Below are 288,358 nucleotides of genomic sequence, written 5' to 3' on the forward strand. Positions count from 1 at the left end.
GAGTTTGTGACCGGCTGCCTCCAAATTGTCCTCGATTCCCCAAGTCTCCTTAAGGTGGTCCAAGAAGCGTTGCGCGGACCTTAGGTGTGGAGAGGCTTGGTCGAACAGTGCCGTCGCCCAGTTGGCCGCTGGCCCGTCTAGAAGACTGTAAACCCATGCCACCTTGATGTCTTCTTGGGGAAATTCGGCAGCACGGGCCTCTAGATAAGCTTGGCATTGGCGACGGAAAACATGAACCTTAGAAGCTTCTCCAGTAAACTTGGTTGGCAACGCCATGGCCGGTAGACGGATTCCGCGTTCCTTCAACCCTTTTATTTCTCCATCCTGGGCATTAAGCTTATCACGGATTCGATCCACCTCATCTTTGTCGATGGTGTAGGTAATCGGCTGGCCGCTCGGCCCAGGTACGGTTCCGGTAGACATTCTGGCCGAGGTTAATTGGTGCTTAGGGTGGCGGAGTCAAACTGTCAGGACCCAGGCTACAGAGCACCAATAACCATACGCAGAGGCCAGATTCAATCTAATATCTTTATTAAGGAAATATATAAGATTAATAAAAATAAATGTAAAAGTTAGTTCAGAAGCAGACCTTTCAGGAAAGGTCAATATTAGTCCCAAAAAGCAATGTCCAATATGAAATATTATGATCCAAAGTTGTAATCCAATAACCGAAACACTCACTTTGCCAGGCAAAGTGAGGGGAGATGACAAGGTCCTTTAGTCCATAAACTTGAGCAAGGCTAGGAAATAACTTGATACTTGAAGCAAGGCTTAAAACGTGGAACAAGGTAACAAGGAACAAGAACAAGGTCCGTGGAATAACTTGGTAAAATCCGTGATACAAGGCAAGGTATAGTCCCGGGAAACAAGCAAGGTCCGTAGGTAAACAAAGGCTGGAAACTGGGGCGAAGGCTGGAAGGCAGGCAAAGGCTTGAGCAGGAACGAGGCTTGAAACGGAGCGCGCTGTCCAAACACAACTCGCTCCGGAGGCTGACGAATTGACTCCGCGAAGTTACTACGCGGGTAAAACACCTATATAGAGTCTAACTTTCCCGCCGAAGCAGTTCTCTGGGAACCAGAAACGAAAGCTAAACTCTGAGACCAGATGTCTGACTCCTTAAAGGTTCTCACGAAAAGCAGACTTAATTGGGTACATTCTTAGCTGCTATCCTCGCACTCCTGCGCGAAGCTGCTTCCAAACCCCTCTGTTGTTTACAAAACTCATGGCGAGAGAACACGGGAGATGTAGGCTCAGGGTTTGTTTGACATACTTCTGGGACACAACTTTCTTGCAGGTGCAAGGTTCCCAGATCTGCCTGGGAAAGATCTGGCTGAGAAGATTCCAGTTCTGACTGGGAAGGTAAAAAACCCAAGTTTTCTTCTTCATCAGGCATTACAATGTCATGAGCAGGACTACAAGGCCCATGAGTCATCACAAAAACAGAGATTATTGATATGATTTTATTTATTTGTTTGTTAAAGAAAAAAAGAGTTATATATTAGCAAGGAAAAGCCTAGCATGGAAACTAGCTGGAAGCAGCATTTGGTAGGTTGCCATGGTAACACAGCTTCCCTTGGGAGAAAAGGGGCATGGCTAAGATGACAGTTGGAGGATATTCCCTTTTAAAAAGTTCAGTTGCTGTGAGGGTTTAAAAAGGACAGTTGCGGTTAGGTTTTGGAAAGATTAGGAGCTGGGGAAATCAGCTAAGGACGGCAGCTTATGGTCACTCAGGGGAAAGGCTGGGAATATAAGCTGACCAGGGGAGTTTAGTATACTGTGTTGAAGAGAAGTTATTTAAGAAATATCCATTCAAGAAAGACTACATTGTAACTTAAGATCCGGAACGTTTACTGATTGAAACCATACGCTTATGTACCAAAAATAAACTTGAATTTTGTTATTGTTCATAAAGATAAGTCTCCTTGCCTCTCTGTAAGCCTGTTACCTCACGTTGGTGGCAGTTACCGTACCTATCTATATAAGTTACCGTACTTTCCTATATAAGTTACCATCTTTACTCATTTAAACCCAATCAGTTCCGTTATCCTTCCTTATCCACTAAATCATCCCTGTCATACATTCACACATCCTCCATCCCTCCCTCTCACACGTGCACACATCTCCTGAATTGGAGGCAGCAGTGGGATTTAAAGACAAAGATTTCCCCTGCCTGAGTTGAGTACCACAAATTGGGCTCTCTTCAATTGGTGGCAGCGGTGGGATCAAAAGGATTCCATCCCTGTCACCTCAGTCCTCTTCAATTGGTGGCAGCGGTGGGATTCAGAAAAAGATTCCTCCCTGCCTCACCGCTCTTCAGGGCCCCTTGGCTTAGACAGCATTTCTCATTGTCCCCTGGCATCTACTGTTTCCTATGTTTCCTAGATTTGACGGCTGAAACATCAGTGAGCACCAAAGAAATGCCTGTTTTGGGTTAACTGCAGCCAACTTTAGGCTGTCACATTGATTGTAGTAGTAATTATTATTATACTAATGTATATCCCACTTTTATCTCTTTGCTTGAGAACTGCTCTCTAGCAATCTCTACATCTTTCAATGAAACTTTATGGTCAGCTACTGCCAAATGGGTTTTTTATTCAGTTTTTTCACTTTCACAAGGCTCCTGTGACTCTAAGCCCAGAAAATGCGGAGGTTTGTCACTAGTTCCATTAATATTGGAACCCAGGGTCATCCATTGAAACTGAATGGCGGAAAACTCAGGAGAAATGAAAGGAAGTATTTCTTTAGACTGTGCATAATTACAGTAAAGTGTGTGATTCACTACCTGTAAAGTTAGTGATGGAATGACTAGAAAGGGGAATTAGACAAGTACATGGGAAGATAGAGGCATCAAAGGCTATTAGGGTGATTATATCTAGATTCTCAGTGGGAAGAAGCCGCTGTCTATCATCTGCTGGAAGGCACGAGATAGAGACTGAAGCAAGCTTCTGATGTTTGTATGACATCTACCATAAGAAGCCATTGCCTCTGGAATTTTTCCTTTAAATTTTCTTTTATGTAAGCACAACAAAATGTGCTGTTACTTGTTTAAAATAGGCTAATAAGCCCTTAGCTTGACTGTGTATGAAAGGAAAGCATCGTAAATGCTGATGATAACGTCTCGGCTGGGTTTTTCTGCTTGTTGTTTTGTTTAAAGAAAGCTTTTTGAAGAGATTTAGCTAATCGAGCATACCCTTAAATCAGGCATGGGCAAACTTTGGCCCGCCTGGTGTTTTGGACTTCAGTACCTACCGGTTGTAAGGAATTGTGGGAGTTGAAGTCCAAAACACCAGGAGGGCCAAAGTTTGTCCATGTCAGCCTTAAAGTCTCCCAATTTGGCAAGGACAATCCAACTTAATAATGTGGTTGAGATCCCGTTTCTCCCATTGTTCCAATCTGGTAGGGACAATCCTGCTCAATCCTGTGCTATCTCACTTTCTCAGCTGCTTTTAAAATGTCTTGATGTTTCTCTCTTTGTCCTTTATCCTCAGCTTACTTCAATTGCTGAAAATCTATTCTCTCTCTAAGGCTAGGGCAGTGGCACAGTGGGTTAAATCCTTGTGGCAGCAGGACTGATAACTGAAGGTTGCTGGTTTGAATCCAACCTGGGACAGCGCGGGTGAGCTCCTTTTATCAGCTCCAGCTCCTTGTGGGGACATGAGAGAAGTCTCTCACAAGGATGGTAAAACATCAAAAACATCTGGGCATCCCCTAGGCAATATCTTTGCAGATGGCCAATTCTCTCACACCAGAAGCAACTTTCAGTTTCTCAAGTCAGTCCTGACACTAAAAAAGTGGCAGTTGGGATGGAGAGCATTAATCTGCTTTTGGACCTAGATGGAGCTGTGCTTGTCTCCTTCAAGGCCAAAGCAGTGGCCACTGAATGAATGGAGAATCTTTCATCTGATTCTAGGCTTATGAGTGATGCTCTCCATGTGTTGGCTTCATAGACATTTAGAGGGGGTTAACATAGTAGCCAGAATGCTGTCAGGGCAATATGCTAGACTGGCATCGGTGATGGCATCAAGAGAAAAGGGCAAGGCATTAGGAATAGATTCCTCAGAGCCAGCTAACTGCGATCCCTTGCCACCACTATGCCACCTTGACAAACTGCAGTCATTAATACAGATATACCTAAGTTAAGAAAAGAGATATGTTCCTGGATATAACATCTTTAACATGAACTTGGGTAGCAGAGGAATCTTTGTGACAAGTCTCTTTGTCACAAACAACATATTTCAACAGCTCTTTTATGCAAAATAGCCAGGTCAGCTTGCATAAGTAAAAAAAAAAGCTTTAAATATTCTAGAACTGACTTGAAAGCTTGTTCCAAAATATATCCCAGAATAACATTTTTTTTCCTTTAAACTTTTATTTTCAACTCTACTTGGTTGATGAAACATATAGATCTATGGTTTTTCAAAATGCCAAGGGAAATGGGAAGCAGACTACTCTTCTTCCCCCTTTCTTTCCATTTTGGTCTTCACAAATGGTCATGGAAGGGATTATGTGGGCAGCTTGTACATAAGCATATGCAATAACAGTAGAATGACCTAAAACCCATTCTTTCCAAGGTCAAGCTTTATTGCATTGTTTGCTACAGACATGCTGCTGCAAGCCAACACTGAAATCCATCTTTCTCCGGAACCACAACTTCCTCCCAATAACAATTCTCTCCAAAACATCAAACTAGACAAAGGACATGAAAAAGGAGGGAGGCCTGTCTTCCATAAAAAAGAATGCAAAAGGAACTTCTTTGTTTGAAGCTCATGCCTCTGTATTGCATCAACAGAATTCTAGCCAATAGTTTCCGTTTGTTTGTTGGTTGGTTGGTTTGTTTGTTTGTTTATAAACTCTCTAACATAGTCTTCTCATTGATTGCCACTAGCCTCCAAACTCCCTTCCTAGGGAGGCTAAGGTGGTCCCCTCTTTACTGACCTTCTATAAGCAAGCAAAAGCTTTTATTACAACACATTTTGAGAACTGAAGCTTTTTTTAGGAAAAGGTTTTTAAAAGCATGCTGTACTATTTCAATTATAGTGTTTTTCAGACTGTTTTTCCACATTTTAATTGAATGCTTTCAACTGTTTTCAGTGTTGTTTTGCGTCTTGGTTTCGGGCAATGGCCGGATATAAATAAAGTTGATGATGACAACAACAGCCAACTGCCTAAGTTATTCCTATAATACAATCCCCTTTTGCATCAGTGAATCTCAAGTAGTTTGAAGATCTGGTAATTGGTTTGTCTTCCAGGGGAATTGCATTGTCAGCATAAGACAGAGGCCTTGAGTTAATTATGTTCACAGTGCTTCTTTTTAAAGAAAAGAAAGTAGTGGGTGGGATCTTTCAGGCTTTTCTCCCACAGCAATGGAACAAGAAGAAGAAATCGATGATCCAGCCTTATTTTCCATGGTTTGAACAAATGCTGTGTCTGTATTCCAAACACATTGCGAAACATGGCGTGGCTTATCGTCATTGTAAGGCATGGGGAGAGCACTTGCCACTTCAAACGGCTAGAATAATGGCAGTTGGCAAACGAAGCTAATAATGGTCGCCATCTGCTCTCTCACCCTGGTGTTTTCATTGGCTGAAGTGTGGGAGGTTTTTAGGAGAGGGAGGGTAGATCCATTTTGGTTTCTCTAAAATGCTGAGGCAGAGAGCACGTGGGCAGAAGAACCATTCTGTGAACTTGATTTATCCTCCGAGTCTCACTCCCACTTGCTTCTCACCCCAATGGATTTGGATGCAGGCCAAGGAAAGAAAGTGAATCATTTCACTTCCAGGCTAATTAAGGTAGTGCCTGGATTTCCTTGTAAAAGATCCTCCCTCCCTTCCTCTCTCTCTCTCTCTCTCTCTCTCTCTCTCTCTCTCTCTCTCTCTTGGTTTTTGGTTTTTGGTTTGTAAAAGATTACTTGCAGGGTGACAATAGATCTTTATATCAGAGCTCTTGGTGGTGCAGTGGGTTAAACCCTTGTGCTGGCAGAACTGATGACATTATGATGAAGGTTGGGTTACTGACCTGAAGGTTGCCGGTTCAAATCCAACCCAAGAAGAGTGCAAACGAGCTCCTGCTATCAGCTCCAGCTCCATGCGGGGACATGAGAGAAGCTTCCCATAAGGATGATAAAAATATCAAAAAAAATCCGGCATCCCTGGGCTAAATCCTTGCAGACGGGCAATTCTCTCACACCAGAAGCAAGTTGCAGTTTCTCAAATCACTCCTGACACGAAAAAAATAAATAAATCACAAGTTGAAAAACTTTCTATTTAAACATGGCCCTATCTGCACTGTCATACAATGCAGTTTGGAACTGTATTATATGGGCAGTTAGATTCATATAATGCAATACAATGCGGTTAAACTGCATTAAATGAATCTACAATGGCCATATAATACAGTTTCAAGATGCATTATATTGCAGTTTAGATGGGGCCAATGACAGTTTTACTAACAGCAAAACCACAACATAGTCAAGTGTAATTTTGGGAACTGTAGTCCAGAAAAGTAACGTTTCCCAGTGCTGCCTTTTGCTGACACCAGATTATGAATCTAGATTATCTGTGTTGAATTGGATTATATGACAGTGTAGACTCATATAATCCAGTTCAAAGCAGAAAATCTGGATTCTGAAACTGGATTATATGGCACTGTAGATCCAGCCCTAGATCAGCCTAAGCCAATTTAACAACTCCATCCTGGAGAGGATTCTCGAGGCCCATTTTCTGTTTGACATAAGATCTTAAATAGTTTACCCAATCTAAGTCTAGTTTAAACTTTTAAAAAGAAGGTAAGATGGGACATCAGGAGATATAAAACTGTCCATTAATAGGTAGCGTCTTGAAAAACACTGAATTTCCCTCTAATTTGTTGTGTGCCTGGAAGTCATTTCTGAATTATGACACCCCTAAAGTGAACCTATAGCTGGTTTTCTTGGCAAGACTTTTTTCCAGAGGGGGTTTGCCTTTGCTTTCCTCTGAGGCTGAGAGAGTGTCATTTGCCCAAGATCACCCAGCGGTTTCCCATTAACAAGTGGGGATACCCTGGACAAAACTACTACACCATGCTAGCTCTCTTTTCCTCTGCTAGGGATGTCTGTTTAAATCAGAGGGTTCTCAAACTTTTTCAGCCGTGGAGCACACTTTTTGAAGCAAATGTTTCTCATGGAGCCCCGATAATTTTTTATGTTTATGTTATATTATATTATGATATGATATATTATATTATATCATATTGACTTCATGTCAAGGGGAAACCTTTAGCTTTTAATAATAAAATAATATCACCCATGGAGTGCCAAGGGCTCCACGGAGCACAGTTTGAGAACCCCTGTTTTAAATCATGATATGATGTAGTGGTTTGAAATCTACTGAGTGACTTTGAGGTCACACTCTCTGAGCTTTGAATGGAGGCAATGCCGAACTCTATCTGAACAAGTCTTGCCTAGAAAACACATAATAGGTTTGCTTTAGGGTTACCGTAAGTTGGAAATGACTTGAAAGCAAACAGCAAAATGACAACAACAACAACAACAACAACAACAACAACAACAACTGTTGGCTGAATCCTATAGTGCAGGGGTCTTCAAACCAAGGCCTTCAGGCCAGTTGTGGCCCTCCAAGGTCATTTACCACCCGCACCCTTAACTTTAGATTTAGGGTCGCCCTAAATTTGAAATAACTTGAAGGCACACAACAACAACAATCCAAATTAACTTGACTATCTCATCAGTAAAAATCAGGCTTACACTTCCCATTGAAATACTGGTAAGATTATGTTGGTTAAAATTGTTCTTTATTTTAAATATTGTACTGTTCTTTCATAGTTTTTTTTTTTGCACTACAAATAAGATATGTGCTGTGTGCTTCGGAATTGGTTCATTTTTTATCCCACCTATAGTCCATTGTCCCAACAATCTGAGGGGCTGTGAACTGGCCCTCTGCTTTAAAAGTCTGATGACCCCTGCTATAGTAGTTGCTGTCCCAGTTGCCCCAATCCTCAAGGTTATGACGGAGCTGATAATATAATTGGTCATATTAGTGATGCACAAGCAATTATACCGCAGAAGTATCCAATGGCTGTCTACATCCATTGCAGTGCTCAATCACTAAATCTAGCCATAGCAAAAACTTGCAGCATTCCACCTGTCAGAAACTGCCAAGGAACAATATCATCTCTGTGCAATTTTTTCACAGTATCATCCATCAGACTGAAACTGTTGAAGAAAAATATAAAAGACAATTTCCCTGAATCACGAGCAAACAACCTGTTGCCACAACATATTCATCCATTTTAATGTTTCTGTGGAATTTATTTTAAATTCTAATTTTAGATTTTATTTCAGTTCATTTTTAGCTCATGAAAATGAGTCTCACGACTGCATTGGGAGCAACATAAACTGTGGGCATAGATTAAGCACTGAGGAGAAGAATCAGCAGATTTCACAAACTGTTGTTTTGTGTGCCTCATGGCTATACAAAACAACAAAAGCAGAGCAGCAGGCAAGCAAGAGCTATTACTGTTAAGGGATTTAGAAAGTGTCATTTATTTCAATGTCCTGGCAGCACACTCTGTTCCTCAAGTAGATGATGGCAGAGCAAGGAATTATCAGGAAGACGGACTGAGCATGACATCCCGGTGATATTCAATCTGGACAGTCATGATTGCTTTGCATATTATGACCACAGCGCACAGCCGGGGCATTAAAACAAGCTGGATATAAAACAGAGGGCATGTCTTAGAATGATGATGGCACATTTCTTACCTTCCACCGTCCCCTTTCTTTCATTTTCCACATAAAGGAGCAATCCAGAGGGCATTTACCTGGAATAAATTCCTTTAAACAGGGCAGCCCTTGCTGCTTGATAAGCGCACATAGGTTTTCCTATTGTGTCATAGCCTCAATTCAAATAGCCAGTATTCTACACCTGTTACTTAGTTAGGTATACTTAAATATCATTCATCCATGCTCACCATTTGTTATGTTCCAATTGATGGCAGAATGGCTCTTCTTTTCCACATGTAGTTGAAGTCTGGTACAGTAAGTTGGGAGGAAGGTAGTTACTAGGCTTGCTCAAATAATTCGATTTCCCCGTTACCCGTTATTAATTCGTTATTTTCGTTAGTTTTGAAGCAATATACGGCCTTGATTGTCCACACGTCTGGATATCGCGGTTTCGAATCGCGAGAGGCCGTTTTTTCTTATTTCGTCGTTTTTTTCGTTAGGAAAAAAAAGCTTTTGCAAATCACCCAAACTCCCACCATTCAGGCCCTTTCCTTTTGCCCCTCAGCAAAAGGGGCGTCACGGGCTCAGCCAATGGGAGGGGGCGAGGGGGAAGGAGGCCGAGGAGGAGGAGGAAGACGGAGGGGGGAAATGGCCGCCGCCGCCGCCTCGCCTCAGCTCAGGCCTGGTGTCTCTCTGTGAGGCGGGAAGGCGGCGGATGGAGCCGGGAATGGAGAGACCGAGAGAGACAGAGAGGGGCCCGGCGGTGAGGAGGAAGAGGCCCGGGATGCGAGGGGGTGTGGGCCAGGCCCGTCCTCGGCTGCTCCCGGGGAGGGAGGGAGGGAGGGAGGGAGGACTATGACTCCCAGGGGCCCAGATTCGCACCCTCCCTCCCCCCAATACAGGTCTCCATACGACGCTACATGAACTTGAATGGATACTGTGGTTGTGTTGTCGAAAGCTTTCATGGCCGGGATCACACTGTTGTGGTATGTATTCCGGGCTCTATGGCCATGTGCCAGAAGCATTCTCTCCTGACGTTTCACCCACATCTGTGGCAGACATACTCAGAGGTTTTGACGTCTGTGCGAAGCTAGGCAAGTGGGGTTTATATATCTGTGGAAGGTCCAGGGTGGGAGAAAGAACTCTTGTCTGTGGGAGGCAAGTGTGAATGTTGCAATTGGTCACCTTGATTAGCATTGAATAGCCTTGCAGCTTCAAAGCCTGGCTGCTTCCTACCTGGGGGAATCCTTTGTTGGGAGGTATTAGCTGGCCCTGATTGTTTCCTGTCTGGAATTCCCATTTTCTGGGTGTTGTTCTTTTACTGTCCTGATTTTAGCTTTTCTGTAGCTAAAAATGCATATAAAATTGATTCTATAGGGAGGATAAATGATTGGATTTCAACTCCTACAGCTTAGCTTTCTCTACCAATAATGGTACCATACCAAACTAAACCTCCCAAGATTCTGTAGCAGTGAGCCATCTTGGATATTGTAAGGGATTTTTATTATTATTATTATTATTATTATTATTATTATTATTATTATTATTATTATTATTAGACCTTGCTCCCAGGAAGGTGCCTTCGCTGTGGCTCCCAACTTATCTATCTACCTTTCCACATATTCTCCACATTGTGTGTATGTGTATGTATATTATATATACATGAGCCCCGATGGCGAAGTGTGTTAAAGCACTGAGCTGCTGAACTTGCAGACCGAAAAGCCCCAGGTTCAAATCCCGGGAGCAGAGTGAGTGCCCGCTGTTAGCTCCAGCTTCTGCCAACCTAGCAGCTTGAAAACGTGCCAATGTGAGTAGATCAATAGGTACCGCTCTGGCGGGAAGGTAATGGCACTCCATGTAGTCATGCCGGCCACATGACCTTGGAGGTGTCTATGGACAACACTGGCTCTTGGGCTTAGAAATGGAGATGAGCACCAACCCCCAGAGTCAGACATGACTGAACTTAACGTCAAGGGATACCTTTACCTTTACCTATATACACACACACACAAACACACACACACATATGCAGGGACTATATATATATACACAGTATATATCACACACACACCAATTTAACAAAGTTTCAGCCACGAAAACAAAGTTTCTGAAGTAGAACAATGACTTTCACAGTAAAGACAACCTAATTTAACAGGAAATAAGACTTTCAAACCAGGAACAGATTTCTGCAATTATTAAAAAATGGTTTATTATAAAAGCTATGAAAATTCGCCAAAAATCAGAGGATAAGGGAAACGTTCCAAATTTTGTTGTCGAAGGCTTTCATGGCCGGGATCACAGGGTTGTTGTATGTCTTTCGGGCTGTGTGGCCATGTTCCAGAAGCATTCTCTCCTGACGTTTCGCCCACATCTATGGCAGGCATCCTCAGAGGTTGTGAGGTATGGAGAAAACTAAGCAAAGAGGTTAATATATATCTGTGGAAAGTCTAGGGTGAGAGAGGTCAGTGTGAATGTGTAGTTAATCACTTAAATTAGCATTGAAAAGCTTATCTGCTGTCTTCTTCCTGCCTCTGGGGCATCCTTTGTTTAGAGTCGTTAACTGCCCTTGGTTGATTCATGTCTGGAAACCCTCTGTTTTCAGAGTATTGCTTTTTATTTACTGTTCTGATTTTTGAGTTTTGTAATACTGGTAGCCAGATTTTGTTCATTTTCATGGTTTCTTCCTTTCTGTTGAAGTTGTCCACATCCTTGTGGATTTCAATGGCTTCTCTGTGTAGTCTGACATGATAGTTGTTAGAATGGTCCAGCATTTTTGTGTTCTCAAATAGTATTCTGTGTCCAGGCTGGTTCATCAAATGCTCTGCTATGGCTGATTTCTCTGGTTGAATTAGTCTGCAGTGCCTTTCATGTTCTTTGACTCTTGTTTGGGCGCTGCGTTTGGTGGTCCCTATGTAGACTTGTCCACAGCTGCATGGTATCCGGTAGACTCCTGCAGAAGAGAGAGGATCCCTCTTGTCCTTCGCTGACCGTAGCATTTGTTGGATTTTCTTCGTGGGTTTGTAGATAGTTTGTAGGTTGTGCTTCTTCATCAGCTTCCCTATGCGGTCAGTAGTTCCCTTGATGTATGGTAAGTACACCTTTCCTCTGGGTGGATCTTTGTCTTGACTCTCATGGCTTGTTCTTGGCCTTGCAGCTCTTCTGATGTCTGTGGTGGAGTATCCATTGGCCTGTAGAGCCCAGTTTAGGTGGTTGAGTTCACCTTGGAGGAGGTGAGGTTCGCAGATTCTTTGTGCACGGTCTGTCAGGGCTTTGATTGTGCTCCTTTTTTGACTTGGGTGATGGTTGGAGTTTTTATGAAGGTATCTATCTGTGTGTGTAGGTTTTCTGTAAACTGTGTGGCCCAATTGTTGATTGGGTTTGCGGATGACCAGAACATCTAGAAATGGCAGTTTTCCTTCCTTTTCTTTTTCCATGGTGAATTGGATGTTTGGGTGGATGCTGTTAAGATGGTCCAGGAACTTGCTGAGTTCTTCCTCTCCATGGCTCCAAATCGTGAAGGTGTCATCTACGTATCTGAACCAAACAGTTCGCTTTTTTGGTGCTGTTTCTAGGGCCTGTTTTTCAAAGTATTCCATATAGAAATTTGCTACTACTGGGCTGAGAGGGCTCCCCATGGCCACTCCATCCTTCTGTTCATAGAATCCAGTGTCCCACTGAAAGTAGCTAGTGGTGAGGCAGGAGTCTACCGGATACCATGCAGCTGTGGACAAGTCTACATAGGGACCACCAAACGCAGCGCCCAAACAAGAGTCAAAGAACATGAAAGGCACTGCAGACTAATTCAACCAGAGAAATCAGCCATAGCAGAGCATTTGATGAACCAGCCTGGACACAGAATACTATTTGAGAACACAAAAATGCTGGACCATTCTAACAACTATCATGTCAGACTACACAGAGAAGCCATTGAAATCCACAAGCATGTGGACAACTTCAACAGAAAGGAAGAAACCATGAAAATGAACAAAATCTGGCTACCAGTATTACAAAACTCAAAAATCAGAACAGTAAATAAAAAGCAATACTCTGAAAACAGAGGGTTTCCAGACATGAATCAACCAAGGGCAGTTAACGACTCTAAACAAAGGATGCCCCAGAGGCAGGAAGAAGACAGCAGATAAGCTTTTCAATGCTAATTTAAGTGATTAACTACACATTCACACTGACCTCTCTCACCCTAGACTTTCCACAGATATATATTAACCTCTTTGCTTAGTTTTCTCCATACCTCACAACCTCTGAGGATGCCTGCCATAGATGTGGGCGAAACGTCAGGAGAGAATGCTTCTGGAACATGGCCACACAGCCCGAAAGACATACAACAACCCTGTTCCAAATTTTGGTGAGCTATCAGTGTTAAATGTGTTCTACCACTGTACCAAGTTTGAAGAAGATCACTAAAAAAATGAGGGTGGGAGAGTCCTGTAAAGTCCTCTCCCTCTGTGCTGTTTTTGGGAATTGCGCATGTGCGTCCGCCATTAACGAATTAATTTAGAAAATAACGAATTTTTGTTAATTTCGAATTTTTTGGGGGGCAAAATTCGGAAATGACATCAGAAACGAAACGCTGGCGCCCCCTGCTTTTGAAACGAGTTTAGAATCAATTTTTTCATGGATCGCTCAAGCCTAGTAGTTACAATCATGGCAATAGTGTCAAAATTGTGACTAAGTGATCATGACTAGTTAGTGGCTACCTAGATGTGCCATCTGTTGCCATGTTCATAATCGCTACTTATAATTGTAACATTATTGGCATGATCTAATTCCCTCTCCCAACCTGCTTTACCAAGGTTCAGTTGCAATAGGAAGAAGGAGGTCCATTCTGCTGAGGATGTAAGCATGGCTGAATGACATTTCTGTCAGGTTTGGGTGGTTGAGGAAGGAGAATTTACTCAATTGGATATATTTATCAAATCACTGAATACAGACTTTGTCACACTAGACTCTTGTTTTACAGCAATAGTTTTGTTGAAATAATCACTATCACACTTTTCTGCAATTAGGCTATGGTGCTATTTTGGTGGTGTTCAAGCCTGTATCACTCTTCCATACTGCCACACTAGTCCAGCCTTTCTGTATATGCATGCGCTACTAAGCAGATGCACACTTTTTAATTTGTTATAATCATTTTGATGTAATTGTGTAATTATGGCACAATGGTATCAATAAAAATAAATATAAAAGAAAAAATAGTAGAAGCATCTTTAATCTGCTCAGGAATAGCAAGGATGAGAAAAGGAAAATCCGTTCCATTCACACCACATGACTGTCGTGGAAGTGACCCACTGCATCAGAAGCAATACTGGAAAAGCAGTGATATTGGGAGACTTATCTGGTTGAATTAGTCTGCAGTGCCTTTCATGTTCCTTGATTCGAGTTTGGGTGCTATGTTTGGTGGTCTCTATGTAGACTTGTCCACAGCTGAATGGTATACAGTAGACTCCTGCAGAGGTGAGAGGATCCCTCTTGTCCTTGGCTAAATGTAGCATTTGTTGGATTTTTTTGTGAGTCTGTAGATTGTTTGTATGTTGTGACTGCATAGGGAAGCTGATGAAGATGATAACTCTGAAGACCAGGGTTAGATTCTCCAATCAGCCATGGAAGCCCACTGGGTGGACACACACTCAGCTCAAAAAGACCCCATGATAGGGTAGCCTTAGAGTCAAGTGAGAAATGACTTGAAGGAATACAACAACAACAAACACATACATCGACTTGCAACTATTTGGGTCTAGGAGAGTGAAAAAGCAAATAAATTTACAAAATAAATGTTGGTGCTCAAACATTCCATAAAGTGGCTATAACATGTGTTGCTCTTTTATATTTTACTTTACTGATATCCCATCTTTCTTAAAATACGGAACTCAAGGTACATAGAGAAACTACCAAGAAGGCCTTCTTATATTAATTCACCAAATATGCCTGTGATAGTAATGGGAATTAGAGTGAAAGGGCTCAATACCAGCTTTCAGTAGCCCTATGGTCTGATGCCAGTAGGTAGCCATGGGGATGAAGGTGTGACCATGAGCCCACCTGAATGGGCTGCTCTTGTGCATTTGAGGAAGACGTGAGAAGAGGGAGAGATTTCTGCTCCCTGCTCCCCAACATATGTACACTGGTGGAGACTTGCATTCTGCTGGATCTAGGCCTATGTGTTAACACTGAGCACATGGGGTCATTTAAGGCAACATGCACAGAGTAGCCATAATGAGACAGAATGCTTAGTCTTGAGAAAACCAAACCAGACTGGTGCCACTCCCCATGATTTATGATCTTCCCATAAATGATATTTGATAGGGAATGAGATGTACTGTTTTGAATTCATTCAATCCCATCTATTTACAGGGTACAAAACAGTCCAAACAAGTTCACTGCCAGCATATTTAACTACTGACTGAGATCTCTAGTGGATGGTTATCCAGCAGCTGATTCCTTTTTTCCCCAATGAATTTATGAATACCTTGGAGAAGGAGAGCCAGTGTGGTATATTATTACCAGCTATGAGACCAGGGTTCAAATCCCTGCTCAGCCATTGAAATCCACTGGGTGACCTTGGGCAAGTCACACTTTATCAGCCTTAGAGGAAGGCAATGGCAACCCCACTCTCAATTAATTTCAGAAGAAAAATCTGTGATATGTTTTCCATAAGTTAGAAAAGGCATCAAGGTGCACAACAACAACAAAACTCTAGAGAAATAGCTGCCTTTCCTCTGGAAAGCTTCCATATTCTCATTTGGTTTCAGGAAGCCCTCACCGAATTAATACCCTCAACATTATAAAATCATGGTTAGATTCAGAGGGAGCTATAACAGTAGACCCACTAAAATCAATGGGGCATCAGTTAACCACGACTAGCCATAAAATCAAGTCCTCTTCATTTCAGTAGACATACTTTGAATACAACTAGATCTATACTCAATACAAGAATCATTGTTGTAAATGTGGTTTCCCTATCAGCAGCTTGGCTTTTGGAGCCTAAGAATTCATTTCATGAGGATATGTTCAAATTCGTTCAAGACTCCTCAGTTCTCTCACAGATTGCTATGCTAACTAACCACCTTGTCACATGAGGCTAAATTCTGCATCATGTGCCAATTTATCCATTGAGCTGGCTTGCTCTCATCACGTGATGCTGGCAGGCCAACATGAGAGGGCTTCCGTATCACCATTGCAATGCATGGGAGGAAACCACGTGCCACGTGCACTTATGCTTTCCCCATCTGATCACCCTTGGCTGGAGCTGGGCAATGCAGGGTTACCCACATCCCCTCTAAGAAGAGAAGTGATTTAGGAGACCATCTAACGAGATCGTAGGTGTTAAACTGTGTTCACACTTATGTTAACAGTGTATTCCTTTATTTTAAATGTGCATAAAAGTTCCTATTGCGGCAAAGGTGAAGTCTTCCCTTTCCCATGCAAAAGCAAACTTCTAGAGTCTCCTAGCTTGTGTATTCTTCTACATTAATGATTTTTGCCATCTGATGTAGATTTCCCATATGCAGCCCAGTTTTCATTTTTAAAATATTTAAGGGTGTCTAATTATAGCATCACTATACATTTTTATTGATTCATGTCAAAAGTATTGCATAAATAAGTACACCCACTCAGGGCCGTAGCCAGAAAAAAATTTCGGGAGGGGTTTTGAAATTGGGGGGGGGGGGGGTTGAACCCCTGACCCACCCGCCCCCCAGGTTCAGACCTGTCAATATCTGCTTGAGATAGTGCCTGGAGGGACTCTTAATGTTTTACGTCTCATAGACTTAGCATGGGGATTTGGTTAACCAGTTAAAATTCATGAGTAAACCAGGGTTTTTTTTAACCTGAAAAATTTCGGGGGGGGGGTGAACCCCTAACACCCCCCCCCCTTGCTACAGGCCTGCACCCACTATACACAGGGTGCTTGGTATCCACTGGGGTTTGGTTTTAGGATCCTTATGGATACCAAAAATATGTGGATGCTCATATCTCATTATATAAAATAGTGTAGTATCCCTTATATAAAATGGCAAAATCAAGGTAGTTTTTTGGATTTTTAAAAATGTTTTCAAACAGTGAATGGTTGAATTCATGGATGTAGAATCCACAGATAGTGCGGGCTGACTAATTTTAAGGAAATTTAAAGAGATGAGAAGAGATGTGAAGATACTATCCATTTATTATCTTCTTCTTTCTAGAAGTTCTTTAAAGACTTGTGACTAACTCTTGATCATGCCCTCAAAGAATAAGGCAACAGTGGAAAAACAAGTTCTTTTATTATCTTCATGCTATATACAGGGCATGCAAGTACAGTACAATGCGGCTTCTCTAACCAGCATAGAAGTTCCCTTTTTGTGGAATGAAGATAACAATCTTTGCAAATGGTGAGGAAGGATGGATAACTTTCACCAAGCCTCTCCCTGAGAGCTTTTCCAGTGGGCAGCATTTCAGAAGAAAACAAGTATCCATGGACTAGGAGGCTCTGCCTACAGATTCCCATTATCATGAGGGATGGGAGAGTTTGTTTAATCTCGCTTCTGTAGCATGAGGAATTTGAAAACTCAAAATGTGGAACCGAAAGCCTTTCTCTGCCAGGTAACCACAGTCATCTCCTCCTCTTCCTCTCTTCCTTCTCTGTTTTCTCTCTCATCGGTTTTGAAATCAGGGAGGGGGGCATAGAGAATTAAAGTGGTGTCATCTTTGCATTCCCTTACGTGAGCTTACTTGTTTTTCCAGTAGATGCTTGAGACAGACCAAAATTGAGAGAATATGAACAAACGATAGGTCAAGTATGCTGTAAAAATATTAGGAACATCTTGTTCTCCCAGGACAGGGGAGACTCAGGCGAGCGTGCTTTCTACCACTGACAATTTGAGGCTCTGCATGCTTCCATGGCATGTGAAATGCTTCCCTTGGTGATGAAATGATTAATTAATTAGCTTGTTTATTATATATGTGTCCTATCTTTCTTCCAAATGGCCCCTTCAAGGTGACCAACTGCTATGAAATGATAATTCAGATTCCAAATAATATGTAAAGGTACTCAGACAGATCATTCATATTAATGCAATAATGGGAACATTTGTGATTTATTGAAATATTTATATCCCATCCAATTATCGTGGGATGCTAGAGTAGCATACAAAAATCCATATAAACAGAGAAAAGGTAAAGGTTTCCCCTCACATTACGTCCAGTCATGTCTGACTCTGGGGGTTGGTGCTCATCTCCATTTCTAAGCCAAAGAACCGGTGTTGTCTGTAGACACCTCCAAGGTCATGTGACTGGCATGACTGCATGGAGCGCTGTTACCTTCCCGCCAGAGCGGTACCTATTGATCTACTCACACTGGCATGTTTTCGAACTGCTAGGTTGGCAGAAGCTGGAGCTAACAGGGGTCGCTCACTCCGCTCCCCGGGTTTGAACCTGAGACCTTTCGGTCTGCAAGTTCAGCAGCTCAGCGCTTTAACACACTGAGCCACCGGAGGCTCCAAAACAGAGAAAAGCCATCCACAAATGTTAAGGAGTGTAATAGTGACAGAGCAAAAAAAGCTCTGAAGATGCCAGCCGCAGATGCAGGCAAAACGTCAGACAAAAATGCTGCTAGAACATGGCCATACAGATGGGAAACCACACAATACCCCCCAAAAGCTCTGTTATTGGTATAGTTTGACCAGATCAGAAGCTCCAGGTCTAGAGAGGAAGAACTATCCATTTATCATTGGCATGGCATACAGTTCATGGGTCTACAGAGCTGACTGGGAGCTTATGGTATCTCCATGGACCAATCAGTAGCTTTCTTGTTTTGCAGAGGATGGGTCAGAGCAGTGTATGGGCAGCCAACTGGAATGTAGTCTAGGCTATCACTGCACCCATCATTTGTCACTGCATAGTGAAACGGCAAGAACTAAACAGAAAAGATGCCTCTCTGTGCAAGCCTGAGATGTAGACACCATTGGATCCAAGCCATGAAGCCCGTAAATTAAACATCTAGCATTTATAGTCAGGCATGTGTCTGAAGGAGGGTATTACGGTACAGAGAGATGCCTCCTCATACAGCCCATGTAAATTTGGGAGGGAATGTATAAATTGAATGGAGCACAGCTTGTGCTATACTGTGCTGAGTGGAGGACACTTTGTGCAAGCGATGCAGGGTGAGGTTATCTCAAACAAACCAGCTCATGATCATAACAGCATGGGAAGCTAAAGAGAAGAAAACCCAGGCAAGGGTTTTCTTTGCTTTTACTTATTTCAGGTATTAATCTATTGTCAGAGGCGGTCCAACCATAAGGCGAACTAGGCACTTGCCTGTGGCGCCATCGTCCCAGGGGCGCCATCGTCCTGGGAGGAGGGCACCACTCTCTACCTTCTTCTCTTTTGGGCCTTCCTGTAGCCACACTGGGCCTCCCGGTGCCCGTGCTGGGCTTTCCGGCCGGCGCAGACCCACCTTTGCACCACGGGAGCCCACCTTCGGGGCCTTCAGAAATTGTGAGGTCTACGAATCTTGTGCCTTAACTTGGATCAAAGATTGGCTATTTCTAAAGAACAAGAAAATCTTAAATCTAGAAGGTTTCGACCTAAAAGCCGACTGGCATTTATATATATGGCACAAAGCAGACAAAAACGATAAGAAAATATTCAGAAACCATATAATAAGAACTTCACTAAACAACATATGGGAGAAATATAAAATAAGAATGTTCACCAAACCTCCAATGTGGCTATCGCCACTAGCAATAACTCAGAAGAGTATCCAAAGCAACATAAACTGGCCCACATACAGAGATGTCCTCACAAGTCAAGAAAATGAATACGTACTAAAATCACAAGAAGAAGTATTGAAATCATTTGGTCACTTATCATGGATCCACTATAGGCAAATAAAGGAAGAATATATTAAGGATAAACAAGACGGCTTCATGAAGAAAGACTCAGAATGGGACAAAATTCTAGAGTCTGAAAACAAATTAATTACAAAGATATATAAGAAACTCTTGGAGTGGAATACCGAGGAAGAACAAATTAAGGGAAGCATGGTGCAATGGTCCAAAGACATAGGAAGGCCTATAAGATATGAGGAATGGGAATCAATCTGGAAGAAAAATATAAAACACACATATGCAACCGACTTAAAAGAAAATCAATACAAAATGATTTTCAGATGGTACATCACTCCAAAAAAAAATAAGCCATTACAACAAAAATATTCAAATAAAATGTTGGAAGTGCCAGGTGAATGAGGGCAGTTTCTACCACATGTGGTGGTCCTGTCCCGAAACAAAGAGGTACTGGGAAAAAATCCATGAAGAATGTGTAAAAATAATGGGAAAGAAACTACATATGAGACCAGAACTATACCTATTGGGCCTTAAAAATTTGAAATTGAACACAGATGAGGAAAAAATTCTAAACTATCTGGTTATAGGAGCCAGGATTGCCTTCGCCAAACTATGGAGAACAAACCAGATCCCTTCAATCAATCAATGGCTATTAAAAGTATGGGAAATAAAGACCATGGACAGACTAACCTTCCTGATGAAGAAACACCATGGACAACCAATAAAAGAAACCGACTGGTCAATATTTGAAGAATACATAAGGAAAAGACGGACATACCTCGAAGAAATTCCATAAGAACAAACAGAAATATACAAATCTAGCAACACAACATGTCGCTTCAGGAGGCAAACGGACCCCCCTCCCCCACCCTCACCCAAATGGACAGTTACCCATGGACTAGCCGACACCACAAGGGGACTACTCTCTGACATCCAAAGACTCAACTGACTCTCCCGGGCCTCTCTCTAGCCCCCTCCCCCCTCCCACCCTCCTAAAACCCACCCCCTTTGCTTTTGTTTCTCCTCCTTTCCCCTTTTTCCTCCCCCCTCTTCTATAACCTCTCTCCCAGCCCCACCCCCTCCTCCCTACCCCCTACTTCCCTCTCCCATTTTTGAACCCCACTATTTTAAACCTGTATGCAAAAATACTTAATAAAAATTATTTTAAAAAAAAGAAATTGTGAGGTCTGTGGGAACTTGGAAGCTAGGTATGTATATATCTGTAGAAGGTCCAGGGTGGGAGAAAGAACTTTTCTTTGAAGCAGGTGTGAATGTTGTAATTAATCACCTTGATTAGCATTTAATGGCCCTGTGGCTTTAAGGCCTGGCTTCTTCTTGCCTGGGAGAATCTTTTTTTGGGTGGAGTTAGCTGTCCCTGATTGTTTATTGTCTGGATTTCTTCTGTTTTCAGAGTGTTGTTCTTTATTTATTGTCCTGATTTTAGAGTTTTTTTTTAATACTGAGGGCTATCTGGGTTATCTAAGTCCACACTGCCCTATATCCTTGTTCAATGTTTAGTGCTAAATTCGCAAATATAGTAATTCCTACATAACGTTACCATGTATTGAACTGCTTTTTCTATTGATTTGTTGTAAAACATGATGTTTTGGTGCTTAATTTGTAAAATCATAATGTAATTTGATGTTTAATAGGCTTTTCCTTTATCTTTCCTTATTATCCAACATTTTCGCTTATCCAACACTTTTATTTTTCAGTGATTGGTTTGGGGGGCGGGGCACCAAAATTCTGTTCGCCTACACTTGAAAAATATCTAGGGCCGGCTCTGTCTATTGTCTTTACTCCTGCTAGATTTGCTGAGGTAGCAACTATTTAAAATAGTCTTAAAATTACAGATCTTTCAAACATCTCAGAGTAGCCACCCTTGGTACTAAGTGAAACAACACAGACCTAACCTTTCCTTGTTAGGGAGTCCCACAGTTGGGGTGCTGCTGAGAGAAAGTCCTTTCATTTATACTCACCAACTTAGCCTCACAAGTTGATGGGACATACAATACGGTCAAGATAAGATAAGGCCCTATTGTATGTCTCTTATCTTATCTTGCCTTATGTTCCATATCTACTACTTAGTTAAGTTATATGTATGTGAACAGAACAGTTACCTACATTTAGGACTTTACCACATGAAGCCAGGATGGCCCCCTTTGATATTGAACTTCTGTTCATTTGTGCAATTGTGCTGCTGGCACACTTCTGCGTGGCCTTATAAGCATTCCTTCCTCCCCTCCTCTGCTCTGTAATTTTTTTTCTTGTTTTTTAAGAGTAATTTTTCATTTTCAGCAATGAAAAATGAAAAAAGGCAAATATAACTATTACAAAAACAGAAAGTAAACAGCTTTTAATAGGGTAAGGGTGGGAAAGGAATTCCATCCCCTGACCTCACCTTTATTGTTGGCATGCTAGCTCAGAAGCTGAATGGATCCATTGCACAAGGTAGGTGACTGGGACATTGTGGGATTGCAAGCTATTGATAGGGTTTGTCATCAATAGAGAAGTTAATTAGAGATTAATTGTGGGGAGGAGGCAGACTGGTAGTGGGATGCACATGACATTGTGGAATAAAGACCGTCATGAAATGTAAAGGTACCGTTTCGTTACCGGTTTACCTGCTGAAGGTGATACAACCCTTATTTATGTTCATGTTCCATATTCATGATAACTATGTAGTCACAGTTGTGACACTGTTATCAGAATTGTACCTCCCTTTCCCAACCTCCTTTACTGGGCATCAGCTGCATGAGGAGAAAGAGGTCCATTTGGCCAGCATTCGAGGCACAGGTTATGAGAGATTACTTTGTTAAATATGCTAATGAGGCAATAGTTGATATAGAGTACTAGCCCTTATATTTTGGGACAAATCACATGGAGAGTGATAGTGTTTCAAACATCCTGAAATTATTTGACACGGTGATAAAGTGTGTTAAAGCGCTGAGCTGCTGAACTTGCAGACCGAAAGGTCCCAGGTTCAAATCCCGGGAGCGGCATGAGTGGCCCCTGTTAGCTCCAGCTTCTGCCAACCTAGCAGTTCGAAAACATGCCAATGTGAGTAGATCAATAGGTATCACTCTGGCAGGAAGGTAACGGCGCTCCATGCAGTCATGCCGGCCACATGACCTTGGAGGTGTCTATGAACAACACCGGCTCTTCAGCTTAGAAATGAAGATGAGCACCAACCCCCAGAGTCGGTCACGACTGGACTCAACGTCAGGGGAAACATTTACCTTTACCTACCATCTAATATTTCACAATGGGGCATTACAAGGATATGGTTAAGCAGAAGGAAGTGATTGTCCCAGGCAGGAAATTATAAATGAAGACAGTGGTGGCAGCCCTCATGAGGGCAGTGGTAGCAGCAATGGGTTGGCTTCCACTCTTGGAGGATGGAGCTGTGTGCTCCTCGTGGTTGGTTTGTAACTCCTTTACATTCCTCATGTCAAACATGCATCTGGATGGTGATCTTCTGTCACCAGTGATGTAGGAAAACCTAGCTGCAAATCTGATCTCTGTAAGCAGAACTGAGGACAGGAGGAGTGCCATCTTGTGCTTCAGTTCAGTAAACAAAACTGGTGATATCACTGCTAGAGCCCAGCTGACCAAGTACACATTACCAATGGCTCCACTCTATCTGTTGTGTACACTGGATTTGTTTGCTCTGCTATAGACAGTCTGCTGTTGATTTAAAAGCCAAAGCTGCTCTCAGACAGAAGTGTTAATGAATCATATACTAGGAAGCCTGTCTCACAGATGATGAGGATGGGGAGGAGGTGGGATTGTTCCAAAGGATACAACTCAAAACAACCCGGTTCAAATGAAAAGAAAGCTCATCAAAAGAACACGGATTTCAACTACTCATTAGAAAGAATGTCCTGGTGGTATGAACCGTTTAACAGTTGAACAGATGCCTTGGTTGATAATGGAGTCTTTGTTAAAGACTTTTAAGGAGAGGGCAGATGGTCACCAGTCTGGACTGTTGTGGCAACAGTGACTCAACCAAATCATTTTATTTCCATGTTGGCATTGCTCCTCCAAACCACACCGCACCTCCCATTCATTCAGCATTCCCATCTCTAACTCTCCTCATCCTTTATGTCATCAGGAATGTTTCTCTCTCTTTCTTAGTTACCATATTCTAGTCCCCAAATCTAAGCAGCCACATTTGCTGATTATTTTCTTTCTATGCAAATCGTGTTGTGGACTATGAAAGAGTTGAGCAGTGCACAGCAATTATTAGTTTCCTATTCAGTGAAACTTTATAGCAAAGTTGAGAATTGTGTAGTTGGTCACATATTTTTGGACTATAACTCCCAGCATTTCATGTAGAGGTGCCAGAAATCGCAGTCCGGCATCTGGGTTACAATTCACATCCCTGATTGATAGACAGGAAAATGTTACCAGCTGTTTCATAACTACTATGCATGTGATATAGAGACACACAACCCTCTTTATTTTCTTACTGTCTTCTCCCCACACAGAGCTTCTGGGCCTTTGACAACTGCAGATATGAGAGATCTCAAAAGTCCCAGAATTCTTCTTGAGCATGGTTTCCAATTGAAATAAAGGACAGGGCTTCTGTATCTTTAATGGGGTTGCATAGAAGAGGAAATTTCAGGAAGCCATACCTGAAATTCCCTCTTCCACATAACTGTTAACTGTCAATATCACGTTTCCTATTTTGAAGATGAAGCATGGACACAAGGCCAAATATAGGCAGAGTTGGGTAATTTTAGATATTTCAAATATAAGGTTGCCAAGTGAAATACAGGACACAGTCTCTGTACTTCTAACAGTTGTGTAAAAAAGTGGAATTTCAAGTGTTACTTGCTGAAACTTCATTTTCTACACAACCATTAAAACATCTTATGTTACAAAAAGATTCAGAAGGAATCCTGAGATTTTACTTTGGTAAGATTTTTATAATTATTGGTCTAAGCTAGAGTTCTCTGGATACAGTGAGATGTTGAAGGCCACAAGGAGATTCCAATTAAAATTAATCCACAGTGAATACAAAATAATTCTAAAATGCACACCCTTGGGAGTCCTCTCAATATGAACAGTTGTCTACGGTCTTGGTGCTATCTATGGTGGAGGACAGAGGACTGAATTCTATTCTTAGTCCCAGCCAGAATGAATGAATTGAATCAAAGACATTTATATAATTGGTGACTTACCAAGCTACTGTTGGTTCTTAGTCAGTCTTCTCATTATGACAAATAATAGATCTCAGGCAGCATGGCTGAGCACTAGACTATGACTCTGGAAATAAGGGTTCAAATTTCCATTCAGACATGGAAATCCATTGGGTGACCTTGGGCAAATCACATCTCTTGACCTTAGAGGAATACAACATCAAACATCTACTGAAAAATGTTGCCAGGATATCCCATAATAAATTTTACATAAGGATGCCATAAGTCAGAAACTACTTGAAGAAACACAGGACAGACACAAACACGTGTCTTTGTTATTATAGAAAAAATGTAATAGTGACATTTTCCTTTTTCTCTCACTCTCTTTTTTTAATAAAAATGCAAGGGGCAAGACAATTTTCCCATCCAAACAATTAAAAAAATACTTCAATTAATGGACCTATTTAACATTGTGCTCCATGCTTAGAAACATCACAAACAGAGTCTGCCCCTAGATCTACTTCAAACCACTAGGCTTCTGAGGCCATTCCATTATGCTCTGCTTAGTCTAGTCTAGTCTACACTCAGTTAACTCAGCAGGATGAAGACAAGAAAAGGGGTCAGAGTCTTGCCCACCCTGATGGGTTCATTTGAGGATTTTGCCCCATTTTTCAGGCTTTCCTAAAACTAATATCTTAATTCTAGGGGTTCTCTGCTGAACGTAGTAGTTTTTCATGTTATTCCCCTATCTTTTTGCCTGATAGCACCCTTTTGAGCACACTCTGATACTGCTAGGGCACATGTGTCCCTGTTTCCATTGGTGAAATGTTGGGGAGCATGTTATATCAGGTTGTAGCTGTGAGAAAAATGCTACAGGGGGAATATCCATTATCCAAAATAATGAGATTTCTTGGCAGTGGGACCCAAGTCTAAACATGTAATTCATTTATGTTTCATATACTTCATATACACATAGCCTGAAGGTAATTTCATACACAATATGTTAATTACTTTGTGCATGAAAAACTGTGTATATTGAGCCACCAGAAGGCAAAGATGTCACTGTCTCGGCCACCCAGGTGGACAGTTATGGATTTTGAAGTATTTCAGAATTCCAGATAAGAGATTTATTTATTGTGTTAGAAGCCAACTGAGGGTACAAGTTGTAATGTATTTGGGGGAAAAAACAAAGTTTTAAAAAAACTTGTCATTATACTAAATGTCTTTTGACCAGTAGATGGAGTGCCACTGGTGTTGCTATAAGAAGGTTCTCCATAGTGCATGTGGGAAGCCCTGGCCCTTGAGCGCTCTGACCAGCAGTGCTGCGGAGTTCGAAGAGGTACGAATGGAGGGCTTAAGGGAGAAACGTGCCAAGAGGAAGGAGCGTCAAGCCAACCCTGACCGGGACCGCCTTCCACCTGGAAACCGATGTCCTCACTGCGGGAGAATATGCGGGTCAAGAATTGGTCTCTTCAGCCATCTACGGACACACCCCCAGGGTGGAAGACAATCATCCTCGAACTACGAGGGATCGCCTAAGTAAGTAAGTAAGGTGGTCTGTGGTTTGCTCTGCTCTACAATTGCCCCATTTCTTAAGATTGGCTCTGCATCTCGTGATGCCAGAGCACAATCTGTTCAGTGCCTCAGATAAGAGATGCTCAACCGGTATTTCTCTTAAACAGGAATAATTAAAACATGGATTTAAAAGGCAGGACCCAATAAACCCCCAGCATAGACTCCTAGCTTGTTTTTACCTGCCTTCTTGCCTCTCCCTACCTGTCCAGATATCTTTCAACCTTAAAACAGTTTACACCCCACCCAGAGCACCTATGGAGGATAAATACCAGACACCATACCAGCATTTCAACTAAGACCTGGTAAGGTTGGGGGCCCCACGTGAAGAGAGGCTCCTGTAGCAGATTCAGGGTTTGGCAACTTGTCTCAACTGGCCTGGGAATTAGACAGAAGCAGCAGACTTTGGTTTCTCCTCGTATGTGGCAAATACTGATGTGATTTCAACATACATTCACTGGCTTCTCCTTTTCCCTCTCCCTTTTCATCGTAAACCAAATAACATTTTTGCCTGCATGAAACAGAGGTAAGCATTTGTGTTCCACAGGAAGGGAGTCTAGCTGCAGCAAATCTGTACTTGTTTTGCACGAGAAAAGATGGGAAGAATGAATATTTATCCAGTGGCATCAATTTCCTGTTTAATGCTCCCCAAAAGCAAAAAAAATGCCCCAAAGCACAGATGTATGTATAGTACACACTTCCTGTCTGAGTGGAAAAGAAAACTGTAGGCCCCTCTTGTCAGTTAGATAGGAGGTTGATTTACTTTTCATGGTGTATTGACTCATCAGTCCTTACTACAGACTTTAGAAACAATGGCCGCAACGCAGCTAAAGTTAACCATTGTTGGGACCCTCCCGATATCAGTTAGGAAAAGGTAAACATGTGCTTTATTCTCTTTTTAGAATAAGTATGACTGTGGATGGCTATCAGACATCTGCAAGCACAAAATGAACATAAACAATACAATGCACAATAGGGTTGCCAGGTCAAGATTATCCCAGGCCCTGGGATTTTCAGGACCAAAACCTGGGACCTGGAGATGACCCTGGAGATGTTAATAAGGGTGTTGTCACAAGGGGCATTAAGTGTGATACATTAAGCCATCAACCACAGCCGTGTTCAGAATATTCAAACATTCAGATTTTTTAATTTAAACAGAGCACATACAGGAGTTGTCTACACCAGCAAAAAAAAAAAAAATCCATGCCCTTTTCTATTCCAGCACTGTAGGAAACGATGTCTTAAGAACATTTTAAAAGTGAAAGCATTGTTTTCAGGCTTAAATGTGATTTTTCATAACTCAGTTGTTGCTATGCAGTTTCCAAGAAAAAGCAATATTTTGCTATGTTTGTCCATTTGATGTGCATTTGTTGTTTATATGTGTGAGAGTTGTTGCTGGAAAGCAATGTCTATGGCTACTTCTTGGGTGTATGGGTATGTCTAACAGCTGTTGATCCCATTTATTAATATTTTAATAATAACGAACATTGGGATTAGCATCCACTCCCCAGCTGAGCCCAGGCATGAGATAAATGGTGAAAAGAAAAAGATTATTCTTTCTCCTTGGGGCTGCTGCTTCCTTTCCAACAAAGCACCTCCTTGGCATAGCCCTTATGGCAGAGTAGTTTTCTCTGTAGTTATCAGAACATGATGCCCAGCCATGTGGTCAATGGTGATGGGTCAATTGGGCTCCCACTCAACATAGATCACACACCTGGGTGCCTCGTTCTGACCTAAGAGCAAGGGACTTCACAATCAGGGCTCTGCTGGGAACATGCTTGGCTGGGAAGGCAGTGGGAAGGTACAATAAAGGGACAAAGGTTAGCTGTTCTAACAAGACAGTGGAATTGGGGGTGGTGGCAAAAAGCTGCTTTCCTTCTTGTTGTTGAGCAAGGACACTCCCCCCCCCCCCCGCCCCCTGGGTCAAAATAATAAGGTATTAAAGTTGGAACTGCAGTGGAGCATTCTGCAGGTGGCCGCAGCTTTAATTTTTAACCAAGAGTTTTACGAACGTCTGGAGGTTCGGAGCAGCCAACAGCGCCTAGGATATTTCTTGAGACTACCTTTCCCCATTTTAAATAGTTATATTATTTCTAACCCTTAAATAAATATGATAGTTACCCTTACCTTTTGCCTCTTCTTGCTTCTTTGTATCTTTGTACTATGGGTGCCCCGGTTCCCTAAACGGGAGCCCCAACACCTACAAAACCTTCATTTTTCCTTTTCCAGTCACTTCACCTTTTGCCCCATTGTATGCCCCAAACTCCCCCATGGGTGCCCAGGGTCCAGCTGGGACAGGAGCAGGAATGTCTGTTTTGCAATGTTATGGTATCTCAGCTTACTTTGGCAGATAACCGCAAGTCACTTTCAGCTGATTGAATAAAATACCTCGGTGGCTTCTTCTTCAATTTGGTGAAATTTATTCAGGAATATTGGGCTTCTTCATATCGCCAGGTGCACAGACCTACAGAGTGGCCTGTCACTAGTACTGGTAACTGCATATTGGGTCTTGGTATCCGTGCTTCAGATTTCACTATCTGCAGTCGTTTTAAATGGCTCTATTTCAATCTCTCGCCTTTTTTTTTTTTTTGCCTTTCCTTCATCACTTTTCTTTCCTCCTCTGCCCCCCACCCCCCAGCTATGACTGTACAACTGGCTTGTCCCCTTTCCCTGGTCACAAAATGTTAGAATGACTGAAAATGAAACCCTGTTTGTTCTTGAGCTAGAGGAAATCTATCAAATTCCAGATCACTGCTTATTATATTGTGGGTCCTAACCCCAAATGGGGTCCCCCTTAGCTTAGCTCAATTTTGGAGTTCCAAAAAATAATTGGCAACAGTAAAAGGTTTCTGAATGCCACCCATTTACACAAATCTATTCGCAACTACGTGCAGTGTTTATAGTGCACTCTGCAGAAATTGCTTCAGCTGTACTCCACAAAAAGGAAAATCGGCCTATTTAGGAAGCCTTATAAATGCTGATTTATTATCAGTAAATGTTTGATTTTATACCTTTTTTATAGACCTATATATCTAGAATCATGTAAAAATTGCTCAGGCAGAAAGAGGTCAAGAGAAAAAGGTTTAGGAAGCCTTGCTCTAGTTCTACCCACTTTAGTCATGTGCATAAAAGATAAGGAAGCTGGGTGTGTTTAGCCAGAAGTGGAAAGATTACATTTGTGGATTACGAAAAGAAGAGATGGGACAGTTTTTCATCCTCCACAGACATGATGGGATGCTGATCCACAAGAAGGTGGTTTTGTGTGCAGTGGGGCAGGAAAGAGGGTCAAGCATCAGATAAAATGTCCTGACTGTAATAACAATGACTCAGGATTGAACTAGACATGATGACAACACCCCTATTTGTTTAAACATTAGGACGCCTCGTGTTTAGGAACTGTGTTTGTGTCTTCAGCATGTAGAAGGCATGCACATTTTCCCAAACCCTATGGTTGTACTTCTTTTGTTAACAAACAAAAAAACCCCCACAAAATACACTTCTGCATATGATGAGATATTTTATAAAGTCTTGAATGTGATCATACATGTTTGCCTTTTGGGATTTTGGGATCCATTTCCCAGTATTTTCACCCTCTATTTAAGTATTTATTTAATTTTTTATCCTGATTTCTTGCCAGTTAGCTCAAGGAGGTGCTCTTGTATTTCCACTTCCACCTCACTATAACCTTGACACGTAGCTTGAACTGGTATCCGCAAAGTTTACTGAACCCCCAACCACAGTGGCTGAAAGTAAAATTCCCATTGTCAGTTCTGGATATAGGGATGGGTAGTTTTGACAGGAAAAATTAAGAAATGGCTAGGAGCCTCCTTTTCCCCTTGCCCACACAGCCTATCTTGTGCTACCTTCTGTACCTTACTAGCTGTGCTTATTTCTTTGTAATGCAGCATTGAGGCTGGGATCGGAGAAAATGTTGATGGAACGGCCTATTCCGTTTAATTTGACCTTCATTTACTGTGTTACACTAGATTTTTATCCAATTCCCAATGGATCTGGCTTGTCCAGAGCAGTTATGAAATTCATAATAATGTTCTGAATTTATTAAAGGAAAATGCTGACTAGATTAGGGATAAGGAAATGACAGTTAAAGATATACACAGAAAGAGAAACACTCTGTGCTCTTTGAAAACATACTCTCTGTACTTCAGAACTGGTACACTCCCTGGACACATGCTAGGACTGCACACATCGGAGTCCAGAGGAAAAATCTCATGTTTGGAAGAGATCACTTTTGGCTTTGTGGGGGCTGGCAAAGAAGGAAAGTCTTCTCTGAAGTTTTTTGAGCAGAAGCTGGGCGTCCTTCTGTCTGGAGTGCTTTGATTGTGCTTTCCGTGCATGGCAGGGGGTTGGACTGGATAGTCCTTGGGGCCTCTTCCAACTCTATGATTCTGTGAGTCTATGAAATGCTTTTCCTGGCTGTTTGAGAAAATCACCTTGGAGCATATTGGAACAGACCTAGGAGGTCTTCAAGAAAAATCTGAATCAAATAATACACACTTGATTTCATAAATCAATTTAACTCACAGCCTACTGAGAGCTGCCAGCTCATTTTGATAGTGATCAAACCATGATATAATATTGTAAGTGCTTGGTCACGGTTTGCAACAGATGTCTCCAGCTGGTAAGGAGACATAAAGGCACCAGACCATGTGGCACCTTGGCTGTCTGAAATGATCTGTCACAATTCTAGGAATATGATAGGATGCTTGGGTTATAAATTGACAGAACCTTGTATGTCAAAGAAGCACTGTATTTGTGTTTTTAAATATCACTGACTAGCAAATAATACTTATGGTTAACCTAAAGGCAAGATGCAAGATCCATCACTCAAAGCAAGTAGCGACTGAGCAACTGTGAAGATGGGAGGAAACTTGGAACTTGGGCTGTATCCATACTGCAAAATTATACAGTTTTAAAACACTGCCATGGCTCAGTGCCATGGAATTGTGGGATTTTGAGTTTTGTGAGCTATTTACCCTTCTCCATCAGAACTCTGGTGCCACAAAACTACAAATCTCAGAACCTCATAGGATGATGCTATGGCAGTTAAAGTGATTTCAGATCTCTATAATTCTGGGGTTTGGATGTCTATTAAAAGGACCTCTTCTTTTAAGCTATGCTGTTAAGACCTTCTTTGTAACTTTAAAGTCTTCCTTTTAAACTACTGAAACAAAAGGTTTGGATAACAACCATTAAGGTTATAAGCACATAGCCATTTTATATTGCTAAGAAACTGTGTTATAAACACCCATGGCATGCATATCTTACAGAAACTAAACATATACTGTGATAAAAATAGGGGGGCGGGGACAGATTCAAAGTTTTTTCTATCATCTAATATTTCTGAGTACTATATCAACACTGAACCCAGACAGTGGCAATTTCTGGTAAATTATTTGGATGAACCCATTAGAGGAAGATAGTTATTTTCTCCAAATACCAGAAGTGTATTTTGATTCTGCTGAACAAAGGATCATAGACTGCAGGGGTTGAAATTGCTATTAAGTAATTTGAAAAGTTCAAATGTGTGGTTCCAGCAGGGCGCAAAAAACACTATGCACTTAAAACTGATCTTCAGGTTGGCACGAAATACAGTATTAGGAAATAAGAGCTTGGGAATGTTTTGTCTCAAACTGCAAGAACTATTCCTAAAGCTATGCTATCTAGGGGATTCTGGGAGATGGAGCTGCTTTGAGTCTCTTTGTAAAGAGAGAAAGTGGGGTATAAATAACCATAATAACAACAACAATAACAGATATAATCCAAAAGAGAGAGAAACTTTTCAAAGCTCTGGAAAACAAGTGCTTGAATGCCAAATGGTCTACATCTTTCGTTCTCACACACGAAATCATGTACACATTACTGTGTAGGAGTTGTGATTTTCTACAGCAAAGGAGCTATGTCATGTATTAGGTAACACAAAGTCTGGAACAATGAAGGAGTAGAGTTATAAGTGGCATGTAGCCTGATCCTATAATTATATATTCATATTTATTCATGGAAATCAAATGAAATTTTAAATAGGAAAAACAGCATCATAAGGATATGTCTTTAATCATAGGTTATTAATGAAACCCTTTTCAATCAAACAGCAACAACTTGCATTATTTTTTACATTTTTTTATTTTATCAAAATTCAACATATTTGTTATACGCTGTTTGTTTAACAATGGACACATAATATTCAATGCAGTCTACCATTCATTAACTTTTGGCATCTACTGTTATTTTTATGCTTATACATATTTTCTATCCCTCACCACTGTGTTCCCCTCCGCCCGAGCCACTACTTTTATATATAATCTGTCCAAAATTTCATTTCTTTTTTGGAGGTAACTTTCTGTCTTTTTAAAAATCATTTTTCAATTAAAATTCTCCATATATCATCAAAATGACTTTGTTTCCATATCCCTGTTTTAACTTTCAATTTACATGTCAATTTATCATTTATTGCCAATTTCCATACTTGCTTATACCACTCCTCTATTTGTATATCTATTTCTTTTCCAATTCCTTGCTATAAGCAGTCTTGCTACTGTTAATAAGTATGTTATTGCATCTTTATCCTCTCTTTTCAGTTGTTTATTATTATATAATGATACTAAAGCTATACTAGGACTTCTTTCTGTTTTAATATTCATTATCTCCTCTATTTCTCTAAAAAACTTTTCCCCAAAAACTACTTACATATTTACATTGCCACTACATATGTATATATGTGTAGACTTGCTTTAAGATAATTTATCAGGATCATTTTTTCCTAGTACGTCCAGGATGGTACTGGTCTCTGAGAAGATAATAGAGCACCCATCTTCTACTAGGTGAAAACATTGGCCTGCCAGCTCTGAAGGTTCTGGGTTTTGCCTCATAAAGGGGCAATATACAACATTAGCATTCCCTCCAGAATTTCACAGAGGAAAATTGTGGCACATGTGGCCAAGCAAATGGTCAAGATAGCAAAAATTATGAAGGAGGGATCAAGGAGAAGCTAGAAAATGCTGTAGCTGTTTGCTTTTTGCCAATGTCCTTTGGGCAGGGAAGGTTCTGCTGCTATCTCTCCCCCCCCCCCCAGCCCCCAGGGGAGTTCAGGGAATGTAAATTACTTTTGCAAATTCAGTTTGCCAAAGTTAAAGGAGGGCGAATTGGAAGGGGTCATTGGCTCAGTAAAGTATCTCCAGCTAAAGCATACCCAGCAGGTGGCTATCCAGGTTCTTTTGGAAGATATCCAAAAGAGACCTCACCACCTGTCTAGACCAGGGGTCCCCAAACTAAGGCCCAGGGGCCGGATGCGGCCCTCCAAGGTCATTTATCTGCCCCCCGCCCTCAGTTTTATAATATAATATATAATATTGATAATAATATTATAATGTAATACAATATAACACTAATAATAATACCATATAATAATATTGATTATATATTCTATATTACATATAATATTACTAATAATATTACAGTATAGTGGTATAGTTCAATATAGTAATATATAATGCTAATATTGTGCTATGCTAACAAGATTATAGATTGTATGTACATATAATTTGTAAGCCACTCTGAGTTCCCTTTGGGGTGAGAAGGGTGTGATACAAATGTAGTAAATAAATGCAGTAAATAAATAATAAATAAATTTTAGACTTAGGCTCACCCAAAGTCTGAAATGACTTGAAGGCACACAACAACAACAACAACAACAACAACAACAACAACAACAACCCTAATTAACTTGACTATCTCATTGGCCAGAAGCAGGACCACACTTCCCATTGAAATCCTGATAAATGTATGTTGGTTAAAATTGTTTTTATTTTTAAATATTGTATTGTTCTTTCATTGTTGTTGTTGTTGTTGTTGTTGTTATTGTTTTTGCACTACAAATAAGACAGTGTGCATCGGAATTTGTTTGTATTTTTTTCCAAATGATAATCCGGCCCCTCAACAGTCAGAAGGATTGTGGACCGGCCCTCGGCTTAAAAAGTTTGAGGACCCCTGGTCTAGACAATTCATTTCATTACCCAATTCATTACCAAACTGCTTTTGATGACATGGGGTTCCTTCTTAATACTCAATCAAAATCTAACTACTATAACAAACTATTAGACTTTGTCCTACCCCCAGGGAAGGGCCAGGCTTAGGCCTGCCCCCTCCTCTCTATGAGCCATTAAGGTATTTAAAGAGTGCTATCATGTCACTGCACTTATTTTCTCCATTTATTTTTACCCAAGTGCTCTCAACTCTGTTTTCTCTTATTATTTCTCTACAAAGAAATTTGTTTTTGACATATAATGCTACTCCATTTCTTTTTCTACCACATCTATTCTTTTTGAATTAATTATACCCTCTAATTGTAATATTCCAATGATAATAATTAAGCTGCTGGGTCTCTGCTTATCACGTTATACTTACCTTTCTGTACTAGGACTTCAAGCTCATCTTGTTTGTTTTCCAAACTCTGTGTTACTGTATTGACATTTGAATCTTTGTTCTTGCCAATTAAATTAATATCATTTTTTCTTATGGATCCCATTTTCTGCACAAGGTGTGACCTTTGGAGGTTTTAATACATAGCACCATTCTCTCCTTGTGGACACTGAATAGGGGAAACAAGGCATTAAATCCCTTCCTCAATGCCAGATAACAGATTCAGTTTGCCCCCTTTCCCTTCATAGTCAATTAGTAAACAAATGTGTATGTATATAAGCCTAAATTATGTACATTGGTGAACTGGTCGCTTCCATGTAAGTGGGGCCATTGTATCTACTCCATATTTTAGACTGAAATGTAAAGAAGGTATCTGAGAAATTGAAGCTTATCCCCAGAAAAGGTTCAGCAACCTTAGACAATGCCTTTAAAATTTCTACTAAAACCCAGAATTCCCCGACATAGAGGTCACCAGCTGTTGTTGATTATATCCTAAACATCAAGTCTACTTTGGACTTGCTTCCCATGGTAGAAGGCACAGGGTTGCACCTGGAGATGGTTTTCTTAATTTCAGCCATAATAATGAGTAATCTTATAAATGAAAGTGACAGTGTAGGCGTGGGGTCTGGACAGCCTTTCCACAACATCCTGGTATACACTGCAAACACTACTTCTTCGGATGTCCTTCTACTCTCATTAATTATTCCAGGTCACCTGGAAACTCCTTGGCTATTTGAATTACTTGCCTGTGGTTATCTATATTCCTGAAGCAACATAAAAGCTCCTGCAAGACACACCAAGTCATATTTTCCCCACACTAAGGTTTCTCTAATCAAACGATGGAGTATTATTCCAGAGGGAACCTAAGGTCACTGAACTGAACTGTCTAGAGCTCCATTTCCATTTAGTGTCAGCACAAAGGAAAACTTTGCCCCAACATGGCACATTAGACTGAATGTCAGGCTTGATCCCCATGTTAGGTTAAACCACAGATTAGCAATTTATTCAGCAAACATAAGTTTATTTAGGCCAGACATCCTTGGGCAGCTGCATGGATGCAAAAACACCATTTGTGTTGATGCTAGGCCCAAACAATCAGGTCTATATTCAGTGTGCACATTATACCAACATGTCTTTATCTATAATTCTCAAAACTACAGTTGGTTAGAGATGATCCACCGTGATATCACAAGGAGGAAGACCTGGAGATGTTAACAATGGAGGTCATACAAGGGGCCTTAAGTGTGATGCATAGTTGCACAGAATATGTAAACATTCAAATGGTGTATTCATTAAAGCAAAAGACACCAAGTATACCAAATGAGAAAAACACCTGTATGTACATTTTTGGAGGCACCCTGAGAATGGCACCCAGGGCCTCTTCAATCAGGCCTCTTCCACATTGCCTATAAAATACAGATTATCTTATTTAAACTGGATTATATGACAGTGTAGACTCAAGGTCCTTTCACACAGCTATATTACCCATTTATAATCTTATATTATCTGCTTTGAACTGGATTTTCTTGAGTCCACATTGCCATATAATCCATTTCAGTGTGCATTTTATACAGCTGTGTAGAAGGAGCCTCATATAATCCAGTTCTAAGCAGATAATACAAGATTATAAATATATAGTTGAGTCTCACTTATCCAACATAAACACCCTGGCAGAACATTGGATAAGCGAATATGTTGGATAATAAGAAGGGATTAAGGAAAAGCCTATTGAACGTCAAATTACATTATGATTTTACAAATTAAGCACCAAAACATCATGTTATACAACAAATCTGACAGAAAAGTAGTTCAATGCGCGGTAATGCTATGTAGTAATTACTATATTTATGAATTTAGCACCAAAACATCACAATGTATTGAAAACATTAACTACAAAAACATTGACTACTAAAAGGCCGACTGTGTTGAATAATCCAGAACATTGGATAAGTGAATGTTGGATAAGTGAGACTCTACTGTAATATGAAATATTTACAGTGGTATAATAATACGGAACAATATAATCTCTAAAACCAGGACAGTAAATAAAGAGCAACACTCTGAAAGCAGGGAAACTGGGAATTCCAGAAAGGAAACAATCGGAGCCAGCTAACACTTCCCAACAAAGGATTCTCCCAGGCAAGAAGCAAACAGGCTTTGAAGCTACAAGGCCATTAAATGCTAATCAAGGTGGCTAATTGCAGCATTCATACCTGCCACACTGAGACTATTAATTGCTATTCAACCCGGCCAGCCAAGGATTCTGCAAGGTAGAAAGTGGCCAGGTTTGCAAGCAGCAAGGCTATTCAGTGCTATTCAACCTGGCCAACCAAGATTTCCCCTAGATAGAAAACCCCCAAGCTCTGAAGCCACGAGGCTACTCTGTCCCATACAACCAGGCCTAGAAAGGATGCCCTATGTAGAAAGCGGCCAGGCTTTTAAGCTGCAAGGCTATTCAGTGTTTGGCAGTTCAAGCTGGCCAAACAAGGATTCCCCTACTAAGTAGCCAGGCTTCAAAGTGGTTTTTTGATTGAGGGTGCTACTCCAGCTACTCCAGAAAAAGGCCAGGCTTTGAGGCTGCAAGGCTATTCACTACTATTCCACCTGGCCAACAAATGATTCCCATAAGCCACAGCAACGTGTGGCCAGGCAAAGCTAGTATCTTTATAAAACCTTTAAAAACTCACAACGTTTTCTTTAAACAATAACCATAACAGCAATCAAACAGGAAACAAAGAGTGGCAAAATAGATGAAATATTACACAACTGAATACATTTTAAAAATAGTAATATATCAAGCAAAGAGAAAATATATACAACCCCTTTAAGGGAGTGCAAAGGTATCGCTACAAATTGTCTCTCCTCTTTATTGCTATTGTGTACCTTCAAATTGTTTCTGACTTAGTGACTCTAAGGCAGTAGTTCTCAACCTGTGGGTCCCCAGGTGTTTTGGCCTACAACTCCCAGAAATCCCAGCCATTTTACCAGCTGTTAGGATTTCTGGGAGTTGAAGGCCAAAACATCTGGGGACGCACAGGTTGAGAACCACTGCCCTAAGAGAGCCTATCACAGGGTTTTCCAATGAGAGTATGTGACCTTGTGGATTTTCATGGCCGAGTGGGGATTCAAGCCCTGGTCTCCAGAGTTGTAGTCCAACACTCAAACCACTTTCCCACACTAGTCCCGCTACTCTAAAAACAAAAGTTAATAAGTACCAGATCATATACATCATGATGTCAGTGGAGTTCTAAAAGAAATGCTAAAACTAAACAGAAAGAAGAAAATAGAAAAAAATAGCTTATGATGAAGCAAAACTTTGGGAACAATGAAGGGCTCTTTCTGGTCAGGATGATGAGCAAGAAAATATGACTTCCTTCTTCTGTCTCAGAAAAATCCCACATGTCTTAACTAAGAACAACACAAAATGTGTGAATAGGACATGCAAAAAAGGAAGTAATGTGACCCCTAATTAATACAAAGCTATAGCATCTATATTTCTCCTGCAACACCATTGGTTCAGTCTTTCTGATGTTGTTAGGCATTTGTTCCAAGTAAGAACTTCTGTGTTGGCTGATTGGGCTATCACAAAATCTACAGAATGTAAAAATTTTAGGGAAATGAGGGGCTTCTGCACAACATTTCGCCTTCTTCTGGCTATCTTATGCATATTCAGCTCATTTGAGGGACTACATTGGGAACTGCTGTATCTCCAATAGAGACCTCATTGGAAACTGGATGGCCACCTCTCAGGATTGCTTTACTGTGGATTTGGGCCATATCTAACCAATAATTCCTGAGGGATTCAGCTTCATAAAAGTCTTTGTAATCTACTGTTGCCTGATTATGTTGAAGGGAACTAATTTTTCTTAATCTAGTTCATTTAGGCAGGGTGAGGCATTGCAACTGCTAGGAAATCAGTTTATCTGCATTTCTAAATGCCCTGGTTCTAAATGAGCAAATGTTCTGGCTCATTCCCAGACAGTTCTCACTTTTTGCTGTTTCATGGGAAGCAAGCGCAAACAGAAAGTGTTCTGTTTCTCCAAACAGGAAGCACTGCTGCTAATAGCCCCTTTCCCCCTACGTGCGGTTAGACCACTCTTGGGCTGTGCGTGGATGAATAATGTCCTTCTGTAAAACGACACATACCAACCAAAGAATGTACATTTCCTAACCTACAGTGGAAAGAAACTGTCCCAGTCTGGACGTGATAACAACTGAAAGTTCCTCTTGTTCAACGGGAAATATAAGTCAGGGACTGTCATGCCCTGCCCCCAATTCACAAACTGTTCTGCACAATTACACACGACACCGTCCAGCTCAATGTGGGCCCTTTTACATTGCATTGACATCAACCTGAGGATTAACATAAGCTTAAGGCTGTAACCAATACATGTTTGCTTAAAAGTGAAACAGTTGGGCATATAGTTCTTACTTAGTACTCTGAGTGCTGCCACTACAACTGCTACTAACTATTATGGTAATGATGATGATGACAAAAACTAAACACTTCTTCCCTGTCAGCCCTCTTACTAATAAATTATCCTTTTCTCTATTGTGTTTTTTTAATAATAACTCATATTGTTTCCTGGACCGCAGTGGGTTAAACCACTGAGCTGTTGAACTTGCTCACCAGAAGGTTGGAGGTTTTAATCCATGGACAGAGTGAGCTCCCGTTGTTAGTAGTGTAAAGTGCTTCTCTTTAGGGATCTTTCCACCTCTTTGGGGATCTTTTCCCACCCTTTTCCCCCACTCTCAGGCCCCATCCACACTGTCCATATATCCAAGGATCTGATCCCATATTATCTTCTCATCCCAGATTATCTGGCAGTGGAGACTCATATAATCTAGTTTAAAGCAGATCATCTGGGATCAGATCCTACGATATATGGCAGTGTAGAAGGGGCCTCAGTTACTTCCAAACGTGGAACTAGTTTAGCTCAGTATTATCTTAACACCCAAGATAATGTTCTTGTATTAATGGAGTTCCTACTATAAAGCCTTTAGGTTGTTTCTTTAAGCCATTTGTGTTCTAGCCACTGTTCATGCCCTCAATCAACAGAAGGGAGAATTACTCTAGCGGGTTGCTCTCTCTGTACATAGCAAGAGGGAGAGAGGTGACAAAGCACTTACTCTCAGTCGGGATTTACAAGCAGGTGCTTCTTCTATTTCTTCCACAAACATGCAACAACAAGAAGCTGCAAAGTCAAATTCCCACCTAAAGCAACAGACAGAAGAGGTTCACTGGGACCTGGTTATGTTGGAGAACAAAATCATGGCCCTGAAGTCAGTGTGGCTTTAATGACCCTTCTATACTGCACCTAAAATGCGGAGGTTACCGGGTAAAAAGGGTGTGTGGCTAAATGAAGCTAGTGGTAAATCCGCACTGATTTCCTGCAATGGACGAAAAACACATGTTAAAAAGGTCTGCTTATATCCCGATTCCAGCCGGAAAATGCGTATATTTGCATCATTGTATGTCCCTGCACTCGTAAAAAACACATGATTTCCTTCTTGCCCCCAGACTGCACCAGTGCAATTGCACTTTTAAAAAGCCCAAAACAGCTGATTGGTCTGTAAAACAGACACACATCTAAAGGAGAGCAATTAGAAATCTATTGTGATGACTCATGGGCCTTGTAGTCCTGCTCAGGACATTGTAATTCCTGATGAGGAGGAAAACTTGGGTTTTTTACCTTCCCAGTCAGAACTGGATTCCTCTCAGCCAGATCTTTCCCAGGCAGATCTGGGAACCTTGCACCTGCAAGAAAGTTGTCTCCCAGAAGTATGTCAAACAACCCCAGAGCCTACTTCTCCCGTGTTCTTGCGCCGGGAGTTTTGTAAACAACAGAGAAGTTTGGAATCAGCTTCGCGCAGGAGTGCGAGGATTGCAGCTAAGAATGTGGCCAATTAAGACTGCTTCTCGTGAGAATCTTTGGGGAGTCTCACATCTGGTCTCAGACTTTAGCTTTCGGTTCTGATTCCCAGAGAACTGCTTCGGCGGGAAAGTTAGACTCTATTTAGGGGTTTTACCCGCGTAGTAACTTCGCGGAGTCAATTCGTCAGCCTACGGAGCGAGTTGTGTCTGGACAGCGCGCTCCGATTCAAGCCTCGCTCCTGCTCAAGCCTTGCCTTGCTATCCAGCCTTCGCCTTGCTTCCCAGCCTTTGTTTATCTACGGACTTTGCCTTGTTTCCCAGGACCAATCCTTGCCTTGTTCCACGGATTTTACCAAGTTATTCCACGGACCTTGTTCTTGTTCTTAGTTACCTTGTTCCACGTTTTAAGCCTTGTTTCAAGTATCAAGTTATTTCCTAGCCTTGCTCAAGTTTATGGACTAAAGGACCTTGTCATCTCCCCTCACTTTGCTTGGCAAAGTGAGTGTTTCGGTTATTGGATTACAACTTTGGACCTTAATATTTCATATTGGACATTATTTCTTTGGACTAATTTTGACCTTTCCTGAAAGGTCTGCTTCTGGACTATCTTTTACATTTGCTTTTACTAACCTTATATATTCCTTCAATAAAGATATTAGTTAGATTCTGGCCTCTGTGTTTGGTTATTGGTGCCTTTGCAACCTGGGTCGTGACATCTATGAAACTCTGTATTTTAAATTTTATGATATTAAACAGAGCTTGAAGTATCAATTGGAGGGAGAGATCCAGCTGAAGTTTGTTTTTTAAATCCCTCCATTATGCACTGAACCTCATATGCACACATACGAATCTGCTTATATTTATATTAAGATACTTGCATGTGCATATATACAGTCCAGCAAAATGGCATGATTTTTGTCTTTAAAAATTACACTGGATGTTCCCTGTCTGCCCTCAATCTTGTTCCAATACAGAGTAAGCCTGTGAGGATTGCGGAGGATCCAATCCTGGGACTAAGAAGTCTGTGTAGAGACCTGCAGTCAGGGTATGATTTTTTTAACCTCCCATTTAAAATCTGGATTTTGGTGCTGTCTGGAAGTACCCTAAAAAGCTGCCAGAAGGAAATTGGTCCCAGAACCTAAGGGTTACTTACTGGATCCATTCCTATGGAGGTAGCTTATTCCTTCATTATTCCAAATGGGATGGTAGCTTTGACAATGGCAACCTACTGAAGTCTTTTTACACTTTTCAAGACCCTTCATTTTCTCCTTTCTGAAACCAGAGGTTTTTTTGTTTTGTTTTGTTATAGAAGTATCCATTTTATTAGCATTCTGATGTTGCTTGTCCATGTATAATTCAATTTTCATCTGTGAAATATTGTAGGTTATGCTCTTCCTATTCTTTCCATGTTTCCATGTTTCTTGTACCAAATTTCTCTTAAAGAATGCCCAGGAACAGATCTGCTTCTTTAAACTGTGGCATGCCTGTGGACCCTTCCAGACAGATCTTGTGACCTGTCAAGGATTTACCTGAGGTGTCAAAATGATGCCTCAGGGCTATCTGTGGAAAAGATCCAGCACTCATGTTTCAAGCCTACCACCCCTTTTGAAATGGTCATCATCCCCAAGTATCCATTGTGTACACTGAACTAACCTTATTGTGTTACCTAGAGCTACCTCATTAAGTATATTGGCACATCACATTCTTTTTGGATTGTGCTCCTCTCTGAGGGGGACCTTTAAATGGGCTGACACTTCAAATACTCAAATGACAGCTTATTGACTTTTCATCACCACAAAGAGCCAACTAGTGATGACATCCGACAGAGTCCTAAGCCAATCAGAACACGGATCCTAGCTGGACAGTTTTTTGAACAATCCAGAGGTGGTGCAGTTTTCTTGAATAGCTGTCAAATGAAATTAAAAATGCTCTGGGTTTACAATTGAGGTATGTCAGTACTTTGGAGTGCTTTCTCTGCTGACATCTTCTCTGGCCATTGAGACTAAACCTCTGCTTTTGCTTTCTACCCATCTGTGTCTGATTTTGTCTTCTGGGAAGTTAGACATGCCGAGACACCTGAAGCTGAAATTACTCAATATTAGTCCAACACTCAAACCAATATACCACACATCTATCAGAGCTTAGACAAGAAGAGGTCTACTGGATCAGTCCAAATGCCTATAAAGAGAAAAAAAGAGTAGGCTGTGTATTGGCTGAAATCACCTTGAAGCTGCTGGACCTCTCTTTCTGGCAATCCGATGTTAAATATTGGATCGCTGTCTTGCTGGAGTGCCTCCCTCATGTTTCCATTCCTGCTTTGCTTGTCATTTTTTAAACTGTAAATAAAACAAACATTGCAAAAATAACACATCTGCAGTACCCTCTCAATCCGTGCCCAAGCAGCATTACCCCCTGGTGCCTCTCACTACATGGGAAGTGGGACAAATTATAAATATAAGATTTGGTTGTGCATTAGGAAAGCCTAAAAGCCTTGTTGCCTAAATCCTCAGAAGCTAAGCTCCTTAAAATCGCATCCCCATTTCAGGTGCCACCAAGCACTCAAAGTTCAGGCCCAGAGGGAATTCAAATGCTAAGCCCTCCATAACACATTAGCCATCCTAACAAAATGCCCACTGACACAAAGCAAAGAGGACCTCTGTGAAGCTAGGGCAGGATTTGACCCTTGTAAATTCATCTAATTCCTCCCTTTAACATGCATAAAAGCAATTGGGTTGATGCATTATCCGAGAGACTGTGAATAATAGATTTATCTGTAATTCAGAATCTTCTGCTCTATTAAGCAGCTTTTTCTTTTCTTTTCTGAAAGTCCAATTTCAAAAGATGCTGCCCTTCTCTTCTTTTGTTTTGCTAGTCTTCAGTTTATTGCTGCCTCTCCACAATCTGGTGCATTCATGTGATTTGATAATATGATAGCATGACCATTTTCCTTTTTAAAAAAATATCATTTCACTCAGGTTACGAAGAACTTATTTAATATTACTAGATTTTTTAAATCAGCTTCCATACGAAGGCTGCCAGATTTCAGGGTCTGACCCCTCTTCCTCAGTTCTCCCCAGTGTACAGATATATAGTTTCCTCATTTGCTAGATGTTGTTTTTATTTGAAGGGGACACTCTTTAGTTGATAGTTATAATGGTTAACTGCATTATAAGTGGCTGCCTCTTGTAGCGTCTCCCTTGTAACACATGTTCTGAAAAACAAGTCAGCAAGTGCACAAGGAAGTAGGTGATTGGTCTGTAGTAACTATTGAGTAGACAATGCAGTCTTGGTCAGTGGTCATGGCTTACCTGAGCAACATATAAGGTGTGGTTGCTAAATACTGTATTTGCTTTAATCTAATGCTTATCTTTTTTGGCTAAATTACCTTCCCAAAATTAGGTTGTGCATGAAATTCGTGTAATATGGTGATCTTAGTGCTGAGCCAAAGCAAAAGGTGAAGCTACTTCAGGAGCATGTGGGACTCCTATTTGTGGGACATAATCTGTAATTTAATAGCCATAGCTCAATGCTAAGCAATTCTGGGATTTGTAGTTTGTTGAGTTATCAGCATTCTTTGGCAGCCCCCGTGATCCCCCGGGACAAAGAACAAAGTACACTTAGTGCCGCTGCACATTACATTTGCCAGCAAATCCTTTTTTTGGTTTTGGGGATTTGAAAATTGAGGTGTGCATTAGATTCAATGGTGCATTAGACTCAAATAAATATGGTAATTCAGTAGATGTATCAGCAGATCAGAAATCCAGGTACACAAACCACCTGTGAATAAACAGAGTAGTCCAAAATGTGGCCAGTTTGAAGTCAAGACAAAACAAGAATGCAAGAGGCAACCAAATAAGATAGTTGTCAGCACTAAGGCTAGGAAAGAACTGCTTGGGTATTTATGAGCAGGTCCATCAAGGCCATAGGTACCTAATCAGGTCAGCATCTATTGCTTCACCAGCGCCGGGCATGGCTCAACAAAGGATGGGGCATGTGATCTTCAGCATCTATGGCAGGGGTCCCCAAACTAAGGCCTGTAGGCTGGATGTGGCCCTGAAAAGTAATTTACCTGACCCCCGCCCTAAACTTCAAACTTACGGTCATTCTAAGTCTGAAACAACTTGAAAGTACACAACAACAATTCCATAATTTTTGTACTATAAATAAGATATGTGTAATGTGCATAAGAATTCGGGTTTTTTTTCCAAACTATAGTCCAGGCCCCCAACAGTCTGGGAGGGGGGGCATCAATCGGTTCTCTGCTTTAAAAGTTTGGAGACCACCTGATCTATGGCCTCTGCCAACTATTGCTGGGGAGCAGAGTCCCCCATAGCTGCAGCTTCCATCTCCTCCGACTTAGTGAGAGCTCTACTATCAAGAGTTAAAGCTTCCTGGCAAAGTGCCTCCTTGTCCCCATTGTACAAGTTGTCCAGGAATAAGTTATGACACTAGGGCCCACAGCCATGACATCTTAAGAGGCCATTCTTAGTTTAAGATTTTGGTTCTGAAATCTCAAGATCTGGGATTGTCCTGATTTAGCAATTCTATTTTAGTCATAATGCCAGACATCACACCAGCAACCATCCTCAAGCCAGGGAAAGAAGGGCCACAGACATTAGGTATGGATTCGCCCAACTCAGGAGACTCCTCATAAGGATTTAATTATGTTTAGTAATATTTTTTGAAAAGAAGTTCAATGACCTATAACAATACATGACTTTAGTCTTCCAAATACACTGTCTCACAGTTTGTTACCAAAATATTTGCTTTCAGTGGTTGAGATACAGAAATCCATACTGCATTCTGAGGAGAGCATTCTGTATTTATTTATTTATTTATTTATTTATTTATTTATTTTTATCCTGCTGTAATTCCATGTAGGGCCCAAAACAGTTTACATTGTATAGTCAAACAAGATAGCTAAAACACTCTAAATCTTGAACAGTTGAAAACACATTAAAACCTCTTCCACTTTAAAACCAGCATACCAGTTGCAATACCAATTAAAGGGGAATCCCTGTTCAAACAGGAAGTGGCAAAAGGGTTGCAAAGATAATTTAATATCCTGGAGACAGCCTCCAAGAAGGCTCTCTCCAATTCTCATCGGGTATCTGTGATGGTGCTGAGGCCAAAGAAAACACCTCCTTCCAAAACTGGAAAACTCAACTAGTCTTCTTTAGGGAAATACAAAATTTCAGAAAGTCTAAACCCATGTTGTATACAAATGTATAGGTCATAACCAGCACTTGGAGTGTTTGTTTTGAGCTTTAAAGTATAACTTTGCTATATGCTAGTTAAGCTGTCTTAACACCACATGTGGGTTCAAAAATGAGGTGGAGTTGAAATAAGATTCACCTGCCAGGTTGGCTGGCTTGTGTATGTTGAATGGCAGCAAGATTTCTCAGGCTGGCTTTGCTCCAGTTTCAATATCAGGCATCTCAAGTGAAAGCCTCTGAAGTAAAGGCTAGGGAAAAAGAATTCACTGACTCACTATATGTCCTGGGTTAGGTCAACCAAAGGTCTGGGTCAATGCAAGCCGTTTCCTTTCATGTCTGTAGGAAAGAGCAGATATCTTTCACAGTCTTCCAAGCAACCCTTATAAGGGTGTAAGGAAACAGGACAATGGACTTAAAAAGGAGAGTACAATTGTTCTCCAGCTTATTCCCTTCTGCCACTTGGCGTTGTTTTTTTCAGGCCTGCCATTCAGTTCCATTATCAACACCCATTCAATCAGGCAGTGTAGGCTGACATAATTTCCATCACAGTGTGCCAAACTCTAAATTTGTCAATGAACACGAGGACTTGAGGAGAAAAAGAAAAGCAGCCTGGAGGTGGAAGACGGGGAATGGAAACGTACAGCACACCTCCCACTCTAAGAGTAGCTGGCTTCCCAATATAGCTCTGCTCTTCACAGCATGAAAAATGCACCCACATTTTAACAACCCCTAAAGTTTGAGTGCTATAAATGTTGCTTTTCTATTTGAAACTATTGAATCATACTCCAGGCAGTCAATTCAGTTTGTCTCCTGTTTTAACACGTGGATAGTGTTTTGTGGGGCTGGAAGGGTAATTGAGTATTTCTTCTATATTTGAAACAAATCTTTCTTCACATCTGTCACTTATAACTTTTGACTGATCTATTTTAATAAAGCTTTATAACTTGCTGGGTGGGAGGGCAGGTTTTTGTTCATCTGAACAAATTCACTTGTTATTACATAGCTGGTCAGGCTATTGAGTACTTTTTTATCTGAAATATACTTCTTGATCTGAACTTCCACTCTATGTCTAACTTTTGTTTTGTGTATTTTAATATGTATTTTATGGAAATATGTTTTAATGTCTGTATTTTATGGAGTGTTTTTAAATGATTATGTGTTTTAGCTGTGTTGTAACCCACCTCGAGGAGTGAGGAGAGGTGGGTAAGAAATAAAATTATTATTATTTTATTATGACACAGCAAACAAGATAGATATGCTGGATTTCATATTTCATTATTATTTCATTATTATTTCATTATTATTATTATTATTATTATTATTATTATTATTATTATTATTATTATCTTCAAGTATATGTCATTTCCATTAGGATCCAGTTAGTGGATTTCAAGATGTCAAAAAAAAAAGTGATTTCCAACAAGCTTGAGATCTGCCCACACTGATTTGAAAGGCTTGTATACTTGCTTTTCACCAAGTGGTATTTAAAGTAGGTCAAAGCAATGTCAGATAACATCAACAATCATGAAAAATGACAAATTGATGACATATTAGAGTTTGGAACATTATTAGATACTGGCTGGGATTCTGGAAACTGTCGTCCAAAAAAACCTTTTTGCCAAGCTCTGAAAAAAACACCACATTATTCTCTTCCTTATACCCAGGCACTTCCCTCAGGGAATCCAAAAAGACCTAAAGTCAGGGCTGACTGACTTCATTGCATTTGTACCATGGTGATCAAGCTACATTACTCAAGAGGTCCTTGTATGGTGTCACTTTGACCGCCATTTTCATAGCTCACGGTCACCTTTTAAATGAAAGATATTGTTGCGCGAGCAGCCAGAGACAGGAAGCTCATCTCTGCGCTTCACAAATTTCATCAGCTCTCCTCTCCTTGCGTAGTAATGACACATCAGGCCAGCTGCCTCAGTCAGTTCACACGCCACATAATGTGTCATAAACATGAAAGAGATAATGGGTCAGATCTGCCTTGGGTGTTCCGTCAGAGTAGGCTAAAACAATAGAATTATACTAAGCATGAAATTGGCTCAGCACATTTACTTGCAGCTGTGACTTATTGGCCACAGGAGAAGCCAAGAAAGACATTGTTTTCTGATTACTGGGATTAAGCACAAGTTGGCAAAGAATAAGGTATTATATAGCAGTTTCTTGCAACATACAGGCTGGACCTTGGGGAACCATACATCTTGTATATAGCAGCGATGGGAGTAAGGTGTTTGCAAGATGACATAAACCATATAGAATTGCATGCCAACAAGGCGTGCAATGTATATCCATTATACATGAGCACATAGGTAGGAGTGATTAAATCAACAAGGTGATGTCACCAGAGTCTCGTTTTTCTGCCCTGTCTATTTATTATTTCTGTTAAGGAGCTGCTCTTGTCTCATTAATGTATTTAGGACAGGAGCCAACCAGTTTTTACCAACTTTGACGACTCCTCCTGGGAACTGTCATCAAGGAACTAGTTCCTTTCTGTAAACGCAATGAAGCCACACAAACAACCTCCTCTTCACTTTCCATAGAGCTCATTACAGTCTTGAAATTTTAATATTTGGGGTGTCCAAGTAGTACTCCAAACAGGCCGGAAATAAGTTGGGAAAAAACGCCTTTACCTCTGTTTGTGTTGTCTGTCCTTGTTAATTGTATAATTGGCATTAAGCCACTCTGAGTCTCCTTCGGGTGAGAAGGGTGGGGTATAAATACTGTAAATAAACAAATAAACATAGCTGTGCTACTGGGCAAAATATTACATGCTGCCCTACTGGGTATATTAACGTTCCAACGATTTATTTGATGGATGGAGGATTGAAAACGACACTCTCCCTATATATTGAAATAATATGTGAGTGGGATTGTGGAACCATGCAGGCTAGCACAATTCCTGCTACTGAGGCATATCATGATCCATCCACTTACACATACACAGTCTGTGTATTCATCAGATATGTGAAGAAACTGTATTTGCACAAAGCTTCTGTATGCAAGGAAGAACCCTGGTTATTTTAGGATCCAAGCCCAATCTGGATGATTATCCCTTTCTCAGCAATCTTCACCCTTTCTCTGATTGTTCCAGAGAGCCACATACTTTCTGAGAAGTGGGGCTGGCAGTAGAGAGGAAGAACATCCTTAATTTATTACAGGATACATGATCTTGAAATAATGTTCATCATTTAATCAAAGAAAGTTTCTTATATACTCTGAACTTTTTTTTACCAGATTTTGCTGCTATTACTCATCCAAGGGGCAGGTTGCCCTGAATTTTCCCAGCACTACATAACGGTATCGGTATGCTACAAATTACCGGTAGTTGATTCCCAGTCAGACTTCACACCAAAAATCTACAATCGTAAATGCTAAAATACTTCTTCAAAGTTAACCAACGTTTTTGTGCCACTTCCACAATGAGGTTTTCTCTTGATTGCCACATATGTAATAGTTTTGCATTTTTTTATTCATTAGAAAGATTATTTCCAAACGTTTGATGCTTATGCACTATGCAGGTCAGGTAACAAAAATTATAACCATCCATTAAATGTGATAAAATACAAATGCCCTACCTATAAATATGGCCTGGTATCCTGTATCACTAGCCTCATGTAATGAGCCAGATTAGTATAGTTTTGGTTCCTTAGTACCAAAATGTGATAAATGCTGCCATTTTGGCATTTTGATACAGCCTGTCTTAGAGATCCTGCTGTCGGCAATTGTTCCCAGGCACATTTCAAAGGCCTAATTATGATCTTTAAAGCCTTATTCAACTTGGCTCTAGGCTATCTGAAAGGCGTTCAATGTGTCGTCGAAGGCTTTCATGGCCGGGATCACAGGGTTGTTGTATGTCTTTCGGGCTGTGTGGCCATGTTCCAGAAGCATTCTCTCCTGACGTTTCGCCCACATCTATGGCAGGCATCCTCAGAGGTTGTGAGGTATGGAGAAAACTAAGCAAAGAGGTTAATATATATCTGTGGATAGTCTAGGGTGAGAGAGGTCAGTATGAATGTAGTGTAGTTAATCACTTAAATTAGCATTGAAAAGCTTATCTGCTGTCTTCTTCCTGCCTCTGGGGCATCCTTTGTTTAGAGTCGTTAACTGCCCTTGGTTGATTCATGTCTGGAAACCCTCTGTTTTCAGAGTATTGCTTTTTATTTACTGTTCTGATTTTTGAGTTTTGTAATACTGGTAGCCAGATTTTGTTCATTTTCATGGTTTCTTCCTTTCTGTTGAAGTTGTCCACATGCTTGTGGATTTCAATGGCTTCTCTGTGTAGTCTGACATGATAGTTGTTAGAATGGTCCAGCATTTTTGTGTTCTCAAATAGTATTCTGTGTCCAGGCTGGTTCATCAAATGCTCTGCTATGGCTGATTTCTCTGGTTGAATTAGTCTGCAGTGCCTTTCATGTTCTTTGACTCTTGTTTGGGCGCTGCGTTTGGTGGTCCCTATGTAGACTTGTCCACAGCTGCATGGTATCCGGTAGACTCCTGCAGAAGAGAGAGGATCCCTCTTGTCCTTCGCTGACCGTAGCATTTGTTGGATTTTCTTCGTGGGTCTGTAGATAGTTTGTAGGTTGTGCTTCTTCATCAGCTTCCCTATGCGGTCAGTAGTTCCCTTGATGTATGGTAAGTGCCATTGGATCGCCGACTTACAACCTGGCAAAATTTCTGGCTACACAGCTACAAACCCACATTGGGCTCACTGCACATTATATCAAGGACTCTACACACTTTATAGAAAAGATCAGCAACCTCAATCTAAGCACCAAGGACATCCTGATCAGCTTTGATGTGGTGTCCCTTTTTACCAAAGTCCCAGTAGCTGACACCCTCACACTAATCAAACAAAACTTCCCAGAAGACATCACAGCCCTGTTTCACCATTGCCTCACCACTAGCTACTTTCAGTGGGACACTGGATTCTATGAACAGAAGGATGGAGTGGCCATGGGGAGCCCTCTCAGCCCAGTAGTAGCAAATTTCTATATGGAATACTTTGAAAAACAGGCCCTAGAAACAGCACCAAAAAAGCGAACTGTTTGGTTCAGATACGTAGATGACACCTTCACAATTTGGAGCCATGGAGAGGAAGAACTCAGCAAGTTCCTGGACCATCTTAACAGCATCCACCCAAACATCCAATTCACCATGGAAAAAGAAAAGGAAGGAAAACTGCCATTTCTAGATGCTCTGGTCATCCGCAAACCCAATCAACAATTGGGCCACACAGTTTACAGAAAACCTACACACACAGATAGATACCTTCATAAAAACTCCAACCATCACCCAAGTCAAAAAAGGAGCACAATCAAAGCCCTGACAGACCGTGCACAAAGAATCTGCGAACCTCACCTCCTCCAAGGTGAACTCAACCACCTAAACTGGGCTCTACAAGCCAATGGATACTCCACCACAGACATCAGAAGAGCTGCAAGGCCAAGAACAAGCCCTGAGAGTCAAGACAAAGATCCACCCAGAGGAAAGGTGTCCTTACCATACATCAAGGGAACTACTGACCGCATAGGGAAGCTGATGAAGAAGCACAACCTACAAACTATCTACAGACCCACGAAGAAAATCCAACAAATGCTACGGTCAGCGAAGGACAAGAGGGATCCTCTCTCTTCTGCAGGAGTCTACCGGATACCATGCAGCTGTGGACAAGTCTACATAGGGACCACCAAACGCAGCGCCCAAACAAGAGTCAAAGAACATGAAAGGCACTGCAGACTAATTCAACCAGAGAAATCAGCCATAGCAGAGCATTTGATGAACCAGCCTGGACACAGAATACTATTTGAGAACACAAAAATGCTGGACCATTCTAACAACTATCATGTCAGACTACACAGAGAAGCCATTGAAATCCACAAGCATATGGACAACTTCAACAGAAAGGAAGAAACCATGAAAATGAACAAAATCTGGCTACCAGTATTACAAAACTCAAAAATCAGAACAGTAAATAAAAAGCAATACTCTGAAAACAGAGGGTTTCCAGACATGAATCAACCAAGGGCAGTTAACGACTCTAAACAAAGGATGCCCCAGAGGCAGGAAGAAGACAGCAGATAAGCTTTTCAATGCTAATTTAAGTGATTAACTACACTACATTCATACTGACCTCTCTCACCCTAGACTATCCACAGATATATATTAACCTCTTTGCTTAGTTTTCTCCATACCTCACAACCTCTGAGGATGCCTGCCATAGATGTGGGCGAAACGTCAGGAGAGAATGCTTCTGGAACATGGCCACACAGCCCGAAAGACATACAACAACCCTATCTGAAAGGCCATTATTCTCCCACATGCACCTAGATAGCCTTTGAGGTCTGCAGGAGAGATTCTAATTGGAATACTGAATAACAGAAAAGATTTTGGCCAAGGCTAAACTCACAACAAAAGACAGCCTCACTTCCAAGCCAGTGCTGGTAGTGCAGATGATGTATGGCTACTTTTGGGGAAGATACTTTTTCTTTTTTTTTGGCCTTAATCCACCTTTGCTTTTAGGTAAGCAAAACTGGGAAAGTGCAGTGTTTTCCAGAAACTCTGGAGTGACTTCAACTTATTTTATCACATGTACAGCTGAACTGGGTTATATTCGAACTGATCAGTCATCCATACAGCAGACACCATGCCATTCCTCAGATAATTATCGTGGATGGGAAAAGTGAACCTTACTTGCCGATGAAATGACTGGATGCCCATTTCTGACCTCAGCAGAAGTAGCATCACCTATGTTTGTGAGAAAGTGGAAGCAGTAGCATCAAATACGGCTGGGGGGGGGGGGGGCGGGTGTTGAGCCAGTGGAATTGAGGTAATGCCATCATGGTTGGCTTGTGTGAACACAACTACCATCATGGTCAGTCTGGACCATAATGCTTCCAACTGGCCCTGGATTAAGCAGTTAGTGAAGACACACCATATGCTTTTTTTGACAGATAAACTTAAATGGGAAATGACTCCATCTAGATAGAACACATTGGATGGAGTGATTTCCATCTGGAGCCCCCAGTAGTGCAATGGGTTAAACCTCTGAGCTGCTGAACTTGATGACCAAAAGGTTGGCGGTTCGAATCCAGGAGCGGGGTAAGTGCCTGCTGTTTGCCCCAACTTCTGCCAACCTAGCAGTTTGAAAACATGCACATGTGAGCAGATCAATAGGTGTGGTGGGAAGGTAATGGTGCTCCATGCAGTCATGCTAGCCACATGACTTTGGAGATGTCTACGGACAACGCCGGCTCTTCGGCTTAGAAATGGAGATGAGCACCACCCTCAGAGTCGGACATTACTAGACTTAATGTCAGGGGGAACTTTTACCTTTACCTAATTTCCATTTATATTATAAGCAACAAAATTTCTGATTGAATTTGGTATAGAAAGCAAGAGTTTTTTTTATAGAGACATAAACGGAGATTCCCTTATACATATTTTTCTCAAAGACACAGATCCTTCTTTAGAACAGATATGATTTAGATTTCTAAAAACTTAGTTATTAAGGTTCATAAAGTGGAGATACTAAGAAGATTTTTTTCCAAATAACAACCCTGTTAAGCTTTAAAAGAAAAAAACCATGACTTTTAAGATGGTGATTGAATGAAGCAAAGAAAAATAGTGGTGGATGATTATAAAAAGAACTTAAAAGAATGCCTTGAGTATAATTTGAATAAGAGCATGGAAACCACAAAGGCTTTGGGTATAAGTAAAGCTTTTGTGAGATGGTATTTCATCCTGTATAGTTCTGAACTTAAGAAGAAGAGGAAAGAAAAAGCAAATCTTATACTGGACGAGATAAAAAGAAAGCAAGGAGAATTAAATAAGTTCCCATCAAAGAAAAGTGTCTTTAATCAAATAAAGATTTTGCTGAAGAAATGATGTGCCTTTTCACACTAGAGCTGAAAGAGTAGACAAAGGGCCTTTATACACATGCCTAAAAACTCAGAAGAAACTGGGATCTAATAGGAGCGGGGTGGCTAAATGACGTTTGAAGAAAGTGCGGGCAGAACCGGGTTAACTGCTGAAAAGTACATGTTTAAATTATGCACTTTAAACCTGATTCTGCCCAAAAAAATGCACAACTTTGCATGACTGAATTTCCTTGCTGTCATGGAAAACAAGTAACTTCCTTTCAAGCCCCCTGTGTGGAGTGCTCCACTGCAAGTGCACATTTTAAAAGCCCAAAACAGCTGATCGGGTTGTGAAAAAAATGGAGCTACGGACACACAGGTGGCTAAATGGAAGCAGAGTTAGAAAGCAATCAGAACTCTCTGCAACCATTACTTTTTTTCTAATGTTTTTCATATCACACAAAGCTTGAATTTATAATTGAATTAAGAGAGAGAATAAGAAATCTGCTTGTTTGTAAATTAGGATCTCCACAAAAGCACATATGTGGTCTGGGACATTTTGGAGATAATTTTTTTAAAAACTTCTGCCAGATGTCTCCCGTCCCCCCTCCATCTTGTGGACTTGAGGATGCAGGGAAACATTTCCCAGGTCTGACAGGTCTGTGTGTGGACTTGCTGTCAGGTATTGGGATTTTTTGCCCCACTTTTAAACCTGCATTTTGACACTGTCTGGAAGTGCCCAGGACCTCTCTGGCTGAGCATTTTAAAGCCCCCTCCCCAAATTACAATCCCAAAAATTCTGCAGGAGGCAGCGACTGGACTTCAGATGGGATGATTACTCTTTGGCTACTCTTTCAGCCCTAGTGTGATACATGTTAACAATGAAAGAGCTGGAAATAGCCAGTCTTGGAGAAAACGCCTCAGTCAACTCCAGCATCTAAGAACATCCAGAGATCTTCATATGAACTCCTAGCAATCAACACATGTCGTATTCAGATGCCAGGTAGCAAAAAGCATTATTAAGAAAGCTAAATCTACCACTTGACAAATACATTCTTTGAAAGTTAATGAAATCAGGTTGATTATGCTGGCCCCAATGCCTGAACAGTCTTTCTCTTATCATTTATTTTGAAGATGATGGGAACACTTACAAATAAACAGGTCAAAAGAAGCAGGGAAAATACTGAAAGCTTCAACTGTGTGGGAGGTTAATGCACTGAACTGAGTCTGCATTCTTAACACCGCTCTGCTTGAAACCTGTCCCAATGTACCTCTCTCTACACCACTCATGCCATTACTTCTCACAGCATGGGCCAGGTCTGGGAATGTGAGAACCCATGCTGAGTTATATTCTGACACCATCCTGCTTTTCAGTTTGTGACCTAATACCCCAAACTGCTTGTTACTGAACTAAAAATAAGAGTTGGCTGTGGAAGGGGGACCATGAAGTCATAACAAGATGGGTTCTAATGTGGTTAACTTTTACCCAGGGCTACAACTCCCAGAATGCTCTAGCCTGCATAGTTGATAACTATCCCATCAGGAGGATTCCAGGAGTTGTAGTCCAGGAAAATAACTTTCCCAAGCTCCACTCAAGTTAATTGATTCAATGCAACCCTTCATCTTCCTTAGTGTGAAGCTATACTGGCTTAGGGGCCTCTGGTGGCACAGTGTGTTAAAGCCCTGAGCTGCTGAACTTGCGGACCAAAAGGTGCCATGTTCAAATCCCGGGAGCGGAATGAGCACCCGCTGTTAGCCACCGCTCCTGCCAACCTAGCAGTTCGAAAACATGCAAATGTGAGTAGATCAATAGGTACTGCTCCGGTGGGAAGTTAACGGCGCTCCATGCAGTCATGCCAGCCACATGACCTTGGAGGTGTCTACGGACAACGCCGGCTCTTCGGCTTAGAAATGGAGATAAGCACCAAGCCCCAGAGTCAGTCACGACTGGATTTAATGTCAGGGGAAAACCTTTACCTTATACTGGCTTAAGCCAGTTTACCTTTGTGATAAGGACTGGAAGTTCTTGAACATTGCGTAAATTCTTAGCCACTGCAAGTTACTGGGCTCAGGTAGATGGGTTCAGACAAAGTCCTGTCGCATATCCCCACCAGTCAAGCTTTACAACGTGGTAGGACACTAATGATTTTAGATTCTGAGCAGGATCATTTTGGAGAAGGCAGTCTTTCAGATATTCTAGCCCCAAGTTATTCAACTTTCTATTCCCAGAGTGGGACATCTGGTGAGTGCAACAGCACTTTCCTATTCATGTTACACAGCAAATCCTGTTCATTCAATAAGCCTAGAGATCCTATGCAGCCTTCAAGCCATGAATGTGCTTAGACCTTTATAGTGCTAGTTACTACCAACACTGTCACTAGTCTTTTCGTATTGGGATACATATTTGAGGACTTGCAGTCTCAAGGCACATAGATGGATATGCAGAGAACCATAATCATAAGCAGATGGGATACATAGTGGCCATGATGGTAGAGCGGGCCCTCCTTATCCACTGGGATATAGTTCCGGATCCTCTGTGGATGCCAAAATCCACAAATACTCATGTCCCACTATGTACAATGGAGTAGCAAGGTTTGGTTGAATCCATGGATGCAGAATCCATGGATAGAGAGGGACAACTGTATATTATAGGACATAATCTTAAGTGAAAATAACGCATGTTGCCCCCCCCCCTCCACTTAATGACATTTTTAAAATTTAAAAATATAAGGTTGTATAGAACTAAGAACAATATACAAACCAGCTTTGTAGGGCAGAATTACAGCATGTAATTCTATATTGCCTGTGAAAGAACTCCAGGAAGGTCAATATGAATGTCTTTAAAAAACAGAAGCAAGCTTATATTCTATGTGGAAGGAAGAATCACTGACTATAAAAAGACCTTGTAGATAGTCAAATGTGAGATTGTTCATCTCCACAGTTTTCTTGTGGCTACAACCATGATTGATCCTAAGTGACAGTGTTATGCTGGGGGCCTCCTTCTCTTACTGGTACAGCTGTAAACACCACTGTACTTACCGTCTTAAAATGTAGAGAAACATTACAAATTCCAGTGGCAAATAAAGAGGGCAATGCACAGATTCTTATTTGGTGGAAGCATTTTTGTTAGAATAACAAATAAAGAGCAATGTACTATAGTGTGCAATCGAAAAACCAAACAAATCTTAAACACCAACATCTGTTACAAATAATATGTTCAAGGTTATTTTGTAAATCATAAAGTTGTACTCTTTGAGGATAATAAGAGTGTATCTATCTCAGTGTTATCAAACATGCTTACCATTGTTACCTTTGCTAATATAAATAAGCATTTACACGAACTATAGGTAAAGGTTTTTCCCTGACATTAAGTCTAGTCATATCTGACTCTGGGGGTTGGTGCTCATCTCCATTTCTAAGCCGAAGAGCCGGCATTGTCCGTAGATGTCTCCAAAGTCATGTGGCCGGCATGACTGCATAGAACGCTGTTACACATACTGTATTTATTTATAAAACAAGAATAGTAGTATTTGAAAGATTTTTCCATTTCTTTTTTTGTTGTTTCAAAAATTACTTTAAAACTTTGTTTCAAAGATTATTGAGGATGATTTATTTCAAATTATTCAAAAGTATTGCTAAAGCATTGATTAATTTTACTATGTTACTTTTAATTAATATTATTCCACTCCCGTCCACCAGGATTGGTACTCAAAGTGGCTCACAGCTTTAAAAAAGAGTTATTATTTGTGATTCTGCTCCTGCTTTGGGTATATAGTGAGGTGACATGACTCACTAGAAAGGAGGATTACAATTGGTAATGTTATCAATAGAAAAAGGAGGTGTTTGTAATAGAAAAAGGAGAAAACCACATTTCAGGTGGATAGACTCGATCAAGGAAGCCACAAAGTTGCAAGAATTGAGCAGGCTGGTGATGACAGGATGTCTTGGAAGGCTCTCATTCATAAGATTGCCATGAGTCAAAGCCAACTTGTCAGCACATAACGACACAATTCCTTGTACTCATTTATTATGTCTTGGGTTTGTTGTTGTTGTTGTTGAGAAAAAATTGGAAGCTAGTCAGAATTTTGCAAGGTCAGCCTCTGCTCGGGGCATCTTGAATTACTCGGGCTCGGGCTGTGGCGCAGGCTGGAGAGCAGCTGCAATCAATCACTGCAATAAATCACTCTGACCAGGAGGTCATGAGTTCGAGGCCCTGCTCGGAGCCTTGTTTGTTTGTCTTTGTTCTATGTTAAAAGGCATTGAATGTTTGCCTATATGTGTAATGTGATCCGCCCTGAGTCCCCTTCGGGGTGAGAACGGCGGAATATAAATGCTGTAAATAAATAAATAAATAAATAAATAAATACTTGCATGGGGACAATATCTGTGACTTTTGCCAAGTGATGAACTATTAAAGGAATAAAACAACAGAAATTGTGAGTTCATTAGTCCTTCCTATATATTACAGTGCAATCACCTTACCTACAGATTTGATCCCTCAGAAGTGTTTGTGAGCCTTTCTAGGTCCTTCAGTGCCATTCTAAGGTATGCTTCTGGCCCAAGTATAGACAAAATACAAGAGGTTCACTGCTAACCACTATTTCAGGTAACCATGGGCAGTGGGAGTCTTAGAATATATCCCCTATAGATCCGTGGTTCTCAACCTGTGGGTCTCCAGATGTTTGGCCTACAACTCCCAGAAATCCCAGCCAGTTTACCAGCAGTTAGGATTTCTGGGAGTTGAAAGCCAAAACATCTGGGGACCCACAGATTGAGAACCACTGCTATAGATACAGGTGTCACACGGTATTAAAATGATTGCTCACACTATGGGTGGAAGAGGAACTGTACCAAATAGCCTTGCCCCCATGTCATGCACATTATATTAATCTTCTCCTAACATCCACATATATCGTGCACATTGAACCTGCTGACTCCTGAGCAGGCCTTTGTGTGCACATAGAAGTATAGAGGAAACCTTTCCCTATAGCTCTCCATGCTATATCTAAATGTTAGGATTACATGATATGTCTTACATGGGTGATGAAGCCACTCAGTGCAGCCCTAATTCTCTCACCTGGAGGATTTTTCACTTTCATAATATGAGAATAGGGCTAACGTCTATATAAAAACAGTAAGGGGGAACCTTCATCTTCTCATGTTGTTATTTCTATTCAGTGATCACTGATATGAGGGTAATCTAGGTGGGATAGTTATAATGCAGAACTGAATATTACTTGGCAGACTGAGAGTGGCTTTACAATGTAGAATTAATGTAGTTTGAGAGCACTTTAACTGCCATGACTCAATGCTATGGACTCATGGGAATTGTAGTTTGGCGAAGACACTAGCACTCTTTGGCAGTTAAGCCTAAAGACCTAGTTAAACTAGGGGGGAAAGTAGGCAGGTTGTAAGAATTCAGGCCTAACGTAACGGTTATTCATACTTAGAGGGTTTCTGTACAGACAGATATGGATCAGGTCATACCAAGATAGCAAATGGGATTAACTCCCTCCTCATGTGTGACATTTCTTTAATTTCCATCACAAAGAGCGAGAGAGAGAGAGACTCTCTAAAGTTGCTTTCTTCAGAGAGAAAAGACTCAGCACAACACAACTTAGATTTTACATTCCTCTTCCTAAACAAGGAAAATTAAAAAGTTGAGAAGCCTGTGATCATTTAGCCTGAAGGCATCTTTTCTTAGTTAAAAATGGCTTTTGACAATTTCAGGCAGTACATTGGCACAAATATGAGGTGAATGGTAAATTGCCAAATATCAAGATGACTACAAATCAAATAAACAGGGTTTGGTGTTCAAGATATGTTTAAAAGAGCCTGTTTGGTAGTCATGCTGCATGTTTATCTTTTATTTCCATATCCTTCTGGTCCCTGGATATTTTTGTATATGTGTCTTGAGAAATTATGGCCCAATCATTAGCATTTGATTGTGAGCATTTCCAGCGCAAAGCAAAGAGAAGCAAATGAAGTGCAAGAATCCACTCCTGCACTCACTCAAAAGTCAGTGGGAGTTTTGCCACTGAGGCAAATGGGAGCCAAACCGCAACAGGCCACTCTTATTAGGCAATATTTATTTCCAGCTGTGAAGCAGAAGGTCACAATTAAGGAAAAAGCACATAATAAAAAGCACACCCTGTCCTGTCCTGCAGGGTTATCACTAGTTTAGATCTGCCTGGTCACACCACAATATGACACCATGACACTAATTTTGAGTCACCACAGACAGAAAATCATGAGATGGAAAAGAGCAAAAGTAAACCCAGAAGTGATTGATTCTGCTCACTTAGAATCAAAGAATGTGGCCGGAAGCATTGAGGAGGAAAGTCAACAACCAGCTTTTTCTAGCCTCATAACTCAGGTGGTAATGTATCCCATTTTTACAGAAGATGGTATTTCATGGAACAGAAATGGGTGGCTTGTAGTCTTATCTTGCCCATGAAAAGCCCCCAAGGATGTCTCTCCCCTCCTGGACAACCAATGATCTGGACTGTGAGGATGTTATTCTGCCCACCTTTACAAATGGGAAAGCTGCATGGTTAGCTCTGGTCACAGTAAGGATAAGAAAGTAGTGTTGCTTTGCATGCTGTTTTTAACTGAGAAGTCTTGGGATTAGCAGTCGAAAAAGACAGCATGAGTCCACTGTACATGTTCAGTCTTCTGACTGTGAAGACAATTAGAGTAAGGAGATTCCTATTGCCAGCCAATGTAAATGGCATGACCCTCCTTCATGGAGAGCCTCTGAACTATCTGTCTTTATACCTCTGTGCCCACCAGACTGATCCCAAAGGCAGTTCAGAACATGGAAACTCAGATGCAAATCTATCTTGCAAAATCTGCAAGAAAAAGAGTGGCAATTTTGCTTAGTCAAGAAGAAGGAGAAATACCAGTAATGATGTATCAGTAAGAAAATAGGGCATAAATCTGAATAAAACTTTAATGTGCTGATTAATATGTATAACTGCAAGTTTTGGCATAATTATTATCATAGCAAAGCATTTCATCATAGTAGGGGTGATCAGGTGACCTGTGTGTATTTGTTCCATGTGCTAGTCAGATGCTCACTATTGATGGACAACTTCAAGGACTCTATTTTCTTCTTCAGGTTTTTTTTTTAAAAAAATGATTGACCAGTTCTCCAAATACAGCAGGAGTGAGGAACTATTTTGTATACATAACATATTCACCCATCACACAATCCATTTACACTCAATGAAAGTTCAGGTGATTATGTTTAATCTCTTATGGCTGCTGGAGAGATGCAGTTCATTGCCTTCTGTTCACTCTATATAACTGAGATCAACATGCATGTATGGATCACCGGTTACCAACAGGTGATTCACTCATGCATGCATCAGTATAAGAACCTAGAAAAAAGAAGCTACAGTAGAGTCTCACTTATCCAACATAAACGGGCTGGCAGAATGTTGGATAAGTGGATATGTTGGATAATAAAGAGGGATTAAGTAAAAGCTTATTAAACATCAAATTAGGTTATGATTTTACAAATTAAGCACCAAAACATCATGTTATACAACAAATTTGACAGAAAAAGTAGTTCAATACGCAGTAATGCTAGGTAGTAATTACTGTATTTACAAATTTAGCACCAAAATATCACGATGTATTGAAAACATTGACTACAAAAATGCGTTGGATAATCCAGAACGTTGGATAAGTGAGTGTTGGGTAAGTGAGACTCTACTGCATTTTGAACAAATTCCCAAGCCTACTAGCCAGCGTAACCACCACACATGCTGGCTCGGGGATTATGGAGGTTTCAGTCCAAAAAACATCTTCTCCAACTTTGGGCAAGACCCAATATTTCTATGAGTTCAGACAGTCCTGCCAAACTTTCAAAAAAGCACAGAGAGCATCTCTTTTATTTTGCTTTTTCCAGATCTTATAAATTATGAGGACAAGGACCTCAAGATATTTTTCCTTCCAGCTGATCTTCTCTTGTCCAAAGCCAAAATGGGGTGTGGAATGACATATTTCAAATGTTTCCCTTTTCTGATCTCCATAGGAATCTCAAGAGCCATATCGGAGAAAATACATATGACACTCTAGTTTGCAATGTACCCAGGGACCTGTTTTACTTTAGAAAAATAACCTTAAACATAAAGGTCTATCAAGAAATAAAGGTTGATAAAGACATAAAAACATCATAAAGGTCAGGGGCCCCTTGTTGGCTCCAAATGTATTATCTGTGAATGCTTGTGCTGGGGACTCCAGCGAGGGAAGAAGTAGATGTTCAGGAGTGGTGTTTCGATTGTATCTGTGACCAAATGAATGGCTAGGGGAAACACACACACTTCTGCCGGAATCAATTGGCACAAACATGCATTTATCATCTGATGACAAGTGGCATCCAAATGACAACTTGCAGCAGCCAGCCTTCATAGGTCAAACCATACAGAAAGGCATTTCATCATTCAGTTGCTTCAAACACAATCAGTTTTTCTCACGCAAGAGGGGCTTATGGAGAAAGCATGGGGACTAACTTTGATTTAAATTGGTTTATCAACTATTTCGATTCTTATTTCTTAAGGACTTTATTGCATGATGTAGGCAAACTTGTTTTGCTTCCTCTTGGTGATGATATCAATCCCTAGCTATTGTTGGGTAAACTCCCAAACCTGCAGTGTTCCCATCAACTACCTTGGTAAGATGCATCCCTTTCTCTTCTGTGCCTGAATGCTGACAGTAAAGTCACATGGGGGAAGATTCTCTCTCTCTCTCTCTCTCTCTCTCTCTCTCTCTCTCTCTCTCTTCCCCCCCCCCCATCCCTTCACTATTACAAAGCTCTCCGTTTTACATTTATTTTTCATTTTGTAGTTATATTGCTCTTTTTGTTGTTTTTCATAACTGGAATTGTGAAATTGCTCTAAATTAAAAACTAAAATCGTGACACTGGTAGTGCAGGCTATGAGGGTATGAAGAAATGCAATAATAGAACCACAAATTGGAGGATCTGTGCAATTACATGATTGAAGAGAAGTGCAACATGAAAGGTGCACAATCCAGTATATATCCACTATCAATGATTGCAGGGCTGTAGTGAAATCCAGTAGAGTCTCACTTATCCAACATTCGCTTATCCAACGTTCTGGATTATCCAACGCATTTTTGTAGTCAATGTTTTCAATATATCGTGATATTTTGGTGCTAAATTCGTAAATACAGTAATTACTATGTAGCATTAATGAACTACTTTTTCTGTCAAATTTGTTGTATAACATGATGTTTTGGTGCTTAATTTGTAAAATCATAACCTATTTTGATGTTTAATAGGCTTTTTCTTAATCTCTCCTTATTATCCAACATATTCGCTTATCCAACGTTCTGCCGGCCCATTTATGTTGGATAAGTAAGACTCTACTGTAGTGGGTTCATGCAGTGAAGTCCTAAGATTCAACCAAGACCAAAATGTTATTTCCTACTGCCAGTATTCAATCAGCATTGTCACTCTAGGAAATGGGGTTATTGCCCCTGCTTCTGTATTGAGTGGCTACTGTGTTCATCTTGAACTTTGCATAGGAGTGGTACATAGCTAAGCCTTGCTCAAAGGGAAAAGCATGTGATAAGGGTAGCCCTACTTCTATCAGTCATTGCCTTTTGCATTTTTGAGGGCGACAGAAACATGAGGTGAGGCTAGCACTCTGTCTCTTCCTTGTAGATTTATTCTTACCAGTCAGAGAATACCTAAACAAAGCTTCTATCTCTTGCAGTTCATGACCTTCCTTTGCCTCACTGTTTAGACAACATAGTTGTTCCTGTGGGTATATACCTGCATGTGTAAATCTGAAGGGAATGACAAATTGAAAAACTGCTGGCATACCATAACCCCTATTTGTCTATGGGAGACCTGGAAGTCACCCCATTGCTGGGAAATATATAGCAGCGGGAAAGCCATTGTAAACTCATCTCTCCCTTCAAGTACATCACAGAATAATCTCCTAACAACCTCCCCCCAGTTGCACTTTTACCCTCTTCCCTGAAATCTCTTGATATTAATCCTCTCAGCATCACCTCCATAAGGCCATCCACAAGCCCCTCTGACCGGCTGCGTTGAAAAGCTTTGTCGTCTGTGACTGTGCCTTGTCCTTCTGGCCGAATCACCTTCCCTCTGGCCTTTTCCTGACTCTTGCATTGCCCCCTTCTGAGCCCATCCAAATTGCTGCCAAAACGGTCTTTTACGCTTGTCATTCTGGCCGTGAGCCCTCCTCCTCCTCCCAGCCACTTTGCTGGCACTGTGCCTCCTTATGCATTAAAAGCAATATCCCAGCCGTTGCCTTTGTTCTCCGGTGCCCTCCTCCAACCCAGCTTCCACATGCGACCCCCTCCCCATCGCCTTCTTCGCCTGTCTCTCACCAGGCTCTTAAGCGATTCACTCTGCTCGCACAGCTGGCTTCCAAACTGCCTTTCAGCCCTCCTGCATCCTCCCTCCCCCCACATAGCCACCTTTGTCTCCCAGTGCAGAACAAACTTCTTACAACTGAACCAATTCCTGTAGCTAGGCCTCCATTTTAAATTCTTTTTGAACAATTTTACCTTGATCTTCTCACCTTCTCAGTCAAACCCATACTTGTGATAGCTTATTTTACAACATCTTGCAATGCCGGGTCAGGATCCTTGGACAGCTTCTTCCCTAGAACGAAGGGAAATACAATGAACTGAATATACCAGATCCTCCTCAGAGGCTAAGCAAGGATAGCTCAGCATAGTACTTGGGTGGGAAACTACCAACGTTGCCAGCAACTGTAGGCTGTATTTCAGAGGAAGGAATTGGCAAAACTACTTAAGAAATCCCCATAAAATTCATGAAGTCACCATAAATCAGCAACTTAAAGATACCTGCTCACACATATTAATTCTGACTTTGATTATTAATCATTGTACTTTATAAAAATGAGGTTGATAAGATACTACAGTAATTGAAAGTCCTTATCGGTTAATACCAGGTACTGTAGGCTATACTGAGGAAGGAACTGGCAAAACCTCTGGGTATTTCACACCTAAAAAAACCATTATGAAATTAATGAGATAACCATAAGACAATAAGTGACTTGAAGGCACATACACATACATGCACACATTATTTCCAACAAAGTATATGAACAGGTTCTTATTCCAGCTGAAGGTTTATAAGTTGGCACTATGAAAATCTCTGTGCGGAGACAGAAGATAGGTTGAATATCCTTTATCCAGAATGGTTTGAACACGAAGTGCTTTTTATATTTTGATCCCGCCCCCCCCCCCCCAATTTTGTAATACTTATATTTCTATATACATACATAATCTTGGGACTTCGTCACACTTATTGTTGGATCTGTGGCAATTCACCAGCCTCTGTGGCGAATCCGCGGGGCAGTGGGGCAATCCCATCACCCTGTGCTTCGCATTGCCCACAGCAATGTTTCCCCATCACACATGGGGAAGCACCGCCACGTGGCTTCCCCCGTACTGTTGCTGCCTACAGAACACGGGAAGCCTCCCATGTTCTGGGCGAAGCATCCTAGGACACTAGCGGCACAGTTCATCTATAGAGCCCCGCTAGAAGTGAGTGTGCATAGTGTGATGGGCAGTGTGGGACTCTGTAGACTAAGTGTGCTGCAAGTGTCCTGGGACACTTGCTAAGATCCATGTGATGAAATTGTAGGAGATGGGATGCAAATTTCAACATGAAATCTATTTATTTATTTATTTATTTATTTATTTATTTATTTATTTATTTACAGTATTTATATTCTGCCCTTCTCACCCCAAAGGGGACTCAGGGCGGATCACATTGTACACATATAAGGCAAACATTCAATATCATATAACATAGAACAGAGACAGAGACAGATGCAGAGGCAATTTAAACCTTCTCCAGCTTCCAGCTTCCTGAGGGTATGGTTGATTCCGGCCACAGGAGGAGCTGCTTCATCATCCACTGCGACGGCATTTCCTCATTCCAATGGCAGCTGGATGATTTTTATGGTGTTGTAAATTAGCCTCCCCACATATAAGTGGTACCTAAATTTCCTACTTGATAGATGCAACTATCTTTCAGGTTGCTTTGACCGCAAATTGTTTTGGGAAACATCTCGCGCGGAGAAGCAGAATTTGAGGAGAAGCGCTAGATTAGCGGAGAAAGAAAGCGTTAATTAAGCCGGTTCCCTTGAGAGTTTCCCGGGAGGATTGCATCTGGCAAGTTGTTGACTTAGTCCACTTTCCCTTGGGAAAGAGTGTTCAGACACCTGGCTGGAAAGGAGAGCGAAGTCCCATAAAAGTTCTGGGCACCAACTGTCCTTTGCGGTGTTCAACGTGTCAGTTGAGGAATTCATATCGACTCTAGTTCTGCAGCGTGCTACTCTCGAGTAGACCGGCATTGCATCTCGGCTCCCTGTCAAGTATGGACAGCGTTTCAGCTTTACCACGACTAACTTTGCCTTGCCTTGCATCCTAGCCTCGGATTTGAGCCCTGGAACTCTTTGACAGATCTTGCCTTAATCCCCACTCAAACAGCCTAAAGGTTTGAGTGTGTTTCGGTTATTGGATTTAAAACTCTAATACTGGATATCTGCTTTCACATTACTGGACTAAATTTGACCTTTCCTGAAAGGTCTACTGCTGGACTATATACTCTGCTTATTTTTAGTTGTCTCCTTTATTTTCCTTAATAAAGATATTAGATTGTTTATTGGCCTTTGTGTCTGATTCCCAGTGCTCACGCTGCCCTGAGGTGTCACAGCATGCAAGTGTGCAATCTCCCTCTGAGCTACGGCTTTTTCCCATTCAATTGTCCCTCAGAAGAAGACAGGTAACAGGATGACAGTAGCTAATGTTCCTCACCACTGTTACTGCTCACTTGCCCAGGGGGTTCAGTTTCCAGCACTGTTCTTATATAATGGTTCCAGGACCCAAACTATACTCCTTCCTGTCTGATCACAGAACAGATGACATCCTGGGACAGAACTCAGCTTCCGGTGCCTCTTTCTCCTCTGGTATTCCATAGCAGAACAGAATGGTTAGGCTACAATTTATTGGTGAATTTTCCAAACTTATCAGTTTAAGAACGTTATGCTGGAGATGATGAATGACAGGAAAGCTAAATCCGTTCTATGGTGTTAAAATAGCTAGAACTAATATAATAATAGCTGTTCTGCCTTATGTGTTCCAAACCTTATGAACTATGAGAATGCTCACATAATAGGCTACGTTTAGAATAACACAGCAAATTTCTTTTTTCCAGTACACAGGAAGTGTGAGGTTTGCTTTTAAACGCAGCATCTGCTTTGTGAAGCTTGAAAGCTCTACTTTCTTTTTATCCATCAGATTGGTTTGATAAAGAGCTCTCATCTTTTCAGCCCTGTCCCTCTCTTACCTCTCTGAGAATAGAACGTGACAATAACACTCCACAGAAAATCTATTTAACACTAAAGGGGGGAAACTAGTTGTAAGATGACTGCTTCGTGCACACAGTCCCATTATGATGAGGAAATGAACACTCTCTGTAGAAGATGTGAAACGGTTCTAAATGAGGTCTCTTAGCACCCATCCCTGACTTGGTATTAGCTTGATTCCTAAATGCACGTTTCAAAACCATCAGTTCCTTCACGTCGTGATTCCTTGAGTGCTGTGGGGAGCCCCACATGTGTGTTTTAATGTCAAGCCAATATAAAGCTTCCCTCAGACGAACCCAGCAGAGGACAAAGACAGTTACTGTGGCATGACTTCCATATTTCACATATTGCTCCTTCACTTCATCCCAGAGTTGCTTTGCGTCTGATAGTTCTTTTTTGAAAAAAAGTGTATCCATAAAGTGTTTTATGTGTGCTAATAAAAATGAACAATGTGAGCCTGGCAAAAATTCATTTGAAGGTTGCCTGGCACTCACTGGCCAACAAAGGCATGTATCTGCCCCATAACACATGGGGCACACATTATGGCCATCTCAAAGTTTGTCTATGGACAAAAAGGCATAGTTGCTGGAATCCTAATGCATGATGCTCTTGCAATGTGGTTCTTTGAGATTTAATCACATGCAGAAAACCTATCTTTCACCCCACAGCATTGCATCATTGTGTCATTGGGGGAGGCATTAATGGTGGGAGCAACTGGTTGGTGGGAGTTGAGCTTTCCTGGCTTGAACATTATTTTTTTAAAAAACACATAATATGTGTGGATACTAGCATATCAGTATAAGCACTCCTCTGCACAACAGAAAAACACTCCCCTACATCACAGCAAGTATTTGAATACATGGCAGGAAAAAAAACAGAATGGCCATGGCCATGTGGCCAAAAATAACACAAAGGACTGGAAATATGGGCCACCCCCTAACAGAGAGCTGAGTCTGGGAAGGTAACATATGTGATTAATTGTGGCAATCTAACTGCTATGTGTGTGGCATATACATGGTCACTGCAGACCAGGAAAGAACTATGCTAAGCAGAATTTTTTTCATCAGCATAGACAAGCACTCAGACATGATGCAGCAAGCCTGGGTTTGCCAGAATGTATACAATGCTACAGCCAGAACTCAATGATTGCCCCTTCAAAACTTTGCTTCCTTTTTTTAAAAGTAGAAAATACTGTCACATGTGTCTGCCTATAGTTCATAGGTTGGTGCTTAACACAGCCTGCAGATTTTTCCACAAAAGTTGGCCGTTGTTTGCCTGGTGAAGGGGATTTAATTTGCATCCATTCCCCACAGTTAGGCAGGACTGTGTCTAATAGGCGAAAAAGACTGAGTCATGAATATACAGGAGTCGCTGACCTCCCTTTCACTTCTTGTGCACTGTTTGCTTTCACTGAAGACTGGAAGGGAAAAGCCATTGCTAAGGTTTTTTCATCGTTCATAATGCTAGCGCAGTCATGTAGAAACGTGGAGGAGGACTCGCCTGTGTAGTCCAGGTGCATCAGCACTGCATTTGTCAGGAACTTCTTGCCCTGGATAGACACCATAAGTTCAGTGCTGTGCTGTCAGAGGCCTTTGTGAAGAAATAACTGTGCTCCACCTCTGGCACACAAAGCAGGACCAACCCAATCTCCCTACTCAATTGTTCCTCAATTGCCAACTGTTGATAGAAACCAAAGCTCTCTTGGCTCACATCTATACAGATGGAAAAAGGGGGGGGGGGGGACAAGGGGGGAAAGTGGTAAAAACGTTAAGACTGTTTTTAAAAAAAATTTTAGCACGAACCTCTGTGGGTACAAAACCATTTCTTCAGATGCAGCACAAAGTGATTTTAAAGCCTGAGGTCATAAAACATAGAGTACATCATAAAGGAGTGGGACAGAATATAAAAAGATCCAAAAAAAAAAAAGAAAATCCTATACCTTGCCCTAAATGTTCAAATGACTTGGCAAGCTGATACAAGTCTTTCAGATCTTTAGAGTGGTCAATTAGCACTGATGTATGAAAGCAATTCATTTGCTTGCCTAATGCTCATTTCCCAGGGTTCAAAACTCCTTCTGAACAGATTCCTTTTGTTATATATGCAGTAGCCATGACTCTTGTATGATTATATATAGTGCACCATGAAGCAATTGTCTTTGTTTATACCTAGTATTTGTGAATATTCAGCTGTTTATCTTTCTTATCTTCCTTTGTAATTTCCTTTATCAAGGACTGTGACCTGTAAATCCCTTCTGTTTTGTCCAGGAAAGTTAATATAAGAGTTCTCCACACACATAAACATACACACACACAGCAATACAGTGTTCCCTCACTTATCGCTGGGGTTAGGTTCCAGGACCACCCACAATAAGTGAAAATCCGTGAAGTAAGAACGCTATATTTATTTTAATATTTATACATTATTTTAGTAGTTATACACTATTTTAAGTCTTTATCAACCAATAGTGTGTGAATAAATCACCTCCTACTCCCGTTGCCGCTTGGGCTCCTTTTCTCTCCCTTTGGATTCTCCTTTCTCACTTCTTTAGGCTGTAAATTGTAATTTTTTATGATTTATAATAGTCTTTTAGAGTTTACTGAAAAACCACGAAACAGCGAATCCATGAAAAGTGAACTGCGAAGTAGTGAGGGAACACTGTACTTTGAAAGGTAAAGGTTTTCCCCTGACATTAAGTCTAGTCATGACCAACTCTGGGGGTGGGTGCTCATCTCCATTTCTAAGCCAAAGAGCCGCCGTTGTCCATAGACACTTCCAAGATCATGTGGCCAGCATGACTGCATGGAGCACCGTTATCTTCCTGCCAGATCAGTATCTATTGATCTACTCACATTTGCATGCTTTCAAACTTCTAGGTTGGCAAAAGCTGGGGCTAACAGTGGGAGCTCATCCCACTCCCTGGATTGAACCGTCAACCTCTCGGTCAGCAAGTTCAGCAGTTCAGTGGTTTAACCCACTTGCCACCAAGGGCTCCAGCAGTACTTTTATGTGCCTTCAAGTCAACTGCGTCTTTGCCTTTCTCTGAGGCTGAGAGAATGTGACTTGTCAAAGATCACTTGCATGACTGAGTAGGGAATTTAAACCTTTCTATCCAAGAACCCTAGCCAACACTGCCATGGCTAGTGTAAAGAGTAAAGTATTGCATCTTCTTCTCACATTGGTTGCTATGACAGAAAAGTCCCTAGATTAAGCTACCACTCAGAGCTTATTTTCACCGGGACATGAATTTGCTTTGGCTTGGTCCAAAAGCTCCCTTTTCTTCATCCTAGAGATGCAAAACACTTTTAATATATATGAAGCAAAACCTGACTATCCCCATGTTCATTCTCATTCTATTAATGGAAATCTTGTAACTAAACCCTACTGTAAATCCAGGGAAATACAAATCAATATGTTTACCACTTATAATGGGCCCTTGTTATGTGGGTGATCTAGTAAAATGATGGCCCATATAAAATGGCAAAATCAAGGTTTGTAGATTTTCAAGTCACGTTTGTTGGAATCCATGCATCTGGAAGGCTGAGTGTATCAACAGTCCTATTGGTGTTACAGCCCTCACAGCTACCATGCTATGAAACATACTGGCGATCCTGAACCCAAGAAGAAAGAACACAATTGAGTTGTACTGAAAGACTCTACATCAGGCATGGGCAATTCCTAACAGCCTACTGACCGTTAAGAATTGTGGAAGTTGGGAATCCAAAATACCCGGAGGGCTGGCGTTTGCCCATGCCTGCTCTACACTGTCAAATGAATGCAGTTCAACACTGTTGTGGCTCAATATTATGGAATCCTGGGAATTTTTATTTTACAGAGTCTTTGGCCTTCACCAAAGAACCCCGAGATCCCATAACATTGAGCCATGACAGCTACAGTGGTGTCAAACTGTATTCATTCAACAGTGTAGATGTATGTGCTGTCGAAGGCTTTTATGACTGGAATCACTGAGTTGCTGAGTTTTCCGGCCTGTATGGCCCTGTTCCAGAAGCATTCTCTCCTGACGTTTCACAGACATCTATGGCAGGCATCCTCAGAGGTTGAAATCCACATGCACATGGAAAGTTTTCGGATAATTCCTGACAAATAATTTTAGTGGCCGGAGGTTATGGATATCTGTAAATGGTGTTTGCTGCAAGTTTTTAAAATTGTTTTATCTGATATGTTAATTAGGTTTTTATATTAGGATGATGTTTTAATCTGATTTTGTACGGCGGTCGGATGTATTTGTATGAATTTTATATGTTGTACGCCGCTTTGAATCCCACCCACGGGAGAAAAGTGGGATAGTAATAAATAAATAAATAAATAAAATAACAAGACATGTAGAAACTGCAGTTTTCCTTCATATTTTTTCCCCATGGTGAAAAAATGTAGATGTACTCCAGGGGCCCTTCCACACAACCGTATAACCCAGAATATCATGGTTGATAATCCACAATGGGGCCCCTGGTGGCACAGTGCGTTAAAGCGCTGAGCTGCTGAACTTGCAGACCGAAAGGTCCCAGGTTCAAATCCTGGGAGCGGAATGAGCGCCCGCTGTTAGCTCCAGCTCCTGCCAACCTAGCAGTTCGAAAACATGCCAATGTGAGTAGATCAATAGGTACCGCTCTGGCGGGAAGGTAACGGCGCTCCATGCAGTCATGCCGGCCACATGACCTTGGAGGTGTCTACGGATAACGCCGGCTCTTTGGCTTAGAAATGGAGATGAGCACCAACCCCCAGAGTCAGACATGACTGGACTTAATGTCAGGGGAAACCTTTACCTTTTTTTAACTCCACAATATCTGCTTTGAACCGTAAAGGCATTCCTAGTCCCGGGCATGCCCTTCCTAAATCCCGGCCGGTGATGTAAGAAGGCGCAGTTCCTTCTGGGGTTGCTTTCTGGTTCAGTGAGCTTCGCGCGTTTACCTGACTCAGAGCACGAGGAGGGCTTTCTTGGGAGGGAAGCGGAGGCAGAAACCCCGGGTTATTTTCAGGGGAAACCGAAACCCAGGGCCGAGTGGAGGCACACGTCCGCCTCAGAACAGAAGAAGCCCGAAGCGTGCGCCAAAAGCGCTCCACTCCACACACGCACCGCCTTTCCCCGACCTCTCACGTTTTCAACTCTGCTCTATCCCGCCGCATGAGTCACCGAGCCCAGCCTCTTGCCTTCCTTTCTCTCTGCCTGTCATTAAAAAGGAATCTACTAATAATATTAATGTGAGTTTTGTGCCAAGGAGCCAGGCAGCGAGCAGAGCGCTCTTCGCGTGCGCCTTGGCTGCGCGCCTTCCTCTCGCGTAGTCGGTCCTGCATCGCAGAAGGTGGAGTCGCCTTCCCTTCCTTCCTCCCTTCCTCCCTTCTTTCCTCCCGTTGTCCTTCCTCTCTCCCTCCCCCTCCCCGAGTCCCCGGCTCGGCTGCTGCGTGACTGCTCCATTTCACAACCACAAACACGGGGGTGATTTCAAGTGATCCTCGCTGCCGAGCGGCACGACACCCTTCGCTTGCAATCTACACAGCGATAGCGTGAGAAGAGCCAAGGCTGCTCCGAGGAGGAGGAGGAGGAGACAGAGATAGAGAGGGAGGGCAGTGTCCCCAGCATCTCCCTGCCGGCCTTCCTCCCCCTCGCCTCCCCACGAAGGACGAGGAGGAGGAGGAGAGGGACCGAGGCGCAAAGGGCAGGCAGGCAGGCAGCCGCCAAGCGAGGCGCGCCTTTGTTTCCCGGCCTGATCAAAAGCGCCCGCCTTCTCGGGCTCGGAATTAAATCTCTCCCGTGGAGACCATAATGAGATGGTGATAAGCACAAGGAGGCGCCTGCAGATCAAAGGGAGGGGGCTCTTTTGGTTTTAGCACGCAACTCAAGGTTTACTGCCGTGAATTTCTTAGGCGATGAACACTTGGGTGGTTTGGCCAGTGCCTTCCTCTAAACACAGGCATGGACCAACTTGGGCCCTCCAGGTGTTTTGGACTTCAACTCCCGCCATTCCTCAGCCTCAGGGCCTTTCCTTTTCCCTCTCAGCCGCTTAAGCTCTCTCATCCTTCTCATCTCCACACTAAACAAACCCACATTCCTGACTTGGGAGACAGTAAAATAATCAGTGCACATCAGGACCTACACTTAGACCAACATGATATTGTCCCTAATGTACTATATTCCCCAGTGCATAGTGGCAAAACACTGGTGTGAGGCGTTGGGTTGTACTGATTACCTTTGAGCACATTGTTGCTTTGTGTAAACAGTTTATGTTCAGAAACCTTTTACTAGTGCCAATTTTTGTGACCCAGACATTGACCCCATTTGGGGTCGGGAACAATATTTAAGAAGCAGTGGACTAGACCACATCAACTAATGTTTCTGGGAAATGAAGTCTAAGAACATCTGCTGGGGTCCACTGAACTAGAATACAACCCACTTCACCAAATGTCAGTATAGTTGGGGCCACAGACTTGCTGGAAAAGACAAAAGTTGGCTCAGTTGGATCTCAAGGGGAAAGCTTTCCAGAGTTGGGGCGGCACAGCTGAGAAGATGGTCTCTCGTGTAGACTTAAATTCTAGGTATGTACAAAAGGGGTTGCTTTTTCAAGTATTTAGGGACTAAAATATCATCATCAGAATCTTGAATTCAATTTGGAAGCTAATGGACAGCATTGCAACTCTGGCAACTCATATTCTGTGTTGCCTATATAGTAGTCCAGTTTGCAACCTTTCTGGATGGATTTTACATCCGCTGTACTTTCTGAGTCACTGTCAAGTATATTGTAGACATGCTCCCCCAATATTCCTGTGCACACACACAGAGTGCCTGCAGCTAAACATCACTCGGGGCATAACGTGGACTGTGCAGTACAGAATATGTAGTATCGACTCACCCAGAACTCACAGCTAACACTGGCCTGCTGGTACGTGCAGACACAGTTCAGTGCAAGACACAATGTCCCCTTGTCATATATAATGATCCACACAGACCAGCCTTCTGTGTAAATATTTTACCTTGGCTGAAAGCATTATAAACAGAACGGCCAGTCCAGAAAGAGGCAACAGTGTATGTTTTTTTTTTTCACAATCAAGACAACAAAATCTTGTGGGAAATATAAAAGATACACATTTTGGTGTGCATTAACAACTTTCTTCAAACATGGCATTAGGAATTATCATCAGTTGGTGGATGCACATGCAATAAAGTGACTTAATATGAGGTTGTAAGTGAAGACAATTACACAATTTACATTCACCTCACTTGTTTCTAGAAACATCTACCAGTATAGATTCATGTAATGCAGTTTAACTGCATTTAATTTCATTATATGAGTATACACTGACCATATAATGCAGTTCTAAACTGCATTATATAGCAGTGTAGATGGGGCCTATATGAATCTCATGGAACCATAATATCTACAGGGGAAGACTCTCTTAGGCCTGCCACCATCATAAGCTTCCTTGGTGAGGACATGAGAGAGCGTCTTCTCAGTGGCTTCTTCCATCCCCTGGACAGATTTATTTCAAAGCATACATGTGTATGATTTTAAAAGGTGGCATTTGAATGTGTTTTTGCTTCTGATTTGTTTGCTATGCTTTATCTTCTTTAAATTACTAATGCTTTTAAATCTGGAAGAGTTTTAAATGGTTTATTGCATACACCACCTTGAGATCTTAAGATAAAGGGTGGAATTAAAATATTTCAGTAAAATAACAAATAATGAATAATGGCTTATAAAATAAAGGTAAAGACTTCCCCTTGTCATTAAGTCCAGTTGAGTCCAACTCTGGCGAGTGGTGCTCATCTCCATTTCTAAGCCAAAGAGACGGCATTGTCCATAGACGTCTCCTAGGTCATGTGGCTGGCATGACTGCATGGAGCACCGTTACCTTCCTGCCAGAGTGGTACCCATTGATCTACTAATATTTGCATGTTTTCGAACTGCTAGGTTGACAGAAGCTGGGGCTAACAGCGGGAGCTCGCCCCATCCTGCAGATCTGAACTTCCAACCTTCTGGTCAGCAAATTCTGCAGCTTAGTGGTTTAACCCACTTCACCAACTCAGCCCCTGTGTTGGCTCATAGCTTCAAGCTAAACATACAAAACAGAAAAATCCTTAAGGGAACAAGTAATTGTGCCCCTTAGGAAGTGTGTATGTCATTTCTGCTTGGGAAAAAAGTGCTACTTTACAGTGCCAACATCATTTCCCTACATAATTCTCCTGGGTAGATTGTTACAGCCAACCAGGGTCTCTTCCACACCTCCTTGATAATGTCTGTGGAACTTTCCTTATTTTTCTCTCTCTGCTCCAAACACATATTTCTTCTTTTACACAGCTGTGGGGATTTACGTAGCTAGTCAGTTGTTTCCGTGAAAATTATACTTAGGCCTAGAAAGCAAAAGAACCCTATGATTTCTGAAGTGTAGCTTGCATAGATATAGTGCTGCCAGTGTATGTGCAGTGAAAACAAACACAGTTTAGAAGTGACAATTCATCTTTTCCCTGCTACAATACAGAGATTTGTGCAGAAAGATCACAAATTAGCATGGGGAAAAATTATGCTATTCCAATAAAGAGCACTGGTTCATTTTCTCCCACTTGGTGCCCTCCAGACATGTTGGACTTCAATAGCCTTGTTTCTTAGCTATAATGGCACATGTTTTTGGATGGGAGCAATTGATCTGCATCTGGAGATGGCCGTTGAGTCATTTTCAATTTATGGTGAAATTTGTTTGGAGAGAGTTTTGCCTTTGCCTTCTTTTGAGGCTGAGACTCCTTTCACACAGCTGTATAAAATCCCCATTGAAATGGATTATCTAGAAGTGCAGACTCAGATAATCCAGTTCAAAGCAGGTATTGTGGATGTTCTGCCTTGATATTCTGGGTTATATAGCTGTGTGGAAGGGCCCTCAGAGAGTGTGATTTGCCCAGGGCCATCCAATTGATTTCAATTGCTGAATGAGGATTGAATCCTAATCTCCAGGGTTGCACCATGGTCTCCAGAGTTGTAGTCCAGCACTCAAATCATTTCACCATGCTGGCTCCAACATCTGGAGTATACCTAATTGTATACATAACTCATAGTCAGAAATGATGGGAGTTCTCCCACAATAGTTAAAGGGCTAAAAGTGTCCTAGTCCTGTACAACTGCAGGAATATTGTCTATGCAGAAAGAGAAATCCAGCTTCCTGCATGAGCCATTTCCAAAAGCAGCAGCAAAAGCCTCAACCAGCTGCTTTTCACTTTTGAACATATGGCTCTCATAACATTCAAGATCATCATTGGTTAGTTCGTAAAGAGCTTTCACATTAAATGAAGCGCTATACCCGTGCTAAACAGTGTACTAGAGTGATGATTTATTGAAAGGATCTGCAAACAGGGAAGAAGAAAGGAGATTTGGAGATATGGGATATGATCTAATTGTGGTTATTTAGGCCTGTTTAGAAGGAATTTACAGCCTGCTCCCAGTTCGTGTTTGCTCAGATACCTTAGGCAATCTACACATATGAAATATTGTCAATTTGTCATTCATGTATACCCTACTGACTTGGGGGGGGGGCATGGGATGGATGGGAATATTTCAATGCAAAACTGGCAAAACTCCCAAGATTCCATAGCATTTAACCATGGAAATTAGGTAAAGGTAAAGGTTTTCCCCTGACATTAAGTCCAGTCGTGACCGACTCTGGGGGTTGGTGCTCATCTCCATTTCTAAGCCGAAGAGCCGGTGTTGTCCGTAGACACCTCCAAGGTCATGTGGCCGGCATGACTGCATGGAGCGCCGTTACCTTCCCGCCAGAGCGGTACCTATTGATCTACTCACATTTGCATGTTTTTGAACTGCTAGGTTGGCAGGAGCTGGGGCTAATAGCGGGCACTCATTCCGCTCCCGGGATTTGAATCTGGCACCTTTTGGTCCACAAGTTCAGCAGCTCAGCGCTTTTAACGCACTGTGCCACCAGGGGCAGTGAGCCCCTAGTTTAGGAGTGCATCTACACTGAAGAATTAATTCAGCTTGACTCCACTTTCACTTCCATGACTCATTGTTATAGAATCATAAGACCTATAGTTTTACAAGGTTTTTAGCCTTCTCTACAAAACAGTGCTGGTGTCTCCCCAAACTACAAATCCCAGGATTCTATAGCACTGAGCCATAGCACAGTGGTTCTCAACCTGTGGGTCCCCAACTTCAACTCCCAGAAATCCTAACAATTGATAAACTCGCTGGGATTTCTGGGAGTTGTAGACCAAAACATCTGGGGACCACCAGGTTGAGAATAACTTCCATAGCAGTTATAGTGGAGTCAAAGTTCATTAAACCTACATAGAAGATGCAGCCCAACACTCAAACCACTACACCAGTCCTGATTCCATTACCTGGAAGCAGGGCCCATTGAACTGTCTCTCTGAGTAAATGCTCATAGGACTGTACTGTAAAATGCGCTATGAATTCACATATAAATACTTTGCATAAATCAATACTTCTTTTCTGAGGCGAGTACCAATACAGACTGGAAACAGCATTGATCCCAGCATGAACTAAGATGACCTAGTCATTCTAAGATAGAGTAACCATTAGGAATTGCAGAATGGGGAAGACAGCCTTGACTTCTATGCAGGCTTCAGTGAAGTGGATGACTTGCACAGAAGCATATTGCACGTCGTGGAACACAAAGAGAACATCCTGTGTTCCTTTAGCACATAAAGCACAGGCATATGCAGTTCACATATGCATATATCCTGCCTGATTTCTGAGCATTTGGTTGCACAGGTTGAGCATTCCTTATCCAAAATGCTTGAGATCAGAAGTGTTTTGGATTTTGGATTTTTCCTCCAGATTTTGAAACATTTCTATATATACATACTGAGATATCTTGGAGGTAGGTGCCAAATCTAAACATGAAATGTATTTATGTTTCATATCCATATACCTAATAAACATAGCTTGAAGGTGACTTTATACCCAACATTTTAAATGTCTTTGGACATGAAACAAAGTTTGTGTACTTTGAACCTATGTAGATCATTTTGGATTTTGGAATTATGGATAAGGGATACTCAACCTGTATTTGTTGCCTCAAAGTTATATGTATACAACTGACCAAGGGGGTGGACCTTCAGGTGTGCTTAATGACGTTTTTTGTTCCTAACGAACATCCCAATCACATGCATGTTATCACTTGAGAAAGCAGCTATCAAAGAGTGGACATATGTGTGTTTCTGTAGCCAAGGCCATTATTATAAACCAAAGGATCCCATTCTGACTGCTTCTTTTTTCTTGTCTTGCATTAATGCATTAATCCTGCACTGTAATCCTGCACTAATGCATTAATCCTGCACTGTATACAAAATTTGCATGCTGGCCTGTCAGTATTGTACAGGGTTATGTTGCTTTTAAATATTACTGGCAGACCAGCACACATTTTAAAGCAGATCTCGTGCTTACACAGCACCAGGTTTCTCTCGGCTGAAGGCCCGTCCTCTGGCTTTTTCTGTGTAATTTTTCAATGAAATTACTGTTGTCATTATTGTGGTTGTTGCTTCTGCTACTATTGATGTTGTTGATATTGAAATTTGAGCAAAACTAAGGAAGAAAACCAGAGGGATAAAGAATTCCGCAAAATCATCTCCTCTTTTCTCCTCTGCTAAGTAAAAACTGAGTTTGAATAATAGAATCCTGGAGTTGGAAGAGACCCTCAGGACCATCCAGTCCAACCCATTGCCATTCAGGAATACACAATAAAAGCACTCCTGACAGATGTCCTTCAGCCACTGTTTAAAATTCTACAGAAAAGAAAACCACCACACTTGGAGGCAGCATATTCCACTGTCAAACGGGAAATTCTTCCTAATGTTTAGATATAATCTTTTCCTGCAATTTGAATACCTTGCTCCGTGTCGTAGCCTCTAGAGAAAACAACCCTGCTCCCTCCTGAATGTGACATATTTTCAAAGATTTGAGCATGGCTATCTCAACTTTCTTTAATCCAAGCTTAACAATACCTATCTCCCTTTGCCATTCCTCATAGGGATTAGCTTCCAACCCTTTGACCATTTTTGTCACCCTTCTCTGGACACATTCCAGCTTCTCAATATCATTTTTGAATTGCGGTACACAGAACTCCACATATTCCAGGTGAGGTCTGATCAAAGCAGAACAGAGTGGGACTATTGCTTCCCTTAATCTACATGCTATATTACAGCTGATGTAAGCTAAAATTACATTGGCTTTGATCTGTTTTGTATCAGGCAAGCAGTCCAGAGAGAACAGTCTAAAATGAAAGCAAAGTAGTTCCAGATAGATGAAGCTAAGCAGATCTGATTTTTGTAGGTTGCCTACATAGGAGATTGTGTAGGAACAATGTGTAAGCTCCAGTGGGAAGACATGAAGAGTGTAACGGGAAGAAAACCTTACATAGGTAACAGCAGGGAAATATGTTGTCGAAGGCTTTCATGGCTAGAATCACTGGGTTGTTGCAAGTTTTCCAGGCTGTATGGCCATTTCCCAGAAGCTCTCCTGACGTTTTGCCCACATCTATGGCCCGCATCCTCAGAGGTTGTGAGGTATATTGGAAACTAAGCAAGGGAGGTATTCGTTTCCAACTAAGCAAGGGGGGATACGTTTATTTACAGAACAGTAAATCAAGAACAACACTCTGAAAACAGAGGAATTCCAGACATGAATCAATCAGGACCAACTAACACTTCCGAACAAAGGATTGACCCAGCAGGAAGAAGCCAGGCCTTGAAGCTGGTAAGGCCATTAATGCTAATCAAGGTGATTAATTACTTACAACATTCACATTGGCCTCCAACAGACAATTCTTTCTTTCTTTCACCCTGGACCTTCTTGCATAGTTTTCAAACAGACCCCACAACCTCTAAGGATGCCTGTAATAAGATGTGGGGAAAACATAAGGAGAGAATGCTTCTGGAACATGACCACGCAGCCCAGAAAACTCACAACAACCCAGCAGGGAACTAGCTTAGGAAGACATCAGATAAATATTACCCTCAGATGGTGGGACTGACGCACAAGATCCATTTTAGTAACATGACTATTTGGTAGAGAACATTCAGTGATTTTGCTCTAAAACACAATTTTTTTTTGATTGATTTAAATTCTGCTTTTCACCTGTACAGAACTCAAAACAGCTTACAATATAAATAAAATAGTACATAAGTCAACAAGGGTTTAATAACTTACCAGAATATAACACATCCTGTGGCCTCCATTTTGCACCCATCCAACTACTGCTTCGCTGCAATTACTCTGACATATGGTTATGGGCCCGCTCTCCAAACCCAATGCAGAAACCACAGGTTGCACCCAAAAAGAGGTTCCTTGCTTCCTCCTCCACCTATAATCTCAGCCAAAGGTAAGTGCCTCATCTTATACCACCAGTAGGATGAACTTTACTTGTGGCTCAGACCAAGGAGTACTAGTCATAAAACTGAAATAGGCTAAAATCCATAAAAGTGTATGCTACAAGACCTTTTGTGATATTTGTGTAACTGACCCATACAACTATCCTCTTGGAAATTTTCTCCAATCATAATGTCCCATGTCTAAGAAGCAAGGTCACATAGGTGTGTTTCAAGTGTACTGTGGAAGATGATTTGCACATCCTCAAGGGCATTGTCAGGGGCCTTATTTGACTGATTGCGATGTTTGTTTATGCCACATGCACTCCACTCTGCACCAGAAAGGGTTCCCAAGAGTGGCTCACTGATGATTAAAAAATGCAAAATAGTTCCTACCTTCAAACTTACTATGTTTAAAAAACGAGGACAGAAAGGAAAAAGAGGACAAGAAAAACAAGAAAACTCAGGCATAAGGTCCTAACATGAGATAATGTTCCAAGGAAAAGACCAGCTCCCTGAAAGAGGCACGATGAAGTGTTGGCCGGGCTGAGTCGACTTGCTGAATCCTTGGAAACCAGTGCACTCTCCTCTGTTTGCATTCGGAGTGCCAAGGGAAGCCTGTGTGCGTGCCCGTGTGTGCCATCCCTGGTACATTCCCCCTCCCGTCTCCCTCGTCTCAAAATAGCGCCACTAGGCAGGCGTGATAATTGCCTCATTTCAAACCGCAGCGGCAGTCTGGCACGACAGTGGACATTTCGAGGCTGGCGTTGGGGTTAAGGGGGGGCCAAGGGGCCAGGACACGTGTCAGGGCCTATATGTCAAGAAGCAGAGCTCTTTTGTCTGTGGGAAGTGGATATAGTTCAGAGGCAAAGTGATAAAGAGTTTTGTTTAAGTTAGGTTATAGCAGGAGTAATACTAACAGTTCAAAGATTACTAGTAAAGATTACACTATCTAACACGATCTTTGTTCCTGGGTAATAAATGTGACTTCCTAATTAGTTCTATTATAAAAACTTTTTTTTTTGCTGGACATCCTGCAGCACATTTTGCTGTAGTTTTTCAATAAATATCTCATAGAGTCTCAATCAATTCAACATAGTTTGTGGAAGCCACAAAAGTGAAGTTTCTGGAGTATAAAAGCAACTTTCAAAGTATGTACTGCACATTTAAACAGGAAATGACACTTTCAAACCAGGCACAGAAATTATTTCACATTGTGTTACATACATGTTATAATAGTTTTAGTACTTGGATGGGAAACCAAGGCTACAAGGTACAGTAGGCAGACAAAGTAACTGAGAAAGCCACCTCTGAAGATTCCTTGCCTTAAAAAACCCAATGGAATTTTTGGGGTTGCCATAAAGCGACAGGCAATTTGAAGGAACACAACCCATACAAGACTGTTTGCATCTTGGAAACATGGGTTACAAAGTAAAATATCTAGAATTCTATGCTGCTAAAGGAGCCCCCATAGCACAGCGGGTTAAACTGCTGAGCTGCTGAACTTGCTGACCGAAAGGTCGGTGGTTCGATTCTGAGGAGCAGAGTGAGCTCCCTCTATTAGTCCCAGCTTCTGCCAACCTAGCAGTTCGAAACATGCAAATGTGAGTAGATCGATAGGTACCGCTCTGGTGGGAAGGTAACAGTGATCCATGCAGTCATGCCGGTCACATGACCTTGAAGGTGTCTATGGACAACGCCGGCTCTTCAGCTTAGAAATGGAGATGAGCACCAACCCCGAGAGTCAGACACTACTAGACTTAATGTCAGGGGAAAACCTTTACCTTTACCCTAAAGGTACATACATTTTTAATTTAAAAATTATATATATATATATCCAGCAGCAACAGGTAAGTATTCTAACTTGCTTGGTTTTGGGCACAAAGCAGGGCCAGCCCTGGTTAGTATCTGGATGGTAGACTGCCAAGAAATACCAATTGCTGAAGGCTATACAGTACTTCAGGGGAAGGACCTGACAAAGTCACCCAGAGTACTCCTTCCCTAAGAAAACCCTATACAATCTATATGCAGATGACACCCAGCTCTATCACTCCTTTTCACCTAATTCCAAGGAAGTGATGCCTATGTTACACCAGTGCTTGGCAGCGGTTATGGACTAGACGAGGGCAAACAAATTGAAGCTCAATCCAGACAAGACAGAGGTGCTCCTGGTCAGTCGTAAGACAGATCCGGGAATAGGGAGTTAGTCTGTGTTAGATGTGTTCACACTCCCCCTGAAAACACAGGCTTGCAGTTTAGGAGTACTGGATTTGTCCCTGAACTTGGAGGCCCAGGTATCAGCAGTGACCAGGAGGGCTTTTGCACAGTTAAAGCTAGTGTGCCAACTGCGTCAATTCCTAGAGAAGTCAGATCTGGACATGGTACATGCCTTGGTTACATCTCAATTGGACTACTCTAATGTGCCTTTGAAGACCATTTTGAAACTTCAGTTGGCCCAATGAACAGCAGCCAGGATGTTAACTGGGGCTGGCTATGGGGAGCGGAAGACTCCTCTGTTGCAACAGCTCCACTGGCTGCCAACACATTTCCGGGGACAATTCAAACTGTTGGTTTTGGCCTACAAAGTCCTATATAGAACTCGTCCAGGTTATTTGAAGGACTGTATCTCTTTCTATGAACCTGGTAGACATTGATGATCCACTAGGGAGAGCCTCCCTCTGTTCCACCACCCGCTCAAGTGCGTTCGGTGGGAACACAGGAGAGGGCCTTTTCGGTGACTGCTCCCAGTCTGTGGAACTCCCTCCCAAGAGAGGCCAGGATGGTCCCATCCCTGCTGGCCTGCCACAGGCAGGTCAAGACCTTCTTCTTCTAGCAGGCATTTGGGGAAGGATAAAGAACAGACTTTGGGGAGGTTGTGGGTGGGATTTTGTGTTTTAAAATGCATTTTAACTGTATTTATTGCATTTTAACTGTCTTTCTAACCTAACACACATACTACTGTTCTGTTGTGTGTGTTTTTTTTTATTTTTGTATTTGCTTTGTTTTAAATTGATCAAAGTGTGTGGCTGTTAGCCACCTTGAGTCCCCTTGGGGAGAAAGGCAGGCTGTAAATAAAGTAAATAATAATAAAATTAATGGAGTTGATGGGCAACTTGAAGGTGATTTTGATTAGTAACATCTGTAAAAAGGTAAAGATTTTCCCCTGACATTAAGTCTAGTCGTGTCCGACTCTGTGGGTTGGTGCTCATCTCCATTTTTAAGCCGAAGAGGTAGCGTTGTCCATAGACACCTCCAAGGTCATGTGGCCGGCATGACCCTGCTCCCTGGATTCAAACTGCTGGCCTTTCGGTCAGCAAGTTCAGCAGCTCAGCAATTTAACCTGCTGCACCATCAGGGGCTCCTATTAACACCTGTAGGTAAAGGTAAAGGTTTCCTCTGACATTAAGTCCAGTCATGTCTGACTCTGGGGATTGATGCTCATCTCCATTTCTAAGCCGAAGAGCTGGCGTTGTCCGTAGACACCTCCAAGGTCATGTGGCCGGCATGACTAAATGGAATGCTGTTACCTTTCCGCTGGAGCGGTACCTATTGATCTACTCACATTTGCATGTTTTCAAACTGCTAGGTTGGCAGAAGCTGGGGCTAACATCAGACGCTCGCTCCGTTCCCCGTGTTTGAACCTGGGACCTTTCGGTCTGCAAGTTCAACAGTTCAGTGCTTTAACACACTGAGACACCGGCGGCTCATTAACACCTGTACTTTATAGAAAAAGCTGGTGAAAGAATCGTTTTAAGTTCTTATATGGAAGAGGAAGGAGAAGAGATAGAAGTCCCTTTTTATCTTTCTTGAAAAGGTACTTTTTCTTGTTTTCCCTTTCTTTCTTTCTTTCTTTCTTTCTTTCTTTCTTTCTTTCTTTCTTTCTTTCTTTCTTTCTTTCTTTCTTTCTTTCTTTTTCTTTCTTTATGTGGTTGACTGGCTTTTGAAAATCTATTTCCCCCTGCTTTTTAGTGTTTACATATGGTCATCCTCTTGTTTTAGACATGTGGCAATCTTTTATAAATATGTAGAGAGACTCGTTCATCCGTGAGTCTCTTCCAGCAGCAAAGCCCGGGCAGCCTGGGCCAAGGAGTGAGGAGAGGATCTTTCTTCTCCTTCTGTCCTGTGGCCCCCAACTGGGTCCCTTCTTCCTTCCTTCTTCAGGAGATCAAGTGCTGGGAAGGGGGGGGATCTGCTGGGGTCTGTTTCAGGATTAAGCCAGCCGGGCCTTGCTTGCCGGCCGGTCTGCACGCAACGCTGCTCCCAGCCCGGAGGGAGCCGCCGTCCTCTAAGCCGGTTGACACGCCAAGCGCAGCTGGGAAGCCCGGCCAGCCGGCTGGCAGGAAGACAGCTGGCCAGGGGAGCAACCACACCGGAGGGAGGAGGGTTCATGGAGTTTGCCACCACTTCAATTGCCTGTGGGAACAGGATAATTGGGTTTACAGTGAAGCATAAACACCAAGGCCATAGCCTGTGTCAAACTACAATTCTATTATGTTGTCGAAAGCTGTCATGGCTGGAATCAACTGGGTTGCTGTGAGTTTTCTGGGCTGCATGGCCATGTTCCAGAAGAATTCTTTCCTGAAGTTTCACCCACATCTATGGCAGCCACCCTCAGGGGTTGTGAGATATATTGGAAAGTAGACAAGGGATGTTTATATATCTGTGGAAGGTCCAGGTTGGGAGAAAGAACTCTTGTCTATTGGAGGAAAGTGTGAATGGTGCAAATAATCACCTTGATTCAAGGCCTGGCTGCTTCCTGCATGGGGGAATTTTTTATTTACAGTACAGTAGAGTCTCACTTATCCAACATAAACAGGCCAGCAGAATGTTGGATAAGCGAATATGTTGGATAATAAGGAGGCATTAAGGAAAAGCCTATTAAACGTCAAATTAGGTTATGATTTTTCAAATGAAGCACCAAAACATCATGTTAGACAACAAATTTGGCAGAAAAAGTAGTTCAATACACAGTAATGCTATGTAGTAATTACTGTATTTATGAATTTAGCACCAAAATATCACGATATATTGAAAACATTGACTACAAAAATGCGTTGGATAATCCAGAATGCTGGATAAGCGAGTGTTGGATAAGTGAGACTCTACTGTATTTATATTCCGCCCTTCTCACCCCGAAGGGGACTCAGGGCGGATCACATTACACATATAAGGCAAACATTCAATGTCTTGACATAGAACAAAGACAAAGACAAACGCAGGCTCCGAGCTGGCCTCGAACTCATGACCTCTTGGTCAGAGTGATTGGTCTCAGCAGGCTGCAGCTGGCTGCTCACCAGCTTGCGCCACAGCTCGGAATCCTTTGTTGGAAAGTGTTAGCTGACCCTGACTGATTCATGTCTGGAATTCTTCTTTTTTCTGAGTGTTGTTCTTTACTTACTGTCCTGATTATTAAGAGATTTTTTAAAAAAAAAAATACAGTAGAGTCTCACTTATCCAAGCCTCGCTTATCCAAGTTTCTGGATTATCCAAGCCATTTTTGTAGTCAATGTTTTCAATATATCGTGATATTTTGGTGCTAAATTCGTCAATACAGTAATTACAACATAACATTACTGCGTATTGAACTGCTTTTTCTGTCAAATTTGTTGTAAAACATGATGTTTTGGTGCTTAAATTGTAACATCAAAACCTAATTTGATGTTTAATAGGCTTTTCCTTAATCCCTCCTTATTATCCAAGATATTCGCTTATCCAAGCTTCTGCGGGCCCGTTTAGCTTGGATAAGTGAGACTCTACTGTACTAGTAGCCAGATTTTATTCATTAAAAAACTCCAAAACCAGGACAGTAAATAAAGAACAACACTCAGAAAACAGGAATTCCAGACATGAAAAATAAAAGGCAACGAACACCTCCCAACAAAGGATTCCCCCAGGCAAGAATCAGCCAGGCCTTGAAGCTGTAAGGCCTTGCAATGCTAATCAAGATGATTAATTGCAACATTCACACTTTCCTCCAACAGGCAAGAGCTGTTCGGAAGTGGAACTCTCTGCCCTGGGAGTGTGGTGGAGGCTCCTTCTTTGGAGGCTTTTAAGCAGAGGCTGGATGGCCAGCTGTTGGGGGGGGGGGGGTTGAATGCGATTTTCCTGCTCATTGGCAGGTTGGACTGGATGGCCCATGAGGTCTCTTCCAATTCTATGATTCTATGAGTCTTTCAGCTCCTGCCAACCTAGCAGTTCGAAAACATGCAAATGTGAGTAGATCAATAGGTACCGCTCCGGCGGGAAGGTAACGGCGCTCCATGCAGTCATGCCAGCCACATGACCTTGGAGGTGTCTACGGACAACGCCGGCTCTTCAGCTTAGAAATGGAGATGAGCACCAACCCCCCAGAGTCAGCCACGACTGGACTTAACGTCAGGGGAAACCTTTACCTATTTATACTTAGGTGACTGAATGCCCAGGAATGGTTTCATTATATGCTAATTAATTTTATGAAAACACCAATCCAGAGTACACATATTCTTTCTCCCACCCTGGACCTTCCACAGATATATAAAACCTACTTGCCTAGTTTCTAAAAGATCTCACAACCTCTGAGGATGCCTGCCACAGATGTGGGCGAAACGTCAGGAGAGAATACTTCTGGAACATGGCCATACAGCCTGGAAAACTCACAGCAACCTACAACTCTTTGGATTCCATAGCATTGAGCCATGGCCTAGTGATAGAGCTGCAGGTGCGTCTATACCAGGCATGGGCAAACTTGGGCCCTCCCTCCAGGTGTTTTGGACTTCAACTCCCACAATTCCTAACAGCCTACCGGCTGTTAGGAATTGTGGGAGTTGAAGTCCAAAACACCTGGAGGGAGGGCCCAAGTTTGCCCATGCCTGGTGTAGATGCAGTCTTGGTTCTGGGCTCTGTCCGGGGAAGGAGGGCGCCGGGGTCAGTGGGGCGGCAGGGCAGAAGGGAAGAAGGCAGGGCGGGAGGGCGTGCGTGGGGCCGGGCTAAGTGCGTGCGCGCTGGGCTTCCGCCAGCCCCGCTGATCCCGCCGCAGCACGCGAGCCGGGAGGAGCCCAGAAGGCAGTGGCAGCTGGCCTTGCGTGCCAGCCGCGCACGCAAAAGGAAAGGCACGCCGCGGCCCCGCCGCCCGGCACGGAAGGGCTGGCTCGCTCGCTCCCTCGCGCGTGCGCGCACTGGGCCAGAAAGGGAAGGGAGGCAAGGCTGGATGGATGGATAGATGGATGGCGCGCGCCCGCCCGGGCTCCCGGGTTTCTCTCTTGGTTCGCTTGCTCTCTCCCTCTCCCTCCCTCCCTCCCCAGGGCAAGACACGATCCGGAGAAATGCTGCGTGATCATCACGATCTGTGGCTTTCCCTCCCCAGTGGGAAAGAAGGGATCTCTCTCACTCGCTCGCTCTCTCTCTCTTCCCCTTTAGAGATCCTTGGGGAGGCAGATGGCACTGTCAGGGCTTTAAACTATAGGCACTTGAACATTAGGAAGAACTTCCTCACTGTGAGAGCTGTTCAGCAGTGGAACTCTCTGCCCTGGAGTGTGGTGGAGGCTCCTTCTTTGGAGGCTTTTAAGCAGAGGCTGGATGGTCATCTGGGCTGTGGCGCAGGCGGGAGAGCAAGCCAGCTGCAATTAACTGCAATGCATCACTCTGACCAGGAGGTCATGAGTTCGAGGCCCGCTCGGAGCCTATGTTTGTTTGTCTTTGTTCTATGTTAAAAGGTATTGAATGTTTGCCTATATGTGCAATGTGATCTGCCCTGAGTCCCCTTCGGGGTGAGAAGGGCGGAATATAAATGCTGTAAATAAATAAATAAATAAATAAATAAGTCTGTCGTAGGTGTTCAGAATGCGATTGCCTGCTTATTGGCAGGGGGTTGGACTGGATGGCCCATGAGGTCTCTTTTAACTCTATGATTCTATGAGTGGGCGCTGGAAGAAGGGGTAAGAGGAAGATAGGGCAGCCATGACGCCCAGATTCAAGGCAAAGGGGATCTTTGATGTACAGCAGGCATTATTAGAAATAACTGCACCCAGTTTCTGGGCACACTTCCCATTGGAAATAAATTTCAACCATAACCCTATTGAAAAGGGGAAAAAATGATGTCATAGCTGAGTTTGGCAAAAGTGAATCTGTGGAGACCACCTTTTGAAAACCACTAGCCAAGAAAAGCGTGACCTGGTTAAAAATCAACCCTTTAAACAAGTGGTATTCAAATATTAGCATATTAGTAGACGCAGCCATCTACAAAGATGTTGCCCAGGGAATGCCTGGATGTGTTACCACCTTGTAGGAGGCTTCTCTCATGTCCCCGCGTAGGAAGCTGGGGCTGACAGACAGGAGCTCACCTCGTCTCGCAGATTCAAACTGCTGGCCTTTAGGTCAGCAGTTCAGCCAGCACAAGGGTTTAACCCATTGTGCCACCACAGCTCCCTTATGCCAGACCTTGAAGACACATTAGAATCCTAGAATAAGACGATGCCTGAAGGGCCATCCAGTCCAACCCCATTTTGCCAGGCAGGAACACACAATCAAAGCATTCCTGACAGATGAGCAGTGCACTCAGTCTTTATTTAAAAATTCCCCAAGGCATGGCAATGTCAAACACCTCTTACCATCAGGAAGTTCTTCCTAACATTCAGATGGAACCTCTTTTCCTGCAATTTGAATCCATTGCTCTTTATCCTAATCTCTGGAACAGCAACAACACCCCCCCCCCCAAAAAAAACAAAAAACAAAAAATAAGCCAGCTCCATCATCAAATATTTAAACATGGCTATCATGCCACCTATTAACCTCTTCCCCAGGCTCAATACACCCAGCTCCCTAAGCCATAAAACATAGAGTTTTACAATTTTTGGTTACCATAATAATAACAAGGAGTGCAGTGAGAGGGGTTGCTTACCCTAGTTCCTTAGTAAATATTTCCCAGGATCAGGGCACAGGGATATGAACGTGCCTCGCAAAACAAGGGATTTGGGGGGGGGGGGGGGGGAATCCTATCCACTCTGGAGAGTCTGGAAGGCCCTTTGCAATAAATGTGTGTGTGGTCCTTATAAGTCAATGTGTTGTAATGATTTGAGTCCGGGACTAGAACTTAGGTAGACTTTGGGACTGAAGCTCCAGGACACAAGGGTTCGAATCTCCAGTCAACTATTGAAATTCACTGGGTTACTTTGGACAAGACTTTCTTTTAACATCAGAGGAAGACAATGGCAAACCCCTTCTGAACAAATTTTGCCAAGAAAACTTGGTGATAGTTTCACTTTAGATTTGCCATATGCCAGAAGCAACTTGTAATGTGTCAAGAATTGAGGGGGGCTACTCTTTCACCTCTCCTTCCATGTTGCTTGGGTGCAAAGACCAATTGGAACAAATCCAGTATAAACACACATTCTTCATTTCTTTTTTGCACTACCCCACCCAAGATTTTGTTCTCCTTCCCAAAATATACAAGGGCAGGGGATTCTGCTGTTTGTATTCTAAGCAGCCCCTTATTCCTGTTCTTTGTTTATACGGAAATAATATAAAACTATTTGTGATTGTTTGGATAACAGAGTAGTTAAAACTATTCTTTTTAATGAGGAAGGAGAGAAGGTTTGAAGTTGTGGCAACCTCAGTTGAGATAATAAACAATTCAGGTCTCAGTGCACATTTTCTATAACACAACATGATGTCCTTAAGACGTCAGAGATGTTTGTATTTGAAGTACAGTATTTATTAGTTTCAGTTTGTTCTCATAATCTGGGCTGAAGTTTGATTGCTGTCTTATTGTCTCCTACATGTTCCCCTATAATGTAGAGATCTCATTGCTGGAGTTTCAATAAAACTTGACCTAAGTTCTGGAAGTGAGATATTGTGGTCACAAATGTAGCTCCATCCTGCTATGTTTGCCGTCTGCTCTGCATGTTATGTGGGGCATCTGTTCTGTCCTATCTCTGCTTTTCCATAATTAACTATCTTGGATTGCTATGGGAGAAGTAGATCACAGAGGCTTCCTTTGTAATGAGGTGAAACATTTATTCCAATGAAATTGTTTTCTTGCTGCTCTTGGTAGGATCCTTGTTGCATCAAATCCTTCCCATAGTAACAAGGTGATTCAGGGGCCAGGTGGAAACAGTAAATAAACCCATGAGTTACTCATGAAGAATAAGCCTATCAATTAGTGCTATTAGTCATGACAGCTATAGGTAGCCTCCCACTGGGAGTCTAAGGAGATAATATGGACCATGCTGAAACAGACCCAACTTTCTGTTCGCATGATGGCTAAGTAGTTGCCAAGCAGGATAGGAGTTACCAGCCTGTGTTCCCCAATGGATTGTCATCTGTTCAACAGCCTAGTCTTCAATGATGGTCCTCAGAAACTCAGAAGGGCAGGAACCTTGGAAAGGAGTTCCACTATTTATGAATATGCTAAGCCATGCATTTTTGCTGCCAGAAAGAAGTTATGTATGGTATGTATCTTAGTAATCAGTAGTCAGTGGTCACTTCATTTCCTAAAATTTCTTTTTAAACTTCTCTAAGGATATATCTATACAGTTGCAGGAAAAAACCAGCCCTGGGTCCTTGGGATGTCTAGTTTACCTGGGCCAGGTCCCCACTCACTGAAGTCTCCTTTTCTCTCTCTTTTTTTCTTCCTCCTTCCCCCCCCCTTTCCTCCCTTTCTTTCTCCTTCCTCCCTCTTTTCCTTCATCCCTCTCTTCCTTCCTTCCTTTGCTCCCTCCCCTTTTCCTTCCTTCTTCACTTTTTTTCCCTTTCCTCCTTTTCTTCCACTCTGCCTGCCTTCTTTCCCCTTTTTCCTCTGGGAAGCCTGGCTTGTTAAAGTTACTTTGGAAAACTATGTCTCACATGTATATGATTTGCCCCAAACACTCCCATGTTTTTTCCTATGTGTTTCTATTTTGCCTATATGTTGTGTTAACCTAATGTTTTATGCTCCTGAGATTCCCATTCCTTCCCTTTGAGGGAAACCTTGTTCCTGAACCCAAAGATGTCTTGCATCTCACACAATTACCGTGTTTCCCCGAAAATAAGACAGTGTCTTATATTTATTTTTGCTCCCAATGATGCGCTAGGTCTTATTTTCAGGGGATGTCTTAGTTTTCCATGAAGAAGAATTCACATTTATCGTTGAACAAAAAAAAATGAACATTTATTATATTCTGTACAGTAGTTGCCATCACAAACCAGCATAACCAGATAAACTGTGAATCTTATCAAGAATTACTTGCTACTAACATTATTTCCATGTACAACACTCTATAATACGTACATTTACCGATCCTGCATGCTCTGGTGTTCTGTTCGGCGGGCATGCTTCCAAACACAAACTTTGCTAGGTCTTACTTTCGGGGGAGGCCTTATATTTAGCAATTCAGCAAAACCTCTACTAGGTCTTATTCTCTGGGGATGTCTTATTTTAGGGGAAACAGGGTATATAGCCTGGGGGAAAGAAACTAAGCTGGGAACTTCCCCATCAAGTTCTCAATTTCACCTATATCTTTGGACTTTACCTGGACATTGCAACACAATACTTCTATTCAGGCAGGGGAAATCACCTCTCCCTGCCCTTGGGGAAGAACCAATTTCACCACCCTGCGTCTTTGATGAATGGGACCACTCGCATCGGAAGGAATCAGCATTTCTACAGCCAAAACCCATCCTCTGTCATTTTTGAATGATTGTATTAATATATGATGTTTTGTTTCTCTGGGGTCTGGAATTGCCAGCCCAGCCCTATTAATGGGCCATGCCATGTTCATCTCATAAGACAATAGCATTCTTGGGTAGGGCCAGAGATGCCCTCAATCACTTTGTTATTTTTCCTGTTCAGTAAGAGGAACCCCATTTATAGACACTTAATCATCCCTTGTTCCCAGCCCACGCTGGCCAGTGAGCCAAGCCCCTCTCTGTGACTGGTCAGAATTAGAGGCTTGGCTGCAGTCTGCCAGCCTGTGTATAAAAGGGGCTATGAAACTGTATTCTGTATGCTATCTACTTTGTGAATGAATCACTAGCTATCATCCTATATGCAGATAATAAAATCTTCCTTGGCTGAAAATTACCTTCTCTCCTTGCTTGCTGGCTAATTTCGATTGGGCCTGTATTCTGTATGCTCGCCAAAGTAGGGACCCACTTAAAATGGGCAGCTCAGGCTGATCACTTGCCTGGGTTTCTGCCAAGAGGCATCTCTCTGGTCTCACTGCTAGGGGTTGCCTTCTAAAATGGGGTCAACATTTCAATGCAGTTTAGCATCACTTTAACTGTCATGGCTCAGTGCTATGGAATCCTGGAATTTATGGTTTTGTGAGGCACCTGCACACTTTGTCAGATAATGCTAAAGACCTTGTAAAAGTACAACTCTCAGAATTCGGTAGTATTGAGCCATGGCAGTTAAAGTGGTGTCCGATTGCATTAATTCTACTGTGTAGATGCAGCCCAAGCTGGTAGTCCTCACTCTATCATGTGGCAGTGCATTCCACAGTTTTATAAAGCACTGCGTGAAGAAGCACCCACTTTCATCTGTCAAAAGTCTGCCACATTTTATCTTCCATGAATTGCACTGGCTGAGTATTCCATTTTCTCCTTCACTATTTTTCAAGACTCAACTGCTTCAAATTCATTTCTTTCATTTAAAAAAACCAATACATGTCGTGATTGTGGTCTTCCCGGAGGCATCCCCTTGCTCCAGTGTTGGAAATGTGATCTCCTTTGACTGCAATTCCCAGAATTGCATTGCCACTGGGGATTTGGGGTGATTTAGTTCAAAACCTTCCCAAGCCCTGCTTTGTGGGAAATGGGAATGCTATGTGACATTTTGATCTGTCCAAGCAGAATTCTTTTTGCATTCTGACATTTCTAGCAGAAGCACCATCTAGGGAAGTTGAGATGGAAGGGGAGTTTCCCCCACATTTCAAGTGAAGTGATTGTTCCTTCAAAGCAGTAATTGCTTTTTTCTCTACACATAATAGTTGCTACAAATAGTAATATGGAACCTGTATATGAAGTATTCAGGACAAAGGAGTAAACACCTGTGATAATGCTGGAATAGTTGTGTCTGCGTGTGTGTGTGTAAATTCAAGTTGCTTGTTGGTGATCACTATGAATTTTATAAAGTTTATTTGGGCAAGAACTTCTCAGTTGTTGCTATTATCTTTTTCTGAAATATACTCCTGTCTTTGCTGAACCATTTTTCTGATTTTGAATGGTAGCAGACATTTGATCAAGGGTTTAATCAATATAATAAAATTCTAGAAAGAAGGAAATGAAAAATCTGTGTAGTAAGAATCTTTGTCTCATAGAGATGCTGAAAATTAAAATTTCTGCTGTATTTTCATCCAAGACAGGAATGTATTCATTTAATTAATGTATATCCTGCCTTAATTAATTAATGTATATTCTCCCAATAATGGGACTCAAGGTGGCTAACAACACATTTAAAGTAAAGTAAAGGTTTTCCCCTGACATTAAATCTAGTTGTGTCCGACTCTGGGGGGGGGGTAGTGCTCATCTCCATTTCTATGCTAAAGAGCCGGCGTTGTCTGTAGACACCTCCAAGGTCATGTAGCCAGCATGGCTGCATGGAGCGCTTTTACTTTCCCACCAGAGTGGTACCTATTGAGCTACGCACATTTGCATGTTTTTCAATGGCTAGGTTGACAGAAGCTGGGGCTAACAGCAGGAGCTCACCCCGCTCCCCGGATTCTAACTGCAAACCTTTCAGTCAGCATGTTCAGTAGCTCAGCGGTTATACCCACTGCGCCACTGTGGGCTCAACAACATATATACAACAATAGAAATTCAAAGTATACAAATATAGTATAAATATAAGCACTACTCTATTTTAAAAGCCATTAGTTAATAAGGTTAAAATGTTAAACATTAAGGCACAAAACCATTAAAGACTATGTACAAAAATTAAAAATAGCATTGCACAGCATTAGAACTGTTTTATGCTGAACCAGGTTGAGAACCTGCAAAAATTACTTAATTGATCTATATCTCCATGCTGTCTAGATATTCTGGGTGTTACAGTTCAAAGATGAATTTTATCCAGCTTTGATCAGACTAAAGACTCTGCATCAGGGCCGACCCTGTCACACCATGCAATTATAATACTGTGATTCACTATAACTGCCATGGCAACCTTTTATGGAATTGTGGTGTTTGAGGTTTGGTGAGGCACTGGAGTTCAATCGCTGAGATTGGCATCCCAAGAGTCCATAAGGTGTTGTCATGGCAGTTAGTTGACTGGTTTTTAACTGTTATAATATTCTTGTTTTATATTGTATTACTGTTTTATATTGTGATTATATCATGTTGTTGTTTATTTTGTCCTTATGTTGTTTGAGCCTTTGCCCCATGTAAGCCGCCCCGAGTCCTCGCGGGGAGATGGTGGCGGGGTATAAATAAAGTATTATTATTATTATTATTATTATTATTATTATTATTATTATTATTATCAGGATGATATAATTATGTAGTGGGAAAGGACTATCAGTGAGGATATGTTGCAAGACATAGAATCATATAATCATAAAGTTAGAAGAGACCACATGGACCATTCAATCCAAACCTCCTGTCATGCAGGAAAAACACAATCAAAGCACTCCCAACACATGGCCATCCAGCCTCTGTTTAGAAGCCTCCAAAGTTGGATCTTCCACCACACTTCAAGAGTTCCACCTCTGAACAGCTCTTACACAGGAAAAGCATTCAAACTCAGGGAGCATTTACACTGTAGAATTAATGTAGTTTGACACTACTTTAACTGACCATAGCTCAAAGCTATAAAATCCTGGTAGTCTGGTGAGTCACCAGCATTCTTTGGCAAAGAACCTAAAGACCATGTAAAACTACAGCTCCCAGGCTTCCGTAACATTGAACCATGGCAGTTAAAGTTGTTTCAAATTGCATTTTAAACCCCCAGTTATAGAATAACCTAGAGATGGTTTCTATGTGCTGACAATCATTATGAAGAATTCTTTTCTAGCTACCATTTTCTTGAGGTGCATTTAAGTAAGGGTAAAGGTTTCCTCTGACGTTAAGTCCAGTCATGTCTGACTCTGGGGTTTGGTGCTCATCTCCATTTCTAAACTGAAGAGCCGGCGTTGTCCATAGACACCTCCAAGGTCATGTGACCGGCATGACAGCATGGAGCACTGTTACCTTCCCGCTGGAGCGGTACCTATTGATCTACTCACATTTGCATGTTTTCGAACTGCTAGGTTGGCAGAAGCTGGAGCAACAGCGGGCACTCACTCCGCTCCCGGGATTTGAACCTGGGACCTTTAGGTCTGCAAGTTCAGCAGCTCAGTGCTTTAACACACTTTGCCACCAGGGCTCCTGGTGCATTTACACAGGAGAAATTGTGCAGTTTGACACCACTTTAACTGCCATGGCTCAATGCTCAAGAATCCTGGGATTTGTAACTTGGTGAAGCACCAGCACTCTTTGACAGAAACGGCTCAAGACCCTGTTAAACTACAATTCCCATTATTTAAAAGCACTTAACGTTGGTAGTTAAAGTAGTGTCAAACTGCATTAATTCTACAATATAAAATGTACCCTGAGGAAAACACGAGAAACAACACATTTTTGGAAAAGAATAAAGGAAATGCACTGAAAATATCAATCCATGCAGGTACAAATCATTATTTTAAAAAGACAACAGGGAGAAAGATGCCTGAGTCCATTTGGCTATTTTTCTGCTGTTGGTTTAAATCACCTTTCACCTTCATTGGCCCTCAATTTGGAATACAATGATGTTCCTGGTTGCAAAGCCTGTGCTCTCCTGCTGTGGCTCTTCCCTAGAACCTGCTGGTCTGCCTGTGGATTAGTAACAATCAATGAAAGGATTTACACCCCCTGTGTCTTTTGAGTCACTATACCTGAGACCAGAAAATCTTTGTCTATGTTCATGCTTTTTTTCTGGAGGTACCCTGCGTGACCAACAGTAAATTCCCTGAGATTAAAGAGAGGATAGCATAGGCTCATCTCATTCTTTTAAGACAAAGGGCCATCTTTTTTTTGGCCTCTGGGAGAGTAGAATATGTCAGGTAAACATATCAAAGGGACGAAGTATACAGAAGGAATTTAGTGATATAAACCAGAAATACACAATATACCATTTAAAAACTAGTTATTTGGATGCTCCAACTGAAAAAGAAAATACTGTATATATTTGAGTATAAGGCGACCCGAATGTAAGCCACGGCACCCAATTTTACGACAAAATACTGGGAAAACTTATTGACTCGAGTATAAGACGAGGGTGGGAAATGCAGCAGCTACTGGTAAATTTCAAAAATAAAAACAGATACCAATACAATTACATTAATTGAGGCATCAGTAGGTTAAATGTTTTTGAATAGTTACATAAAACTGTAATTTAAGATAAGACTGTCCAACTCTGATTACCTACATACTCGAGTGTAAGCTGACCCAAATGTGAGCCGGCCAGGACCCTCACTCAAGTATAAGCTATGGGGGGCTTTTTAACCCTAAAAAGGGCTGAAAAACTTGTTATATATGGTAGGTGTGTGCCTTAGTTTCATCTTGCGAGTTCTTCCAGTTTGGGGAGGCTTGTCGATACCCTTCTTGAACTGTGCTGCCGGGAAGTGGATACAGTATTCCAAGTAAGGTCTGACCACAGGGACTATGATTTCCATCAACCTCTAGGTGCTATACTCCTGTTGATGCAGTCTAGAATCACATTGGCTTTTTAAGCTGCTGCATCACACTGTCAGCTCATGTTCAGCTTGTGTTCTACTAAAGCTCCTAGATCCCCTTCGCATGCACTATTTTTAAGCCAAGCATCACCCATCTTATATCTGTGCATTTCATTTTTATTGCCAAAGTGTAGTACTGTACATTTCTCCCTGTTGAAATTCATTTTTTTAGTTGGCCCGGCTCTCTAATCTGTTAAAGTCATCTAATCTTTTAAGGCTAAATGGACGATCTATGAAGGGAGAGTTCTTTTGTATCATGTCAGATGCCCCATGGTTCATATATTCAGCTTCTACAATGTTATACTAATCAACAAATGTTCGCACACCATATAATCAGCCTTTTTACACATGGGACATCAGGACGAAAAAAAAGGTCTGACTCAATTTAAGATCATTTGAGAGCAGGGAGGAGAGTCTGCCTAATTCTTCCTAATATTTAGGTGGGAATCTCTTGTTAGACTACAACTTCCATCATCCCCAACCATGTTCTCCAAATGAACTGAACATTCTTTACCTATATCTAGAGAACTATTGGTTCCACCATTCTTGATTTCGGTTGCAGCTACACTAGAGAAGTAATGCAGTTTGACACCACTTTAACTGTCAGGGCTCATTGGAATGGAATCCCGAGATTTCTACTTTGTTGAGACACAACACCCCCTTGGCAAGGAAGGCTAAGGTTCTTGCAAACCTACAACTCCCATGATTTCATAGCATTGAGCCAGGGCAGTTAAGTGGTTCATCCATTCATTCTACAGTATAGAGGTATACTATTGGATTCTACACAATTTAAATGTATTCAAAAAGCCCTGTTATGCTCAAACAGACCAACAAAGCAATCACAAACACCTTGACCTTGGCGGAGTCAGAACAGCGAAGAAAAGGCCTGGACATATGTGCGGAATTAACTCCATTGCAAAGAAACCACAGGAGGTCCATCTACCCTGGGGATCATTGCATTTATTAGTTTGCTTGCCTTTTGTTAGAGGCTGCTTTAAGAGAGCTTTCATTGGGGGCTGGCAGAGCAAAGGCAGTTCAAGTACAGGCTAAACAGATGTCCTAGTTTAGAGGGATTGACCCAGGTTTAAGGGACAACTCTTGGGTCACGGAGAGTTCTAGTGAAATCAGGACTGTGTGCATCAGTTTCACTGGCATTACACGGTCAGGTGGTTCCTCTTTTCCCCCTGGCTCCTTCCTCCTTCTGTGCTTGAGTGTGTTATGCCTGCTCAAAGCACCGGTCACTCATTTTAACCAGGGCAGGGTGCAGGCTGCGGATTACAAGGGTGCACATGAGGACATTGCAATCTGTCATGCAACGGCACAGAATATGCTGTAAGCCTGCAGAGATGACAGCGTACCCAGGCCAAAAGTTCACGGGAGCAAAAGGGGAAAAAAACATGCTACAATTAGGCTTACGTCCCATTCCATCACTCTCGGGTTCACCACAGTTCAGCCCTCCTACAACAGCTGAGTGACGGTGGCTGGGGCATTATGTTACGGGAAATGGAGGAAAAACAAGAGCATTGCTGTGCCAGCAGAATACCCCTGGAACAGCTGGTACAGACCTTAGCGATTCCAAGCACACACGCTTCTTGGGAAGCAAATGTTACTGAAATCCCCACGGCTTTCTTTTCAGCCGGCATGGAGAGAATTGCACTCACACTCTATGCTTTGTGCCAGAGGACACTCCTGGGTGTAGTTCCACTTCCCGTGTTGGGCGAAGGCTGCATCTACAATGTAGAATTAATGCACTTGAACTGCCACTAGCACTCTTTCAGAGAGAAGACTAAAAAACAACTACCATGATTCTAAGGCAGGGGTCCCCAAACTTTTTAAACAGGGGGCCAGTTCACGGTCCCTCAGACTGTTGGAGGGCCGGACTATAGTTGGCCACCGAGCAATAATAATAATAATAATAATAATAATAATAATAATAATAATAATAATAATAATAATTGGAAGAGACCCCTTGGGCCATTTAGTCCAACCCCCGTCTGCCTTTGTGCCCCAAAAGCACTAGCAAAGCACCCCTTAGTAATTAATTATTAATTAAATAATAATTAAAATAGCATTATAAACAAAAACAAAGTTTTGGAAGGTGCGCACCAGGCGAGGGAGGAGGCAGGAAAGGCACATCTTTCCCTCGCCCGGTGCACACCTTCCTCTGCGGTGGCACATGCCTTTTCCTCTGAGGAGGAAAGAGGAGACGGAGCCGCCGTTGAAGGGGCCAAATAAATGGGTTCGATGGGCAGTGGCCCACAGGCCATAGTTTGGGGACCCCTGTTCTACAGCATTGAGCCATGGCAGTTAAAGTGGTTTCAAACTGCATTAATTCTACAGTGTGGGTGTACACCACATGAAACCAAGGACTTCATGAGAAAACAATTCATTTCTTTCTGAAAAAGTGAATTTTAAACTTTAGGTGCTTATCACAACAGTCCCCATAGCCACACCCCAATGAAATTCCTCCACATAAAGGAAACTTTATTAATCCATACCAACAAGTGAGTTCCGGTTTTTTGTCTCCATCAGGAACAGGACCTTTGTAACGCTAACAGAAGTAATATGGAAGCTGGGAGGAAGGAAGGCTGGGTTGGATGACACATTTGTTTTTGGCACCTCAAGTCTGGGAGCTTGGAATTCAGTACATAAATACATTTATTTTTTAAAAAATTATTTACCATTATTCTGTCAAGCTTCCAGGATGAATTATGAGAAAAAACAACATGCAAACCCCAAACATGAATATATAGGGTCTAAATAATGATGCAATAGTAGTATAAAATAAAAGTTGGAAATAGGAAGAATTGATCAAACTGTGCTAGGGTTGAAAATAATAAGTTTGGAAAAATCAGTTTACACTTGCCAGAATCTCTCAGCTAGCTGGCTGGAGGATTCTGGAAGATAAGTTGTAATTGAAAACCTCTGACAATCTATTTCACTTAGGGGCCTTTCCAGACAGGCCCTTTATCCCAGGATCTGATCCCAGGTTTTCTGTTTATCCCAGATTATCTGGCAGTGGGGACTCATATAATCCAGTTTAATGCAGAAAATCTGGGATCAGATCCTGGGATATAGGGCCTGTCTGGTAGGGCCCTGAGACACTGCAGCACTTCAACACACTCTAAGACCTTAAACCTAAAACTGGAGAATTTTCCTTCTGGAATGTGCAGGTTGTGAATGCTGTTGCTCCGATTGTCAAAACAAAAATATTCAAAATGTAGGGAAATTGACCCCAAAGTGTACAAGGAGGACACAGCATGCCCAATTGCCACAGAATGAGCATTTACTGGTAGGAGGAATGGGAAGTGGAATAGAACAGAATGGAACAAAATAACCATACTCTCTTGTTTCACAATAGGCAGCTATTGCCAGACAGGAACTGAATACACATGTGAAATGTCAGGGGTTTCCCCCAGTCACAAAGTTCAACCAGAGCATCAAAAGAATCACTTTCATTTCATTTACATTTATACTTACTATCTATAGAACATGCATAATCTACTAGGCATTTCCAGGAATGTGGTTAGTAGGAATCCAAAGGTAATGTCCCTACCAATAACAATTCTTATATAATTAAACATTGTTTTAGTCCTGACAGCATGGTGGAAAGGTTTAAGCATTGGATCATGGCTCTAGATGGAGACCAAGGTTTGAATCCTCGCTTAGCCATGAAAACCTATTAGGTGACATTGGGTAAGTCACAATCTCTCAGCCTCTGTGGTATGATCACCATAGCTTAGAAATGACTTGAAGGCACATAATAAGAACAACATCACATTTTTAGCATCATAGTAACTTAAAACTTCATTTGAGAATTTGGAAATACAGCTTAAATGAGTTGTTGGAATTTAAGACACGACTTAAGACATAACTCTTTCAGTAGGCCTACCCAGTCAATTTTAACTATTTTAACATTCTATGTGATTACAACTTAAAATATACAAATATACAACAATTGTTGTGAATGAGTCTTCTGAGGCTGTGAGTAATAATGGTGAGATCAGGAGAGGAAGGAAGAATCCTCGTGAGGAGGGCTCGCTGGAAGATTTATATAGGAAGAGAATTAGGGAGATTGATGAAGAATCTTCTGAGGAAGATTCATGTGAGGATTTGGGAGAGGGTGTTGAGGTGGAAATGGATGCTGAGGAACCAGTGGTGACGGAGGAAGCTGGCATAGATTGGGCACGGGCTCTGGAAGGGCTTGGGGAAGAATCTGGATCCATGGATGCTGTTGATGCTGGAGAGGCTTGGGTATCTTCAGAAGCAGATCCCACATGGTCTGCCTGGAGGAATGAAGGTGGTTCCACAGGTGTGGACAGAGTTGGGTGTGGGCAGAATGGTATTGACTCTGATGAAGAGTTTGGGACGCCTGATCCAAGGGCGTTGCTGTTTGGAGCTCAGATTCTGATGAAGAATTTGGGACACCTGATCCTAGGGCGTTAGATGTTTGGACGCCCAAGGAAACCTAAATAAATTGGGGATGTTTGGCCACTATGCTTTGCGTGTGGCAAGGTGTTGCTGGGCGCCATTGGGTTTCCTGTACATGATTCTGAAGACTGGCTTGGGACTTTGCAACAGATGTAAGTTTGATTTGGGTTATTCTGCAACGGAGGGCTGGAATTGTGTGGGTTTCCCTGGACTGCATTGTTATTACTATTTTGCATTAGCTGCTGTTTGCCTTCGTTGTTTTGGCTTTCAGTGCCATTCTGTGACGTGGACCTTCTTTTGATGACTTCAACTCCTTGGACCTTGGACTGGAATTCGACTCGGCTTTGCTCTTTGCTCCCAAAATGTGTTTTGGCGTCGTTCTCAATTCCGTGGCTGCTTTCTGTTGCTGACTACTGGTTTCGCTCCTGACCCTGACGCTGCCTGCTTATCCCGACTTCGGACCGGCTTGACGACCTCCTTCAATTCCTGGTTTGGCTTTTGCTCCTGCAGCGGTTTGACACTGCTTGCTTATCCTGACTTCGGACCGGCTTGACGACGCTTTCCTGCTCTGCTCCTTTAACTCCTGGTTTGGCCTTCGCTCCAGCAGCGGTTTGCTGCGGGCTCGCCAGCGTCTTTCTGTTCTGCTTGCTTTGCTGCTCTCAACAGAGAGTTCTCCAGCCCGGTTTGGGTGTTTGTTTTGGTTTAAAGCTACTTTCGTACTCCTGAATTTTGGGAAGGTTTTGGGGCTTCATAGCTGTTTGTTTCATCATTTCAAGCCTGTTTTGTGCTTTTGGGCTGAGTTCAAGTATTTTATGTTTAGTACGGATTTTATCTCTGGTTAATCCGGATTATAGGTCAGTTCAAGTTTTTGGCATTTCTTCTGTTTTAACTACTTAATAACACTGAAGTTTAAGTGTTTTAAGTTTCTGCTAATTCTTTGAACTATTTTTGGACCATTACTTCAATAAACTATATTTTGCTCTCAGTTGGCGTCTGACTTTTGACAACAATAAAACAGTATGTCATTATATATTATTATATACTAGCTGTGCCCGGCCACGCGTTGCTGTGGCGTTGTCTGGTGGTGTTGGTGAGAACTTGTTGAGGTAGCGGTGGTATTGAATGTCTGTTGTATGGTTTATGTTTAGTATGCATTTGGTTATTTGTGTACTGTGAAAGTGGTGAGGATAGAGGGGGTCTATGTCCCTGTGTAGTATTGTATAAGGAGCCCCGGTGGCGAAGTGCGTTATAGCACTGAGCTGGAGACCAAAAGGTCCCTGGTTCAAACCCCGGGAGCGGCGTGAGTGGCTGCTGTTAGCTCCAGCTCCTGCCAACCTAACAGTTCAAAAACATGCAAATGTGAGTAGATTAATAGGTACCGCTCCGGCGGGAAAGTAAGGGCACTCCATGCAGTCATGCCGGCCACATGACCTTAGAGGTGTCTACGGACAACGCCGGCTCTTCGGCTTAGAAATGGAGATGAGCACCAGGCCCCAGAGTCAGACATGACTGGACTTAACGTCAGGGGGAAACCTAAACCTTTACCTTTAGTATTGTATAGTATTTATATGTTGTCCATGTGTTGTGAAAGCTTGGGTTGTGTCCAGCTGCATAGTAGAAAGGGTTGGGCTGGATGGGCCATCCTAGGAGTCTCTCCAAACTCTTGGATTCTATGCTTCTATTATTATTATTATTATTATTATTATTATTATCATTATTATTATTATCATCTTCTTCATCATCATCATTATGTAGAGGCTGGATGGCCATCTGTCAGGAGCGCTTGGATTGTGTCCTCCTGCATGGTAGAAGGAAGTTGATCTGGATGAACCTTAGGGGTAACTCCAAACCTTAGGATTGTATGATGTTGTTGTTATTATTATTATTATTATTATTATTATTATTATTATTATTAGTATTAGTATTGAGAGGCTGGGTGGCCATCTGTTGGAAGTGCTTGGATTGTGTCCTCCATGGCAGAGTTGAGTTGGAGTGGATGGCCTTTAGGTGTGTCTCCTAACTGTCTGATGCTATGATTCGATGTGTGTTATTATTGTGCAGATATTGGATGGCCATCTGTCAGGAGTGGTTGGATTGTGTCCTCCTGCATGATATAAGGAAGTTGAACTGGATGATCCTTAGGGGTATCTCCTAACCTTAGGATTGTACAATATTCTTATTCTTATTATTATTGAGAGGCTGGGTGGCCATCTGTTGGGCGTGCTTGGATTGTGTCCTCCATGGCAGAATTGGGTTGTTCTGGATTACCACAGTAATTATTTCATATTACAGTAGAATCTCACTTATCCAACATTCGCTTATCCAAAGTTCTGGATTATCCAACGCAGTCTGCCTTTTAGTAGTCAATGTTTTGTAGTCAGTGTTTTAAATTCATTGTGATATTTTGGTGCTAAATTTGTAAATACAGTAATTACAACATAGCATTACTGAGTATTGAACTACATTTTATGTCAGATTTGTTGTATAACATGATATTTGGTGCTTAATTTGTATAATCATTACCTAATTTGATGTTTAATAGGCTTTTTCTGAATCTCTTCTTATTATCCAACATATTCACTTATCCAACGTTCTGCCGGCCTGTTTATGTTGGATAAGTGAGACTCTACTGTATATTTATAATCTTATATCTGCTTAGAACTGGATTATATGAGGCCCCTTCTACACAGCTGTATAAAATGCACACTGAAGTGAATTATCTGGCAGTGTGGACTCAAGATAATCCAGTTCAAAGCAGATAATATAAGATTATAAATGGGTAATATAGCTGTGTGGAAGGGCCTTGAGTCTACACTGCCATTTAATCCAGTTAAAATCAGATAATCTATGGAAAATGCCTAAGTGAGGCCTAACTGTGCCTGTCCCGTGAGCTGAGTAGGTTGCTAGGAAACCAAGTGGGCGGAGCTTAGCACTCTAACTGGCAGCAATTGGATAAAAACAATTATTACTCTCTCTCTAATTAGGACTTTATTTTTCTTTTCTTTTTGTTGTATCAACCTAGTGCCGTGGATGATGGGTTGTGTTGTCAAATTTTGAGGTTGGGGGGCCTGTACTTTTGTTGTTTTGTCCACTGCCCTGATGCCATTACTCTTTTATATATATAGATTATCAGTAGTATTATATTTAATATATTATTATTATATTACATTATTGTTATATTACATTACATTATATTATATTACAATACGTTACATTATAATAATATAATAATATTGGAGCCCCCGGTGACACAGAAGGTAATTGCTGAGCTGCTGAACTAGCTGACTGAAAGGTCGGTGGAGTGAGGTGAGCTCCTGCTGTTAGCCCCAGCTTCTGCTAACCTAGCAGTTCAAAAACATGCAAATGTGAATAGATCAATAGGTACTGCTCTGGTGGGAAGGTAACAGTGGTTCATGCAGTCATGTCGGCCACATGACCTTGAAGGTGTCTATGGACAACAATGGCCCTTCGGCTTAGAAATGGAGATGAGCACCAACCCCCAAAGTCGGACACGACTAGACTTAATGTCCTTTACCTTTACTTATACCACTATAGGTAAAGGTAAAGGTTTTCCCTGACATTAGGTCCATTCGTGACCGACTCTGGGGGTTGGTGCTCATCTCCATTACCACTATACTGCAATATTATTAGTAATATTACATGGAATATATAACACTCAATTATTGTAATATTATATTGTACTATGTTATTATATTATTACTTACTTACTTAGGCGATCCCTCGTTGTCCGAGTATGATCGCCTTCCAAGTGTAGTGTCTTGGTAGTGGGTACGTAGGTGACTCTGAAGACGGTTTCTTGACCCACATGTTCTTCTACAGTGAGAACATTGGTTTCCAGATGGAAGGCAGTTCTGGTTAGGGTTGGCTTGACATGCCTTCCTCTTGGCACGTTTCCCCTTGCACCCTCCATTCATGCCTCTTCAAGTTCCATAGTACTGCTGGTCACAACTGACCTTCAGTTAGAGCACTCAAGGGCCAGGGCTTCCCAGTTCTGTGTCTATGCTACAGTTTTTGAGGTTAGCTTTAAGCCCATCTTTAAATATCTTTTCCTGTCCACTAACATTCGGTTTTCCGTTCTTGAGTTGGGAATACAGTAACTGCTTTGGGAGAAGGTGATTGGGCATTCGGACAACGTGGCCAGTCCAGCAGAGTTGATGGTGTAGGAGCATCACTTCAGTGCTGGTGGTCTTTGCTTCTTCCAGCACGCTGACATTTATATGCCTGTCTTCCAAAGAGATTTGCAGGATTGTTCGGAGGCAACATTGGTGGAATCGTTCCAGGAGTTGAGTGTGATGTTTGTATAGTCCACGTTTCGCAGGCATCTAACAGAGTCGGGAAGACAACAGCTTTATAAACAAGAACCTTGGTATCCCTACGGATGTCCTGATGCTCAAACACTCTCGGAAGAATGCTGCACTCGCAGAGCTCAGGCGGTGTTGTATAGTATATTATTGTGCTATATTACTACATCAGGCATGGGCAAACTTGCACGCTCCAGGTGTTTTGGACTTCAACTCTCACAACTACTAGCAGCCTATTGGCTGTTAGGGATTGTGGGAGTTGCAGTCCAAAACACCCGGAGGACCCAAGTTTGCCCATGCCTGTACTATATGACTAGAGTAATGAGTGCCAAACTTTAGTCTCCTTCACTAGGGGCCCTTCCACACAACTGAAGAAAATCTTACATTATATGCTTCGAACTGGGATATATGGCAGTGTGGATTTAAGATATTCCAGTTCAAAGCAGATATCGTGGGATTTTCTGCCTTTATATTCTGGGTTATATGACTGTGTGGGAGGGCCCACAGTCTTTGGCTTTTAAAAACTTTTGGTTTCTGAGAATAGTTGAGGCTGTTTTTATTTTGTTTTTAACCTTTTAAAAGTGTATTTATCAATGGTGCATTGCTTCAACTCCCAGGGCACTTCCACACAGACATATAATCCAGAATATCAAGGCAGAAAACCCCACATCTGCTTTGAACTGTTCTAATTCGAAGCAGATAATGTGGGGTTTTATTCAGCTGTGTGGAAGGGGCTGCCTAAGGATTCTGAGAGCTGAAGTCAAACACTGCTTTTTTAAAATACAGTAGAGTCTCACTTATCCAACACTCGCTTATCCAACGTTCTGGATTATCCAACGCATTTTTGTAGTCTATGTTTTCAATAAATAGTGATATTTTGGTGCCAAATTGGTAAATACAGTGATTACTACATAGCATTACTGCGTATTGAACTACTTTTTCTGTCAAATTTGTTCTATAACATGATGTTTTGGTGCTTAGTTTGTAAAATCATAATCTAATTTGATGTTTAATAGGCTTTTCCTTAATCCCTCCTTATTATCCAACATATTTGCTTATCCAACGTTCTACCGGCCCGTTTATGTTGGATAAGCGAAACTCTACTGTAGCATGAATCACTTCTCCAGGAAGCCAAGCGAGGGACGCATGCGCAGAAAGGATAACGCAGCCGTGGCGGCTTCTTCCGCCCTGACTGTGGGCCCTGCTTCCGAGTCCTGGGCCGGTTGCCGTGGCAACGGGGAAGCCGCTCGCAGCTCGAAGGCGTATTTCAGGGCCTGGCTGGTTTTCTCAGCGGGTGAGTACTCGGTTCTTTCCTCAGTGAGTCCGCAGGAAGAAGGGCCTTTCCCCAGCTCTTTAGTAACATAAGGAGGTCTTTATCTTCCTCATATATGCTGGAACCAAAGAGGAAGGGTCTGCCTCTGGCCTTTCGCTGTGTATTGTGGTGCTGCAGCTCCCAGCAGCCCTGGCTCAGAGCTTGGGGAAGTTGCAGAACATCTGATTATGTTCACAGTGTCAGTGCCAGGCATTCCGAGGATGCTTCCAATCACATGATTTGGCCCACTGACACTATAAGCACTAAACACACATAACTGTTGCTTTTGTAACTTCCCCAAACTCTGAGCCAGGGCTGCTGGGAGCTGCAGCATCCCAATACACAGTGAAAAAGCCAGAAGCAGCCCCATGAATACAAGGATCATACTGCATGCATTTGTGAGACATTTGAAAATAAATACAGTAGAGCAGGGGTCCTCAAACTTTTTAAGTGGAGGGCCGATTCACAGTCCCCCAGACTGTTGGGGGGGGGGGGGGGCGGACTATGAAACAGTCCAAAATTAGGATTGTTGTTGTTGAGTGCCTTCATTTCAGACTTAAGTCAACCCTAAGTCTAAAGTTTAGGACAGGGGCCAGGTAAATGAGGCCTTAGTTTGGGGACCCCTGATCTACATGATCTCAAGACCATAGATAAGCAATGAGACCTCCAAAAACCATCCAGATGGTCTCATAAGACCATCAGTAAGGAAAGGGACCTTCAAAGACCATCTAGATCAGGGGTCCTCAAACTTTTTAAGCCGAGGGCCGGTCCACAATCCTTCAGACTGTTGAGGGGCCAGATTATCATTTGAAAAAAAAAATACAAGCAAATTCCGATGCACACTGCATATGTCTTATTTGTAGTGCAAAACAACAACAACAACAACAACAAGAACAATGAAAGAACAATACAATATTTAAAAATAAAAACAATTTTAACCAACATACATTTATCAGGATTTCAATGGGAAGTGTGGTCCTGCTTCTGGCCAATGAGATAGTCAAGTTAATTAGGGTTGTTGTTGTTGTTGTTGTTGTTGTTGTGTGCCTTCAAGTCATTTCAGACTTTGGGTGAGCCTAAGTCTAAAATTTATTTATTATTTATTTACTGCATTTATTTAGTACATTTGTATCACACCCTTCTCACCCCAAAGGGGACTCAGAGTGGCTTACAAATTATACGTACATACAATATATTATATTATTAGCATAGCACAATATTAGCATTATATATTACTATATTGAACTATACCACTATACTGTAATATTATTAGTAATGTTATATGTAATATAGAATATATAATTAATATTATTATATGGTATTATTATTAGTGTTATATTGTATTACATTATAATATTATTATCAATATTATATGTATATACAATATATTATATTATAAAACTGAGGGCGGGGGCCAGGTAAATGACCTTGGAGGGCCGCATCCGGCCCCCGGGCCTTAGTTTGGGGACCCCTGATCTAGATGATCTCATAAGGCCATCATAAGACTATAGATAAGGAAAGGGACCTCAAAGACCATTGAGATAGTCTCATATGACCACAGGTAAGGAAAGTGATGGTCTCATAAGGCCATAGCTAAGCAAAGAGACCTTCAAAGACCATCTAGATGATCTCATAAGACCACAGGTAAGCAAAGAGACTTCCAAAGACCAGGTAGACTTAGGTCAACCCTAAGTCTAAAGTTTAGGACAGGGGCCAGGTCAATGACCTTGGAGGGCTGCATCCGGCCCCCAGGCCTTAGTTTGGGGACCCCTGCAGTAGAGTCTCACTTATCCAAGCCAAACGGGCCAGCAGAAGCTTGAATAAGTGAATATCTTGGATAACAAGGAGGGATTAAGGAAAAGCCTATTAAACATCAAATTAGGTTATGATTTTACAAATTAAGCACCAAAACATGTTATACCACAAATTTGACAGAAAAAGTAGTTTAATACGCAGTAACGTTATGCTGTAATTACTGTATTTATGAATTTAGCACCAAAATATATATTGAAAACATTTGACTACAAAAAAGGCTTGGATAATCCAGAAGCTTGGATAAGCGAGGCTTGGATAAGTGAGACTCTACTGTAGTTTAATTGCACCATTATCTTTTATATTAATTTCAATCTGGCAGTGGCTGTGACCCTAAGAAGTGCCCCTATAGCAGGCATGGGCAAACTTTGGCCCTCCAGGTGTTTTGGACTTCAAGCCCCACAATTCTTACCATTTGGTAGGGTGTTAGGAATTGTGGGAGTTGAAATGCAAAACACCTGGAGGACTGGAGTTTGCCCATGCCTGCCCAATAGTCTTTAACTGCCGGTAATAAAAATATGCTATGTGACAGAGCGTTCTCAGGGCTGGCTCACAGGTGCCAATTTCTTCCCTATGAGGCCTTTTTAACTCTCTCTCCTTGTTATCTTGCTACTGGCAAAAAAAGCCTTTTTTGTTTGGTTAAGGGTTTTTTTTTTTTTGAAGTCCCGGTTGAGTATTGCTTTTCCAAAATGCTTGGGACCAAAAGTATTTTGCATATCTGAGGCCCATTCCACACCGCTGAATAAAATCCCACATTTTCTGCTTTGACCTGGAGGTGCACAGAGGTTAAGATCATCTGGGGAGGCCCTGCTCTTGGTCCCACCCCCTTTGCAGGCTCAATTGGTGGGGAAGAGAGAGGGCCTTCTCAGTGGTGGACCCTCAGCTATGGAACTCTCTCCCTAGTGGGATTAGATTGAGCCCTTCCTGCCATTTTGCAGACAAGTGAAAACTTGGCTTTGGGAGAAAGCATTTGGCCCAGCATAATTACCTGTGCAATATAGTTGGAATTGGCTTTGGATTGATGAATATGATTATCTTATTATCTGGCTTTGGATCTATGCACAATAGTATCTAATCTTGTTTAATGTTTTAAATTGTTTAATTCCTTTTAATTGTTTTTGTTCAGGCATGGAATAATGTCACTCATGTAAGCCTCCCTGATTCCCCTTTAGGATGAGAGGGGCGGGATATAAATGTTGTAAATAAATAAATAATTGTCAGTGTGGAGTCAGATAACCCAGTTCAAATCAGATATGGAATTTTCTGCCTTGATTTTATTTTATTTTTTATTGTAAAAAATAAATGCAGAAATTGCCAAAAAAAATTATAGGACAATCATTTTGGTGCCTCCCCCTCTGAAGATGTTACCTGTTGCAATTTGTCCCATCTAGCAATGCCACTATTTATGGTGATTCCTCCCTTTTCTATCTTTATCTTAACCAATGGTTAAGGGTGGAAGTGAATGACCTTCTCAAATGGTTTTCACAGCAGCTAGGAATTTGAATTAAAATCCAAAATGGTAAACACTACCCAGTGCTGAGTCTCAATAAAATGGAAAGAGCTGTATCCATGCTGATCATAGGACACATGTCAAAATACGTGCAGAATGTGCAGCTGTGTGCATGACAAGCTACCCGTTCCGGCAAATATTCTGACTTGAACTGTTGCAGTAGTGGAAACTGCTTGTCAGCTTTCTCCATGATTGTTGAATTTACTCATTATATATGTGCATATAAGTGTATGGTCAAGGAAGGAAGGTCTGTTCACTTGAATTTGAAACAATGGATTGCGTGAGCTGCACTGACTCACAGATGAAGGAAGTGTCAGTGAACTGGAAATGGGTGACTGTATTTATTGCAAAGAGATAAAAGCTGTGCACATTAAAGGTCTTACAAACCCAACAAGAGGTAATTTCTTGTGTCCCACTGGCTTTATCATGATAACAAGGGATTATTCTCCTTTAACTGTAAACAATGAGCAAGGCTTCACCTGTTACGCAGTATGAGGAGAGAAGATAGTAAATGAACTAGGATATTTCTTTCTCCCTTCTGTTTTTCCTGTAACATTTGGTCCTTAACAAACACTTTCAGGATAGCAAGATGTGACATATATAAAATGTGATAGCAATAGAGGCAATAAGAAAATCCAAAGGCTCCCTAATGATGCTTTCTTAAATAACAGCAACAAAATATCAGGAAAAACAATATCTTATCCAAATCATCTTTGTGAAGTTTTTCTAAATAAAAATAAAAATGAGAAGTTCATGGTAGCTGATTGATTTTTTTAAAAAATGAACTGACCATAAAATGTATACCCTGAATTGTACACTTTAGTTTGCCGAAAGTATTTCTGATCATCACTCATAAAGAACTGTCTAAATTTCAGTTTATAACTTGAAAATGTTTCTAAGCAAACAACTTCAAAACATTGCTTTTTCACTGACATTCAAAACAAAAACACTTATTTTTTTTGTCTTATTTGAGTTTCTTTCCTTCACAGCTGTTACATTTAGGGTTTCAAACTTCTTTGGTATTCCATAGTGTCATTCATTTTGCCATGTTAAGGAAAAATATGTATAGAGTTAGCAAACTGGCTTTCAAATAAATCTTTTCCAGTATGTGGTGACATCTAGATGTTTTGGATTACATACACCTTCATCCCTCATCCCCAGCCATGCCAATAGGAGTTGTAATTGTAATTCACAACCTCCGAATGACACTGCATGATAAAAAGGCTGCATTCAATTCCTATTAAAAGTATTTTTAAAAATTATCTTAGCCAAATGATCTTTGTGAATGTTTCTAAAGAAAAAGGAAAGGAGCGAGATTAAAATGTGACCATTATAAGCACAAATGGAAAATTGTATACTAGATAATCTTTTTTTTTAAACTTCCAGTTATCAAAGATTGAGCCAAGAGAAAATAAGTACATTATTTGACAAAGCAAGGGTGAGAAAGGCTGAGGTGAAACTTCCATTACAGTATACTAAATCAAATTTAATAGGAGAGTGAATTTAACTATGTTTTAATCTTAGATATTCTATGACAATATGGATAACAGTAGTTCAATTCCAAGGTCGCAATTACTGCACAGCTGTTTTAGGCAGCAATCATTTCAAGAAAGTTCATTTTAAACTGGGTGAAGTGCTGCATTCAGGAGAGTTCAGAGGCTTCTGACAATTTACGTTTCTTTAATTTGCTCAACATGCCTGTCAGCTAAGCCTGACGTTTCTAGAAACTTACGAATAGTGTTTTCAATAGATTCAAATTGTTTGGGTCGGTACTATGAACATTAATGATTGTCGAATCAGTCCCTCTTAGGGAGAGGTCAGTTCATGCCTCCCCCTCCCCATATAACAGGTGCTTGTCAGTGTGAATGCAGAGCAGAGGCGTTTCTGTGCAAACAGCTCATTTTACAGCTGAATGGTTTATATAAATACATTTACCCATCTGGATATAGTTACTGCGTTGCATCATTAGAATAACTTATTTCCTTTGATTTGGCAAACCAAAACCAGAGACTTGGCAAAGTAAGCTCATTTTATCTGTTTTATAATATCTTAACAGGTTTTTGTGACAGTTTGATAACTATTGACAGTCATGGATAGACATATTCCAATGCATCCATTGCCTGAAGAAATACGGAAGGTATGCTACTGGAGGGAAATGTTATGGCTACTGTTACATGTTGACATGATGTTTTATTGTTTTGATTTCCCATCTGTTCATTATCACATATCAGCCAGTTCTTCTATTGTATTTCCCTTTCATTTTTCTCTCTTGTTCAATACTACTGATATTTGCATGTGTACACACTCAAGTGTATTCTGCAATTATAGCTTTAAATCATGGGTTGACAAAATGCTTATTATTATTATTATTATTATTATTATTATTATTATTATTATTATTTCTTGCCCGCTCTCCTCACAGCTCGAGGCAGACTACTACAACATTGCTAAAACACACATTCACAAACACACCTAAAAACATTCTTTAAAATACACATATTAAAACATATTTTTACAAAATACATATAAAAATCACAAAACAGAGATTAAACATAAGATGCAAGTTAAACATTCGTCATTAAAACTGTCTGGATAGGCCTGCCGAAAGAGATTGTTCTTCACTTGTGTCTTAAATTGTGACAGCTGATCTAGATGTTGGACCTCTTCCTGCATGTTTTTCCACAGTCTTGTGGTGGCCGGTGAAAAGGTCCTCTGGGTGACGGTTGCCTGTTGGGTTCTGGCAGGCTGTAGCAGATGCCTACCAGAGCACCTCAGTGTTCAGGGCAGATTGCACAGAATAAGGTGATCCTATAGGTAACCTGGACCCAAACCATGTAGGGCATTCTCTCTTGAGAGGGAATGGGGCATTCTCACCATGCCTTGGGTTCTCCCTGCATTGCTAAAGGACATTTTTGAGGCAAAAAAAAGCTTTTTTAAAAAATGCTAAAGTTTGTTTTGATTACAAGGGGTCTCTAGACTTGATTGCAATACTCTCTTCATCCTGTAATCATGTGGATAGCTTTCACAGATGGACAAAGCTCTCTTTTTCAGACTATTATCTGCCATAGGAGCAGAAATCCAGGCAGTCTCCAACTTACAAACATCTGACTTACATGCAATTCATTCTTAAGAATGGGGTAAGATAACAGGAACTGAGAAGAAATCTTCCTCTAGGAATGGAAATTTATTCCTGCAAGAGTTATCAAGGGAAAAGGTGTCTCCACTAAAGCTTTCTCACCAATCAGGAGCACAAACAGCAAAAGAAATGATACAGCGGTGTTAACTCTTCCCTATGCTATCCAAAGCCAATTCAACTAATGAACAAATCTGCAGAACCTGTCTTGTTTGTAACTTGAAGTCTGCCTGTAGTGTCAAAAGAGGCAGAGCTAGCTTGCTCCCCTTCACATGTTTTCAATGCATAATTGCTCATGGCCATTCTGTTTATATAAATATTTCTTCTTCTACAAAGAAAGACAGAACAACTTTCTCAATAACATTTCCAGCAAACTAGTAAGATGAGGTTTCCCTGAACTCTGGGGTTCTTCAAGAAGCAGTAGGGCACCTTGAGAAATCATGATTGAAATTATTGTATATACACTTGTATAAATCCACCTTGTGTATAAGTCGATGGCACTTTGGGGTCAAACGTATGTATTTTTATATGACTCATGGATAAGTTGAGGATCATTCTGTGGAGAAGGGAAAACACCAATGGCATCTCAGGGGACCATCTGCCTCTGGATACCACCATTTTCCCACCTAGGCATTCAAAATGGCCAGGAGCTGCAACACGGTGGAGACAGTATAGGGGTTGTTGCTTCTTTTAGGTTCTACCAGAATGGACTAAGTGCTTGCCTTTCACTACGTTACTCAGAGAGAAGGGAGTTGACCCATGGATGAGTCAATCCAATTTTTTGCGGGGTAAATGTCTAGACTTATACACAAATACATAAAGTATATTGGAATTATTCAAACTTGATTGGAGCTTTAAATATAATCAATTCTTACACAATGGTTCCCTGAGATTTGAAAATTACTTCAAGAATTCCTCCAGGAATTCCTCCAGTCCAGGATAAAAAGTATGGGAGTAGATGATAAATAATTTCAGATAGCAGATGATCTGTCATCTGACCTATATCTAAAATACATATTTTAGCATACTTAGTTTCCTGTTAAAGGAATTCATTTGCTTCAAGCATAAGCATAAAATTATTTTTACGGCTGCACAGCGTGCCCCTCTTATGCAACCTGAATAATTCCACCCCGCTTTCTAATTAATATGGTAGTGTTTATTTTAATGTCGTTTTAAATAATTGTTGTATCATGCTAATTCTGTAATTTGTTTTATGTTTTAAATTGTACATCAAGCCAATGTTTTAGGGCTTGTCCCCATATGAACCGCCCCGAGTCCCTTGGGGGAGATGGAAACGGGTTATAAGAAATACATTATTATTATTATTATTTTATTATTAAATTGATTCATGATGATAAATGTATCACATCTTTGGCTTGAGTTTAGTGGTAGACATGGGAGGCAATCAATTTCATGAAAAACAAATGATTAAGGAAATATTTTAAATTCTTGATTTAAAGGAACTGCATTTTATTGACAACACTGATTTCTTTTATTTTTCCATAGGAACTATGGAAAAATAAATGATTTTGCCACATTTTCAGTTAGATCCTAAACACACTTTCCTTCACCCATCATTTCTGCTCAAAGTGGAGACATAAAGTGGAATGTCTAAAACTGATTGTTTTGAGAGACAGAAGCAATAGTGCTGCAAGAAATCACAATGTTCTTTTCAGGATAACAGTCCCTCCCTTTCCCTTCACATTACAGCTCGGTTTGTCCCCTTTCAATAAGTAATTTTAGTACCTTGGAACCTTATGGTATTTATTCTGAATAACAGTTTCATATTTCTAAGCACAGGTTGTAACTGCCAGGAAAAATAGAATTAATTTTTCATTTCCTTCAAAGCCACTGTAACTATGATCAGCCTTCATGAGGCAAAAAGGAAGAATTAGGATAACTAAAGGCTCGTGTAGCAACCCTGGAACCAGGTCTCAGGCATGTTGTTTTTTGAAAGAATGTTTTAAAATGAATAACATTGAGGCATGTCATTGGAATCCTTAATCTGGTTATGGCTTGTCTCTTAATTAAATCTATTAATGCTCATTGTTTTGACTCTTGCAAAAGAACTTGACTACATTTCTCTTTTCTTTCTTCCCCCATTTGCTGACATTTTAACAATATTTTCCCCTTCTCAAGGAGCTTTCGTATCTGATATCCATCATTCTGTCCCCATTTTTTACTCTCTTTGAATTTGAAACATCCCAAATCTTTTAAAGCCTTGAACAAAATAAAATATTAAAATACTTGTACAATAGTTGAAAGAAGTCTTCATTTATTGAAGCAAGACACATTATTTAGGATATACTTTCTTTGATACATATATTTGGTAATTTGATGATGAATTTTGCCTCAGTAGGTTTTGGGGGAAGAGTTCATGCCGTGCAATCAGTTTAATAAATCTTAAAATGCCTTAACATGCTTTGTGGTGACTTAGGCTGGGCACAGATTGCCGTTCGCCCTCTGGTGACATCTGGTAAACTTAGAGAAGTCGTTCACTAATTTATTATGGCATATTCACTCAGTTTCGATTGTAGACATGTTCTTTAAGTTCACATCACTCCTTGCTATTACTTCTTCTCTGTTGTGTTGCCCTCACTCTGATCTTTCTTACATGTCATATTCTTATACCTCTCCGTAATACTGTATGTATGCCTTCCACCCCAGGATCCTTGATTCCTGGTTGTAACCCATTACTCCAATATTCATATGATATTACTTCCACGTTCAAAGGTAATGTGTATTGGGTTGATGTTGTGAAAAGCATGTTGTGTAAGCTTCCAGAACTACCTGCTTAACTTTGTTGAAAATAAATAAAGTAATTCAGGGATGGGTAACCCTAGATAGCATTGACTTACAATTCCCATCATTTAGATAGTATTGTCAATTGTGAAAGACTGTGAACACTGCAGTCCAAAAACACTTGATGGGCCAAAGTTGTCTATCTTTGAACAAAATGCAGTTTTAGTTTCATGCAGCACTCTGGCAATTATATTCCTTTCAAAAGTGTTCTATAATTTGATTATTTTATCCATGTTACTTTATTTTATACTTCGGGTCCCATCTGCTATAGAACTCAAGGTGACATAAATGAGATATCCAGGTAATTATTCTTGTCTAGACATTTATCTTCATAGTGTCAGCAGGGTGATTTGTTACATGCATCTTCACAGTATGCTGTGATCTTCTAGTTCTAAGGCTTAGACGCATGACATTCTTATGAGGCTGAAATACAACTTGCTCTGACTTGTTTTCTTTGTGCATGTAACTAGTTTTTAATGTATAGGAAATATTAAGCTATGAGATCTGAATCCTGGTCATAGTCTCAACTAGAGTAGATCCATTTAGGAAGTCTTAATGTATTATTTAGCAGTTGATTTATTGAGTTGGCTTTAACAGAAACTATCAATAGAACAACTATCCCATATTTTTTCCTGTGTGGCCAATGGGGTGTAGCGATTTGAGGGTAGGGCTGTGACTTGAAAACAGGATTCAATTTCCTGCTTAGCTATTGGAAACCTGTTGGGTGACCTTCGGCAAGAAACTAATGGAAGGCATACAACTGCAATCTCTGAAAGGAAAGTGGTATCCCTGCAGTAGTGAGTTTTTGTGTAGGAGGCAGGATGATACCACAAACTCTATGATTAAGGAGAGCCCAGGTATGCAGATAGAAACATGCATGAGGGATGTTTTGTCAATTGAGCATTGATTCCATCTGATAGTTTTTATGTTAAAACTTTGAGTCACTGATATAGTAGAACAAATACAGTGTGCTTAGGTAACTTTTTTTCAGCATTTCTGTTGCCAAACATGTATAGAACTCAAACCTGTTGTGATCTATTGATAGGCAATTATGAAAACTAAACTTCAAAAAAGAAATGGCAGAGCTCATAAATAAAGCTGACCTCCTTTTGTAAGGAACTCAGGTATATCCAAACATGTAATTATGTATTGAGAAACATCCGGTTTAAAATGATTAATCTCACACCATCCAAATTTCATAGTTTCTGTGTGACTCATAAATACCATGTGCAGTACACTACACTGAAACACTACCTACTCATAGTTTTGGTGGACCATAAATGTGACTTTGTCAGGCAACTGTTACAAGACTTTATTTGAAGTACATGTTGTATTTGAGAGATGTAACAGAATTTCTAAGAAAAATGAGATTTGAATTTTAAAGGGAAGTGCTTCCTCTCTTATTAAGTTGTGTGGTATGTGAAAAATTGTTTGAGTGCCTTTCATAGCTTTAGTAGTATTTGACCAAGCTTGAATATTTGTCCTCCCTCAGTAGCAAGGGTGACCTCATTCTGCTCTGATTCCCTGCTAATGTTAGTCACTAACCATCATCAAGAGGTGAAGATGGCAGATTAAAATATTGCAACTCTGGACAGTGCAACACTGTGGAAATGGTTACTATGCTTCCACTCTACTGCATTTTGTTCATTGCTACCAGTCAGCTGTAAGTTGCTACAGCTAGTAGAAAAGGAGAAAAAACCTATTGCGTGAAAGAGATTTCCATGCACATACTTATCAGAATTCTTCTTGCTCATAAGTAGCAAGCTTCTGTCTCTGACTGCAATCTTTTTCTTTTCAGATTGACTACTACAGCAGTATGCTCGTGCTGATGAAACAAATATTGATGATTTCTTTGTTTTTAAAAAAAATGAGGCCAGTGTAATCATTCAAAGAAGACTGTAGTTCAGTGACGGACCTTATTCTTTGCATGCATCTCCATTCAGCGTGTGGAAAAACTTTTGTCTAAGACCCTAGAACAGTGATGGCAGATCTGGCCCTTCAGACATTAGAGTGCAGCAACTTCCAGAGAGGACTGGATATCCCCATTTGCTCTTGAGAGTTACGGCCTGTTAAAGTGGACAGTACTTCGCTAGATGGCTTAAAAATCTGACTTGATATAAAACAGTTTTTTGTTTCCTGTGTGTTTAGTACACATATTGCTTACAATATAAGCAATGCTCACCATATTTTATACTCTTATATTTGTTATTTTTAGATGTCCCGGGATCAGACAGTGTGTAAATACTGTGGAATCAGTTATTTGATCCTTCATGAGTTTAAGCTCCTTGAAGAAAAATTAAAAGTGATGGAAGAGAAAGTTAAATTTTATGAAAGAAATGTTGAACGGGAGAAAATACTTCAAGAAAAACTACAGTGCCTAAGTCAAGACTTTGAGCAGTGCACAGCAGCTAGCAAATCAAAAACAGAAAGGTGAGAAGACATTATTCATCCATAGTAACACACTCATTAATATATTGCAGGAGAAAGCTTTGTTTGTCTTGCCAAACTCAACTTGCGTTATATACACTGGTGTTTTCTAGGTGATTTCATATTAATTAAGCCACAGTTTGAAATCTTTTTCAAAGGCCAGTTTTTGCTGCTTCATTTGTATATTAGCAATTGCATGGGGTATGTGAGGATGGAAAGTGATTTTAAAATCTACTGTAGGAGGAGTAAAACTGAAATACTAATAGTTTAAGTACCTTAATGATTGTCTTTGTGTGCAGAGGATTGTGAGACTATGACTTTCCCATTCTGAGTATAGTATGGGAAATTGGCTCTTAATTTGCTCTTAATCATGACTATGGTGCAACTGTTATTTATTCCCTGATTTATTGTTTATAAATCAGGAGTCATTTTAGGAAAGAAAGAGCTTTCTCTTCCTCCATTTGTGATGCAAATGTTTACTCCACCTTTTACATTACAATTGAAGGAATGCCATGTTGAGAATGGAGAAATTATTCAGATTGCAGGAAAAGAGATTCTACTTAATGATTAGAAATAATTTCCTGATTACAAGAACTGTTTGACAGTGGGGTTGACTGCCTTAGAGTTTGGTGGACTCTCCTTCATAGTGATTAAATTGGCATCTTTGAGGAGTGATTTAGCAGTATATTCTTGTATGGTAGAAGGTTGTGCTAGATAGTCCTTGTACCTTCCTGCATTAGTCAGTGAAGTGCTTTTAAACATTTTCTTACAATATTTAGCCATGGTTTAGTCAGAGCTTTAAAAAAGTGATTTTTGTACTTTGGCTGACCGTACAGCTTAAACATTCACATTAATAATCATATCTCTGCAGCATTTTACACTCCTAAGTGTTCAAAGTGCTCCTTGTATAGATAAAAGGTAAAGGTTTTCCCCTGACGTTAAGTCCAGTCGTGACCGACTCTGGGGGTTGGTGCTCATCTCCATTTCTAAGCCGAAGAGCCGGCGTTATCTGTAGACACCTCCAAGGTCATGTGGCCGGCATGACTGCATGGAGCGCCATAACCTTCCCGCTGGAGCGGTACCTATTTATCTACTCACATTGGCATGTTTTCGAACTGCTAGGTTGGCAGGAGCTGGGGCTAACAGCGGGCACTCATTCCGCTCCTGGGATTTGAACCTGGGACCTTTTGGTCTGCAAGTTCAGCAGCTCAGCGCTTTCCATGAAACATAATTGTTAATTTGGACATGATTGTGGATGATTCCCTAGAATTTGTTTATTAGATTAGAAAGCTTTTTAAATCTATAGCGGAACGAGTACTGATGCTGTCTATGACTACCAGTCATTAGATCTGCTCCTAAACAATTTCCTATTATGGTTTGCTGACCATTTTATTTTCTGATTTCTTACCTTTGTTTTTTCTTTCATTGATATTGCTAATGTAATTCTAATCCAGATCAATCTGGAAACAGCAAAAACCACATTTAAGAAGTAAAAGTGAAATCTGGTAAATGTTCAGTCAAGGGCTCCATTGTCTAAAAATCAAGGCAGAACCAAAACTCGGAGGGGAAAAGGTGAAAAAGTATAGGGTTGGTGATTGAGTAAACATCTGGAAAAGTGTTTGGTGTTAAGGGTGTACTTGGTACCATTTTTCAAAACAGGATCCAGGAATTCTGGCAGTTCTGAAAACCAAATATCTGGAAATGGGGTGGGCGATGGGGCTTGACTGAAACAGACTACGTGGTGCCTGAAATCGGCTGCACCATGGTAGTAGCAGCCGTGCTCATGCACACGGAGAGGGGAATTCCCCCTTAGTCTTGCCTGAGCCAATCAGAGCTAGAAAGCAGATCACATGTCTTTTTGCCAGGCTGGTCTATATATACCAGGGCAAGCTCCTGGTATGGCATCCTGACATTTGAGAGAGAGAGACTGTGTGCTGTAGTAGTGTTGAGGCCTGTGAAGCCTCAGAGGGTAATAATAATAATAATAATAATAATAATAATAATAATAATAATACTTTTTATATCCTGCCACATCTCCCAAAAGGGACTTGGGGCAGCTTACAAAAGCACTATAAGTGCAAGAAAATACACAAAGACAATAAAATACATGAACATATAAAACAATCACAATCACAGTGTAGTTTTACATAAGCACACATATATAAGACACTAGCTGTGCCCGGCCACGCGTTGCTGTGGCGAAGTATGGTGGTATGGGAAATAAAGTATTGAGGAATTGGTGGTAGTTAAGGTAAAGGGTCAAAGTTTTTCCCTGACGTTAAGTCCAGTCATGTCTTACTCTGAGGGTTGGTGGTCATCTCCATTTCTAAGCTGAAGAGCCAGCGTTGTCCATAGACTCCTCCAAGGTCATGTGGGATGACTGCATGGAGCAGCGTTACCTTCCCGCCAGTGTAGTACCTATTGATGCACTCACATTTGCATGTTTTTGAACTTCTGGGTTGGCAGAAGCTGGGGCTAACAGTGGGGGCTCTCTCCGCTCCAGTTCAAACCTGTAGCTTTTCGGTCCAGAAGTTCAGCAGCTCAGCGCTTTAACACGCTGTGCCATCAGGGGATATTATTTCCTAAAGGTTGTGAATATACAATATTTCTGATTGTTTTTTTTGTCTGTTGGAGGCAAGTATGAATGCTGCAATTAGGGAAAATGATTAGGATGTAATGGCCTTGCAGCTTTAAAGCCTGGCTGTTTCCTCTGTGAGTGAATTTTTTGTTGGGAAGTGTTAGCTGGCCCTGATTATTTCCTGTCTGGAATTCCCTTGTTTTCAGAGTGGTGTTGTTTGCGAGATTTTATGTGCTTCTACTGTCTGTGGCCCTGAGAAAACAGAGGATTTGCCAGACTTTGATGATGGGAATACTTTGTTGGGAGGTGTTAGCTGGCCCTGATTATTTCCTGTGTGGAATTCCCCTGTTTTCAGAGTGTTGTTCTTTATTTAGTGTTCTGATTTTAGAGATTGTATTGTTCTGTTTTATTATACCACATTTATTTTTATATATTCTGATTTTAGTGTTTTTGAATACTTGGAGCCAGATTGTATTCATTTTCACAGTTGACCACAACACAATAATAATAATAATAATAATCATAATCATAATAATAATAGTACTCACTTATCCAACATAAACGGGGAAGCAGAACGTTGGATAAGTGAATATGTATATGCTATGTAGTAATTACTGTATTTATGTATTTATGAGCACCAAAATATCACAATATATTGAAAACATTGACTACAAAAATGCTTTGGATAATCCAGAACGTTGGATAAGCGAGTGTTGGATAAATGAGACTCTACTGTAATTACTACATAGCATTACTGCGCATGAAACTACTTTTTCTGTCAAATTTGTTGTATAACATGATGTTTTGGTGCTTAATTTGTATAACGATTACCTAATTTGATGTTTAATCAGCTTTTCCTGAATCCCTTCTTATTATCCAACATATTCACTTATACTGCCGGCCTGTTTATGTTGGATAAGTGAGAGTCTACTGTATATTTATAATCTGATATTATCTGCTTAGAACTGGATTATATGAGGCCCCTTCTTCACAGCTGTATAAAATGTACACTGAAGTGGATTATATGGTAGTGTGAGTCAAGATAATCCAGTGCAAAGCAGATAATATAAGATTATAAATGAGTTATATAGCTGTGTAGAAGGGCCTTGAGTCTACACTGCCATATAATCCAGTGCAAATTAGATAATCTCTGGAAGAAGCCTAAGTGAGGCCTAAATCTGCCTGTCCCCTAACTCAACCCTGGCTGTCCCTTGGTGGCTAGGAGACCAAGTGGGCAGAGATTAGCCCTCTAAACTGGCAGCAGTTGGATAAAAACAATTATTGCTCTCTCTCTAATTAGGACTTTATTTTTCTTTTCTTTTTGTTGTATCAACCTAGAGGCGTGGATGATGGGTTGTGTTGTCAAATTTCGAAGTTGGGGGGCCTGTAGTTTTGTTGTTTTGTGGGTTGCTGTGATGCCATTACTCATTTATATATATAGATCATTTAAAACTCCTGCTGATTTAAAAGATTCACTAAAATGCGGCAATTACTGCAGATATAAAATAGGCAGTATTCGATATTAGTCACTTAAAGTGCTACAGTGAGAAGAATCCCTAAATTTTAACATTTGAAGTTCTAATCAAGTTCAAAGGCCTGTTTAAAGAGCCATGATTTCAAGTTTGTTCGAAAACATTGGAGTGTGAGGGCTAATCTAATTTCCAAGGCCAGGGGGCCACCACCAAGAAGGCCCTCTCTCTTGTTCTCATCAACTGCACATGAGACGGTGTGACCGAGAGGAGGGCCTCCCAGGCAGATCTTTGATAGAAGGAGATGCGGTCTCGAAGATAGTTTGGACCCAAACTATGTAGAGATTTGTAGGTGATAACATCAACTCTGAAGATGCCAGCCACAGATGCAGGCGAAACGTCAGGAGAAAATGCTGCTATAACACAGCCACACAGCCTGGAAACCACACAACACCCCAAAATATAAATGACTATAGATATTCAGCACATAAACAAGGTTACATTAAAATACAGAAAGTGCAAAACCCTTTTAGAAGTATTTCCTTCTCTTTACCAGATCTCTTTGAGCATAGAGATGTGATGTTATTGTTGTATTCTAAAGAATCTGTATTAAGAAGTTTCATGTAGTATGCATCTACTTGGTAGAATCAGTGCAATTTGTCACCATTTTAACTGCCATGGCTCAATGGTATAGAGTCATGGGAGTTGTTGTTTGGTGAGCTCTCAACACTTTTTGCCAGAGAAGGCTAAAAGCCTTGTAAAACTACAAATCCCATGATTCCATTGCATTGAGCCATGGCAGTTAGTGGTGTCAAACTGCATTAATTCTGTAGTGTAGGTGCACTCATATTAGCAGTTGTAATAATAGCTAGTACCATTACAACTCTTGTGTCAAAGTCCCGGTTATAATTATCTGTAGGAAGTGGTAATATAGTGTTAAAGAATTGGGGAACTGCCTGAGTAAATGAATGACTCTTTCTTTAATTGATTATGCCAACGCCCATTTTGGAAGCTCAACTCATATCACTGAGGGGATTATTCAACAGTGAGAAACATAACATAGAAAATTTCGACACTATGATCAAATAAGCCCCACCAAACCATAGTGCGATCAGTAGGGTGCTCCTCGTCACTTTGAAGAAATTGCTTTTTTGTAAAATAAGATTGTATCATGTCTTATGGTTGACATAATACCATTGTGCATGATGTTAAACATGACAGCTATTTGGTGTGCCAAATGGATATATTTTTCATGCTAAATTAAGTTTATATAATAATTCATCTTTCAGTTTTAAATGCAGATAGTGGAAGGTCAAACCACAATGCATAAAAAGAATAAAGTACTCAAAGATAAAAGTTAACAGATCTTTTGAACAGGATATACTTACTGATACATTGTGAAGAGCACTAGCTCATTTCAGGCAATCTGTGGGAAAAGAAAAACCTTATTCTTGTTCACTGGGACAGATAAGTGTCAGCAGCAAAACTTTTTGAACAATGTCCTGGCAAATTCGGAAGCACAGACATTTATCACAATAATCTCTGTAGCCACCATCTCAAAGAGAACTCAGGAAGCTATCTTGATTTGTGTGTATGTCTCTCTGCAATAAATAGTATAATGACCAATGGATTAGAATCAACAGTCACTGAGCTGGCAAAGGACAGTGTAGTCCTTTGTTGAGACACCATAAACTAAATAATGCTTGAGCCTAAATTGTCCAGGTTATTGTAAATACTATCCTGAACTTTGGAGAAGAGGTACAATATTAGAAACATTAGAGCTACGCCTTGGTCTACAATAGCATTCTAGATTGAATCGTTGCATTTAATTGCAAATATCAGCTTTAACTGGGGAGAACAGATAATACATTCATTTTTAACGGCCTGTCTAACCTGGACATAGCAGCACTCAAGGGAAGAGTCATAAACAGAGGTACAAAAAACAGATCCCAGTAGACATTTCAAATCTGGTGATAATATAATCTAATGCTATAAACCTGAAGTGCCAGTATAAATTCATAAAAGAAAGAATAATGAAAGTTGCAAAAATGATGTGATTAGGATTTCCAGGTTGTCAGTGCACAGAAGCTAATTAAGAAGATCAGCTTACTGATGTTTTAAAATAATACCTTCACTACAGCCAGATCTGCAAAGCAAAAATGCATATATTTTCAGTATAGTCTGTAACATAGTGTGGTAGTCTATGTTTTTTAAAATCTCTGAGAAAGTCACACAGATTGTCATCCATATCTCTTACTGACATTTTAGGGTAACACACCACCCCTGATCAAACACTGTACTGTACTGCTGAGGGATAGTGGTAGTACCAGTTTTCCATAAATAATCATAAATAAATGTAACTGTGATTTCAGATAATCCCAAAACTATGACATATTTGTCACCTCCTGCTATTCCTTTATAATCAGAAAACCCAAACCCTACAGAAGTTAAGCTGGAGATTTTCAGAAGAATAAAATGTTTTTTATTTATTTATAATTCTCTTCCTCTATGCACATACATAACCCAGTGAATACTAAGCATGCTTGGTAGGCATGTCAGATTAATAGCATTTGGGAAAACTGCAGGGATGGCATTTGGAAAGAGAATAGATTGAACTATCTGTGAAAAGAGCCATATCATGGCTGGCTAGAACACAAGAGTCAAGTTGGATTAAAGTAAAGGTCTGTCTAAGCCAGTATTCAGTTCACACAGTGGCCAGGTAGTTGCCTATGGAAAGCCCTCCAGCTACCTGCAGAACTGGAGTGCAGTTTTCCAACATCTAATATCAAGAACCACACTGCTTTTGATATTGCACCATATATAATCCTGATTTATATCAATATATTACAAATAATGTAATACATATTATGGTTAAATAAGATTTCTGAAGCTGTTTCAGATCTGGAATCTAATTTTCATGGAACTTATTTTGGACAACCACTTAGAAAGTTCTGATGGTCTAAATTAATGGCCAGTGAAAGATCTGATCTCATTAGATGAAATATACAACAAGGATGAGGTTTTATACTTCAAACTCCTATAGAAGATGATGTTATGCCTGTATGGATACTTGTTCCTCTCATCTGAATTGATTAATTAATTAAAAGATCTCAAATTTAAGTGTGGTTAGGAATGTTACTAATGAGTGGTTATAACCTTCAGAAAATAAGAGGCGAGAAAAGCATTATGTAATAAGATACGAGTCCCCCAGGGGAGATAGGATGGGTTATAAATTATTATTATTATTATTATTATTATTATTATTATTATTAGTATCTTGTTTTAGCTAATAAAATTTCCTGTTTAATGATGATTGTGCCGTCCGCCGGACAATAAAAAACTATAAAACTGAAACGTGCTGTCCTTTATCCGGGCGAACTGCAAATCCCTATAAGCTGTCCTATAGATATTGAACGACTGAGTCTGGATAACTTCAAAAAAGGATGTTTGTTCATACAAGGTTGTAAACCTGGCACAGATCTTAAAGTTGCAGAAAATGAAACAAATTTCTATAGGTTTTAGTCACAGAATTATCCCTGGTTCCAGAAGGCAAAGGTGATTACAAAACCACTATACCCTAATCACGCTGCCTATATTAGAAGGAGAAACTCTTTCCTTCCCTATCTTTACAGCAAAGATTAGTTCTAGAAGTGATGGAATAACTCTGCTCCTCTAACTAGATTTCCTATTCCAGATCAATATAATTCAATACTTATCTAATTTGGATAGGCTTAGATTGGCCTGGTTTTGAGGATGATTTGTCCCAGTTAGCTTTGCACAGCTCCAGCACGTTGGAAGACTATAGCCAGAATGAAACTCTAAAATGGAGACTAGACCCTGGTAAAAAGGGCGGTCCTAAGATGTTGCACTCTTTGACCAATCACTGCAAAGAAAACTGCAGCCAGCTCTTGCAGATTCCAAGCCACTTTTCCTAGGCTTTTGTAGCCAGAGGCTCAAACAAAATGTAAAGGAGGGAAAACAAACAAACGACCAATAGGTAAGGCAAACCATCGTCCTGGGGGACGGAACACTCCCCGCTAAATTCCCAGGATGTGGGAATTTACCAATCAAAAACATACAAACACCTTTGTATACACAACAATAAAACAGTATAAAACTTTAAACATCTCCAATAAGCAACACGAGGTCACTAATTGGTCTGTCCAGGACAGACATTTTGTCCTTACTATGAGTCTTTACTTGAACTTTTCTAACCTTACCGTCAGGGCAAGGAAAGGTCTTTAGTATAATGCCCATAGGCCAGGCATAGCGGGGCAAGTCTTTGTCCTTTGGCAACACAAGGTTTCCCACCTTGGCATTGTCCTTTGGGGTTTGCCAGAGTCTTCTGGTTGGAAGCTGGCTTAAGTATTCGGCCTTCCACCTCTTCCAGAAGTGGTTGGCTAAGGTCTGCACATGCAAAATTGGTGCCACAGTCCGACCAAATTGACTTAATTGGCCCTCTGAGGGCTATGAACCTTTTCAATGCGTTTATGAATGATGAAGTGTCCATTCCCTCTGCAACCTCTATATGGACAGCTCGTACTGACAAACAAGTAAACAAAACCGCACATCTTTTGTTATTTACAACACCACCCCTGGTTTTCCTAGTGACAACCTCCCAAGGACCAAACACATCGATTCCCACATGGGAAAAGGGGGGGTCTGTCAAAGTCCTGTCCTGAGGTAACTCAGCCATCAGCTGACTCTGACAGTTACGTCTGAGTCGCCGACATTTGACACACTTAAAAATAACACTGCTGACCAAACTTTTAGCATTTACCACCCACAGGCCTTCATTTCTAAGGGTCGCCTCAGTCAGAGTTCTACCTTGATGATGGATTTTCTCATGGTAGTGACGAACCAACAACAAAGCAATATGGCTATTGGGGGGTACAATGATAGGGTTCTTTATACACACTTTGAGTTTAGCTTTGGCTAACCTTCCTCCAACTCTCAAAATACCCTCCTTGTCTAGAAATGGGTTTAACTCATTTAGAAGACTTTGATTAGGGATGTTGAGCCCTTGCTCTAGCCTAGCTATTTCCTGCTTGAAAGCAGATCTCTGTACTGACTTGAATATGACGCTCTTAGCCTTTATCATATCCTGGACCTGTAAAGGCTCACTATCTTTGCAAGCTAAACGATGTATAAGCCTAGCTACTGCTCTAAGAAGACTGTGCCACTCCGAAAAACGTTCAAAACGGTGTGGTTCCAGGCAAGATCTTTGGCCCATCTTGATTTCTGTGGTCATCTTGCAAACTTTCACCTCTGCACTTCGTGAGACTTGAGCATTCATAATGTCCGAAAACCTTTGCTCATCTTTCGAGAGCGCTGTGGCTTCGTCTCTCTCAGAGACTTTGAAGATGGAGGAATACTCTGGAGTTATTGCTTGGCAGTAGACTGAGATGTGACTTAGGCAACTGCGCACAAGTGTAGGACGTCCACCTTTAAGCACCTGTGCTTGATTGGAGTCCAACGACGATGGTGGATGCATCTTGTTTATGCACACTGGGCCTATGACTGTCCAGCCTAATGGCAATTGTTGTGCGATAGGTGCACCTGGAGGTCCTTTAACTTGGTCGTTCACACAGAACAAGCTCGGGCAGTCCGAGCCAAGCAAAAGGGCAATGTCCACATCTGGCCGAAAGGCTGGTATAGCATTCTTTAACCGTCGCAAATGTGGATGAGCCTCCACAACTTCTCTAGTTACAATTTGTTTTTTGTTCCGAGGGATGGAGGAACACTCAATCAGGTCTGGCAACTTGAACTGTCTCTTCTGGTCGCAAGAGGAGACAACAAAGCCAGATGCTATGCGACCCTGCAACTTCTTTTTTCCTGCACACGTAGTCATAGTGTAGTCGACCATCTTGGTTTTAAGGTCAAACATGCGGAAGAACTCTGGAGTAGCCAGGGAGGCGTCGCTCTGTGAATCCAGGGCCACATAGAGTCTCTTTCTAAGCCAAGGGCTCTTGGCTGGATATACATCCGCTAGGCAGATAGGATGACAAACTCTGTACTGGTGCGAGTCAGAGCATAGTTCTGTGCAGGCGACTGCTGAAACCTCCACCTGCATCTCTGGTACGGCTGGCTTGTCGGTGTCTTCGACTGCTGACTTTTCTTTTGGTGAAGCGTTCTCTTTGGGGTGGGAGATGATATTGGAGTTGTGCATTGCGGTGCAATGCTTGAGGCTGTTGCATTTCTCACACTTGATGTTTTCTTTGCAGTTGGATGCAAAGTGTGGAGTTGCTCCACAGCATCTAAAGCAGATTCCCTGCTTTTGAACTAGCTGTTGCCTTTCTTTGTATGTCTTTCTACTAAACTCCCTGCAGTTGGCCAAGCTGTGAGGCTTTTGGTGAATAGGGCAAAGCAACTCTTTTACCTCCGACCTGGGTTCGTCAGTCTTGTGTTGAGTTTCGACTGCCTTTACGCTGACAGGTCTATTGGCCTCTCTAGGTGGTTTCTTGTCCACTTCAGGTGCCTTCTCTGGCTGGGTCCCTTGGTATAAGGTGGGGAGGCCCGTCTGTGGATCATTCCTTTCTCTGGCTGCCCTGGTGATGAACTGGACCAAATGAGAAAATGGAGGGTATGCCTGGGAGTGGGCCTCCTTGTAGTTGAAGACCTCCTGTCCCCAGCGTTCTTGCAAAGTGAAGGGCAGCTTGGTCAAGATCTGCCTCTGGGACAGGTGCTGATCGAGGCACTTCAAACCGGGCAGTTCTGGATTCTCCTTGGCCGACTCTAATTCCGCAAGGAGATCGCTGAGGTCCCACAAGAGTTTGAAGTCTTTGAGTTTTAAAGCTGGGAACCTTTGGAGCTTGTCCATAAGAGATGCTTCAATCTCTGTACTGGCCCCATACCTCTGCTGCAACCTGGCCCAGGCCTTTTCCAGGGCTTTGTCGGGATCGGCTACGTGGGCTGCGTAGATCTTCTTAACTTGTGAGGATGAGGCTGGGCCCAACCATGCAGCCAGAAGAGTCAGTTCTTCCTCAGGCAATAACTTTAAGTCTCTGATTGCTCTCTGGAAGGTGGTCTTCCAGAGAAGAAATTCCTCAGGCTTGTCCGAAAACTTTTCGACACCCTTGTCCTTAAGATCTCTTCTGGGACTTCTGATGATGGAGACAAGCTGGGACTCTGGCGTCGAAGGGAACAATTGAGGAGTTTGCTGTTGTGGAGTGGACTCCCACCGTGTACCTTGCGTCAACCTTTGGCCTCTTGGAGGGATGACATCGACCACTGACGAATCGATGGTTCCCTGTGCAGCTGTCTGTAGGGGCCAACTAGCGCTCGGCCTTGGGGCCCTGATTGACTGACCTAGGGTTTTAGCAGGAGGCACAGGTAGCTCGAGCAAGGGTGAGCTCCCCGCTATGACGCTCTGCTCTGCAGGAAACTCAAAAGTGACTTTGGGGCCCTGCTCTGGGTAAGGAGAGAAGTCTCCCTGTTCCTCATCCGAAAACTGGCTGTACATGCTGCCAAGGTGCGCAAACACTTTGGCAGAAGGGTCCTGTATTGGTAACTGGCTTACATTTTCTTCTGTGAGTGGCTCAATTAGGGCCTTGGCCAAAGTCTCAGCCCTTACCCTTTTGGCTGCGGCATCCATCTTTATTCTAAGCATCTCTATACGAGCCTGTTCTATTTGCATTTCGCTTTGTCTACGGGCCTGTTCCATTTGCATTTCGCTTTGTCTACGGGCCTGTTCCATTTGCATTTCGCTTTGTCTACGGGCCTGTTCTATTTGCAGTCGTTGCTCTTCTTCTTTAAAGGGAAGGGTGAGATCAGCTGCCTTAGCATCAGCCTCCGCCCCCGCTACCTTGCTCTTTAGCTCCAGACGTGCAGCCTCCTTAATGTGCAAGGCAGCTAGGGAAGAGATGGCACTCCCAGCAGCAGAAGACTTGCTAGAGTGGCTGTGTTTAGACGATGCACGCTCCCTTAGTTTAGATACCTGGCTAGAGCGGTTGGACTTAAGACTAAGTGCCACAGCAGGTGATTTCAAAAGATTGGTCTCATGGCTGCATAAGGAAGCTAGGATTGCCCTCACCCTATTTTCTTTCTCATTAGTGTCAGCTAAAACACTCCCTATTTCTAACTCTGAATCCTTGGCGTTAATGCGCTCGAGGACCTGGACTATCTTAGACACTAAACCCCTCCAAAGACCGAAGGCTTCTTCGAGGTCTGTCTGTAATATGGCTGGCACCCTTGTGATACCCAAGCTCTCTATTCTGTCCATTAATGTTACAATTCGCTCCCATGCCGAACCTAACCTCACATGGAGGAGCTCCTTTTCATCTATTAGATGGGCTAGCATCTTGGCTGAAGGGTGCTTTATCCTTTGGGGCCTTTCATTCCTACTTTCAGCCTCAGAAGGAGGTATACCATCTGTATCATCTTGAAATTGCATAGACATTATGTATTCTTAATAGCAAGTAAATTTACAACAAAGGCAAATGCAATATACCTGCAAGTAAATTTACAATAAAAGCAAATTCAATATATAATACAATTCACAGCACTTAACCATAGCAATATATATCACTAAGTAACTATACTTTACAAAGATTGTGACCTTTGGCGCCAGATTTTGGTGGGCAAGTTGCAAAATGCCAACTGACAGCAACTTGCCACTTGATACCTCCCTTGCCCGAGTGACGTAAACTGCCAAAATGGCGACTTCGCCAAATTTTCGAGCACCTCGTGCTCTGCGGCTCGAGGCCTGCCGCCGAAGGAGCACCGAGGCTGGCTTTGGAAAGGAGGAGAGAAGAGACGCCTCCTCCCCGCTGTGAAGGGAGGTCACCACCGCAGGTCGATGAAGCAGGTCACCACCGCAGGACGATGAGGCAGGTCACCACCGCAGGACGATGAGGCAGGTCACCACCGCAGGACGATGAGGCAGGTCACCGCCGCAGGTCAATGAGGCAGGTCACCACCGCAGGACGATGAGGCAGGTCACCACCGCCGGACCATGAGGCAGGTCAAAGCCGGCCGAGTGCTCCGGCCGAACTCCTGATGAAGAGGCTGTCAAAGCCGGTTGAGTGCTCCGGCCGAACTCGCAGCAGCGTTGCCAGGCCTGTCCAGGTTCTAGCCTGGTTCTGGTGGGCTCCACGCCTCAGAGCCAGCCAAAGAACTGTCGCTGGTGCTCCGCGGCTCGAGGTCTACCGCCGAGGGAGCCCTGGACGTTGCTGGGAACTGCACAGCCTGTGCAAACCCAGAAAGCCACTGGGCCACGTGCGCACACGCGAGCCAAATAGCAAGGAAATAGAGCCCCACTATTTGACTCCTTCGGGTCTGAGAGCGGGCTCCACTGCCTCAGACGCTGGTAGAGTCTTTAGGTATGCAGACTGAGCTCAGGCGGAAAAGCCGCAGCCTATACTAAAACTTCCTAAACTATAAAAAACTATAAAGCCGTGCAAGCTAGCTCAAGCGGAAAAACCGCTGATCTCCCTCAAAACTGTGCCGTCCGCCGGACAATAAAAAACTATAAAACTGAAACGTGCTGTCCTTTATCCGGGCGAACTGCAAATCCCTATAAGCTGTCCTATAGATATTGAACGACTGAGTCTGGATAACTTCAAAAAAGGATGTTTATTCATACAAGGTTGTAAACCTGGCACAGATCTTAAAGTTGCAGAAAATGAAACAAATTTCTATAGGTTTTAGTCACAGAATTATCCCTGGTTCCAGAAGGCAAAGGTGATTACAAAACCACTATACCCTAATCACGCTGCCTATATTAGAAGGAGAAACTCTTTCCTTCCCTATCTTTACAGCAAAGATTAGTTCTAGAAGCGATGGAATAACTCTGCTCCTCTAACTAGATTTCCTATTCCAGATCAATATAATTCAATACTTATCTAATTTGGATAGGCTTAGATTGGCCTGGTTTTGAGGATGATTTGTCCCAGTTAGCTTTGCACAGCTCCAGCACGTTGGAAGACTATAGCCAGAATGAAACTCTAAAATGGAGACTAGACCCTGGTAAAAAGGGCGGTCCTAAGATGTTGCACTCTTTGACCAATCACTGCAAAGAAAACTGCAGCCAGCTCTTGCAGATTCCAAGCCACTTTTCCTAGGCTTTTGCAGCCAGAGGCTCAAACAAAATGTAAAGGAGGGAAAACAAACAAACGACCAATAGGTAAGGCAAACCATCGTCCTGGGGGACGGAACAATGATACATGTAGGACTTCATGTCAAGTTTGCATTCCTAGACTCATGAAGTAAATTGACACTGACAAAAATGGGATGAGTCAGTTACACAGGGACTCATTGGAAACTCAACATTCCAGTTGAGTTGAAGAAGTTATAAAGTTTGTGTTTTTGCTCAATCTACTACCAATTTTAATATGTTTAAAGGATAAAAATATCAGAGCATAACTGCCTTCCAGATGGACCAGAGAAGGTAGCAATTCCTAATCTCAAGGGGACTCAACTGAGGTGATCTATTTTGCCATTCCTTTTTGGAGGAGAGACAGACAGAGAGCAATTGGTAAGAACTGTGGGCTTTGTCACACAAGGCCGACTATTCCACGGCAGTCATGCTATGATAGATAGTGAATGCATACTGGGATGAACACACCTTTAGTTTTGCATCTGTCATCATTTGTACAATTGCACTGATTTGACAGTCCATGGTCTGCAATCGTACTTCCATATACCCTTATAACTCTGTCTTCCTACACTTCTGCTGCTTCATAATTTTTTTAAGCAATTTTGTAGTTCCAACAATGAATAACAGAAAAAGATACAAGTATAACTAATATTCTAAATGAACAAATAGGCAAGTAGCTTGGGAATAGTGAGGGGGAATAGGGAGTGTGGGAGAAAAGAAGAATTTAGTTTGTGATATCACTTTACTGCCAACATGCCGGCACAGAAGCAGAACAGACTCATCAGACAAGGTGGGTGATGGGAATGTTGCGGCATTGCGAGCTGTTGATTGGTTTTGCTCATTAATAATGGGAGAGGTTAATTGTTCGGAGGAGGCAAATCGATAGTGAGATGCACATTCTGTTGTTTAATAGTAATCATCACCAAAGGTTGTTGCCTCCTTTATGTGATCAAGTCAAGTTCCGATGGTAGAGAACTCACACCAGGAGATTGATATAAAGGCGTGAATCTCCTTCTGTATCTTCTTTGACAGGAATAGAATACATAACATGAAGAGAGACAGCATATATCTTTCTGTGCCCTCTCCAGCAGAGTTACTAAATGAAGAAAGCAGATTCTAGTTGCTCACCCTGAACCTAAGCAAGTAGAAGAAAATCCTTTTAGCTCAGTGTGTGCGAGATGTGTGACTAGCCGTCTTTCCTCATTCACTATGTAATATAGGTATTCCAAAACTGGGGAATAATCATCTCAATAACTGTGGTTGATTAATAATCTGGCTTTTAAGTATTTAATCAATTATAGTTAAATACATACACATTACCCAAGGCACAAATATTTTCACTTGTTAATGAAGAATGTGTAAAATAAGTTTTTTCTCAAGCAACTTTGATGGGGAAAGCGAAGTGGAAGAGGACACTGCTTACACAATACCCCTATAAAAAGCAAACATCCCAGACACATTAATGACAGTCAATACACTTAGCAAAGTAGTTGACAACCCCCCCACCCCCCGACACTTTTTCATTCTTTCTGGGTTGGATAGAGGTGGTAGCCAATGGGGTTGCTTTATATTTGCCTTTTAGGGGCCTGTTTCCCATGCCTGTGCATAACCATTGGCTGGATGGAAGATGGGCACAGAAGCATCTAGAACGTCTGCTTTTTACAGGGGCCTCATGTAAGTGGTGTTCTCCCACTCCCCCCCCCCTTTTTTTTTCTTTTTCCCTCAAGGCTCCTTGAGGAAAAAAAACTGCAGATACTGGGTGTGTAATTTGCTCTCTTCCACAAAGGCAGTAAAAGATTTTTGGCTTTCAATATAAGAGAGATAAATCTTTGGTAGCTAGTAGTATCTAGGACTTCTCATATTTCTATCTATCCATTTAAAGATACGCAATGTTGTCTGAGCCATTGATTACTGAGATGATTATTCATTTTACTTTCCTAATGATTTATTTTGAAAAGCTGTAAAATTGGTTTTGATGAAACACTGACATCTTTAAAACAATTCTGAAATATAAAATATATAGGAATGAATCCAAAGAAACATGAGATGAATAAATTCACCCCATTATGCCCCCCTGTGAAGTATTGTGTAAATGGTAGCAGAAGATTTTATATTTGGAACTACTTCAGAGTATGCAGGGAGGGAGCACACAATTCCATGTCTGTACACATGGCGCAGTGGGTTAAACCACTGAGCTGCTGAACTTACTGACCGAAAGGTCGGCGGTTCGAATCCAGGGAGCGGGATGAGCTCTCGTTGTTAGCCCCAGATTCTCTCAACCTAGCAGTAGGAAAATATGCGAATGTGAGTAAGTCAATAGGTACCGCTCTGGCGGGAAGGTAACAGCTCTCCATGCAGTCATGCCTGCCACTTGATTATGGAGGTGTCTACGGCTTAGAAATGGAAATGAGCACCAACCCCCAGAGTCGGACATGACTAGACTTAATGTCGGGGAAACCTTTAACTCCCTTTATTACACAAAGTAAATGAAAGTCTTCATTGTAAGGTAAGTACTAATAGCTAAGATACATATAGTTTGTATTCTTGTTATTTGGGCTTGTTTTGCAGTGAGGAGGTACTTGTGGTCTTATGATTAGGACTTTCTGTGTTCTGTGTTCATTTGTGCAAATAGGGTCAGAGTAAGACATGACTGGACTTAATGTCAGGGGAAAACCTTTACCTTTACCTTTTATGTGCAAATAGAGAGGGAAGTGAGTAATAATTTGTGGAAAGGGAAGAATCTTACTGAATTTCACTTTATTGTTTTGATGTAGTGCTGTCCCACCAAACTGGGGAGTTTCCTTCTCTAACAGAAAACACTATTAGCCTAAGGCATGGGGTTATTTGTTTTTAGGCAATTGCTAATATTATCCTTTGTTTACTTTTTTTTAGAATAAAAAGCTTATCTCTTGAGATTGAAAATAAGCACGCTGCACTACAGAATCTAAGTGAACAGTTGCGAGGCCTTCAGAAAGAAAAGGAAATTTCACATAGGCAGTCAGAACTGTTGCGGTAATTTGTACAATAATTATTTTTATTTGAACAGAAAACTATTGTTTGTAATTTCTACCTGTAAAAGCAACTGAACCTTTGTTTCCAACCTGGTGCCCTCATATGTTTTAAACTTCAACAAATCACCAGCTTGGGAAATGCCATTCAAAGCAGTCTGTATATTAGACATTTCCAGGTCCCATCTTGGAAACAGTGTCACCTCTGGTTAGCACTTAGATGGAAGATTGTGAATATCAGATGCTGTAGGCTATATTTCAGAGGAAGGAACTGCCAGATACTGTATGTACTCATGTATAAGTCTAGAAATTTTAGTAAAAAAATGGAACCAAGAAAACTGGGTCAACTTATCCATGGGTCAATGTAAGTACTATACCTTAATTCTTATCCAAACAGGAAACACCCTCTTCTCTAAGTAAAAGGTGAATCTAAAAGAAGCACCAAACCTATCTACTCTCTGTGGTGCTGCTTTGGCCTTTTTCAATGTCTGGGTGGGGAAATGGTGGTGGTGTCCAGGGTTAATTGTCCTTCTGAGGCTGTATTGGTGCTTTCTCCTCTCCACAAAATGTCCTTAAACTTACCCACGGGTCATATCAAAATCCATAATTTTGATCCCCAAAAGGCTCTTGACTTGCAGCAACTTTTTGTATGAGGTTGACTTTTACATGAGCATATATAGCACACACAGAGTCATATAATAGTGGAGACTCTCAGCATGCCTTGTTTTCTACTTCCGATACCTAACATCTCAGTTTATTTATTTATTTACAACATTTATACCCTGCCCTTCTCACCTGAGGGGACTCAGGGCGGCTTACCGAAATTGGCAAAATTTAATGCCCAAAAGTGCAATCATAAAAGCAAACAATACATATAAATCCATTAATAACATTATAAAAATATATTATAAAAACCTTAAAAGCATATATAAAAATAATTATCCATGCTGTTGCTGCCCAGTATCCTCAGTACAGTTTTAGTCTGTGGCTTTCTCACTTTTGCTTCTTTGTTTGGCCTTTCAGGTATTTTGTATGCCTTTCTTCTATTTTCCTACATGGGCACCTTCAGATCACAGTGGTATTGCCACCTCCCTCTCTGCCTTGATCTTATTACTAGAATTGGAAAGGACGGAGTGTCTATTGAAAGGTCCAATACCACTGTTTTCCAGGTTTGTGCACTAATCTAAATTTACTTGGAGAAATATTTTGTAGGTAAAGATTTGGCCGTCTGCATGAGAGGAGATTATTTAAAAGTACATCTCTCATGATAAAAATTTCATCTGATAAATTAAAATACTTGCTGGTTGTTGACATTCCAAAGGTTTATTCATGATATTTAAAAAGGTATCAAAAATAAACCTTTTGTGGAATATGCATTTTGCTCATACAATTATGCCCCCCAGCCACCCGAATTGAAAGATCAAAAAATGTATTTCCCAAGATGTTGGATAAACAGACATATTGGAAATATAATTGCAGTTGTTTTATGAAGACCAGTTAAAATTTGAATCATATTCAAAGTAATGGCAAACTCAACATGGAATTAATTAATGATGCCACTAAACAACATGGAGAACTATATTAGCTACGCTTCTTGATTTGTATCAGTAGTTTTTACAATGGTAATTGTTTCAAGTGTTACTTTGTTTTGAAAACCAATGATCAATTAGTTTTTCTTCCTTTTTGGCAGAAAGGCATTGGAACAACGTATGTTTATCATAAGAAAAGCCTTTGTCCTCCTTCCCTTTATCAGAGAAGAAATAAACAGTATTAAAGAAAAAATATTTGGCTTCTCTCGACAATGGGTTGCACTAAAAGAGGATATTTTTTTACACCTAAAAAGCATGAATGTTACTGCATTGGAAGGTAAATGATCAGAATATAACTTTTTTTCATACATTATTCTTCACTATTTGATTTGTTTTCTCCTTTTCATAATGATCTTGTAAGTAATGCAAATAAGCTGCTACATAATTCCTATGCAGAAAACCTCTGCCATGAATGTACCACAATTAATGGGAAAGAGTGTGATGAAATGCTTCTTTTGAACTCCTCTCAAAGTGGTAGAATCCAAACACATTCCAATGAGAACTGGACCTTGGAAGATGACTTTCCTTGAATTTTAAATGTAAGCATTGATTTGGTCCCAGGTCTTAAGAATCCAAGTTCACAATTTTACTCTGCATAGTTGTGCCCACCAGAAATAACTGAATGCAATAGCAGTTCGTGACTGTTTTTTGTGGGTCATGCTATGAAATGGTTTGAATAAAATCTAACATGGGGAATTTTCTGTGTCACTGACAATGGAGATTGTCAGTCTTTCCTTTAAGTCATATAGATGAAGGATCACTGAATGTAAAATCTCCAAAGATGCCTCAAGGGGCGGATAAGGCCTTGACTGGTCGAACTCAGCGTGTTCTCACTTGCAAAAGGCAAGCACGAGATGTATGGGCAAGATGCTGCTGCCATTGCTATCTGCTGTGCTTCCACATTCTGCCTGAGGTGGTATCAGATTCTTGTACAAATGTTAACATCCACTCTAACATTTTACATTAAAAAACTGAATGATTAACAACAACAGCAACAAATTGATGTGGGAGTGTGAAGGAATTGTTCTGACACCAGACTAGTGCCAAAAGCCCTCACAAGATCAGGTGGTTTACAGGAAAATCTGTTTAAAATATATTGCCCAACATGTGAAGTTATTGTTAAAAATGTTAAAAAAATAATCTACCAGTAGCAAACCCCCAAACCCTTTGCTCTCCTAATTTAGATATGCTGCTGCTTTGGCTTGTTAGTAAATCAGTTTCTCTAAATGTTGAGAGCAGCTGTCTTAATAAATATATGTCTCGTGCTGAATATTACACTGTTTCTGTCTTTTTGAGTAGCTGGTGTAGAATTGTTCTGAATATCTTACTTCAGGCATATGCACATGTGTTCTCCTTTCTTTCTATGTAAAAAAAAAGATCCCTGTTTCTAAAGCATGTCTCCTCTTATTGCTGAACTTTGATAGTGGAAATTGAAGGGTAGGAAATCAAAGAGCGTTATGCCCCTCTGTATGCCGTGCCACTTTGAAATTGTGTTTTGCCATTTATGCTCTTGGCAATTCAGACCACACATATAATTACCTCTGATTTTAGTCTTTCAGCCCTTACTTGTCACAATTAATGTGCTTTCCAACAGCAACTGACATAGCACATGCACGTTTAGCAAAAGGGGGCTGAATTTTGGAACCTTTTCCTTGTATAAATAGAAAGCCTTTTTCACATGCAGAAATATTATACAAATTAATAATTGAGTTGCAGTTGGAACAGAGATTGCCATATATAGTTATAAATAAGACAAGGAATATTCAGGAAGCTGAGTTCAAAATCTGGTCAAGTCTGAAAACGTAATTAAAAACGTTTTTTCCATAGCTCCAAGGAGAAATGATGGCTTATGACCTAACCTGGATCTTCGCGGTGATCACACTGATATCAGACTCAATGATCCTGAATGGTTATTCTCTCCTCCACATGACCTCTCCTGGGGACAAGTGTGTGATTTACAATGATTCACCTGAAAGATGTGGCTTCCACATTTGAGATAGAAATCAGCACTACAGGTTCCTCAGTTTTGGAAATGAGTTACTATACCTACTGTTTTACTCTTGGTCACTCGACTGCACACTAGATGTCTTCAAAATGCCTATCTGTGATGGCGGCCTACTGCCAGCATAACATTACTGTATATTCCTACACTAATTCTGATCCTCGTCTACATTCTGATGTTCAGCTTACCTTGGGACCTCGCCGTCAACCACGAAAAAGCCCATTTAGCCCCAGTGAGCACCACTACATCCCAATAAGGGAATGGCATGCCTCCTGAAAGACCGCTTCAGGACCCTGATATCACTAATCCAGCGAGCATTTGTGTAGCTTCATGTATCTACCATCGGCACTCAGTCCCACGCTGCCACTTCTTCAGAGCTGCTTCTCGAGCGCATTCTATCAAATGCAGCCTGAGAGTCTGCCTGACTCCCTCATTGTTGGTCATCTAGGCCCCGCATCAGTGGGCAAAGTGGTACGATGCTCGCAGGGTAATACTGTTTTCCACATCCTCACCCTTCCTTGTCACTGACGGCAGATCCATCACCACGGAACTGAGTAGCACACATGAACAACCTAAACACTAGGGGTACTTGGCCAATGGAACAGCACACCCAACACATTAACCCTTGGAATCCCCAGCTGTTAAGAAAACCCTCTGGACATTCATGTGTCCCGGGGGGAGGGGGCTAGCAGCCCAGGTGCCTAGGGAAAATACCACAGCTATTTCCCCCTCTTTTATTTACATTCACCCCTGTGCTCCCTTTCCCCAGAGCCATCTCTTCTGTAGTCCCACCAAAAGTTCAATTCTTCATTTGGAGGTAAATTCCCATCTTCTTTTTCCAATAGTTTTTCTAGAAATTTTCTCCAGATACTTTCAAAATCATTTTTTTCCTATAATCCCTTCTTTACTTTTAAATTTGATGTTAGCTTTTCACTCAGTGCCATTTGCCAAACTTCTTTATACCATTCATTAATTTGTATTTTCATTTCTCCTTTCCAATATTTTGCAATTAGTAATCTAGCTGCTGTTAATACCATGTCTATTATTTTTTTTTTCCTTATCTTTCTCATCCTGTTTTTTAATTAAATTTCTTCCCATTGGTTTCGCGGGCTGCTGTCACAGCATCCTCCGCAAAGGTTATGCTGGATGGGGCAGACTGCATCTTAATCTCCTGGTGGTGGTTTGCGCCTCTTCTACTGCCATCGAGGAGCAACTTCTGGCATCATTGGCCAGACCCCCTCACGTCTCAGGAGGGTCACTTTTGCCACCCAGATTTACAACCACTTACTACTTCTGCACACCAGCCTTGTCGATCATGGAGGTTGCCCACGGGCATCCACCAAGTGGTGATATGCTTATGTAAATGGAACCGTTCATCTAATTTCCCAGTCATCTAATCTCGTTCCACTATTCCATGCTCAACACAGTGTTCCTGGTTTTCCCTTTACATCTGTGAAACAGTAGGCTTCCCATTCCATCTTTAAAAATTCCTATTGGCTATCCCACCATATTGCTAAACGAAGGATACCTATCCTGCTTTCTGACCTATTGTACTATTTTACAGGGTCACTAGCATATCCCTCTACATATATACCTTCCAGCTCTTGCATGGAACTTGCAGCTGGTTTTAGAGTGGTTATCCAAAATCCACTTTAAGCCACTAGTCTCAGCAGAACTTACCATCTTCTCCCACAAAACTGCCCAGGGTTGCAGTCACCCTAGCCTGATAGGTCAGCAAACTGTCTGGCTTACAGGTGGATAACCCCTACATCTGTTTCTATAAGCAAAGGTAGTCCTTTGAACTGATATTTTCCACATATATCAAAATATCACTCTGCTGGTATTCTTCCAGAATCCAACCACTCCACTGGAGGAAACTCTGCACTCGATAGATGTGATGAGAACTCTAGCTTTCTACATCTATGGAACAAGTGTACATACAAAATCTTCTAAATTCTTCCGTAATTACTGCCAAGATGCACGTATACGTTCGGTAACTCATATCTTTATGAATCATGGCCACAATATGCCTTCCCTTCCAGTTTACGAAACATGACCTCCTGCATCACATGAAGTGTCATTTAGAGCTGTTACTACGTCTGCAACTTTTCTCTGAGGAGTGCCGTTGCATCCCCCACTGAAAGCGGGATGCCTCCTCTTAGGGGGATGCTGCCTTTGGAAGAGCTGTGCCCTTTCCCCCCATGACATGACCTCACCTCCAAGCTCAGTAGCTTGCTAGTGCAATTTCACAAAGACCACAAAGAAAAAGAATGTGTTATTTACCTGTAACCATGTTTCTTTGAGTGCACATTTGTAAAATTTGCACATCCCTCCCCATCCTCCCTGCTATCATCTTGCCTCAGTATCCATGGCTGCTATCTTGTGGCCAATTGAGGCTGGAGCCTCTCCCACTGGCTATATACTACCCAGGGGAGTGTGGGTGGTACACTCACCAAAATGTATCTTGTAGAGCTTCTAGAGAGTTCCTAAACTAACTGTGCAGGCGCATGAAACCTATATGTGCTAATTTCACAGATGACCACTCGAAGAAGCATGGTTACAGGTAAGCAACCCATTCTTTTTATTGTACCAGCCAGAGCTGAACTGTAATTTTCTCAATTGCTAAAACACACTAAACAAGGGAAGCCCGTGCTATCTTCACTGCTGTTAAAAGATTCAGAACATACTATGAAGTTGGCATTTTGAGTTGGTTGGAGGGGTCTGTCTTCTCCACAAAATCTCTATACAATGTCATATATAGAATTGGTGAATTTGATTTAGAATAATGTCTGGCTAATACTCTGTAAAGGACCGTGATTGATTTCATTAAGTGGAGCCATTATGCAACTCTGAAGGGAATGCAGAATGAATTTATAAAATAAATCAACGCTTCTTGTATATTTATTTAAACCACATATAAGGTGAGCATTTTTTTTATTGTGGCTCTGTTTACAATTGTAGCTTGAATATTCAGAACAATTTCTTTTTTTTCTTCAGAACTGTCCAGTGCAAACCAAAGTCTAGGTGAATGCCAGAGGGAAAATTTGATTCTTGAGGAGGAGGTGCAACGTTTAAGATTGGTGTCAGAGGCAGCTAAACAGGAAGGAGAGCAACTTCAGACTTCTTTGTTACGAGAGAGTGAATTGCAAAACAAATGTCATGAACTGCAAAAGAAAACACAAGGTAAAATATAAAAGAGGTGATGTGGTTCACAGAAAGACAGCATCGCTTTAAGGCATAGTTTTGTGTAATGCTCCACTGTTCATTTATTTTCCACTGTTTGCACACACCACCTGTGATGCCTCATGGGCCTTGTAGTCCTGTTCCTGGTACTATCGTGGCAGATGAAGAGGAAAACATGGGGTTTTCGCCGGTTCAACAAGAGCCGGAGTCCCTTCACCTGCCGGATGTTGATGTTTGCCCTCAAGAATTCAGTAAACCAGGCCTTGGGCAGTACTCCCCTCCATTTCCCAGGAAGGAATCTTATTCTAGAGACAGAGGAGTTAGAGAAGCTAATTGGAAAAGCTTAAGAATCGCTGCCAAACAACTGGCTGATTAGGTCTGCTTCCCTTGGGAAATTCTAAGGAGTAATGCATCTGGACAGAGTGGGTTTCGCTTCTCGTTCTCTAGGGAAAGAGATTGTTGGTGGGAAAATGAGACCCAATATAGGGGTTTGGCGCGAGAGATTCTTTGCGGAGTCAATTGATCAGCTTCAGGAGAGAGATCGTGTGTGGACTTCGTAACCCCAGTTCCTTGCTTCCCGGATCAAGTTTTCGAGCCTTGCCTTGCCTTGCAGTTTAACCACGGACCCTGTTCCACGCTTCACGTTTTGCCTTGTTTCTAGTCACGGACCTAGTCAAGAATCAAGTTTATTTCCAGCCTTGTTGTCAAGCTTCATTGGACTTCTAAGACTCTGACATTTCCCCACACTATTGCTTGGCAAGAGTGTGTGTTTCGGTCAAGTGGATTAAAACTTTGAACTCTAATATCATTTATTGGACAATACATTTTTGGACTATATTTGACCTCTTTTGAAAGGTCTGTTTCTGAACTATATTCTTCACTTGTTTTTATTGCTTTTATATATTTCTTTAATAAAGATATTAGATAGAGACTGGCCTCCGTGTAAGGTTATTGGTGCCCAGCAGCCAGGGTTCTGACAGTTTGACTCCGCCAAATAAGCACCAAACAACCTAAGGCCAGAATGTCTACAGGAACCGGAGCGGACGCCCCAGCTCAACCACCCAGCTATACCATTTCTCAAGATGCATTCAATCGGATCCGGGACACACTCCGGACGCAGGAGGGAGAAATACGGGGCTTGAAGGAACGTGGAGCCTGTCTCCCTGCCTTAGCGCTACCAACCAAGTTTTCTGGAGAAGCCTCCAAGGTTCATGTCTTCCGTCGCCAGTGCCAGGCGTACTTAGAAGCCCGCCAAGCCGAGTTTCCCCAAGTAGATGACAAGGTGGCGTGGATCTTCAGTCTCCTAGATGGGCCTGCGGCCACTTGGGCGACGGCATTATACGATGCGGGTTCCACGCATCTAAACACAGAGGCGGAGGCCGCCAAGGCGGCTGGAACAAAGCCGGCGGGGGAAGCCAGCGACCGGGCGTAGAAGGGCTCGCCAACCCGGTCAAAATTTAACCATTGAGGGCTATAACCTCTTTCACAGAAATAGAACAAAGGGGAGAGGAGGGGGAGTAGCTTTATATGTCAAAAACAGTTACGTTGCAGAAGAAATGCAAGACTGTAATCCGGGAAACCAGCTTGAAAGCATCTGGATAAGAATCAAGGGAACCGGGAGTCAAAAAGATCTTGTCGTGGGTGTCTACTACAGACCTCCGAGTCAGGATGAAGGACTTGATGAAGCCTTCTGTCAACAGCTGACCAAACAGGCACAAAGAAGAGATATAGTAGTCATGGGCGATTTCAATTATCCCGATATCTGCTGGAAAACAAACTCAGCCAAGAGTACAAAGTCCAACAAATTCCTCACTTGCCTTGCAGATAATTTTATGGTCCAGAAGGTAGAAGAGGCAACAAGGGGATCAGCAACTCTTGATCTAATCTTAACAAATGTGGAAGACCTGATCAATACAGTTGAAGTGGTTGGATCCTTAGGGGCAAGTGACCATGTGCTCCTGCAGTTTGCAATACAAAGGAATGCTGAAACTAAGACAAGTCAAACACGCATTCTGGACTTTAAGAGAGCTGACTTCCAAAAAATGAAGGAATTACTGAGCGGCATTCCATGGACGCCGATATTAAAAAACAAGGGAGTTAAGGATGGATGGGAGTTTTTCAAAAGTGAAATACTCAAGGCGCAAATGCAAACAGTGCCAACAAAGAAGAAAAATAAGACAAGTGCAAAGAAGCCAGAATGGATGTCCAAAGAACTTCTAACTGAGCTAAAGCTCAAAAGTGACATGCACAAGAAGTGGAAAAGGGGAGAAATCACCAAAGAAGAATTCAAACGTATAGCCAACACCTGTAGGGAAAAGGTTCGCAAGGCTAAAGCGCAAAATGAGCTCAGGCTTGCCAGGGACATAAAAAACAACAAAAAAGGCTTTTTTGCTTACGTTGGTAGAAAAAGGAAGAAAAAGGAGGCGATAGGGCCATTGCAAGGAGAAGATGGGGTGATGGCGACAGGGGACAGGGAAAAGGCAGAACTACTTAATGCCTTCTTTGCCTCGGTCTTCTCAGAAAAAGAAAGCCATCTTCAACCTCAGCAACACGGAATGGACGAAGGATTGGGGGAAATCCAACCCCAAATAGGGAAACAAGTTGTCCAGGAACACCTGGCCACTCTAAACGAATTCAAGTCCCCAGGGCCAGATCAGCTACATCCAAGAGTACTGAAGGAACTAGCGGAAGTTATTTCAGAACCACTGGCAATTATCTTCGAGAGTTCTTGGAGAACGGGAGAAGTCCCAGCAGATTGGAGGAGGGCGAATGTGGTCCCTATCTTCAAGAAGGGAAAAAAGAACGACCCAAACAATTACCGTCCGGTCAGCCTCACATCAATACCAGGCAAAATTCTGGAAAAGATCATTAAGGAAGTGGTCTGCGAACACTTAGAAACAAATGCGGTCATTGCTAATAGTCAACACGGATTTACCAAAAACAAGTCATGCCAGACTAATCTGATCTCTTTTTTCGATAGAGTTACGAGTTGGGTCGATACAGGGAATGCTGTGGATGTAGCGTACCTGGATTTCAGTAAGGCCTTCGACAAAGTCCCCCACGACCTTCTGGCAAACAAACTAGTAAAATGTGGGCTAGACAAAACTACGGTTAGGTGGATCTGCAATTGGCTAAGCGAACGAACCCAAAGGGTGCTCACCAATGCATCGTCTTCATCATGGAAAAAAGTGACAAGTGGAGTGCCGCAGGGCTCCGTCCTGGGCCCGGTTCTGTTCAACATCTTTATTAACGACTTAGACGAAGGGTTAGAAGGCACGATCATCAAGTTTGCAGACGACACAAAACTGGGAGGGATAGCTAACACTCCAGAAGACAGGAGCAGAATTCAAAACGATCTTGACAGACTAGAGAGATGGGCCAAAACTAACAAAATGAAGTTCAACAGGGACAAATGCAAGATACTTCACTTTGGCAGAAAAAATGGAAATCAAAGATACAGAATGGGGGACGCCTGGCTTGACAGCAGTGTGTGCGAAAAAGACCTTGGAGTCCTTGTGGACAACAAGTTAAACATGAGCCAACAATGTGATGCGGCTGCTAAAAAAGCCAATGGGATTCTGGCCTGCATCAATAGGGGAATAGCGTCTAGATCCAGGGAAGTTATGCTCCCCCTCTATTCTGCCTTGGTCAGACCACACCTGGAATACTATGTCCAATTTTGGGCACCACAGTTGAAGGGAGATGTTGACAAGCTGGAAAGCGTCCAGAGGAGGGCGACTAAAATGATCAAGGGTCTGGAGAACAAGCCCTATGAGGAGCGGCTTAAAGAGCTGGGCATGTTTAGCCTGCAGAAGAGAAGGCTGAGAGGAGACATGATAGCCATGTACAAATATGTGAAGGGAAGTCATAGGGAAGAGGGAGCAAGCTTGTTTTCTGCTGCCCTGCAGACTAGGACACGGAACAATGGCTTCAAACTACAGGAAAGGAGATTCCACCTGAACATCAGGAAGAACTTCCTCACTGTGAGAGCTGTTCGACAGTGGAACTCTCTCCTCTGGGCCGTGGTGGAGGCTCCTTCCTTGGAGGCTTTTAAGCAGAGGCTGGATGGCCATCTGTCGGGGGTGCTTTGAATGCGATTTCCTGCTTCTTAGCAGGGGGTTGGACTAGATGGCCCATGTGGTCTCTTCCAACTCTACTATTCTATGATTCTATGATTCTATGATTCTATGAAAAACTCCACTCAAGAGCCGCAAACAGGGGTCCTATTTCTCCTGGTGGTCACGCTGTGGTCAGTGAAAAAAGGACCCGTCATGATCCATGCCATGATAGACTCAGGGGCAACAAACAACTTCATTGATAGGGACTATGCTGACTCTCTGGGACTACAATATCATGATTTCAAGAACGCCCGGGTGGTGCAAGCCATAGACGGCCGACCCCTGAAGACAGGTCCAGTAAGCCAATGGACCGAGCCCACCAGAATGTGGATAAGAGAGCACATGGAAGAAATCTCCTTCTTCGTTACCGAGGTTCCCCATTTCCCCGTGATTTTGGGTATCCCGTGGCTGACACTCCACGACCCAAACATCTCCTGGACCAACAGAGAACTGCAGTTCGTCTCAAGGTTTTGCCAAAATCATTGTCTAGTAGCCAAGGTCTGCCATGCCACAGACGCAGAACCCATCATCACCTTGCCCAAGAAATACTCGGACTTTTGGGATGTTTTCAATGAAAAAGAAGCCGAGAAACTACCCCCACATAGACCCTATGACTGTGCCATTGACCTGGTGGAGGGGGCCCCAATTCCGCGAGGACATCTCTACTCCCTGACTGAACCAGAGCAAGAAGCTCTCAGGGAGTTTATAGAGTCAAACCTTCGCAAGGGGTTCATCAGACCCTCTCAATCCCCAGCCGCTTCCCCAGTGATGTTTGTGAAAAAGAAGTCAGGGGACCTACGCTTGGTTGTGGACTATCGGGCCCTGAACAACATCACGAAGCGGAACCGCTACCCATTGCCATTGATCTCAGACCTATTGGACCGACTCCGAGGGGCCAAGGTTTACACCAAACTGGATCTCCGCGGGGCTTACAATCTAGTTCGCATAAGAGAAGGGGACGAATGGAAAACCGCCTTCCAGACCAAATTCGGATTATTCGAGTCCCTAGTCATGAATTATGGATTATCCAGAGCTCCCGCAACATTCCAGCATTTTGTCAACGATATTTTCCAGGACTATCTAGATCTGTTCTTGATCATATACCTTGACGATTTTTTGGTTTTTTCTAAATCGCAATCGGAACACGAGCAACACGTCAGAATGGTGCTACAACGATTGCGGGATCATGGACTATATGCCAAGTTAGAGAAATGTGCCTTTGATTTGCAAGAGGTAGACTTCCTGGGATACCGCGTCTCGCCACTAGGGCTCGCCACTAGGGCTCGCCAACCAATAAAAAGAAAGTACAGCGCTTCTTGGGGTTTGCCAACTACTACCGCAAATTCATCCCAGACTTCGCTCGCTGGTCTGACCCAATCACCAGTTGTATCCGAGGGAAACAGCCTTTCCGCTGGACGGAGCAAGCAGAGAAAGGGTTCCATCAGCTAAAGCAGTTATCCACGACCCAGCCAATTCTACAGCACCCTGATCCTAAAACCCCTTTTGTTGTGCAGGCTGACGCCTCCGATGTGGCAATTGGGGCTGTGCTCATGCAACCAGTGGGAGAACATCTTCATCCTTGTGCCTATTACTCCCGTCAACTAACAGCCCCAGAGAGAAATTACACTATTTGGGAGAAAGAACTTTTGGCCATAAAGGCAGCTTTTGAAAATTGGAGACATTGGTTAGAAGGTGCCAAATTTCCCATTGAAGTTCATACTGATCATCGAAATTTAGAGCATCTAAGGACCGCACGAAAGTTAAATCAAAGGCAGCAGTGCTGGGCTTTGTTCTTTGAACGTTTTGACTTCCGGATCCATTATGTGACCCCGGCTCAGACCAAGCAAGCAGATGCTCTATCACGGAAACCAGAGTATGCTGCAGGACGCAGAGAGACCTCAGAATCTCGATTGCTGCAACCCGAAAACTTTGCCACGCTCACAGTGGGAAACACCAAATCCACTTCAATTAAACCAACTCCCTCTAACCCAGAATCCCTTTTCACTCAAGAAATTAGAGCCAGTCAACAGGCAGATGCCTGGGCTCAAGAACAGATTCGCCAAGGACTACGTTTTCCATTCTCACTTAAGAACGGGCTACTATGCTACAGGAATCATGTTTACATCCCTCCAGGCCCCGGCAGAAAAAAAGCACTTCATCTGTGTCATGACAGCAAGCCAGCAGGACATTTTGGGCTATTTAAAACCATGCACTTGATCCTGCGAGATTTCTGGTGGCCCAAGATCCGCAAGGATGTGGAGAAGTATGTCAATACCTGCCCTGTATGTCAACGTTCCAAGACACGAAGGGAGAAGCTGTCAGGGCTACTACATCCCCTTCCCACTCCTTCTTGCCCATGGGAGATAATTTCCGCGGATTTTATCACTGACTTACCACCCTCCCTTGGATTCACCACGATTTTAGTAGTGGTGGACCTTTTTACCAAGTTAGCCCATTTCATCCCCTGCGATGGCCTCCCCACGGCCAAAGAGACTGCAGATTTATTCCTTCAACATGTTTTCCGACTACATGGATTGCCCAAGAGTTTAGTCACTGACCGTGGATCTCAATTCACCTCTCGTTTCTGGAAAGCACTACAAAAACTATTGGGCATAGACTCTCGTTTATCTTCAGCTCACCATCCCCAAACGGATGGACAAACTGAGCGCACCAATGCCACTTTGGAACAATACCTTCGCTGTTATGTAAACTACCAACAGGACAATTGGGCTTCCCTATTACCTCTGTCAGAGTTTGCATACAACAATGGTGTCCAGACTTCAACTAAAGAAACCCCGTTCTTTGCAAACTACGGTTTCCATCCATGTTTCTTTCCTTCTGTCATTGAAACCTCAGAAGTCCCTGCAGCGGAGGACTGGCTGCAGGAACTCACAGCAGTGCAAGAACTCTTGCACCAGCAACTGGATCAATCCAAGGAGGACTACAAACGGCACGCTGACAGCCATTGCCAGCCGGGCCCTGAGATCAAGGTAGGAGATCGGGTTCTGCTGTCCACTCGTTTTTTGCCCTCCCACCGTCGCTGCCGGAAGTTAGATGCCCGTTTCATTGGTCCCTACCCAGTGGTGGCGCAACTTAACCCCGTGACTTTCAAACTCCAACTTCCGCACTCCATTCGCATTCATCCGGTGTTCCACCGTTCCCTGCTCCTTCCGGCGGATGGTGTCCGCCCCGACTCAAGCTGGCCGGCCCCGCCCCTGTTTTAGTGGACGGAGAGGAGGAATTCGAGGTTCAGGACATTTTGGATTCTCGCTTCCATCGCCGCCGCCTTCAGTATCTCATTGACTGGGTGGGGTTTGGCCCAGAAGAACGCTCCTGGGAAGATGCTTCCACAGTCCATGCCCCCGACTTAGTCCGCCGCTTCCATCAGGCCTACCCTATCAAGCCGCGGCCCCGCGACTCTCGGAGAGGGGCCCTGAATGAGGGGGGCCTTGGGGGCGGGGATAGTGTGATGCCTCATGGGCCTTGTAGTCCTGTTCCTGGTACTATCATGGCAGATGAAGAGGAAAACATGGGGTTTTCGCCGGTTCAACAAGAGCCGGAGTCCCTTCACCTGCCGGATGTTGATGTTTGCCCTCAAGAATTCAGTAAACCAGGCCTTGGGCAGTACTCCCCTCCATTTCCCAGGAAGGAATCTTATTCTAGAGACAGAGTAGTTAGAGAAGCTAATTGGAGAAGCTTAAGAATCGCTGCCAAACAACTGGCTGATTAGGTCTGCTTCCCTTGGGAAATTCTAAGGAGTAATGCATCTGGACAGAGTGGGTTTCGCTTCTCGTTCTCTAGGGAAAGAGATTGTTGGCGGGAAAACGAGACCCAATATAGGGGTTTGGCGCGAGAGATTCTTTGCGGAGTCAATTGATCAGCTTCAGGAGAGAGATCGTGTGTGGACTTCGTAACCCCAGTTCCTTGCTTCCCGGATCAAGTTTTCGAGCCTTGCCTTGCCTTGCAGTTTAACCACGGACCCTGTTCCACGCTTCACGTTTTGCCTTGTTTCTAGTCACGGACCTAGTCAAGAATCAAGTTTATTTCCAGCCTTGTTGTCAAGCTTCATTGGACTTCTAAGACTCTGACATTTCCCCACACTATTGCTTGGCAAGAGTGTGTGTTTCGGTCAAGTGGATTAAAACTTTGAACTCTAATATCATTTATTGGACAATACATTTTTGGACTATATTTGACCTCTTTTGAAAGGTCTGTTTCTGAACTATATTCTTCACTTGTTTTTATTGCTTTTATATATTTCTTTAATAAAGATATTAGATAGAGACTGGCCTCCGTGTAAGGTTATTGGTGCCCAGCAGCCAGGGTTCTGACACCACCATAGATTTGCACTCTCACCCTCCCCACCCTACCACCAGCCAATTCCAATTAGAAGTTTCTGTTTGGGCATTTAAAGAAACCAGACAAGGGGCATGGGGACTGAGATGATGAAAGAGTGTTTTTCCAAAGGTCACACAAGTTTCTGAAAGAGATTCAAATCACAGACCTCTTGGTTTAGAGCTCTTTTTAAAAAAGTTACTCCACTAGTTTTTGTCTTGTATGTCATAAAGTTTCAAGCCACAGGTGCTCAATACAGAAGGGGGTTGTATTGCTTCCTTCTAAATTACCCAGGTACTTTTCTTGGCCTCTGAAGAAAGGAAAAGAAGATCTGGTCATGAGAGAGTAGTGGCCTGTTGAGAACACATGTCAACATTTGGTTAAACATGAAAATATTAAAATGAGAGCTCAAAAGAGCACTAAGAATATCTTTTTTTAAATATCTATCTTGGTTTTCCTTTTGAATGTTCTATCTGATCAGTTTGTGCCAGATAGTTTTAGTGTCTTTGGCATCCCTGGTGAACCTTGGATGAGGCTAGGCACAAAGCACTAAGGTACATCAAATGGTTTTGGGCATTGTCTGGGACTACTACCAATGGTATCTTGTAATATCCTTTTTGAAATCTGAGAGGCAGAACATTAATATCTTGTTCCTTTTGTGGGATTATTTAGTATCCATGTCAAGCAGAGTGCAACATAGCCAGTGCCATATGATCTTATAGTATAAAACAGGAGAGAACTGCTCAGGATGCTCTCATAAGGTTAAAGAAGTTAAAAACCTGGATCTAAATCTAAGGAAGCATCTGTAAAACACCCTCCTGGGGCACACATTCTCCTGTAGAAGTTCCACTCTGTCCGGTTTCTAGTCTTGTTGATATTTGCTGTTGCATAACATTGAAGAGAATCTGTGGCATAGACTGCAGTAGTAATCTACTGTTTTATACCATCTGCCCTCTAAGTAATAGATTGAAAATCTAGTCCTAGGTTGAAATATTTGCCCCATCATTTTTCAGCACTTAGGGATGTTCAAAATTCTTTGCTGAAGCTAATATTCATTTTCAGACAATATGGGAGGTTATAGACTTTCAAATAGGATTATGCTAACTTTTAAGCAAACTGCCTAAGGGTATTTATCTGTTTGAAAAGGGTAAGCTATCATTCCAAGTAACAGCTTTGTTCAATAGCTATGCTTTCATCTCCAAAAAAAGTTGAGATGGTGTTGGAATATACTGGCAGTTATTTCCCCCATTTATCACAAAATGTGGTTCCCAACAGGTTGTGAAAGGAATAAAGCTGCCTGCATAGTCCTGCCAACTTGTTCTCAGAAAAACCATTTAAATTCTTAGTTTTTTAAAGCAAACCTTTCAACTATACAATCAAAAAGTGTGTTCCAGCTCAAAAGTCCTATGACCTTTGCCCTTTAAAAGTTAGCATTTCCCTTGTCCCTCTTCCTCAAAGGGGGATGGATAGTTATGTAAAAGTGAGGGAGGATTCTGCCCTGTAATAAGGAAAATGGGCACGGAATGAGATCTATAGGTCTCCCTGTAGTCTTATTTTCATCCCATGGCCAAATATATTTACCTCTTACAAAATTTCACTGAAATAATGAGACCCTTGAAAAAGGTATTAGAGATTGTCTAATCAAGCTATGATATAGTACTTCCTGTTGTCCTGATATCTGGTACAATTTTATTAAAAGTGATAAATGTATTGTGTAACAGGCAGTGAAGTACACATTATGGCTAATAAACTCCAATTGGTGTATTAATAAATGCACATTTTGTTCTTTCTGAAGTATTTTTAAATGTTCATGCTTAAAAATGAGTGTTTCCCCCCTAATCTGTCTTTCTGTTCTTAGAGGTCAGTATGACCAGATAATTAGTAAACTAAATTCCTATTTTCCCCAGAAGACTTGGAGTGCTCTCTTAATTTTAATAAACAGAAAGACATTGTGACCATTAACTGGGTGGAAAAAAACAGGGTAAACCAAATTCCTATTTTTTTTAAGAAAGAGTAAATTAAAATATACCCGCATTTACTTGAATCTAATGCTCACTTTTCTTGCTAAACTACCTTCCCACAATTAGGGTGTGCTGAGCCAAAGCAAAAGGGGAAGCTCCTTCAGGAGCAACTGGAGCGCCTATTTGAGGGATGTCATCTCTAATTTAATTGCCATGGCTCAATGCTATGCAGTGCTGGAATTTGTAGTTTGGTGAGGCATCAGAATTCTTTGGCAGCCCCCATAATCCCAAACTATAGCTCCCATGACTCTATAGCATTGATCCAAGGCAATTAAAGTGCATTCATTCTATAGCATAGATGCACCCCAGGATTTTCTTTTTCATGGTTTGAAGCTTTGGTGTGCTAATATTTTGTTATTAAAGAAAGAATTCTAAGCATGCAGCTACTGTAATGCACACCTTTTTTGGCCAAATTACAGAGAGTACAGATTTGCACTTTTTTCCGCTGCACATTACATTTGCCAGCAAAGACTTTTTTTGGTTTCACAGTTTTGAAAATTGAGGTACTTATTACATTCGATGGCACATTAGACTCAAGTAAATACAGATATATTGAACACAGTTAATTTTCAATAAGTCTCTTCTGCAAACAGTTTTATCAAGAGTACTTCTACTTTTAAAATAATATGAAAAGATAATTTCATACATTCTCTGTCCTGACTATTACACTGATATGTTAAGACAATTTTTAGGGACATCTATCTGTATTTTAAAGACAGAAAAATGGAAGCATGCCTCCTTGTATTTGCTGATTTATCTATAGCTTTTGCTTTCAGCAGTGCAAAGGAAGTTGTTGTACAATTTGTGCATTTTCTCCATCTACTGGCATTGGCTATCCAAGATCTACTATCTTTTGTTGAATAAAATGACTTCATTTACACTTTAAAATAACAAGAATAATATATACCAATATAACACTCTAGAATCAGTGAGATTTTATCCGGTGGCCTCAAAAGATGTCCCTGTCTATCTGAAGTGCAGTGAATAGGTACAGATCTTTAGCTGCAGAAAGGCATGTAGCCGGGGGAGGGGGGGGACTTGAGGGGCTTCAAGCCCCTCTGCCCCAAATTCTCAGGGTGGTCCACGAGCAGGCCTTACATTTATTATTTAAATTGTTATGTTTATTCATATCATGATCTGATCACCATGCTCAATATATCCCATATGCATGGGGGTATTGGGATAATGATGCAAAACGTTTGCTAGGGTAGATCCTCTCTCATTTAGACTCAGCCCCCCGCAAATCAAAATCCTGGCTACAGGCCTGGCTGCATATCTTTTCTGCAGATGGCTGCAGATACACCAAGACAATAAAGTGTTCCAAAAAAAAGTTTGGTTTGGCCCTAGCTCTGGTTTTCATACTATCATCTTATATTTGATTTTTCCCTGGAGGCTTTTGCACTGTGCGTTTAAGCTCTTCCACTTGTTGTCTTCTATAAATTTTATCATTATAATTCAGTGTTTAATGCATTTTTATTACATTTCAGTTGTTATATATACTTTTTATTGCCTTCACCGATGTTTTTCTTTTAGAAAAGCAAGGTAGAAATGTAAACAATAAATAACACAATTTGGCTTTTAGGTTACTGCTTTATTCAGGTAACTGTATTGTAACCAAATGTGAGTTTAAACAAACAAAAATTATTTTTTAACAATGCAGTAGCGATATAGATTTACAGAATCATGGAAAGTATTCCAAGGCCTGTCTGATCCAATTCTGTGCCAGTGCAGTAAGTGCCAACCAAATCCTCCCTGACAGGTGGCCATCTAACCTCTGCCAAATACCTCTTACTGTCAGGAATTCCTCCTTCATGTTTAGTCAGAGTCTCCTATCATTCTGTTAATGCAGCCTGAAACTGTGCTGGCCTTTTTTGCTGCCATATCATGTGATTGGAATTATGTTTAGCTTGTAATTTATAAAAACCACTATATCCTTTTTGTAATTTTTTTCTGTTGAATCGCTGTGCATCTTTTATAGGTCTAAGTCTTAGACCTATAAAACATTTATCCAACATTTATCCCTGTTGGAATTAATTTTGTTACTTCTCCACTCCGTTAACATCACCCTGAATCTTGATTTTTCACCTTTTCCTTTTTTAGTGTCATGTCTAAATTTGCTTGTAGATTTTGTTACTGTATGGGACTGCATTCCATCTAGAAAAGTTTTACATACAATGTCTTTATCTATGCTAGGGTAGAATGTATTGCATTGTTCTTGTTTACTCTAATAAAACAAAATATGGAAAAAAACTGCTGTCTCGTTGTTACTCATATCTTTTAATGCGGCATAAGAATTTTGTATAAAATTGAAAATAGTTTTTGTTTGTTCTATGTGGTATTTGAAGCTCAAAACATCTCATGATTCAGAGATTCTGTACTTGAGTTACCTGTTACAGAACATTATTTGTATTCAAAATATCTTGTTTAGTTTATATTTTTGTTTCCAGAATGTGTCTTCTATTGCTGTTCAGAAATAAGCCTCTGAAAAATCTGGCAAGGACGAGAAATCCATTACAACTTTAGATTGTGTCAAAAAGGTATTGTCAACATCTATAACAGAATTGGTCATGGTGACCTTTCTGTTATAACTCAGGCATTGCAGAGATAACAATTTTATACAATCACACCAAATGTTGAGATAACTTTTAATCTTTTGCATGAAAAAAAAATATTCTTAGGAAGCCATATTTACCAAGAGAACAAAATCAAATGTAACAAGTAGGAGAGCTGTTGTGCACAAAATACTTCCAAAACAATCTTTCGTACAATTATTTCAGCAAAACATAATAGATAATTAAGTTGGATTGAATCAATCTGTCAACATTAGTCAGCAATAGAAGACATATTCTAAAAACAAAAATATAAAGTAGACAAGGTATTTTGAATACAAATAACATTTTTAACAAGTATCTCAGGTGGTGTGATGTCTCATGGGCCATGTAGTCCTGTTCCTAGTATTATTGTGACAGATGAAGAGGAAAACTTGGATTTCCCACCGTTTCAGCCAGAATTGGAGCCCTTGCACCTGCAGGATATTTGCCCTCCAGAAGCCAGCCAAACAAGCCTTGAGCAGAAATCTCCCCCATTCTCTCGCCGGGATTATTATAATCAACAAAGAGGCGCTCGCGAGGCGACTCGCCGGAGCGCTAGGATAGCTGCCAGACAATTAGCTGATTAAGTCTGTTTCCCTTGGGAAACTTTAAGGAGTCAAACATCTGGACACAGAATGGCTTTCGTTTCTTGTTCCCCAGAGAAAGTGCTCTTTGGCGGGAAAACAAGATCCTATTTAGATGTTTGCTCTCGGAGGAAACCTTGCGGAGTCAATTCGTCAGCTCGAGGAGTGAGATCGTGTGTAGACTTCGTACTCCAGTTCCCAGCTCCCGAATCAAGTTCCCAGCCCTGCCTTGTTCCACGGATTTCTATGGACTCAGTTCTTGTTCCACGATTGCCTTGTTTCAAGTTGGACCTTGCCAAGTCTCAAGTTTTGCCTTGCCTTGCGTTTTAAACCACGGACCCTGCTTCTCGGATTCCAGCCTTGTTTCCCTTTGCTTCGGATTTACCTTAAGCCTCAAAGACTATGGACAGTTCCCCACACTATTGCTTGCCAAATAGTGTGTGTTTCGGTGAAGTGGATTATAACTTTGGACTTTAATATCATATATTGGACATTGTTTTTCTGGACTATATTTGACCTTTCCTGAAAGGTCTACTTCTGAACTATATTCCACACTTGTTTTTATTGACTTTATATATTTCTTTAATAAAGATATTAGATAGATTCTGGCCTCTGCGTATGGTTATTGGTGCTCTGCAGCCTGGGTCCTGACAGGTGGAGACTTTACTTAGGCGATCCCTCATTGCCTGAGTATCATGGCCTTCTAGGTGTAGTGTCTTGACAGCTGTGGAGTCCTATTCTTGACCTGCATGTTCTTCCACAGTGAGGACATTGGTTTCCTGGTGGAAGGCAGTCCCGGTTAGGGTTGGCTTGATGTGCCTTCGTCTTTGCACGTTTCTCTCTTTCACCCTCCATTCGTACCTCTTCAAATTCCACAAGACTGCTGGTTACAACTGACCTCCAGCTAGAGCACTCAAGGGCCAGGGCTTCAAGTTCTCAGGTGTTTCAGATAGAGAGCTTCTGAATCATAACATGTTTTTAGCTTCAAGCCCCAACCAACATGGTTAATAGTAAGGGGTAATGAGAACGTCAGTGCAAAATAACTGGAAGGAAAAGTAACTAAAGTAAGGGTCCTGAAAAAACTAAATTAAAGTTTCCAGTTATAGTAAAGTGTTGCTAATCCATGTGTTTCATGTAATTACAGAACTACTCAAATATGCATAGAGACCCAACACATTTTTAAAGAAAGAAGCAGCATTAGAAAGAGCAGAATTTATAGCATAGGAACTGTGGGATATAAAATGTCCTGTGGCCATAATTTGAGGATCAAATGTTTAAATTAGTTTGAGAAATCTATGAATTTGTTTAAGCAGATGCAAAAGTGAAGTGACAACTTGAGTAGGCTGTTGCGGTTGTTCTGCAACTCTCAACAAAAACTAAGTGTGGTTTAAACCATATAAGATTTTATAATCAGAAGAAGTCTACTTCTTGGGAGGAGAGCAATGGCCAAATCGTGATAAAATAGTGAAAAGCAGAGACATCACACCGGCAATGAAGGTCCGCATAGTTAAAGCAATGGTATTCCCCATAGTAACCCATGGATGCGAGAGCTGGACCATAAGGAAGGCTGAGTGAAGGAAGATAGATGTTTTTGAACTTTGGTGCTGGAGGAAAATCCTGAGAGTGCCTTGGACCGCAAGAAGATCCAACCAGTCCATCCTCCAGGAAATAATGCCCGACTGCTCACTGGAGGGAAGGATATTGGAGGCAAAGATGAAGTATTTTGGCCACATCATGAGAAGTCAGGAAAGCTTGGAAAAGATCATGATGCTGGGGAAAATGGAAGGAAAAGGGAAGAGAGGCCGACCAAGGGCAAGATGGATGGATGGTATCCTTGAAGTGACTGGCTTGACCTTGAAGGAGCTGGGGGCGGCGACTGCCGACGAAGCTCTGGCGTGGACTGGTCCATGAGGTCACGAAGAGTTGGAGACGACTCTGTGATTGAAGAAGAAGAAATAGAAGCAACAGCAGCAGCAGCTGCAGCAGCTTTTGGTGCTTGTATTTCAGCTATTCATTTGTTGTTAAAAATAACTTATGCCTATTTTCCACCCAGGAAGTAAGCATTTGGAGTTATACGCAGTAGCATACAATGTGGCTGCTTTTATTTATTTATTTATTTCCAACATTTGTATCCCGCCCTTCTCACCTGAAGGGACTCAGGGCAGCTTACAACAATGGTAACAATTCGATGCCCACACAAAAACAATATCAAACAATACATAAAATCAATTAAAACTATACAATATAAAACTACAATATATAAATTTAAAACATTTGATCAGATCTGTTCGTCCAGAAAACCTCGTGCTGTATCCATAGTCCCATCCACATCGTCTTTATCATTTATTCCTTGAAAGCCTGGGCACATAGCCATGTTTTTAGGGCTCTTCTGAAGACCAAAAGGCTTGGGACTTGTCGGATATCTTTGGGGAGGGTGTTCCACAGCCAGGGAGCCACCACCGAGAAGGCCCTGTCCCTTGTTCCCACCATCCGCACTTGCGAGGCAGGTGGGACCGAGAGCAGGGCCTCTCCAGATGATCTTGGGGATCTTTCTGGCTCATAGGAGGAGATACGTTCGGGCAAGTAGATTGGGCCAGAACTGTTTAGGGCTTTATAGGTCAAAACCAGCACTTTGAATTGGGCTCGGTAGCATATCGGCAGCAAGTGGAGCTGGCTTAGCAGGGGGGTAGTACGCTCCCTGTAAGCCGCCCCAGTTATTAATCTGGCTGCCGCCTGTTGTACTAATTGGAGCTTCCGGGCCGTCTTCAAAGGCAACCCCACATAGAGAGCATTACAATAGTCCAAACGGAATGTAACCAGAGCGTGGACCACCGTTAGACTTCCCAAGGTACGGGCGCAGCTGGCGCACAAGTCTTAGTTGAATGTCATGCTCCCAAGCATTTTTCCAAGAATTGTGGCCATTTTTTGTTACCATGTTTCATCATAATTGTTTTTTTTCTCTCTGCAACAGTTAGGTAGCTTAAATTGTGTCACTCAGGGAACAGCAGACCTTTGAGATGTACAATCTGAGGTGCCTCACTGTATCCACAGCAGGGAGCAAGGCCATTTGGCAGCCACTGTGTGCTAATCAAAGCTGACAGTCTATTTCCTCAGCGGAGTCTGTGCAACTTATTTTTTTCATCAGTTGAAGTGATCATTTGGTGACAAAAGCCCACCATACTTGTTAAAAGTAAATTCATATTTTTGGGAAACCATTTTTCATCTTTTACTATACATAAAATGACATATCATTTCCATATTCTTTCTCTAATGTTTCTTTGTTTAGATTATAAACTCCATCTATGTACTATCCCTAGTTCTGGTATTCATGAAATGTTAGATAAGGACAAAACCTTACAATTTGTCTATATTTAGGAATTATTTCAAATATCAGGAAAATAGCCTTGCTAAATTAATACAGTGGTTATGATCAAATGACATTTGTTAACAATCTGAACACAGGGATTGTAAAATTTTGTGGGGAACACTTAGTGACTATCTCATGTTACTTCTGCGTTCTCCTTTCACTGCATGCAGCTCATATATTAGTCACCATCATTTTTTAACTTTTCCGCAAGAGAAATCTCTGAAGTCTCATTTCATACATTGCATTAGTTTGATACAGATGAAGGATTTGCTAAAACCTTCCAGAATGCAAAATATAAATTGATGCCCACTAAACTTTTCCTTTGTCTAAGCTAGTTATCTTAATGTTTGTATACTCAGTTGATGAAATGTTTCAAAATATTCCTAGCACCAGCGAAGGTGTATTGCACTTTGTAATGCATTATGCATTTATCATTATGTAAAGCATTTGTACCCAATTCTGAAGCCAATAAAATCAAAAACAGTTTACATAACACTAAAACATCAGGCAGACATTGCCCTCAGGCTTACAATCTAAAAGACACTGCACAAAAGAAAACCAGGCCAGTAGGACTCGGGGTGGGGGGTGGGGAGTGTGGGAGAAACCCATCCACCCCCAATTCTGGTAGTGTAAAGGTCTTAGCATAAGTAGCTGAAATGAAAAATATGTCAAAGAGAGTGGGAGCCAGACATTGCTGGTCTCACTGAGCAGTTGATGGTGATTCTACCTTTCTCACATTGATGGTTGCTCCTATGGTTGGAGGGAGGAATTATGACTGCATATTAAGACTAGGACATCATAAGAAAAAAAAATCAAAATCAATTGCTAGTTTTGATTTATTTGAATATAATGTAAATCTGTAGCTTTTCTGCCTCAAAGGAATGTGAAAAATGTGTTTCAACATTATATGCAGGTTTAGCATCTGTTCATACCAGGCCAGAGGTTGAAATGTTCTTTTGAACAAGTAATTTGTGACTCATTACTTTTAAAAGGCAGCTTGATGATGTTGCTCAGTACTAAGGTGTGGCTTGCCGCATCACTCAACACTAAGAGGTTGCTTTTTAGTTTTTAATTAGAAATAAAAAGACTTAAACTACCAAAAGAACAACCCAGCTGTTAGTTGCAACTACAGCAAATTCATTTAATCAGTGGGGTTTATTATAAGTGCTGATTAACAAAATCCCATTCATCCAATATGTCAACTTTATTTGAAGCTAATAAATTAGCTCTTAAAATCAATTAAAGCTTTTAAATTACAAACACGTACATTTTAAATAATATAAAACTTTAGAATAAATGAAAATGATCAAAAATCCACTCCAAATGTTCTCTAAAAATCACTGTTTTTAGAATCATTAATAAATCTAATTTTTAATTTAAAGAACCACAGTACTGCCCATCGTTATATTGCTTTTGTAAAAGTAGTGGCATTGATAATATTGCTACTGAAATATCTATTCAGATAATGTTACTATTGAAGCACATTATTTCTAAACTGGAATCAGCCAAAGGGCCCATAAAGCTATAGGTAATCTAATTTAAAGCTAATCTAAATCTAATCTAATTCTAAATTCTAATTCTAATTCTAAATTCTAATTCTATTCTAAATCCATAATAAAAGTGAAAACCCGTATGTTTGTATGTGGCACAGGTGTCCGCTCACACAGACAGCCTCCAGCCTCCACAAACAGGCTATAGCTTCCACTCCTTTTCACTGACATTACGGTTACAGCGACTTCCATGAACATGCAGCCCAACCCCTGCCAATGTCTTTCCCAAACACTACAGCCCACCACCCAAGTAATGCTTTCATTTGGGGACCATTTCATCCTAGTTTTTGCTTTTTCTTCCACCACAGGCAGGCATTCCACGGTTCTCCATTGCTGTGAAATTTGCATGACTCCGCCTACTGCCCTTGCACCATAGGCAGGCATCCCAGGGTTCTCCATTGCTGCGGAATTTGCATGACCCAGCCTACTGCCCTTCCCTTTCAAATCTGTCTGCATAACAAACAGAGCAGAACTGAGCTGCAACTAAACTTACTACAGCAGTTTGGGGATTGACTACACAAGGTGGAAGTTGTACTTCACCCTGCATCAAGTCAGACCACTCCAACTCCTACTGGGGAATGTAGAGGACTTGTCCTAACTAAAAGACATAGTGAAGCAACAGATTTTCCTAAGTGTGACTCCCAAGTTCTCATTGATTTAGTAGGTCAGCATATATTGTGTCTTGCAGTTTTATTGAGAGTTGTGAAAAACAATTAAGACCAATACCCCCCAAGTATCATTGAGAGAACAATTCCCATTTCTTAGCTATCTCTTGTGAGAAGCGATTTTGTTGTTTGTGCCTTCTTCTTTTTAACAGCCATACAGGAAGTAGCTGATGTATTTGTGTTTTCATAGGGAAAGGCAATTGCTCTATATATCCATGTATTTAATCAAAAAAGGTTAGTTCAAAATCAGCCAAAAAAAACCTGGGTCAACTTATCGCTGGGTCAATATGAGCAACGTACCTTAACACTTATGAAAAAAGAAATCATAATCTTCTCTGAAAGTGGCAAAAAGCAAGAGCTTAGTCCATCCTGGGAAAACTTAAAAGAAGCACCAACTCACTCTATTCTGTCTGTTGCAGTGCCACCTCCGGCCTTTTTCAAAGTTTGGATGAAGAAATGGCTGTGGCCAGGCTGACTCATTGTGGTAGTATTGTGGCTTTTCCCTCTCCAAAGGATGGCCCTCAGTTTATTCATGGCTCATATCAAAATCCATAATTTTGGCTCAAAGCCTGTCCTTGTCTTATACATGACTCCATATGGTATTATGCTTTAAAGCAGAATTGCCACCACCAAGTGGTGCCATAGCTGATAGCAAGTTAGGCTGCAAAAATCATAGAATCATAGAGTTGGAAGAGACCCCACAGGCCATCCAGTTCAACCCCCTGCCAAGAAGCAGGAAGATCACATTCAAAGCATCCCTGACAAATGGCCATCCAGCCTCTGCTTAAAGGCCTCCAAAGAAGGAACCTCCACCACACTGCTGAACAGCTCTCACAGTGAGGAAGTTCTTCCTAATGTTCAGGTGGAATCTCCTTTCCTGTAGTTTGAAGCCATTGTTCCGTGTCCTAGTCTCCAGGGCAGCAGAAAACAAGCTTGCTCCCTCCTCCCTATGACTTCCCCTCACATATTTATATATGGCTCTCATCATGTCTCCTCTCAGCCTTCTCATCTGCAGGCTAAATACGCCCAGCTCTTTAAGCCACTCCTCACAGGGCTAGTTCTCCAGACCCTTGATCATTTTAGTCGCCCTCCTATGAGTCAATGAGGAGTGACTTAAAGGGCTGGGCATGTTTAGCCTGCAGAAGAGAAGGCTGAGAGGAGACTTGATAGCCATGTATAAATGTATGTGGGGAAGTCAATGGCAATTACGGTTTTTGCTTTTCTGCAGTCTCACCATTGGACCATACAGAAAATAAACATGTTTTTGCTAGCTTGTCACTGACCTGGACTTCCTATTAGGCCAGTGTAGTGATTCTCACCCACCACAATCAACAGCAATCCACAATAGTTGCAGATACAAACTGCTTCAGCACCAAGACTGTTTCCGTCTGAATCAAGCCAGACAGTTGGTCTGCTTTTCCTCCATTAAGTTTCCCCTTGCAATGAAATTGAAAGAGATTGGCTGCTGCATATGGTGTAAACTTGCTTCTTTTTATGTAACATCTAAGGGGGAGGGGGGCACATGGATTTTTGCTTTCTTATAAAAAATCCCAGCTCTTGAAATGCAACAGCCATACTTTAAAAAAAAAAAAGTAATGGTGAAAGGAGAATGCAACCCTTGATGAATTCCAAAGAAGCAGGGGAAGCCCTGACTCCAGACAGTCATCTAAGTTTAACGAGCTTCAGTGTTTACTAAAACAGCCAAGAGAGGCAATTATAACACCAAATGTAAATAACGTCTGTAAGTGTATCTGTTGTAGAGTTTGTGGGCTACCTTCTGGAAAAGAAAGCAAAATACAAACAGATGTTGAAATGTAGTTTTAAAATGAATTAATTATCATTTATAGTCCCATTTGCTGCAAGATGTTAGTTTCTTTTAAAAGTCATTCTTTCCCATTTCTCCAAAGTAAGTAAAACAAATACATTTTAATTACTTGAGAAATTTGAATTCAGCAGACTGCTTGCTTTGAGACAAATCACATTTTCCTCTCATTCACCTAAATATATACAACAGAGAAAGAGTCACAACATGAACCATGTGATAATCCTTTTTTCTCATTTAATAAGGACGAAACTATAACTGTAAAAGTAACTTTAAAATGTATACCATAATGGAGTGGAGTTACCCCTTTTTATAATTGAAATAAATACTCTATACCTCAAGTATTGTTGAAAGAATAATTCTCATTTCTTACCTATACCTCGTTAGAAGTGTTTATTGATTTTTGCACCTTCCTTTTTAAACAGTCATACAGGAACCACCTTATACATATATTTGTGTTTTCATATAGAAAGTCTGTTACCCTATATTACCCATGTATACATCTAGAAATGTTTGTAAAAAAAATCAACCCAGAAAGTGGGTTGATCTATCCATTGGTCAATGTGAATCCTGCACCTTCACTCTTATAAAAAAAAAGGAGCCATACCTTTCTTCTGAGTAGAGTGGTGAAAGGCAAGACCTTAATCTGTGCCGGAAAAACCTTAAAGAAGCAATAACCCCCTCTACTTTCTCCACTGTGATACCACGTCAGTTCTTTTTGAATGCCTGGTTGCAAAAATGGCAGCAGCAGCCAGAGATGGCTGTCCCACTGAATCTCCTCTGAGATCATTTCCTTGGAATGATTCTCGATTTATCCACTGGTCAGATTAAAATGAAGAATGTTGGCCTCAAAAACTGCCATCAGCTTATACTTGAGTATATACAGTAGTTATATCATATTCATTGAGGAAAGGATTGAATTACAAGTAGCTATCTGTAGCTAATTATCTCAGGCTGTGTAATTATTAATAATTATAAAGCTGAGAGTAATAATAATAATTTCTCATTTCAGATTTAACAAGCCAGATAAAGACAATTGAATCCCAGTTACAGAAATCAGCAGCTGAAGTGCACCATTATAAAGAACTATTCATGTAAGATGCTTCAATTTATTCACATCTTTCTGCCTGATTTCCTTGCAATTATGCTCTGAACATGTAGGATACAATGAACACTTTAGTAATATTGTTCGTCTATATAGAAGATTCAGAAAGGTGCATGCAACATTCTTATTTTAAAATCTGTAGAGCATAGGAAATACTTTATCACATTCGAGTGGTTCTTAATTGTGCTGTATCTAATGTAGGTTGCATTTCTGTTATGTAACATTTAAAATTATGTAAAAAATCTTTTTCAACAAACACAAATAGTACTACAGATACTCTTAAGAGCCCCACTGAATAAAATCAAAGGTCCACCTAGTCTAGCCAGAGCTTGAAAATAATTATCATTCATTCTATTTTTCAGTAATTAAAGAAATCACCTTGAACACATTAAACAATGTAGTCCTTCAAATCTAATGCTTAATTATTAATCCCAAATACAACAGACTGTTTTACAAAAACTTTATAAACCATAAAATTTGTAGGTTTCAAAAAAATTAAAATAAGTTTTTCTTGTTGCATAATATGGCCTGCCTTGGTATATCATTTTGATGTACTTAAACTTGTGTTGTATTTTATTTATCTACTACATTGGAATATTGTCTTTTTGACTGCAAATTTCCCAGCCAGTAGGTCCCAAAGGCTTCTAGTAAAGGAGAAAGGGAGAAAAGGAATCCTTCCCAGGGAGGGAATTCTACAGCCTTTTTCTTTAAGGAAGTATGTGGATAGGAAACTGTGTAGTCAGTGAAACCCAGAAATTCTGCATCTGCCATTAAGAGGGTATACCGTGGAGCAAAGGAAGCATCCAGGTGAGAATATTTGAATTTGCTTCTGCAACCTGCACTCCAAGTCATGTTCTAGAAGAGAAATTCTACAGGCTAAAAGCACCCATCAAGATGATCATCTCATGTTTCCTCACCAGATGTGCCTGTGAATATGCTGAAACTAAGAGAAAGTCCTCCTGTAAGGACTATAAACACAGGCAGGCTTATAGGAAGATACACATCTTTCTGATATTCTGAATCTCAGCTGTATCAAGCTTTTTAGCTGACAACCAGCACTTTGAACTGTGCCCAAAAACAAACTGGTAGTTGGTGAAGCCCTTGTAACAAGCAACATTGCAATATGTTCCCTTTAACCAGCCCTAGTAAGCGGTCTCACGTTGACCCATTTACAGTAATCCAAACAGGCATATGTGATCAAGACATTTGTGATCATGACCCAATATGACATCTCCAGGAGCTCAAGCATAGGCTATGTTTCTGTTACTTGATTTTATCTGATGAAGAACACATCTGTTTTGTTTGGTTTAAACTTCAGATTGTTCACTTGTTCACTTTCATTCAGTCTATTACAAACAACAGGCAGCAGTTTACAACATAACAGGGTTTGTGGAATTAGAAGCAAAGCAGAGATAAAAGATAGGTGTGAGATACATATTGATAACACCAAAGCTGCAAAAGCTTAGGAATCTCTTCCAGGCATTTCATGTATACATTAAGTGACATGATGGATTTAGCTAAGCCTTGAGGGACTACATATACCAATGGCCAAGATGGCAAATAGAAATCCCTCAGCACCTCTTCTAATTTCACTCATCCAAGAAGGATTAAAACTGCTGTAAAACAGTGTCCTCCAATCTCATTTCAGCAAGGCTGCCTAGAAGGATAATATAGTTATTGATATTGGAAGCACCTCAGAGGTCCAGAAAAAACAAGAACACACTTTTCTTGTCTGTCTCATGGAATAAATCATTCCATGAGCTTCCTGATGGTAGGCATTTGAAGCTGGATCTTTGTTGTAGCCTGGCACTCCAACTACTTCACCACACCATGTGTCATTGTGTGTCAACATAACATTCTCGAGATGGAGATGACCAAACTGATACAGAAGACCCCCTCAACATACTTAACACAAATGGAAAAAGTATCAGAAGAAATGTAGTGACTGCACAGTGCCATAGTGAGTTCCAGGACAATGACTCCATTGTGTTTTAGCTTTTGAATCGAAAGCTTCTGGCACTTAGTGAAAAGGAACAGCTGCACATAGTCCTTCCCTCCTCAAAAATGTGATATTCGGCAATGGAAAAAAAATCATCCAGTTGTTCAAAGTGAACATGAGAGTCACAACAAAAACAGGAAATCCTGCAAAAGCTGTAGTAGAACTGACAGAACGGCCATAGAGGTTCAAACGATGAGTGGAAAACACCTGCAGCTACCCTGAGAAGGAGAATCTTGGAATCTCCACAGTTTGAGAGTTACTCGGCATGAAAAATGTATGGTGTGTGTGTGTGTGTGTGTGTGTGTGTTTGCACACATGCATGCAGAAAACTACTTTCTTCTACAGTAAATAGTATATTCATAATTTAAAAAATCCTAAACTGCAAATAGTTTTTAAAAACTACACAGTTTTCAGTGATGACTGTGTCACAGTGAATGTATTTGTACTTGCCAAAGAATGGAATTTATTTATTTAGTCCACATGATGGGCAAATTACTAGTGTCAGAGATGGGCACTTCCCATCACCATAGGTTTCACAAACTTTCCACGTGGATACTGGTTTCAGCAGGCTGTTTGCCTGGTGCTGTAGATTATCACTGGTCTATTCAATTCTGCATAATTAATGCTTACTGTCTGGGCAAATACCAAGCAAATCTTTACTACTGAGTTATAGTTTTAGCTCTCAGTAGGCCATAGATAATATTTGAACATAAATAATATTTTGTGGGGCTTTGTAACAATTTCAATAGTGAGATTTTGCACACAAACTTTACCGCTTTTTTGTACAGTATTTGTGTTTTCTTTATGACATTTACATCATATTTCTGCAGCTACATTTTTAAATATCAGAACTATAAATACATGGTTGCTAAGCATTATAAATATTTTAATGGTAATATAAATGAATGCATGTACATGCATGTCTAGTAATGAGTTCCCAATGTGATTTCTAGATGTTAATTTAGTCTAGATCTAATTTAGCAAAATAACGTATGCTGTTTCAGTTTAAATATCAATATAAAATACAGCTAGAGATATTAATAGCGAAGTAATGTTATAAAAATGAGAATTTTCTCTGAGTTTCCAAGTCTAGCATCATTTTAATTGTTACACTGGTTATCTGTTTTCATTCTGGCCTTACTGAAAAAGCAGTGCTACCAATTCAATATTTTGTGATTGCTGCACTAAATTATTGCATGCTGGTTTTAAGTTAAGGTGAGGAAATAAATTGCCTAAGTTTAAAGTGTCAGGTACTTGCCAGGACCTGAAAATCTGAAATTAGTCTTCACAAAGTGAAGAAGAGGTTCTTCACTTTGAAATTCCTTTCTTCTCCATTATTTCATCTGTAAGATAAGAAAAATATATGTATATTTATATACTGTATTGCTAAATATGAGTTCAAGTTACAGACCTCTGCATTTTAAAATATTGCAACTGTAGAGAAGATTGAAATACTCTTTTGGCATGACTATAATCCTTTTACTTTATTTTCTGAAATTCGTCATCTACTAAAGCCTTTGATTTCCACCTGGAAGACAAAGTAATACAAACTTTTATGTGTGCTTACTACTACTACTAATAACAATAATAATAACAATAATATAATGATGATGATGATGATTTATTTGTAACCCGCTTCCGTCTCCCTGAGGGGACTTAGATCACATGGGGACCAAGTCCGAATGTGAGTCAGCAGTGACTGGTGGTGTAGTGTAGAATGTCTTACCAGCAGGTATTTTGTGGCTTTTCGTGGAAGTCTGGAAGTTTTTGTGAACATTGCCCAGTATATGCCCCCCAACATTATGGACTTCTAACTATATGTTACACCATTACTAGTAGCCATGTGTTCTCTATAGAGTTGACTTGGCTTTCCCATGCTTCCTTTGCCAATAGTTTCTAATTGGCTCTTGCTCACCAACAACATTTGCTTTCAAGTATAAAATTCTGCCCTAGCATTGGCCTTTATGTGTGCGTGCATGCATACATGTATAATTACATTATAAACAGCTAGCAAAAATACCAAGCTCTGCACAGTTTGGAATATCACTTCAGTTGATACACAAAAGACTTCAAGTAAAGACTCCCACAGCTGTCTTTTTTAACACATTTGTCTTGTATGACATAACTTCTGAGCCTGTTGAACCAGCTCCATAGTTGAGAATCTGAGAGTACAATGTCTTCAAGGAATTTCTGGATCACATGATAATCAGTTAATCCCCCAGATAATTGCAACTTATTGAGACATTAAAAGGGTAACAGGCATCTTGAATGGTTAACCTTCCTTCTGAGTGGAACATAATAGCATATACAGGGAAAGCCATAAAATGATCGCTGTACAGTAGCCATGTCAGTCTGGTAAGGAACAGCAGGACGTTGGACTATAAAAGCAAGACAATTTAAGTGTCATGAAAGGCATAAATGTGCCAACTTTATGAATGTATGTATGTGTTTAATGCTCTTTCAAACTATCTGCTGTCCAAAGTTCTCTGGACAGTGTCCAATCTGTTAAAAAAACCCCTATAAAATACTTAAAAATAACAGCAATATAGCAGGGGAATACTTGAGAAGCAGAATATATAACCAAGGTAAAATCAGGAGTATCTTCAACGAGCCTAAATATAACAACATGATAAAATCTAACTTTATAAAGACATTATACAATATTTGGGAGAATAATGTATGTATGAAGCAAGCCTCCCAGGGGAAAGCATTCTATAGATCCACTGCTATCATCTCTCTCTTATATCACCCTCCTTGAGATCACCAAGAGAGCCTTGAGTGATGGCCTTAGGCACCAGGTAGTTAAGTACGAGATGCATTCTGCTTAGCCCTGTGTCATCTTAATTGAAACACAACAAATATTTTCAGATGAATTTCAGTTGAAAACTTACATTAATTAGAAAGAGATGTGTTGCAAATCTTTCATTGGTCCTCCCATCAATGACAATATGGGGGAAATGTGACAAGCCTAAACTGAGCAAAGGCACTTTGAGTCTGATGAGGCCAGTGCCTCCAGCACTACTGTTGAATCTAAGTAAAGCCCTCAACTATAAATCAATCACTATCAATTAATACTGTAAGTCAATCACTACAAATTAACTCATTCCAGAGAAAGATGAACATGACTTGACAAGACAAATGGATCTCTCTTTCTCTCATACACACACACACACACACACCCTTGCAGCTGTGTCTGCTTTATCTAAATGGAGTCTAAATGTATTGGCACTCATCCAGTCCATTGCCCTGTCTAAGCACTGGCTCAATCGTCAAGTGTCTTAAGATAAAAGGAAAGGATTGAGTTGAGCTTCATCCACATACCAGTGACACTTCAACCCATATACCCAGATAACTTCGCTCAGTGATTTTTGTAAATGTACTTTGAACAGCTGTGAGGAATCAAATAGATCCCCTAAGAACTGTGGTGTGGTGGTGGTTTTTGTGTGCCTTCAGAGGCGGTTCTACCACCAGGCAAACTAGGCATTTGCCTGTGGCGCCATGTTGTTGGGGGCACCATCGAGGCAACTCCTGTTTCCTGCGGCAGGAAGGAGCCGAGGTTGCCGCTTTAGGGAGCAGAGACGCTCCCCAAAGAAAGATGGTGCCGGCGGTGGGGCGGTGCCTGGGCTTGAAAACATGGCGAAAAATCAAACGCCGCATTCCTGGGCGCGGCCACTAGGGGAGATCTTGCCAGAAGCATGAGCTTGCTTTTCCGGGCCGGTAATTGGCAGCTCCCAGAACAAATCAGAGCCCTGCCAAGGAGAGGCCCAGCCAAGGAGTCCTGCCTCCTCGGGGCTTCAGCAGTCTGGCTGGTTTGGGGCAAAGTTTCCCGGGAAAAAACGAGGCCGGAGAGTTATGGGGGCGAAGAGGCTTTGCAAGGCCTTCCTGGAGGCCTCACCAGGAAGGCATTCAGCAGTTTGGGGAGCGAGAACGAAGGCGTTTGGGGCTTTGCGGAACACTTTAATTTTTTAGTGACTGGTTTTTTTGGGGGGGGGGCGCCAAAATTTCTGTTCGCCCACACTTGAAAGTTACCTTGGACCGGCTCTGTGTGCCTTCAAGTCATTTCCAACTCATGGGAACCCGAAGGTGAATTTATCATGGATTTCTCTTGGCAAGGTTTGTTAAAATATGGTAAATAAATAAAAAAAATTGTCTTTGACTTCCTTTGAAGCTGAGAGAATGTGAATTGCCCAAGGCCACCCAGTTGGGCTTCCATGGCTGAGCAGGAATTCAAACCTGGTCTCCAAAATCATCGTCAAATACTCACAGAGGTTGGCATTCTGTGAGCCAGCTTGTTGCTGCAAGCTTCAAATACAGAGAAATAAATAATAATAATAATAATAAAAAATATTGTTAAGACAAGAGATAAAACACAATTAAAAGACAGCAAGATATACAGAGCTAAAATACAAGTTAAAATCCACTGAGGAAATGCAGATTAAAACTCACAACTTAAAATTGACTGGGTAAACATATTTTAAAGACCAAAAAACCATTTAAAAGTTGTGTTTATTTATTTTATTTATTTACAACATTTATACCCCCCCTTTCTCACCCGAGTGGACTCAGGGCGGCTTACAAAAATTGGCAAAATTTAATGCCCAAAATGCAGTCATAAAAACAAAATAATATAAACAGATCCATGAATAACATTCTTAAAACACATTATAAAAACCTTAAAAACGTATATATAATTAATTCCATTCATCCGAGATCCTCATGCTTCATCCTTAAATCAGGCCATGTCAACTTTGTCATTTACTCATCAAAAGCTTGGGCACATAACCATGTTTTCACGGCCCTTCTGAATCCCAGCAGGGTAGGATATCTCCAGGGAGGGCGTTTCACAGCCGGGGAGCCACCACCAAGAAGGCCCTGTCCCTCGTTCCCACCAGCCGCGCCTGTGAGGCAGGTGGGATCAAGAGCAGGGCCTCTCCAGATGATCTTAGTGATCTTACTGCTTCGTAGGAGGAGATATGTTCGGACAAGTAGATTGGGCCAGAACCGTTTAGGGCTTTATAGGTCAAAGACAGCACTTTGAATTGGGTTCGGTAGCATATCGGCAGCCAGTGGAGCTGGCTTAGCAGGGGGGTGGTGCGCTCCCTGTTTATATTTATGTTAAGGACCTTTCCCAGTATTCCACTGAAATTCAATGGTTAATTTGTATCAACATTCAATGGTGAAGTAGTCAGTGTGGTCCACATGATTCTTTCCCATTACTCATTGTAGATAACACAGCCGCCGCCACCTCACCCCCCAAATCTTGATTTTTACACCTGTTCCTGGGGTTATTTAGGATGCCGATTCAGAAAATTGCATTGGATAGACCACATCATCTCTAGTTTCTTAGACATGCTTGTCAGTTTTTCTATGGGCGAGCAGGTGGAGACTGATAGACGGCACATGTTCTGCATCTAAAAAACTAGAACTGGTAGGGGAAAACTGGTGCCTTTTTTGAAATCAGCTGGTAGAATATACCCAGAAACAGGTCTAACATTTGAGGCACCAAAATGTGTGTTGGCCAATGCGATCATACCATTCTCATTGAGATATTAGAAGTCACATAACTTTGTTTACCTCTGGATCTAAGCAAAATCAGCCAACCTAGAAATAAACCCAGGAAGCAAAGAAATAATATAATGCTGGCAGTGGGTTTCCAAGATAGACACAGGTCCCTTCAGACCTTTATATTATCTCTAGTAGTTTCATGCACAAACATGGCTTTCAATGCAGTTTCACAGAAAGCTGTACAGTTCCATTATAGAAATATATCATTCCATGTAGAAAAATTAGTTGAATGTAAATTCCTGCTATTCACATGCTTTATATGCCTCGGCACTCACATGTATCTATGTGACAAATCACAGTTTCAGTTCTATATGGAATAAGCTGATTACTAAGAAGAATAGTTGTTTGCTTAGTGAAAAAAACAGGTTACTGAAATATTTCTTCTAAAAACACCTCATAGAAATATATTGACAAAAGCTATGAGTCTACATGTGTTATTTCTGATTTGAGCAACCCCTTCAGCATCTATTACACTTTTTGGTATCAGTTCTGACACTCAGAATAGGATGCTTTGTGTCTTTGGTTAGTGATATTGTTGTATCATTTTTCACTTCTGGCAGCCCTAAGGCAAACCTATCACAGACCTTTCTTGGTGAGGTTTGTTCAATGGGATCTGTGCCATTGCCATCCTCTGGGGCTGAGAGAATGTGACTTTTTCAAGCTCACTCAGTGTGTTTCTATGGCCAATTGGAGATTTGAAATTTGCTCTCCAGTATTATGGTCCAACACTCAAACCACTATACCACTGTCTTTCTCATGTTTAGTAATATTCAAACTTTATTAACATCTGAAATGTCCCTGTATGCTATATTTTATGACTTTAGTATTATAATATTTGCATCATGTTACCAAAAAATATCTATACATTTAAAAGGAATGCCTAGCAGGTAATAAGGCACCATTTTTATATGCCATCTCTAAAGGTTATAGAACATTCTTTTGAACTAAATATTGGAATTCAGCAATTATATAAAACACCGTGACAGTCGGTTCTGGAAACCCTTGACTTGACAAATTTCAAAAGAAATTGTTTAATCTTTAAAGGCCTCCTAGCAATGTTTACTTTCATGCAAAAGTCAATTGACAATAATTAGGCGGATAAATAACTAGAGATGGCTAATTATTTTTGACTTGTACAATTCAAAGAAATGGAAAAACTGGGAAATGTTTTGGAACTCCTTTTATAAACTTACACATGTGCACTACACACACGCACACACACACACACACACACACACACAAAATGTGCTACATGTCTTACTCCAAAGCATGCCACTTAAGCACCATGGTGATTAATTTGGCCACCATAGGTCAAATGAAATCAAATGATGCATCATATGCAGTCATGTGTAACTTTCCCCCAGTGTTTGGCCAGGCTCCATTGTATATCTTTGCTCGATTCCTCTGTTTCTGCCAGGATCAGTGATATCCATTACTTCCTGTAGTTTCTTATGCACCCTAAAACCTGCTCCAGAGGGTCACAAAACCCAGTGAAGCAGTATTTTAGCATCACATTCAGGGCTGTGGAATGGGAAGGGGTCAGAGCTTTACCAATTTTGGATACAGAAGTTTACAACTGAATGCCTTTTGTCCTGCATGTTTAAGCCAAAAAGCAAACAGGACAGGCCAACTTCTATTCTGAAGATCAGCAAGGGAGAGGGGCCCTTGAAGCCTTTCATCTTGGACTCTTTCATATCCAAAATTGTTCTCCTTGGATATTTTTTCCATGCGGGAGAAAATGTAAGGGGCGCACAGATAACCTATTGGTGGTGCTGCTTGCATCAAATCAACAAATATCAAGTGACACCGAGAGCTGTAGTCTTCAAAGGAGTTAACTATTTTTTCTGAGTTGTTCTCAGTTCTCTAATTGAAGATATTTTGCTTCCTGGTTGAATTAGAGTGGCATTACTCAGCCTGCTGCAGGGATCAAAAAGTTGAAAAGTCTTGCCGCACCACTCAGATGTAAATTCCTGCCTTCATTGGTTCCCACCTCATGCTGTTTACCACTTTACCTTTCTGACATCTCTGCTTGTTTCCTTGCTTGAGTGCCTTCCCGCCTGCCAGACCATGAGCTCTCACTGTACCTTAGAAAAAGAAAAGAAAAAATAGTAGGCTGTGAAGGTTTAAAAATACAGCAGAGTTTTTAGGGGTGGGATGGGGGTGAGAATCAACTTACAAATTTGTTGTTCTGGTACTACCACTTTTTGTTAACTTCAGCAGGCAACAATAACTATTTACCTCTTTGAAGGTCTGTGTGTCCCACTTCCCCCATGCTTGTATTGATTTGAAAATTACATTAATTACATGAGCTGTAATTTTAAAGGGTCTGATAATACAATTTAGTTATATCCTCATCAGCTAACAAAAGCTGGCTTCTACCAGCCAGCCATGTATTCTTCCAAGAAACTGTAGGATGTTTGTCGCTACAACATGTTACATTTTCAACAGATAACAACATTCCATGTCTTCTGGTGTCATGATCTAGTCTTCTTTTGGGGAGTGGGGTGTTTACTTTTTAAAATGTGTGTCATATACACACAAAATTCAGGATTCCCCAAACATGGTAAGACTGTGTTGTCCAAGGCTTTCATGGCTGGAATCATAGGGATCACCCCATGATAAGACTTATTGTGATGACTTATGGGCCATGTAGTCCCGTTCCTAGTACTGTTGTGGCAGATGAAGAGGAAAACTTGGGTTTCCCACCGTTTCTGCCAGATTTGGAGCCCTTGCAGCTGCAGGATGTTTGTCCACAAGAAGTCAGACAAATAAGCCTTGAGGAGAAATCTCCCACATTTTCGCGCCGCCTTTATTATAATCAAGATAGACACGCGCGGGAGGCGACTCGCCGAAGCGCCCGGATAGCTGCCAGACAATTAGAAGATTAAGTCTACTTCCCTTGGGAAAGTTTAAGGAGTCCTGCATCTGGACAGTTTAGGTTTCGATTCTTGTTCCCCAGAGAAAGTCTGCTTGGGCGGGAAAACAAGATCCTATATAGATGCTTGACACAAAGGATTCCTTGCGGAGTCAATTCGTCAGCTTCGGGAGTAGATTGTGTGTGGACTACGCTACTCCAGTTTCCAGGACCTTGTTCTCGTTCCAGCCCTGCCTTGTTCCCTGGACCTTGCCACGGAATTCCCACAGACCCAGTTCTTGCTCCTCGCTTCTTGTTGCCTTGAATCAAGCCTTGTCTGCCAAGAATCTAGTTTGCTTCCTAGCCTTGCATTACGCTTCATGGACTAAAGGACCTTGTCATTTCCCCTCACTTTGCTTGGCAAAGTGAGTGTTTCGGTTATTGGATTACAACTTTGGACCTTAATATTTCATATTGGACATTGTTTTCTTGGACTAATTTTGACCTTTCCTGAAAGGTCTACTTCTGAACTATTTTCTATACTTGCTTTTATTAACTTTATATATTTCCTCAATAAAGATATTAGATAGATTCTGGCCTCTGTGTATGGTTATTGGTGCTCTGCAGCCTGGGTCCTGACACTTATTGCTTTTAAGTGCTTTATCTGTATTTCATGCTTTATCTCTATTTCTATAGACAAATGGGACTGCTTTTAAAGATTGACACACTAATAGTAGTTTAGTTACATTTAAACCCCATGTTTTCTCCATTGAGCTCAAAACAACCTACTTCGCATTCTCGTTTTGTGCTTGATCATTCCGAGAGCTCTTTGGTGTAGACCAGAGTGAGAGAGAACAATTGACCTGAAATCATCCAGTGGTGGCACAGTGGGTTGAAACCCTTGTGCTGGCAGGACTGATGACTTGAAGGTTGCTGGGTTGCTGACCTGAAGGTTGCTGGTTCAAATCCAACCTGGGGAGAGCACAGATGAGCTCCCTCTATCAGTTCCAGCTCCATGCGGGGACATGAGAGAAGTCTCCCACAAGGATTATAAAAACAACAAAACATCCGGTCATTCCCTGGGCAATGTCCTTGCAAACAGCTAATTCTCTCACACCAGAAGTGACTTGCAGTTTTTCAAGTCGCTCCTGACATGGAAAAAAAATCCAGTCAGTTTCATCAATTAGAACCTGGATTTCTCAAATCCTAGTCCAACATTAACCCCATCACATTGACTTTAATGTGATGAATGACAGAGACTAACTTCTTATATTCCTCATTGGGTTGACTTGGAAGAGATATTTTCCTTATTTTGCAGCTTTTAAAAATAATTTTATTTTATATATGCAAAATTGAGGGCTCCCAAAATAAACGATAATTCCTCGTGTTCCAAAGCAACCCAGCTTTGGATCAATTTCTTTTGATGTCTCTTTCAGAAATAATAATATGTGCTCACTTGTTTGTCGATTGTGTTTCCCCCCCAGAATTTGCTTTAAAAATGAAAACTGAACTTCTTTCTGTTCTATAGGTTTCTTACTTATACTCAGCCTGTTTCTAAGCCTTTTGCTTGACAGATCTGTGTAGTTCAATTTTCAAAATTCCAATATTAAATGTTCCATGGTTTTGCTTGCAAGTATACACATTTCTGCAATAAACCAGAACATTTTGCAAACTAGAATTTTGTCTCAATAGTTACAAAATTTAAACCAGTGCAAGGGTAAACTCCACACATTTATATAAATGCTGATTTCTTCTCCTTCCATGCACTGATGTAGTATCTTTCTCTTTCTGCATGAGAGGAGTAATCATTTAGCCCTCATTCTGCCTCACCTGTCAGAAATGATATGGGCTCTGGGTAAGGTTTTTGCAGTATTGAGTCAAATGATTAGTTGTTCTGAGCCATCCTGATTTAAATCAATCCAGACAAAGAGATATGTAGAAATTCTTCACCCATTTCCCCAACCTATTCATTTATGTTCAGGAAAGATAAAACTTGTCAGGAAAAATACCCAGGAGGCGCATATCTTGAGGAAAAAAAGAGAAGTAGGAAAATGGTAGAATTCTACTGGAATTTAAGAGCTTTGATACTATGTCCATGGACAGCTATAGGATAAAATCTCTTACCCTCTTTCTACCTATTATTCATTTCTGATTCTCATTTTTGCTTATTTGGATATATGCTGTCTTGTCTTTCTGATATAGTTCAAGCAGCGTATAACCATTACAATATCTTGATAAAACAGCAGTGCAAACAATATAAAACAGAGACAGATTCAGCATATAGAAATAGAAATCTGTTCCCTACAGCATTTTCCTAGGGAGGCGAAAGCTTTCCAGATTTAAACATTTAGGAATGGCACAAATCTGCATGAGACAGCCAGAGAGGAAGAGGGCTAACCATACTTTGCGGGATATGGTGTTCTCTAGTTAACTGAAAGTGAAAATACCTTTTCTCTTGTGCCTACTAAACAGTCCCTCATACTGTTGGGGGGCCGGACGATGATGAAATACTCCAAAATGAGGATTGTTGTTGTTGTGTGCCTTCAAGTCATTTCAGACTTAGGTCAACCCTAAGTCTAAAGTTTAGGACAGAGGCCAGGTCAATGACCTTGGAGGGCCGCATCTGGCCCATGGGCCTTAGTTTGGGGACCCTTGATCTAGATTATCTCATAAGATCATAGGTAAGCAAAGAGACCTCCAAAGACCATCTAGATGGTCTCATAAGACCATAGATAAGGAAAGGGACCCTCAAAGGCCATCTAGACAATCTCATAAAACCATATGTAAGGAAATGGACCCTCAAAGGCCATCTAGACGGTCTCATAGGACCATAGGTAAGGAAAGTGACCTCAAAAAGCCATCTAGATGGTCTCATAAGGCCTTAGCTAAGCAAAGAGACCTTCAAAGACCATATAGAGGATCTCATAAGACCATAGGTAAGCAAAGAGGCCTCCAAAGACCAGGTAGACTTAGGTCAACCTTAAGTCTAAAGTTTAGGACAGGGGCCAGGTCAATGACCTTGGAGGGCCACATCCGGCCCCCGGGCCTTAGTTTGGGGACCCCTGCCTTAAAGGTGTCAGGACCCAGGCTGCAGAGCACCAATAACCTTACACAGAGGCCAGAATCTATCTAATATCTTTATTAAAGAAATATATAAAATCAATAAAAACAAGTGAAGAATATAGTTCAGAAGCAGACCTTTCAGATAAGGTCAAATATAGTCCAGAAATGTATTGTCCAATATAAGATATTAGAGTTCAAAGTTTAAATCCACTTGACCGAAACACACACTTTGCCAAGCAATAGTGTGGGAAAATAACAGAGTCTTTAAAGTCCAATGAAGCTTGACAACAGGGCTGGAATAAACTTGATTCTCGACTAGATCCTTGACTGGAGGCAAGATGAACATGAAGCATGAAACATAGTCCGTGGTAAAAACGTGAGACAAGGCAAGGCTTGAAACTTGATCCGGGAAGCAAGGAACTGGGATTACGAAGTCCACACACGATCTCTCTCCTCAAGCTGATCAAATGACTCCGCAAAGAATCCCTCGAGCTAAGCACCTATATTGGGTCTCGTTTTCCCGCCAACAGAACTCTTTCCCTAGAGAACGAGAAGCGAAACCCAACTCTGTCCAGATGCATGACTCCTTAGAATTTCCCAAGGGAAGCAGACCTAATCAGCCATTTGTTTGGCAGCGATTCTGAGGCTTCTGCGATTAGCCTCCCTGGCTCCCCTATCTTTAGAATAATTTTCCCTCCTGGAAAACGGGGGGGAGTTCTGCCCAAGGCCTGTTTGGCTGAATTCTTGTGGACAAACATCAACATCCTGCAGGTGAAGAGGCTCCGGCTCTTGCTGAACCGGCGAAAATCCCATGTTTTCCTCTTCGTCTGCCACAATAGTACTAGGAACAGGACTACAAGGCCCATGAGTCATCACAAAAGGATAGAGAACAAGAGAACATTTAAGCCTTGAGGTTGTCCATGAATAGTTAGCACCCAGAGATGAGACAAAGCAGATACACAAGTCATGTAATCAGCCTTTGCCCCAAGGTAAATTATGGTAACTATTTCTAAATTTGCATTTACACTTATAAATTAACATATGTAAATAATATCCATATTTATACCATCTCGTGTCCTCTTTTTGGTAGAAAGGGAGGCAACCAGCAAAACACAGCCCCATTGTGTGTTGTGTATTACATAAAATGATCAGGGGAGGTCCTCAACTGCAGAACAGACGGATGATAACGTGTATGTTACAGCAGCTGTGAAGGCAGATGAAGGGTGCAGCAAATAAGATGCCACCAGTCATCATAGTATCTGTGCTTTTATTAAACACCTTTAAACATGGTTCTTTCAGCGTGCTTTCGATTAAACAAGACACTACAGACTCCTTGACAATCATGCTGCTATTATGCACTTTATCTCTTGTCCCACCCCATCGTCACCTTAGGAAACCTTGGGGACACTCGGCCAGGCACTTTATCGAATAATCTATTACGCACTTTGCTTTAACCCCCCCCCCCTTTTGTTCCTTTGGTGGTGAAACTGATATTGTTTTATAACTTTTTATCTTATTTTATGTATTTGTAAAACCGTGCTTGAATTTGTTTTTGATTTTATACTTCTTTATTATTTTATCATTTTGTTTTATATTTTAACTTGTTTACACTTTGTCTTTTCTGGGCTTGGCCCCATGTTAGCCTCCCCGAGTCCCTTTGGGGAGATGGTGGCTGGATACAAAAATAAAGTTTTTTTATTATTATTATTATTATTATTATTATTATTATTATTATTATTATTATGATTACCTGTGCCGTTGGATTGGAACCTCTTTCTGTGAAGACTGTGCATTGGTCACCATGCACCAATTCCCACACATAAAACAGATTCGTGCACAGGCGACTTCTAAGCAAACAAAAACTAACAAAAGTCCCATGGGCATGACTGTGAAATCTAGACCCCTAGCTATGGACTGGCCCATGGGATGTGGATATGGATTCTAACCCACCGCCAAGATTCTACCTTTGAAAGACAATCATACTTGGCCACAAGTGTTCACCTATAATATGATTATTTCTATTTTTGCTTTAAAATAATTCAAAACAGCCTGGCACATAAACAAAGCCTATACCTATGTATTTCATTTGTTTTCTGTCCTCTGTATATTTGGAAAAGAAGTAGGTGGTGGCAGTGACAGTAGATATGGTCTGTTTTGTCCATCTTCGACTACAGTACTAATAAAATAGAATACTAGCTCAAAAAAGAGCCAGTGTGGTATAGTGGTTTGAGTGCTGGACTAGAAGACTGGGAGACTAGGGCTTGAATGTCTGATTGCCCAAGGTCACCTACTGGGTGACCTTTGGCAAGTCACACTTTCTCAACTGTAGGAAAAAGCAAGGGCAACCCTGTCTGAATAGAATCTGCCAAGGAAACCTGGGATATGCTTGATTTTTGGTCTCCATAACTCAGAAATGACTTGAACGTACACAAAAATATTAGCTAGGCCCTTTCTTAGTATACTCTCAGGTAAGTGTGCTTAGGACACAGTTTTTCATAATCTTCTATCAGCTAAATGGTGGACCCAACTATGCACTAATTATTTTAGATCTGTTTTGTTTTCCTTTTGATTAAAAAGAAACTGTTCTCAAGAAAATTAGTTGTTAACAAAGGTAGACACCCCCCCCCCTCCAGTGATCAGGCTTCTATTGGTTTGTATAGGGAGGTAGATTTATAATCCGCAATTTTGTGTTCTAGAAAGAAGTCAAAAGAAGTTGAATACCATCAAAGCGAACTCCAGAAAATGGCATATGAGGTTGGAATGTCTGAATCTAGGTATGAATCACAATTGATTAGGAGAATTTGATCTTTTTGTTTAGACCAGCAGTCCAAAACATAGGTTTCTGGATGCTTTTCGACTACTATTCACAGAATCTCTGACTGTTGGCCATGATAGGTCTTGATCTAGGCACACAAAATTGAAAATACATTTGTTTCCACTTTTTAGGTTTTTTTCCTTCTTGTGTCTATTATTTTTCTTCATTCATATCTTGCATTTATGACCTGTCTTTTTATTTTAAAAAGTTTATGATTTTTCCATTTAAAAACCCACTTCATTTCTTCCTCTATTTTTCTGTTTTACATTTCTTTCCCCTAATTTCAGTCTCTATTAACATTTTAAGCCTGTTAACAATCAGGTCTGGGGTCTTTTCTTCAGTTTTTAACCTGTGATATTTTTAAAAGTATTATTACCAATGATCATGTTGTTTCCAAGTTACATTCATGTCGCCTTTCATATATTTCACAGCTCACCGGTTTCACTTAGATAAATTCTTTGCATAATGATTACATTTACAGTAAAGTGTGTGTAAAGATAAGTGCTTATAGATGCTTGCTGAACGTTAGGAAATGTGGTCATTTTTTGCTTTTAGGTTTAATCATGCCCTGACAGAACGAGAACAATCTTTGCTTGGCTGCCAACAAGCGTGCTGCCGTTTACAGGAAGAAATGATTGAGAAAGAGAGGAAAGAAGAAGACCTTAAGAAACTAACCAAGCATTTGGAGAGTGAACTGGAAGCAATTAAGAACCTCCTCAAGCAGCGAGAAGAAGAAGTGGTAACGCTTAAGCAAGAAAGGTAATCAGAAATGACTTGTCATGCATGGCATTACAGGACAGGATGTTCTGCCTAGATTTTCTTTTTTGAGAATGTCATTGAACTACAAGTCCCCCTAACAACTTGACTCTTTTCAGTTCTCCACACCCAAAACAAACCTTTAAAGAACACAGTGTTTTCTGGTACAGAGGTGGAGAGGGGAAAGACATTTTAAAGAAGAAACACAGTATTTTTCGTGCAGACCTAAGCATTTTTACTTATAAGGAGTCATGCAGAACTGAGCAAAGCTTATTCCTTAGTATATTGATAAGTGCATTCTGATTACAACAGAAATCATGTCCCCCATCCAGGGAAAATTACCTATAGACTCATGTATTAGTCTAGAAATTTTAGTCAAAAAGTCAACGCCAAAACCTAGGTTGATTTATTCATGGGTCAATGCAAGTATTGCATCTTAACATTTTAAAAAAGAAACCATCCTCTTTTCTGAGTAGAGTTGTAAAAGGCAAGAGGCCACCATGAGAGAACCTATAAGAAATGCTGACCCTCTAAACTGTCTCTGCTGTGATGCCACTTCTGGACTTTTTGAATGGTGGTGGCTGTCAGGAACAGTTGGTCCCTGAGTTGGCTTTGTGTTTTCCCCTTTCAGAATGATCCTCAACTTATCCACAGGCCATAGCAAAATCCATAATTTTGAGTCCAAAACGTACCCTCGACTTATACATGAGGTCAGCCCCTACATGAGTACATACCAGGCATGAGCAAACTTTTGCCCTCCAGGTGTTTGGGACTTCAACTTCCACAATTCCTAACAGCCGGAAAACTGGCTGGGATTTCTGGACGTTGATGTGCAAAACACCCAGAGGGCCGATATTTGCCCATGCCTGGAATACATAGTAATTTTATTCACTGCATTAAAATCAGTGGTGGAAGATAGTTACAAGTAACATGTTGATTTATGGGGAAATCTAATCATGATCAACTTTCTCTGGACTGGGACATTTACTGAAGCCTTAATATAGCATGTAAAATGTTCAAAGTGATTCACATCCATCATGGTAGCCTTTGCAATAGCTCATTGCAGTGAGTGAAGCCAGCACGTGATACTGCCATGACTTAAAACACATGAATGTCATCTTAGTTGCTTCTCAGGAGCAATGTCATTTACTGCCTGCTATGTTGTCTCCCTGAGCAGAGTTGGTACCTTAGAAAGAAATTTCAGCTGAGTTCAGGGCTCCCATAATATTTCTGTTTAAGTTCCAAGAATTGGGTATCTGCCACAGCCAGCTTCGCCTTTTGTTATTGAGAAAATATTGCAGCTTGTAACATTGTATCCTGCATATTTTTTCTAAACATGCTGCCTTGTGAGAGAAATTTGCTGGCAGTTTGTGGTAAGTGGCGTTTTCAAATTGTTTGTGTTGTTGAGTGTCTTCAAGCTATTTCTGACTTATTGCAGCTATAAGACGAACCCATCAGGAGGTTTTCTTGGCAAAATTTGTCCAGAGACAAACATTAAAACTGAATCCAGTATGCTCAGTGGCATCATTTGTATGGCAAGAGTTTCCAGTTTTCTTTCAACAGATAGCCAATAATCACTGAAATGATTCCAGCTCATCTAATTTGTAAGGAGCCCCCGGTGGCACAGTGGGTTAAACCCTTGTGCCGGCAGGACTGATGACTTGAAGGTTGGGTTGCTGACCTGAAGGTTGCTGGTTTGAATCCAACCCGGGGAGAGCATGGATGAGCTCCCTATATCAGCTCCAGCTCCATGCGGGGACATGAGAGAAACCTCCCACAAGGATGGTAAAAACATCAAAACATCTGGGCGTCCCCTGGGCAACATCCTTGCAGACAGCCAATTCTCTCACACCAGAAGCGACTTGCAGTTTCTCGAGTCGCTCCTGACACGAAAAAAAATCTAATTTGTACAGGGGTGTTGTAGAATTATTACTTGGGATTTTAAAAAACTATGCTTTAAGTCAGGACCTTAAAAGCTGCAATATTGGGATAGTTACATAAACACAACAATATATGCAAAGCTGCCTCGGACTTGACAGAGAGTGAAAGATGTTATGCATGTGGGAATTCAATTGAACAAGCTAACTTTTACGTAGGGATATTTTATTTCAGTCCTTTCCTCTGAAATTCAGTAGAGAATTTATCTCTTAAGCCGTCATGTTTTCTTGAATAAAGGCTTCAGTCCTGCATATTTAGAAAACTACAGAATTCGTATGCATTAATTCCTTTGTTAGGTGCAGTGAGAGTAGGCTCACTGAATCATTGGGTTTTATATAAATACAGTTGCATCCAGTTAGGACTATCAATAGGATTCATTTTGATCCTTAATCTATGAGATCAGTATTCACCAGAAGAATACCCTTCCACAGTAAGTTTTCCATATATTTTTCAATACCTTGTTAAGAAAAAAACTATTAATATTTGTAGTGGACCACATTCACTTAAATTGTGTAGCATGGCAGTACTGCAAATTACTATGACACTTATTAAAGCAGGATTGATTTCACATCCATGACAAAAAAATACAGTGGCAACTTTGTATAGCCCTTAATGGACTTTTAGTGCATCCAGTTCTTTAACTCACTCTTTTAGTTTGTTAGGGTTATTTGATGGTGAACCACTGGAAAAAATGCATTTTTATTAAGCACAGGATTATCATTATTTTGCTTGTCTGTATCAAGGGGATTCACAATGTGGGTTTCATTAGAAAGCGTGGGATTTAGGCTAGGATGAAATGACAGGAAATGTGATTATATTTCCAGCCTTCTGAATGGAGGAAGAGCAGAATCAAGTTGTAGTGTGGGAAAGGTGCTTGAGCCTTCCCCTGACTCATATCCATAATCTAAATTGTAGGGATTACACCTGCTCCCTCTCTGTTCTTATTCTTCTGCTGACAGGCTGCCCTTCCAAGTCAGGATTCTTAAGTGCAGTCATCACTTTGATTAGACTGATCCAAAGTAATTGAAGTTTGTAACTCTTTTGATGTCTTCATGCTCCTTTTAGAAGTATATGCTTCTTCTGTGGCCATTATTTCAACCACGATACAGCTTTTGTATTTTCTTTCTTAATTTTCCTCAATATTCATTCCAGGTCTTTGCTGTTTTTTGCAAGTAATATGATATCATCTGCATATCTTACAATGTTGATGGCCCTTTTAAATTGCCTCCTTCCTCTGAATCTAATCCCACTTTCAATGTAACTTGTTCTGCAACTCAATTAATTGTATTGGGTGATAAAATGCAGCATTGTTTGATCCCCTTGACAATAGGAAACCAGTCCTTTTTCTTCTAGATTATGTCAGGTATCATGACAGCCAGAGGTTGTGACACACAAGTTTTTTTTAGATTAAAATAATATTTTCTTATGATCTGTATTATCAAAGGGCTTACTATATCAGTAATCAATAAAGTATAGGATGGAAGCAGTACACCATCATTTTGAAAGTCCTGTCTTTAAACACACTTCCCAAAAGCCTGTTGAATTATTTGCCTAATGCCAGAAAGATGTGAAAGAGTGGGACATTCTAGCCTCCCAAAAAAGAGTTGCAGAACCTAGGACCAACCACTTAAAAGGCCCTCTCCTGCATCTTCACCACATGTCCTGTGAAGATGAAAGGGGACAGCCTCTTTAAAGATCGGAGAACCTGGATTGACTTTTGTGGGAAAACATGGTCAATAAGGATTAAGCCAAAAAAGGATTTTGTAGGTTAAAAACTAGGAGGATGTTGAAATCAAGACTGAATCACATGTCTTAGTCAGTGCATAGAGTACATTGGACTTTACTGGAGTATAGTTCTCAGACTCCAGCAGCCAATATGTACGAGGTATCAAAGTACCGATGCTGCTTGCTATAGTGGATAGAATTTTAGGTTATGATTTAAGGTAGCTCTTCTGGGTCAGTCATGGGGCTGATCGGGGTATTGGGTGACAACTTGTGTTCGATGGGTTTGCACTCCCCCTGAGGGCATAGGACCACAGCTTGGGGGTCCTCCTGGACTGAGCGCTGATGCTTGATGTTCAAGTGTCGGCAGTGACCGGGGAAGGCCTTTGCACAGTTAAAACTTGTGTGACAGCTTCAACCGTACCTCGAGAAGTCGAACATGGCCACAGTGGTCCAGGCCTTGGTTACATCCAGACTGGATTACTGCAGTGCTCTCTACGTGGGGCTGCCCTTGAAGATGGCCCAGAAACTTCAGCTGGTTCAAATGTTGGCAGCCAGGTTCTAACCAGAGCTAATTATAGGGAGCATACAACACCCCTATTAAAGCAGCTCCACTGGCTGCCAATATGCTGCCGGCCCCAATTCAAGATGCAGGTGATGACCTATAAAGCCCTATACGGCTCGGGCCCTGCCTATCTTCGTGATTGCATCTCGCCTTATGAACTGGCACGAGCTGTAAGATCTACTGGGGAGGCCCTCCTCTCACTCCCGCCACCGTCACAAGCACAGTTAGCGGGGACAAGGGAGAGGGCCTGGAACGCCCTCCCCATAGAGATCAGGCAAGCCCCTATACTGTTTTCTTTCTTCAAGGGCCTGAAAACTTGGTGGTTCCTGCAGGTTTTCGGGCAGGATTAATCTCTACCACCCCCCACCCCCCCCAGCTATCAACTAAGACCCTGCTTTGCACCTTATCCACTGCCTGGCCTTATGATATTCTGATGCATTAGTCCCAGCCTATCCATCATACTTGGCCATGTCCACTGTGAAACTCTGATCACTAGTATATTGAACCCGTTGATGAAGCATATTGAAACTGGATTTTATCTTTTGTGGATTGTTTTTAATTGTATGTTCTTGTTTTATTATTTTGATTGTTTTTATTATGTTCATGTTGTATGGTCAATTGAGTGTTTTGCTTTATGTTAGAAACCGCCCTGAGTCGGCTCCTTCTTTGGAGGCTTTTAAACAGAGGCTGGCTGGCCATATGTCGGGGGTGCTTTGAATGCGATTTCCTGCTTCTTGGCAGGGGGTTGGACTGGATGGCCCATGAGGTCTCTTCCAACTCTACTATTCTATGATTCTATGATTCTATGAGTCCTCCTGAGGAGATAGGGTGGTATATAAATATTATTATTATTATTATTATTATTATTATTATTATTATTATTATTATAGGTTATAATTTCTAGATGTGATAATCATGAAATCATACTTTCAATGGTTGTCTATCCCTTTTCAGTCCATATGACTTGTGCCGTCCGCCAGACAATAAAAAAAACTATAAAGCTGAAACGTGCCGTCCTTTATCCGGGCGAACTGCAAATCCCTATAAGCTGTCCTAAAATATTGAACGACTGAGTCTGGAGAACTTCAAAAAGGATGTTTATTCATACAAGGTTGTAAACCTGGCACAGATCTTAAAGTTGCAGAAAATGAAACAAATTTCCATAGGTTTTAGTTGCAGAATTATCCCTGGTTCCAGAAGGCAAAGGTGATTATAAAACCACTATACCCTAATCACGCTGTCTATATTAGAAGGAGAAACTCTTTCCTTCCCTATCTTTACAGCAAAGATTAGTTCTAGAAGCGATGGAATAACCCTGCTCCTCTAACTAGAATTCCTATTCCAGATCAGTATAATTCAATACTTATCTAATTTGGATAGGCTTAGATTGGCCTGGTTTTGAGGATGATTTGTCCCAGTTAGCCTTGCACAGCTCCAGCACGTTGGAAGACTATAGCCAGAATGAAACTCTAAAATGGAGACTAGACCCTGGTAAAAAGGGCGGTCCTAAGATGTTGTATTCTTTGACCAATCACTGCAAAGAAAACTGCAGCCAGCACTTGCAGATTCCAAGCCATTTTTCCTAGGCTTTTGCAGCCAGAGGCTCAAACAAAATGTAAAGGAAGGAAAACAAACAAACGACCAATAGGTAAGGCAAACCATCGTCCTGGGGGACGGAACACTCCCCGCTAAATTCCCAGGATGTGGGAATTTACCAATCAAAAACATACAAACACCTTTGTATACACAACAATACAACAGTATAAAACTTTAAACATCTCCAATAAGCAACACGAGGTCACTAATTGGTCTGTCCAGGACAGACATTTTGTCCTTACTATGAGTCTTTACTTGAACTTTTCTAACCTTACCGTCAGGGCAAGGAAAGGTCTTTAGTATAATGCCCATAGGCCAGGCATAGCGGGGCAAGTCTTTGTCCTTTGGCAACACAAGGTTTCCCACCTTGGCATTGTCCTTTGGGGTTTGCCAGAGTCTTCTGGTTGGAAGCTGGCTTAAGTATTCGGCCTTCCACCTCTTCCAGAAGTGGTTGGCTAAGGTCTGTACATGCAAAATTGGTGCCACAGTCCGATCGAATTGACTTAATTGGCCCTCTGAGGGCTATGAACCTTTTCAATGCATTTAAAAATGATGAAGTGTCCATTCCCTCTACATCCTCAATATAGACAGTTCGTTTTGACAAACAAGTAAACAAAACCGCCCATCTTTTATTATTTACAACACCACCCCTGGTTTTTCTGGTAACAATTTCCCAAGGACCAAACACATCGATTCCCACATGGGAAAAGGGTGGGTCTGTCAAAGTCTTATCCTGAGGTAGTTCTGCCATTAACTGACTTTGACAGTTACGTCTGAGTCGCCGACATTTGACACACTTAAAAATACAACTGTTGACCAACCTTTTGGCATTAACTACCCACAGACCTTCATTTCTAAGGGCTGCCTCAGTTAGAGTTCTACCCTGATGATGGATTTTCTCATGGTAGTGACGAACCAACAACAAAGCAATATGGCTATTGGGGGGTACAATGATGGGGTTCTTTGTACACACTTTGAGTTTAGCCTTAGCTAACCTCCCTCCCACTCTTAAAATGCCCTCCTTGTCTAGAAATGGGTTTAACTCACGCAAGAAACTCCGGCTGGGGGTGTCAAGCCCTTGTTCTAACCTGGCTATTTCTAGACTAAACTCATGCCTCTGAACTGACCTGAATATTACTCCCTTAGCCTTCAACATGTCCTGAACTTGCAAAGGCTGACTATCTTTGCAGACTAAGCGATGTATAAGCCTAGCAACTGCTCTAAGAAGACTGTGCCATTCCGAAAAACGTTCAAAATGGTGTCGTTCCAGACAAGATCTTTGGCCCATCTTGATTTCTGTGGTTGATTTGCAGGCTTTCACCTCTGCACTTCGTGAGACTTGAGCATTCATAATGTCCGAAAACCTTTGCTCATCTTTCGAGAGCGCTGTGGCTTCGTCTCTCTCAGAGACTTTGAAGATGGAGGAATACTCTGGAGTTATTGCTTGGCAGTAGACTGAGATGTGACTTAGGCAACTGCGCACAAGTGTAGGACGTCCACCTTTAAGCACCTGTGCTTGATTGGAGTCCAACGACGATGGTGGGTGCATCTTGTTTATGCACACTGGGCCTGTAACTGTCCAGCCTAGTGGTAGCAGCTGAGCAATGGGCGCCCCTGGAGGTCCCTTAACTTGGTCGTTCACATAGAACAAGTTCGGACAGTCCGCACCAAGCAGAAGGGCAATGTCCACATCTGGCTGAAAGGCTGGTATGGCATTCTTTAACCGTCGCAAATGTGGATGAGCCTCCACAACTTCTCTAGTTACAATTTGTTTTTTGTTCCGAGGGATGGAGGAACACTCAATCAGGTCTGGCAACTTGAACTGTCTCTTCTGGTCGCAAGAGGAGACAACAAAGCCAGATGCTATGCGACCCTGCAACTTCTTTTTTCCTGCACATGTAGTCATGGTGTAATCGACCATCTTGGTTTTAAGGTCAAACATGCGGAAGAACTCTGGAGTAGCTAGGGAGGCATCGCTCTGTGAATCTAGGGCCACATAGAGTCTCTTTTTAAGCCAAGGGCTCTTGGATGGATATACATCCGCTAGGCAGATAGGATGACAGACTCTGAACTGGTGCACGTTAGAGCATAGTTCAGTGCAGGCGACCGATGGAGCATCCTCCTGCATCCGTGACGCGGCCTGCATGTTGGTGGCTTCAGTAGATGACCCTTCTTTGGAAGACGTGTCCCCTTTGGCGCGGGAGACAGCGTCAGAGTTGTGCATCGCGGTGCAATGCTTAAGGCTGTTACACCTTGCGCATTTGACGTCCTCTTTGCAGTTGGATGCAAAGTGAGGAGTTGCTCCACAGCACCTAAAACATATGCCCAGCTTCTGTACAATCTGTTGTCTTTCTTTATAAGGCTTCTTGCCAAATTCCCGGCAGTTGGCCAAACTGTGAGGCTTTTGGTGAATGGGGCAGAGCACCTCTTTTACCTCCGACCTGGGTTCATCAGTCTTGTGTTGAGTTTCGACTGCCTTTACGCTGACAGGTCTATTGGCCTCTCTAGATGGTTTCTTGTCCACTTTAGGTGCCTTCTCTGGCTGGGTCCCTTGGTATAAGGTGGGGAGGCCCGTCTGTGGATCATTCCTTTCTCTGGCTGCCCTGGTGATGAACTGGACCAAATGAGAAAATGGAGGGTATGCCTGGGAGTGGGCCTCCTTGTAGTTGAAGACCTCCTGTCCCCAGCGTTCTTGCAAAGTGAAGGGCAGCTTGGTCAAGATCTGCCTCTGGGACAGGTGCTGATCGAGGCACTTCAAACCGGGCAGTTCTGGATTCTCCTTGGCCGACTCTAATTCCGCAAGGAGATCGCTAAGGTCCCACAAGAGTTTGAAGTCTTTGAGTTTTAAAGCTGGGAACCTTTGGAGCTTGTCCATAAGAGATGCTTCAATCTCTGTGCTGGACCCATACCTCTGCTGCAACCTGGCCCAGGCCTTTTCCAGGGCTTTGTCGGGATCGGCTACGTGGGCTGCGTAGATCTTCTTAACTTGTGAGGATGAGGCTGGGCCCAACCATGCAGCCAGAAGAGTCAGTTCTTCCTCAGGCAATAACTTTAAGTCTCTGATTGCTCTCTGGAAGGTGGCCTTCCAGAGAAGAAATTCCTCAGGCTTGTCCGAAAACTTTTCGACACCCTTGTCCTTAAGATCTCTTCTGGGGCTTCTGATGATGGAGACAAGCTGGGACTCTGGCGTCGAAGGGAACAATTGAGGAGTTTGCTGTTGTGGAGTGGACTCCCACCGTGCACCTTGCGTCAACCTTTGGCCTCTTGGAGGGATGACATCGACCACTGACGAATCGGTGGCTCCCTGTGCAGCTGTCTGTAAGGGCCAACTAGCACTTGGCCTTGAGGCCCTGATTGACTGACCTAGGGATTTAGCAGGAGGCACAGGTAGCTCGGGCAAGGGTGAGCTCCCCGCTATGACGCTCTGCTCTGCAGGAAACTCAAAAGTGACTTTGGGGCCCTGCTCTGGGTAAGGAGAGAAGTCTTCCTGTTCCTCATCCGAAAACTGGCTGTTTAAGCTATTAAGATGCACAAGCACCTTGGAAGAAGGGTCCTGCTTCGGCAACTGACTTACATTTTCTTCTGTGAGTGGCTCAATTAGGGCCTTGGCCAAAGTCTCAGCCCTTACCTTTTTGGCAGTAGCATCCATCCTTATTCTAAGCATTTCTATTTCACCTTGCCTTTGGGCCTGTTCCATTTGCATTTCGCTTTGTCTACGGGCCTGTTCTATTTGCATTTCGCTTTGTCTACGGGCCTGTTCTATTTGCATTTCGCTTTGTCTACGGGCCTGTTCTATTTGCAGTCGTTGCTCTTCTTCTTTAAAGGGAAGGGTGAGATCAGCTGCCTTAGCATCAGCCTCCACCCCCGCTACCTTGCTCTTTAGCTCCAGACGTGCAGCCTCCTTAATGTGCAAGGCAGCTAGGGAAGAGATGGCACTCCCAGCAGCAGAAGACTTGCTAGAGTGGCTATGTTTAGATGATGCACACTCCCTTAGTTTAGATACCTGGCTAGAGCGGTTGGACTTAAGACTAAGTGCCACAGCAGGTGATTTTAAAAGATTGGTCTCATGGCTGCATAAGGAAGACTGATTTCCTTTTGGCTCAGACCTTAGATTAACAGGTGGAGAACTAAATTCCAAGGCATCTAGAATTGCCCTCACCTTATTTTCTTTCTCATTAGTGTCAGCTAAGACACTCACTATTTCTAACTCTGAATCCTTGGCGTTAATGCGCTCGAGGACCTGGACTATCTTAGACACCAAACCCCTCCAGAGACCGAAGGTCTCTTCAAGGTCGGTCTGTAATATGGATGGCACCCTTGTAATACCCAAGCTCTCAATTCTGTCCATCAATGTTACAATTCGCTCCCATGCCGAACCTAACCTCACATGGAGGAGCTCCTTTTCACCTATTAGATGGGCTAGCATCTTGGCTGAAGGGTGCTTTATCCTTTGGGGCCTTTCATTCCTACTTTCAGCCTCAGAAGGAGGTATACCATCTGTATCATCTTGAAATTGCATAGACATTATGTATTCTTAATAGCAAGTAAATTTACAACAAAAGCAAATACAATATATAATACAATGCACAACACTTAACCATAGCAATATATATCACTAAGTAACTATACTTTACAAAGATTGTGACCTTTGGCGCCAGATTTTAGTGGGCAAGCTGCAAAATGCCAACTGACAGCAACTTGCCACTTGATACCTCCCTTGCCCGAGTGACGTAAACTGCCAAAATGGCGACTTCGCCAAATTTTCAAGCACCTCGTGCTCTGCGGCTCGAGGCCTGCCGCCGAAGGAGCACCGAGGCTGGCTTTGGAAAGGAGGAGAGAAAAGACGCCTCCTCCCCGCTGTGAAGGGAGGTCACCACCGCAGGACGATGAAGCAGGTCACCACCGCAGGACGATGAGGCAGGTCACCACCGCAGGACGATGAGGCAGGTCACCACCGCAGGACGATGAGGCAGGTCACCACCGCAGGACGATGATGCAGGTCACCACCGCAGGACGATGAGGCAGGTCACCACCGCAGGACGATGAGGCAGGTCACCACCGCAGGACGATGAGGCAGGTCACCACCGCAGGACGATGATGCAGGTCACCACCGCAGGACGATGAGGCAGGTCACCACCGCAGGACAATGAGGCAGGTCGAAGCCGGCCGAGTGCTCCGGCCGAACTCGTAGCAGCGTTGCCAGGCCTGTCCAGGTTCTAGCCTGGTTCTGGTGGGCTTCACGCCTCAGAGCCAGCCAAAGAACTGTCGCTGGTGCTCCGCGGCTCGAGGTCTACCGCCGAGGGAGCCCTGGACGTTGCTGGGAACTGCACAGCCTGTGCAAACCCAGAAAGCCACTGGGCCACGTGCGCACACGCGAGCCAAATAGCAAGGAAATAGAGCCCCACTATTTGACTCCTTCAGGTCTGAGAGCGGGCTCCACTGCCTCAGACGCTGGTAGAGTCTTTAGGTATGCAGACTGAGCTCAGGCGGAAAAGCCGCGGCCTAAACTAAACTTCCTAAACTATAAAAAACTATAAGCCGTGCAAGCTAGCTCAAGCGGAAAAACCGCTGATCTACCTCAAAACTGTGCCGTCCGCCAGACAATAAAAAACTATAAAACTGAAACGTGCCGTCCTTTATCCGGGCGAACTGCAAATCCCTATAAGCTGTCCTAAAATATTGAACGACTGAGTCTGGAGAACTTCAAAAAGGATGTTTATTCATACAAGGTTGTAAACCTGGCACAGATCTTAAAGTTGCAGAAAATGAAACAAATTTCCATAGGTTTTAGTTGCAGAATTATCCCTGGTTCCAGAAGGCAAAGGTGATTATAAAACCACTATACCCTAATCACGCTGTCTATATTAGAAGGAGAAACTCTTTCCTTCCCTATCTTTACAGCAAAGATTAGTTCTAGAAGCGATGGAATAACCCTGCTCCTCTAACTAGAATTCCTATTCCAGATCAGTATAATTCAATACTTATCTAATTTGGATAGGCTTAGATTGGCCTGGTTTTGAGGATGATTTGTCCCAGTTAGCCTTGCACAGCTCCAGCACGTTGGAAGACTATAGCCAGAATGAAACTCTAAAATGGAGACTAGACCCTGGTAAAAAGGGCGGTCCTAAGATGTTGTATTCTTTGACCAATCACTGCAAAGAAAACTGCAGCCAGCACTTGCAGATTCCAAGCCATTTTTCCTAGGCTTTTGCAGCCAGAGGCTCAAACAAAATGTAAAGGAAGGAAAACAAACAAACGACCAATAGGTAAGGCAAACCATCGTCCTGGGGGACGGAACATGACTGGTGTAGGCTTATGGAAATAAGTATTGTTGAATCTACGGCAGTTTTGATCTGTAATGCTGGAAATACCACAGGTTATTCATGGGGGAAGAATGACTGGATAGGAAAAGGGTCTGTAGACATAAGTCTCCATAATCCAGAAGGAACACTCTAGTATACTTTGCTGGCTGAGCCATTGCTGAATCCTTACAATTATATCAGGAGTCTGACAAACAGAATTGACCTTGACATACCATTAATCAGTCTGCATCTTGACACCTAAATTACAGTAGAACAGAAGAAGTGCTGTGCTGAATCAGACCAATGTCTGGATCAGCATCTTTTTTCTCTCAAAAGTGACTAACCTGAATTTAGAGATGGGCTAGAATTTCTCAGAAAATGCTTTGACAATCAGTGCTCTGCTGTTTTTCTCTCTTTTTTAAGGCTGCATTTGACTTTCAGATAGAATTTCAGCACCTTCCCACGAAAATGTAAATGCGATTACCCTCATTGCATTTCCACATTAGCTGGGGTGATTTTTTTTTCTAGACAAGAATTCAGTGGGAATTTTCTATTTTAGCATTGCCTAAAACATTGGGATGAGGATGAAAACTTGAAAACCATTTTTGCTCCTTAATTGCTCCTCGACATGAGGAGAATCCTTTGTTTGAACTTTTCTATATTTCGTTTTGAACAGTATCAAGCATTTTACATTATCTTAAAAGTTATTATGACCATCCTAGTACATTCCTAGTAGAAAAGAGAGTACTGAGGACCTCACTACTCACGGCTGTCACCACTACATACTATGAAAACAAAACATAACATAGAAACTGAATTTCTACACCTATCCATGCATTCACATATCCATATGTACATTTACTGGTTGATGGTTGTTATTCACTAATATGGGTCATGTATGCCAGTGCTCAAGCTAAGAACTCATGGAAGACCCCCCCCCCCCCCCCACATACACACAAACATTTTGCACTATGTATTGGTAATTGCTTCTGGTTTTAATTCTAAAATAGATGTGAATAATACTTTTGTGGGGCCCCTGCATTATCACAAATAAGCATATTGCCCAACTTTGGTTGAGGATTTTGGTCATGAGGCACACAGCTATATGTTTAAAAAACATTTAATTTCCTGTGAAATACATTGCAAATCTTTTAAATACATAAGAACACTTAATGCCTGTGTATTGAGAAAGTCTGATGTTTGATTTGTTTTTGTTTTTGTGTTATGTGTTTTTAACTGATGGTATGTGCTGGATTCTAATATGTTGTTATTTCTTCCCTCAATCCATGAAGATAGTCATGTATTGTGGATGAATGGAAGAAAGTAGAAGAAAAATCTTGTAATCTATAGGTTTTATCCATGTGCTCTTTATACTGAATATCATATTCATGGATTTTGTTGTGTTTAGGGCATCTGTGTTGATTTCCCATCAGACCAGAACAGAGCAGCTGCAGGAAACATTGAGGCAGAAGGTGCTGAGTGAAAAGAGCTGGCAGGAAAAGGTATGATTGGGATTTCAAGCCATCACCATGTTTATGTGTTTTCTGTACGTTAAATCACTTGTCAGTAAATGCATCTGGTTTCAGTTTCCTGATAGCTTTTGTACTAGTGTGCTTAACATTTTTTATCTAAAGTCAGAATGGTTCCACAGGGGATATTGTTTTTTATTAATTAGTTTTAAAATGTTATTCTGACACATGACTCCATAGAATCCTCTTGCGTGGCAATGCTGAAAAATAATAAAAGTGTAAGAAACTGATTAAAATAACAACAGGAAAAGATAAGCAATAATTCTTTATTAGCAGTAAAAAAAAAACACCAACATCTCAGGTAAAACTACATAATTAAAAATATTCTTCCCCCATCCTTGTGTTCCCTTTAAAGTTTATGAGCTAGTAAAAAGTTAGAAACAAGTGTACTTGAAAATTTTCCATTTCGCCTCTTTTTAAAAATGTTCTTTCTCTGGATTAAGTTTTTCAGAACAACCCTCCTCTTTGAATCTTTGTGATCCTCTAAAATCAGTGTGATTTACTTTCTTCCATCAAGTGTGTCTTTCCTTGATTTTGTTGGCAAGCCTCCTGATTAAGTGCCTCTGACTAAGTGTCCACTTCTGCATTTATACATTGAGCCTATGATAAATGTTGCCTGATTTGGCCCAGATTTGAGTTCTCATTTTCTGCCTTCTCCTAGACTGGACTAATTCAAAAAGAGCTAAAGTATTGATTCTGTTTCTGTTAATCCTCCATGTAAGTTTGCAATTCACATAACTCAAGCACTTTTCAGTAAAGATGTCATATTTTCATAGGTGTCCCAGGGTGTGTGTGTGTGTGTGTGTGTGAACTTTTCAGTCCTTCTGTTCCCCTCCCATACTGGTGATATTTTGCTCATTAAGAAAGCCCAACTTCTCCATTGTTATGTTTGACCAGAAAGGACCCCATTTTCTGGCTGTATTTCATTCAACCCTCCACCTCACAGGAGCCTTCATGAAAACACTGTAGCATCCCTCTCATCCCATCACTTTCCCAGCTCTAGTAGGAGAGATATCTTCAGATTGCAGGAGAATTACGTTCCATTGCATTCAGTGCACATTCTGAGCACATATGATTTGATTCTACTGCATAAAACTTCAGTGTATAGGATCTATAGAAAAATAAGACTCTCCCCACCTTCTCTACCCATCCCTAATCTCCCAAATGTCAAAATGCTCAATAACTAAACCTAATGGTTTAAATACCTGACTTTCAGATGTTCATATCTTATAACTGTACCCTTAATTCGCTTCTGACATGATAAATAAATATGCAGTATGTACATAATATAGCCTAAATATGATTTTGATATACACGCACGTATCTCAAGTTGTTTGAAATATCTTGTTCTCTCACATATAGGATATAATTTTAGCATGAGGTCAGTCTGTTTGCATAATCAGAATCTTTTCAATGCAGCCTGGCATTTAAAATAGGCAATGAACTAATAGAAATAAGAGGCAGCAGTTACATATTTTCTAACAGCTATTAAAATGTGCTGAATGTCAAGTGTTCTGAAAATGCTCTCATCAGACCAGAGAGATGCTCCTGCCTTTTTCTTGGGTCACTGTGCCATTACATAGGCATAATGTGTTCCCTTTTTAAAAAGAAGAAAACTTTTGATCCATGTTAAATGGTGGGAAATCTGTTTGAAAATTAAGTTGCTGAAAGTGGTATTTTGGCATTTAATGTGCTGGGTTATAAAATGTTCTAGAAAGAAAATAAAGCAATTGTTGCTATGCAACCTGAACAAGATAATTGAGAAACATCTTTTAGGATGCTCATTATTGTGCTTATTAGTTACCCTGATTTTCAGGTGTTAGTTAAATGAGAAAAAAATTGATCATGTTGTTAGTTCCAATGAACTGACAACATGTATTTTAATTCTTTGTTGACCCTATTTTGAGAATACTTAAAAGCCCGCTCTTGACCTGTATGTTCCAGATGTAAAAGACACTTGTTCCACACTTCAGTAATAATGATGTACACTTTTTATCTACATTAATATGATGTCCATGTAAGAAGAAAACACCATTCCCCTGGAAGAACTGTTTATACAAATGGATGTTGCACATACATTTTCACAGACTCAAATTCTGATCTAGAAGCTTGGTCCTAACTCTCTGCTTTGCTTTCATCCTGAACAACTTCTCTGCAGTCTGGTTGGGGCTGCATAGGAAGAAAAGCCACAGAGAATCTGGCAAAGGCCAGTATTCCATTCCCATAGTGGCCAACCAAATGCTCACATGCCCAAAAGCTAAACAAGAAACATCCAGTTATATTACTGGAAGTAATATATACCTATCATGCCTAGCAGTCATTGAGAAGTTATCTTCAACTAATCTCTCACCATTTAGCCTCATTGGAGGGGCCCAGGTTTATGATGAGAGATGAAGAAATTCTAGATAAGACATTACTTTATCATCACCAGATACTTTATGTGTATTTCCATCCATTCAGTAGGTGACTTGGGTAAGTCACCCCCTCTCAGTCTCAGAAAAAGACAGTGAGAAACTCCCTCTGAAAAAAGTCTTGCCAAAAAAACCATTTGTTGTTTTGTACCTTCAAGTTGTTTCCGACTTGTGACAACTTAAGAAAACCCTATAACTGGCAGCCTATCTATCAACTGTGTATAAGATTTCCAGAAAAAGTTCCTGCAAACTATGGTGGCTTACCTTTGCAAAGTACAGCATAGTCTTACTCCATCAAATAACTTCTTTTGTGAAATTACAACATCCTACCGCTAGGGATGTGAAGAAAACTCACAAATTTGCTTGTCAAAGAGACAAGGTGTCTTGACATTTCTGATCAAAAATTGTCAACAGCCATGGCAAAGACCACTTCTTTCCTACATTTTTATTCCATTTTATATGTATGTATGTATTAAGAAAAAAAATGCACCAGATGCAATGGACTTAAGGTAGGAACATCTGAAAAATTGAAGTCTTCTAAGTTTCTTCAACAGGAAGAAAATGGGTCTAATGCTCAAAAATAGGCTAAATGAAGGTTTACATTTCTCCTTTCTGCAAAATGTAGGAATGGTAACTACTTTGGATAGTCTTGACAAAGGATTGTACAAAATCATGGTGAAGGAAATGGCCAACTCCATTCTTGCATTAAAGAACAAGTATTTATTCAATCAGTAATACGTATATGATTTTAATTGGCGTGTAATTTATATGATATATATTAAGTTAGTATATGCTTTGTATATTCCTTATTAGTTGTTTGTGTGCGCATGCACATATGTGTATGGTTCAGGCTGCATGTCTTAACTGACCTGAGCACTGTTGACAATTAACCTTTTTTCAGGATTAGTACAGTGTATTTTGTTTTCTTTGCACAACTAAAATTTGTGCGCCAGCTGCGACCATACCTCGAGAAGTCAGATCTGACCATGGTGGTCCATGCCTTAGTTACCTCTAGACTGGATTACTGCAATGCGCTCTACGTGGGGCTGCCTTTGAAGACGGCTCGGAAACTACAACTAGTACAACGATCGGCAGCCAGGTTTCTAACTGGGGCAGATTACAGGGCGCGCTCAACACCGCTGTTTAAAGAGCTCCACTGGCTGCCATTTATTTTCCGAGCCCAATTCAAGGTGCAGGTTATCACCTACAAAGCCCTTAACGGTTTGGGACCCACCTACCTTCGAGACCGCATTTGCCCTATGAACCCGCATGACCTCTTCGCTCGTCGGGGGAGGCCCTCCTCTCGCTTCCACCAACTTCGCAGTTGCGGTTGGTGGGGACGAGGGAGAGGGCCTTCTCCGCCGTGGCCCCCCGGCTGTGGAACTCGCTCCCCAGGGAGATTAGGCAGCCCCCTACCCTACTTTCCTTCAGGAAGAACCTGAAAACTTGGCTATTCCAGAAGGCCTTCGTTGACTGATCCTTGTGGGATCATGTTATTTACCTATTAAGCAGTAGACCCTCTGGATTGTTTGTAGGATTCATTCAGCACTTTAAGTATTACACCTGCTGTATAATTATCCCTCCCTGATAACTTGATATTGCTTTGCACCTTGGCCTGGATCTTTTGACCCAAATCGGGATTTTAATATTATTGTGTATATTGACTTTTATGACTGTTTTTAATCATGTTGAAGTTTTACTGCTCGGTTTAATGTTTTATCTGATTTGTGCTGTCGTGTCTGGGCATGGCCCCATGTAAGCCGCCCCGAGTCCCTCCGGGGAGATGGGGCAGGATATAAGAATAAAATTATTATTATTATTTCTGTAAGATAAAGGTTAAGGTTTTCTCCTGACATTAAGTCTAGTTGTGTCCAGCTCTGGGCAGTGGTTCTCATTTCCATTTCTAAGCCGAAGAGTCAGCATTGTCCGTAGATGCCTCCAAGATCATGTGGCCAGCATGACTGCATGGAGTGCCGTTACCTTCTCGCCAGAGTGGTATCTATTAACCTACTCACATTTGCATGTTTTCAAACTACTAGGTTGGCAGACACTGGGGATAACAACAGGAGCTCACCCTGCTCCCCGGATTTGAACCGCCAACCTTTCAGTCAGCAAGTTCAGTAACTAAGCAGTTTAACCTACTGCACCACCTGGGGTTCTGTGAACATTGGTATAAATCAAGGAATGCAAATACTTATGCACATTCAAATATTTTGCTTTGTAGATTGAAGCTGAAAGAGCAAAAGAACAAGTCCATCACAAAGAGGAGGTTCTGAGACTAAAAGAAGATGCCAAAATGGAGCTTGACATTGAGAAACAAAAACATCAAGAAATAGTTGCAAAATATCAGAAAGATCAGAATGAGCTGCTGCATACAAAGGTCTTATCATATGGAGATAAACTGAGATTTTTTTAAAAAAAAAAATTGAACAGGAAACAGACATTCACTTAATTTCATAATACTGATTATATCATACAGCGGGTGTGTTAGAAAACAGTTTCCCCAGCTGCTTTCAGAACTTGATAATTTAGAAGAGATACTAATAAACAATCTCAGGACCAGCCGTTCTTGTTGATATGGTCTGACTGATAGGGGCAGTCAGTGAAAAGATGTGTTAATCACAACATGTTGAACAAAATATATGTGCTTATGCAATCAGGACTTGAAGGTGCTATTTCTGAGTTGTTGTTCTCTCTGGAAAATGGAGGAATTTTAGAAAGTTTCTTGAGCATACTGTTACTAGTGACCTGGGTCATTTATAAACCATTACTTTGCATGACAGAGAAATCCATGATTCAGAGGCAATAGGCCTGCTGTGAAAATACATATACTCCCACCATAGAACATGGGTCAGTGTAACTTTTAACATTAGTTTTTCATAAACAATTCAGGTTAACAATTCAGAGTTTGAAGTTATTCTGTCCTGGGATAACTCATCATGTTGTTTTTCAGATCATTCCCATATTTCCAATTGCTATTCTTTTCAGTTATCTTTGTGTAGTCTCATGAATAATTTCTGTTCCTAAAAAGAGTTCCATGTGCAACATATAAAGAGAGCTTAGATTTTCAATAGGTGTCCCACTATTTATGCACCCACTCAAATGAATGTTTCCAAAAAGGGTAGATGAAATTATCACAAAAACAACACTCCTGTGAAGAAAGGTTGCAATGATTGACGCTTAGAAAAAGGGCAAGTAATAAACATGATAGAAGTTTATAAAATAACAAGGAGAGAATCTATAGGAAGATTTTCCCTTCTTTCATAGCATTAGAACTATCTAGTGTCCACTGAAACTAGATGGAAGAAGCGAACATCTTCAGGCAGTGAATAGTTAACTTGTGGAATTTTTGCCACAATGTATTTGGAAGATTGAAAGGAATTGAATAAATTCATGGACGTTAGAGGCACCAAGAGCTACAAGTCAACTGTTATTGGGCAAGTCACACATTCTCTATCTCAGAAGAAGGCAGAAAGACCCCCCTCTGAAAAACTTTGCTAAGAAAACCTCGTGATAGATAGGTTTTGGGGTCTCTGTAAAAAAAAAAACTTCACGGTACACAACAATTTGTTATGCATCAATGAGAGGCAGTGTGGTATAATGGTTTAACATTGGCCTATCACTCTAGACCAGGATTCAATCCTCCACTCAGCCATGGAAATCCATTGTGCAGCTTTGGGTGAATCGCACACACTCAGCTCCAGAAAACCTCATAATAGTGTCACTATAAGTGGAAAATGACTTGAAGGCACACAGTAACAGCAACAACAATTAGGTAGCGAACCTATTTGGGCTCTATGTTCACCTTCCCCCGTCTAACACTGTTCTAATGTCAGTAAGGTTATGCAAATTGTGACAGGAATGGTCCACCCTAACTAGACAAAATCATAATAGGGAAAGGCTGCTATATGCCATAGAAAGTTTTGCCAGATGATTTTTTGCATAATAAGCTGCTATGCAATATTAAAATGGTGCCTGACTCCTAGATACTATTTTAATTTTTTTCTGACAGAGTATTCCATCTCTGTTTGTTATCTTTGTTGTTGTTGTTGTTGTTTAATATTTTAATTAATTCTTTTCACTCATTTTGTAAGCCACTCCGGAAAGATGTTATGAATAGAGGAAATATGAAAATGAATATTCAATGTTCAAGCTATTTATTTCCTCTATAATTTTGTGTATTTTGCTCACTCATATATCATGTTTTTGCAAAGCACTTTTTTAGAGAAGTTTGTGAACAAAATAGTGTGATCACTATTTTTATTGATAGGATGATTTCACATTTTCCTCCTAATTGGAAAATCTATCTTAGGCCTATTTTCAATCTGTTTAACCATGGATCAAACAAATAAATTACAGATTTGCTTTTCAGATACCTCTGCTGATATCCAGTGCTACCTATAACCTAAAGATGGAAATGGATGCACTTGAAAAGAAGCTCCATGAATCCCAGGCCATGCTTACAGAGAAAAACCAAGAAAGAGAAAAAGAATGGCAAAATCTTAAAAAACAAATTATGGAGCTTGAACACCAGCTGCAAAAAGAACAAAGCACCCATCATTCAGTGACAGCAAATATGAAAGAAGAAATAAAAAAGAAGACTCATGAGCTGGAAAAACTGACTCAGGAGCAAACACAATTAATTCAGAATATGAATCAAGTTCAAGAGGAGGTATGGATTTGAGCTAAAGGTTTAGATTCAATTTTTTGAATTTCATTTCTGAAGCTCTTTTTTGTACATAGCGTTGGTTGAGGAAAAAAAACTATATAGTCATTGGGCAAGCAACAAGATATATCACACACCTTCCCCTTTCTCATGAAGCTTAATCCAATATTTTTTGGTTCTTAAACCACAGCTTCCCACTATTTCTAAACTGAAAAATTGTGGTGTGAATGATCCTAAAAAAAAGAATTTTGAAATCAACGTGAAATTGTGTGTACTGCTGGAAGTCTTATAAGATGTGGGAACTGCTGTGTGTAGGGACTGTCAGAAGTGGTGAGAAATTAAGAATTGCTGAATTAAGGTGGAAGGGAAAGCATGAAAGAAGTATGTATTCATTCCTAGTGAAACAAATAATATTTTGAGCTAAAATTGTTACACCTGAAGTGCCTATTATGTTATTATGTTCAGTTATGAACAAGACGTGATTCCCCACTCCCAGGCTCCTTCATTTGACCATTTGCTTACAGTGAGATGTGAATTTTATTGTTGTATTTTGAACTCTTTCTGCGTTATTTGAAATCCCTATACTATTCTTGAGTATAGAAAGGGAGGCTTTTTTCAGTTGTTGTGGTGGTGGTGGTAGTAGTAGTAGTAGTACTAATAAGTACTACAGATTGGCCAAGACAGTCCCATCCTTCAAATGAACCTTAGCAAATGCTGTGTGTTTACTTTCCCCCTTTTCTGCAATAAAGAACATATTTCCTTAAGAAGGCTCCAGGGAGATTTCTAGCCACAGACAATGTGACCCAGACATGATCAGAGTGCCTTATGAAATGCATTAGCCAAGTTCAGTCAGCCTAGGGTGGAGACCTTTAATCCTGCAAAATGTGGTAGGAATAATAGTTCATAGGCCATAAAAATAAAGAAAAATACTTCAAAAATGAATAAACCCACACACCAAGCCTGTAGATGGGAATCTCATGGCAGACGTCAGTAATGATCAAACAGTTTGTAGTCTTCATTGGTAGGAAGACCATAAATGGCCTTCTTGCCAAGATTATTTATCTAAAGTACATATACTGTACTGTAATCTTAGTCTTCAGTTTTTAAAATGTCTTAATAGTTAATAAGAAAATATTAAAATCAATTACAATTATTAAGATTGTTAGAAGATTAAAAATGCTCACCTGTTAGAGAATATCAAATACATACCAATTAAGTCACATTCACTCAGCCTCAGAGGAAGGGAAGGGCAAACTCCCTCTGAACAAATCTTGTCAGGAAACCCTGACAAGAAAACCAGGAAACCATAAGTCAGAAATGATTTGAAGGCACACGAAAATATTAAACACAGTAAAAAAAACCAAAAAAAACAGCAAACCATTATTTTTTGAAGCTCTTCATGAAGCAGGATAAAAGTTGCCAAAGAGAAGACAATGTGAGTGTCTTTAGGCAGGAAGGTCCAGAGATTTTTCTGTGCATATTCATCCCATGTTTTGAGAAGGTTTTTGCATCCAAGCCAACCAAATGGTCAAACTAAATTTGACATTATGTTTTAATATTTACACATTTTGAATTTTAAAAAGGATCAGTATAAAGGCTTAGCTGATGCAGCATCCAACTGAGATCTCATATCCTAGTAGTAGTATTGAATAAAATAATAATCATAATCATAATACTTTATTTCTCTCTCATCCTATCTTCCTGTGGGGACTCAGAGCGGTTTACAACAAACAGCGGCAAACATTCAATGCTGTAAAGTGCAGACAGAAACCGAAACAACCAAAAATCAAAGAATATATTAAACATCCATATCAAGTGGTAATGGAAATATCATGACAAATTAGACAAAATAAAACTGGAAGGAATTGACCGGGTTGCTGCTTGGCAGAACTTAGGCAGAGGTACATCTCTCAAAAAGGACATTGGGGTTGCAATTGCCCTTGGAGAGTGGTTCCTGGCAAGAACCTCTAAGGAAAAGCTGGCAAATGGATGTTTCATTTTGAGCATGTATATAATGAAATGTTAGGAGCTTTATCCATGAAAATTAATATTTTCCTTTTATCTTCCATTAGGAAGGTGGTATTATTATTCTAATGTCAATAACAAAACAAGGCCTTATGCCGCATCAGCTCTTTCCATGCTTTTTGGTCTAAAGCATTCAAGTGCAGTGACCAAAGTGGCTTTTAAAGCTGAAATTGATAATCAATAACTGCTTGTCCATTTCCCCTTAATCACACATTGCTTCCAGCAAAACTGCATTTCTGTTTCCTCCTATACTCCCTCATGATCTCCAGTATCTGTTCCAGAGGGCTGGTAACAATTTTTTTGGATCACATTTTTGGCACAAGGAATGGCTGTACTGAGAGGGGAAGGGGGCCGAAGAAGGCATACCTCTTTGGTTGCCCACTGCAGTGTGTTTGCCTCTGAGGTTGTGCTCTGTAATCTTGCTACATGAGTCATGCAAATGAACTTTTAAAATGAGGGAGCTATGATGGCTGATGATGCTGGGACTTCTAAACCAACATAATAATAATAACTGCTACTACTACTTTATTTTTGTTTCCCGCTACCATCTCCCCGAAGGGACGTGGGGCGGCTTACACAAGACACAAGGTGGCTAAAAAGCAGAACATGAAATAAGACACAATATAAAATACAATTGAATAAAACATATAAGCACATAAACAACAATATAAAACTCAGAATAAAACAGTGTTTATCCATCAATGGTGATAGCTAATGTAAACAATGGCCAGACTGTAAACTATAGGGCAAGGGAATGGGAAAAGTGCAGATTCCCATTTGGGGAGACGGAAGCAAGAGGCTGATCCATTTTCTGGCTCATTCCAAACATTCTTGGTAATATTTTGTTTTACATCATTGGAAGTTATTCAACTCTTGGTTGTTAATGTTATTCACTATTCCAGCCTATACATCTTCTATTACCATCTTTCCTCTTGATTTTTTGTTTAAAATTGCTGAAATAGGGGTTATTTTAGTTCTTACCTTATGCAGCCTCCATTCTGATTCAGCAGTAATCAGATTAGTTCTTAGAAGGACAATGTAGGATTCTTCTCTGCACCCTTGCCTAGGTTAGGTGCTGGTAGTACTTATGGTGCTGTTTCTTGCTCTTCTCTCTTGCCTTTTTGGGTTTAGACTAGTTAAATAGTCTATTTTAGACTAGCTACACTTAGGATGATAAAAGCTCTGGAATTAACAATCCCCTATGGGAGGCAGCTCTCTTTGGATGTGTCCCCCTGCTCTTTGTGCTACATGGGCCTCTGAACATCTGCCGCACGATCTTGCCCTGAGTGAATCTCTGCCTTTCAAAATCAAACATTATTGCTGCAATGAAGAGTGGGTCATTTAATTGTCTATTTTTAGTTTATTTAATTTCCAATGTGTCTTGTTCCAAGGGCTTGAGGCAAATAATGTTAATGACATTTTTGGTCATAGTTTTATTTTTGGGTGGAGATTAATCACTGTCACCTGGTAAAGGCTTCTATTGTCAGTGAATCACTCAGAACTGCTGTGCACCTGTTCAAAAGGCGGACAACCGTCATTTATTTCTGTAGAGCTTGTACTAGATCATATTTCTGCTGCGTTGTGTGGTATGATTCATAAAAATGGGTTCGGACTCCCTTTCTTAACTGAAATGCAGCCTGAATATCTAGTATTCCTGTGAAAGTTTTGCTCTATTATTAAAAAGCACTTCCCCTCACATCAGTTCTATTCAGGAAATTGATTGACAAGAAAGCAGGCATCTTAGTGGAGATATTAGAGAGGCTTTATTTGTGGGTTGTGTGCAATCTTCCCCTAGTCAGCATTCTCCAGATATATTGGTCTTTGATGTCCACTACTCCTGAACATGTGCCTGGGGATTATGGGAACTGTAGTCCAAGATCTTTGTCATTGGCTGCTTGGAAACTCAAGGGTTTTTGCCACTGACTTTTGAGTAGGTTCAAAGCATAACATTTAAGCTGAATCTATTATAGAAGTCAGCTTTTTTTTTTTTTTTAGCTGAGATAAGATTTAAAAGTAGTTCACATTGTGGTGTTGGATTCCCCTTTCTGGAGAAAATAATAGTTATAACGCCCTGCCTCACTCAGGGCATCTCTCAGTAACCACTATGTGGCCTGGCTGCAGATTGGTTTTCTCCACACCCAGGAAGAGAACACAGCAGCTGATACATGAGTAAAGAGGACATATTCTTTTATCTGTGGGACCGCTGCAAGCATTTCAGCATGTTGCCTGTGCACTCTGTTCCCTTAGTACTAACCCTTTTTGAGAAGTTAAAGCACCCAATAGTTGTACCTTTTTGTTTGTCTTGACAGCGTTTATGAAATATTTGTTCTCCACACACACACACACTTTATTTTTTTTGCTTGCAGAATGCTCTTCTCCAGGACACAGTGCGCAGGGAGTGTGAGGAACGTTATGAGCTCACTGAGGCTTTGGCTCAAGCCAGAGAACAAGTTGTGGATTTAAAGAAACTTGGTGGAAACTTCCCGTTGTCACAGTGTTCTCTCAGTCAGGGCAGTCTAACCTCCTCCACCCGGTTGGTCAGCAATCATGGGCAGAAAAACCCCAGCTGTGGGAAAGGAGTAAGACTTTTGGGACTCTGTGGGATTTCGAAAGCCACTGATGCACCAGTCTACAGTGCTAGATACAAGAGCACCAGCCATGTGAGTTTGCCAGCTCTGCCTCCACTACAACCCCCAGGCAGAAGAACCTCTTCATCTCTAGATGAATCCAGGAAGAAGAGGATCACAGCAGTGATAAAAAGACAGCTGAGTGAACTCTGATGAGTCAAGGACTAGTCCCTCTGACCAAGAACTGCCACCAAAAGTCATTGGGAGAAGCCAATCATCCATCTCAGTGTGGAGAGAATATTTCCTGATCTGATAATTTGTGTTTTTAGTTGTTTTAAAATGTTGGGTTTTTTAAAAAAGAAGAAGAAATGTAAGTTTTAGAATTTAATCATGAATTGGGTTATTTTTCTCATTAAATGTGGTTTTGGTCCAGTCCTCATTGAAGTAGCACAACTGTATTTGGGCTTCCCAGTTGGATCAGTTCTGACTATGGATGCACATTTCTGTGATTCAGCATCCCTCCATACAAAATACATATAACAGAAAACAGCCCAGCCTAGCTGGGGACTCCTTGTTGTATGCCAAATAAATCTTCTACAGGAATTCTACAAACACTTCTTCCTTGTGATTGCATTCCTTATGGAAATGCAGTATTAAAAAAACAACTCAGTGCAACTATAGGACTATTGTATTCAAATCTGGTGAAACCCCAAAGGGTGATGGGAATAGCAGTCACAATTTTATTGAGGTCAGCAACATGTTCACTGTTCCTTTCTTTCTCCTAAACTGGCAGTTGAGAGACAGGAAATCCTCCAAGGGCCAAATGTATCTATTGCCAGCACTGATCCATGACCAGCAGCCAGTAGAGTAATTTTCCCAAGCTCTGGTAGCAACAGTTTTAATTGTGAAAAGAAAATCCTCTACAGAAGCTTAATTCTCACCTGCAGAGAAGTAACCGCTTTTTTTCTTGTGTGTAAATGGAAGCAAAGAAGAATTAACCTCCCAATATGTTATGTCCTGCCCAGCTATTTGGAGGCTGCATTATTTCCAGTGCCCCAAAAGTTCAGTTACTGTCCAGTTAAGTTCTACTGGAGAGTCTACTTTTCATGAAGCTTTCAAAATTTGCTAAAACACAAAGAATATCTGTTGATGTTTATGGTTTCTTTCAGTGACTGCAAGCACTTTCGAACTTTCGCCAAGTTTGGTGTACAATTTGTTTCGAAGTAGAACAATACATCAAAAAGATCATAATTTTGTTCTGGAATGTGCAGTTTTAGTGGAAGCACATTATTCAATAACAAAAATGAATGCTCTCTGTTAAGGGCTTTGCGGGGCTCTACATGATATGGCTCCATTTCACTAACAAAATGTGTGATCTCCAGCTGTAATGAATCAGAAATGGCTCCATTTAATTCCATTCTGCTCTACTGGAAGAGGAAGAGTGCAGCAGACAAAAGCTGGAATTAAGGTTAATGTATTCAGTGAACGAGAAAAACACACATCAGGGCCTCAATCAAATTGATGGTCCTGACAAGAGTAGATGTATTGAATCAATAGGCTTTCTGTAAGTGTTGTCTTACCATTCGCCAATTAATTGAATAGATACACTGTAGTTGAGACTGGCTATTGGATTTAGGTTGAGGTCTGGATGAGACTGAAACATTATAAGATGTTTTACCTCTAGGTTCACATTTCCACATTTTCATTCTTTCACTGGAAAAAAACAGGAAGAGGTCAGTTATTGTCTTGCAAAGTTTCTAGTCTGATCCACAGATTAAATCCAGACTAATCACAAATCAGAGCAATAATAATAATAATAATAATAATAATAATAATAATAATAATAATAATAATAATTTATTTCCTGCTTTTCTCCCTAAACAGGACCCAAAACGTCTCCCAACATTTTAAAAACAATACAAATCAACCATACATATAAAAATAGATCCAACTGTAAAATAAAACATAAATAAACATTTGAAAATCATTTAACAGATACAATTGTTTCAGTAACCTATGTGGTATTACAGATACCTCATCTAATGAAGCAGTTGTGTTTTAATGTTACTTTAACAGAAAATTTGGGATCAGAGGCAGAAATAAAATGGAAAGAATGGGGATAGGTTCTTGCACCACAAAACAGCAGATCAGCATGTTCCAATAAACCTTTATTCCAATCACCCAGGTCGTATAAGCCTTGCATAAGTCAACAAAAACATTTGGAACATTCTAGCAACTGCTTGCACAATGCATATGCGAATTGGTTAAGGATTTTGATAAGGATCAACATTAGAACATTCTAATGGGTCCATTCATAAAACAAAAAACCAAACAATGACTACCATTGTTTGGTTTTTTGTTTTATGAATGGACCCATTAGAAAATGCATAAGGATGTGGGTGAAGTACAACTCCCATCCTCCTGGGTGAATTCCCCTCAAGCCCTGGCAGTATTTAAGGTTTGTCATGATGGGTATGTGTGCCAAATTTGGTGAGATTCATAGTGCTCTTCGCATATGAGTGAACTATTAACTCCCATCATCCTCTGTCATTATCCCCCCCCCCCCCAAAAAAAAACCCACCAGTCCTTAAAGTTTGTCATAGATAGTCTGGGTGCCAAGTTTGTACAGATCCATTATTGGCAGAAGTCATAGGGCTCTCTGGATGTGGGAGACATCTTGAAGAAAGACATACAAACAAAGATAGAAACATACATGCAAATATATATACATCCATCCATCCATTTATTATTTCCATTTTGATAGCCAAATGTATATTAGTCCTTTTTACCATGCTGATGAGGCAGGCTTATCTACGATCCTTTTCCTCTGGTTTACTGTTCATTCATGTTCAGTAATGGATTCTGGAAGTAGCTGCTGTTTACCCTGCATGTTGTAGACTAGTGATTCTCAACCTGTGGGTCCCCAGATGTTTTGGCCTTCAACTCTCAGAAATCCTAACAGCTGGTAAACCAGCTGCGATTTCTAGGAGTTGTAGGCCAAAACACCTGGAGACCCACAGGTTGAGAACCACTACTGTAGACAGACCCACACAGGTATTGTATGTACAATGCAGTAAAGCAGAATCCATTCTGCAATTCTAGAGATCTTTATTCAATTGGGCCAAGACTCCATGTTGTCTGAGGCACCTCCTATCTTCACTGCAGAATTATAGCAATTTGATACCACTTCTGTTGTAGCCCCATCCTATTGAATCCTGAGATTTGTCAGTAGAAAAGGATAAATACTGTAGTGTCTCAGAGACCCCCAAGTCATGACTCCGTCGTCTTTACGGAGCAGACCGAAGAAGAGATGGGGTTTTTGCCATTTCCGCTTGATTCCGTTCCTTTCCAGATGTCCCCTGTTGACAGTTCTAGCCCACAGTTCATAAAAAAGGGCCTTGGCTCTCAGCCCGGTTCTCCAGAGAATGTTAGTTTTGACCGCAGATTGTTTTGGGAGGCCTCACGCGCGGAAAAGCAGATTTCCAGAAGGAGCGCTCGTTTAGCGGAGAAAGCAAGCGTTAATTAAGCTGGTTCCCTTGAGAGTTTTCAGGGAGGACTGCATCTGGCAAAGTTGTTGTCAGGACCCAGGCTGCAGAATACCAATAACCTTACACAGAGGCCAGTCTCTATCTAATATCTTTATTAAAGGAATATATAAAGTCAATAAAAACAAGTGAAGAATAAAGTTCAGAAATAGACCTTTCAGGAAAGGTCAAATAAAGTCCAGGAAATTAATGTCCAATATGTGATATTAAGGTCCAAAGTTATAATCCAATAACCGAAACACACACTTTGCCGAGCAAAGTGAGGGGAAATGACAAGGTCTTTTAGTCCATTGGAGCTTGACAACAAGGCTGGAAAACAAACTAGATTCTTGGCAACAAGACTTGATACGAGGCAACAAGAAGCAAGAACAAGGTCCGTGGCGAGGTCCGGGGAACAAGGCAGGCTTGGAACTTGGTCCTGGAAACAAGGAACTGGGGTTGCGTAGTCCACACACGATCTCGCTCCTCAAGCTGACGAGTTGACTCCGCAAGGTTTCCTTCGCGGCAAAACACCTAAATAGGGTCTCGTTTCCCGCCGAAAGAACACTTTCCCTGGAGAACTAAAAGTGAAACCCAACTCTGTCCAGATGCATGACTCCTTAGAATTTCCCAAGGGAAGCAGACCTAATCAGCTAATTGTTTGGCTGCGATTCTGGCACTCCGGCGATTCACCTCCCTAGTTCCTCTATCTCTATTATAATTGTCCCTACGAGAAAACGGGGGAGAATTCTGCCCAAGGCTTGTTTGGCTGACTTCTTGAGGGCAAACATCCTCCAGGTGCAGGGGCTCCGATTCTGGCTGAACCGGTGAAAATCCCATGTTTTCCTCCTCATCTGCCACAATAGTACTAGGAACGGGACTACAAGGCCCATGAGACATCACAGTTGTTGACTTTGGTCATTTTCCCTTGGGAAAGAGCTCAGACACCTGGCTGGAGAGGAGAGCAAAGTCCCATAAAAGTTCTGGGCACTAAACAGCCTAAAGGTTTGAGTGTGTTTCGGTTATTGGATTTAAAACTTTGAACTCTAATACTGGACATCTACTTTCATATTACTGGACTATATTTGACCTTTCCTGAAAGGTCTACTGTTGGACTATATACTCTGCTTATTTTTAGTTGTCTCCTTTATTTCCTTAATAAAGATATTAGACTGTTTATTGGCCTTCGTGTCTGATTCCCAGTGCTCACGCTGCCTGAGGTGTCACAAATACTTCACAAAAGTGCAAATCCGGGAATTCTATAGCATTGAGCCATGAAACTACTATAGTCCTGCAGCATGGATACTGCTGCAAAGGATAAGGCTCTAACAAACCTTACTATATGCAGATACCATTTGGTTTGGCTGAATATTTCTTCAGTATTGACCATTGAACCACTGCCAAGGATAATTGGATAGCTTTATGAATATGAACAATGGGTTCCACCCACTTGCTGTCACTCCCTGCCTTGGAGCATCTGATACCTGAAACAACTATCTACCTCTTCAAAATTATAGGACCACTGTTAACCCTTTTGTAATGCTGTAGTGTTGCTCTCCTACAACCAACTGAAATTACAATGGCAATTCTACCCAACATATTACGCCTACAGTACCATATTATGACATAATTCTTGTGTCTAGCAAAATTATGTATACAGTATTGACCAAAAGTAAACATGTTTAGGTACCCTGAATCTTTAGTAAGCAGCTTCCTTCTTGAATCTAATATATGTCAGCACACACACTATGCAGTAGGTAAGTGGATAATGACATTACAGAATTTTGTCACTATGAGTCACTCGATTTAGTGGTATCTGAGTGAAGTCAATAGAATTCTTTATCTGAATTTGTGCCTAAGTTCCAGGCATATACAAGGAAAGCACCAAAATTAAATCATAGAATCACACAAGTTGGAAGAGACCACAAGGGTCATCTAGACCATTCCAAGTTATGGAAGATGGGGCTGTATCTCCAGAGTAAGCCAGCCTATAAGCTAGGCCACTGTGTGGCTTGGGCATAAGGAGGCTCTTGCCTAAGAGGATAGTAGATATCCCCTATCTCAAACATCTAAAAACTACAATTACCAGTTTAACTCAGCATAATTCTAGCATGAGGCCCCAGTAGGATTCTGACCAATGGGTATGTTGACTGGGAGATTCTGTGAGTTGTAGTATAAGAGCGAATATTGAAGCCTCCCAACCTTTTTTAATGATACCTTGAGGAGGTAATACTGCAGTTAAAGTTGTGAAACTACCCTGTTTCCCCGAAAATAAGACAGTGTCTTATATTAATTTTTGCTCCCAAAGATGTGCTAGGTCTTATTTTCAGGGGGTCTTATTTTTCCATGAAAAAGAATTCACTTTTATTGTTGAACAAAAAAAAAAAGAACATTTATTATATCCTGTACACTAGATATCATCACAAACCAGCATAACCAGACAAACTGTGAATCCTCTCAGGAGTTTCCTGTTACTACCATTATTTCCATGTACAACAATCTATAGTACGTACATTTACCGATCCTGCATGCTCTGGTTTTCTTTTTGGTGGTAATGATAAATACACACAGATGTCTATACTAGACAATGTCAAAGAGATAAGCAAACACTATAAAGGTTCAAAACATAAAAAGAGGTATGTATATTAGAGCATCATGCAAAGGCCACAGAAATAGTCAGGCCTCTCTGAGTACAGAGCTATCTTCTTTCTACGTCAAAAAGATAAGCAAATACTATAAAGGTTCAAAACATAAAATGCAATATGTAATATAGAGCATCATGTACATACAATATTCACCTGAGAGTTAACAACAATAATGAAAATAATAATAAGTACAGTCAACTGTTGTAATACACAGTAGTATCTTCCAGACTGTAATGTTTAAAGGAAACTGTAATCATCAAGGCTTTTCAATAGCTATCATCATTATTCACATAGTAAGAAGATAGCTCTGTACTCAGAGAGGCCTGACTATTTCTGTGGCCTTTGCATGATGCTCTAATATACATACCTCTTTTATGTTTTAAACCTTTATAGTATTTGCTTATCTCTTTGACATTGTTCTTTTTGGTGGACATGTTTCAAAGAAAAACTTTGCTAGGTCTTACTTACCAGGGGAGGCCTTTTATTTAGCAATTCAACAAAACCTCTACTAGGTCTTATTTTCCGGGGATGTCTTATTTTCAGGGAAACAGGGTAGCCCTTTTACTACACCCTGAACCAGAGTAATTATGCAATGCCTAAGAGTGCATCTACACAGAAGAATTAATGTAGTGTGACAGCCCTTTAACCTCCATGGCTCAATGCTGTGGAATAATGATAGTCGTATTTTATAGGATCTTTCAACCACAGATATCTAATTGCAACTCCCATGACTCTATAGTGTTAGGCCATAGCAGTTACAATGGTAGCAAACTACATTCATTCTACACTGGAGATGCACTCTAAAAGTGTCATTTTTTTTCTTTAAAGATGGCCTTAATATTTTGCTGTGAGTGACCTTGAATTATTCCAAAGGGATAAGAATTTTTTTGGAAGTTATTCCTTCTTTATACAGGCTGCGGAAGCAAATATTAAGAGATGCTTCTATTTTTTTCATTCATTGCCCCATTACCTGGGGATGTCATTTTCTCTCTCCCTGATTCACCATCTTTTCTACAGTTATTGTCAAAAGCTTTCTGCAAGAGGCCTTTTGTGTGAATGATTTGAGTGCTGGAGATACAATTTGTGCAAAGGACAACCTGAACCCCTGACATTGTGCTAGTGAACTCCTCCCTGGATGACAAACACTTAAACCTTTCCCACAAGACACTAAGGCTTAGTGACTAAGCCCTTACAGTGCATTATGTTTGCCTGGTTCCCAAGAAGCCCTTCTGTCCGCTGAACACAAGTAAGATGACAAACATTCCAGCCTTAAGAGCTTTCCATCCGGAACCCAGGATTTCTCATGAATATAATGCTCTGCCAGGCTATAAATGACCCAGCGTTCCCAATGAATAAGTGGAAGCTCTCTCTGTACCCGCTAGCTAGCAAAGACTCCGTTATCAAAGAGTTACACAGAGTTCTTTACAGTGCAATATACAAGGGAAACAACCAAATTGTCCTGAATATTGGAACATGAAGGAAAAGTAGAGCACTGTGTATAGGAACTTATATTATTTGACGCTTTTTAGTAAATGTTCAAAATAAGTCAGCAACCATTAAAATTTGATTTGGTTTTTAATATAGATCCAAGGAGCTGTATTTAAAGGAGAAAGAAAAAACTTTTTAAAGGCAAAACGACTGACTGCAACACGAGTTTTAGAGTGAATACCTTGTGTTGCTTGTGAACAAGCTGTACCTATCATGGGACAAAATGCTTTTTCATAGGCTCCCAAACCTCTTGACCCCTAAAGGTTAGCAATACAGCACAACCTATCCAAAGACACCTAGTTCTGGACTGCTTCAGCTTGCAGATCACAGCGTACTGGGCTATTAACACAAATTGGTTCGCTTGCCAAAATGCCGGCTAGAGTTATCTACAAAGCCTTGCTCTGAGTCAACAAGATTGGGCAAATCTGTGTTGGTCAAGGCTGCCTCACCCTCCGATCCTCTATGAGGCTGGAGACTGACACCAACAATATTGCCTTCCTTGGTTTTGATTTTCTAATGGATCATTTGCCCTTGCAAATGTTATTTATGTGCTATGATACAAAATGATACTATTGACTCCAATTTACGGTGACCATCCAACTGGGTTTTCTTGGCAAGACTTCTTCAGAGGAGTTTTGTCATTGCCTTCTTTTGCGGATGAGAGAGCATGACTTGCCTAAGATCACCCAGTGGGTTTCCATGGCTGAGTGGGAATTCACACTAGTTTCCCAAAGCCCTCTTTCAATATTCTAATCATTTTACTGTTGGCCCTCCCCATCCATGGATTCAACCATCCAAAACTCAATATCTTTTTTAAAAAAAATCCAAAACACAAACCTTGATTTTACCATTTTATATAAGGGATACCAATTTACTATGTCATTGTATATAATGGGACTTGAGCATCTATGGATCTTGGTATTCCTGGAGCCAAATCCCAGTGGATACAAAGGGCCCACTGAACCATGCTGATGCAAAACTCTCTCACTACTTAAAAACAAAAACAACCCCTTTCACACCCTAGATTCCTTCCTTTTTAGATAAACAGTACTATTAAGACAAAGACATACCATATTCTGCTAAAACCACACATCATGGAGGCTTTGCCGCAGCTTAAAAATGCATGACGATCCAGAGGAGAATGGGGCTATCAACATTGTACATGATCATGGTGTATGTGATCCAAAGAATAAAAGTAATAATGATCAACCTGCTTTAGTTTGCTTCATAAGCAAATAAATATTCCAATCTTGGTGCTCTATTTCAAATTCTTGGCTTCAATGACAAATCTCCCTTTTCTATCCTAAACCAGTTCTGGGTACCATAAGGCCGTGCTACTCCAAGTGGTGGTTTGTAGATTGGCCTGAGTGTAGATCTTCCATTTGCAGCAAACATTTGCAAAATTAGCAAAACTATATGCTAACATGAAAACAATATTATTTTACTTGTATCTCTTTTTATTATTGAGTTCCGCTCATGGGGAAAAGATGGGATATAAATGTGATTGATTGAATCATATGTGGAAGTTGCAAACTGGCTTCCTACATAGTAGAGAGCAAAACCTACCATGGTGCCGCATAAATGAGTACTCTTTAAAAAGCACATAGGAAAGCTACTTTTTAGACTACAACTTCCATAATCCTCACCAGTATGACCTGGGGATCGTTGCCTTTTTCGGGGTGCAAACTGAATGCTCCTAAGTCAACCTGCTTGTTTTCTGTTATAATACTTCCAGTTGCCTGCACCATGCTCAGGGTAGGCATGTGTCTATTAAACTCTCCCATGTGACATCTTGGACAAAAGAAATGTTAGTGTTCTCTCTCTTAAATTATGAAACTAATGCTTAAAACGTTAGCATCCAACATATCTTCCTCATTTAAGCTGGAAATATGAGGGTTCCATGTGTTTCACTTTTTGGCAGCTAATATCAGAAAATGTTTGAGAATGTAAAAGTTTTCTGTTAAGTGGTTGAGCTTGTCTGTGGAGGATCTTTTATGGGTGTCCTTGCCAGCGGGCGTGTGCTGGTTGATAACTGGGGAAAGCACTGTTTGAGTATTGCTATCCTAACAGAGCCTTTCTTCTACTCCTTTAAGTGCTAAGGGCATAAAAGAAAAATTCTCCAGGCTTTTTAGATCTGTGCCTTTTGATCTATGAAATGTTAGATTTGATTATGGCATACTCTTAATAATGATGTGAATATTACTATTTTGTTTAATTAGCTGCTGACACACACACACACACACACACACACACATATTATACACATACACATGCACACACATATATAGGATATTGCTACCATATTATTGGGTGATACATGCAGATTGCAAATCCAGAAGTGGTTTCCCTCCAAGGATACCATGAATATTTCATTAAAAAGGGAAAAATTTTCAATTTGGAGGCAATAGCTTCCAGCACTTGCAGGCAACATGGACACAGGAACATTTCATGAACTGTCATCCAGACAGTAATTTTTCAAAGCTCTCGTCTTATCAAAATGCTGGCTCGAAATCCAGGACAGAGAGGGAGGGTGATAGATGAATCATGACAATTAGTGGGATATAATGGTTCGAGTGTTGGAGTAGGATTCTAGGAAACTAAGGTTCAAGGTTTTGCTCAGCTGTGGAAACCCACTGGGTGTCCTTGAGCAAACCACACTCTCCCAGTTTGCAAAGAAGATATTGGTTGCTTTTGGTTATCTGAAAGAATTCCTTAAATGAGATCTATGTAAGTCATTGGAAAGTCTTTTGATTCAAAGGAATACATTACTTGAGGTCCATTCCAAATGTTACCTGGCTGAGAATCTGTATAAAGAAAAGATGACATAATGGAGCTATAAACATTTTTTTTTTGGGGGGGGGGGCTGAAATTAATGGGGTCTCCATAAGTCAACAGGAGACTTGAAGGTACATGCAAACACACAGATTGGCTGTAATCCAAGGAAAGACATACCATATATTATGTGTTCTCTCCTTAGCAATGCAGATAGCGGATGCTTGTCAAAATGCCTTGTTTATTTCTTGTGCAAGCAATAAAAACATATTGATTCAAGTCACCAAGGTGTGGAGCAGGATCAGTATTTTCAGCTGGAGACATTTTCAGTGATCTGAATGTCTCAATTGCAGCAAAAGTTGAAGAACAATTTAGAGTAAATAGGCATTTGATTACACTGAACACATTTGAACTCAAAAGGCCAGCTGCAGTGCTGGAAAAAAAGGATCTTTAGTTTTTGCCTCAGATGTTTGTCTTTGAGGGAGGGACAACATTTCAAAAGGTTATGAAAAGCAGAGTGAAAGAGAAAAGATAGATTTTAAAGAGGGCCTCACCTGTCTGGTTTTGGTGTCCATTTTATTTTTTGTTTTCTTGTAAAATGCTACTCAATAGATGGGCCGAGGGTGTTTTTTCGTATTCACTACGATCAGGATTGCGGAGCTTAAAAAATTACTTTTTGCACTAAAATCATAGAAGCCCTTAATGTACTGGCTGGGGGTTCTGAAAGATATAATCCAACAGTAACTTTTTAAAGTTAATAATATTTTCATATATTAGCAGAGCCATTTGTCCTCAGTGCGCAAGACTACTGTGTGCTGCTTAAAAACAATGTGGAATTTTACCTTAGTGGCTTCCTTCCATGAAAGAATTTAGGACTCAGAAAAGTTGCTTTTTTTGGACCAGAGCTCCCAATTAGCCTAGCCATTGGTAATGCTGGGTTAGTGATTTTGTGAGTTGTAGTCTGAAATTTGCTTCTAAACTGCTGGGGTTGCTGACTCATCTATTGGATTAATTGCTATTGATAAGTTCTTGGCAAGTACTTGTTTTCAAATGACATTTTCCTTTCATATATAACCATGAGTGCATTTTGTTCTGCATTGTGTATTAAAGGCATTGTATGTATACAAGAATATTATCCATTGTACAGTAATAATATGTTGTACCCACAAAAAACAAACAAAACATGAATTGAAAAAAGTCGAACTGCCAGAAATGCATTTTGAGATTTCTACAAGAGACAACTTTGTTGGCCTTTGCCACTGCTTCCTAATGAAGGAAATTAAGATCCACAGATTAGACAAGTTACATAGTTTGGTGTTTCATAGTCCATGAAACAACACCTCCAAACTCTGAATTGGCTATACAGAGAAAGATTGCCTCCAACATTTTCCATCTGGTAACAAAGACAGAGTGTGGCCAAGACAGCAAAAGTTATTGATGAGAAAGAATACACAAGGTAGGAAAGGCTATACCATTTTACTTTGCGCTGAGTCTATAGGTTCAAAAGTAAATCAAAATTGAACTGTCCCTTGTGTGAGGAGGCTCTGTCCGAGCGAAGTTAGAAGCTGGGTTTTTGTAGGTCTTTTGGGCCCGAAAGACATACAACAACCCTGTGATCCCGGCCATGAAAGCCTTCGACAACACAAAGTTAGAAGCTGTTTATCTACATGAGAAAGAAGCCCAGCGTGGAAGCAAAGAAGGAAGCATAAAGAACTTTATTTGTGTTATAGAAACCTTGTTTTTATAAATAGTGCAACCATATTATTTTGCTATAAAGGAAAAGCCTCCTAAGGAAGAGATAACATTGGTCTGTGTGTTTTTGTTCTTTTTATCACTTTTGTCTACTGGTGCTGGGTCATGCTGCAGCTAATAATTTTTAATATTTCTAACAGGACTTGCCAGTCATGTGGCAAGACTACTTGGGGTTGTTGCGATGCATTGAATTACCATATTATTGTTCTGATATTTAAGATAGTGTAGAAATACTGAATGTATACATAAAAGATGGAAATAAAATTGTAGGGGCTGAGATTTTGAGATGAAGGCAAAATCCAAAAGGAAGGCAAAATCCTAGAGGATTCTGAGATTGCTGGTGTTGCTAATTATCCAGCTGTGAGGAATGGGCTCCCAATTTATCTGATTTATCTGAACCTGTGCTATTTTCTTTGATGTGTACAACAGGGATTAAGACCATGTGGTCTCCAGATGTTGGGCTGTAAGTCCCACCAGACCAGGAGAGTATATAATGATGGGTAGTGGGCGATACAAACACATAGCAATTATTCCACACATTCTTCATCTTGAAATCAGAAATCAGTAAGTAACTTCCTTTATGGTACACATGCCTACCTTGCAGATATTATAGGTAATATAGATGCCAACAAAATTGCATAGGGGCTGGTTCAAAAGCTGGCAACCCTATGGGCTGGCAACCCCATTAGTCATCTGACACAATGATCCGCCATGAGTCCCCTTGGGGCAAGCATGGACAAACTTGCTAACTTGGTGACCGTATGGCGGCCAGAGCAGGGTGGGCAGACCAGGAGGGAGGGATGCAGAACTGTGCCAAAGCTGTGGAATGTATTTTGTCAGCATTTTTTAAAAACGACAATGTGTGTTAGATGCAGCTTCTGCATTGAGTTCAGCACATTTAAGTGGAAAAGCCATGACTGCTAGCACTTGTAATGCAGTTGTTAAAGGCAGAGGATCATCCAGTAATGAAGGCCTATTGGCAACTTGCAGAAACCAATTAATTTCTCCAGACGTTATCCAATATTATATTAGAGCATTATGGAAAAAAAATCTATGGGCCAAGTAATAATTATTTATAAATCAAAGGATCAGTCAGTGTATTTGTTCATTCCCTTCCATTAAGAAAAATGTTAGTATCCATTGAAAAATCCATGTTTATTTCTTTTAATAAATTATGTTGGGTAGAAATAGAAACACATCCAGGGAGGGAATTGATGTTTCCTATATACAGTATTATACAATGAAGAGATATTTGGATTTTTATAGATTGCAGAGGCTACTCTGGAAAGGAAATTAATGTACGGTACTTGGTTTGAGAATCACTTCATGCATCAGAATGTATCACATTCCTATGGGAAAGAAAGTGTAGGTTCCGGACAGATCATATGCTCCATCATACTTTCAGGTATGTGTTTTCCTGTTTTGTGGACTAAACCTTTCACCCCAGTTCTTTCATCTAAATCAGTGGGTCCCCAGACATTTTGGCCTTCAACTCCCAGAAATCCTAAAAGCTAGTAAACTGGTTGGGATTTCTGGGAGTTGTAGGCCAAAACACCTGGGGACCCACAGGTAGAGAACCACTGCTCTAACTTCTCCTGTTTTTAATTCCTCTCTAAAGGGCATTTTTTTCTCCTTTGAGAAGAGCCTCTAAAGGGGCACTTCCCTAGGGAAAGGATGCAAAAGTACAGCATTTTACTTTGCCACCCTTATCATAATATAAGGGAACTAGCTGTGCCCGGCCACGCGTTGCTGTTGCGAAGTATGGTGGTATGGGAAATAAAGTACTGAGGAATTGGTGGTAGTTAAGGTAAAGGGTAAAGGTTTTCCCCTGACATTAAGTTGAGTCGTGTCTGACTTTGGGGGTTGTTGGTAATCTCCATTTCTAAGCCGAAGAGGTGGTGTTGTCCGTAGACTCCTCCAAGGTCATGTGGCATGACTGCATGGAGCGCTGTTACCTTCCCACCGAAAGAGTACCTATTCATCTACTCTCATTTGCATGTTTTTGAACTTTAGGGTTGGCAGAACCTGGGGCTAACAGTGGGGGCTCTGTCTGCTCCCCCAATTCAAACCTGAATGAATGTTGTAATTAGGGAAAATGATTAGCATGTAATGGCCTTGCAGCTTTAAAGCCTGGCTGTTTCCTCCCTGAGTGAATTTTTTGTTGGGAGGTGTTAGCTGGCCCGGATTGTTTCATGTCTGGAATTCCCTTGTTTTCAGAGTGGTGTTGTTTGTGATATTTTATGTGTTTCTACTGTCTGTGGCCCTCAGAAAACAGAGGATTTGCCAGACTTTGGTGATGGGAAGACTTTGTTGGGAGGTGTTAGCTGGCCCTGATTTTTTCCTGTGTGGAATTCCCCTGTTTTCAGAGTGTTGTTCTTTATTTAGTGTTCTGATTTTAGAGATTGTATTATTCTGTTTTATTATACCACAATAGTTTTTATATATTCTGGGGGAGAGGCTTGGGGAGAGGCCCCTCCCTCCTGGTCTGCCCACCCTGCTCTGGCCGCCATACGGTCACCAAGTTAGCAAGTTTGTCCATGCTTGCCCCAAGGGGACTCATGGCGGATCAAAGTACACATACACGACAAACATTCAATTCCATTTGAACAGACAGAAGAAAACAGGCAGAAAGGAGGTATGTTGTTTTTGAAGTCTAGCTTTGGTGCCTTGAAGGTTGTGCTTGGAGATTGGCCTTGGAGGTTGTCCTTGGATTCAGCCATAGGGGGGTGCTGTTGCTTCATTCTCTATGACGAAGTGCCATCTGGACTTCCTGCTTTCATTTGGTCATCGGCTTTTTATGGTGTCGGAAAATACCTCCCCCACTAAATTAGCGGTACCTAATTTGTCTACTTATAGCTCAGCTGTTTTCGAACTGCTTAGATAAACAGTGAGCAGGGCTTAACAGTCGGGTGCTCACCCCGACCGGGCTTCAAACTGGCCACCTTTCAGTTGGTAAATTTTATTACTGCTGATAATTTACCAGCTGTGCTAAAGCCCAACATCGCTGTGTTGCTACTAGTAAGCAATTCTCTCCCAGAGCTGGCTGGCAATATCACGTTCTTGGTGGTGCCATTTTTGTCACCAAGCCATGTGACCAGAAATGCAATACCAGTAAGCATATTTGGGAGATTGGTGCAACCTTGGACTTTACTGGTTGTGTGGATGACAAGGTCTCCAAGAATGTTCCTGGCCTTCTAGCCAAGCAACCCCTGAACCCTTTGCATCAGATTTTCCAGTACATGTAGATGTGTTCTTTGACTTCCTTAGAAATGAAGCTGAGACAAGTGTAACATTTCCCATGCCATGTTTTCCTTTGAAAGGCCACAGGACTCTTCACATATTCTTGAGAAAGGGGGAAAAAGTCATTTTGTCTAATAAAGGACGGAGCAAAAGGAAATACTGAATGAGCAGTGGAGTGCACAGAAAAGAAAGTAAGTAGAAGAGGGGAAGGAGTTGGGGAAGAGAACAGAAAAAGCAGTGGGGTAGGGGTGATATGTAATCTTATGAATATGAATATTTCTGCTAGTCCATGATAAACATATTACATTGGGCTCTTTTAATAACAGGAAGTCAAGGGTAATTTTTATGACAAGCTACAAAGCTCATAGTGATACTAAGAAAGAGAAGGGCCTGAATTTCTAACTCCATGTCCTTTACACAACAGTTCTGGAGGACCTATTCCTATCAGCAAGGTCACTGATGGTAATATTGATGGTATTACACTGAAGAACATCGCCATGCTCAATTGATTTGAGAGTCCCCAAGGAGTCATTACCAAGCAATACCGCTGATCTTATAACTGGCTTAGGAACAGTTCCTTCCAAATCTCAAGTCCTACTTGGACACTCCTTGGAATGCAATTTTTTTTTACCATGCTTGAGAGGAATCATTCCCATGAAGAAGTGCTTTTATGTTTATTTTTTTCAATTGAGACCTTACAGCGAATCCTTATCTTTACTGAGGCTCTTCAAGCAACCACTCGCTTTTTTGAGACAACTGCTCTCTCCATCTCTTTTAAGAGAGCTGCTCTCTCTTTGTATTAGATAAAGCTTTTCCCACATACATGACAGAGAAACATATGAATTTACCAGTAAATTTTCCAGAGCTCATATGGTGTACCATACATGTAAGATATAATCTTAAATACACTTACTAGGAAGTAAATTGCATTGGACACAATGGGATTTTTGTTGAAACATGCTTAGGGTTTTTCTATACAGTTCCAGTTATTAGTCTACTGCTTATAGAATAACCTCTATTGAACATAGTGCAACTTACTGCTAAATAAGCATGTGTTCACCCCAGTATTCATCATAGTGCAATTTCAGAAATGTGGAACATATAATTTCAGAAAATATAATGTCATATTCGCCAACTGCCTTGATCTGGCAGTGTCAGCCCCTATTAATCCTCTCTCGTCACTCTTTTGTCAGCTGCTTTTAAAATGCCCCCATTTCTCTTTCCCTCTCTCACTTTCCCCCGTTTGTGACTGGTTTAATTTAGTTTAGTTTTCATTGCCTTCCATAACTCATAGCCAGGAGAGCAAAAAGGAAAAAGGATCACCTCATGTGCTTGTCTTTCAGCCAGGCCTTTAGGTCAACTGAAAATACAGCTTGACAGCTGTGTCGTGTTATTACATTTCAATTACTTAAATGGAGCGCTTGGGTTCTGGCGACACGTTTTATGGACTTAACAGCCCATTAGAAATGTACATGGGAACATTTACACCTTGCTTGGTGCTTTAGGTATAGCCATTCCAAATACATTCCCAGCTGACTGACATTAAATAGGTCTCCAAATCCCTGATATTGGAGGAGGCAGAAAGCTGGAGCCACTGCAGCCTGTCAAAAATAAAAAGTATCCAAGCAATAATCCAATGTGCAGCAAATATCTCAGCAGGTCAGTGACAAACTGTATCTTGGCTAATAGGGAAGGCAATTTGGGGTCTTTTGCATAGATATGACGGAAGACACCACACAAAGTGTGTTTGCGTCTACTAGGGAGAGTTCTGTTGGGGTAAGGCTAATTGTCTGTGTGACAACTGTTTGCAATTAGGGCTGTGCACAAATCCATTTGGACTGAAACGGATTTCGAAAATTTGGTGATTTGTTTGCTAAATCCCTGAAAACAGGTGTGTGTGTGTGTGGGGGGGGGGGATTGCCGGAATGCTGGCCAAAATAAATCAACAGGAACTGGATTTTTCAGCTATGGAGGTGATAGGGTTAACCACATTGTACTTGAGGGAGAGACCTGCTGCAGGGGCTCCTTCTTTTCTTTCTTCCACTGACAGTAGCATCCATTTCATCTGGAAAACTTTCCTAGGCCCCTCCTCCAGAGAGAGCCCTGCTGAGAACTCGCTTTCCCAGCAGCACTTGTGTGGGGAAGGCATTGAAAAGCCTCTGAACTCCTCCTGGGATATGATGGGAGTTGAATTTTTTCTATCTCTCTATTTCTCAATCAATAAAAGGCCGAGTTGTTAGTTTCTCAACCAATAAAAGGCCGATGCTCTGATTGGGTGAGAATGAACACAACTGGCAACTACAATTCCAAGAATCCTCTGTTGTGGTTTGCCTTATTTTTAAAAAATGTTATGGTAAAAACTTAATATAATCCAAAACATGGGCTGATTGGTGAATTGTTATGAAACTTGGAAGATCTGCAGTCGTAAATATAGTCTACAACAAAGACAGGTTTCCTGCAGATAGTCCTAAAAATGACTGAGAAATGAGCCTCTAAGTTCTCCCCATTGTTGCCAATGGGCTAAATCTTTACCGAACAAAAATGCCCTGGCCCCAATTTTGGCAATTTTCCGGTAAACAGAATGAAGTGTTAGCCGAAAACTGGACTGAAAAATGGAATGGTTTCGTGCCAAATTGCATGCTCCCACCTGCAATTGCTTGTATTAAGGAGGTATTGGAGCATTTTAACAAAGTCTGTCAAAATTTTGTCAGCCCTTAGGAAAAAGTTTTGTTAACTATTTGGAGTCAACTCTAAACCTGTGTCAGATAGTTGCATTCATTTTGCAATATTTTGCAGTGTTCCTAAAACTAAGAATCAGGAGGCTTAGGGTTCCATGTAGCCAGTTGGCAGTGATGATTAGCTATATAGATGATATATAGATTAATTCATTCCTATTCATTGCAACAAAAAGTGCCCCAATGTCAATAATCAATGGAATTTAAGTTTCGGTACCAAACATTTTTATTGGAATGGGGAGAAACTCAGAGTTGTATGTGTTGTTCTTTTGGGACTCTGCAAGTGTGACATTGGGAGATTTAAATGGTCCTTTTTATCTAATGCAAGAGATGGAAAAACAAGCTGTTTCACGGAGTAAGCACACATTAGGTGGGTAGAGGAATGTACATTCCTCCAAGGATTTGACAATCTTATGAGAGCTGTAGGTGTCACTGTCCAGAAAGAAATATTATTTCTGTACCAGAAAGAAAAGGAAGCAATTAATGCAGCACTGCACTCCTTTTTTTATAAGTGACTAATAGCTCCATTAGTAGCTGTTTGATTTGAATATAAAAATGATGTATGATATCTGCTGGTCTACCAAACTTCCATTGGGTGATTCCAGTCTGATTAGAGATGTTTGCCACCTAGTGACTGAAGAAGGTGCTGGTCGATACTTTTTAATTAACTAAATGTAATAAATCATTTTAAAAAATAATGTAAACCCCAGATGCAGAACCCTGGGGTCCTTTTTAATGCATCCAAGTTTTCAGATATCTTGATCTGCATCTATATGGGGTAGATTAATCTGAGGTATTTGTGGCTGGGGGTTGTCCTGAATCTAGGATTGTGTGTCCAGATAGTCCAGCCCTTGCTGGCCTGTAGAACAGATCTAGGTTTTTTGGTATTAGAATAAAAAGACAAACACAGAAATTCCTGTACAAAAATATACTTACAGATACATTCAATTTTGTTACTCTAAATCTGAAGGACATGGCACCAATTCCTGTAAAGTGTCTTTACTAGTTTTGACTACATTGTCTCCACAAGACTTAATATTGATGTAGAGACATTCAAGATAGGTTCTGTAGTTTTTTCCCCCCTTAAATTGAATTTGCTTGTAAGGTGGAACAGGTACATTCTTGTGTGTGTGTGTGTGTGTGTGTGTGTGTACACACACACACACACACACACATACACATATACTTATACATATACATACACATGTATCTGTCTGTCTGTCTGTCTTTGGATAGCACAGGGAAGGGTTAAACCCCTGTGGTGTTTGCTTTATTTTCTGTGCTCCTATTTAGAAGATTTCACCTCACTTTCTATCCCTGTGATAACTGAATTTTGAAAAAATTGTCTTGTCGTGGAAACAAGGATTGGCGATAAAGCTTCATTGGAGACACCTTTTCCCCATGATAGCGCTTCCAGGAGTGAATTTTCCTTCCTGGGGGCAGACCTTTCTCACTTCCTGTTGTCTCACCCCCATTCTTAACGAAGAGTTGTTTGTAAGTCAAATGTTTTTAACTTGGAGACTGTAATACCTTTCCTAGGTATTTAATGTTTTTAACATATGAAACATTTATAGAAAAAAACCTTTGATTTTAAGTAGGAAGTTATGGTTGGAGCAAATCATGGACTTTTGGGTCACAGATCAGCTCTTCAATGTTAACTCGAAATTTGGGCATATTTGTGTGCCTTCTTGTATTTTAGCCTTTGTCCAAAGCATAATCCAAATTATAAATTTCCACCAGCAAGCAGGCAGGTGGGCAAGTGAGCAAGCAAGAAAGAGTAACTTGCATACAGTATTGGATTTCATCCTTAAATGAAAAGGTTGTTTCTTGCTGCCTGTTCTCCCAGTTTCTAATTATAAATTATTTCCCTTCTTATCCAAATCTCTTCACAAATAATAACTTCAATGATATCTTCAGCAACGTCAATGACAATTGAGCTACATTTTGTGCACAGCCTACATTGGAAAGTTTAATAATCATGCTTCCTGCTGTTCTGTTACAATGGCAGTAGTGTGACACTGAGAAGCAAATGTCTACAATATCAGAGATTGGTGTGCATCTTTTTGGTTTGCTTTAGGTGGAAGTTCGGGGGGAGCAAAAACTGTGAATGTGCCATTGTTTAGAATTTGGGAGAAGGGGATTAATACATAATCCATGTTTTTCTTGCTGCAGGTGGAGAGAATACAGTATGCAAACCCTAATTCTAGGTACAAATCAGAGAAGGGTTGTTGTTTTTAAATCCTAAGGGAATCCAAGACAGGAGGGCACCTCGTGTGTTTATTTGGCACGGAATCTGACATAAAACAAGAAACCATCAGTATGCCCATATTTTGAAGTAGATGTTCATCACCATTTTTTGTATCTGGCTTCCCATATGGCTGGTTCATTTAATATTAAACAAGCGTGCTTCATTTTTTAGGGCCTGCATGGTAAGCATGACAATAGATCCTCAAGTAGTTTCTATTGACTGTGTATTTGATATGGACTCATTATAGAAACTGCACACAAGTTTAAATTGCATTGTTCGTGTGGCAGTAAACCCTTTCTCCCAGTAGCAAAAGGTATTTGGGAAAAGTGAGTGGAATGAGAAAGAAAGGAAGAAAGAAAAAAAAAGTAAGCCCATACACTTGAAGGTTAAAAGGGCCGTAGAAGGAGAATTAGAGAAAGGAAGATTGTAGGTTTTATCAGAATTCGAAAATGCTACTTTTTTGGACGATAGCTCCCAGATTCACTATCCACCGACCCAACATGGCTAATGAATGTGCTAGCAACTAGATTCTGGGAGCTGCAGAACAAACAAAAAGGCTCCATATTCTGGCCATGGATCTTGTCACACATGGTGCCAAATATGTTATGGATCGCTGTGTCCCAGCAGCAGTTGTGCAGGGGGCGGGGGACAGGGCTGTAGCCAGAAAAATTTTTTGGGAGGGGTTTTGAAATTTTCGGGGGGGGGGGGGGTTGAACCCCAGACCCACCCGCCCCCGGGTTCAGACCTGTCAATATCTGCTTTAGATAGTGCCTGGAGGGACTCTTAATGTTTTACGTCTCATAGACTTAGCATGGGGATTTGGTTAACCAAAGTTAACCTAGTTTCATGAGTAAACTAGGTTTTTTTTTAACCTGAAATTTGGGGGGGGGGTTTGAACCCCTAACCCCCCCCCTCGCTACAGGTCTGGCGGGGGACCTATCACCCCACACCCTGTTCTGTTGTAGCTTTCCCCTTTCCTCATCACGTGGGGTGAAGCCCTTTTTTGGTGGCTCGCCTGTTTCATTTTAGATGGTCTCATCATAGTTTTTTTGCTTAAGGATGTTCAAAAATGGCTTAGTGTGTCGCCTTCACTGTATTAGCTGTGATGCCACTGTCATTGTCCCTGATATATCCTTTGCTACAGTCACTCATACACACACAACGATAACTACTGCTGCTCATTAACTGCTTGGCACATTTTTCCTGGCTCCTCAGCAACCTCCCAGAAGCCTTGCTACCATCAGTATAGCCTCACAGGAGCATGCAGTCCCACCATCCCAGAAACATAGTGCTATTGGTGGGTTTTAATTACATGCAGACTATTTTTTTCAAGGTCACTATGTACATTTTTAAGCATAAGCAATAGGCAATAAGCTTACCACCACCACCACCACCACCATGGAAAAGGAGCCTAGACAATACAAAACTAGAAGATAACCTTCAGCAAAGGAAAGTCTGGGTGATGTCCTTTGTGTTATGCTCACCCAAGGCTATGATGGAAACATGCTCAGTTTAAACCTGGATAGGAAAACGAATTCCATGGAAAATATTCTCTGACAAACCTTTGCAGGGCCCTGAACTAGATGGCCCAGAATATTTTCCCCTCATTTCTCAGTTTCCAAAATAAATACCCTGGAGAGTTGTTTCTTTTCATCTCCCTATCAAGAAAATGATCTCTCAACCTGGGATAGATATGCTCTCAGAGTGCTGAGTGGGTGGGGAAGCTTGAGGGGATGTATTTTTTCTGTCATGTTCTCATGCAATTGTCTCTTGATAGTTTCTGCAAACCCCCTGAGGAAAGATAAAACTAGGGAAAATCATTAATAACAAGTGCATTTGCTTCTCTTGACATGTGAGATCACCCTTGTCCTGTGCTTGGGCCAGCTTAGACTTCAATTTGAAAATATGGATGAATAAATTTTCAAAAGGTCACATTCCATGAAACGTGCTGGTCTATGTTCTAATGCCGATCTATAATTATTGGTTGCCTTTTAAGTAATAGAAAAACCCAGAGCTTAGAAACTTTTTGTTTTAGCTGGTGAGTGGAAATTCAGAGGCATTTTCTCAGCAATGAGAGCTTTTTAACCATTTTAAGAGTCTCTTTCTGAATTTTGTGGGTCCCACTTCCTCCTCCTCCTCCTTATGTTTATTTATATTCTGCTTTTTCTCTCCATACAGAAACTCAAAGTGGCTCACAACTAAAAGCATTGCAATACAACTTAAATGTACAAATATACAAGTGTTAGAACAGTATTAAACATAATTAAAAGCGTATACAATTACAGCAGCCCCGATGATCTTAAAAACCTTCTTTTTAAAAAGCCTGCCTGAATAAAAAGGTTTTTTTTTTTTAATCAAGTCTTTTTTATTAAGTTTTGACATATTAGTGTACATATATACATAAAGATTGTGCACACAGATATACTAGGGAAAGGAAAACCTACAAGGAGAAAAGAAGAAAAGAGAGAAAAAGAAAAAGAAAAAAAAAGAAAGAGAAAAAAAAGGGAGAAAAAAAAAGAGAAAGAAAAAAGAGAGAGAGAAAAAAAAACCAACAAGAATAACAAATACATTGAATCACAAAACAAGTTTAAAATATCGGTGGTTTGACTTCCACATCTCTGGCGAAATGGATCTATCTTTCTCTAATGGTTGGTTATTTCATCTGTGGCCACACTCGTTTCTTCCTTCTCAGTTTCTGCTGTTCATTCTCTTCTTCCTCCTTTCGGTGGGGGTTTCAGTCTATTCTTACTTCAGATATAGTGTTCAGTTTTTACATTGAACTTGAATAGTTCAATTCCCTATTACGTATTTTTAAATTCCAGGTATTTTTCTATCTGTTGCCAATTTGTCTCTTTTCTTGGCCTGCCCTGAGTTTTTGCTATAATATAAGTTAATCTGTCCATATTTTTTATTTCGGCAACTTTAATAAGCCAGTCTTCTTTCTTGGGAGTTTCTTTTTGTTTCCAAAGTCTGGCATAGGTCATTCTTGCAGCGGTAGTTAAATACGTCATTAGTTTCTCTTCATTCTGATCTTGAGATTCTGTAAAGATTCCTAATAGATACAGTTCTGGGAGCTTTTTTAATTTTCTATTTAACATTTTTTGTATTATCTCGTGTACCCTAGTCCAATACTCTTTAGCTTTTTTACATTCCCACCATATGTGGTGGAATGTCCCTTCTTTTTTATCGCATTTCCAGCATTTGTAATTATTGGTTTTATTAATCATTCCTAGTTTTTTAGGGGTGATGTACCACCTATAGAACATCTTCATCCAGTTCTCCTTTAATTGATACGCATATGTGAATTTTAATTTCCTGCCCCAACAAGCCTCCCATTCCTCCATTAGGATGGGCCTTCCTATATCTTTGGACCATTTAGTCATATTACTTTTCACTAGTTCCATCTCTGTGTTCCATTCTAATAGAATTTTATATATTTTTGAAATTAGTCGGCCTTCTGAAAATAATATTTTATCCCATAGATTGTTTTTCCCCATGAAGCCCTTTACTTTATCTTTTTTGTAATATTCCCTTAGTTGGCCGAATTGTAACCATGTGATGTTAAGTTGTTCTTCTTTTAGTTCTTGCTGAGATTTTAGTATAGGCTCCTGTCCTTGCCACTTTATTAAATCTACATATTTTGGCCATTGTGACCATCCTAAAAGTCTCCTTTGGACTGCCTCCATGGGCGAAATCCAAGTCGGAGTTTTACTATACATTCTTAATTTATACTTATTCCAGGTTTTTATCAGGGCTGCTCTAATGAAATGGTTGCTAAAATTTTTCTCAATTCTAGTTTTATCGTACCATAGATATGAGTGCCAGCCGGCCCGTAAGTCGAATCCTTCTAACGTCAAAATTTTTCTATTTTTTAACTGAATCCAATCTTTTATCCAAATTAGGTTACTGGCTTCATAGTATGTTTTTAAGTCCGGCATAGCTAATCCACCCCTTTTTTTTATCATCTATTAAGTGGGCCAAATAGCCTGGACCTGGACCTTTACTAGCAGTATTAAGCAGAAGCCAGTGATCCATTTGTCAGGAATGGCTAGGGCCCCACTGCATTGAGCAGTGAGTTGGATCAGTTGATGATTTCAAAGGTCCTTTGCAGTTGTGCTTCTCTATTTTTTGTTTTTCTTCTATTGTCTTTCTCTTTTGATGTCTCCCTTATCTAGCCTTTCAGAAGGTATCTTTCCCTTTCAGTTGTGTCTTCAAACTGTCTTCACTTACGGTGAATTTCATAGGGTTTTCTTAGGCAAGGTTTTGTCAGTTCCTTCCTCTGAAATATAGCCTACAGCACTTCGTATTCATTACCTGAAGAAGAAAAAAGATAACGAAGACATTGATGTAGCAACCTGCCTTAAACCATTTGTGGGTCACAGCGACACTTTACTGGAATTAATTGTAATATTCTGAAACTCACATTCTGTACCAGTGGGGAACCAGCAATTGTGTTTTTCCAATGTTGCAAGAAACCAGCACCATATTTGCACCCATTGGCTATCATTGTTTCTTTCCTAGAACATTACCAGGGAGCTGCAGCCAGTGACTTGGGGGTTGGCATCGATCCATGAACCACTGCTTTGAGTAACAGAATTCTATACCACTCTGCTCCCTTGCCTATTTTGAGACTTTTTTAAAACTAAAAAGTAGGTAGAAAATGTGAACTGTTCATTTGTTCATTCATTCGTTCATTTATTACATCTATATCCTGCTGTTCTCCCAAAAGGTACGCAAAGTGGCCCAGGCGGAAGCTTTTCCTATAAGTTAGTGCCTCTTCTCTGACGCTGAGTTTGTTGAGATAGATCTCATTTTTCCTGGTCCTCAGAGTTCTGATAAGCAGGTGCTACCACTTCCTTTAAACAGACCAAACTATCAAACTTGCACATCTGGATTACTGCAACATCCATCATTGGGTGGGATGGGGACAGTCATTTTATCTGCTGTTATTCAGGCTCCCAGTGAATGCATGCTTCAAAGCTGACTCTACATTTATTTCCTTCCCTTCCTTATTGGGTAACAGGGAACTTGTGGTTTATCTGAAACTTTCACAACTAGCTTCCAGGGATTTCCCCGTTGTCATAGAACTAATCTGTGTCCCTGAAAACAAAAAAACAAACAAAAACAAAACAAAACGAGGTAAACCGCCAAGACTCAATTCCAAAGTAAAGCTATGTGGAAGGAAATGCCCCACAAAAAGCCAAGTCCCCATAAGCATATTCTTGATAACTTGTGGATAATATCTTGTCTATGGATTAAATTGAATGCTATTTTAAACATATAGTGTGCAAAGCAAATTTTTTAAAAAATCAGTATGCATGTAGACTCCATTCTGAATTGTCCCAACCCCATTCAAAGAGGGTAGATTGAAATATCTCCCCCACTTGATATTTGCCACAGATCCCTGTTTAAGAGCTTAAGGGAGGAGGACGCAGTGGCCACCAAGTCAACAATCTGCAGCTGCACGCCAAGCTCAAGCCTCAAGGACGCCTGAAGAGACAGCTATCACTTTAACCAACAGATTTGAGCCCTTGAGGGTTGGGGAGCTGACACCACTCCCTGATCAATTCCACAAGGCTCGTGATATATACCTGAGTCCTGAGAGGGAAGATCTTCAGATTCCTCAGGTTCCCCAGTCTCCTCAAGTTTTCCAGGTTTCTCGGGCCTCAGTGGATCTCCATGAGGGGACCACAAACAGCCCCGTGCGATTCCTGGATCTGAATGCGATCTTGGATCTACCGAAACCCCTGGAAGAAAATCTGAAGGGGCCAGACCGCTCAAACTGTTCGGATGATCAGAGACCTGGTCAAGATGGTGGAAGATCAGATTCAAGATTGGTGAGTCTGCTGTTTGCAGAATTCAACCAACTGGCCGATCAGCTTAATCGGTTTGGGAGATTGCTTTGCCTACTGAACCAGTCAGCTCAATCCCTAGATTACACACAAGGGAGAACCATATGGAATTCATTGGATCCTGACCCTCAGAATGCCAGAGACCTAGCTTGGGCTCAAAACCGGGACCACCCCATGGAGCCTTCTTCAATTCTGCGAAGAGCTTCGCTGGAAACTGGAGAGCCATTTGAGAGTCCCATGATGAGCCAGGATGCGCTCTCGATGCCGAAGGGGGAGATTTTAGAGTCAGCTTCCCATGGCTGCTTGTTTGGTGGTCTATGCCCTCTTGATCTTGGGCCGACCAACCCATGTCCCTGGTCTGGGCAGGGACCCCCTGGGACCACCAGACAGGAAAAGGACTGGCCCTCTCTGCCTGAAATGGACGCATTGGATGTGACAGAGATCCTTGGACGGGTGCCTGTCTCTCCTTCAGTGTCCCCCTTTTGTGGAAGCCCCCAACGACGTCGCTGCCTCTCCCTGTCAAAGAGGCAAGCACCAAAGATGGCGGCTGACCTTGGGGACGCCATCGGTGAGCTCATGCCTTCTTCTCCAAACCCCAAAAAGCTTCGGCACAGGCGTGCGGGTCACACCGACTGGAGACAGAAACGCTGCCATGATATGCGCCGGACTTCTGGTGAGAAGCCAGAACAAATTATTTTTCTAGCAGAGGGAGTTCCTGGCACTTTGCAGAGTGCTGGATTGGCAGCGGGCCAAGATGGTCTGACCACAGACTCTGGAGAACCTGAAGCCCCAGACATGGACAAATATACAATGATGGGAACCGGTAAGCCTCCAAATCGTAGGTCTCAGAGACGTGGCTGTCATCAAAAGAAATTTAAGACTAGAATCTTCTGGGGAGTAGGATTCGGTAACCGGACAAGACCTGCAACTACTCCCTTCTCCCACAAATTGGCCAATGTTCCACCAAGTGGTTCTAGATCTGTTAATATGGAGAAGGGAGCACGCCCCCAAAACACTAGTACCTGGGATTCGAGTATCAGAACTGTGGACATAAAAGAGAGAGTGACCTCCCGGTGTGGTGGAGTTAAGAACTTATCCCAACACTCTCGAGGGAACCTAGACTTGACGTCCCCTAGATCACCCCCCCACCCACAATGCTGGCCGGGTGTTCTGGCCTTTACACCTGCCCCTCATTACTTTGAGGGCTCTATTTATGACCACTTGGTAATTGGCCATGCCCCACCTCCTTTTCAGGGGGCCAGTCGAACATTGGGCACCTAGTTTCTGCTGTAGAGCCCCCAAGAGAAGTAGGTCTGTGTATGGGAATTCCTACGATCTCTGGGAGGGGGAGATATGACGGTAGGCTCAGGCCGAATATTAGAGGGAGGCTGAGTCGACGGAAGACTCGGCCCCCCTCTGACCTGCGGCCTATCCCCAAGTGCACCTATGACAGGCGACCAGTTTCCTCCCCTCCTACCCTGGTGTTGGTGAATGCTAGGTCCATAAGGAATAAAACTGCTACTATCAGAGATTTTCTTACTGACCAGGGAGCTGACCTAGTGTGTATCACTGAAACCTGGATCCAAGAGGGGGACGAGATCCTACTCCAGGAAATAACATCTCCAGGTTATGTAATCACCCACCAGATGCGGAGTGGGAGGCGGGGGGGTGGGGTGGCTATGCTCTCCCGAGAAAGCTTTTCTCTTAGGGCAGTTCCTGTTGTGGACATCTCTGGCACTGAATGTGTTGGTCTGGTGTGGGATTCCCCTGAGAGCATGGCCTTTCTGCTGGTGTACCGTGCGCCTAGTGCACCAGTAGACAGCCTATCCCAGCTGCTCGAGACTGTGTCGGAGTGGTCCTTGAGGTTCCCCAGACTTGTTGTCCTGGGGGACTTCAATGTCCACGCTGATACGGACTCTTGCTCAGCAGCGGCTATGGACCTAGTGTCTACCATGGAGACACTAGGACTCTTGCTCTGCAGTACTGGGCCCACGCATCAAGCAGGACATACGCTAGACTTGATCTTCAGCGCAGGAATTCAAGTGACCCAAGCCTCTATTTTAGAGGTTCCATGGTCGGATCACTGTGCCCTGAGAGTCAGGCTGGAGCATGCCTACCCACCTGGCAAGGGCGCCGAGCCGATTTGGGCTCGCCCAAGAAGACTTATGGAACCTAGTAGGTTCCAGAATGCTCTGAAGGATCTGGAGCCTGTCAGCGACTCAATCGATGTGCAGGTGGACATGTGGAACATCAGGCTGTCCAATGCACTCGACGAGATCGCCCCTAGACGCCCTCTCCAACCCCGCCGAAATCGGTCTCCTTGGTTCACCGAGGAACTTCGATCGATGAAGCGGGAAAAGAGACGACTAGAGGGCGTGTGGCGAGAACTTCATGACAGAGCTTCGAGATCAGCTTACAGGGCATTTATGGAGTCCTATGTCACGACCCAGGCGGCAGAGGCACCAATAACCATACACAGAGGCCAGAATCTAACTAATATCTTTATTGAAGGAATATATAAAGTTAATAAAAACAAGTATAGAAAATAGTCCAGAATTAGACCCTTCAGGAAAGGTCAGAATTAGTCCAAAAAAACAATGTCCAATAAGAAATATTAAGGTCCAAAGTTGTAATCCAATAACCGAAACACTCACTTTGCCAAGCAAAGTGAGGGGAGATGACAAGGTCCTTTAGTCCATAAAACTTGAGCGTGGCTAGGAAATAACTTGATACTTGAAACAAGGCTTGAACGTGGAACAAGGTAACTAAGAACAAGAACAAGGTCCGTGGAATAACTTGGTAAAATCCGTGAAACAAGGCAAGGATTAGTCCTGGGAAACAAGGCAAAGTCCGTAGGTAAACAAAGGCTGGGAAGCAAGGCGAAGGCTGGATAGCAAGGCAAGGCTTGAGCTGAAACGAGGCTTGAATCGGAGCGCGCTGTCCAGACACAACTCGCTCCGCAGGCTGACGAATTGACTCCGCGAAGTTGCTACGCGGGCAAAACACCTATATAGAGTCCAACTTTCTCACCAAAGCGGTTCTCTGGGAATCAGAAACGAAAGCTAAACTCTGAGACCAGATGTTAAACTCCTTAAAGATTCTCACGAGAACCAATGTTAATTGGCAACATTCTTAGCTGCTATCCTCGCACTCCTGCGCGAAGCTGAATCCAAACTTCTCTGTTGTTTACAAAACTCCCGGCGCAAGAACACGGGAGAAATAGGCTCTGGGGTTGTTTGACATACTTCTGGGGCACAACTTTCTTGCAGGTGCAAGGTTTCCAGATCTGCCTGGGAAGGATCTGGCTGAGAGGAATCCAGTTCAGACTGGGAAGGTAAAAAACCCAAGTTTTCATCTTCATCAGGGATTACAATGTCCTGAGCAGGACTACAAGGCCCATGGTTCATCACACTATCCCCCTCCTCAGGGCCCCTCCCAAACTGGGGTCCTCTCCCCGAGGCGCGAGGTCGCGGTTTGGTGGGATAGGTCAGATGGAAGCGACGGGTTAGATCAGGAGCATGGACTGTGGAGGCGTCTTCCCAAGAGCGTTCCTCAGGCCCAAAACCCACCCAGTCAATGAGATATTGTAGGCGGCGGCGATGAAAGCGAGAATCCAAAATGTCCTCAACCTCGAACTCCTCCTCCCCATTCATCAAAACAGGAGGGGGGGCCGGTTGGTCTGTATCAGGACGCACACCATCCGCCGGAAGGAGCAGGGAACGGTGAAACACTGGGTGAATGCGCATTGAACGCGGAAGTTGGAGTTTGAAAGTCACGGGGTTTAATTGCGCCACCACTGGATAGGGGCCAATGAAGCGGGCATCTAACTTCCGGCATGGGCGGTGGGAGGGCAGAAAGCGAGTGGACAGAAAAACCCGATCTCCTACCTTGATTTCGGGGCCCGGCTGGCGGTGTTTGTCAGCGTGGCGTTTATAGTCCTCCTTGGCTTGGTCCAGTTGCTGGAGCAAAAGTTGTTGCACCGCTGTGAGTTCCTGCAGCCAATCCTCTGCTGCGGGAACTTCTGAAGTTTCAATGACAGGGGGAAAGAAACGTGGATGGAAACCGTAGTTTGCAAAGAACGGCGTTTCTTTTGTAGAAGCTTGAACTCCATTATTGTAGGCAAACTCAGACAGTGGTAACAGAGAAGCCCAATTGTCCTGTTGGTAGTTTACATAACAGCGAAGATACTGCTCCAAAGTGGCATTGGTGCGCTCCGTTTGCCCATCTGTTTGGGGATGATGAGCTGAAGATAAGCGAGAGTCTATGCCCAGTAGTTTTTGTAGTGCCTTCCAAAAACGAGAGGTGAATTGAGATCCACGGTCTGTGACTAAACTCTTGGGCAATCCATGTAGTCTGAAAACATGCTGAAGAAATAGATCCGCAGTTTCTTTGGCCGTGGGGAGGCCTTCGCAGGGAATGAAATGGGCTAACTTGGTGAATAGGTCCACCACCACTAAGATCGTGGTGAATCCACAGGAAGGTGGTAGGTCAGTGATGAAATCCGCGGAAATTATTTCCCATGGGCGAGATGGGGTAGGAAGGGGGTGTAAAAGCCCTGAGGGCTTCTCCCTTCGTATCTTGGAGCGCTGGCATACTGGGCAGGTGTTGACATATTTTTCCACATCCTTGCGGATCTTGGGCCACCAAAAATCTCTTAGGATCAAATGCATGGTTTTAAATAGTCCGAAGTGTCCTGCTGGTTTGCAGTCATGACACAGACGAAGCGCTTTTTCCCTGCCCGGTCCGGGTGGGATATAAACATGATTTCTATAGCAGAGCAGCCCATCTTTAAGCGAAAAGGGAAAATGCAGACCTTGGCGAAGTTGGTCCTGCGCCCAGGCATCTGCTTGCTGACTAGCCCTGATTTCTTGAGCACAGATGGGTCCTGGAGTAGGGGAAGTTGAACCAATGGGACTGGATTTGGTGTTCCCCACTGTGAGCGTGGCAAAGTTCTCAGGTTGTAGCAGTTGGGATTCAAAGGTCTCCTTGCGTCCTGCAGCGTATTCCGGTTTACGTGACAGGGCGTCTGCTTGCTTGGTTTGAGCTGGGGTCACATAATGGATCTGGAAGTTGAAACGTTCAAAGAATAAAGCCCAACGTTGCTGCCTCTGATTTAGTTTGCGGGCAGTTCTTAGATGTTCTAGATTACGATGATCAGTGTGGACTTCAATGGGGAATTTGGCCCCTTCTAGCCAATGTCTCCAAGTTTCAAAGGCTGCCTTTATGGCCAGTAGTTCTTTTTCCCAAATGGTGTAATTCCTTTCTGGTGTGGTTAGTTGGCGAGAATAAAAGGCACAGGGATGGAGGTGATCTCCCACCGGTTGTAAGAGTACAGCCCCAATTGCCACATCAGAGGCGTCCGCTTGCACCACAAAAGGGGTTCCAGGATTTGGGTGCTGTAGAATTGGCTGGGAGGTGAATAGTTTCTTCAGTTGCTGGAACCCTTTCTCTGCTTGATCAGTCCAGCGGAAAGGCTGCTTTCCACGGATGCAGCTAGTGATGGGGTCGGACCAGCGGGCAAAATCTGGAATGAACTTGCGGTAGTAGTTCGCGAACCCCAAGAAACGCTGCACCTCTTTCTTGTTAGTTGGCGCCCGCCATTCCAATACTGCTGAAACTTTGGCTGGATCCATGGAAAGCCCTAGAGGCGAGATGCGGTAGCCAAGGAAATCTACCTCTTGTAGATCAAAAGCGCATTTTTCTAGCTTGGCATAAAGTCCATGATCCCGCAATCGTTGTAACACCATTTTGACGTGGTTCTCATGTTCTGATTGTGATCTGGAAAACACCAAAAAATCGTCCAGGTAGATTATCAAGAATCTGTCTAGATAGTCCTGAAAAATATCGTTGACAAAATGCTGGAACGTTGCGGGAGCTCCGCATAAACCGAAATTCATAACTCGGGACTCGAATAATCCGAATTTAGTCTGGAAGGCGGTCTTCCACTCGTCCCCTTCTCTGATGCGAACTAGATTATAAGCCCCCCGAAGATCCAGCTTGGTGTAGACCTTGGCTCCTCGAAGTCGGTCCAGTAGATCCGAGATTAAGGGCAGGGGATAGCTGTTCCGCTTGGTGATATTGTTCAATGCTCTGTAGTCCACCACCAAGCGTAATTCCCCTGACTTCTTCTTCACAAACATCACTGGGGAGGCGGCTGGGGATTGAGAGGGTCTGATGAACCCCTTGCGAAGGTTTGTCTCTAAGAATTCCCTGAGAGCTTCTTGCTCTGGTTCAGTCAGGGAGTAGAGATGCCCTCGCGGGATCGGGGCCCCCTCCACCAAGTCAATGGCACAGTCATAAGGTCTATGTGGGGGTAATTTTTCGGCTTCTTTCTCATTAAATACATCCCAATACTCGGAGTACTTCTTTGGCAAGGTGATGATGGGCTCGGAGTCTGTGGCATGGCATACCTTGGCTACGAGGCAATGGTTTTGGCAGTACGGTGAAGCAAACTGCAGTTCTCTGTTGGACCAGGAGATGTTAGGGTCGTGGAGTGTCAGCCATGGAATTCCCAAAATCACAGGGAAATGGGGAACCTCGGTAACAAAGAAGGAAATCTCTTCCATATGTTCCCTTATCCACATCCTGGTGGGTTCCGACCACTGGCTTACGGGGCCCGTCTTGAGGGGACGGCCGTCTATGGCTTGCACCACACGGGCATTCTTGAAATCATGATATTGTAATCCCAGAGAGTCGGCATACTCTCTATCGATGAAATTGTTGGTAGCTCCAGAGTCTATCATGGCGTGGATCATGACGGGTCCCCTTTTTGCTGACCATAATGTGACCACGAGAAGGAACAGGACCCCGGTTGGCGGCTCTTGGATGGATTTTTTGACCGGGTTGGCGAGCCTCTCTACACCCGGTCGTTGGCTTCCCCCGCCGGCTGTGTGCCAGTCGGCTCAGACGCCTTCGACTCCGTGGAGGACGCCGCCGCAAGACGGGCGGCAGGCTTCCCTTTGGCTGGGCACTCTCTGGCGAAGTGGCCCCCGTTCCCGCAGTACCAGCAGAGGTTCAAGCGTTGACGACGGGCCTTCTCGGCGGCATCTAGTCTGGGACGCACATTGCCCAACTGCATCGGCACCTCCTCGCCTCCTCTGGGGTATGGGGTTGGCGGCGGGGGTCTCCACACCGGACGTGGCTGAACACTGGCGGGAGCGGGGGGTTTTGCCCCGGCTCTACCGCCCTGGCCTCGAACCCATTGTTTCCTGTTGGCAATCATGACTTCAGCCCGTAAACATTGATCAATGAGTGCCTCGAGGGTCTGGGGAGGATCCACCTTGGAGATCTCTTCCAGCATTTCAATGTTGAGACCCTCCCGAAATTGTCCTCGGAGGGCTACATCGTTCCAGCCGGTGTTGTGGGCCAGCACGCGGAACTCGGCTATGTACTGAGACATGGGTCTGTCTCCTTGAAGGAGGCGCCGGAGTTTGTGACCGGCTGCCTCCAAATTGTCCTCGATTCCCCAGGTCTCCTTAAGGTGATCCAAGAAGCGTTGTGCTGAATTTAGGTGGGGGGAGGCTTGATCAAACAGGGCCGTCGCCCAGCTAGCCGCTGGTCCATCTAGAAGACTGTAGACCCACGCCACCTTGATGTCTTCTTGGGGAAACTCGGCATCACGGGCCTCTAGATAAGCTTGACATTGGCGGCGGAAAACATGAACCTTAGCAGCTTCTCCAGAAAACTTGGTAGGCAACGCCATGGCCGGGAGGCGAACTCCGCGCTCCCTCAACCCTTTTATTTCTCCATCCTGCGCGTTGAGTCTGTCACGGATGCGGTCCACTTCGTCCTTGCTGATGGTGTAGCTGAGCGGCTGTCCAGCCGGCGCGGCTCCGGTAGACATCCTGGCCTCGGTTAGTTGGTGCTTATGGGGCGCGGAGTCAAACTGTCACGACCCAGGCGGCAGAGGCACCAATAACCATACACAGAGGCCAGAATCTAACTAATATCTTTATTGAAGGAATATATAAAGTTAATAAAAACAAGTATAGAAAATAGTCCAGAATTAGACCCTTCAGGAAAGGTCAGAATTAGTCCAAAAAAACAATGTCCAATAAGAAATATTAAGGTCCAAAGTTGTAATCCAATAACCGAAACACTCACTTTGCCAAGCAAAGTGAGGGGAGATGACAAGGTCCTTTAGTCCATAAAACTTGAGCGTGGCTAGGAAATAACTTGATACTTGAAACAAGGCTTGAACGTGGAACAAGGTAACTAAGAACAAGAACAAGGTCCGTGGAATAACTTGGTAAAATCCGTGAAACAAGGCAAGGATTAGTCCTGGGAAACAAGGCAAAGTCCGTAGGTAAACAAAGGCTGGGAAGCAAGGCGAAGGCTGGATAGCAAGGCAAGGCTTGAGCTGAAACGAGGCTTGAATCGGAGCGCGCTGTCCAGACACAACTCGCTCCGCAGGCTGACGAATTGACTCCGCGAAGTTGCTACGCGGGCAAAACACCTATATAGAGTCCAACTTTCTCACCAAAGCGGTTCTCTGGGAATCAGAAACGAAAGCTAAACTCTGAGACCAGATGTTAAACTCCTTAAAGATTCTCACGAGAACCAATGTTAATTGGCAACATTCTTAGCTGCTATCCTCGCACTCCTGCGCGAAGCTGAATCCAAACTTCTCTGTTGTTTACAAAACTCCCGGCGCAAGAACACGGGAGAAATAGGCTCTGGGGTTGTTTGACATACTTCTGGGGCACAACTTTCTTGCAGGTGCAAGGTTTCCAGATCTGCCTGGGAAGGATCTGGCTGAGAGGAATCCAGTTCAGACTGGGAAGGTAAAAAACCCAAGTTTTCATCTTCATCAGGGATTACAATGTCCTGAGCAGGACTACAAGGCCCATGGTTCATCACATCCTATGAGCATGCTACCATCGAAGCAAAGAGAGTATACTATGCCTCTTTGATAGAGTCCGCCAGCTCACGCCCGGCAAAATTGTTCAAAATAATTAGATCTCTAACGACGGTTCCTACCAACCCAAAAAGTGATGATCAGACCCCTTCAGCCGAGGCTTTTCAAAGCTATTTTGCTGACAAGATCTCACTACTACGCCGGGACCTCCCCGCCACAACTGATACAATGAGAGAACTTGAGACTCCGTGGCCACTTGCTGGGCCCACCCTCGACCAGTTCATCCCACTGGACGCAGAGGGTCTTGATAGGCTCATAGCTGCAGCTAGACCGACCACTTGCTCCCTTGACCCGTGTCCCTCTTGGTTAGTAAAATCCTGCTTGGAGGGATTACGTGACCCGCTGCTGAAGATAATAAACAGCTCCCTTGAGCAAGGAGTCTTTCCAGAGGGATTAAAAGAGGCAGTGGTCTCTCCTCTGCTGAAAAAACCAGATTTAGATCGTTTGGTTCCCTCCAGCTATCGCCCAGTTTCGAATCTTTCATTTCTGGGCAAGGTGATTGAGAGGGCAGTAGCGGTGCAGCTGCAGCAGTTCCTAGACGACACAGCCGGACTGGATCCTTTCCAGTCTGGCTTCCGTGCAGGGCATGGGACAGAGACTGTATTGGTTTCCATCACAGATCATCTCCGATGCCAGCTTGACCGGGGCGGGTCGGTGTTGCTTGTGTTATTGGATCTCACAGCAGCATTTGACACAGTCGATCACAATCTTCTGACCCACCGCCTTGCCGTTGCTGGAGTTAGGGGGACAGCTTTAAATTGGCTGGCCTCCTTTCTTCACAACCGTGGACAGCGAGTGGAGAGGGGGGTCCTGGTCTCTGAGAGGTCCCCTCTACATTGTGGGGTTCCTCAGGGGGCCATTCTCTCCCCTCTGTTGTTTAACATCTATATGCAACCACTTGCTCAGCTGGTCCGAGATTTCGGGCTCGAGTGTTATCAATATGCTGACGACACTCAGCTTGTGTTAAAGATGGAAGGCCAACCAGAGTCTGTACCCGACAGTTTTCACCAGTGCCTCGAGGCCATTATTGGATGGTTGCGTTCCAGTAGTTTGAGGGTGAATCCAGCAAAGACGGAGTTCCTATGGCTGGGCCGACCGGGCAGTGGGGATATCCAGTTGCCAACCCTGGATGGTGAAGTGCTACGCCCGTCTTCACTAGTAAAGAGTCTGGGAGTCCTCTTGGACCCTTCACTGACGATGCAGGCCCAGGTCTCCGCCGTTACCAAAACTGCCTTTTTTCATCTTCGGCAGGCTAGACGGCTAGCCCCCTATCTATCTAGGGACAACCTGGCTACAGTGATCCAGGCTACAGTCATCTCGAGACTGGATTACTGTAATGCCCTTTACATTGGCCTTCCTGTGTCGGTGATCCGGAAGCTCAAATTGGTGCAAAATGCAGCTGCCCGGCTCCTTGCGGGAGTCCCCATAAGATGCCACATAACACCAATCTTACGGCAGCTGCACTGGTTACCAATTGAGCACCGGATCACTTTCAAAGTGATGGTGCTTACCTTCAAGGCCTTATAATAATAATAATAATAAAACTTTATTTATAACCCGCCACCATCTCCCCAATGGGGACTCGGGGCGGCTTACATGGGGCCATGCCCAGACACGATACAATATAACAAAATAAAACAATATATCATAACACAATATAATAGTACAAAAATAATCATATACATTACAACGCAAATCAGAGCAGACAGGGCGGGCCACATGAACATTTAATTAAAAACTCGGGAGAGAGAGGCATATAAATAAAGAGAACAGGGGTATAAGACGGAACAGTCCAGACAGTCCAAAGGATAGAATCCAAGGGGAGTAATCAAGAGGTATATAACATTTACTCCCCGAAGGCACATCGAAAAAGCCACGTTTTTACATGGTCCAGGGCCGATGTACCTGAGGGACCGCCTCACCCCTTACAAACCCCAGAGATCCCTCCGTTCTGAGGACCAAGACCTGCTGGAAGTCCCCAGTTTTAAGACCTTGCGTCTAACTGCAACTAGACGCAGAGCCTTTTCAGTAGTGGCGCCATCTCTGTGGAACACCTTGCCACCTGAAGTTCGTGCCTTGCGGGACTTGTTGGCCTTCCGCAGGGCATGTAAGACACACCTGTTTCGGCAGGCTTTTGAGTTCTGTTGCTGATGTTTTAAAAGGTGCTTTTAGGATGTTTTAAAGATTTTTTTTTTTAATGATGTTTTTAAAATGTCTTTTAAATTGTTGATTTTAGCCGGTTCTTGTAAGCCGCTCCGAGCCCTAGGGGAGTGGCAGCATATAAGTTTGAAAAATAAATAAATAAATAAATAAACAATCATAATGGCTTTTAATCTTGCAATGTTTTGTGGCTTGCAATCTTGCAATGGGTGGCTTTCCTTTTCCAGCTGGCCACCTTCATGCTATAAATCTTCATTTTCTCAGAGGAATAGCTGAGGGAAAGTAATTCAGCGAGAGGGGAGACTTCCTTTCCACCATCTTCCAAGCCCCTGAAAATTAATTGTAAGTAAGGGAAAAACTGATGTTGAAGAGAAATCATTTTCTTGTGTTATAACTCTGGCACCCAAGGTGGAACAGATCCAGATGCTTTGGGGTCAGTGCCATCTTAATGCATGGCATAGGGGCCCCATACAAATCTATACGCAAACCAGAAGTTTATCACTACTGTACTTTTCTGATCACCCACCTCAACATTCAAATCTCCCACTAACTCGGTAGAGGAAGAAAAATTACAGCTTGCAGCAAAGAGTTGGCATGTATGCAATAGCGAGAGAAATGTTTCTGTTTTTATTGCTTGCAACTTCTTTTGTTCTGAAGGTACCGATCAATCAGAAGGGTCATTCCCCAATGGCCAAGTTCAAGCAGAGCATCAAAACAATTTATTTCATTCCATGTACATTTATACATTTAATATCTGTATAGAGAATGCATAATATATGAGACATTGCTAATGGTATAGCTACAGGGGGGCAAAAAATTAAATTTTCTTTAAGTCCCCAAATTTCTAGCATTGCAGGAACTGAAAATGTCAGTGAAGTATTTAGGAATTCAATGTAGGCATCTAAAAAAGGGAAAGGTAACATTACCAGAGCCCTGGTGGCGAAGTGTGTTAAAGCACTGAGCTGCTGAACTTGCAGACCGAAAGGTCACAGGTTCAAATCCCGGGAGCGGAGTGAGCGCCCGCTGTTAGCTCCAGCTTCTGCCAACCTAGCAGTTCGAAAACATGCCAATGTGAGTAGATCAATAGGTACCGCTCCAGCAGGAAGGTATCGGCACTCAATGCAGTAATGCTGGCCACATGACCTTGGAGGTGTCTATGGACAACGCCGGCTCTTCGGCTTAGAAATGGAGATGAACACCAACCCCCAGAGTCAGACATGACTACTTAATGTCAGGGGAAACTTTTACCTTTACTAACATTGCCAAAGGAATGCAGACAATGGGAAAGTTAGAGTTGTAGGTGTAAATGGTTTTCATTGTCTTCATCTCTACACTTCTGGAATTTGGGGACTGAAGTGGTATTTCATTAGGAGGAAAGATTTCTTATTGTAGGTGGCAATGTCTTCACCACCCTGCTGTAGTTACGCCCCTATGTGTCTTCAAGTTGTTCATAGGAGGGAATTGCAAGTTGTTTTCTTGTTTGCTATCTGTGCTGGGTGCTGACATGGCTACACTGATCCTGAAATAGATATAAGAAGTATCAGCTTGTTCTCTTCCACTGAGAGCACCATTTTAGAGAGCAGAATGACCTCTGTCCATGACCTCTGCTGTGATGTTTGTACTTTAATTCAAAAAGGGGAGACAGATGACCTTCCAAGTGCATTTGGAATTCAGCCCTTTCAACTCTGACTAAAAATCACTTTGGTTAGACCTCATGCAAACTGGAGTGCCGTGATATCTCAAAGGCCATTGGTCCTTACCCTTGCTTTAAATAAAAGTGCATTATTGTTCTGTCAATAGATTGTCTGAAGTATTTCCCAGAGGGCAGATCTTTCCCAGTCTAAATCTATCCAGAAGTACAGACTTTTTATATTTGTGGTAGTGGGAAACCTAAATATGGTACCACAGATAAAACTGGATAAACATCATCATGGTAATATTTTCCTTCCTTTCTGATATTCTGGACTCTGCTTTTCTTTAGTGCAATTGAACATGGCCAATGGGTATCTGTTAGTCACATAGCCCAAGACATTTTACTGCAGAGTATCAAATGACATTTCCTTCCTGGTTAAGGTATTTAAGATCTCATCACATTGACTTCTTGTTCCATTCTAAAACGCTTCCAGGATGGAGACCACCAGAGCACTTCACACGACGCAGGGCTACTTTCAGCAGGGCTCCATCCTGGAAACGTCCTAAGCTGGATCTCATAGAACATGGGAGGCTTCCTGTGATCTCGTTACTTAGAATGAGGTCAGCAAAGAGGGAAGCTGAGCAGTGACGCTTTCCCCTGTGTGATGGGAAAGTGGTAATGTGGGGCTCTGGGCAACTGAGCCTCACACCCCCGCTGTCCCAATGATTCACCACTCTGACTGGCAAATCCTCCCATCGTCATCCACGTTTGAGACCTCAATATGATGAGGGCCATAGTCACCAAGCTATTTTGGCACTTTGGACAGAAAATTCTCCAAAGCATTTCTCCCTGCCTCTGTCTGTAAAAACATCATGATTAGAATCCTGTTGGTTAGTCCCAACTAGACTAGACCCACGGAATCAAATGTGGATTGGTGAGTCAAAACATAGGGGAATCAAATTAATTTCATAGCTCCATCCTTATAGCTCTTGAGGTTTAAACCATTGAGTTTGGTCCAGATTTGGTTGGACTTAGAGTAGAGACATCCTACCATTTTTCAAACTGGTATGGAAGCAGATGGTATTAATTGGCTCCTGTGTCAAATAGGAGACACATTGTGTAAAACTCATCCTTGATTAATGTAGAATGTAGTAAATGAAATAAAAATAAGAATCTTATAGCATCATTGTCATTGTCAAAAATTGTTAAAACTGATAGGTACAATTCTGACAGAGAAGAAAACACTCAGATTATAGATTGTAAGTTCCTGGTGACAAAACATTTTTAAACTCCTAAAAACAGTCTAAGAATAGTCCTAGAATCCAGTGTGAGACAGTTAAAACAGAAATATTGAGACCTTCAGATAGAGACTAAGGACGTCTTCACATGGAGCATTTTTGCCCTGTTTTGCCACTTTTATGCACAGCTTAGACAAGGCCTGCTGTGCACCATCAGATGATGCATGTCATCCTAAAGTGTGTTGGAAACTCTAAAAGGTGCTTCCTCTACCACTGCAGGGAGGAAAGTATTGTTTGGGTAGTTCTAACAGAGCTATCCACACTTTCCTCCCCTTTTTGCAGTTTGATGGCAGAAAGGGCAATGGCAGAAAGCGTGGCGAGTCAATACATGTTGCTGGCCTTTCTTCTATCTGATGGGGGAGGGAAAGGGTGCAAACACCATGTGAAGAGGTCCAATGTGCCTCTGGAAAAAGAAAGGAACTATTGCTCAAGTGGTGATAGGTTTGTTGTTAACTGCTGTTAAGTTGGCTTCAATGTATGGTGAACGATCGTGGCTTCCTTGATTGAATCAACTCAACTGTAATGTCGTCTTCTTCCCCCCCCCCCCCCACTGCCATCTACCTTACAAAGCATTATTGTCTTTTATGGAAAGTCATCTTCTCATGATATGGCCAAAGTATGACAGCCTCAGCTTTTAGGTAGAGCTCTAGAAGCCATTTATTTGTCTTTTTAACAGTCCATGGGATCCACAAAAATATTGGACATGGACTCAGGGTGACTAGGATTCAAATCCCAAGTCAGTCATGAAAACTCAGTGGTTGACTTTGGGCAAATCACACTCTCTCAGCCACAGAAGAAGGCAAAAGCATACCTCCTCTGAACAAATCTTGCCCAAAAAATCCTGTGATAGGTTTGCCTTACAATCACCATAAGTTGGAAATGACTTGAAGACCAGACAACACAAAATAATACCATGTTTTGAAAATGGTCACACTTATTTTACTGGCCATGTTTTCTTCTCTTTGCAGAAGGAGCATTATGCTTGTTGCACCTCTTTGTGTTTGCTGTTCAGGTTGCCAGGTCTAAATGGAGGTGCTTGTTGCTATTTCAAAGAGACCTGTGTGTGTATGGCAGGAAGAGCCCAACCTCATAAAGTCAATCAACCAAGTTGTAAATAATTCCCAAGGAAAGGTCAAATATCAACTCAAATGGGCTGTTTCGCTGGGTGTGGTGACAACTGCGTTGCTTTCATGTTCCGTCTGTTGGCTGCTTAATCTTACTGTTTGTGGCTGTTGACATTGGTTTTGGCCCATGCTTCCAAAAATAGCTACCCTTCCTCTCCAGGGAATGGTATAGTAACAGCCCAAAGATAGATTGTGAATGTAATCAGACAGCTTTGTATGTTTGATAGGCTCCAAAGTCTATGTTTGCTTTCAATAAAGCATAACTGAAAATGATTCTTTTTTAATGCTTTAAATGTTCTGAAATTTAAATACTAACTTCTTATTTATCAGACTGAGTGTCTGAACCTGAACAGGCAAAGTTCAAGGAGAGATAATATTATTAAAGCCATGGTGGAAACCTCCACTTTCAGAGACAGAGTGCCTCTTCATGCCCATTTTTAGGAAACATGAGTAAAAGATGCCGCTGTGCTCATGTTCTGTTTGTGGCCTTTCCAGGGGCATTTGGTTGACCACTGTGGAAACAAGATGCAAGCCTAGACTAGTCTTTGATCTGATTCACCACAGGTCTATTTATGTTTTTAAGGCAGAACAGAGATTGGAAAAGAAACTTTTGGAACTGTAAGAAGTAGTGATAAAGCCATGCTGAGAGTTGGAATCCAGAATTATGAGGATTTAGGGGCAATGCATACCAAAGCGCACTGCACACCAATGTTTCAACTGTATTTGCAAAACAAGCAAACAAACAAAAACAACCCCGATAAATAAACTGGCCAATGCCTTGCTGGGCGTTGCAGTGATTTTATTGATCTGTTTATTGGATGATTTTATTGTTTTAGCAAGCAAAACAAAATAAAACAAAGTATTCACTGGGAATATATTTTGTCACTCTTTCTTCTGCCTAGAGAAGCACTGTATAAAATTTTATCAATAAGAGATTCACTTACATGCACTATCTTTGATTCCAGGTTTGTCCACATGTCAGCTTTTAACAATGTATGAATATTGAGATTCTACTAGAATGAAGAAATAATGAATTACAATAACCAGTATTTGAGGGATAGGATTCAGCACTTTGAATAGTCCTTTTTAAGGTTGGAGTAAACCCAAAAGAGGACCCGCTGTTCCATCAACATAGAAGTAACCAGTCAGCATTAATTCAGTTAACCAGAATTAATTCCTTGGGGGCTGGAACTAACATGAGCAATTACATTCCCAAAGTACATTAAAATCCTAAACGGGATATATTGTCAGTCAGAACATAATGAAACTGCCGTGTTGAACTTCATTTTGTTAGTTTCGGCCCATCTCTTTAGTCTGTTAAGATCGTTTTGAATTCTGTTCCTGTCTTCTGGAGTGTTAGCTATCCCTCCCAGTTTGGTGTTGTCTGCAAACTTGATGATCATGCCTTCTAACCCTTCATCTAAGTCGTTAAAAAAGATGTTGAACAGAACTGGGCCCACAGATATATAAACCCCACTTACCTAGCTTCCAACAGACCTCACAACCTCTGAGGATGCTTGCCATAGGTGTGGGTTAACCATCAGGAGAGAAAGCTTTTGGAACATGGCTAGGCAGCTCGGAGACCTGTCCTCGAGACCAGGCTGCAGAGGCAGGCCAGGCCACGGAGGCAGGCCATGACCACGGAGGCAGGCCAGGCCATGGAGGCGGTGGGGACAAAGCAGCAGAAGGAGAGGAAGGCCACACCTGGGTGGAGGGCGCTGCGGGTGAAGGACCAGGAGGGAGGCCCAGGCGCAATCGTTCTCTCCTTCCACTGCTTTGTCCCCGCTGCCTCTACCTATTCTGCCTCCTCCTCCTCTTGGTGGCAGTGACTTCCACGACCCCGCCACCGCTCCCCCCTCTGGGCTCCGAGAACTATGAGGCCTTCCACCACCTCCTCCCACCAGTGGTGGACGCCATCCTCCACAGCTGCTGCCGCCTACCATTGGGGCCTCTGCCGGACCGGGAAGAGGGAGAGGGGAGGGGGAGGAGGTTGGAGGGTGCAAAGAGGGCAGGAGAGCTAGGGAGGGAGGCAGGCTGAGCCCTTCCAGACTCATGGTGCCTTCAGCAACTGCGTAGTTTGCCTAACGGTTGAACCGCCCCTGATAGCACCACACTCCAAATCTCTAGATGACCTCTCCCAGCAGTTTAATGTATATGTTGAACATCATGGGGGACAGCACAGAGCTGTGAGGTACCCCACAGGCCAGTGGCCATTGAGTCAAACAGAAGTGCCCCAGCACAACCTTCTGAGAACACCCCTCCAGGAAGGAACAAAGCCACTGAAGAACAGTACCTCCAAGCTCCATCCCAGAAAGATGACTCAGAAAGATACAATGATCAATGGTATCAAAAGCCATTGAAAGATCCAGGAGAACCAACAGAGACACACTCCCCCTGTCCAGTTCATCCACCAAGGTCCCCCTGTCCATCAGTCATCCACCAAGGTAACCAAAGATGTCCCTGGTCCATAAGCAGACCTGAAACCAAACTGAAATGGATCTAGATAATCTGCTTCACCCAGGAACCCTTGGAGTTGTGAAGCCACAACATGCTCCAGCACCTTGCCTAAAAATGGAAGATTCAAGATTGGTCTGTAGTTGTTCAGTATAAAGGGGTCTTGGGAAGGCATTTTTTTAGAAGCCTCCTTGAGGCCTGTGGGGACCCTTCCCTGATGCATTAATCACTTCCCTGACCCACTTCACTAGTTTCTCTCTGGCCTGTTTTATGAGCTAGAAAGGGCAAGGGTCTAGAGAACGAGTGGTGGCTCTCACCTCTCCAAGAATCCTGTCCACATCCTCAACCTGAATAAATTGAAAAATATCCATCAAAAATATCCTGGACAAGCATGAGCCAAGTTTACATCCAGCTATATGCACAGATGTCTATTATATACAGTAAAAAGGAAAAAAGGAAAAGTATGGTATATATTGTACTTTAAAGTAAGTTATAGTTCTATATTTCCTCAAGTGATATAATCACATATATTATGACTGTAATATCAATTTATATATTCCAATTGTACAGATAAGTACATATTTCAATGTCCAATTTTAACAAATACAATCTTGATAGTGTTCTCAAGGTTTGTAGTACTCTTCTTCAAATTCGATCATTCAAAGTAAATCAAAGTTCCATGTCAATAGTAAATCAAAGTTCCATATCAATAGCAACAAAGTTCCATGTCAATAGTAACGACTGGTCTCCCGGGTATGCATCCAGTTTCGGTGACCTTCTTCAGGTAGACCTTCTTCAGGTAATCCTGGAGTTCCCTCTGTTTGCTGCTCTGCTGTCTTATTTCTTTTCATAGAATTAAATGTAAATTGAGTCAAAATAATACAAACCATACTAGAAATAATACAAACCATACTAAAAATAGACATGTATAATACACCCCAATAATATCTAATATAGTATATAAATATCAGGATTCACAGCAAAAAGAACTTACATGTCCTTGGAGGATCCTTACATGTAGTATTCTACCTCAGGTTGCGAGCATTCAGCAGTAGTTCTGTAAAGACTTAAGTATTTTTTTATCCCATTATAAGAAGCAGGTGAGATCTAGCCTATCGTTTAGGCCTTGTGGGGTTAAGGTCTTCAATTTGTGGATCCAAAAAGCCTCCCTGCAGAGGAGTAACTTCTTGATGTCAGTGTTAATTGGAGTCTGTAGTTTTTCTAAGGTAAGGTACTTAAGGTCGTTACAGGAATGAGTGTTGTCTTTAAAGTGTAAGTATAGTGTGGATTCTGTGTTTCCTTTTCTAACTCGTGATCTGTGATTCTGTATTCTAATCCTTATGGCTCTGGTTGTCATGCCAACATATAATTTATTACAAGGACATGAGAGTACATAGATCACATTCTCAGATGAACAGGTGGTATAGTTTTTTAATTTAATTTTCATATTTAATGTGGGATGTATGAATTCTTTGACATTGTTTGTAAACTTACAGCAATCACAATGACCACATTTAAAGTTACCGGTGGTTGGGTTTCGTGGAACTATACTGGATTTTCTAATATCTGAGTGGATCAAAATATCCCTGAAATTTCTAGATCTTTTATGTGCTATGATTGGTTTAGATTGACAACTAGGGATGTCCTGTAGTAAATGCCAGTGTTTAAAGATTATTTTTTGTATATTTGATGTCTGTGTGGTTAAGGTGAGGGGGCAAATAATTCTGTTGGATTGTGTTTTAGATTGGTATTTAAGTAATGTGTCCCTGTTAACTTGGTTAGGCGGTTTTATGCTGCAGTAATAGTATTGGTATAAAATGCTCTTTTTGCTGCTTTTCTTGCCCCACCATAGATTTTCAGATACATTTTTTGCTTATTTTCAGGAGGAATCACTCTGAGTTTGCTGTGGTGTAGACTAAACCCCCAGCCAATCCCGACACTGATCCTGATTGGCCTTCATTCCAGCTAATCAGGGGAGGGAGCAGGAGTTGTCTTTCAGTACAACTCTATGGTAACTTCCAGGGGAAGAATGCCACAGAATCACCTGGAGGACCTAGCATATTCCTAGCATATGCTACAACGGCAAGAATGGTCTTCGCGAAAAAATGGAAGTTGGACACAATACCTGATACGAAGACATGGATACTTAAAGTTATGGAGATTAAGGACATGGATAAACTAACATTTCTTTAAAGGAGAATACTGGTAAAGGCCTAAAAATGACAGATTGGTCTCCCTTTGAAGAATATTTGGAGACGAGATCAGGACTTAAAAAGGGAAATAAATAATTTTCACATATTTTTTCTTTTTTTTATGCTATGGAACTAAAACGGAAGAAAGAAGGACGGAAGTTACAAACTTTATCCTTAACCATCCCTTACCCCACCCCACCCTACCTTCCCATGAACATACTTTCCTTACACCTTTCCCTTCCCCTCCCCACATTTTTTAATTATTGTTTCTAATTTTTATTCACTTCTTAATAAAAATTATTTTATATAAAAAAAGAAATTTCTCCAACACAGTAAAGCCACATATCTGTCGTTACAGGTTATTATGCTAAGCAGCAATGACAACACAAGTATTATATGCCATTTTCTCTGCCCATTCCATGATTTCTAACACTAACACTTGACATAATGGTAATTTACACATTTACAATTTTGTGCCCTGGACATTAAAATACATGGAGTACATTTTCAAGCCAAGGATTAACGAATGTGTAAAGGCTTTTTCTGCTTAAGTTCCAATAACTGGATTCTGTCATCGTCCAACTCCACAGTTGGAGGAGGTAAATCTGACCAGGACAGCAGGAGTAAGGATGTGGCTGGGGACAGAGGAATAAGTCTGGGGAGGAAAGAGATTGACTAATGCAGGAAATTCTCTCCTCCCTGATTGACTCCAGGTGTGTGCATCACTAGCAGTGCGGAGCTATGTGAGTGTGATCTTGGGGTGAGTGACACTATGAAAGAGCTGTGAGTTTCCTGGATATTATGAGGAGCACCTTAGGGAGCTGGGTATGTTTAGCTTGGAGAAGAGAAGACTGAGAGATGATATGATACACATCCTTAAATATTTGAAGGAAATATAAATAGAAGATAGAACAAACTTGTTTTTGCTGCTCCAGAGACAAGGATACAAACCAATGGATTCAAATTTTAAGAAAGAAAATATTCCACTTAAACAGTCTGACTTTGAGGGAGGTAAATTCTCCTTCTTTAGAGGTCTTTACACAGAGGTTAAATAGCTATCTTCAGGAGTGTTTTAGGGTTGATGTGTGCTTTTACCTCACAACCTCTGAGGATGCCTGCCATAAATGTGGGCGAAACGTCAGGAGATAATACTTCTGAAACATGGCCATACAGCCCAAAAAACGCACAACAACCCTATGATTCCGGCCATGAAACCCTTTGACAACAGGAGTGCTTTAATTGTGTGGACTAGATACTCCATGCCGTTCCTGGTCTCCTTAGTTTGCTAGGCCCTGGTAGTCTTGAAGAAGCCATTGTTTGAGTTCCCTCATTAATCCTCAATGGACCATCAGCCTGGAGGGTAACTACATGGCTCATGCCAGAGTTCTATAAAAGGAGTTCCACCAGAGAGAACATCACTGATTATTTATTCTGATCTAGGGTTGGCCCTCATATTCCTCATCTGTTCAGGTACAGAAAATGTTGCTCACACTTCAGGTTTTATCAATTGACACAATTATACAACCCACAGTTAATGGTTGGACTGTGGTTGGTTAGTTATAACTAGATGGTATCGAGCTACACTAACTACCCCCCCCCCCCCAAATTATAGACTACAAGCAAGTTGGGAGGTCTGGAGCTGCAAAATTCTGAAGCTTTAGAGGATCGGGAATGGACCCAGCAGTAGCTGTACCCTACAAAATGTATCAATTCTAAACCCTTTAATAAATTGTATCAATTTTATTATTTTTGTGTAACTTGTATCTTTTATATACTGTCTACTGTATCAATTCCTTATATAGAGTATATAAAGTGTATAGATATATATATATATATATATCTTATATATCTTATCTTATATATATATGTAACTTGAAGGCAGCTGCTTCTCTGTGACCCAGTTTGCATAATCCCTTGGGAAGGCAACTGTGACAAAGATCCCTCCAGCCATTTCCCAAGCCAGATAGCTATCAGATCCATTGTGTAAATATGTAGATAGGTGATCCTCTTTCTAACAACAGAAGCTCGGGATGTTTATCCATTTAATCTGAGGCTGAGAGTCTGCCACTACAAAAGGGGGCTAAAGAGTTGTGCATGGATTAACTTTCTATAGTGACAGCCAAGTTCTTATTTGTCTCGCATGAAACTGGACACTTGAGTTAATCAAAAACTCAACTCATATCTGCACGATTGTTTCCTCTTGACTGTGCCCTCCCAACGAGCTGATTGGCTCCTTGCACAAACCAATTCTCAACCACCATCCTTCCTGCCATGGGAATCCCCACCTGTAGGCTGTGTCATAGTAGGAACCCCCAGCCAATCCCAGTGCAGATCCTGGCTAACCTCTATTCCAGTCAATCAGGGGAGGGAGTGGGAAGTCTTGCTTGTACTTGCATCCTTTTTGGCTGGATTGTAATAAACCTCTGTGGCTTGTCTTCAATCTGGTGAGTTTGTTTCTCTGTCTTGGCTGATCTGGTTTAGTGTACACTTGTTGTGTACACTTGCTTTTAATCGTGGTCCTAGAGACAATGCAATCAATGACTTGTTGAATGATGAGTCAACATTTGGGTAACTCCAACTGATTCAGTATGTCTGCTCTACTTGGGATTTAGAATAGGGTTTACACCAATGAATAAAGTAAGTTCACATATTATGCTCTGCAAGAATAACACCCGAATTTAACTTATCACTGGTAGAAATGAAGCTGCCTTGAGTAATTCTGATTTCTGGCTTACAAAGTTATAAAAAATAAGACATTAAATGTTCTGTGATGCTCTGATTTTCCTACATCTGTATGAAGGTTACTTTTGTTTGTATGTCCAAAGAATTGACCACTATAGAGAACAAACGTTCCGTAGATTGATTGCCAGTACGTGATCTAAAATCTTGTAAGGCAGTTGTACAGGGAGTTCTAGGCTGTTCAAAAAGTACCTTCATTTGCGTACAAATGTTCAGTTGCATTCCAATGGACATCACGTTTTTTCATTAACAGAAGGAAACTAAAAGCACCTGCAAAACATTTGTTCCACTTCCATCACTGCCAAGAAGCAATTGATGTTGTGAGATTCTGGCTTCAGCATAAAATTCTAAAGTGGAGGCAGTTGTACATTACAAATCATTTGTGGGGAGAAAACATTATCAGACTCCACTTGGGAACGGTTTGTATGTATGTAAATATGTACATATGTATTTATTGCCCCACCTTTCTCCTAATATGGGACACAATAAGACCCACAACATAAATTTGCCAAGAGAAAGTTGGATTGGAACTTCAGCCTTTGCATCCTAAAAATCTGGACTGATATCCAGTAACAGAAGTCAAGAAAAGCAACAAACATCCATTAAACTCTAACCACACCTAAAAGCCTGACCTTAAGTATCACTATACTTGAATTCTCATTGGGACTAGAAAATACCCCATACCTGTTTCACTGATAGATTTTTAGTTTGTTTGTTTTTATCATGGCGCATGAAGGTTAAATGACTAACAGCAAAGCTAAAAGGTTTGTGGAGGAAATAGATTGCCACTTTCTGGGTGTTACAGTGCTGATAAATCTCAAGTCTTTCTTGTGAATTAATTTGGTTTGGAATTATTGATACACATGTAACTAGGAAATTGTACGAGTTAGTACACATTTGTTTGACTTTTCTCCTTTGTTTTTAGAAGAAATCAGAAAGGCATACCAAACTTATCCAATAAACTATTTCATAGATTTTCCTTCTTTTACTGTGAAAATGACCCATTCGGCAAGGACTTCAAGGCTATGATGAATCACAACCCACATATATCTTAGAGCAGTGAAAAGCAAACACCTCACACCGACCTACATATTAAAAGATGTATGATTCATTGAAGTCTGTGAATTGAAGACTGCAGGAAAAATAAACAAGAAGGAATGCCCCATCACTGGTTGGCTGGGCTCTGAGTGTTTTCTGAGGACCAATTTGAAACAGCTGTTTGTTACAAGTCATATTTTATGTGAACCACATTACCCCTCCAGCTGGTGGTTTGTCATACACTGATCCAGATTTCCATGGACAAATTCATTATTCATAAGTATTTGCCAAACCATGTGGCTAAATCATTTTGTCAGGGCAAAGGGTTGCTCAGAGAATTGTCAGCTAGAATGCTTGGCAGGTTCCTTTCTCTGTACCACTGTTTCCTCTTCCTTTGCTGAATAATATAACAGTGATAAACAGGAGATGAGTATTTTTTGTCTGGAACATATTTTCAGACTGATCAACTCTTGAGTTCTGAGCATTACGGTATAGACTTGGGAACTCTGAAATGTTTAATTACTAATAGTAAAGAAGCATATGATTTTGATTCTCTGTCAATCCTTATAAACCAGGGCTGTGATCCTGCATTAGTGACTACAATATGGGCCAAGATTCTGGAACTTCTGGCCTGACTCAGCCACTCCTGACTCTGTTGGCCACTGTGAGTGACAGGGGTTTATGCTCCTGCTAATTGGTGTGAAGCAGACTGACATTTTCACTCATTCTTGAGAGCAATCTCTAATGTGATAGTCAAAAGCAGGATCCTTGTCACAATCCCTCCTCGCACCAGAGATCACTCATGGAAGAGCATGGACACATCAGTCTATTATGTCCCAATTGAAAGGAGAACAGGCCCCATCACTCACAGTGGCTGATACACAATAATTCAGGATTGGAGGAATTTAAAAATTTTCCCGCAATAATAAATATGTTGGGATCATGAATATGGATCAGTTACAGATGTATAACCCTAGATTATATATTTATAACTGTACTTGGGAATCCTAGGGCCCTTTTATATAGCTCTAAAATGCAGAAGAAACCAGAATAAAGGGTGTGTGTGTGGCTAAATGATATTTCACAAAAATGTGCACTGAAAAAAATGTTTAAAATGTGCACTTAAAATCCTATTTTGTCAAGAGAAATATGCATAGAAAACACATGATTTTGTTCACATTCCCTGGTGTGAACTGTTCCAGTGCATGTGCACATTTTAAAATCCTGAAACAGCTGACCTGGACTTTAAATAAATGGAGTCACAGACACACAGGTGGCTAAATGGAAGCACAAATGGAAAGCAATTACAGCGAGAACTCTCTGAAAACATTCCTTTGTTCTGATCTTTATGAAATTAAACAGGGCTTGAATTTGTAGTAGAGTGAGAAGAGAAAATAAGAAATTGCTTGTGTGTACATTTAGATATCCGCAGGAGCACATATGAGGTGGAGGATGGGGAAGGTTATAGTCCAGGATGGCATCTTACCAGTAGCCAGCACATCTTGGCATGGCCTTGGAGGGAAGCAGGAATTGGCAGAAAATGAATTCAAAGCATTAGGGGTGTGTTGACATGGGTCCTGGGCAGAAGACATTTAGTACCAGTGTCTCATAAGCACCGGATAGCATTGCATGTTCCCTTTAAAAACTCAAGGAGTATTGCCCGGCTGAGGTATGAATGTTGTCTTGCAACTCCTGGTGGCAGTGGGACCATGCAGAGGGCTTCTGTTCATGTGGATTCTCTCCTGTCACTGTTATGGCAGTGGACTGGAGGATTGTTCTTATTGATCAGTGGGTTGGTTACTCAATGATTGGATCCAGATCCACATATTTTCCAAACCTACCTACAGCTGTAATCAATAAAGCTGAGACCTACTTCTTCCACATACTATTTATTCTTCCAAGGGACTGAAGATGGCAATAATAGATTTCTTGTAGTCCTTGGAAGAATAAATACCTTCTAATGCCAGAATTTCCATAAATTATTGTATGATGCAAATAATAATTCCTTGTATGAAGTCCTGTTTGATTTCTTTGTTCAATGTACGATAGATTGCTTTATGTAAACTCATAGCACCACTGAAATCCAGTTAGCTGCCTTGCTTCCCAACAGCTACTCATCTATATATATAAAAGAGTGATGGCATCAGGGCAGTGGACAAAACAACAAAAGTACAGGCCCCCCAACCTCGAAATTTGACAACACAACCCATCATCCACGCCTCTAGGTTGATACAACAAAAAGAAAAGAAAAATAAAGTCCTAATTAGAGGGAGAGCAATAATTGTTTTTATCCAATTGCTGCCAGTTTAGAGGGCTAATCTCTGCCCACTTCGTTGCCTAGCAACCAAGGGACAGCTAGGTTTCAGTTAGGGGACAGGCAAATTTAGGCCTCACTTAGGCTTCTTCCACAGATTATCTAATTTGCACTGGAATATATGGCAGTGTAGACTCAAGGTCCTTCCACACAGCTATATAACCCATTTATAATCTTATATTATCTGCTTTGCACTGGATTATCTTGACTCCACACTGCCATATAATCCACTTCAGTGTGCATTTTATACAAGTGTGAAGAAAGGGCCTCATATAATCCAGTTCTGAGCAGATAATATAAGATTAGAAATATACAGTAGACTCTCACTTATCCAACATAAACAGGCCGGCAGGATAAGTAAATATATTGGATAATAAGAAGGGATTCAGGAAAAGCTGATTAAACATCAAATTAGGTAATCGTTATACAAATTAAGCACCAAAACATCATATTATACAACAAATTTGACAGAAAAAGTAGTTCCATGCGCAGTAATGCTATGTAGTAATTACAGCAGAGTCTCGCTTATCCAACGTTCTGGATTATCCAACGCATTTTTGTAGTCAATGTTTTCAATATATCGTGATATTTTGGTGCTAAATTCATAAATACAGTAATTACTACATAGCATTACTGCGTATTGAACTACTTTTTCTGCCAAATTTGTTGTCTAACATGATGTTTTGGTGTTTCATTTGTAAAATCATAACCTAATTTGATATTTAATAGGCTTTTCCTTAACGCCTCCTTATTATCCAACATATTCGGTTATCCAACATTTTGCCAGCCCACTTATGTTGGATAAGTGAGACTCTACTGTACTGTATTTACAAATTTACCAGTAAAATATCACAATGAATTTGAAACACTGACTACAAAAACATTGATTATGAAAAGGCAGACTGTGTTGGATAATCCAGAACATTGTATAAGCGAATGTTGGATAAGTGAGATTCTACTTTGATATGAAATAATTTCTAGGATAGAATAATGCAGAACAATATAATCTCTAAAACCAGGACAGTAATAAATTCTTCCAGAAAGGAAGCTGAGAAGGCAGTGAAGCACTATGTATTACCAAAGTCATTATTATTACTATCATTACTATCCTTACTATTATTATTATTATTATTATTATTATTATTATTATTATTATTATTGTGTTGTGGTCAACCGTGAAAATGAATACAATCTGGCTCCAAGTATTCAAAAACACTAAAATCAGAATATAAAAAAATTAATGTGGTATAATAAAACAGAACAATACAATCTCTAAAATCAGAACACTAAATAAAGAACAACACTCTGAAAATAGGGGAATTCCACACAGAAAACAATCAGGGCCAGCTAACACCTCCCAACAAAGGATTCCCATCATCAAAGTCTGGCCAATCCTCTGTTTTCTCAGGGCCACAGACAGTAGAAGCATATAAAATATCGCAAACAACACCACTCTGAAAACAAGGTAATTCCAGACAGGAAACAATCAGGGCCAGCTAACACCTCCCAACAAACAAATCACTCAGGGAAGAAACAGCTAGGCTTTAAATCTGCAAGGCCATTACATCCTAATCATTTTTCCTAATTGCAGCATTCATACTTGCCTCCAACAGACAAAAAAAAAACAAACAATCAGAAATATTGCATATTCACAACCTTTAGGAAATAATGTCCCCTGATGGCACAGCATGTTAAAGCGCTGAGCTGCTGAACTTCTGGACCGAAAGGCCGCAGGTTTGAATTGGGGGAACTGACAGAGCCCCCACTGTTAGCCCCAGCTTCTGCCAACCCAGAAGTTCAAAAACATGTAAATGTGAGTGCATCAATAGGTACTGCTCCGGTGGGAAGGTAACGCCACTCCATGCAGTCATCCCACATGACCTTGGAGGAGTCTACGGACAACGCTGGCTCTTCGGCTTAGAAATGGAGATGAGCACCAACCCCCAGAATCATACATGACTGGGCTTAATGTCAGAGGAAAACGTTTACCCTTTACCTTAACTACCACCAATTCCTCAATACTTTATTTCCCATACCACCATTCTTCGCCACAGCAACGCGTGGCCGGGCACAGCTAGTTACCTCTAAAACAGTAGCAACAGTAAATGCATGTGATGCATCTATTGGAACACTTTAAAGATGATGATGATGATGATGATAATGATAATGACAACGACAATAAAGAGTGTTTATATGGACTGCTCTTGGCCATTCCAAAACCATCCTTAATGAAAAGAACAAACTGCACTTTGCTTTAACCAGATCCAGACTGATCATAAGCTGATTCTTTCTTGGTTGTCTAGACACAAAATGTCAATGGATGTCTTTCCTTTCGTGCCTTTTGAAACTGTTCAATCAGGCAGTAAAGAGCCCTTTATCTATATTGCTATATCTACAAACAGCTAATGGGAGGTTAATCATTCTCATGTTTGGGGACAAAAGCTAACTCTTACAGTCAGTTTAATAACCATTGTGCATTGGTAGTTAACAATAGCCCTTTTAGGTCACTTCGTGCTTGAATACTTGATCCTGGGGCCAACTCCATCCTCCGGTTTATATGATTTCAGTAGACCCCTTGAAGGGAAGTTACACTGATGTATGTATTTTTAATTTGATTATTTTATGATGTTATGATGTTGATTGGGCTCGTTCCCATGTAAGCTGCTCCAAGTCCCCTCGGGGAGATGGAGGTGGGATATAAAAATAAAGTTGTTATTATTATTATTATTATTATTATTATTATTATTATTATTATTATTATATGCATATATATCATCATTGTCAATGGGATGGTAAACCCACCCAGGTTTGTCTACAGATTTCTATCCAAGGTGAGGAGTATATCTTTCAAAACTTGCTCAGCACCTTGAATAAATCCCTTAATGTTTGGGCCAAAAAGTAGAGTGGATTCCCCACTTTGCAGACATGAATATGGTCAGATGCTTCTGCATTTCATGAGACATTATATCAAATACAAGTAGACTCACGTAAACCACCTCTGAGAGTTCCTTCCCTAAGAAAACCCTATGAAATTCATGGGATCACCATAAGCCAACAGGTGACATGAAGTCACATATATGCACAAAACATAACAGTTTTAATGTATGATTACGAATGACTAACATGTTGCACATTATTTTGAAGAGGTAAACAGTAATACTAAAAAAAATTAATTTAGGAAAGCTGAACCCTCCCTCATTTGCAAGCATCTCCCGTATTCCCTACCCCAACTTCCCTCCTTCCCTTTACTTCTTTTCTCTTTCTCCTTAAACTACAATTAAAGTAATGTGTACATGAGTTTTCCTCTAGGCAATGTTTTCTTGAAAACACCTTTTGTGGGGAAACAACAATTTCTAGTATTCAAATGAACACTGTGTGCATGCCATATCACACATTAAAAATATCAGGTGGCAGATGCTTCCCTCATATACTATCAAAGGAAACGTGTCACACTTGGTAGCTCTGCCCTAGTTCTTCCTATTTAAAGAAGTTGCACTCCAATGTAACTGAGACTAAGCTTGTTTCATGTGCCTTTAGGGATGCATCTGCATGGTAGTATTAGTGCAGTTTGATAACATTTTAATTACCATGACTCAATGCTATGGAATCATGGGAATTGTAGTTTTACACAGTCTTTTGCCTCTCTGCCCAAGAGTGCTGATCTCACCAAATTATAAAACTCAGGATTCCATAGCACAGAGCCATGGCACCACTGGTTTTAACCTGGAGCACTATCTCTTGCATCCTATGGGGTTTGGGGCAGAACAATTTTATCCCATGGAAAGAGTGTTTTAAATTAGTGTCAGTTTCCTTTAGTGCAAGGGTCCCCAAACTAAGGCCCGTGGGTCGGATGCGGCCCTCCAAGGTCTTTTACCTGGCCCCTGTCCTAAACTCTAAGTCTACCTGGTCTTTGGAGGTCTTTTTGCTTACCTATGGTCTTATGAGATCATCTAGATGGCTTTTGGAGGTCACTTTCCTTACCTATGGTCATATGAGACAATCTAGATGGCCTTTGAGGGTCCCTTTCCTTACCTATGGTTTTATGAGATTGTCTAGATGGCCTTGGGGGGGCCCTTTTCTTCTCTATACCATCTAGATGGCCTTTGAGGGTCCCTTTCCTTACCTATAGTCTTATGAGACCATCTAGATGGCCTTTGGAGGTCTCTTTGTTTACCTATGGTCTTATGAGATCATCTAGATCAGGGGTCACCAAACTAAGGCCTCCAATGTCATTGGCCTGGCCTCTGTCCTAAACTTTAGACTTAGGGTTGACCAAAGTCTGAAATGACTTGAAGGCACACAACAACAACAATCTTAATTTTGGGCTATTTCATCATAGTCCGGCCCCCAAACAGTCTGAGGGACTGTGAATTGGCCCTCCACATAAAAGGTTTGAGGACCCCTGCTTTAGTGTGTGGGGCTTTGGGCAGGGCAAAGGATCTCTTGGTTTTTGGATATTGTTGTTTCTCCTGATTTTAAAAAAAAGTAATACTGACCTTGTGATTAATGTAAGATGAAAGTATTGCCAGTTCTTAAGTTTCCAGGTGTGAGTGTGATGGAGAGGTAGAACTCAAAAGGGGACTGCTGACTATATAAGACTATATATTCTTAAAAGGATGGTCACTCATGCTTTTCCCTCTCAATGTGATGAGGTTGTTTGACCTACGGTGCCTCTATGAATGAAAGATCTCCAAGTCACCCTATTATCAACAGTACTGCTCAGGTCTTGCAAACTCATAGCTGTGGCTTCCTTATTTGAGATCACCCATTTGCAATGCGGTCTTTCTCTTTTCCTATTTCCTTCTACCTTCATAAATATTATTGTCTTTTCTAGTGAATCATGCCTTCTCATCATATGGCCAAAATAGAACTGATTGTTTAGTAATCTTGGCTTCTTGGGAAAATTCAGTATTGATTTCCTCTAGGACTCATTTATTTGTCTTTATAACAGTGCACAGTACCTGTAAAACCCTCCTCTGGCTCCACATTTCAAAGTAGGTCTTTTTCTTCCAAAACTTTCTTCACTGCCCATCTTTTAACAGTACATAGAAATAGGAAATATGATGGAATGGGTAATCCTAATTGAAATATTCACAAATATATCCTGATTCTTTAGGGTCTTGTCTAGTTCTTTCAAGATATTTGTCTGACTCTACATAAAATTGGAGAAATTGGGATGTGCCTACTCAGAGCTCTTGCTCTGTATAGATGTGCTGAAATGGCTGGATCATATGTATTAGGTGCTATCAGCACCACCACTCTCTATTGAAAGGCTATCTGGAACCTGGATATACAATTTCATCTCTATGTGTGCAGACTTTTCTAGAGATGTAGGGTGCATCTGCAATGTAGAGTGAAAGCAACTTGCCACCACTTTCACTGACATGACTCAATGCTATTGAATACTAAAAGATCTTATAAAACTACAACTTTGGGCAGGTTGATATGGGGTGATACATAACCTGGGCCTAAGCCATAGCTTAGAAAGGGCAAAGATGACCCAATTAGTGATGTCGGTTTTCTGATTCTCTCTCCCCTCTGGGGCTATTGTTTTGTATAGAATTTTGTTTTTGTCTTCGTGTCAGGAGCATCTTGAGAATACTGTAATACAAAAAGTGCAAGATTTTTTTCACCGTCATTTATTCTTGGGTAATAAATAAAGAAATCTGTTTCCTCCACTTCTTTCTTCTCATGGTCCTTCCTTCTTTCTGAAAACTGGATTGAGTCAACAGACAATTAAGCAATATGTGCCATCTTGGCAACACAAGCAAGTGATTATGAACAGGAAGGAAGTATGGTTAATCTAGCCTAACAACCTTGAAAGATTCAACTTTGAATTAGATTTTGACCATGAATGTTTCCCTGTTGGGTAAATCAAAGAATTAGCTTAGGGGAAAAATAGCATTTGCTAAATATAATTTGCATGTTAGTTACCAAATATTGATTAGCCGTTGTGTATTAGCTACCAAATAAAGTGTTATCAATCTTTGAAAATGGTTTTATAACAACCAGCAAGTAAATAGGAATGAACTTGAAAAAACACCTCTGAATATTATTTGCCTAAGAAAACCCTATGACATTCATACATATGTTAATGTTGAGAGTCAGCATAATATAATGTCTTGGGTGTTGACTATAGCTCTGGAAACCAGGATGCAAACCATTGCTTGGCCATGAAAACGCACTGGGTGACCTTAGGCATGCTGCATTCTCTCAAAGGGCCGGGCTGTGGCTCAGCTGGTTAATAGCCAGCAGCAATATATCACTGCTGATATCATGAGATTGAAGCCCGTGGTCAGATTGAGCCCTAGCTGTTTAATAGCCAAGCTTACTGTCAACCTAAGCAGTTCAAAAATAGCTGCAGCTGTAAGTAGAGAAATTACGGACCGCTTAATGCAGGGAGGTCAATTCAATTTAATTTAAGACACCATAAAACTGCCAGTGAGCGGAAAAGCAAGGAGGAAATACTATGATCAAAAGGATTCAGCCTTATAGTGGATGAAGACACAGCTCCCCTGTGACCAGACTCGAGCATAACCTCCTGAAGCCAGAATTTGAAAAAATATTGAATCACCTCTACTATCTGTCTGTCTCTGTGGCATTGAATGTTTGCTATGTATATGTGCATTGTGATCAGCCCTGAGTCCCCTTCGGGGTGAGAAGGGCAGAATATAAATACTATAAATAAATAAATAAACTTCCCCTTTGAACAAATATTGTAAGAAAGCCCTTTCATAGGTTCGTTGTAGGGTCATCATAAGTCAAAACTGATGTGAAGTCACACAATAACAGCAACAGCAACAAAAAAACAACAACACCAAAACTACAACAACAACACCATATTGATTTAAAAATCTGTACAACATACTTACTGGCAAGAACAGCTTTACCAGTTATATGACCATAAAGTCCACCCCCCTAACTCTCATAAGTTCAAGCTTTGTGATATACTTTCAGCTAGAAATGTGTGTGGAGTGTGAGGAGGCGGATTTGCAAGACAATAGTTATTTTCAGCAAGAACTGCAAGTCTGTTCAAAGAGCTTAGTCAGAAGACCAACTGAAGGGACACATTGTCACGGTTAGCCTCACTGTCGTCTTGTTGTCATGGTATTGAGAATAGCATTTCCAATTACATTCCTAACCAGCAGCTGTTTATATGTCCCATCCATCCCCTCCCCTTTTTAGATGTTGAAAATGTGCACTCACACAAGTGGGTACAAAAGCTAGTGTTTCTGTGGTCTCTTGGCTCTACACATTCAAAACTTTCTCATAGGAGTTCTGTGCAGAGCTGGATGAAACCATCCCACTCTAGTTTTATGGTAGAATAATTTAGCCTGCAATAAAATGGATGTTCTATAAAAAAAAAAAAGAATGTGTTATGTGTACTCACTGCAGCACAATAGCACCACAAGGAATAAGGCAAAAAATCTTAGCAGGGATTAGACAAGATGTACACTCTGCTGTCATATCTAGTATCGATTTGCATTCTATCATTTATGAGTAGAATTACCATGAAAACTGGAGAACATCTAGATTTGCATATAGGGGACATTATTGCATGAGATTCATAAGTCATGTTGGAGGCTCACTAGTCATGAATAAAAAACTTACAATCACATGACATCATTAAACACACTGCAAAATGGTCAAATCCCATTTTAGGGCTGCTCAGTACCTATGCAACCAGTATTTCAACACGATTTCAGCCATGTATCATTGGTGAGGACTGTCGAAAAGATGGTTTTAGTGCAAATAGACAATTCAATCCCACAATAGCTCTGAAAGGTAGGAAAGAAAACAATCTCACAAAATATTGTTGTACAGATAATGTGGGAGCGGTGACATGTGTGATAAGTGTTGTGTTTTGTCTTGCAAAAACAGCCTTAAGACACTGTGGTAAGTAAATGAAAACTGCTTTACTTCAGCAAAACATAAAGTACAGCACACTCAGTGGAATAATGCCAAAGAAAGCAAGGAAGTCTTAGGGCAAATGCAGTTCTTAGTCCCTAATACAGTCCCAAATCAAATAGCAGTCTTACTTTAGACAAAGAAACAGCAACAAATCCAGATGCAGACTCAGAGCAGGCACACGGGGAGTGAAGGCATTAGAGTCAGTCTGTTACCAGCAAAAGCTGGCTGCACCTGCTTCTGCTTTATAGCCCTGAGTCCCCTCACAGCTGCTAGGGCAGTTTCTAATTACTCAGCTGCATTTCTGGCAGCTATTCTAGCTGAACGACATCTCTGCTCTGTTTCCTTTCGCCTCTCCTGAAAAGTGGGTACTTGCAAAGTCTCCTCCTCAGATTCCAACTCACCCTCAGATTCATGAACACTTTCCTGCTCCCCTTCCTCTTCTGAAGAAGAGGAATCTCTAACAATAAGGTTCTTATATTTACTTAACTAAGTAGCTAACTCAGGATTCTGGACCAGGACTCTTAAGAGACCTGAACTTTCGAGCCAATAAATATCCCAGACTCCCTCCACAGCTAACACAATTTCTAGGTCTTCCAATATGATCCCATAGTATTCTTGAGCCAATAGTCCTTCATTTCAATAGGGTTCACTATTATCTAAAGTTTAGCATGTCCACATGAAGTTTAAGAATGTATCCTCCATGAATGCTGGGGTCATACTGTAATTGGACTGAAGAGATGTTTCCTGACTGGTGTGTCTTCTATGCCTTAACACAGTGATTCTTAACCTGTGGGCCGTGGCCCAGCAGTTAGCAGAGCTAACCATTACATCGGATAGATCACATCAGCTCTAGGTTATTAAATATGGTTTTCTGTGGGTGAGCAGATGGCGACTACTGGATGGCATATGTTCTGTATCAGAAACTAGAGCTGATGTGGTCTTTCCAATGTAGTTTTCTGAATCAGCACCCCAAATGACCAAACCGAATATAAAGTTGACCAAAAATTTATGCATAACCCTTTTGGTACTAATGTTGAAGAGTGGTCCCTGGTCAAAGTGGTCCTCGATCAAGTCGTCCCTGATCAAAATAGTCCCTGTTTAAGTGGCCCCTGGCCAAAGTGGGCCCTTGTCAAAAAAAAAAAAAATAAGGTTGGGAACCACTGCCTTAACATGAGGCACAATGTCTTTCATAGAGGTAAAGCCAAGTGAAATTGACAAAGTCCAGCCCATGATTCTTCTGCCAAGCACATTATGCCTTATTTCACAGCATTCTTGGGAAAATAAAACTAGAGGGAACATTGCAAACAGCTAAAATGCCAAATTCCTTCTGAGTATCCTCTGATTTAAGTACTTAGTTTAATGATGAAATGCATAAATGACAAAAGTGCAATATGTTAATCCCTGCAGTACTGATGAAATGCATAAATGACAAAAGTGCAATATGTTAATCCCTGCAGTGTGTATGAAATCAATATGTTGAACTTTACTATTGCTCCTTTGTTATATAGGCTAATATCGTAAAGAAATGCTTAGCAATAAAGATTGCTTGAGATGAATCACTGTTCTTGCATTTTCAAATGGAATTAAGTTGCACCCTCCAGCGTGCCAAGACAGCACAGCCTCACAGAGTACTGAAAGTTAAAACGGGTTTAAAGCAGAAAACAGAAGTGAATGTTGAATTAATTTTCAGTTTCTGAGAATTGCAAAATGAAATAGGATGCACAAAGGGATTTTTAAATTAGGTTAAATATATCCTTTCGTTTATGAGTCCCAACCTGATTAAATGTATTTATCAGTGATCTGGAGGAAAGTAAAAAAAAAACAAAACAAAAAAAACCACATCAGTGCTGATTGTTGCATGTCAGCAGCAGATGATGAAAAGATTGGTGTAGAAATGGTAATGAGAACACACAAAGAAACAGCTGGTCTATGTGTGCAGCTCTCTATTTTCAAAGGGTATGTGTCCCAGCACAGCCAAATACAAGGTCAACTGCTGAGGAGTCACATTTTAGGCCAGGAGACAAAATGGGGTGCTGCGGACTTGTGCAATCTAAAAAAGTGTTGAGAGACATTTATATATTGCACACAACTGAGGAAAATATTAGAGGGGCAATTTTGTTGTTTGCTGTACTAACCCAAGGCATTTTAATGATTTTTTTATTTTAAAAAAACAACCTTTTTCCTGTAACAGAATGCAAACCCTGCCCCTGAAGTGGATAATCAGAAGTTATTGATAATCATGATGTTATCTAAGGCCCCATTTCATACTACAATGTTATAGCATTGGGTTTTAACTTTAACTGCCATGGCTGCATCCAGTGGAATCCTGGGGTTAATAGTTTGATGAGGCATTGGAGCTATAATTTCCAGTTTCAGAATGTAGATTAACTGCATTAAACTGGATTAAATGAGGTCATATGGCTCTATTGCACCACAGAATTATAGCACCGTGATTCCTACAGCAGCATCTTATCGAATCCTGGGATTTGAGGTTTAGGGAGGAATACTAAGGCTGGATATAGTATTCCTCCCTAAACCTCAAATCCCAGGATTCAATAGGATGCTGCTGTAGGAATTAAAGTGGAATCATGGTGCTATAATTCTGTGGTGTGATAGAGCCATACGACCTCTTCACATGGGGCTAAAATCGGCAGAATGTGCCAGTTTAGCCCAGGTCACCCACAGAGCTCGCCGGATATAAGTTAGAGGCATGTGACTAATAAATCTTTTCCTCTGTTGTTGAAAGCTTTCGTGGCCGGAATTACTGGGTTGCTGTGAGTTTTCCGGGCTGTATGGCCATGTTCCAGAAGCATTCTGTGGTGACCATTTTAATTGGGGCATTCAGACTTTAGTAGTAAGCAGAAGTAGTGGGCAAAATGTGACTTCTCCAAAATGTGAGTCCTGCAGATTTTGGACTGTAGGCCCCAGCATTCCTCACCACTGACTATATTGGCAAAGAGTTATGGGAGCTGAATCCCAGCAAAATCTAGAGGGACCTGATTCAGAGTTATGCAGGAATGTGAAGCCTTGTCCCACTTCTTTCCCACTCCTGCATCCAGATTTAACTTTTGAAATGCTTAGCCAGTTCTTTGTCCTAAGCCCTCTAGAATGACATGCATGGGAGCTGCCTCCTTCTTATATTATCCTCATAAGGACCCTGGGAGTAAGTGAGACTGAGCATTGTGGATGGGATCTTGGCTCCTCCACTTGTGCACCCCAAGTCTGATCGCTCCAAGTCCACACACACACACTCCATTATATCATCTCTTCAGGCATCCGCTCTCACACTTTTTCTATCCGCGCAGCCTTAAGGAAGAACTAAGTTTTGTTTGCAAAGCTCACAAAATTGGTATCTATTTTAAAGGCTTGATTTAGACCATTTCAGTATGCGCTCACCACTGTGTAAGACATGAACTATTTTATAACAAATTTGCTTTGCCCTTCATGCAAACCATATTCATCAAAGTTTAAATTAGCACGTCCTGGATCTTGGCATTCCCAGATCCTGGTTTCTGTTTCTGATTAACAATAACAAAATAGAGTTGTCAAGACAATGTTTTATTGTTATGATTACATCTGGAAGAAAGCCAATGTTTCTATGTTTCCCTCTATGTATATATGTGCAGTGTGTGTGCTTGTGCAGTGGGGCACATGTGATTTGTACTTATATGAGCGCAATGAATTTGGCTGTTGCTTGGGTAACTCGGATGGGCTGGCAAACAAATAGTCCAAAGTTGTGTTGTGTCAGGAGACAATATTGTTTATTTCTTGTGTTTGGTTTCCTTGATAGCAAAACCATTGTTCTGTAATTTATTATGCACTATTTGTCTCAGTCATATATAGGAATATTGCATTATAGGAACGGATATGATGAAGGGCTTGTAGAATCTAGCCAGATGCACTGATTTACTATCAACTGAGTCACAGGATTATACATTTAAAAGGCACACCTCTGTCTGGGAACAGGAAAGATGTACAAAGAGAGAATCTCGAGAAAAAGAAACTTATTTTTAAAAAATGCTGTTTCCTTTTATGAATTAACTTTTTAAAAAAGCTATCACATGACCATAATATTATACACTGAGTATCCTTTATCCATATGTTTGGAACCAGAAATGTTTTGGATTACAGATTTTAGAATACAGTATTTGCATAGATGTGCACAATGAATTATCTTGGAGATGTAACCTAGGTCTAAATACAAAATTCACTTACACCATATACTCATAGCCTGAAGGTAATTTTATATGCAATATTTTTAATAATGTTCTGCATGAAACTAATTTGTGACATTGTTGTGTAGACTGAACTATCAGAAAGCAAAGGTCGGCCACCCATGTGGACAATTTTGGATTTCAGAATTTCGAATAAAGGATGCTCAACGTATCAAATACTTCAGGCAACCTGGAGCCAGGATTCAGTCATTTCTCTTCACAAAGAAAGGAGAAGGATTTCTTCTTTGGAGAATAAAACTGCTGCTGGATTTCCACCACTTCTCTCACTAGAGATTGGAAAAGAGGAGTATGGTTTTGTGCAATTTGGCCTCCAGACAAATTTGGCACATGGGGAGAGGTTGCTTTCAGGAGCTCATCCTGTTCTCTTGTTGCCCTCACTTTCATCCATGGAGGGGGTCTTCATGCATAACCAAAACAGCATAACATTAACTCTTGTAATATGTATGCTTACTGTACCCTATCACTGAACTAGGCATTTCAGGATTCCATTGGATGGAGTTGCGAAGGTGAAAATCGAAGTACACATGTAACCGGCATTACAAATGCATATGTGTAACTACCCTGTTTCCCCTAAAATAAGACATCCCCAGAAAATAAGACCTAGTAGAGGTTTGGCTGAATTGCTAAATATAAGGCCTCCCCCGAAAGTAAGACCTAGCAAAGTTTTTGTTTCGAAGCATGCCCACCAAACAGAATACCAGAGCTTGCAGGATCAGTAAATGTATGTACTATAGATATTGTTGTACATGGAAATAATAGGAGTAACAAGAAATTCTTGATAAGATTCACAATTTGTCTGGTTTTGCTGGTTTGTGATGACAACTACTGTACAGTATATAATAAATGTTCATTTTTTTGTTCAACAATATATGGGAATTCTTCTTCATGGAAAAATAAGACATCACCTGAAAATAAGACCTAGTGCATCTTTGGGAGCAAAAATTAATATAAGACACTGTCTTATTTTCGGGGAAACACGGTAACTTCTTCAGTCGGTTTCGCATGTAGATTTGCTTACTGGGGAAATGAATAACTACAGATACATACATTTCTGCCGGCTAGTATGTAAAACATAATACTGGTGCCTAACATCAGGAAACTGCAGGGTCTCTGACTTGATGGCAGTCCCATACACTAATTTCTGTGTATGTAGTCCACAGAGCCCTCTTCAGGCCCAGCAGAAAATAGGAATATGCAATATAAACATCAGAGATTGCCAGAAGCGTAAAGCTCCCAGATTGGCCAAATCAGGTAGAAATACTAGCAGCCCAGCTTCCTTTTTGCCTGCTTAGGAAAGTAGTATGTCCTGCTTACTAGAGCAGGGATTACTTTGAAAGAAAGAAAAAATACTTATCCATTTGCTCCAGAAAGGGATTATTATTTTAAATTACCATGCAATTTGTCTACTTTTTTTTTTTTTTGTAGAAATGGTCTCATACACAGCTGTGGAAACTACAGCTAAAAGCTTCCATTTGTGTTCATAAAGTGGACCCTTGGTATCTGTTAAGGTTTGGTTCCAGGACTCCTTGTGCAAACCAAAATCTGTGAATGTTCAACAGACTTGTCCCATGTGCCTCCAGAATCATTGCGGATCGCCGCACATTGCAGTGATCTTGGCAACGCCCGCCCAAGAGGCATGGGGATCTATCACCCTGCATCTCACACTGTTTTGACTTCCTCTCTCCTTCATCGTATGGGAAGAAGCGTCTGCCAGCTGGCTTGCCCCATTGAGGTCAATGCAACACAAGAAGCTTCCTGTGTTGCCAGCTGTGGGTTTTTTTCTTTTCCCGGTGGTGACTCCAGTTCTGCCACAGTTTTGCCCTGGAAGTATTTCTCCCATGTATAGTGGGAGCCAGTGTGCTCTGTAGCAAAGCTGCGGCTCAACTGCCAGGTATGATGAGGTCGCTAGTCCCATTCTATACAATGGCATAGTTAAATGGTGTCCCTTATAGAAAACAGAAAAATTAAGGATTTTTTTAGATTTTTAAAAATATTTTCAAATTGTGGATGATAGAATATGTGAATGCAGAATTAATGGATATAGAGGGCTGACTGTATGTGCCCTTGTCATCTATTAACATATGGCAAATTCATGAATTTCATAGGATTTTGTCAGTTCCTTCCTCTGAAACTTAGCCTAAGCACTTGGTATTGTCCATCTTCTCAAGTACTAACTAGGGCAGACCCTGTTTAGCTTCCAAGACCAGGCAGGATCTGTTGGTTTTAGGCTACTTGGGCCAGGACATTTCACCCATACCTTTCATCATTTCACAAGTGAAAATCAGCACATATGTGGCCAAGCAACATCAGAGTGTGGTCAAGATGACAAAGTTATTAATGAAAAAGGGCACACAGGCTAGGAGAAGCTGCAGCAATTAGCTTTCAACTGAGGCCCTTTCTGTACAGTGGTATAAAATCCACATTATCTGCTTTGAACTGAATTATTTGGCAGTGTAGACCTAGATAATAAAATTCAAATCAGATAATGTGGATTTTCTGCTTTTATAACCTGGATTATCTGACAGCATAGGAGGGACCTGAGTCTATTGGGAAGGGCAAGGTTCTGTCTCCTTCTCTCCCCTCTGCTGAATTAACTGAATGCAAACTACTTTTTAACTTTGTACTCCATTTGGGGTAAAGCAAGCAAGTTGAGAAGGAAAGCGATTGTAGGAGAAAGAAACTGGACCATTTTAAAAGCAGCTGAAAAAGTGGTTGGCAGAGGATTGACAAGAACTGTCAAATTAGAACAGATGGAGATTATGATGACCCTATTACTTTTATCTCCTTTCTCAATAAGCCGCATGAGACAGGATCACTTTCCTATTGAATTCAAGTGCCAATCTTTTTTTTTTTTTTGAAAGCCTACATGGTGCACACAAAGAGAGAAATCTTCTTCAGTAACACAGCTGAAGACACTATGACTTCACAAAATTCAGAAAGTATGAATGATGTATAAAGTCTTTGTTGACGTGAACAACAGACAAATATTTATCCATGTTCCTATGGAAATAAATGACAGAGGAGAGTTAGGGTTGCTATCCCATAACTTGAAATGTCAAGGCCAAGCCCTGAGACCTAGAAATGACCCCCTGAAATTTCACAGGGCTGGACCTTTGAGCAATTCTGGATAATACCATTAAGTATGTTACATCAAGTATCTTGTACAGAGTATGCCAGTCAAATAAAAAGTGAGTCTAAGTAATGAAAATGAATGCATACATACATGCACATGCATGTACCCTTTTCAAGGCAATGTTCTCGTCCTCATTTTTTTCCCTTGTCCTCAGTCTGCATGGTTTGAGTATGTTTATTTAAAGGCAGACATCTAGGATAGAGTAGTGATTCTGCTGGTGTACTACTCACTCACTGATTAACATGGGCTTTGTGAGCTCACTGACGTGGTGTTAGACTCCATATCTCCCATGACAACCATGGGTCTGTCCCAAGTCCAAGACCCACTCATACTGTTGGACATGCTAAGGACCTTAATTTCTGTACAAGGGGTAGATGGTAGCGATCTGGGAATGGAACCACTTTTTGTGGCCCTGTTGCTATGGACTTCTTGGTCAGGTTTAGACTTGCTGGGACTCAGAGCCTTTACAGCAGTGGGGGGGCTTTTAAGATTGTCTAATCCAGGAAGCTTATGGATCTAGATCAGTACTTCTGAACCTGTGGGTCCATAGATGCTTTGGCGTTCAACTCCCAGAAACCCTTACAGCTGTCAAACTGGCTGGGATTTCTGAGAGTTGTAGGCCAAACATCTGGGGATCCACAGGTTGAGAACTGCTGATCTAGATGAATTTCTTGTGGCTCTTGAGGAGTTCCTGCTACCTTGGCAGGTGGTTCTGTTGAAGCCCTGGTTGAACTCTAGAACGTATTCACTCGAGTCTAATGTGCCATTGAATCTAACGCGCACATCAATTTTCAAAACCCTGAAACCAAAAAAAGAAGAAGAAGAAGAAGAAGTTGCTGGCAAATATAATGCGCAGTGTCAAAAAGTGCACTCTTTGTAATTTGGTCAAAAAATTGTAGTGGCTGCATGCTTAAAAGTCCTTCTTTAAAAACAAACGTGTTAGACAAAGCTTTCAGTAATGTAAATAAAACCTCGGGGTGTATCTATGCTGTAGAATGAATCCACTTTAACTGCCCTGACTTAGTGCTATGGGGTCATGGGGGCTGTAGTTTGAGATCCTGGGGGCTGCAAAGAAGGCAGATGCCTGACCTAACTACAAATCCCAGCATTGCATAGCATTGAGCCATGGGAATTATGTTAGAGATGACATCCCTCAAATAGGAGCTCCTGAAGTAGCTTCTCCTTTTGTTTGGCTTAGCACTAAGATTACCATATTACACAAATCTAATGTGCACCCTAATTTTGGGAAGGTAATTTAGCCAAAAGAAGGTGAGCACTAGATTTGTGTAAATATAGTATTATTTCCAATATCTTACTCTCTCTTTTGGTAAGCCATTCTGGGTGCTTAGATGCTTGGACTATAAGTATTAACAACAACGAAAAAGGATATAAACTGAATTACTCTTTGTGATTTGTCACCCATAAAAAGAACACAGATGACTGTGAGACAAAATATGCTCATATATATATGGAGGGAATTATTTCCGTGAAAGCTGCAAAGATTTAACATTTCTCTGTTCTTGTTTCTTCTTTCTCCTCCAATAAAATAGTCAGCTAATACCCCAGGCATGTGATTTATCAGCTGGAAAGAATCTGTGTTTTCTTCAGGACCTTGGCACCAAACCGACTGCTATAATTTCACAGGAAATCTCTCATTAAAATGTCTCTGTCTTTATTGACATAGTAATTAACATTGATGGTAAATATTTCACTTAGTCATACAAGAACCCAAGAATGGGCGGGTTGCCTGAACTTGTTTATTTTTTAAGGAGGCTCACATCAAATACTAACATCTTCATTATTTATTTTTTAACTAAAAATATTTAGGCATGAATTGACTGGTCTTTTACTGAGATAAGTAAATAGGATAAGGTTGAGTTTGTGTGGACTCAAATGAGCTAATGTTTTACTAAAACTTTGAACTTGCAGTACAATTTGAAGGTTACATTTGAGAAACAGGGAGAAAATGTGGAGTGTTTCAAAAGAGCAGGTTTCTAGCATTGCCAATTAAGAGACGTTGTGTCATTTCCTCTGGAATTGATTTTTTTCTAGAAAGAGAAAAAGATAGAAGCAGTATTGAGAAAGTATGGAAGTACTTTAATAGAAAAGCAGGCAGGAACGAAACCTCATGTCATCTCAGTGGAATGAAATGACACATACACATTGAAAATTGTTATGTTAAGAGTGGCTTCATGAAATATGACTAGGGGTGGATCTACACTGCCCTATATTTCAGGATCTTATCCCAGATTATCTGGCAATGTTGACTCATATAATTCAATTCAAGGCAGATAATCTGGGATCAGATTCTGGGATATAGGGCAGTGTAGATCCAGTCTAAAAAGCAAATTAGGATCATGCAATAACTCTCCACTGGGAAGGACAAATGCCTCAGGAGATTGCACTGTTCATTGCTATAGTTCTCATAGCTGGAGCCCCCAGTGGTGCAGTGGGTTAAACCCTTGTGCCAGCAGGACTGCTGACTTGAAGGTTGGGTTGCTGACCTGAAGAATCCAACCCAGGGAGAGTGCAGATGAGCTCCCTCTATCAGCTCCAGCTCCATGTGGGGACATGAGAGAAGCTATAGTAAAAGGATAGTAAAAACATCAAAACATCCAGGTGTCCCCTGGGCAATGTCCTTGCAGGTGGCCAATTCTCTCACACAAGAAGTGACTTGTAGTTTCTCAAGTCACTTCTGACATGACAAAAAAAAGTTCTCATAGCTTTTTTTAAAATACCTAAATGCTATTTGTACAGTCTCAGACTACTTTCTGGCAACTCCCAGAAAGCAACATTTTATTACCATCCTCTTAAACCCCAAACTTCCATAGAATCACACTTCAGGACCCCAGCAATGCCCAGAGTGTCCATGTTTTGTCAAAATTAGATAACTGAAACCACAAATAACTGTCTTATGGACATAGGAGGTCTTACTGTATTCCCAAATGTTCCAATCACAATGAAGTGGGATTTGTTTGCTATTTCCCAAAGCCATAGATGTCATCAGTTCTTTATTTCTGCACATGACATCATTTCTACTCACTAGATAACTACTGGATTTCAATTTGCAGCCAGTCTCCCCAAACACCGTCTTCTAGATGAATTAACTGCAACTCTGAGAATCCTCCAGCCCTTTTGAAGAGTAATGTAGAGGTGTCTGTCAAAGTTAGGGTCCTCCAGATGTTTGGGCCTCCAACTCCCAGAAGCCCTAGCCAGCTTGTCCAATGGCCAGCAATTTTTGGAGCTGAAGTCCATGTTTGACATCACTGGTCTAATGCATCAAGTAGACTCTGGCCCAGCAAATACATTTTTTCAGGCTTTTTGTGCTGATTGCAGTAGCTATTCACCAGAATTGTATACACACAGCTTTCCTTATGCCAGACAAGAAGAGGGCAACTGCAATGCCTGCCCATTCTTTTCCTGGCTTAGTCAACCCCTCCTTCCTTGCCAGATGTATAACTCACCCTGGCATGTGTACATATATGTGACAACCAGAGCTCTTACCTTAGCAAATTTAAATGCAAACACATCTTCTCCAGCTTCCTATCAGGTGAATTGAATGAGTCGTGTTTCTCCCTACTCCGCTGACCCACCAGCCACAAAAAGGTGACAACTGCTTTCCAGATGTCTGATACTTTAAAAGGAAATTTAGAAGACCTGGAGTGTCCATGCTAGATCTGCAGTGCTAACACATGCTCTAAATCTGTGCTTTGGTGCATCTAAGAAGCAAAAACATTGGCCCTACCTCACTGCAGATGGAATGCACCAGGGAAATTGAATGTGCTGAACAAACAAACATCAACAGGGAGTTTCTTTCCCTTTGTACCCTTTCATTCATGACACCAGCTAGTAGCCACTGTGTTCCAGGAGGCACCGTGTCCAAGCTCTTATTACTATTATTACTGGATGCTTCGTTTGCAGGCACGCCAGGCAGGCATGGCACATACTTCTGCTTTTGTTCGTTTAATCTGATCAGCTCCCTCCTGTTCCTTCTTGCTGGTGCACACTGATCCCTGGCAATTTATTTGGACACTGTGACTCTTCTTCAGTGATAATACAAGTTTGGATGTGTACCCTTTGGGGTTTTACAGATAATAGACAATCTTTCTTGTATTGCTCCAGGGAACATACTACATTCAGCCTGCCTGCCTGCCTGCCTGCCTGCCTGCCTTCCTTCCTTCCTTCCTTCCTTCCTTCCTTCCTTCCTTCCTTCCTTCCTTCCTTCCTTCCTTCCTTCCTTCCTTCCTTCTTTATCTTTGCACAAATGGTGACCAGCCACCTCTGAGGGATTCCACCAAGAGCTTGGGAAAATGGTTACATTACAATTCCCAAAAATCTCTTTCAGACTCTAGGAATCTGAAAAGTATTATTTCTAAGACTGTCTGTTGAGCCACAAGAACTCTTTAGAAATTTATAAGGCCTTTTTGAGCTCAAGCTGTTGTAAGAAAATAAAAACAAAACTCCACCAGTGTTTTGTTTTTATAAGCCAAAGGCTTACGTAGCATAACATTCATTCCCACAGGGATCCACCAAATGCCTATTGGAAGGTCACAATGGGACCCAGAGACAACAGTGTGGCTTCCCAAGGGCAACAGAGGCACAACACCAAGATATTAAATCTATATTATACTAGCTGTGCCCGGCCACGCGTTGCTGTGGCGAAGTATGGTGGTATGGGAAATAAAGTATTGAGGAATTGGTGGTAGTTAAGGTAAAGGGTAAAGGTTTTCCCCTGACATTAAGTCCAGTCGTGTCTGAGTCTGGGGGTCTCCATTTCTAAGCTGAAGAGCTGGCATTGTCTGTAGACTCCTCCAAGGTCATGTGGCCAGCATGACTGCATGGAGTGCCATTACCTTCCCACCAGAGCAGTACCTATTAATGTACTCTCATTTGCATGTTTTTGAACTTTAGGGTTGGCAGAAGCTGCCTAAGTGAGTCCTAACTCTGCCTGTCCCCTGGGCTGAGTGGGTTGCTAGGAGACCAAGTGGGTGGAGCTTAGCCTTCTAACTGGCAGCAATTGGATAAAAACAATTATTTCTCTCCCTCTAATTAGGACTTTAGTTTTCTTTTCTTTTGGTTATATCAACCTGGAGGCGTGGATGATGGGTTGTGTTGTCAAATTTCGAGGTTGGGGGGCCTTTAGTTTTGTTGTTTTGTCGGTTGCCGGGATTCCATCACTCTTTTATATATATAGATACAGTAAATAGCCATCAGCAATGTTACATTCTGCTTCTGTTACACAATGCTACACTGGATAGTAACATGGTAATACAATGCACATGGTTGTCACCATGTATAGGGCAATGTGTAATTATACATTGTTCTCTGAATGTCAGTAGGCAACTGTAAGCTCCATGGTTCTGCAGGTAGATTCCCATTTCCACTGTCATAAGATAAATATTGGCTACTGAACATTGTTCACAGAAGCCATTCCAATGACCATTATATACTATGGATATAATGACTACAGCCAGTAGTAGCTGTGTAGTCAACCCCCTACATAGGTTGACCCACAGGGTCAAACCTACAAATGTAGAGGATCAACTGTATTGAATTGGGGGCCTTTTTTTCAATTACAACTTAAACTAGTTTTGTTTTGTTTTTTAACTCTTACTTCCTTGGAAGCTCCCGCCCCCCTTCAAGTTCTATGTGAGATCATCTTCTGTGCAACACTAATCTCATTAAGTCCAAGGCATGTTGATAAAGTGCCTCTCATGATGCCATCACATTCTAATCTAATCTCTAATCCTAGCTGGCTCTCCAGAGGATACCTGAGAGAATGCTCTGTTCACTTGTTTGTTTTGGGTACAATAAATGAAATGCCACGAACTTGTAGTGGAAGCTTTTTAATGTTTGTAATGAGGCTGTTGGAGCTGGAAGGAAGGACTCTACCTCTGCCAAGAACTGTGAGTGATGTGTCCCTAATTGCTGTGCCACAACATGATGGACTGGTATGAAGTAAAACACACTCTGTCTTCCTTCCAACAAGCCAACTACACACTGTGCTGTTCAGAAATACTCCTGCACAGGGACTCTGAGGTACCCACTTGTCCTGGCAACCAACTTGGTGTCATGTGCTACAGGAAACGGCGGACTCTTGAGTATTTGTTTCACTCACCTCTTGGAAAACAGCTATGCTAAAGGAACCTATTGTTTAGGCTGACAGCAAATTGAGCTAAATATCAAATACAGTACACAAGGAACAGGAAATTTGCCACTTAGCTTTAAGAGATGAAAATAAGATACACTTATCATTTCTTTCTTCCTGTTTTCTTTCATTTCTTACATTACGTGCCTCTGAAATAAAGTATGAAGTGGGCAGGCCTCGTGAATGAATCACTTCTATAGATTCTGCTGACACACATTGCAAGAAAAAAAGGAGAAAAAAATAACTGAATGGAGGAAACAGCCCAGAAAAACGTCAAATGGTTTCGCTGTTTTGGAATTCATGAGACATTAACAGATTTCTGGTTCCACAAAAGTAATAAAAATAAGAATACCCTATATACTCAATTTTAAGTCTAGAAATTTGAGACAAAAATCAAACCCCCCCCACCCCACCCCCCCAAAAAACCAGGGGTCAACATATCCATGGATTAATTCAATACTGTTCACACTAACCTTTAAGTGCCAAACTTCTCCAGAGTTACAGGAAGCTCCAGAGTGTTCTCTGACTTCTGCTAACATGTGCTAAAATCAGATTAACTGGTTTTACTCCACATTAGGGACTGGAAGTCCCTGGATGTCATGTGAATATCTGGGAGTCACCTCTGGCCTTATTCAGGGTTTGTAGCCCACGTAGACATGCCCTTAGTGTTCTTCTGATTTCTTGTTTGCAGTTTCTATTCTGATTCATGACCGAGTCAAGAAATGAAAAATCTTGAACTATTGCAATGTCTTCATCGTCTACTTACATTTATGTAAATCATCTGTGGTCATGATTTTTGTTTTCTTAATGTTCAGCTGTAAAGCCTGCAATTACACCTTCTTCCTGGACTTTCTTCAGTAATTGTTCCAACAAGTCTCTATTTTCTGCTGATACTATGCTATATATCTTAAATTGTTAATGTTCCTTCCTCCCATTTTCATGCCTCCTTCCTGAACATCTAATCCTGCTTTAAGTGTAATTCATTCACTGAATAAATTAAACAGAGTGATAAAATGCAGCATGCAAACATTTAGAAATTTCTGCCAGAGAGCTAGTGCTTCACCTATTTACTACTTCAGCAATATACAATCTACAGGTTACCATGACAGTTAAAGTGAACTCACGGTGCTATAATCATGCAGTGTGAAAGGGGCCCATAAGAATTCCATAGATGGGATCTCCATGCAGAACTAGGGAAAAATATGTCCTTAGTGCATCTGCATTGTAGAAGCAATGCAGTTTGACACCACTCCATGCTAGGGAATCATGAGTGTTGTAATGTTACAAAGTCTTTAACCTTCTCTTCCAAAGAGTGCTGGTGCATCACCACAACTCCTATATTTCATTGTATTGAGTTATAGTGGTTGAAGTGCCATAATTCTACATTAATTCTACAATGTAGATGCACCACCCACCCCTGAAAGGCTGACACAACTGCCACTAGTTAGAGTGAGAGACACTGAATTACATACCAATAGATCAAATGTCTGTCTCACTGTAAGGCAGTTTCCCATGTTCTTTATACTTTCATTTCCCCCCTTTTAGACAATTGTGTGTATTGATGTGATTTTTATTCAGACTTCCCTTACCATGGAGACTGGTTCTGTAACCTGCACAATGACAAAAAGACACATATGAAATGGCACCATGGAACAAAAGCAAATTGCTGCTCCAGCACAAGCTGTCTGTGTCGCACAAGGCAGTTTAGCCCTGACATCCCAGAGACAAGCGAGAGTCAATCCAAAGCTAAACATCAGCAGAAAATTATTGCAATGTCACTGTGGTACTGGATGAGGTCACAATTAATTGCACACAGTCTGTTTGTATCTGGAGCTGAATAGAATGGTATGTTCTAGCGTTCAGTGCAAATGAAATAGACACCAGCAACCAGCACACTCAGTGAGAAAACAGGCATGGCAACTATTAATAAATGGGTATGACTAGAGTCGAATGTACTGTTGGGAGAGGCTGGAACAATATAGTCAGGGGAAAGGGGAAGAAAAGGGAACTTGCTGGGAAGGTCTGCGGCCACAGGAAGCAGGACAGGCATTTACTTATGGAAAAGAGGGTGTCGTGCAAATAAAAAAAAATCTCCCCCTCCCTTTAAATGTTCCTTCAGGTTTCAAACTTCCAGAATTGTTGTAAATGGAAATATTAACAGTTTCTGTGTGGTCAGTATCTGTGCACTTACTAGGATGACAAAATATGCCATCTCTAAGGCATTTTTGTCTGTGTTTCCTGATGATTCTATGATATGCTTCAACTAGGAGTTGGCCAAAGTCTACAAAAATATCTGCAGGAACTCGTTCTTTCAATGGCGTCTGCTATTTTTTGCATATCCACATGAAATCCTGGAATACATCTGCTGTGTTACAGGGGGTTGTAGTGTATGGTTTAGGCACCAAAAAGGGAGGGCAGGCACGCCAGTTTCCAAGCAAATGTGAACTCACAAATATAAGTATTTTAGGTGGGAACTAATTTTACTATCTCACTGTCCACAATTTTACAAATAGGGGGCTTGGGAAAAAATCATAGGGAGCAAAGTTCCTAAATGAAAAGGCAATGCTCTTGTTTCTCTCTCCTCCCCCCCCCCCCCAACCTCTGTAGTGACACCTCTGCAATAGGCAATGCAACGCTGGCATGGCCGGCATGACTGTATGGAGCGCCATTACCTTCCCATTGGAGTGGTACCTATTGATCTACTCACAATTGCATGTTTTTGAACTGCTAAGTTGGCAAAAGCTGGGACTAACAGCAGGAACTTTCCCCACTCCCTGGATTCGAACCACTAACCTTTCGGTCAGCAAGTTCAACAATATGGCTAATGCTCAAGGAGGCTGTTTAAAAATGGCCTGGTTAGCCTTGTACTTACAACTACCATTTATTAACATTTAGCACCAATATCCTGAAGACTTATGCATCTTCAGGAGTCTTGATGAACCATAATTCCTCTTCTTCCAACTCCTGCCAATCACATGTTGGATGAGCGGTCTGACTAATTCATATTTAAGGTATATGCCTGGCCTGCAAATTCAGGGAAGCCCTTTCATGTTATTGAATATGGCTTAGGTTACTAGCAATTCTGCTCACAGACACCAGAACCTCACGGTTTATCAGCAGGGCTATATAAAAAAGGATTCCGGATTGTATTTTAAAGAGCAGTGCACAGTTAATTTGTGGTGCTTGAAATAACAGACCTAACACAGTCTCCCCACTTGATCCCACAGTTCCTCCACATGCCTAAGGATAATCTGTCTGTTCTTTGACTGCCAAAGGACAATCAACCCTCCTGAAAACAGAACAGCCAGTCTCACCTGACAGCTAGTTGCTCAATCTATTGTTGTTAATTGTTGTTACATTTCTTTATATAGCACCATCACAGGGTACTTTACAAGTAAAAGAACAACAAAACAGTTCTCTTCCCTTACCCTTACAATCTAATGAAGGCATGATACAAAAAGAAAAAGGCAGTGGATTATGTTCAACAGAAACTGCTTTCCCTCCCCTGCTTTTGCTGGCTGAGGTAAGGGCAGTGGCAGCTAGGATGGAGGGAGGTCCTTTCATTTGCTTCTGAGCCAAAGCATAATGGAGCTGTGGCTGCCTCTTCTTTCCCTCTGAGCTCATATCCACATACGTGTTTAAAACTAGCTTTGACGTACTCTAGTCTCAATACCCTGTCACTGGTTTGTGCATCAATATGCTGGGGAAAATGAAAGGAAAAAGGAAGAGAGACTGACCAAGGGCGAGATGGATGGATGGTATCCTTGAAGTGACTGGCTTGACCTTGAAGGAACTGGGGGTAGCAACGGCCGACAGGGAGCTCTGGCGTGGACTGGTCCATGAGGTCATGAAGAGTCGGAAATGACTGAAGAAATAAAGAAGAATGACAGAATCACCTCTGACCCCCTATTTTTAGCACGCATCAACCCAGGAGCTCCATAGAAAGCCTGCCCAGGATGCTGTTGTTTCTGCTGAGATCAGAAATGGGTGCCCAGATGTCATCTACAAGCAAGCGTAACTCTTCTCCTCAATGTAGATTCCATGGAGAAGGAGGGTAGTGTGGCTTCTGATATGTGAATGAGCCAAATTGGAACCAATCCAGCTATCCACACAGCTAATGAACCTGAGATCACTCTGAGGAAATACTAGACCTTGACTTGACTTGACGTAGCTCAGAGCAAAGGTGATTTGAGCACAAAAAAATGGATCCTCCCTGGTGCCAGTGCCATCTTAAGGGTGAGTTCACCTCTCTTTGCTGTGGTGGGGTCTCTTCCAACTCTATGATTCTATGGTTGTAGATGTGACCCAATATACATAACACAGACCAAGTGTCACATATTTCTGCCTATAACAAAGCAGATGATTTGATCCAGCATCATAATACATGAAGTTGCTTCATACTGAGTAAGGCAATCCATCTCACCTCATACTTAAAACTGGTCTCCAGGATCATGACGCTCCAGACTGGCACAAGATAGAACCATGATGGTGGCCACACAAACAATCAGGGACAAAAACTGGAACTTTTAGTTCACAAACTAAGTACATACATGTCCTACGTTCCTGCTGAACTATGATGAACTCTCTCCGCTGTATTCTGGTGTAACTGTGATGGAGAAATGTGATTTTTAAACGTCTCTGGTGGATACAAGACCTCAAACTGTATGTCTTTCTCTCACTGGTAAAGGGAGACAGCAAGGCACTGGAATTGCATTGCAAAACTGCCACCTACAGAATAGCAGTCAGAATTACATGGAGTTGAGAAAGATCTGTAGGAAGCAAGTTTACACACACAGGGCTTTGCAGTACCTTCGACCCTCCACATTTTCAGGGTTGTCTTTTGCGGATTTGATTATAATGCTATCTCCAGGAACCTTTAGGCCCTCCACTATAATTCTGTGGTCAACTTATGCCAGAGGGTGACCACAACAGAAGTTGACCATAGACTCACTTTCTTTGAGACCATGTGTCTCTAATCCCAGTGGATGTGGAGTGCGGATTGTATCTGGATTTAAGAAAAAAACATTAGCTAAAACTGGCCCAAGCTATTTTGCTACCTGAGGTGAAGGACAAGATGACACATGTCTCCATTCCATGCACAGATCCCACTCGAAAGTAAATCTCCTATTGACAGCACCCACTAACACAGAAGATCAAAGCAAAAGGCTATTTTAAGAGTTGCAGGGAAGGATGCATGCTCCAGTATCAAGTTGCTCCTCATTCGTCAGTATCTACTGCCTGAAGTCACTAACTCACGTGGTTTGATGGTAAGGCTGACTCTGCCAACAGCCGCTCCAAAAAGCTTGTCTTTGCTGCAACATCACAAAAGAAGGATTTGCCCTACTGCATGTTCTATCCTACAGGACAAATGGGACAATGACTGGGCTAACAAAGAAAAGATTTGTTAGTTCAGGATTGCAAGTATGGGATAGGGAAGAGACATCAGGGTCTAATGTTAACTGGATTTAATTTCTGGGGTTGAGTCACATCAATCAGACTTTGCCTGGCTAGGAGCTGCACCATCACTCTGGAAACTATTTCCTTAAATGACAATTATTGTGTTGTGGCATTTTAATGGACCCTTTTTATAGATATGAAGAGCACTTACATAATTTGGAAAGTCCTTATCGCAGCATATATTAAGTACTTTTGACTACGGATGTTTCCAGATGGAGGGCTCCTTATCCTAGCAATTAGAGGCACTGTGCAAGTATTCTGTGTTTTTCTTCTTCTCCGTAACAAATTTTCTGTGGAGGGGGAAAGACAAAAGAAAGGATAGAAGGGAAGGATTTAACTAGAGGTAGCATTCTAAGGACTCTATAAAATCCAGTGAAAGAGGGAGGGCAATGGTATGATAGAAACCACTATAGAACTAAATGTGTAGTCTGCTCAATGCAGACATGATGTATCATTGAGAATGTTTCAATGTATACACCTACACAATAAAGTGGAACAGCTGTAGATATATAGAGTGGATGGAGTTGCTTTATCACAGAGGGAATCGTCAGAAGCATTTGTAGTTCATATATTCACATTGGTAGGATATTTTAGATAGAGTCTGCTGCTGCTGGCTGTGTTGGCTGGAAACTTGAAAAGCTATAGTCCAAAAATCAATTTGTTTTCCAAGCTTGCCGTTGTTGATTAGTCTACAGACTGAGTTCTGTTTTTGATGGAGCAAAGATTTTGCAATATCCCTACCTAGAATTTGAAAACTCGAAAAGCTATAGTCCAAAAATTCATTTGTTTTCCATGCTTGGAGTTGTTGACTCCAAACTCAGTCTACAAACTGAGCTCTTCTTTTGATGGAGCAAAAATTTTGCAACAAGAATCTGAGAGATGCCAGATGCATTTAAAATTAATTAATTTATTCCACAACTTTTAGTAAGAAAAGGTGTTTGATGTGGCAAACAATAATAACCTATTCATTTCAAAGCAGAAACTTAATTAAAACAAAACATTAAAAGAATTATTAAAACCTCAAATAGAAAAAGGGAACAACAAAGGAAAAGTTTTGAATCCAACCTGTTATATCCTCTTCCCTGCCCTTCAGCTTCAGACCATCTTACAATCCATGTGCCTACTTGGGAAAAAAAAATGTCTTTGTCTGCTAGGATCATAAAATCATAGGAGGAGGACAACAGAAAAGGAATAAACCTAGCTTTGGTTGAAGTGGGTTTTACAATTTAGAACGTTTCGCTTTAGTCCAGAATTGTCTCCTCTAACTGGCAAGAGTTTTCAGGATTTCAGATCTGTAGCTTACTATATTTTCTAACATTTCACAGATAAAAGTAATATACATGTGGCCAAGCAATATGAGAGACAAGACTCCACATTTCTCCTTCTTTCATTCCATTTGATTGAGGGCAAAATACATCTGAACCTAGTTTGCAGACATCAAAAGAAGCTAAAGACAAAGGGGAAAAGTGGAAGAAAGAGAGAGAAACCAGAAGCTTGTCTAATCTAAAAAGAAAACTTGGGATTCCCATGAATCCACTACTGGGGACTTCCAGTGAGTATACTAGGTTTTCTTGCCTTAATTCAATTTCGTTCAATTGGGAGATACTCTGGACTATCCCTGGGCTTTGTGGCAGCCTGAAGAGCTGGATCAGGTATGTTTCAGCTCAATCTCTGGTCCAGTTGGAGAACACGACAATCACTCTTTCTCTGAGCAGGGGAAAGGAATAACTCATTTCTATCTAGCTGCTGTTGCTTCTCGCCGGCCCTGGAGCTCTGACCGGGTGCCTGGCCATCACAATTGATCTATTCCCTCCTTTTTGCTCAAGAGTGTGTCCCATTCTGGTATCAGTAGACGGGGACAGGCCATGGCCATGTGCTCACAATGAGTACTATGGCTGACGGGGAAAGGTGGTGGCAACACAGAGCATGAGTTGATGGTCCAGCAGGGCCAATGGAGTCCCAGCCTGTCTGAACATTGGTCCCAGATTCAACACATATATGCTGGATCCAGGGCTCTTCTGACACAGATATACACTGGA

At 41.3% G+C, this 288,358-nt stretch overlaps 1 protein-coding gene and 2 long non-coding RNA genes across 8 annotated transcripts; 2 read left to right on the top strand and 1 right to left on the bottom strand.

The window, feature by feature from the left end:
* Positions 1–41,319: 41,319 nt before the first annotated feature.
* On the bottom strand, positions 41,320–72,241 carry LOC134297878 (uncharacterized). Its single transcript, XR_010004781.1, has 3 exons — positions 71,993–72,241; positions 64,244–64,326; positions 41,320–42,918 (listed from the first exon to the last, which is right to left on the bottom strand). It is a non-coding gene; the product is annotated as an uncharacterized LOC134297878 (long non-coding RNA).
* Positions 72,242–106,996: 34,755 nt separating this feature from the next.
* Positions 106,997–207,745, top strand: lekr1 (leucine, glutamate and lysine rich 1). Of its 6 annotated transcripts, XM_003218174.4 has the most exons (13): positions 106,998–107,152; positions 112,549–112,629; positions 118,643–118,857; positions 135,890–136,009; positions 137,696–137,871; positions 142,594–142,779; positions 164,845–164,926; positions 181,115–181,192; positions 181,789–181,992; positions 195,521–195,614; positions 200,277–200,432; positions 202,425–202,724; positions 207,110–207,745. In XM_003218174.4, the coding sequence occupies exons 2-13, from the start codon at positions 112,582–112,584 to the stop codon at positions 207,521–207,523; spliced, it is 2,073 nt and encodes a 690-aa protein (XP_003218222.1). In that variant the 5' UTR covers positions 106,998–107,152; positions 112,549–112,581; the 3' UTR covers positions 207,524–207,745. The 6 variants fall into 6 exon arrangements, with proteins under 6 accessions (XP_016847520.1, XP_016847519.1, XP_003218222.1 ...); XM_016992031.2 differs by lacking the exon at positions 200,277–200,432 and having other exon boundaries at positions 106,997–107,152; XM_016992030.2 differs by lacking the exon at positions 181,115–181,192 and having other exon boundaries at positions 106,997–107,152.
* Positions 207,746–252,293: 44,548 nt separating this feature from the next.
* LOC107982599 (uncharacterized) lies at positions 252,294–253,650 on the top strand. The gene is made up of 2 exons (XR_001730065.2): positions 252,294–252,378; positions 253,036–253,650. It is a non-coding gene; the product is annotated as an uncharacterized LOC107982599 (long non-coding RNA).
* The last annotated feature ends 34,708 nt before the right edge of the window (positions 253,651–288,358 follow it).

The sequence above is a fragment of the Anolis carolinensis genome, chromosome 3 (assembly GCF_035594765.1).
Source record: "Anolis carolinensis isolate JA03-04 chromosome 3, rAnoCar3.1.pri, whole genome shotgun sequence".
Classification (NCBI taxonomy): domain Eukaryota; kingdom Metazoa; phylum Chordata; class Lepidosauria; order Squamata; family Dactyloidae; genus Anolis; species Anolis carolinensis.

What these genes read in the sequence shown, in the direction of transcription:
- lekr1 (XM_003218174.4), top strand. Translation starts at nt 112,582, where the DNA reads ATGGATAGACATATTCCAATGCATCCATTGCCTGAAGAAATACGGAAG. An exon ending in GAATGTTACTGCATTGGAAG is followed by an intron (nt 137,872 to 142,593) that starts GTAAATGATCAG and finishes TTTTTTCTTCAG; the next exon opens with AACTGTCCAGTGCAAACCAA. An exon ending in ACTGCAAAAGAAAACACAAG is followed by an intron (nt 142,780 to 164,844) that starts GTAAAATATAAA and finishes TTCTCATTTCAG; the next exon opens with ATTTAACAAGCCAGATAAAG.